This window comes from Eublepharis macularius, chromosome 10 (assembly GCF_028583425.1).
Source record: "Eublepharis macularius isolate TG4126 chromosome 10, MPM_Emac_v1.0, whole genome shotgun sequence".
NCBI classification, from domain to species: domain Eukaryota; kingdom Metazoa; phylum Chordata; class Lepidosauria; order Squamata; family Eublepharidae; genus Eublepharis; species Eublepharis macularius.
Window position 1 is genome coordinate 539,172 of NC_072799.1, and position 270,271 is coordinate 809,442.

Here is a 270,271-nt window from a genome sequence, read left to right on the forward strand (position 1 = left end):
AACCTTTGCAGCAGAAGCTGCAGACCGCGTGAGATTTTTGGGAGTGTCGCTCGGGGTGTCTCCATACTATTCCCTCCCTTGAAGAAAGAACCGGCGACGGCAGCAGGCCAGTCCGGGGACACTTTTGTTAGTTAACAAATATGAACGTTTAAGCAAATCCAAGGATGTCGAAGCTACAGGGTGTTCCCTTTTTTAGTTAAATAAACCAATTTAAAGCGCTATTGTTGATTGCTGGGTTTCTCCTTCCAATTAAACACAGACGCGGCCCGCTGGCCCCTCTCCGTCTCTGCGCCAGCCGCGGGAAGAAGCAGCGGCAGGCTGCGGCCGCCCAGCAGCAGCAGCTCCGGCCCTTCGCCCGGCAGGGCGGCGGGTGTTCCCGGGCGAGGCTGCCTGGCAGAAGCGCCGCCGAAGCAAACGGAGCCCTTCCCGCCCGCGGAGCCCCGGCCCTGCCGAGAGAGCGCCAAGCGCCAGGCCGCCTCCCCGCCTCGCCTCACCCGCATGAGGGCAGCGCAGCCTCCCCGGCGCCCGACAGGCCTGGCCGCTGCTTCCGCGAAGGGCGCCGCGCGAGTGACGATCTTCCTGCCCGCCCGCCGGAAATCGGCCTGGTGACGCGCAGCGCGGCGCGCCATCTTGGTTGAGGGCAGGGCGGCCGGGCCGGCGGGGCGGGGCGGGGCGGGGCGGCTTCCCCGGGGAGGAGGTGGCCGGGGCGCGCCCCCGCGGCGCTGAAGGGCGGGAAGCCGGCGGGGGCGAGGTCGGCGCGCCGCTGCCCAGGAGCTCTTCGGCGGGGCCCGCCAGGCAGGGTCGGGCTGAGCCGGGAGGCGCCGGGGAAAGCGGAGGGGCCGCCGCGGCTTCTTCTGGCCTGAGCGTCGCTTCGGCTCCGAGTCCGATTTCTGCTCGTTCCCCAAGTTCTGCGGCCTCTGCCCGGTCTCTGGATGCCTGGACGGCCCGGCCGCAGATCACGCGGATTCACCCTGTGTGGCCCGCCTTGACCCTCCGTGAGAAAGGCGGGCTAGAAGTCAGGCCAATAACGGAACCGAAGCAACAGGAGAGCCCGTCGGGTGCCGCGGTTGGGGCGGTGGGACTCTCGCCTGGGGAACCGGGGTGGATCCCCGTATGGAAATCGAGTGGTCGCAGTGACAAGACATAAAACAGCATCGCCCCCGGGCGAAAAACTCCAGCGCCATAAAGGAAAGCCCGGTGGGGGCGGCCCAGCCCTAGACCTGCCCCGGCTGGCCCCTGTGCTCTGGGGGGAGGGAAGGAAGGAAGGGGCTGAGCAGGAAGGCCCGCGTCGGAAGGGGGGGCGAACTCTCGCTCGAGAGGCTGCCTTGCTGCTGGCCCGAAAGGAGAGCTTCGCCTCGGCACCCCTTTGGCCCGCGGGCGGCTCGGCTTCCTTCCTGCCACTTCCCACAGGGACGGTTCCCCCCAGTGCTTTGTTGTCAGCGTCCCCTTGTTGCTGACCGGATGTCTTTGGCCCTTCCCTTGCAAAAATGCCGCTGCTTGGAGCAGCCTTCCTCCTGGCCCCACCGCTGGGAGAAATCCTTCCTGGGCTTTGTGTGTGGGATTCTCTGCCAAGTCGCTTCTGGTTGGAGTGCAGAGAGAGCCAAGGTGAGTGTGCTGAGAAAGGGAAGGGCCCACGGTCACACACACACACACACACCCTCCCCAGTGGCCTAAAACCATAAGCCGGTGAGTGCGCGGCTGCTCAGCCTGGATTAAGGCCACTGTCAAAGGTGCCAGTCAACTGATTTCCTGGTCATTGCAACTGTGGCTGCAGCAACCATCTTGGGTACCGTGGCCAGGAGCCCAAAGAAGCCCTCCCGGGAGGTAAGACCTGAGGCGGGGCTTCCTGCTCAGGGCAGCTGAGGTGGGAGGTGGGAGCATACAAGATGGGCCTCTCAGAGGCAGCCCCACTTCCCTTCTGCTACTCCTTTGCATGCCAGGTTGTGGCCCTTAGTCTCCCAGGAGGCTGGGGGTTCTCTCCTGACCCCGCATGCAGAAACCTAGCAAGAGTCCCGCAGGTGGATTGGGCCTTAGCCCCCTTAGGCTAAGAAGAGGAACTGGGGCTGGCACCCTGGATTTGCTTCCAAGGAAAGGGTCATCTAGCCTCAGCACCTTGCCGGAACTGTTTGAACTGGATAGGGCAACAGGGGAGACGCGTTTCACAGGCCTTTGTCACCTTGTGGCCCAAGCAGGTGGGATGGGCAAGTCCTGGGACACGCTTTCAAGTGATGTTTGGTTTGGAGGCTGGTTGGTTTGAAGACAGTAGGGAGGGCCTTCCTTGGAGGCCTTGCAGGGGCTGTTAGCAGCCTGGGAGCCCCACAGGAATACATAGGAATCAGGCCCACCCACCGTGGCCAGTAGTCCCTGGGATACAAGCTTGGTTCCTCTCTCCCAGCCGGCCCACAGCAAATGGCCACCGCTGGAGGAAACATTCCGTTTGGGTGAGCATTGCCCAACGGCTGCCTGTGCTAGAAGTAGAGCAGACCCCTCTAGGCTCAAAGTGGGACTCCAGTTTTACCCGGCAGGGGGTACAAGCCCCAGTATAGGGAGGCAAGCAGACAGAGTTCTGGGGAGCCTACGGACCCTGCCTTCAAACTGTGGTGTGAATCCATGTTAACGGTAGCTGAGGATACAGGAAGAAGACAGAGATGGCAAATGCAGAATTGTGGATTTGCAGCATAGAATTGGGGGGTGGGGAGGGGCCAATCAATGTGGCTCAGAGCCTGGGGCTCGTAGGTTCCACTAAGGCCACCCCCCATAATTCAAGCACCCACTGGGATTATTTGTTTGGGTTCCATCAGAGCCGAGGGCTGCCGATTCACAAGGAGAAAACTGGAGATTATGATTCAAATGCAGTCCTTTCATGGAAAGCCAATTACTTTAAATCCAAGTTTTATTTTATCATTTTTATTTACATTATTTATTTTCTGCCTTTCTCATAGAGACCCAAGGCAGATTACACACTTGGTCAATACGAACAACAGCTGGGACCTTGAATAAATAATGCCATAGGGTATAGGGCGCAGATATTTGATACAGCCGTGACGCAGAGCTGAAACAAAGTATAGGCAATTTGCCATGTCACAATAAACAACATAACAGTGCACAGTAGTATAGTCTACACTCCCTGCGTCTTTATTGAAGTATCTCTTTGAACCATTCCCTTACAACACAGCCCCATTACCTGTGTAAGAAAGCCCTCCTGAATAACTTGGTTTTGCATAGTTGAGGAAAGCAAGGGACCAGCTGTGGCTATTACTTGTTTGCAGGGTGCCACCTGCAGAAGGCCCTGTTTAGATGCGTGAAACTGCTGTGGCAGGGCATAGAGGTGATCCTGCAGATATGAAGTACGAAGGCCATGACGGGCTTTGCATGTGATAGCCAAAACCTTGAATTGAAACAAGTAACTGATGGGTAGCCCGTAGAACTGACGAATGGGAGTAATATGCATGCTGTGCCTAGTTTCTGATAAGGATTGAGCTGCAGCATACTGGAAAAGAGTGGACTTTGAGGGAAAACCTATATGGAGTCCACGAGAGTAGTCGAGTCTCAGCGTTAACCAATCCAGGGGGCCAGACTGGCCATGTCAGCGTCGGGGGCCGTCTTCCAGGCTAGAATGAGTTCGTGGAAGGCATTTTTACAACTGCATTAATGGTTCTCTAGCAGCAGTGCTAGATTCAGTATGATGTCCGGGCTCTTAGCTGAGTCTGCAACTGAACCTCATCACAAGTGGGGAGCACCATGTGCTTCAAGATCTCTGCTTTCCCAACCAGCATCACTTCCATCTTGTCTGGGTTCAATTTCAATTTGTTTGTTTTCAGCCAACTGACCACACAACGGTCAGGAAGTGATTAAAAACCTCAGCTGCGTCTCCAGAGGATGTGGATGGGAAAGACTCAGAGTTTTAAAAGAATGGGAATTTGGCGATAGCATTATTTTCAAACTTCTGCCATTCTCTCGCATTTGCATTGTTTGTTGAATGTCCCCACAGTGGCTTGTACTGACTTACACTCTGTAATCCACCCTGAGCCACAGTGAGAAAGGCGGGCTAGAAATAGCGTGGATAAAATAAACTCTATTGCATTTATGGGACGGAGTCTGACACTGGAAGGCTCCTTCCCCGGAGATATATCAAGGTGGGTAGATGTGTCTGTCTGACTGTGGCAGGAGGAAAGAACAAGAGTCCAGGAGCACCTACAAGACTCCCAAAATGCCCTGCCACAAATTTTATTAGTCTTACAGGTGCTGCTGGACTCTTGCTCTTTTCTACTGAAAGGCTGAAAGAGATGACAGCGTGGAAGATCCAAAAGCATTCTGGTACTTCAGAGAGCAAAGCTTCCCAGGGCGGACTGTACCGCAGCACAGCTTAGAGAAGGGAGGGGTGTTGCCAGTTTTGCTCACATAGTGCCTGGCAACGGGAGAGGTTTCATGGTTTTGGCCGAGGACTGCAAGGCACAGGGGAAGAAGTCCCAGGAGGCAAACAGGCCACTAAAAGGGACTGAGGCAGCCGAGGAAAAAAGATCCCCAGCGTGAGAGAGGTTGGAGAAGTGGAAAGAAAGCCTCAGAGAGACCACTCAAGCCCAGCAGAAGCAGACACTCTGGGGAGGGTGTGATCACGTGGCGGAGCACAAGGTGCGCTCAAGAGCAGGAGCCAGAAGCAGCAAGGGCGTGAAGGAAGGAGCACGACCGAGGCAGTGGGCTGGGAGGAAGCATGTGCTGGAGCGCGGGCCTCTCTTTGCAAGCGTCTGGGGAAGTTGGGGGACTCAGACCCCCAAGACCCCCCTACATCAGCCTAGAGCTTCAAGGTCTCCTGTGGCTCTCGCATCTGCAGAAAGAGGAGGATCCTGCAAGCTGCCTCTTGTGCCACTGCTGCAGGGGGCCTGAAAAGAGGGCAGCCTCAGCCCCAGACCCAAGGGGAGTGGCACACAGCACGAGACAGGAGCCGAGGCAGTGCCCCATCTCCAAGGGGCCTCTCATTTCCAGCCCCCCTGCCTGGGGGTTCGGAGCTGATGATCTGACGAGGCTTATGCCCTGTATGCCCATGGGGTGTGTGTAAAAGCAGAGGCAGAGGCAGGCATGCTCAGCCAGGCCCGGGCATAGCCCCAGCTGCTCTGCCTGCTGAGCCTCTCTTTGGTGGCTCTTGTGTCACAACTGCAGAGATGGGTATCCCACAAGGGGTCACTTTCGAGGCTCCCAGCCACTTTGGGAGGAGGCTTCCGCCCAGCCTTCAGGAGCCAAGAAGTGACTGGAGGGCAGCCCCTCCTGGGCACTCTTGCAGGGGTTGGGCTTAGATAAGCCCAGGAACACCAGAGACTTTGGAAGGGCTGGTGTGCCTGGCAGAGGGGGAGAAATGCCTTGAGTCCTTTATCCCCAAACATCCTGACTCGTGCCTCATTTTTCTGGCTTACTTTATTTGTTCTAAAGCACTTAACAAAATAAAGCAATTTATTCGGATAAATTAATGGTGGCCTCTCTCTGCTGCTTAGAATCTTCTAATGGGCCAGGGGAGTGCACAGTAGGGAAGGGCCCTTGAAAGAAGGGGATCAGATGCCGACAGCCACTGCCAGGTGTGGGAAGCTTCCAGCCAAGCCAGGAGGGCAGGGTCTGAAGATGGAGTCCTCAGTGGGCACAGGGGAGGTGACAGAGATGCCGCCCTGAGGCAATGACTGATGACCTAAGGCATTTGCCCGCCTTGCATGCTATTTGCTGCTGTAAGAAGATATGACAATGCTCTGTATAATTTGGGCTTAAACTCCATGTGTATTATGAAGCACTTTCGTCATCACTGTTCACAAGTTATGCTTTTCCTGCTTGCATTATTACAAACATCCAACCTGCCCCCTATGCCCCATGGTATCCCAGAACAAACAGGCAAAACAGTCACACAAAATCAGAACATCAGTCTGTGAACTAGCAAAGCTCAGCATCAAAGGACATCTTTTAAAAAAGATGAAGCAATAAATCTGTGGAACATGACAACTTTTCATAATACGAGAATCGCTCAACAGCAAAGTGTGCCTGCTTCTCAGGGTAGCAGAATAGAGGCCAGTGCCAGGAAAGGGGACCCTGCCTGCTCAGGGTACCCCCCCCCCCGCCCCAGGCATGCAGGAAGAGAGTATGACAAAGAGCTGCCACAGCTTTTCATACATTGGTTGGGAAGGGGCTGTGGCTTGGAGAGCTTTTCGTCGCTTGCACAAGGTTCCTGGCTCAGTCCCTGGCAGCATCTCCAGTCAAAGCAGGTGGCCTACACCTGAAAGCCTAGAGAGCTGCTGCCAGCCAGAAGAGGCAATGCTGCCTTGATAGACCAATGGGTCTGACTTGGTATAAGGCAGCTTCATGTGTCCCATGTGTATTCAAACAGTAGATCACAGGACAGCAGACTTGAGGCAGCCAAGGGCAAAAACAATACAAGCCACAATACCAGAAGCAAGAAAGGACAGTGGCTGCCCAACCACTAATCAGAGGCCCTCCAAAGCTCTCACAAGCAGGGACATTTTGCAGGCACTCCTCAAAACAGATAGCAAGGGAGAAGTCTCCCTCAAGGAGGCTGCTCCTAAAATGCTGGGGAATACTCGGGGATGGGTTGGTGCTATATTAGAACGCATCCGGGAATTAAATACTACATGGTATCCAGGCTTAAACAGAGACTTGGATTTCCTTATTCACTACTACTACTACTACTACTTTTCACAGTCCACCAGATGTTTGGGCTGGAATTTTTTCAGTCCTTCACCAACTTGGATTTTATCTAAGAATCTAAGAGTCAGTGAGGCATCACCTTGGCATGTTCCAAGTAGTGCAGCAGTTTGCAACTGGCCAGTTTGTTATCCTGTGCATGCTAATATCACCTAGGTGTTTAGTTAGTCCTTTTGGAATCACACCTAGCACTCCTCTATTGGAAATACCGTTGTATATTTCTCCCAGAGATGATGATGATAACATTTGATTTATATACCACCCTTCCGGACAATGTTCACTTAGAGCGATTTACAAAATGTGTTATTATTATCCTCCTGACGATGCTTTGTGAGGTAGGTGGGGCTGAGAGAGCTCCGAGAGAGCTGTGAGTGGCCTAAGGTCACCCAGCTGGCTTCAAGCGGAGGAGCGGGGAATCAAACCGGCTCTCCAGATTAGAGTCCCGCTGCTCTTAACCACGACACCAAACCGAACTTCAAGTCTTACATCTTGCTATTTTATCTTTTTGTTATTGCCGCTTTGGCCGGGGATCCTGGATGGGTTGTTTTGCCTTCTTCTGGGCATAGAGCAGGGGTTGGGGGGGGGCGGAGCTGTGAATTTCCTGCCTTGTGCAGGAGGCTGGACTAGATGGCCCTTGGGGTCCTCTTTCCGTTTTGCGTCTTTCCTCAATTTGACTCTCGCCTGGGACGGCCACATCAGTCACTGGGACCACCTCCTCCTCCTGTTGTCGCAGCCCACCGGGTATTTGGGCTAGATTTATTATCGTCATTATTATGCGCCCGCCAGTCGCAACTCATTCACGGCGCCCTCGCGGGGTTTCCGGGCGAGCGACGGTCAGAGGCGACGTCACTCCGCGGGCCCCGCCCCGCAGCCGGAAGTGTCGCGTGGCACTCGCCCCGCGCCAGGCTCCGCCGCGTCCCCATTGGCTGGCTGGGCCCCGCCCGCCGAGAGGCAGCGAGAGGCGCGGCGGGTGAGTGGCGTCCGGCTTCCTGGTTGCCATGGCGGCGGGCCTGGGCCGCGGGATGGACGGGCGCCCGGCCGGAGGAGGGCGGCGGGAGGGGCCGGCCGGCTCGGCCTTGCGCTCCGTCGGCGGGGCTGCCTGGGCGAAGCGGCCGGAGCCCAGCGCCGGTTGACAGGCCGCCGCCGCCGGCTTCGGCGCGCGCTCCTGGGGCCCGCGAGGCGCGCGGAGGGGCCGGCCCTCGTGCCCGGGGGTGCCCGGAGGCGCCCGAGGCCAGGCCTGTGGAGCACCGGTTTCCGGAAGCCGCGGCGGGCCTCGGAGGGCCGCAGCCTGAGGCTCCCTTGCCTTTGCTGAAGGGCTGGGCAAGAACTGGGGGTTTAAAGGGGGAGGCGGGGGGGGGGGGCGTCCTTATTTCTTATAACTTTAATTCCTGTTACGGCGTTTTCGGTGTAATTGTGATTCTTGGTTATTTAATCTGCTGGAGGTTAACTCCTGTGACTTTAAATAAAGTTTTTAAAAGGTAGCGTGGAAGTGACCCTGGGCCAGGCGGCAAGGTTTTCACCAAAACCAAGAATCCCGGTCTGACTTCTCTCCAGCCAGAGACCTGATACTTTACAGAAGGATCCCTGAAGGGTCTGGCCCTTCTTCAGGCTGCCTTCTGGTTCAGTGCTTGCTTTGTTCCTTTAAAACCTCAAAGAGACTTCTGGTTTCAAGGTGCCTGTTTTAGCGAATACCCTGCCCCTCTGCACACACACACACAAGAGTGGGAGCAATTCCATAACAGCCCACATGCTCACACTGAAATACATTTTGAACTACTGGATTTGGGTTTTAGCAAAAGAAGCTGCCTGTTCTTACCTGCTGAGCCTGCCACAGCCCGGCTGAATGGCTGCCTCTGTTTGTCGGTCGTCTCATGCAAGCTGTACTCTGTAACCCAAAACTTTGGACTGAGCCTCTCCTGGAAAGGGCTTTCTGGGCCATGATCTGCTCAGGTGCCCCCACTGGGGCAGTTCTTCTGCAGGGTAAGGAGTTCCCTGCACAGACTTGGGAGATCCATCAGCGCTGGCTTTCTGATGGGCTGGTATAACAGTTTTGTTTGGTGCCCAGGGTCTGGCTCTCAAAGCCTCTACAGCTTTCAGCCAGGGCTTGAGTAGAGATATGATCTGAGTCCACCACTCTTGACTTATTCTCATGTCTTACAGGGGACTGAGGACCATGCTGTGGGCTTGAACGCCATCTTCCTCCTCTTCATGTCACGCAAGCCACAGGCCTTAGGCACCATCCTGCCTCCCCTCAGCACCCTGGTGGGACCTAGGAAGGTAGCTCCAGCTGCTGAAGAGGAAAAAGGGGACAAAACTGATGCAGGTAAGGCTCTTCCACTTCTGCTAGGGGTGGGAGGTTGCTACCGGCTGCTTTTCACTGGTTCTCCTCCCAGAGGCCTCCCAGGTGTCTTGCACCTCACAGGAGCCTTCTCTGCCCCTTGTCTTCAGGGAAACAGTTCTGGGGTTCAGTGCCTGTCTTCTACAGGTACTCCAAGGCTGCTCCCCTCTTTCTGTCTCTTGCAGGCACGAGCTCCCTTACAGCATTGGCCAAGTCTGTGCAGACAGCGGAAGCCTTGTTACGCCAGCGTATGAAACCCAGCTTGATACGCCTGCTGCCACTGCATCCCAGCAAAAACCCTGAGGACGGTGATGGGGAGGGGGAGGAGGCCTTGCCTGGAGGCCTGGCCTGCCTGGCCCAGGTGGAACGCAGCTTCCTGGGGCTCAGCCACTGCCTGTGGGTGCGAGAGGATCCACGCACAGAGACTTTCCAGGCCCATGTGCGCCCAGATGCAGCCCAGGGTACCTCCTTCTCGTACCATGCAACACGGACCAGTGTGGCCCATCACGCTGCCACCCTGCATGCCCTGTTGCAGCACCGCCACCACTTGCGCCTCTCCCGCCACTACACCCAGCGGCTCAAGGCTGCTTCGGACTTTGTGCGCCACCTGAGGATTGCAGAGCGTTCCCTGCTGTTGTCCAGTGGCAGGCAGGATGCCGGCTGGGGGCCCCTGCTGCGGGGGCTGTGTGAGGGGCTGCGCACCCACGCTGCTCACTGGAACGAGCTTCAGCAGCACATCCGCAGTGACCCTTGGCTACGGCCGCTGCTGCTCCAGAGGCATGCGGTGGTTCTGCACATGAAGGAAGCCTTCTCGTCCCTAGCCCTGCGTGCCCTCTGTCTCTTGGAGCGTTGTCTGGAGGCTCTGCTGCGTCACTTGGCCCGTGCTGCCTGCCTGCACCCAGCTCCACTCTCTGATTTCTTCCAGGGGCTGGAAATTTACAACCAGGTGGTGAGGGAACAGATGCAGCAGCCCTTCTCAGTGGTGCTGTGGGCAGACCTGGGGCCCAACTCTGATCAGCGAGGAGAGCCGGGTGGACCCTCTGCCTTTCCCCTTGAGAGGGTGCTGGGCATTTTGGCAGCAGAGAGAGGCCAGCGGGCGGCCCAGAAACTGCGTCTGTTTCTCCTGGGGCTGCAGGCAAGCTGTGTGGACACAGCCCCCTGGAAGGGCAACGATGAGCTCTGGCTCCTGGGTGTGGCTCCACCCGCATCACAGGCTGTCGAGGATCCCCCCAGCCTCTCTGCCGAGCTGCAGGCCCTGTGCCGAGAAGAGGAGGAGCATCTTGTCCTGGTCCTGAGGAGACTTGTGGCTTCCACTGCCAGTCTTTGGCATCACCTCCTCCGCCGGCCCAAGAAAGACAAGCCCCTTGAATGCCCAGAGTCCTCTGGGGGCTCACGCTCTGCTTCCCTGCCTACCTGTAAGGCTGTGCACTGGCTGGACGCCTCCTACACTGAGACTGCTGGGGTGCTTTATGCGCAGTACCTCCCACTCCTCTGGAGGGCCACAGCTGCTTCCCTGGTTCACCAGCTGGAGCTCCATTCGCCCCTGGCGCAGTTCCACGCAGGGATAGTCACCACTCTGGGCCAGCAACTTGGCCATGCACTGTTACATGGTAAGTGCAAGAGGGCGGAATCTAGACCCATGGATGCCCACTTTGGAGCTTGCCACACTTCTGTGCAGGCTTGGCAACTGGCGAGGGATCTGGGAATCTTCACTTTCATTTCCCATGGAACTCCAGCTTCCAGTCCCCCTGGCTGTAGAGGCTAGCCTGAGAAATGCAGGAAATCTCTGCAGGAGGCTGGAACGCTGGGGAGGAGAAGCTTCTGCCTCTTCTTTGCCCACCCCCAGGCTGGCCTTTTCCTCCCCCCCCCACCTTTGCAAAATGAGCAGAATGGCCCATATGCTCTGCAGAGATCTCAGTCCAGAGATTCAGAGTGCTGGTGAACAGCCACCAAGCCATTTATTTGGGTAGGAAGCTGTGTTAAGTGTCTGCCACTGCGCGCCCCAAAAGAAGAGTAACGAATGGCTTAATGGAGCCTGAGACTTCTGTGTTTTCAAAAACCTTTCTGGGGCAACGTGCCGTGAGGGGAGCCAACAGATCCGTCTGGCCCCTTGAGGGGGCCGTTTCTGTGGGGCGTGTGCAGGTGTGCTTCCTGTGGTTCACACTCCATGGGAGTGCAGGGAGGCTCCGAAGCACTGTCTCCTCTGGGAAACACAAGCTGAGGCTGCGGTGCCCTCCTTGCACTGGAGGCTCCTGCCCTTGCTGTGCCTCACTGCTGGTGGGCATCAACGGGAGGCTGGCTGACCCCCTGTGCACCCGCTTGCCCACTCTCTCTCTCTCTCTCTCTCTCTCTCTCTCTGCTTCCAGCCTGCATCCCCAAAGAAGGCACGGAAGAGCTGCGGGGCTTGTTGCTCCACCTGCTGATGCGCGCGGCCCTCCAGCACTGGGACCAAGGTTGGCAGAGATCCAGCGCAGAACGGGGTGCGGGGCGGGGTTGGGGAAAGACTGGCTGTGTGGGGTGGGATGGAGCTGGCTCTGGCCTGAGAACAGCATCTCTCCAGCAGAGGACGGGGATGAAGCGCTGCCCTCAGTCCAGAAGGCGTGGCCAGCCGTCGGCCTGGCTGCGCCCTGCAAAGGAGCCTGTGCTGCAGTGCTTTTCAGGAACCATGTGTGTGTGTGTGTGTGTGTGTTGCGCTCATCAGACCTTCTCCGCCCCCTGACCAGGTTTCTGCCGTGTGCTGGGCTCCAGCCTCACTGATAAATGTACAGCCATGCCGTCCCAAGCCACAGATGCAGCATGCAGCCGCACGGCTCAGCTCCTCCAGAGCCTCTTCCTACCTTTGGCCTTCTCCCTGAGGGGCCTGGCTGCCTGGTCCCCTGGGAGCACAGGTGAGTGTCCCTTGGCCCCTTAGCCCCAGCCTGTCTGCTGGGCCACCACTGACCAGTGCTGCTCCCTTTCAGCCGACAGCCTCCATGCCTCTGTGGGCTGCCACTCGGTGCTTCTGTCCCTCTCCGTGGCCGCCAGCCATGCCTCCTGCTACTGGATCATGAGCAAAGCCTCACAGTACTTGGCTTCCGGCTCCCTCAGCCAGTTCCTGCTCGTCACCCAGGGAGACTTGCAGGCAAGTAGACCCAGGGAGCATGGCTGTCAACTTCACCCCCAGGGCAGGTTGGAGGAGGGAGAGGCACCCTCACGTGTGCTGGAGTGAGCCCCCAGATCCAAAGTGTGAGCCAAGTCTGTCTGCCTGGGATCCAGAAACAGGGGACAGCCCCACAGCAGGCGCCTTGTTGCAGTAGCCCACCTGCTAGGGCACGGTAGGTGCTCCTCTCTGACCAACCTCCAAAGACCAACCCCCGTCGTTTCTCCCAGCTGCTGAAGGCAGAGACAAGCCGGATGGCAGCTCTGGCAAGTGCGGCCTCTTCTGGCAACAGGACGAAGCAGAGCCCCCTCTCTCAGCAGGAGCAGGATTTGAGCCAGCAGATCCGCTCCACTGTGGCCAGCATCCAGGTGAGTGCTTGGGCCTTAGAAGGGATCCCGGGGCCCTGGCTGCAGCTGCCTCCCCTCAGGACTGGCCAGGGGCAGATTTGCTCCCTTTCAGCCTGCAGGATCTCCAGAGCAGCAGAGGGTGGGGTGGGCTTGCCTCTGCTCTATCCTGGCTCTTCCAGTCAGTGGCCCTGTCAGCTCCATGGTTCAGTTCTGTTGCTCTGGCAGATGGGAGGCGTTGCTCAGGCCCTTTGTTTGAGGGTGTTTGATAGCAGGAGAAGCACATGCCTGATTCAGTGGACCCAATTCACCAGGAAGCTTGTCAGTGCTCCTTCATATGAGTAGGGCTCACGCACATGAACGGACCCTGGTGGATTGTGGCCTGTGCCTTCAGGATCTCCCACCTTAGCTCCCAAAGTCTTGTGGGCAGCCCTCAGGAAGAGTCCCCAGGGAGGCCCCAGTGCTGATCTTGTGCCTCTCTCTCCCCAGCATTTTGCAGAGGATGTGCCAAGGCTGTTTTCCTCAGAATGTAAGCGCATGTCAGCGGAGATCTTTAGCCAAACCATGCCACGTGGCAAACACTGGCGCCTTGCCCTCCAAACAGGTATCCTTGAAGAGCGGGTGGGAGTGGAGTGCCACTGGGCTGGCAGGGAGAGGGGTTTTGGTGGGCACTCGCCATGGCCTGGAGTGGCCAGAGGGGAGGGGAGTGGCATCCGTGCCCCGAGTGCCAGTTGCACTGCTTGCCCCGCAGATGTGCCTTCCTCCCCCAGTGAGTATGCCTCTGCTGCTGCCCAGGCTGTCCTGGGCCAAGTCCTGCCAGGCATCCAGCGGCTGCCCCACGAGGCCCAGGAGCCAGCGCTCTGTCAGGTCACAACTGCCTTCTTGGAAGCCTGGATGGACCACATCCTGGCTCAGAAAATCAAGTTCAGGTAAGTCTCGCCCCTTTAGCAGTAAGCTGGGAGGGAGGGAGGAGCCCTGCCAGGGCAGGATGGTCCCCAACAGCCTGGCCTGGCCTGGCCTGTCCCTCTTTCCTCCTCTCCAGCCTCCAGGGGGCCCTTCAGCTGAAGCGGGACTTTGACCTGCTGAGGGAGCTGCTGCTGTCGGAAGAGTCCAGGCTCTCCCCCAGAAGCAGGCAGCGGGTGCTGTCCCTCAGAGTCTTCCAGCAGGCAGACAATGCCATCGCCTGCCTCCTGCAGCAGCCCAGCAGGGCCTCCTTGCCTTGGCAGACCTGGGACGCCCTCCACCAGTGCTGTGAGTGCCGGCCTGGGGCAGGGGTCTGGCGGGGCTTCACCCCCCTCTGCTTGGCTAGGGGATGGCCGGGGTAAACCTGGGGAGGGGGAGGAGGAGGGGCTGCCACTGCCCATCAGTGGTGGAAGCACAGAAAGAGACCTCGGAGCCCGTCTTCCATCGTGGCTGAGTGCGGAGGGTGCCAAGCAGTCCCCAGTTCTGGTCTGGCTGCAGTTATGGCCTCACTGGGTGACCACCGTCTGTGTGACAGGGAGAGAGGCAGGCTATCAATAAACATAGGTCAAAGCAAAAGAGAAGGGGGGAGGCCTTGTGTGTGGGGGGGTTGCTGCCTGTGTCCTTAGGTCAGTCCCTCCCTTTCACAGTCAGCGCATGACTAGCTGGCTGGGGGAAAGGTGGAAGGGGCTCAGGGGTCCTGTGGGGGGCAGGCCCAGCCCCCAAACAAACCGTCAGCACAGTGTTAAGGGCCCTCTTCTGCTGGAGCCGAGCGCCCATGCGAAGGGAAATGGCAGAGCAAGGCCTTCCCGCCAAAGGCTGCTGGCTCCTTGCCACTCCCGCTTGCAAGGCAGCTCTCCTCGCCCCCCTCGCAGTCTGCAGCCAGGGCTGGGCTTTCTGCTGACCCCTCTCTACCCCCACAGGCTCTTACAATGGAGTTCACACACAGGGCGGCGGCCCAGGTAGCATCAACAGCCTGGAGAGCTTGGAAGGGCAAGCGGCCCAAGCGGCAGGTGCTGGGGAGAGCCAGGCCGGAGACCTGCTGAGCCGCACACAAGGAGCTGGTGCTGGCCCAGAGACCTACCTCAGCCCCCCACAGCAGGAGTGGCTGGCTCTGCGGCTGCACGGGGCCCGCCGCTGGGGAGTGCCTGGTCTCCCCTGCCTGTGCAGAGCCCCCGAACCCTGAAGGGCGCTGCTCAGACCCCGTGCCAGAGCAAGCAGCTGGCCTGCAGTAGGGCCCGGGGTTCTTCCCCCCCCTCCTCCACCTCCTCCTGCCCAGCATGCCTTTACCTGCCTCAGTTGCCCTTGGGGCGGCCCCGGCGTGGGCTGGTGCCTCTCCCAGGCCTAGTTCGTGGGCTGGAGCTGCTAGAAGCTGTGCTTGGAAGCCGCTTGGGTTGCAGGGCCCTCCTCCACCCTTCCCCACACTGCTGGCCACTTTCAGCAGCTGCCCTTGCTCCCTCGGAGGGGGCTCCTCTGGCACAGCTTCAGTGTGGCTTCCCAGGGCCTTCAGGTGCATGCCGTCCTGCTGGACCAGCTCCACTGCTGCAGAGGTGAAGGAGAGAGGCTGCCCCCGGGAGCATCGGGGGTCTGGTTGCACAGTTGTGGTTGAGAAACGAACACGTGCCTCGGTGCTCGGTGCACAGTGGAGCACTCAAGGCCCTCCCTCCCACCAGATGTGCCCTGGACCGTGTGTGTGTGTGTGTGTGTTTGATGTGGGCCCCCTGATCATTCCTCCTGTTTTGCAATTAAAAAACCTTTTTCTGCAGCCACCGAAGTCCCATTTGATTTGAGAATGGATATGGAAAAACACACACACCGACTCCTCTGTCGGATGGCTGGAAGCTTGCCTTCTGGAAACAGGCTCAGCCCCTGGTCCTGGCTGACAGCAGAGCGGAGGTTGGAACCGGTGGGCGGGGGCTGCTGACCGTGTTCTCTGCCCTTTGCCTACAGGAACCAAGGTGAACCTCCCCCTCCCCGCCTTGTCTGGCAGGTCCCGCTGCTGCTGCTCCCTCTCCACATGCATATGAATGACCGTGTCCTGCCAGCGAGGGCAGAGGCTGGGGGCGGGAGGTGGTGGATGGCTTGGGTCAGTAGCCCACCCACTGGTTCCGTCCCAAGGGGTTTTTGGCCTAGCTTGGTGACGAGGACAGAAGGGGCCATGCGGCGCTGCTAAGGGAAGCCCTCGGCATTCCTGGCACCACCCAAGAAAGAAACCGAGGCTCAGGGTCCGTGAACTCGCTGAGATGCCACACTAGATATTGACGTGGTATCTTACATGGATGTGAAAAACGTGCACAAAAATAAAAGTCTGATCACAATATAAGAACGTTTAAAACAAAAAAGGACTCAGAATCGTGACTTTGCAGACAGCAGTGGGTTTTCCACAGAACAATAACTTGAATTACTTAACGTGGTCAATTGTATATCAAAGAGGGCTGAGTCAGATAAGCTAGAAAACATTACCTGACAGACATGTTAGGAGTGGATACGCCAGACCTTGGAGGTCACTAAAAAGTGGGGCGGTTCTGTCGCTTGCCTGACCAAATCCTTGAGCTCGAAATGGGGGAGTGGCGCCCGAGCCTGGTCCTGAGGGTTGCTGTGGTGGTGCTGGTGGTGGCCGGCTCCCAACTTAATCATGGTGATGCTGGTTGGATCCCTATGGATAGTCTCTGTGTGGGGGGCAGGGGCGGGGGCAGAGAATAAGTGGGAGTGAAGAAGAAGGTTCTTCTGCCAGTCGTGAATCTACTGCACTTCAACTCCACTTGGTACCCAAAGTGCCAACGATTACAATGTGGGATTCACAGCCAGAAGATGAAGTGATGGCCACAAGCGGGGGGGGGGGGGGGCGAGTGTGGCTCAGTGGCAAAGCATCTGCTTGGCATGCGGAAGGTCCCAGGTTCTATCCCGGATGAAGCAGCAGGCCATGTGCAGGACCCCAGCCAGCCACTGCCAGTCTAGGCAGGCAGTCGGGGCCTCCCTGATGGGCCGAGGGGCCAAAAGGGATTCGGCAGGTTCACGGCGGGCAGCTCCAGCAGCAGCCAGTAGCCACGGCCGCTGAAGGGAAGGGGCAACGACCCCTGACTCCCGTGCCGGGGGCGGCATCCTCGGCCTCTTCGCCTCCTTGCTGGCCCTGGTAGCTGCCGGCCCGCTGAGAGGAGACCCGGGGACTAGCCGCGGCTGCCGCCGCCTGCCCCGTCGTGCCTGGACAGCGGCGCCTCGCCGCCGGGCCCCGCCGGCCGCGGCCCCTGCTGCGAACTCTCAGGTCTCCGCGGGAAGGGAAGGGCGCAGCGCAGAGAGCAGCGGCCGAGATCGCTCGCGAAGCACAGCAAACGGCGGGGGTGCCGCCACGGGGTTTTGCATGCACACGACGCGGGAGACACGGGACGCCACCCCGGGCTGGGGGCTGGTTCGGACGCGCCGGGCCGGAGACGCCGAGGGAGGGCGAAGCGCGCCTGGAAGGCGGCCGGACGGGGCTGCGGGGAGCCGAGCCTGCCTGGCAGGGCTGTGGGGAGGGGGGAGGGCCCCTGGCCCCGCCCCGCCGCCGCCGCCGCCGCCCCCCGTGAGCTCACTTCCTGCCAGGCCCAGCAGCAGCCTGGAGCGACGGGGCGCAGTGGCTGGCTCGGCGCGGGGCCTCCGTCCTCATGTCCGCCTCGGCCCTCCCCGTCGGCACCGCCGACCTGCTGCGGGGCAACCGCGCCCCCTGCCCGCCGGCAAGTCTCTCGGTGCGCCGCCGCCCCCACCCCCGCCCCGCTCTGTCGGGGAAGCCGCAGGCCCGGGTCCCCCCCGCCCCCGCCCCCGGCCGCGCTTGCCCAGGGCGGAGGTGCCCGGCGCGCCCCCAGGCCGATCGGCGCGGCGCCTTCGCCCTCCTGCCCTTCCCGCCCTGCGCCGCCCCTTCGCCCGGGGGAACTAACCCTCCCCCCGTGTGTGTGTCCCCCCCCCCCCAGGCAGCGGAGCCGGCGGTCGACGAGGGGGACGAGGAGCTGATGGAGGGCGGCGAGGGGCTGCGCGGCTGGAGCCCCCAGGAGAAGTCCCTGCACGAGGCGCGGCTGAAGGCCAAGGCCAAGCGCAGGCTGCGGCGCACCTCCTCCCGCGACGCCGCCCGCGAGTCCCTCTCGGAAGCCGGGGAGCCCGGCCCGGACCCCAGCAGCCCCAAGGGCAAGAACCACGACCGCCGCTCCCGCATGGGCAAGGGCCGAGGCCTGCCCAAGAAAGGTAGCGCCGCCGCCCCCCGCCCCCCCAGCAGTGCCCCCCCCGCTGCCCCTCGGCGGTCGCACCAAGTGCCCCCCTCTCCCCCCCCCGCAGGTGGCGCTGGAGGCAAAGGCGTTTGGGGAGCACCTGGCGTGGTCTACGGCTACCAGGAGCCTGATGCCCGGGACCCCAACTATGACGAGGTGGCACAGGTACCCTCCACCGCTTCCCCTGCGGTTTCGGGCTGGGGGCACGTAACCCCCCCCCCTCTCAGAAAGGACATGGTACAGCTGGGGAAGGTGCAGGAAAGGGGGCCCAAGGGAGGAGGGTTTGGAGCAGGCGCTGGGGGCCTCTCCGCTTAGAGAGGTTAAGGGAAAGGGGACCAGCTGGAGGTCTGCACATTCATGCACACGCGCGCGGGGGGGGGGGGAGAGCAGGCCGAGAGAGAGCTGGGCGGGGAGGGGGCACCCAGGGGAGTTAAGGGTCAGGACGTGCAGCAGGAGTGGAGACCTGCCCGCCTGTGCTCGGAGGGGCCCTTCATCCCCCCAAGAAGTGCCCCGGTTCAAGGACCCCACGGCCTCCAGCAGGTGGGTGCTGAGGGGGCACTGTATGGGAATCGCTCGGGCTCTGTGGCCTGCCACGCAGGCTCCTCTTGGAGAGGCTCTTTCTGGGGGCTGCCACGCCAGTGCCTTCTGGTCCCTCTGCCCAGGGCGACACGGTCTACGCTACAGTCGTGCCTGAGCTGGAGGAGGCGGAGCTGAAGAGGAACGTGCATCCCATGGTTCTCGAGTACTTTGAGCACGGAGACCCCCTGGAGGTGGTGGTGAGTGGGGGAGGGGATTGGCTCAGCCAGGCTCCAGCAGGAAGCTTTAGGGCTAGGGCAGATTGGCCATCCCACAGCCCCAGGGTGGGCCACTCCTTAGCCCAGTTCTGCCAGGACGGCCTGAGACGCAGGGCCGGTGTCCTCTCAAGTGACTCTGCCTGCCCCCGTCTGTGGGCCGGAGAGGCCTCTCTGTGCCTCTCAGAGACTAGCGCCCGACTTCTTCCCGCAAAGATCCTCCCTCCCTCTGGCTCAGGTGACTCTGAACTCCCCCCCCTCCCCCTGCCATCTCCTCTGCTAAAGAGATTTGGAATAGGAGCTCCTTGAGGCAGAGACAGGGCCTTTCTTTGGTGCTTATGGAACTCCGCACTCTGCACCTGTCGCAAGTCCACTTTGTCAGCTGGAGATCGTGTTTTGCTTGGGTCAAGGTGGCAGGGCTAAGTATTGCTTATTAATAAAAGCGGAAATTGGGGGAGTGCAAAGAAGCGCTGCAGCCTCTCGGTTGCGTTGCTAGCCGCCTTGAGTCTCGGCAGAGACGGAAATGTTTTGAACGCATGGATAACGAGACCCTGCTGGGTGACCACGCGGGCAGGTGCCTGTCGCAAGGGACCTTTCTCGCTCCTGGTAGGAGGTCTCTGAATGGGCCCTTGGGGCACCACAGAGGCAGCAAGATCCTGCCCCACAGGCTCTTGGCTCACTCGCAGCATTCCATGGAATGAGGGGCACTGGCAACCCCTCGTGGGTCTGCAGCACAGAGGCCCAGGAGGGGCTGCTGCACTTGGTTTGGGGCAACAAAATACCATCAGTGGAAGGTTCCCCCAGGTAGCAGAGAGGGTAGCAGATCGTTTCTGAGAGATCCCCCGCCCCCCTGCATGTGTCTGGCAGGAGCTGCTTCGGGGTCTGAATTTGGGTGGCCACAAAGCAGCCGTGCCCTCGCTGGCCGTGACGCTGTCTCTGGAGGGCAAAGCCAGCCATCGGGAGCTGACGTCTCGCTTGCTGTCAGACCTTGTGGGGAAGGTGCTGAGCCCCGAAGACATCGCAGCTGCTTTTGATGGGATGCTGCAAGACCTCCCGGACCTGATTCTGGACACGCCGGAGGCACCACAGGTCAGAGTCCCGCTCTGGCGGGAGAGGAGGGGACAGGGAACCTGGTGGCGGCATGTCCTTGAAACCCCGCCCCCCCATCCTGTCTGTGCAGATGCTGGGCCAGTTCATCGCACGAGCTGTGGCTGACCACGCCTTGCCGCTCGACTTCCTCGAACGCTACAAGGGGCGTGTCGACTGCGAGCATGCGCGGTGAGAGCCAGCTTTCTCTCCAGCCCGGTCCTGGCTGCTGCAGCTTTATTTATTATTTCTTTACCCCAGACGTCTCGCCTTTCTCCCCCATTGGGGACCCAAAGCAGCTGACATCATTCTCCCTTCACTCTGTTCTCACAACACCCCTGTGAGGTAGGCTAGGCGAGGCCGAGCGCGACTGGCCCAGGGTCACCCTGTGAGCTTCCATGGCAGAGTGGGGGTTGGAACGCGGGTGTTTTAGATCCTAGTCCGACACGCTGGCCGCTCTGCCCCACTGGGCCGGGCGGGTGGGCGGGCAGGTGCTTTGTGCTAGACCTGCAGCTGGGCTGAGGGCCCGTGGCCCACTGCTGTCCCTGGCCCTCTGCTCCCTTCTGATGCTCTTTCCCCCTCCCTGCAGGGCTGCCCTGGACCGCGCCGCTGTCCTCTTGCGGATCAAGCAAGACGTCAACCGCTTGGACAACGTTTGGGGGGTGGGGGGTGGCCAGAGGCCAGTCAAGCACCTGATCAAGGAGGTGAGGAGGGGCGCAGTGCTCTTTGGCGCTTGGGCTGGTTCTGCCAGGGGACGTGGAGTTGGGTGGCCGGTGTTCTCTCTGACCCGGCCAGAGTACTCGGGGTCCAAAGTGAGCCGGGATTCATCAGGCTCGGTTCTGAAGCTTGCTTCCAATTCCAGAGCTCAGCAAGAGGAATATTAATGACGTGAGTGCTTCTGAACGTGTGCAGAGTCTCTCACGTCTTTGGGCCAGGTGCACACAATGTTGTTAGCCAGTGAAAGCTGGGCAGCCCCTGGCCTGGCCTCTGCCTTGGGGGAAGCTTCCTCCGGGCAGCCTGAGCACAAGCCTTAGGCAAAAAGGGGAAGCGCCTTCCAGGGTGGCTGCTGGAGAATCTGGACCTTGACTTACCCTCTGGGGTGTGCTTCAGCCAGGGGGCCTGCTGAACTTCTCCCCCTTAGTAACAGACACGGAGTAAGTCAGGATGGTGAACCTGTACTGGACCAACAAGAATGCCATTCAGTGTGCAAGACTGCGGGGGGCGGGGGGAGGCAGCTTCCGTGGAGCTCTGCAGCCCCCTTACATTTCCTTGAGAGTCGGAGGATTGCTCGTTTCTAGCTTATAAATCCAAATTTTGTGTGTTGCGAGCACCCAGTGCCCACTCGAAAGAGCTTACTGGTATTTCCAGATGCCACGTACACACACACCACGTTGGATTTAGGTGGAGACACGAATCAGAACTGTGTGTTTCACGGGAATGCAACTTTCCCGTTCAAAGACACCTCCTGATGTTCGTGTTCAGGATCCGCAGGAGGCTCACGGGGCACCTGTGAGCGGGCACATTTCTGCCCCCCTCTGAATATTCCCTGCTCAAGGCGACTTAGGTGTGCGGCGCTCCTCTCCCGTCTCCAGATGAGCCTCCTGCTCCAGGAGTACCTCCTTTCGGGGGACGTGTCGGAGGCCGAGCGCTGCCTGCGTCAGCTGGAGGTGCCACACTTCCACCACGAACTCATCTATGAGGTACAGATGCACCAAGCCGGGCATCAGTAGGGACGTGCTGGGAAGGGCAGTGGTGCGGGCCACAGGGGACGGGCGAGTGCCGCTGCGCCCTGCGGTGGGGAATCCTACAGGCCTCCATGGCAGGTAACCCTTCCCAGCTCTGCTTCTTTCTCACACTGGGCCAGGCTGTGGTAATGGTGTTGGAGTCTTCGGGCGAGACGGCCGTTGCCATGATGGTGAAGCTGTTGAAGGTGCTGTGGGAGACGGGGCTAGTGACTCTGGACCAGATGAACAGGGTAGGAGCCGTGGGGCCTCGGGCAGAGTGTGTGCCTGCATCCGCCTCTGACAACAGAGAGCCCAGCCCGCCAACCCAGAGACCCAGTGATTGAGACGGGGCCGGGGGCTGCCTGCCTTCCAGCCGATGGGGGCTCCAGCCTCGGGCAGCCCTGCTTGGCCCTTGCGTTGACCCCCGTCTATTCTGTCCCTAGGGCTTCCAGCGGGTATACGACGAGCTCGGGGACATCAGTCTGGACGTGCCCCTGGCCCACAGCATCCTGGAGCGCCTGGTGGACCTTTGCTTTGAGGAGGGGGTCATCACCAAGCAGCTGAGAGACGCCTGCCCTGCCCGGTACTCTCAAGTGGCATCGCCCTCACCCTCTGGCCACCCCCTCCGGCTGCAACCGTGGGCAGTGGAGCAGCCAGTGTTCTGCACAGGCTCTAGGGTTCCCCTTGCTTCTGAGCCAGCCTTGGCTCACCTCCAGAAAAATAGACCCAAGTCCTTTGCAGGCTCTTCTTGACAGATTGAAAATGGTCCTTTTCCCTGTATAGATTTAGTTTGGATATGGAGCTAGCTTTTATATCCCTTCTTAGGTCTTGAAATAATAAAACTCTTGTGTTTTCTTCTTCTTGGGGTGTGCACAGCTTAGCTGAGCACGGTATTTTTAAAAAAACATTCACTTCTTGGATATCCCACCTGTCTCCCCACTGAGGATCCAGACTAGTTTATGCCATTCTCCTCTCCTCCCCGCCCCCCCCCCACAACGACCCTGTGAGGTAGGTTGGCTAAGAGTGCGCGCCTGGCCCAAGCTCACCCAGCGAGTGTCCGTGGCAGAGCGGGGATTCCAACCTGGGTCATCCAGATTCTAGTCAGTCCCTCCAGCACTCCCACCGCCCTGCTTCTCTGTACATGCGAGGGGCAGCGTGAGCGGATCGAGGGGGGTGCAGGGCTGGAACGGGTTGTGGCTGAAGTCTCGGGTGGCCGGGCTCTTCCCTCCTCCTAACGTTCTGCCCTGTTTTTTCCTCAGGGGCCGGAAGCGCTTTGTCAGTGAAGGAGACGGTGGACAAATCAAGCAGTGACGGGTTGCTGTCAGCCCTGACCTCTGCCCCCTGCCCCCCCCACCAGCGCTCCCTCCTCCTCGGCAACAAGCCACCCACTCCCCGCTGCCACATGGCCCAGACCTTGTGTGGCTGGATTGCTCAGGAAGGGAACCAAGCTAATCAGATGATCTCTGGCCTGAAAAAGATGCGGGGGGAGGCTTGCTTGCCAGTCTTGTGCCCCCCCCCGCCCCCACATCTCAGGAAGCAAAGGAGTCTTGCGTCCCTGTGCAGCTCCGAGGCCAAAGCTGCCGTTCTTCATGGCCTTCGTGGCACCATCCCTGCGCCAGCCAGCCATTTCCTCCCCGCTGCTCTCTGGCCCCGAGTCCGTCCCAGAGCTTTATTGGATGAGTTGACACAATCCCTGGAACAGGCAGGAGAGCAGTCCTGGCCCCTCTCTGCCCTGCTCCTTTGCGAGCCCCTGGGCTGAGGTGGCATCGAGAGCGGGCTGTGGGGAGAGGGGGGTGGGCTCCTGGAGCTGTGCTTATGGCTCTGGGAGCAGGAGCCTGGGTGGGCGAGAGCTGCCGGGCAGGGGTGGTGTGCATGAACGTGCTCCTTTGCAGGGTGGGGTATCTCAGGGCAATCAGCTGGGGCTGGTGGGGGGCAGCTACTTGATGCACTTGCAGGTGAAGGAGGCGTGGTGCCAGCAGCAATAAAAGATATATCCAAAGGATGTGGCTGCCTTATCTTTTCCGGGGGAGACTGGACATCAGCAATGCCTCCAGTGGGTTTGCCAGTGTCATCCTTGCGTTGCAAACTGTGTGAGTTGCTTGACTGTGTTGGTTGCCAGAGAGTTGCTCGGTGGGGTTGGACATGGCTGTGCCTCAGTACCAGGCTACAAAGTGCCCCAGGGTCTGGAGAAGTCGGGGTTTGGCACAAGTGAACATTCCTGCGTGTTTTTGAAGCAGAGTCCTGGGCAGACTAGCAAAGGCCCCCGACTGCAGTTCTAGGCTTCTCTTGCAGAGGGGCGGAGTTAAGCAGGGAGGGCAGTGATGGGTTGTGCGTATCATGAAAATGGGCTCCTGAGCATGCGCAGAAAGTAGGAAAGCAGCACTCCAGCCTGTCTCCAAGTCTCACTCCTTGCAGCACCCCCCCTCCCACTTCCTACGAAACTGGGGAAAGGTGGAGTGTGTGTGTGGGGGGTGGGGGGTGCTGGCTGTGCACAAGGCCCCTCCCAGCCCTGGCCCTCCAGTGCCATGTTGGGTGCAACCTTTTCCTCATCTGCAAGCTCTGGCCTTCCTCTCTTGCCCACAGAGATTGTGTGGGAGTGATCCAAGTATGCCAGGAGCAAGATGCGCCCCAGTTCTGTTCAAATATGGCGGCCAAAACTGTACCAGTATTCCAAGTAAGACTGCACCGTAGATCTCTCTAGGGGGGAATATTGTAACGCCAGGTGCAGCTTCATTTGGAACACTGTACGCCTCATCGTATCTCAAAATGTATACACACAGCTGGGGAAAGTGCAGAAGAGCCCTGCTGCGTCAGCCCAGCGGTCCATCCAGGCTACCATCCCGTCTCACGCGGTAGCCGGCCAGTTACTCTGGAGGGCTAAACCAAGAAGCCGCAGGGGCGGAGGCCTTCCCCATATGTTGCCTCTTGGCTTTGGCATTCCGGGGCTCCCGTTAGTCACCAAGGCTAGTAGCCGCTGATGGAGCGCTCCTCCGTAACGATGTTTGATCCCGTTTCGAAGCCGTCTCTGCCAGTGGCCATCGCTACTGTCTCTGGCAGCCAATGCCACCTTTTAATGGCTTGTTGTATAGAGAAGCGTTTTCTCTTGTCCACCCTGAATCTGCTGCTCGTCAGCGTCTCTGGATGCCCCCAAGTTCTCGCATTTTGGATGAAGTTCTCTTTGCCATTTTCACCCCTTGCATAAATGTATAAACATTGTTTCCCCCCCCCCCTAGTAATTTTTCTGCAGACTGTAAATTATTTATTTCTTAACCTTGTATTCAGCTCTCCCTGCTTTCGCAGGCTCCGAGCAGATAAACAACAGTGAAAGGTCACATCACATTTAAAACAATAAAACAGTTCAGTAAAAACATCTCTTGACGGCAAAGATAAAAGTCCCAGGCGCTTCAGTGGCTCTTCCTGGGCGTGGTGTTCTTAGTCTGATGAAGGGACCTCTTGACTCAAAAGCTTGCACCCTGGAAATCTAGTTCTTTAGGGTGCTGCTGGACCAGAATCTCGTTCATCTTCGATTTCGCCAACATGGTGTAGTCCAGGATTAGGATCTGCTAGACCCAAGATTGGATGCTTGCTGGGGGGCTGTGCCCAGCCATTCTTTCAGCCTAAGCTACCTCGCAGGGTTGTCGGGATAAATTGGAGAAGACCATGATAGTTTGTTGTAGTGGTTAAGAGCAGCTGGACTCCAATCTGGAGAGCCCGGTTTGATCCCCCACTCCTCCACTTGAAGCCAGCGGGGTGACCTTGGGCCAGTCACAGCTCTCTCTCAGCCCCACCCACCTCACAGGGGGATTGTTGTTGTGAGGATAATGACATACTTCGTACAGTCCTCCGAGTGGGTGTTAAGTCATCCTGAAGGGCGGTACATAAATCAAATATTATATAAGCCACTTTGGGTCCGCTCGGGGGAGAAAGTGAAGTTAAAACTTGGAAAGGCAGATATGGGAGCATGACGGGGCGTGCCATGCGGGCTGCCCAGGCTGTTTGGAAGGGAGAAATCGGTCAGGTAGCGTCGGGAGAAGGGGCGAGACTGCCTCCTGCCTGCCTCCGTGGAAGGAGCCCCTCTGCAGCACAGCCTTGCCATCTGGGCCGGTTGCCAAGTCAGTGCTAGGAAATTCCTGGAGATCTGGGGCCAGAGCCTGGGGAGGGGCTCCGCAATGATGTGGCAGGACAGCCCCCCCCCGCCCCTACGCGGGCTGCTTCGCTGGAGGAACCCACGCCGGGAGATCAGTTGTCATTCTGGGAGCGCTACAGGCAGGAGGGCGTCTAGTTTGTAGCCCCCACGCCCCCCCCCACTGAGACGTCCAAGAAAGGCTAGGAGAGGCCTGCGCGAAGACCAGCATTAGGCCAGCCCAGAGCTGAGGGAGAACAGGAGCCACGGCCCATAAGGTGGGAACTGCCCTGCAGGAACAGACCCGCAAGGTGCCCGGCCGGGGGTGGGGGTGGGCTCCAGAAGGGCCAGGGCCGCAGAGCCCCCCCCCCCCCGACCCTCCAGGCTCAGGAGAAGCGACGTCCGTAGCAGGGGGAGGAGCTGCCAGCCCCCGACATCTCCCGGCCTCGCGTGGCTGTTGGCAACCCCCTCAAAGGCCCTGACGAGGGACTACACTTCCCGGCGTGCCACGGGCGCGGGCGGCATGCCGGGAGCGGCCGTGGCGTGACGCGGCGTCGGGAGCGAGGGCCGCGTGGAGAGGCGGAGGCTTCCGGGGTCTCGGCGGTTGCTATGGCTGCCCCCCTTCCGGCCTAGCGCCCGCGGAGCGGCACCGGCATGGCCCGGGAGCGGCGGCGGAGAGCGCCCGAGGGGCCGCGGCCGCAGGAGAGGGGCCCGCGGGGGGCGGCGGCGGCGGCGAGGCCGGGCCCGGGCGGGGCGGCGCGGTGGGCGGCCGTGGCGGCGCTGGGCCTGGCGGCCGCGGCCTGCCTCCTGCTGCGGGCCCGGTGGGGGGCGGCCGGCCCGGCCCTGACCCCGCACCCGGCCGCCCGCGCCCTGCCCGCCCACAGCAGCAGCGCCGCCGCCGCGCCCGCCCGCTTCTGGGGCTCCTACCGGCCGCACGTCTACTTGGGCATGAAGACGCGCAGCCCGCGCGCCCCGGTGGCAGGTCAGGCCCGGGCTCGGACCCTTCCCCTGCCCCGGACCCTTCCCCTGCCCCTTCCCTGGCGCTGACTGCAGCGGTGTCTCCGCACAGGGCTGATGTGGCTGCGCCAGGCGGAGGGCGAGGCCCGGCTGCGGCACACCTGCGAGCAGAGCGACGGCCTGGCCCGCTACGGCTGGCTGCGCCACGACGGGCTGCACTTCGGCACGCAGGAGATCCGGGACGGCGGCCTCCGCCTGCGGACGGAGTTCGTGAAGCGGCCCGGCGGCCGGCACGGGGGCGACTGGAGCTGGAGGGTCGCCGCGCGCGCCGAGGTGGGTGTGGGGAGGCCGGGGGGGGGGCGGGCGGGCTGGCGCCCCCTCCCTCCCAGAGCAGCAGGGGGACGGAGCCCTTGAGCTGGTCAGCAAGTCCACTCGGGCTCTTTTCAGTCTGGAAAGGGTTCCAAACCCGAAGTGATCTTTGCCCTCAAAGTCACCAAAGTCCAGGGTGGGCTGCAAGCTACACCTGCCGGTTCTGCCGCAAACCAGGAGAGGAAGCGCCTAACTTCCTTGGCTGTGCCAGGTGACCTTCCAACACTCCTTTTCGGTCTGTAGAGGACAGCCGGCACCCCGGACACCTTCCTTTCCATGTTCTTCTATGTGGCAACTGATGGGCAAGGGACGCTGCAGCCTCTGGTGGTGGAGAAGAACCACCTGGTCTCTCTCACGGGCACTACAGAAGAGCTGGGGAACTTCACCATCACCTTCCAGCAGCCCACCAGGGAAGATGGTGCCACACCTCTCTATGCCAGGTATTCTGCCACCTGCCAAGCTGGGCAGCAGTGCCGTCTTTGGGCAGCTATCTCTGTTGGCATTCTGCTTGTCTCACAGCAACTCTTCCCTCCTTGTCTCCAGTTACAACTATCTGCAGGCCAAGGCCGAGGGCCTGCATCGCCTGAGTGACGTGGTGAAAGCCAGCCTCAGCCCTCGGTTTGTGTATGCTCCACCAGGGGGCCCCAAGCGCCGCTACTTTGGTGTGGACACTTACCAGGGACCGCCTGAGGGGAGAGAGCCTCACAGCCAGCTCCTTGTTCACCAGGTGACCGTGGCACTGCCCTGCCTACTGGAGGTGGTCTTTGAGTCGGGCAGCGTCCCTGAGCGTGCTGGGCGTCTTGCAGGAGAGGTGCTGACGCAAGAGCTGGCCAGGCACACAGCAGCCTTTGAGCAGCGCTTCGAGAGGACATTTGGGCTGGCCCAGAAGGGCTTCTCAGTGCAGGAACAGGACTTTGCCAAGGCTGCCTTCAGCAATATGCTGGGGGGGATGGGCTACTTCTATGGGCACTCACTGGTGCAGTCCCCCCATAGCGAGCTCCCACAGCTCTATCCAGAGGGGCCCCTTTTCACAGCCGTGCCATCTCGCTCTTTTTTCCCACGGGGCTTCTTGTGGGATGAAGGCTTCCACCAATTGCTACTGGGCCGCTGGGATCCAGCCCTGAGCCAGGAGGTGCTGGCACATTGGCTTGATCTGATGAATGTCGAAGGCTGGATACCTCGAGAGCAGATCCTAGGCGATGAGGCCCGCAGCAAGGTTCCGGCAGAGTTTGTGGTACAGCACAGCAGTGCAGGAAACCCTCCCACATTTTTTTTGGTGCTGCAGCAGCTGCTGTCTCAGGGTGCAGTTGACGTGCCCTACCTGCGGCGCCTGTACCCTCGCTTACGGAGTTGGTACAACTGGTATAACCAAACTCAAGCTGGACCAGTGCCCTACACCTTCCGGTGGCGCGGACGGGACCAGGACCCTCAGATGTTCCTCAATCCAAAGACTCTGACCTCAGGGCTGGATGATTATCCGAGGGCCTCGCACCCGTCACCAGATGAGCGCCACCTGGACCTGCGGTGCTGGATGGCACTTGCTTCTAATGTCATGACAAAGGTGGCCAGACACCTCGGGGAACCAGGAGGTGAATACCAGCACATGGCAGAAGTCCTAGTTGACAACCAGCTGTTGGAGCAGCACCACTGGGCTGAGGTACTGGGCACCTTTGCAGACTTTGGCAACCATACCCAGGCTGTGGCACTAGAGTGGGAGAGACCACGGCCCCCTCCCCCAGGACAGCCTCCCCCTACTCCAAGGCTTCTGCGGGTAGTCCGGAAGCCTCCCAAGCTGCAATTCGTAGGGGGTGCTCTTGGCTACGTAAGCCTTTTCCCTCTGCTGTTGCAACTGCTGCAGCCCGATTCACCCCGGCTGGGCAGCCTTCTGGCAGATATGCGCAACGAGAAGAAGCTGTGGACCCCCTTTGGCTTGCGTTCCCTCTCACGCAGCAGCCCTTTCTACCTCAAGTACAACACTGAGCATGACCCTCCCTACTGGCGGGGGTCCATCTGGATCAACGTCAACTACCTTGCTGTGCAGGCCCTGCACCACTACAGCCGCCAGGAGGGCCCGTTCCGCCAGGAGGCAGCTGCCCTTTACCAGGAGCTGCGAGCCAACCTCATCCACAACATCTTCCGACAGTACAAGGAGAGCGGCTACCTGTGGGAGCAGTACAACGACAGCACAGGCAAGGGCCAGGGCTGCTACCCTTTCACAGGCTGGTCTGCCCTGGTGGTCCTCATGATGGCGGAGGAATACTAGCACCAGGCAGGCTGCCAGGGACTCCTTGAACTTGGCCCAGCCACCTGTCATCTCCTGAACTCTGCCTTTTCAAAAACATGGAACCTTTAATTAAAATAAAATGGAGAAGATTGGCAGTACTCTGGGTGAGGGATCCGTCTCATGCCGGTGGGTGCCAGTCCTGGGAGACCCATGTGGTGGGAGCCGGCCATTCCCTACCATCCCTAGTCAGCACAGTTTCTGCCTGCATGCAATGGAATTCTAGCAAACGACTGACACAAGTTCATTTGGAAAGAAGTGAAAAAAACAGCAGAGAAAGCAGAATGAAGAGAGGGTGGTCTTGCTTCACGGGGGCTGCAGGCCAATTCACAACCACCAAGCAAGTAGATCTGTCTGATGTGGGTTTTTAGACCAGAGCAGCCCCTTCGCGTCTCGAGGCAGGTTCCTCAGCTACAACGGCCACGTGCCCAGTACCCTGGCCCTTGCCCATGCTGTGAGAATAAGGGTGGAAAGGCCAGAAGTTCCCAGAGTTTGGGGTGAGCGGGTCAGAGGGCAAGATTTGGGGCCACACTCATGACCAGCTAGATCACTGGGGGTGGGGGGGAACGGCTAAAAAACAGAGCTCCAGGGAGAGTTCTCAGAGGGAACACTGCTTTCTAGACAGAAAGACTGATCCTAGGCCTTGCAGGAGGAAAAGCTTAAAAACTCGACACGTGTACTCGGGAAAGGTGCCTGCACAGTACTGTCAGAGGCTCTTGGAGGTCCCGGGGCCTGTTGGTTTAAAGCAGGATAGCCTGAGATGACCCACACGTATGCAGGGCTGAGCCTAGCCGTGACCTACAGGAACACAAGCCCTCTTCCCCGTCACACCCCAGAGGATCTGAACAACACTGGCATTGCTGTTGTAGCCATGAACCCCCCCTACCATATATGTACCATCCTCTATTTCCGTCATACAATTAAAACAAGGCCCTCTAAGCCAAGAATTACCACATCTCTTTAATTATAAGCACACACTGCTGTCCTCAACAGCACATGTGGAAAGACTCTCCACTCCCAAGGTCCCAGGCACCAGGATGGGGGTGGGGGGAGCTGCTTCCTGCAGTGGGGGTAGGGGGAAGGCCAGCTCCCCACTGCCCACCTGGTCAGTTTGGATTATGGAGCCGATGCCAGCAGGAGTTGCCCTTTTCATGCACCCAGCATTCTACCAACCCAGTGCAAATGTTAAGGAGCAGGGGGCTGGCTGCCTCCACAGGGAAGAGCTAGACCTTGTACCAACAGGACACAGGCACACACACACAGATGCTACAGTAGCCAGAGGCAGGTGAGTGGCCCCGCTCCCTCCCTGCCTCCCTGGTGCAGAGCGCTTGGGCCCCCCAGGCAGGGAGGCAGGGCAGCAGCAGGCCTTTGGTCACGGAGCTGGAGGGGGAGGGCACTCTGCGCTGCCTGGGTGGGGTCCGGCCAGGGCAGTGTTGGCGTAAGGCGGTCATTCTGCACAGTGAACTGCTTGCTGCCCAGTCCCTGCTGCGAGCAGAGCTCTGCCAAACAGGACCGCCACCCTCAGATGGGCAGGACGGGCGAGGGGGGCAGGTTTTCCGGGCACCCCTCAATCTGTCCGTGCAGGGGCTCCGGGGCGGTGCAGGGGTGGCCCTTGCTCAGCAGGTGCGCTGCCTCCTCCTCGCTCTCCTCGTCCTGCGCCCGGCCCACCTCGATTCCAGAGTCGCCGGTCAGGCGTCGGTGCCGGAAGGGCTCGGCCTCCTCTGGGGCCTCATCGCTGTCCGAGCCCCGCTGCGGCTCGCCCTCAAAGAGCTGCACTGCGGAGGAGAAGAGCGCGTGCCTGGCCGGGGCACGGCCAGCAGACTCCCAGCTGTCTCCCATGCCGCCGCAGGCCCCGGCGCCCTCGGCCTCGCTGGGCGTGCTGGCCTCCGTGGCAGACAGGGAGGTGCTGCTGGGCGAGGTCAGGCAGCTGGACTCACAGGAGCAGCTGGTGCAGTTCTCGGAGCTGCCTGTCAGCGTCGCTGTGCTGGAGCCCAGGCGGCTGGCCGAGCCCCCCAGGGCGGCGCTGTAGGGTGGCGGTGGTGTGCTGGGCCGGTGGGCCACCTCCTCGTAGGCCGGTAGCTTGAAGGAGGCCAGCAGCCCTGCGTGGGAGGCAAGGAGCGCGGGTGGGGCGAGGGGTCGGCCGGGCCGGCCTCCCCTCCCGCCCCGCCCCGAGGGCGCCGCCCGCCCAAGCGCCACCGCCCTCCCCCCGCCCCCCCCAGGCCGGCTGCAGGGGGCTGCGGGGCGGGCACTCACGCAGGTCGGCGGCGGAGGGCGGGTAGTTGCAGGCGCCGTGGTAGGCGATGAGGTTGATCTCGCGCTGGCGCTGCTGCTGCTGGAGGCGCAGCTTGGCGCGGCGGTGGCGGTAGGCGCAGCAGCAGCTGAAGAGGATCAGCACCGTCCAGAGCAGCCAGAACCCTGCGGGCCAGAGCGGGGCGGGGGGCGCTGCTCAGCGGGGACGCGCCTCCAGCCTCCAGCGCGCGGGTGGGGGGGCGCGCATCCCCGCTCCTCCCCGCCCCTCCCCTCCCCTCCCGCCACTCACACCAGAGCTCGTAGTAGTAGATGCAGCAGCCCGTCTCCCCGCAGCAGTGGCCCGTCTCGCACACGTAGGGCTGCCTGTTGACGCCAGGGCAGTACTCGCGCGCCTGGCCCAGGAGAGAGAGAGAGGGAGGGAGGGAGGCCGGTCAGGCGCCGCGCTCGGCCCGGCCCGGCCCGGCCGCCTGCCCCGCCTGCCCCGCGCCCTACCTGCCGCTCCCGGCCCAGCAGCGCGGCCCACCCGGCCTGGGCCTCCCGCTCCATGGCGCCGCTACTGCCCCCCGCCGCCCCGGCCTCTCGCCGCCGCGCCCCGCCGCGCCCGGGGCTGCTGCTCCCCCGGGGCCGCCGCCCTCCGCATCCCCCCCGAGCCGGCGCGGACCGGCCCCGCCTCAGCTCCGGCCGCCGCCGCCATCGCTCCGGGCCGCGGCGCCGCCTCCGTCGCGCGCGGCTCGCCAATCAGAATCCGCCGCGCTGCCCGCCGCCAATCCGCGCCCGGCCCTCCGCGCGCCCGAGCCAATCGGCAGCCGCCCTCGGCCCTCGCCGCGAGAGACAAAGGGATGCCGCACCCGCCTCCCCGGCGACAGACGGGGCCTTTGCCCAATCGCGCGGCGAGACCCCGAGTAGCGGGCGACTGACGGGCCCGATAGCCAACGGGGCGAGTTTCCCCGAGAGGCCACGAGGAGTTCTGTTGGCCGGCGCTGAGCTGGCCAATGGGGCACCGCCGCTAGGCTCGCGGGTGGGGAACGATGGGAGCGGCCAATGGGAGGCGGCGGCCTCATCGGGGCGCGCGCCCTGCGCTAGAAGCGGGTTTGATTCCCGGGGAGGGGCGAAGTCATCTGAGCATGTGTAGAGGGCAAGCGAGGCACGCCGGGACTGCGGGTGGGGCGCCTCTCGGCCTCCGGAGCCAGGCGAGGCGCCGCGGGGCGGAGCAGCAGCAGCAACCCGGCGCTGTGCTTCTGTGCAGCCCTTGGAATAATCGTAACAACCGCCACAACATTCGGTTTATGCGCCTCCCTCCTTCAGGACGACTTAAGGCGGCTTCCAAAGCCTGTTCTTGGTGAGGCTGAGAGAGCTCCGAGAGAGCCGTGATTGCCGCAAGGCCCCAGCTGGCTTCAGGCGGAAGAGTGGGTGTGGGTGTGTGTGTCCAGGGGTCATTTCCTAGAAAAAGAGCGGCAGGAACTCATTAGCATAAATCATTGGCATACGCCACGCCCCTTGATCAGGCCAAAATGGCCGGGTTTCAGCTGCTGCCGCACGGGGAGTGTTCCCCCACCTGGCAGTAGCCCGATCAGGGCCGTTTCGGCCCCAATCCTGGCCAAAACAGGCCCAAATGGTCAATATCAGGCAGGGGAGAGTTCCCCCGCTTGGTACTAACATGATCTGGGCTATGGTGGTTGTGGGTTTTCCGGGCTGTATTGCCGTGGTCTTGGCATTGTAGTTCCTGACGTTTCGCCAGCAGCTGTGGCTGGCATCTTCAGAGGTGTAGCACCAAAAGACATCTCTCAGTGTCTCTGTCTTTTGGTGCCACACCTCTGAAGATGCCAGCCACAGCTGCTGGCGAAACGTCAGGAACTACAATGCCAAGACCACGGCAATACAGCCCGGAAAACCCACAACAACCATCGTTCTCCGGCCGTGAAAGCCTTTGACAATACATGATCTGGGCTGTTTCGGCCCCAATTCAGGCTGGTATGGCCCCAGTCAAGGCTTAAACAGCCCCAAATGTCCAAAAGTCAGGTGAGCCGGGCCACCTGACCGTTGGGGGAACTACCGGAACGGCATTCCTGTGAGTTCCCCCTGGAAATGAGCCCTGGGGGATCCAACTTAGTCTTCCAGACTAGAGCCCCACGGTTCTTAACTGCTGCCTCACTCAGAGCTGTGAACAAAGCCAGTGTTGTTGTTGTCCCCCACTCGATACAGCCGGGGAGCTGGACTGAAAGGAGCGCTGCTCCCCCCCCTCCTGCTGGGCTCATGGCAGGAGCTGCAGGTAAGGTTGTTAGGCCTCTCTGTCCTCCTTGCGGGAGGGTTGGGGCCTGCGCTTACCTTCTGCCTGCTCTCCATTTCTCCCTGGGCGCCCGCAAAGGGCACGTGTGCCCCGGAGCCAGCATGATGACATCACTTCCGGAAGTAGCATCACCATGGTAGGCGCGCAGCAACGTCGCTTCCATGAGTGATGCATGCTGGATGCAAGAGCACTCCTAAGCTCTGCGCAGGGACAATCCAGCCAGATTGGGGCCCAAATTTGCTGGAAATAAAGCACAGCCACGCTCCCATGGCCAGTGCAACGATGTCACTAACGGAAGTGATGTTGCCACGCCAGGTGGCAGCACACACGCAGCACACGCTACTGAGGTGCCTGCCAGTGGCAGGCAAGCTCCAAGAGCTCGCCCCCTCCTGCCGATCGCCCAGTGAACAGTGGATGAGGGGACAAATCCCCAGGGGTTTGCCCGCCCCCAGCAGGCCCAACTGCTGCTTTCCTGTGCTGCAGCAACATCGGACTCCAAGGCAGGCTAGGCCTCACCCTCCCCAGGGCCGGCGCCACCATTGAGGCGGTGAGGCGGGCGCCGCAGGCACTGAGGCGCCAAAGGGGGCGCCGGGGAGTGCCGGGGGCGGAGCCGCGTGCCACGGAGCTGGCGTGCCTGGCCTGCAGCTGCTGCAGCCGGCCAACCCCACACTGCCGCCACCACCACCACCACACGCCCCTGGTCGGGTGCAGCAGCCGCGGGCCAGGCACGGCAGGCGTCCGGGGCAACGTGCAGAACCTCCCCAAACACCCGCCGCGCCAGACTTGGAGCGCGGGCAGCCTCCGTGCGCCGTCCCAGCCACCCGCCGGCCAATGGGGCTGGCTTTCTGCATGATGACATCACGCAGTGACATCATCATGCAGTTGCGGGGGCATGCGTGCACTATGACACACGTATGTAGGGGCAGCCGCGGGCCCCAGAAACCCTGGAGCCACCCCTGACCCTCCCCAGCCCCTGTTATTCATCACTCCAAGGCGCTGCATCCTTGGAGTGCAAGTTCAAGGTTTTGGTATTAACGTAGAAAGCCCTTTGCGCTTTGTGGACTGGGACCAGCATATCTGCAAGACCGCCTCTCCCCATATGTGCCCCAGAGGACACTCCAATCAGCAGAGAAACACCTGTTGGTGGTCCCTGGCCCCAAGGAGGCCCACCTGACCGCATCCAGAGCCAGGGCATTTTCAGTCCTCGCTCCAGCCTGGTGGAACTCTCCGTCTTCTGAGACCAGGGCCCGGCAGGATTTGTTATCATTCGCCAAGCCTGTAAGATAGAGATGTTCCGCCAGGCATACATATGGCTGAGGTAGGGCTTGGCCTCCGCCAGCCGAAAAAAACCCGGAGAAGAATATAAAACCTGAATCCCTCCCTACTGGGGATGACCACCTCCTTGTGGAACTGTGCTTGCTGCCTATCGATTGCCACCATCTGACTGTAGTCAGTGTACATTTTGTGAGTGAATTCTCTTTTAAATCTATTTATGGTTTTAATAGTATAAATTAATTCTAATATGTTTTTGAACTGTTGTAATCCACCCTGAGCCCTTCGTGGGGGAGGGCAGACTAGAAATCCAAAGTAAATAAATAAAATACTATTCCTGGTAGCTCAACACACAAACCCCAGATTCTGACCAGAAGGGAGCTCCGGCCCTGGGAACCTCAGCCCTGGACGTCCAGCTGGACTTTTAATCTTGCCCTTCTGCTTCAGACCAGCCATCCACCTCAACCCCCAGAATACAATCAGGGAAGAGAAGCAGAGTCCAGGCCCACAGGCCGTGCTGCCTAGGTCCGATTCAGAAGTCAGTGAACAGGAAGTCAGTGAACAGCTCAGTGCCTCCTTCAGGGTGCCTGCTCGATCTTGGCTTTGCCTGGCAGGCGGAGTCCATCCAGTACAACCCGCCCCCTCAGAGCTGGGGCATGGGTGACTCTGCTTGAGGAGAGCAACATTTGCAGCAGGGAGCACAGGAGGCGGCGGCGGCGGCCTGGGGACTTCCCAGTTCTTGGTTGGCTCCTGTGCAGCTGTGCGGAAAGGGTAGACTGGTTGCACAACTGACAGAATCTGGGAGTGGCTCAGCCCAGCCCTTTGCCAGATGCAGAGTTTTCCGTCCCCTTGTACCTAGCAGGGCCACGTAATGCCTGTCTGTTCATGGAGGTTCTCACAAGGGATGTTCAGTTGTGATCCTGCATCCGAGGCAGCCGGAATTTCAGGCCTACACACACACATGCACAGCTTGCCAGGAAAAGAATAGAAATTCCTCATCTGAATGCTGGGCCCAGAGTTTGCATCCGAGCAGTTGCAGAGTGCATTTCCACAGCCAGGTCTGGGGTAAGGGGAAAGTGTTTGCAAGCCGTCTCTGCATCCCGGGACCCCCTTGTCCCCTCACTTGACCGCTTCCTTTGTAGTTCACCTTTCTTCCAAGTGGGGACTCAGAAAGCAACTTAAAACTTCATTCTCCCCTCCTCATTTTTGCCTCACAACAACCCCCCTGTGAGGTAGGCTGGAATGAGTGTCACCCAGCAAGCTTCCATGGCAGAGTGGGGAATCCAACCTGGATTCCCTAGTTCAGGGGACCCCAACCTTTTCAAGCAACTTCAAAATGGCTGATGCAGGAGGCGGAGCCAGCCACACAATGTCAGGCTGTGAGGCTATGCATAACTCTAATCGTAGGAACTCTTCCGCATTTCAGATGAATCTGTACAAAGAGGCAGCCAAACAGAAACTGAAGGCTGTCAGGCAAGCAGTGGACATGGCAGAGCATGTGGCAGAGTTCCAGGAGGCCCAAGGGAGAAAGTTTGTGGGAGGAGGCAACCATTTTAAGGGCCATGGAGGACCATCCCATTGAACAAGATGCCTCTTCAAATGAACACACACAGTAGCACAGCGGAGATCTTTGTGCTCTGGCGGCAGCTGTTGCTGAAGCAGTTTTTTAAAAATCTGCACAGGCAATCAGATTTCCAATGGCCAATCAGAAGTGCTGCTGGGCAAAAGTCCTACCTGGCCCCACCCACTTTCTGAAAACATGGGTGCACCAGGAAAGGTGTTGGTGGGTGCCATTGTGCCCATGGGCACCACGTTGGGAGCCCTTGTCCTAGTCTGACATTCTAACCACTACACAATGCTTTGCCTAAGAACCAACGGGTCCAGTACTGGGGGCAGCCCAGTGTAGCCCCATCCCTTTCTTGGTGGCCTTAGGAAAGTGTAGGTGGGGAGAGGCAGAAAGGACGGTCCTCTGAAATGCTGCCCCAGATGTTGCGGAGGAGGAGGAAGCCACTGCTAGGGCAGAGATTAAAGAAGATAAATCCATCCAGCTCAAGACAGCTCGATGCAGGGAAGAGGCCGGAGAGAGCAGAGAGGGCGAGGACCAGGACTCTGCAGCTCAAGAGGTAACGTGTAGACAGGTGCCTAGAAAATGCAAGGCGCACATCCATTCACAGCCACTTCAGCTCTAGGCATTCTGAATGCCGGCAACTCTCTAGGGCCTTGGGCAGAGAGAACCTGAAATCTACCCCTCCCCGGCGCTTGTGGAACCTCAAAGAATAACAGCCTTGTGGCAGGAACATATTTACTTTTATTTACATTGTTTATAGTCCCCCTTTCTCACTAAGACTCATGGCAGATAACATAGAATAATGGTGGTGGTGGTGGTGGATTTTCTGGGCTGTATCGCCGTGGTCTTGGCATTGTAGTTCCTGACGTTTCGCCAGCAGCTGTGGCTGGCATCTTCAGAGGTGTAGCACCAAAAGACAGAGATCTCTCAGTGTCACAGTCAAGTCAAGTACATTCAACAGGATGGATATATCCAACAAACATCACAATAGGATGTGAATTGTAGAATTCTGGAGCCAATGGGACATCTGGAACAGACCGAAGTGAAGCATAAGAAGTACCTGGATGCTTCAAACAATTCAGAAATTACATAGTGGGGTCCTACTTACAAAAACAGGCAGTACGAAGTATACAGTACAGACCCCAGTCCCTAAACCTCTTTCCGAAGCATCTTCAGGAACCATTTTGTTACATTACAGCCCTATTATCTGGGAGATAGGCCCTCAGTAGTTACTGCAGAAGGCTGGGGAGGGGGGCTTCCTGACTTCATTGAGCAGGCCATTCCACAAGGTGGGGCCACCACAGAGAAGGTGCATGCGGGGCCGGCCCACCCATTGTGGCTGGGCTGGCAGCCGCCTCGGGTGCTAAAGCGCTGGCCTGGGGGCGGAGGCGTGCGCCATGGAGCTCAGTTGCCCCGTGCTGCTGCGCCCAGCCAGGAGTGCATGCTGGCGGCGGCGGCAGCGCGGAGCCACTGAGCGGGCAGCCTCCCGGCCCTCCTGCCCAATTCTTCTGTGCTGCTGCCGACGCCGATACACAGCTGCGCAGCAGGTGGCTGGGGCGACGCGCAGAGCATCTGAGCCGGAGGGCTGGGCGGATGCACGCCGCCGCGCACCACCCCGGCCGCCTGCCTTGCCTGGCCCACAGCTGCTGCTCCTGGCCAGGAGTGTGTGCTGGCAGTGGCCGCATGGGGCAGCTGAGCGAGCAGCCTCCAGTTGCTCTGCGGGCCGGGCCAAATTCCAGGACGCCAAATGCTGGGTTTGCCAAAAGGGGGCACGTCACAGGGGCATGCAGGGCACCCAAGAACAGAGGCTCCCCGCCGCAGATGCTGCCATGACAACGGCCGGAACAAAGGGGTTCATTCCAGCTCAAAGAGTGCCACTCTGTAACTAACTGCTCCAGCCGCACCGAAGTCCTGAACACCCGAATACCGACCAGAGAGAAGATCAGGGTATCGGTGAAAATCGAAGGAATGCCATGTAAGATGGAGGTCGACACCGGATCGGCACTCTCAATCATCTCAATGCACAGCTACCACCGAGGGTGTCCTAAGAAAAGAGGCCGACAGCTAGAGCCATGTGACATACACTGGACGGACTTCCAGGGTCGTCAGGGTCCGGTGGCAGGCGCTATCAAGTTCGAAGTTAGTTTTAAAGATTTTTGTGGCCCCCTCTGCCTGGTCGTCATTGAGGGGCACTGCAGAAGTTTGCTGAGGCTCGATTAGATTGAAGCGTTGGGAATCCATATCACCACCATGCATGAAATCAGCCAATCAAATACTGAGGCTGTCTTTTCTGAATTTCCATCCGTATTCGACAGCTCCTTGGGACGATATACTGGACCGCTGGTAACCTTCGACCTGGACCCTACAGTGCTGCCAATCCGTTTGGAAGCTCGACGTGTTCCCTTTGCTCTCAAGCCATGCATTGACGAGGAGCTGGACCGGCTGGTCGCACAAGGGGTCCTTGAGCCTGTGTCACATGCCTGTTGGGAGACTCCCATTGTCACGCCCATCATGGCCAACGGGGCAGTACATATCTGGGTGGACTATAAGTGCACCCTAAATAAGGCACTGCAACAGCATGGTTATCAGGTGCCAGTAGTGAGTCACCTCCTGGCATCTCTAGTAGGGGGCAAGATCTTTGTGAAGATCGACCTGGCACAAGCCTACCAGCAGCTTCCAGTAGATGAAGCCACCACGGAAGCACAGACCATCGTGACTCATTGAGGCACATTCAAGGTGAAGTTTGGTGAGAGCCAGTTTGGTGTAGTGGTTAAGAGCTCGAGACTCTAATCTGGAGATCCGGGTTTGATTCCCCACTTCTCCGCTTGAAGCCAGCTGGGTGACCTTGGGCTAGCCACAGCTCTCTGGAGCTCTCTCAGCCCCACCCACCTCACAGAGTATTTGTGGGGATAATAATGACATACTTTGTAAACTGCTCTGAGTGGGCATTAAGTTGTTCTAAAGGGCAGTATATAAATAGAATGTTATTATTGTTATTTATTATAAGTGGCTCCAGTTTGGGGTCAGTGTGGCACCTGGAATTTTTCAAGGACTTATGATGGGACTGCTCAAGGGCATCCCTGGTGTCATTCCATACTTTGACAACGTCCTGATCACGGGAATGCCCTCTACAGAACTCATTGGCCGTCTGCGACAGGTACTCCATCACCTCCAGGACGCTGGACTCAAGGTTAAGAAGGAAAAGTGTCAGTTTGGCGTGGTTCATGTAAAATTCCTGGGATTCATGATTGACGCTGTGGTGGAACGGGCAACTGAGCCGCCGTCAATGGCCTGCTAGCCCCGCTATCCGCCTCCCACCGTCCCTGGTGGGCGTGGTTCACACTCACATCATGGTCGATACAGGGATTACTTCCAGCCGCTTTGAAAAGGAGTCCACTACAATTAGAAAAACTTGCCCCTGGAAGGGCCCGGCGAAATCAATGTGGATCTGCGACCATGGTGTGCGCATCATCTCCCATGGGTGCACAGGGGCCTGTGGCATGTCGGGCCAAGACTCCTGGCAAGGCAGATAGGTCTGTACCCATCTCTCCACAGCTTGGTCCATTCCTGGCCACCACATGTAGCTGTGGGCCAGAGCTTTCATTTTGACCAGGGTGGGCAAATTGCGTCCCGAGGGCCACATGCGGCCCTCTACAGAGTTTTTTGTGGCCCGCCAAGACAGTCAGAAAAATCTGTCTTGAACCGAGATTTCCTTCCCGTGCGCGACTGAAGATTCGTCTAGTATTTTCCACTAGGACGGCTACGTCAATACGCATGTGCAGTGTAGATACGCGCTTTTCTGGTTGATCAGGTTAATTTGAATTTTGTCTTTGCAACAGTAAATCTATAAATGTCCAACTTTAGTGAAACCATGAACCCTCCGAAAAAACGTAAAATCGGTGATGAATGTCATGTGTTTAATGAAGAATGGACAAACAAATATTTCTTTGCGGCCCTCCGCTAAAAGGTGCGGCCCTCCGCTAACCTCCGCTCCCACAAAGTGGCCCCCGAGCCAAAACAATTGCCCACCCCTGATTTTGACAATCCCCAGGTGTCCCAGATGAAGTGCCTCCAGCACACGCTGATGCAGTCTGGATGGAACGACTACTCTGTTCCCCCAAAGCAAGCATTCCTCGTGGACTGATAACTCATGCTGGTAGCAACTGAAAGTCTGGAACTCAGTGTCCAGCCAGCTGATAGGCCCCCCCTCCATACCCAGTTGAGAACCCAAGAGAGCGTGGGGGCCTTGCCAGAGTGGGCTGTGATGTCTGCTGCATAGAGAGGTGGTTGGCACAGGTCTTCCAGCTGTATGATCTCATGAGCAGGAGTGGGGTCTGCGGTTGGGCCCTGCAGTGGCAGGTGATTGAGGGCATTGGCATGTCCCAGGGCTTTGCCCGGATGATAGAAAAGTTCGAAATCGTAAGCAGACGGGAAAAGGCGACCAGCGCATCGTTCTCGGAGACATGACCTGCGGGGTCTGTCGGTTGGGTGTTTAATGGCCAAGTAGCGGCTTGTGGTCTGTAGTGATTTCGAAGTGCCATCCGTAGACATAGTCGTGGAACTTTTTTACACCAGCAACCAGAGCAAGAGCCTCTTTGTCGATCTGAGCATAGTTCCATTCCATCCGTGATAAGGTCCTGGAAAAGTGCACGATAGGGGCCTCCCGCCTCTCAGGTGTTCGATGGATCATGACTGCGCGGATACTGTGAGGCATCGCAGGCGAGCTTGAGCAGCTTGATTTCATCGTAATGGGTGAGTATGCTGTCTGATGAAAGGAGGTCCTTAACTGCGGAGAATGCCTGGCCGTGCTTCTGATCCAAGACCCAGGGAGCTTTCTTCTCAAGTAGTCTATGCAGTGGCTCGGCTAGTGATGCCTTGTGCAGCAGGAAAGAATGGTAGAAATTTAGGAGTCCGAGAAATGCTTGGAGCTCTTTCTTGGAACTCCAGGGTCCGTGCACTGCGAACGGCCTGCATCTTGCTGGCTGTAGGGTGGATGCCGTCGGTGTCTGTAACGAAATGGTTTCCAGGAGTGAAATCAGTGCCACTAGCAGTTAATCTGTCTTAAAGAGAAAAGAAAAAAATGTTCCCCATGAGGTCTGATGGGTTGTGGGGCCAGGGAGGGGCCTGCAGGAGTCTTGGTGTGGGACGCCCTTCTTCCTGGACTACAACTCCCAGCTGCCCCGGGGCCAGGAAAGTGCGGGGGGGGGAATAAGGGGTGGAGCAGCCTTTATAAAAAGAGACCCAGCCCATCTTGAAAGGAGATGGAGAGATTCAGCCAATCCTGAGGGGGAAAAGGTCAGTTAGGCTCCTTCTTGGTTGAGGAAGGAGAGGCTCCTGCTGCTGGGTGAGACCAGGTTGCCTGGGCCCTAAGTGTGGAGGGCCTGGGAGGCAGCAGAGAGGAAAGGAAGGGGGGAACCTTCTTCCCTGAGACCCCCACCAGCCCCTTAAGGCAGAGCAGGGAACAGTGTGGAAGGGAAAGCAGACGGCGGTTCTCTTCAGTTTGATTTTCTGCCCTATGAGCTCTGAACAGGGGGGGGGGTCCTACCCCTGTGTGTGGTGCCTTTACCTGCTTTGTATATAGTGCTCTGTGTATAGTTATTAAATTACACTTTTTGGGAATATAAAGGAGCTTGTGGTGCTCTGACTACGTAAGCTCCCCCACTTGGCACCCTACAGGAAGGGAGGGAGCCCTGGAGAAATGGATCAGGCCAGACCTTGGTGGCTTGCCAGTTATCCAGGGCCCACCCAAAGATTGGGGAATTCACTTCCCAGTAAGGAACCTCAGCCAGAGGGGTCTCACTGCCCCTCAGTCAGGCGGTGTACAATTCGGTGAGTGGTGGCAGCGACGGAGAGTGTGAGCCACGCCCACCAGGGACGGTGGGAGGCGGATAGCGGGGCTAGCAGGCCATTGACGGCGGCTCAGTTGCCCGGACTGAGAGCCAGCGCCTGTTCCGCCACACAAGACATCCAACACATGGTGTGTGGTCAGTAACTAAAACAAAAATATCACAGACCAAGCAGGGCTGTAGGACCCTGCAGCCCACCTGGTGGCCGGGGCTACCTTTCCACGACTCCTGAGGCTGCAACTTCCACCGCAGGAATGGGGCACTCTTGCTGGCCCCAGGCCAGAACTGTGCGGCCAGAACAGAGGTAAAAATCAGGATCGCTCAAAGGAAGGGCTCCCAACACGGCTGACCAGAAGGTGCAGAAGGTAGCCAGTCAAACATGGGTACAGCAGATCTCTTAGGTTGGTTCCTTTGTAGGGCATCCAAGAAGCAGCTGGCCTGACTCAGAAAACTGGGACACAAAATGACTGCAATTATGCAGCCAGCCTCAAGAACCTCCAGAGTTGCTTCTTGTTCTAGCAGGAGGCTGGACACAGCTCCCTCCAGCACGGTATGCTTGCCTGTCAGGGGCCTCGGGCAGCCCGCTCTGACCTGGAACCCCCCAAAGGCAGTTTGCTGACCCTCGTGCAGCTGCTAAAGGGGTTAATCTTTTGGCCTGTCTCGGCCAGGCTGGAAACATGAGATGCAAATGCTAAGGGAGAAGTGCTAGTCAGGGCTGGAGACAAGCGTGGTGTTGATGCGGGCCAGCGTTGAGGGGTGGCGCTGACGGAGCACCTGTTCCACCGAGCGCTGGAATGTTACATCTGCCCCATGGAGATGGAAGGGCATACATTTGAGTCGGAAGAACCCTTGAGGGGCCTCGATGGGGGTCTTCTCCATGTCCTTGCAGCGGGAACGGCACCTACGGTCAAGTACGGGGCCACTGCAAACCTGCTGAGGAGGAGGTCGATCTGCATCAAACTAAGCAATCTTGGGGACCTCACAAAACTGCTTGACCCCTCTGGCCACAGTATCAAAATGGTGGGACTCTGGCAGGCAGGCTCTGCGGGAAGGCTCAGTGATGTCAGGCCTTTCTTGTACCTTTGGGGCCACTTCCTCCCACCTTTTCGGGGCGTAGGGCACCGAGCCGCCTGTGTCCCCTGCCCTGGAAAGGTGGGGATGTGATGTCGCACCAGTGGGTGGCAGTGGACTTCTGGGTGCCAACCAAGCAGAACCTGCACTTGGGTACTTTGGCGAGGAGTGAACTGGGGGTTTAATTGGGGCATTTACCCTTTGGCGGGTCCTGAGAGGCATAACCTCCAGATCCTGGGTGCTGCGGCCCAATCTCATCCGCCCTTGGAAGCTGAGCAGGGCCCTGGTTAGGACTCGGATGGGAGACCATCAAGGCAGTCCCGGGTCTCCTTCACTTCTCCCCCTTGTGGCTATCCAACACCAGCCAACTCCACGCCCCTCCCTTGCAGATGGATGGGGGGGGGGCTGGTCCCAGCAAAACTAGGTACGGCAAATCTGGAACCCACAGCAGGTCAACCTCCTGGTGATCTCCTCAGGCCCCTGGGCGCTCCTGTGCACATGTGCAACAGCTCTGGCCAAGACCACTAGAAGATCAGGTATGAATCAATCTGTCCATCTCACAGACACTGAGCTGCCAGAGTCCTGCGGGGCTGTGTTTTCTTTCCATAAAGCAGGAATGAAATGATGAAGAGCGGGGCTTTTTTTCAGCTGGAACGCGGTGGAACGGAGTTCCAGAACCTCTCGAAAATGGTCTCATGGCCGGTGGCCCCGCCCCCTGATCTCCAGACAGAGGGGAGTTGAGATTGCCCTCTGCGCTGCCGAGCGGCGTGGAGGGCAATCTCAACTCCCCTGTCTGGAGATCAGGGGGCGGGGCCACCGGCCATGTGACCATTTTCTCCAAGGGCAACCCACTGAGTTCCACCACCTCTTTTCCAAGAAAAAAAGCCCTGATGAAGAGTCCGGAACATAACCAGGAGTGCCCCTTCCCAGCTGGCATCCCGCTCCACGAAGCCCCCACTGACTAGCCTCCTCCTGAAGCCATCTAAGCCAGTCGCTGCCACTTCTTGCAGTACCAAATTCCTGAAGTGAGTAGTGTGCTGGGCAAAGAAGGCTGTCTCTTGTCTCCCGAATCACCTACTAGTTGGGTGATTTCAAATCTATGGGAGGGGAGACATGGCAACAGGCAAGCTGGGCCCGGAGGAGCAAGTGAGGCAACTGGTGCCTCTCCTCACTTCTGGCCCTTCTCCTCACTCTGGGAATGCAAGGTCTCTCTGTTCTGCTTCACACCACATCAGAATTCACCTGTGACTGCTGGAGGAAGAAAGCTGGTCTAGCATCCATTGCTGGGAGGCGGCTGTCCCAAGTGGCTGGCCTTGCCTCGGCGTGGCTAATGCTGAGTGGATGCTCGGTACAGTCTCAGCCCAGGGAGGTGAAGGGGCCACCATTCACAGGCAGCCCACCTTCAGCGCAAGAGCAGCAGTGTTGGATCTGACTCACAGGCCCTCCTGTCTCACACAATGGCCAAACACAGCCCACTGCAAACGGGGCACGGGAGACCTCCATTGCTGTCCTCCGGTGCAGGGATCAGAGGGCCGCCACAAGGCCTGGGTCTGGCACATAGCTGGAGTTCTGTTGTGGGGCCTCAGCAGCCAGGGGTGCGGGAGCCATTGTGGCCTACACCAAGGAGGGAATGATCCCCCGTGCCGTTTCGCAGCTCGAAGCAGTCCCGGGGAGGTGCGATTGGCACACTGAGGAAACTTATATGCACAGGCGGCTACGCTTCCGTTTCTCCAGCAGGGCAAGAGCAACTCCTTAGACTGGATCGAGTTGGGGAAATGGTGAGGGGGGAGGGCTGAAGTCCTTGCTCCCCCCCCCCAGTCCTGCTCTTCAGCTGGGCCCCGGGAGCCCAGGCACACATCTGTGGACAGTGCACGGGGTCCCACTGCGTCTTGTGAAGCTTTAATGTGCTCCTGGCCTCCTGTGCAATTTTGCTTTAGCACTGCCTCTCTCCTGGAATGATGCTCATGCACGGACTTGGCAATGCCTGAACCAGTCCTTGGGAAACGCTACCCAGAGGCCAAGTCTCTCAGCACAGTGCCGGGAGACGCCGCACCAAGCCAGCTCTCAGCATCTGCTTCTCTTTGGCTGTTGGTACCCTGAACTGGTTCCCCAGCAGGGCAGGCCCCCATCTTTTGCAGTGGCCGTGCTTCCCCGGGGGCTAGATGGGAAGAAGGGGCCTGTTCCTTGGTGTTGCTCCATCCCCCCAGGCCCACCCCTCAGCCTGCTCTCTCTCAGGGCAGCAGACGGGCCCTGCCAAAGGCCCAAACCAAGACAGTTACAATGATGGGCATTTTGCCAGCTATGCTGAACTTGTCTGGCAGTTCAGACACCTCACTTGAAGCACACACAGGCGTTCCCTTGTCAAGGCACCCCCTTATTGTACCGCCTCAGCGCTTGGCACTAGGCGGGCATGCGGACTGTGGCCTCGTGGCAGCGCTCCTCCATTGTGCCAGCCACAGCTTCGCACAAGGACTCCTCCCGAGACAGCTTGGCAGCGGGCCCCAAACCCCAGCTGCCACACAACAGCGCACTCCTGCACCAGAGGTGGCCCCAGAACGTTCCTGTCCCAGGCATCCCCCCCTCCCCCCAGGTTTCCCATGCAGCTATTCCAAAGTTCACAGCACATCCTCTTGCAATCTCTGGCCCAAAGGGTGAGAATTAAGGACTCCAGACACCACCGTGTGCCACGCTGCTTGCCCCGAAACACCCTCGGGCCGGCCAGATTCCAGGGGAAGAGTCCCAAAGCACTCGGCAAGATGCTGGAGAGCCCAGGCAGAGGAGGGGCCACCCAGGCTGGACTACCCAGGACACATGGCCATCAGTGCAATCCAGCAGAGAGTTATTCCCGTCTAAGCCTACTGACTTCAATGGGCTTAGATGGACATAACTCACCCCAGGAGTGGTGCCTCTCGAGTAGGGGTGCTTGGCCAGCATGCCACTTTACCATTTGCATTGTGCTGACTCTACCCCCCCCCCCCATTTCACAGACAGGGAACGGAGGCAGGTGATGTTGCGAAGGATGTATCCAACCTCCTTCTCGCCCCGTGCTCAGAGTTCCCTTTCACTCAGCCCGCCTCCATAGGTGTTGTAAGAGAAATCCTTTGGGCTGACTCAACGAGTAGAAACCGGAAAGTATAGCCCTCCTTCTAGCAGTCCTCTGGAGTCAAGGTGGGACAGTGCGCAGACCCTGCCACTGGGCTAGTGGAGCCATGGGACTGGAGCAAAGAGTTGCCGGCTTGGGCAGCAAAAGGTCCATTTCCAAGGCAAAGGCTCAGTCAGTCCGAAACAAAAAGATAAAAGGCCAAAGGATCAGTACAATTGCTGCTTGGGGTGAAAGGAAAGGACCCCCCCCCCATTTATATGGAGGGATTTTTTGAAATAACTCAGAGGTGCCTTGGTAGGGACAGGGACTGTAGACGATGCTGCTGAGTACAGTCTGCTGCTGTAGATGTGTGCCTACTGGGGGATTTCCACCTTGCTAAACATGCCATGGAAATTAGCAATGCTTCCTTTCGAAAACACTCTTCTTTGTGCTCAGCTTTATTCTTGTTTTGAATTTTCTGCTACTTGCCCTATTGGATCTGCTCGCTGAAGGTCCTTACTGTTGTTCATTGTTGTACTTTGCTCACTTCTAGCTGCTGATTATATTGCATCCTGACTTGCACTGTGCATTCCGCCTTGGCTTTCAGCGAGCAAGGCGGACTGGAAATGAGTCAGCAAGCAAGGCAATTCATGGCAGCCAGGGCAGGGAGGGCCGGGCAGGAGCCAGCCCCGCTGAGACCCCCCCCCCATGCCTTTCCCATTGGCGGTTGTGGGGGGGGGAGACCTGCGGCTGAACGCGAAGGCGCCCCTTGGCCCGCCCCGGGGAGGGAGCTGCGAGCGGCGCCTCGTTCGGTCGCCCGCAGAGCCCGGGGGCCGCGGTTGCGCCACGACCGCGCGGGGCGCAAGAGAGCGAAGCCCCGGAGGCCGGCCCAGCAGGTGCGGCCGGGCCACTCGGCGGGGCGAGCCCGACTCCTTGGGTGGGACTCACAAGCGAGCCGGGCCACAGCTCCGCTGCCTGGCTCGCCGCCGCCCAGCGCCGGGACTGGAGGGCGAGGCACCGCGTGGCCCCCTCCGGGCCTCCGGCGCTCGCTCGCGGGACCCGGAGGCGGCTCCCGCCAGCTTCGCTCCACGCCGGGCCGGCTCCTTCCCGGCCGCGGGGCGGGGCGCGCGCGGCGCACCGCCCAGCCCCGCCGCCCAAGGTGGCCCAGGAGGCCGGGGGAAGCGCAGGAGGGAGCGAGCCCGGCCGGCCCAGCGCCGCCAGCCGCCCGCGACCATGTTCCAGCGGCACCACCGGAGCAGAGTGACTGTGGCGCGGGGCTCCGCCCTGGAGATGGAGATCCGACGGGGCCGCTTCCGCCTCAGCCTCCTGGCGGACCCCGAGCAGGTAGGGCGGCCCGGCACCCCGGTCCCCGGCGGCGAGGCGCGGGCGAGCGGCGGCGGCGGCGGCCCCGCCCCGGGGGGGGGAAGGGCGGGGCGGGACGGGACGGGGCAGGCCGGCGGGCCCCCCTCGGGCAGGAGAGCGCCAGGGAAGGGCGGCGCGGCGCGGCGGTTCCTCTCCCCCGGCGCCGCAGCGGGCAAGGCAGCCGCACCGCAGCTTTTGCCCGGGCCTCGACGCTCTCGAGGGGCGCGTGGGCAGCGGGCCAACCCTGCCCCGAGGGCCGGCGGCAGGAGGGCGCGTCCCGCCGCCCTGGGAAGATCGCGGCGGCAGAGGCGCGGCTGGGCGCGGGCCGGGGGCCGGCCTGCCTCCCTGGGCGAGCGGGGCCAGGGCATCCGCGCGGAGGGAGCTCCGGCTCGGCCGTGCGCCGAGGACTGCCCCGCGCGCCCCCGCCGCCTTGGCCCGCCTCGGGCAAGCCGCAGCAGGCCCCCTCCCGCCGGAGAGTCCGGCCGCGCAGCAGAGGCGGCTCCTGGGGCGGGGGCGTGTCGGGGAGGCGGGCGAGGAAGGGCCGGCGTTGCTCCTGGGGCGGCTCGGCAGTGGCCCGAAGCGGCGCTTTGGCTGCGGGCCTGATTGGCTGCCGGGGGCGGGGCGGGGCGGGGCGGCGCAGTCCGGTGTGGGAAGCGGCGCGGGCGGGGCGGCCTCTCCGCCCGGGAAGCCTCTCGATGCTGCGGGGGGGGGGGAGGTCCGGAGCGATTCGAGCGCCCAGTTCGGAGGAGCCGAGTCGCGCCCCCCCTTTGCTGGTGGCCTCAGGACAGCCCCCCCCCCCGCCGCCGGGCGCTCGCGGTGCGGCCGCCTGCAAAGGAGGGGGGCGCCTGGCGCCTCTGAGGAGCAGTGGGCGGCAGGAGCCCCCTGGAGCCCGGGGTGGAGGGGGAGGCAGCCGTGCCAGGCAGAACCAGGCCTGCCAGCCAGCCCCCCAGAGACGCCTGGCCCTGGCGCTCCGGGTGGGGAGGGGGGGGCCTTGCCCCTTTCCTCTCCTGCCCAGCATGCAGGGCACAGGAGGGCGAGGAGGCGGAAGAAGCGCCTGGTGACAGGAGGAGGCGAAGGGGTTCCTCTTCCAGCGGAGGCCAGGAGGCAGCCCCAGGCTTGTCCCGTTGGGACCCCTCCACTCTGAGAATGCCCCTCCGCAGTACTCGGCCATAGGATGACAGGCTCAGGGCTCCCAGGCTGGGCACAGTCGGGTGATGGGCCGTGCTGTCAAGTCATAGACCGCTTGGAGCGACCCCCTGTTGGGGCTTTCAAGGCAAGACCCTGAGAGAAGCCGTTTGCCATTGCCTGCCCTGCCAAGCTACCCGGGTCTTCATTGGTGGTCTCCAGTCCAATTATTAACCAAGCCTGACCCCGCTCAGCTTCTGAGATCTGATGAGAGCGGCTCTCCTGGACTCTCCAGGTCAGGCCACCACCCTTGTTAGTGAGTACCTAAAACAAATAAAACTTGATCTGCCCTTTCGATTTACTCGGGACCTACAGTCTGAGGTTTTGACAGCACAAACATGCAGGCAGCCGGGTTGGTGGATCAGGCATGAACAGACCCACAGTGCCCAGCCTGCCCCTCTGCAATTGGCACCGCTCTCAGGCTGAGCCGCAGTTCTGCAGTGGCCAGAGTGCTGCCTGAGGACTGCTCTGCTGCAAAGCTCACTGGGCGGCCTTGGGCCAATCACTCTTCCCTTTGGCCTAAGCAATCTCACAGGGGTTTGGGGAGGATAAAAGGGAGGCGGGGGAGAGCTCTGCCTGCAGCCCTGAGCTCCTCGGGCGAAGAGTGGGCGGGCGACCCGGGGCTGGCTCTGCTCGCTAGCTGCAGTGCATGGACGACACGTTGAAGGGACGGAAGAGCCGGTCTGAGGCCGAGGGCGAAGCCGTCCATTCCAGACTCTCACCCTCTGGCTGCAACTGGGGCAATCCCGCCGGGCAGGGAGCAGCTCTTTTGCTTGTGTGTTTGACGTGTTGGGAGTCCAGAAAGAGAATGAAATCCAGCGGCCCCCAGCCTTACAGAATAGCCTTCTTCATTGCCCTGACTTCCAGCCAAAAGGTTTCTCGTCACCTCTGGATACCATAGAATCCTAGAGTGGGAAGGGGCCATACAGACCTTCTAGTCCAACCCCCTGCCCAGTGCAGGATCAGCCTAAAGCATCTCTGACAAATATTCATCCAGCCTCTCCTTGAAAACTGCCGGTGAGGGGGAGCTCACCACCTCCCTATCTCCTCACCACCTCCCTCCTCACCATCTTGGCTGCAGTTGGTGCCCTTGGGCCTGACGTGTGCCTGCCTGCCACAGCCACCAGAAATTGTTTCTGCTTTTGACACCGCAGCCCAGCAAGGGTCCTACCAGAGGCATCTGAGGCCCTGTGTTTAGCCTGGAGCGAGGGCTTTCTGCTCAGATGACCGGCCTGCATCACAAGAAAAAGCTCAGAGAGGTGCCTTGAGAGGGGCAGGGACTATATGCTGTGCTGTTGGGTACGGTCTGCTGATGTAGGCATGCACCTACTAGGGAGTTTCTACATTGCTAAAGATAGCATCTAAATTAGTTGCACTTTGTTTCAGAAAGGTTTCATCTCTGTGCTTGACTTTATACTTTTTTCTAATTTCCTGCTCCCACACCCTATTCTCTCTCTTCCACTGAATGTCCTTACTGTTGTTCACTATTGTACTTTGCTCAGCGAATGTCCAGGCTGTTGATTGATTTGTGTTTTCACTTACACTGTGCAGTCTGCCTCGGGCCTCCGTGAGAAAGGTGGACTATAATAGCAATAATGAATCTGGGCCTTCCTCTCCTTCCCGGCTGGGAGAGGCAGGAGGCAGCCTGGGGCATCAGCTGGCGAGCTCGGTTTCAGCTGCAGGTTAAGCAGAGGGTACCTCGTTTGCCCGCTGACCTATTTGGGGGTGGCGTCGTGAAATCAGGTGCATGCCAAGGAGGGGGCAGCTCCACGGCAGGTGCCCTGTTGCCTTGGTGCGCTGTGCACTCTTCATAGCCCCTCCTGCAATTTTCAGCTCCAACCAATGATCCGCTTCCTCGGCAGCCGTCTGTGCCAAGCTAAGCACACTCTGTTTGGGCCCAGGGAAACAGCTGCTTCACGTGAGATGGACGCGTGCCTGGCTGCACTGTGGCCACCAAGTGGAAGAAGTGGCTCCTGCTTTGAGAGGCGAGTCGGCCTCCCCCTCGTGGCCAGTGGCCTTGTTTGGGCAGACGGGCATGCTCCCTCCTGCCCTCTTAGAGTCATGGCGGGGTCTGGAGATGGCTTGGGGAGGGTGGGCTGGAGCGGCAGTTGGCCAGTGTCCCATCTCCCCCCTGAGCAGCAGCAAGTGGCAAGAGGAGAGGTGGTTGGCATTCTGGTGCTGGTGCTGTTGGGCGCTGGGCCCAGGAGCCTTGGCAGCTGCCCTCGGCTGCCCTTTTGGGACAGCTCTTCATTGGACAGAGAAGCCCGGAAGCCCCCTGGGCAAGGCAGCAGAGCTGTGGGGGCAGCGCGCGGAAGGCTCCCCGTGGGATCCCAGGCAGGATTTCCACTTACTTTTCTTTTTAAAATTTTTCTTTTATTTTAAAACATTACATTACAAATATTGTAATATTTGTGAATCAGCTTACATTAACACTAGTATAGTATACCAGTATAGTCTACAGGGTAAGAGATGGTGTAACGAGACGATAATATCTAACAGCAGATGAAACATCAGTGATTCCAGTGCAACAGATTCTTTTAGTTTAAAGGTACAAAGGAAAGGTGCCTGGGAGGATGAGTATCATTGCATGTTAAGTAATCAAAAGAAGGGAACCATTCAGAGAAGAAAACAGTTTCTTTTGGGTAGTGTTGTGATTGATAGCTGTCACAGATTTTCTCTTGAATACAGTGATCCCATACTTCCAGCATCCAGATTTCCACTTCCAGAGCCTTGGAAAAGGCCCTTCGCTTTGTGAGACCCTGGCAAGCCGCCACCCGGGTGGCCTAGATGGCTGCTGAGCCCCGTGTGCCGAGGGGGCTGAGTTGGGGCAAGGCAGCGTTGGGTGTTTGCCCTGCAAATGCCCAGAGGCTCTTCCTGGTGTCTGAGGAAAGACACAAGGACTGAGGTCGGCGGGGCCTGATCCTGCTCTGGCAGGTCTCTGTCTGTTTCTCCAGCCCTCGTGGAGTGGGGCGGGGCGGGGCGGGGGGGGCCTGTTCTGCGCTCTTGGGCAGGCGCCATAGAAGCCATTGAGGAGACCCTCGAATACAGTGTCCCGGCTGGACGTGGTCTCTCATGCTGGCTGTCGCTTGAGCTGGTCCCTCTGGACGGCCAGGTGTGCCCCGGAGGAGCAGCGGCAAGGGAAGCCAGGAGGTGCTTCATAGCACATGAACAAGGGCACCAAGGCAGCCCCCCCCCCGGCCACAATAAAGAACTGCACCTGCTGCCGTCTTTGAAGCGCTGGGGGGGGGGGGTTGTGCAGAGGAGCAGCAGCACTGGGCAGGACGGGCTCGGCCTTCGCCAGGGAGTTGCGCAGAGGGTTCTCGGCTGCCCTTCCACCTGGCCCAACTTCTTGGAATGCCAGGGACAAGAGCAGGCCCCAGTGCTCGTTTTCTGTCTGCCGAGAATGATATTGGCCCGCCCTGAAGGGGTGTTGAAGGAACTATCCATTTGGACACTTGGAAATATTCTGTGAAGGCAAGCTATGCTCAGCTTAAGCCCCCACCAGTCTCTGTGAGGGTGGGACCGGGGTGGGCCCCTCACATCAGAGCTGCGTTCTGCTCTTTCCTCTGCTTGCTTCTGCCTGGGTAGTGTGCAGTGTGCGGGGAACAGTGTGCCTCTCTAGTCTCTGTGACTCCCTCCCAGTTCTGCCAGAGCACCGTTTGAGGCAGCCTTTGGTGCTCCAGAGACAGAAGAGCAGCCCTGCCGGCCCAGGCGGAGGTGGGCCCCTCTTGTTCAGCCTCTGCTCCCAGGCAGGCGCCTTGGGGAAGCTGCCAGGCCCGCCGGCCCGCCAACCCAAGCCCTCCCCTGCAGCCACCTTCTCACCAAGGCATCTACCTCTGGGCCGAGAGGCACCATTCGGCTGCCATAGCTAATAACCACCCATGGACCTATCTACCCCCCCCCGATGCTTTTGTCCAACCCCCTTGCATTTAAATAATAATTAAAATGGTAGTGCACTTATATACTGCTCTTTTAAGTAGATTAGTGCCCCACTCAGAGCAGAGAATAAAGTCAGCATTATCATTATTCCTACAATACAGCTAGGCTGAGAGGAAGGGCTCACCCAAGGCCTCTTGCTGAGCTCAGAGCAGGAGCGGGAGTGGAACCAGCAGAGTGCTTATTGGCAGCCTGACCACTTAACCACTATGCTACAGCACAGCAAAGTGCCTCTAAGCGTGTGCAGAGGGGCAGGTGGGGCACAGGAGAAGCGTGGGGTGCTTGTGCTGGCAGAGTTGCGGGTGGCAGCAAGCAACCATATCTGCAGCTGGCAGTGGAGAGAGTCTTTGCACCCTCAGCCTGGGTTTGGGCCGGAGAGTGCAGCAGACGGGCGTGTGCTGGTGGGCGCCCTTGTCTGGGACCACAGTGGCCCTGCGTATGGGACTAGTTGGCCTAGCGCCATGCTGATGGTTTGGCTACCCTGTCGTTGTGGGTTGTGGGTAGGCAGTTCAGGATCTCTGTTAGCCAGTTGGCATGGGGAACTGAGGGGGCCTGTGGTCCGCTGCTGCGTGGCCTTGTACGTGTTCTTGGCTTTGTTGTGTGGGGCATGATTCAGCCCAGGGAGTGGCTGGCAGTCACCACGGCCAGAGACCGGCTGGTTGCTCCCTCGGGGGTTGGAAGCCAGTTTGTGGCCAGATGCCGTTGGCGGAAGGCAGGGTGGGGTTGTCTAGTGGTTAGCGCCTCAGCTTCACATTTGGTTCGGGTCCCCGCTCAGCCCTGAAACACACGGGTGGCCTGAGCCTGGTCACGCTCTCCATGCTCCACCTCCCTTGCAGGATTGTCGTGAGGCTAATACGGAGGCATGAAGAGCCACGTATGTTGTCCTGCGGGGCTCCGCAGAGGAAGAGCTGGAGAGCGATGAGCTGGAAGGCGCAGAAGGCGCAGGCTGGGGCGGCGCATCTGGTGTTCAGCTGCATGGAGATGCGTCAGTTGCAGGCGCAGTTCCTTACTGCATGTGCTTGTGAGAGAGACCCCCCCTCCCCGCCCCTTGAGGCCTGAGTCCCGGCCGAGGGGCGGGCAGCGGTGCTGCTTCCTCCCCATCCCGGCAAGTGGGAGGGGTCTGGAGCAGAGGCCTTGGCCAGCCTGGAGGGGGGCGGCCCTTGTAAGAGGAGCTGGGCCCGGAATGTGCGTGTGCGTGGGGGGGGGGTGGATTTCCTGTCTATAGGGGAAGGGGAGAAGTGCGTGGCGGCGGCCAAGCCAGCCACCAGAGCGAGGTGCAGAGCGAGGGTAAGGCCCAGACGGGCGGGGAGGGGGTCAGCCCTTGCTCTCGACAGGCAGCCGTGAGGCAGCGTCCAGCAGGGGGCGGCATTTACCTGCCCATAGCCCAGTGCCGGTGGGGGCTAGCAGAGCTGTGGTGCTTGTGCCCACATACTGTCTTGTGCCCACTGCCCTGCCAAGCAAGCCGTGAGTGGGAGCCTGGCCTGGCCTGGCCTGCTGGGAGGGTGGGATGCAGTCTCTCTGGGCTGTTCCCTCCCCAGCGGGCCGAGCCCTTTGCTGCACAGTGGCTGCTTGTTCACTGGGTGGGCGGGCGAGGAGCTGGCCTGGCAGGAAAGAAAGGTCCTTTTCTCTCCGCAGCTGGGCTGGGGGTGCGGAATCTGCTGACGGAGGGAACCGGCCAGCCAGAGGCAGGGCAGGAGGCAGCCAAGCTGGACTTGCCCGCTGTGCTGTCAGGCTGAAGCACCGCTGGCTTCCCAGCTCCAGGTGCAGCTAGAAGAGCCCCTGGAGAGGGGGCCCGGCCGGGGGGCTGGCATGGGGCTCCGGGGGTGCTAACCACAGCACAGAGAGAGCCCCTTCCCCACAGAGGCGTTGAGGGAGCGATCCGGCAATATGGAGGACAAGCTGCACATCCTGGAAGACCTGAACATGCTGTACATCCGCCAGATCGCCCTCAGCCTGGAGGTAATGTAGCCACAGGTGCCCTGGGCATGTGCCCCGCTGGGGTGAGGTGGGCACCAGGCAAGAGGGAGAGGGATGAAGGCCCACGGAAGAGCTCTGGGGGTCTTGCTTCAGGCCCCAAAGCCCCAAGCAAGTGGAGGGGAGAGAGAGTCGTATCACTTGGATCTGGTGGCCTTGGTGGGAAGAGTGTGTGCGCGCACGCGCACGTGCAAAGGCCCAGCAGCAGCCCGTCCTGTGCCAAGGGGTCTGCGAAGCCCCTCTGTGTGCCCTGCCCCCTCAGCAGCGTCACTTGTCCTCTCTGCTAAATATCGGCGGCGTGGTGCTGTGTAGGCCGTGCCCGTCCTGCAGTGCCCCCTGCCTCCTCCTTGGCTCTCTTTCTGTTTCGTTGGTGCTCCTGGGAATGTTGCGGGGGGAGGGGGGCTGGCGGAGTGTGGCCCTGGGCCTGTCTGTCATGCAGCCTCCCGCTGCAGGGTCTTGGGTGCAGCGCACGGAGTACCTTTTGATTGAGGCATCTGATGAAGAGAGCTGTGGCTCTCGAAAGCTTATGCTGCAGTAAAGTTGGTTAGTCTTAAAGGTGCTACTGGACTCTTTACTATTTTGCTGCTACAGACTAACACTGCTAACTCCTCTGGATCTTCTGATTCCTGCCTCGCATCTTTATCTTGCCCGTCCCCCAAAGAGCTCAGGGCAGCAGGGCAGTTTCCCTGTTCCTTATTGCATGCGCACAACAACCCTGTGAGGGAGGTTAGGCTGAGAGTGGCCCAAGGGCAGCCCGCATCTTAGCCCGGGCGCTTGCCGCCGCCTCTCTCGCGGTGCTCTGTTTGGAGTGCTTGAGGGGCTTCAGCGTTCTGTGCTTGGAGCCCGCTGGGTGCAGGCACCGTGGCTCTGCCCCTGCGTTTTGGCACATCTCTGTGAACTGGGTTTGTGGCTTTGAGGCCTGTTACCAAATCCGCAGGATGAGTCCCCGGTTTGGTGCACAGAAGGGGGTTCTTGGCACAACTTCCTTGCCTGTTCTGATGGGCAGCTGCTGCCTGAGACGCGTGTCGGTGCCTGGGATTTGCGGACGTGCTGGTACTGGGGCTCCTCTCGCCACTCCCTGCAGTGGAATAATGCTGCCTGGAGGCCGCAGCCACTCCTTGCGCTGTCATTCCCAGGGCTTCCCTCTCCCAGCACACTTTTCACGGCGTGGGTGCCGATCCAGCAGGCTGCTCAGCATGGGGAGGCTGGTGCTGGCTGAGGGTTTCCTACCCCTGACCCCTGCTGGCCGGCACGTCTGCTGAGGAATCCCTTTGGGAGGGGCCCTGGATTGGGCCACTGGAGGGGGATAGCTGGCAGCACAGCTCTGGGGGCCCTAACTCCAGCCTGCTGGGCCAGAGGAACTGGGGGGGGGGCTGAAAGTCCACCCAGATGGCCTGGTGGCCGGACTGACTGGGGCTTCCTTGTAGGCCAGCGGGCTAGGATGTGCCCCAGCCCTTGTCTTGCCCAGCCACCGTCCAGCAGGAGGTTTTGCCCTTAGCAGCGCCTTGGGCTGGATGAGGCCCAAGCAGGACTGGAGGCGCAGGTAGTTCTGGTTCGAGAGAGGGGGTGCCCTAGTGGGCCCAACCAGCCTCAGTTCCAGGCGCCTATTTGGATCTCCAGGCAGCGGCACTGGCTGGGTCTCGAGGGGGTCCGTGGCTGTGAGAGGACGGGGCAAAGGAGGCCGGGGGTAGTGGCCGCCTGGCCCATTTTCAGGGAGCGGGAGGGGTGCTTGTTTCCCTAGATGACTTGCGCCCTGGCAGCCTTCCCAGTGGAATTTGGCTGATTAGGGTAACTTGGCAGTGAGGGACCAGCACTTCACACATGCTCAGAGGTACTCTAAGATTTTGTTCCATTGAAGGGTATTGAAAGGAGGCTTGAACACTGGGATCAGACTTCGGGGGGGGGGCAGGCCCATGGCTCGGCAGCAGAGTGCTGGTGGAGCATCTGTGTGGTAATGGCGTGGAGAGGGGGGCCCAGGTTCCGGATCAGGTAGCCAGGAGTACGCAAGACCCTCCCCTCCCCTGAGACCCTCGGAGGGGACAAGGCTGACCTTGAGAGACCGGCGGCTGCTCTGGCTCCTCACCTGTGCCCAAGCGAAAACCTTGCTGAGCCCCCCCGCCGCCCCCCCCCCCCGCGCCGCTCTTTCCAGCCAACCCGATTAAGGCAGCTGCACCTCCCCTGTAATCTCCTGGCAACGGTAAATGCTACAAGCCACAAGCTGATTAGTGTGCGGGGGGGGGGCGCAATGCCTTCTCCGCCTCCCCCCCCAGCCCTCAAAGCTGAGCGGCACTGAGCATCCTCTGCATGGAGCCCGAGGGAGGGAAGAGGAGAGAGCTGCCCCCTCCCTTGAGCAGCCACAGCCACGGGGGGGGGCCTCCTCAGCTTCACCCTGCAGCACCGGCAGGGACACGGAGGAGGAGGGTGGGGGAGCCACGGTGTAGTTGCCGCCCCCTCCCCACCCCCCTGGAGCAGGACGGGGGGTCCTCTTGTAGGAAGGAAAAGCTCAAGAATGCAGTGGGGGGGCGGGCGGGCGGGGAGGAAGTGCACCAGTTGGCTGGGAAGTCTCCTGCACTGCAGCCCCCCAGCAGGCTAGGGGCCACCTGGTGCCCCCCTCCAGGGAGAAGCAGCAGTTGCTGGCCAGCTGTCCCCCCCCACTCTATTTATAGCCAGCTGGTGATGTCAGTGTTTCCTCAGCTGTTGTGCGGCCCCAGGCAGGCCCTGCTCCGCCAGCTCCTCTTCTTCGCCCCCTCCCCCTTTCTGCTTGGCTGTCGCCACCTCTTCACCGGCTGCCAGCACTGCCGTGTCGCAGCATAGCAGCGCCCAAGCGGGGGCATGGACGGTCAGGCCAGGACCTAGCGGGGGCAGTGCCAGCAACATGGAGAATGGAAGGGTTGTCAAGGTGAGTGCTGGAGGGGGGGGTATGGGGCAGTGGGGAGGGCAACAGAGCTGGCAATGGGACCGAAGGCCGTGGGGCCTCAGAGCAGAGCAGACTGGCACCCCAAGAGGACCCTGCCTCGAAATGTGTGGCTGGCACAGTGCAGGGCATACATCCTCACCCCCTGCCCAGAGATGGGCATCTCCCCCCCCCCCCGCCACCCCGGTGCTTTTTCTGCTGTCTCACTGCTCTTTGATGCCGGGCAGTGAGGAAATCCCGCCCGCAGCATTGTTGATGCCAAAGACGACGTCTTTGGGGGCCCCTCTTACACCTCCGCTGCAGGGCTCTTCACCTCCCCAAGTGTAAGGGGCAAATAATGGGCAGGAGCAGCCTGGCCCGGGCAAAGCTTTATGGGCCATTAAGAACTGGAGACCCAGATCGCCAGAGAGGGGACTGTGGCCTCCTGCCACCTCCCTCGGCACGTGAACGTAGCTGTGACGGCGGAGGGTGCTGGCTTGGCCTCTGCCTCCCAGGTTGCCCGTGGCCAGTGACGGAAAGGCACTCTGTACATGTTTATTTGTCTTACAATGCCACATATTTTGAGGGTGGCCCTGGTGTGAAGAATTGCCTGTCTCCCCTGCCCAGCAATGGCCTCCGTGGGTGGCATCTGTGAGACCAGACTATGGGCTCTTTGTCGTGGCCCTCCTGAGGTCACTGGACCCCTTTGCCTGCCAGAGCTGACTCTAGCCCACGGTGCCCCTCCCCGCCTACGGTCTGCCCTGTTGCATTTGCAGTTTAAATGCCGGATTACCCGCCCCCCCCCAACACACGCACACACAAACACACACAGGCCTGTGCTGCATCTTGATGAATGAAGCTGAGATTCCGGCTCCGTTGGCAGCTGTGGGTAAAAAAGGGCGCCCCCAAAGACTTGATTCCTGCGTCCGGTGTTTGGTAAATAAGAGCGTGGGGATTGCCCCCCTTTTCATTCTTGTTAATATTTGCTGCCGCCTTGCATCTTCTCTTGGTCCCTGATCAATTGTTCTAAAATGAGGGTGGGGTGGGGGGCAGGAATGGGAGGTGGATGGAAGAGCGAGAAGGAGCTCTGGCCCCCGCCCAAGTATCTGAGCAATTCAGCTGTGGTTATTCCAAGGGGCGGGGAATATGCTCTGTACCTGCTCAGAGACAGAGTGGTTTCTTGATTTCAGTGGCTGCTTCGCAGCAGGGCCCTGGCCCAGAAAGCGCCGTGGCGTGTAAGCCTTGTCGGCTGGGGGGGGGGGGGCTGCTGCTCTCACCACACACAGGAGCTTCTTTTGTCCTGACAAGCAAATTCAGGGTAGGGGGCGTGGGGGTTGGTTCTCCTTTATGCCAGTGAAGCCCTGTGCCGTCCCCCCCATTCTCTTTCCTTGCCCCCCCCCCCCATGATATCTCGTGTCGTCTTGATCCGCCTTCCCTGTGGCATCCAGTCCTGCGCCTGCCTTGGTACTTGTGAACACATCCGAAACGGGGGAGCGCTGGAAAAAGGCTTTTCTGATTGCTCTTACGTTCCTTGGGTTGGGGAGTTAGAATTTGCGAGCGAGGCGTTGTCTTCTGTTTGTTAATACTGCCCGAGGGGGCCTGTGGCGCTGGAGCCCCCGTCTCAGTGGCATTCTCCCTCCCCCCCCTCATTTATTTCCTTCCTTGCTCGTCCTCTCTTCTGGAGACTCAGGGTGTGACTTCTGCTCCCCCACAGGGCACAGACATCCAGAAGAAGATCGACCACGAGATCCGCATGCGCGAGGGAGCCTGCAAGCTCCTGGCCGCCTGCACCCAGCGCGAGCAGGCCCTGGAGGCCACCAAGAGCCTGCTGGTCTGCAACAGCCGCATTCTGGCCTACATGGCTGAACTGCAGCGCATGAAAGAGGCCCAAGTCATGCAGCACATGGCCCGGCGGTAAGCAAGTGTGAGACGGTGCAGAGAGACAGCGGGCAAAGGGGACATAATAAAGCGGGACATTGGAAGAGCCTTTCTGGGGCCAGCCAGAGACCCACCCAGGCCAGTTCACCCGGTGCCCAGCCAGGGCCACGGCCTTCCCCTGAACTCACCCCCAGCCCTGGGGTTCTGAGGTTGACTGCCTCGGGATGTGGAAGTTCCCCTACGTCTCCAGGGCAAGTAGCCATTGATGGGCCTCTCCTCCAGGAGTCTCTCGAATCCCCTTTCGAAGCTGGGAATGTTCACGACTGTCGCGGCACCCCCTGGAAGTGAATTCCACAATTCTTTTTTTTATTTAGAAATGCATGCACTGCTTCTCTGGAGCTCTGCTGAGACGGGTGGACAGAGTAAAAACAGTACCAAAAATCATACAAAGAATAGCATAGATCTGTATGAACCCATCTATAAAACGGCATAAAAACAATCAGAAGCCTAAAATGACATTCGTGAAACGTTCCTGTCCAGTCCTCTGGAATGAAGGACGGTTTTAGCAAGAAGTCTCGTATATCAACCGTTTCACATTTGAGTCCCTTAAGAACCCTGGGGGTGCCCCTCTTGGGCACGGGGACGTGCCCGTTTTCAGTTTGCCCTGGAGTCCTAGAATTCCATCTTCGATCATATTTTATCCAGTTGATTTTGTGGCTGGGGCCTCCTTGGCCAGAAGCCACACGCAGAGACCACCTCTGTTTCTAGTGAATGGATAATCTACCGTGGCGAGGGTAACGGTTAGAGTCAGGGCGAGTGTGTCTCCGTTCCTGGGTGTCACCGGCCCAGCCGGCCGTGGGGTGCTCAGCCATCCTCCTGCTCCTGCCAGAGTCAGGCGCCGTGGCCCAAGCTGGAGCGCTCTGTGGTTGGGGCTGGGTCCTGCCCTGTGGCCCCCTCCTTCCTGCCAGCTCTGGGTTTGCAGTGGGGCTCAACACAGAGGCAGAATGCAGTCCCGCTGAATGAAATATTGGGCTGCAATGTTGAGTGGAGGCCATTTTTCTACAGTTTGTTTGGCTTCTTTTTTTTGCAATCCACTCTTCAAATTTTCTTTTTGCTTGCCTAATTGTATCATTTCTTTTGCCAGACCTTGTGCCCAATTCTGTTGGCCTTTTTTAATTTTTTGAGCTACCCACTATGACCCCCAGGCCTTTCCCTCTCAATCTCAGTAAGTTCAGATGTCATGAGCATATTCTTTTTTATATATATAAAAAAAATTATTTCAGTTTATAAACTCAAAAATACAATCATATAATCACTATACCAAACGTCTACTATCATCTACTTCTACATTTATCTGCATAAAACATAAACTAGACATACATTTTAATATAAACCTAAGCTAACATCATTCAAATCATACAGATCATTCAATTCATACAATTCAGATATTTGTATAGACTTGCCTTATATATTCCTGATTTTCCACTTCTATGTCAATATTTCTATTCTATTTTTACCGTCTATTCTTCTTCCACAATAATGATGTTATTATAAACATATATTAAGAGCCCATGGCGCAGAGGGGTAAGTGGCAGTACTGCAGCCCAAGCTCTGCTCACGACCTGAGTTCGATCCTGGCGGAAGGCAGGTCCAGGTAGCCGGCTCAAGGTTGACTCAGCCTTCCATCCTCCCGAGGTTGGTAAAATGAGTACCCAGTTTCCTGGGGGTAAAGTGTAGATGACTGGGGAAGGCAATGGCAAACCACCCCGTAACAAAAAGTCTGCTGAGAAAATGTCGTGATGCAACATCCCCCCATGGGTCAGTAATGACTCGGTGCTTACACAGTGCAACCCTAACCTTTACCTTTATAAACATATATTAGAAACATATTGCCGATCTCTTAACCTATTCTAATTTAAAACTTAAAATTCTTACTTATTCTTGATTTTTAACGAAGTATTCAAAAATACTTTCCATTAGCATATTTATGCCATTAGCAGATTCTTGAAGTTGAGGTTTTTTGTTCTAGAGTTGCACTGCCATTCCCTTGGCCCCATTGAGCTTCGTTTACCGCTTCGTTGCCCCCGCACCCTTTTGTGGAGATCCTCCTGGAGCTCTTCCGAGTCAGCTTTGGTTTCCACCATCTTGAGTAGTTTCGTGATAGCTGCACGGGTGGCCTCTACCCTGCTCAGCCCCACGTCCACATTTTCCGCATCATTTACGAACAAATGAAAGAGCACCAGCCCCGGTACTGATCCTTGTGGGATCCTGCTGCTTACTTCCCTTCCTGTGTTTTACTTCCTGTCATTTAACCAATGTTTAACCCATAAGAAGACCTGCCTGCTTACCCCAGGGCTGCGAATTTTACCCAATATCTGATGAAGGGAGCTTGGCTGTTGAACGCTTGTATGCTGGAAATCATCCTGGTCTTTAAGGTGCTCCTTGACTCGAATCTTACCCTTCCACTCCAACACGCATACCCACCTGAGACCAGCTTACTCAGGAGTCTTTGGCGAGGTATCTTGTCAGAAGTCTTTTGGAAGTCCAAGTATATAATATCTTCTGGATCACCATTATCTTTGTCAAAGAACTTCAAAAGGTCGGTGAGGCTGGATTTCCCTTTGCAGAAGCCAGGCTGAATTTCCCTCAAGCAGGCTTGGTTCCACTATGTGCCTAATACTTGTTTTATTTTTTAACTTTTTAATATTTTTAATTTTTATTTTATTTGAAAGTAATAAAAAATAAAAACAAGCCTCATACATAATAGAAATAAACTTATGACAACAGTCGTGAGAAGTTTACACATAAGCATCAATAAAAAGTTTCCAAATATCTAAAAAGAAGTCCACCTGTAGTTGTCATCTATATGCCATATGTTCAAATATAAGTTGTAAGGTTTTCATCCCTTGAAATATGGGCGGTGGGCATTTGTCTCTCCAATGTTGTAATAGAAGTCTTTTAGCTACAGTAAGGGCACAGAGGGTCCATGTTCATTGACCATCAGTTAAAGAGATTCCAGAATACAAGTAGGTAATTTAAAAGTACATGTCCTCAAAGATCAACAGGTATTCTGCTACAAAATTAATATGAGTAATAACTTCCTCCCAAAAGTCGAATAACTGGACGTAGCCAGAGCATATGCTTAAGAGATGCACCCTGTAAACGGCAGCACCAGCAGTGAGACACTGGACGTAGTTCTTTACTATAAAGGCTCTGTGGTGTCCAATATATTTAAATATAATTTTTTACTGAATAAGTCTCAGCTTAAGATCCATAGAAGTAGCTGGTATAGCATTAAAGGCTTTATTCTATTGCTTTGGCAAAATTGGCCAATCTAACTCCTTATTCCATTCATGCCTAAGATGCTGCATATCATATTTATTAACCAGCATCAAATATTTATAATAAAATATTGTAGGTATTGTGCCTAATAATTGTACCTTTGATTACAGTTTCTATTAATTTGCCTGGGGCAGCCCTTAGGCTGTGCTTCTCTGGTTTGCATCTGGATCCCGTTTGAAAAATCAACACAACGTTTGCTATCTGGCCTTCCATCTGGCCCTCTGGTAGTGTGGTTTTAAATAGCTGCCGAGCATCCTGGAGAGATTTGACTCCCTTAGTTCTCCCTTTGGTTTCCTACTGGTCACTTTTCCCATTGTTGTAAATTCCCTCTTTGAAGTCGAATGTGATTGTTTTGGACTTTGAAGGAACTTTCCGTTGACAAGAATGTTGAAGTTAATAGCATTGTAATCGCTGTTCCCATTTGGGACAGCAACAGATACATCTCACGTCAGGCCTCGAGCCCTGCTCAGGACAAGTCGAAGCTCGCTGTGATTTTCTTTGGCTCTGTGCCTAACTGTTCCCGTGCACCCTTTTATGATGTGGAGGGACCTCATTTCTGCAGCATGGCTGAAGCTCAGATTTGCCCATTCAATGTGCATGTAGTTGACATCACCCAATATTACAACATTTTCTGCATTAGTCACCTTCCTCACTTCCCTCTCCATCGTCAGGGTTTTAGTCACATGGGCGTACTTGGCAAGGGTGCCAAGCAGAAACCCCGATTCGGGCAATAAACCCAGAGGGCCCTGAGAGCAGTGAGTCGGGGCGGAGGGGAGCCTAGCAGGCGTGGGCAGTGCACCCAGACCGCGTCTGAAGGGAGCGCAACTTGGAAGGCTGAGGGGCAGCTCTCTTTATAGAGGCCGGGAAGAACAGAGGCCAAAATCTGGCTTTGGTGCCCTTTGAGAGAGGCAGCGGCTCTGCATTCAGCCTTTGGGTTAGCTTGGAGGGGATGGAGGAGGCAGGCTGGAGGCAGGCAGGAGGTGTGCGGGGCTTTCGGAGCAGAAGGCTCTCGAAATAGGGCTGGAAGAGGAAGGGAACAGCCTCCTTCAGGTACAGGTTGAGATCACTAGAGGGCCTTTCTGTTAGGCTGGAGTTTGTTCTGGATTGAAGAGTCGTAGAGTAACAGTCCATGTTACTCTGTGATGTTCCATGCATGTGATGTTCCATGCATACAGTGTTCCGTCACACAAAAGTGGTCCATTCCTGCGTATTTTCCTAGCCAACGTCACCTCTTTGTCTTGCACTTGCACCCTCCAGCCAAGGCGAGAGCCAGTTTGGTGTCGTGGTTAAGAGCGGCAGGACTCTAATCTTGAGAGCCGAGTTTGATCCTCCACTCCTCCGCCTGAAGCCAGCGGGGTGGCCTTGGGTCACTCTCAGCTCTCTCAGCCCCACCCGCTCTGAGTGTGGTATTCAGTCGCCCAGCAGAGCAGCATATACATTGAATGTTGTTGTTATTAAGGCTCCCTCGATTCTCCTGGCAAACAGCTCTTTAGAGAAGGGCGGGGAAGCGGCCTCATCCCTTGCTGATTTCAGTCTTAGATTCTTCCAGTTGTTAATTTTTTTTGTTTTAATTTGTGAAAGCTACCTTGGAGGGAAAAGACTGGTAGAAATTTTTTCAGATAGGAGAACAATACATAACCTGCATTAGCATCAAAAGCTAACGTGACCATATGAGTCATCTGTAAAAATCAAACAGTTTTGACAAGTGTATTTGAAAGGCAGATGCTGACATGATATTATTTAACACCTGAATCCAAAATGTGCGGAAGCAGCCCTGTGGCTTTGAGCCAACTTCGCCCTGATTTTACTGGCCAAACGCTGCAGACGGTGCCGTTCTGTCGCCCCCCCCCCCCGCCCAACCCCTTCCCTGTTTGCGGCCAGAGTTTGCCACCAAGAGATTGTTTTGACCTCTAAACCCCATCCAGTGAGCAGAGCAGCCAGTTGTGTGTTGTGAGGAGGGCGGGGCCTCCAGGAGGGGGCGTGTCCTCCCAGCATGCCTGACCGGGTCTCTCTCTGTCTCCCAGCCCTTCCGATGCAGGTCCCACAGACGACCGCTTGCCATGTCGGGGCAGAGTCTGCATCTCAGGTGAGGAGTGGTGACCCCACACACTGTGTGTGACATGCAGGCCCAGCTGTTCAAGCCTGGACAGGGAGGCTTGTGCCGAACCGACAGCAGACCCACCCTGGCTCCAGGCGCGTGAACCCCCGTGCTATGAGCACTGCTTTTTCCTTCCCAGTCAGACTGTATTGTGTGTACAGTATCCTGGGGAGCTTGGCTGAGCAATTTGCCCACAGTTGTTCGTTGAACTCGGTGGCTGGCCCTGGCCTGTACAGAGGGGGTCTTGTAAATAAACACAGAAATGAGCCTGCAGGGGCCCCCTCAGTCCAGCCAGTTTATCCATGGAATAATTTACCCCCCCCCCCCCGTTTATCCCCCCCCCCCCGTCCCTCACTATATGCACGACTGCAGTGTGACATTGTTCCCACAACCCTGAACTCGGAGTGCAACCCCCCCCCCCCCCAACCCATCCCATTGCAAAATCGGAATAGATCTGCCTGCTGCAGCAACGATGTTTGCTTTTGGATGTACAGGTGTAGAATTGCTTGTTGGCTTGCTACTTTGAGGTGAAAGCAGAACTTGCCCCAAGGAACTGGGGATGACTCAGCAGGCCCCCCCCTTACAGGGTCGGCTTGATGTGTTGCAGAAATTGCTGCCCTGGCAGCCTTCGTGTGCTCACAGCCAGGTTGCTGCAGGCGCTTCTGGGGAGGGTGTCTGCAGACACCCAAGGACGCAATCTCAGGTTGTAGCTCCGCAAGGGATTTTTGTTGGCAGCTCAGGCACCCTACCCTGCCAGGCGGTCAGATGCAGCTTTGCGTCCGGTTCTGCTCTCCCGACGCAAAGCCAAGGGGTCTGCTCCCAACCTGACCAGCACCCAGAGCTTGTTACAACAGAGTAAATTAGGATTTTCTAACAGGAATTCTGAGCCATGTCATCATCTGAAGAATGGCAGGGAGACCAGCATGCCAGAGGACGAGCCCCAGGAAAAGATCCTGGCTGCTAACTGGAGAGAGTGCCACTGGCTGCTTAATAATCTTGGCATATTACTTTGTTGAAGTTAACAACAACTGACTCTGTGGAAAGTTGCTGGAGAGACCCTTTCTCTAGTGAACTGCTTTAAGTATATTTAAAATACATATAGTGGATCAAGCTTCTCTCAAAGTGTCAGAAATAAATTAGAGGTCCTACTCAAGGTACTGCTTGCAGCTAGAGCTGAACTAGTTCAGAAATCTGAACGCGCCCCATCTGTTTGCGTGCGCTCCAGATGAGTTTGCAATGTGATGGGAGAGGATAGATAGATGTGCTTGAGACCGAAAGCAATGGCCCTTTGTTGCGCATCGTTGGCCATGGCTGGGGACGGCAGTTTCTCACTTGTGCCCTCATTTCAGATATCCGTATCCCCCTGATGTGGAAGGACACAGAATATTTCAAAAACAAGGGTGGTGAGTTCTTCTCAGTTGCTCTTCACGATGTGGTATCTTTTACTGCAAGTGTCTTCCATTACGCCGCTGGTTTTTCGGGGAATATTTGGAGTGTGTATTGGTGTAAGGCTATTGAGCAGGGGGGCTGTTTGGGAGGGACATTGACAAGAGCTGGGTTCAAATGCAGCATTTTCTTTTAAAGTCAAACTCGGGGAGGGGAGAGAAGATGGAACAGGGGGCAGGAAGAGACATCTCATCCATCCATGGAATAGTTTTGCACTCTCAGTAAAAAAAAAAAATGGGAAATGTACCTAAAAATACTTAGCGTGTAGGTAGTAATTACATTGTTCAAAGTGCTTAATGTAAATTATCACAACATTAACAGTTAAATGTATAGAAATCCAAGTAGTTTTTAAAAAAAATAAAATATTGAAATCCACCTGAAATCTTGGAGGAAAAGGAAGGCTGATGTGTTGGCTGCTGTTCATCTCTTGCTGATGTAGCAAAGCTGGGAGACAGGTGTGCCCCTCTTGCAGGAGGAATATACAGGCTGACTCCTGTTTTCAAGTGTCTGTGCCCCTTGCCCTCTCCCCCGCCCGCCCCACCTGATCCAACCTCTTCTTCTGACCAGTAAACTTTCTCTCTTTCCTTGGCAGATCTACACCGCTGTGCCGTGTTTTGCTTGCTACAGATTGGCACGGAAATTTACGACACTGAGATGGTTCTGGTCGACCGGACACTAACAGATATCTGCTTTGAGAACACAATCCTCTTGTGAGTCCCTGTCGCCCAGCCGTTCTTTGCTGAGCCTGGGGCAAGTGGGGAGTGGGCAATCTGGGAACCAAGAGAGAGGAATGGGAGAGGAGTTTGCATAGACGTTTCTTCCCTCCCCCACAAATTTAAGTCACGCTGGGGGGGGGTCGGGTTTCAAATTCAGTTTGGCAGTTCTTTTGGGTAAAGGGACTTTGGGAGGGGTGGAGAAGGGGCACCCTCTAGTGCTGGGGAGAAAGGGAAGGGACCCACTGGCACTGGATGCCCTGAACCAGAGCTGGCGTGGGGGCTGTGCTTCTCCCCTCGGGCTCCTCGAAAGCAAGCCCTTCTGCCCTGTGCAGTGATTTGGCTGCTAGCAACGCTGCAGGGCCTTCCTCAGCCTGCCTCTCCCACTGAACATTCAGCCGGGGGGCTTGGATGCCTGCGGTCCCATCTGTCATTCCACCCAAAGAGCCTCATTGGAGAGCAGCATGGCCCACGTCCTGCGTTTCCATATTCCCGCCTGTTTCCTTCCCCAGGGAAGAAAAGCCCTCCTGGGCATTAACACCTAAAACTTTTCTTCGAAAGAGAGTTAGTTGTGCAGCTGAGCCGGAGAAGCTGAATCTGCCCCCGCCCCCCCGCCCCCCACGACTGCAGCACGACTTACCCCTTGCCCTTGTGCTTCAGGCTGGGTCTGGCCTGGCCATGTAGGAGAGAGCCCAGCTTATCTAAAGGGGCTTCTCTTCCGCTGATCTTTGCTCTCACAAGTGACGCTGGAGTCCCTCAGCAGAGCGGAGGCCAGATCTCCTGACACGCTGTTGAGGATCGTGTCGTGCCAGCACTCCCGTAACCTGAGTGCGTTCCTTGGTGTGAGCTGAACCCACACTTTGGTGCCGTCTCTTGGCACCCCTCCCAGCAATCCTGTTAGACTGGACAGCTCCCACTCCTGTCGGAGGGGCTGAGCGAGAACAGAGGCCTTTGAGCCCCAGGAGCTCAGGGCTGAGCTGAGAGCAGGGAAGGCAGCAGACCTCCGGCCCGGAGCTGAAGGTCCGGATCACCACTTGGGGCCAGTTCTGGCGATGACGGGCAGTCACAGCCAAATGTTCCAGGAGAAAAACACACCCTTTGGATCAGCCAGACGCGCAAAACGGAGCTGAGCGTCTCCCACGCTGGCGAGAGCCTGGCCCAGTCTCTGGATAGCCTCAGCCAGCAGCTTCACAGGGGGCCCCGCAGGACTCCTTAGGCCAGAGCAGCACTCGCTCAGTACCACCCCCTCAGATCTCCTCTCTAGGCAGGACCGGAACCACCACAACACGATGCCTCCCAGCCCCAGCCCTGACAGGTGGCCCCAAAGAATGCCACGGCCGACGGGGTCAAACGCTGCCGAGAGGGCCAGGAGAATCCACGGGCACCTGATCGATCCCTCATCACTCTCCTTGGCGATGGTCGTGGGTCAGGGTGGCCACAGCTGTTTCGCTCCCCTCCCGAGGCCTGAAGTCAGACTGGAAAGGACCCAAGTGGTTCACTTCTCCCAGGAAACCTTCATGCTTGCAGGGGGGGGGGCTCTTCTCCCTGGGGCTTGTTTGCCCCCCTCGCTCCCTCTGCCAGCACGGAGACAGCTTCTTTCTGTCATGTTACGATCAAGGCAAGTTTTTGTGCGGCCGGCTGACATTTCCTCCGTCTCTTTGCTCTCCCATCCCACCCTGCCAGCACGGAGTCAGGCCCGGACTTCGAGCTGAAAGTGGAACTGTACTGTGCGGGCCTGGAGGAGGACGCGGCACTTGGCAACACCCCGAAGAAGCTGGCCAGCCGTTTGAGCAGCTCTTTGGGGCGCTCGTCTGGGAAACGGGTTCGAGCGTCTCTGGATGGGGGGGTGCCTGGCAGCCCCGTGAGCAATGGAGGCAGCAGCCCCCTCTTGCTGCCAGCTCCCAGCGTGGCGTGAGTACCCGGCCTGCTGTTTGTCTGTTTCCGTGGCACGAGTGATCCTTCCTGCCCAGCGGCTCACCTGGCTCTGCTTCTCTTCTGTTTCCAGGGGCCCCAAGTACCAGCTGTTGGCAGGCACCACCCTCCGCCTGGCTGACGTGCAGGACGCCTTCCGCACCCACGATCTCGTCATCACTGGCCACGGTATTCATGGCAGGCTGGTTTGGGCGTGGGGTGGGAATGGAGGGGGGTCTTGAACAGGCCAATGGGCCCTTTCCCCTCTGCAGGGGAGGCTAAACAGTTGCTGTAGCCCCAAGCTGGAGGTGGGGATTTTTCTGAAAGCCAGAGAGCCGAGAGTGGCTGCCTCTTGTGGTGGGAAGGGTCCATCAAAGGCTGCTAGTTGCGGTGGCTGAGGGGAGCCTCCACATCCGGAGGCAGTCAACCTCTGAATGCCTGTGCTGGGTGGCAGCATCAGCGGAACGCTTTGGCCTCTGGGCCCTGTTTGTTTGGCCCTCTGGGGCCACCGCTGTGTGAACCAGGGTGCTGGACAAGTCGAGAGCCAGTCTGGAGGAGTGGTTGCAAAGCGCGATGTGGCCTGGTGAGACTCGCATCCTGATCAGAGATGCAGACCACTGAACGCCAAGGGGCAGCTTAGACTGCTTGAGAAGGGTGTTGTGCGTATTATACGGTGGAGGAGGGGAGAAGAGCCGTCTGCTCTGCCCAGGGGGCGGGCTAAGCGTTTACTCCGTCTGGTCCCAGAGTCCCCTGATGCTGCCGTGGGCTCAGAGGGTCCCCTGAACCGAATGGCAGAGCGGGGGCACTGGGAGCCCTTTGCCTCCTCCCAAGTAACTGTTGGAATTCAGTTATCAGTGTGAGAATGTTCCCCCTGCAAGCGCTCAGCTCAAGACTTCCCAGGCCACTTTTATAACAATTACTAAAATAATGAATTGTAAAGACGATAACAATAGTCAATAACAGCATCAGAGATACTAGGCCAAAGCCGCTGAAAACTTGGTTTTCGTGTAGAGTCCACCTTTTCCCCTGGGACTCAGGGTGGATTGCAAGGGAGGGTGAAACAGCCTTGAACACACGAGGCTGTCTGGTTTGGTGAGAAGGTCGGTCTAGCAAGCTCAGTCTCATAAGAACACCAGAGGAGCCCTGCTGGATCAGCCCAGCCGTGCCTCTAGCCCAGCATCCTGCTTCACACAGCGGTCAGGCGACTGCCTTGGAGGGCCAAACAGACGGGGCACAAAGGGTGAGGCCCTGCCCTGCTGCGGCTCCCAGTGCTGGCGTTCAGACTCCGCTGTCTCTCTAGGCAGAGGTTCCCCTGGAGTCATCACGGCTCGCAGCCACTGGGAGCCCCGCCCTCCGTGGATCGGCCCAAGCCCCTTTCAGAGCCAAGCCATCCTGTGATTTCCACAATTTAGTTACTCGTATGTCTTTCGATGCCCCACCCTCGAGTTCTAGTATTTTGGGAGAGGGTGGATGGTTCATGTAAATTTCTATCATGTCCCCCCCATAGTCATTTTTCTTCCTGAACTGAAATGTTCAACCAGGATGTTCGGCCCTTCCTCATAGGAGAGATGCTCCAGTACCCCCCAGTCATTTTGGATGCCTTCTTCTGCACCTTTCCCAGCTCCGCAATACTCTTTTTGAGTTGCAGCAGCCAGGAGTGTACACGGCATCCCAAGTATAGGCGCTCCGTAGATCTGTATGGCGGCACGGCACGGCAGTCTTGGGTGTTCTGCCTTCACCTCCCTTTGTGATAATCCCCAGTGTGGGGTTTGCCTTTTCGGGGCCGTCATGTGCTGAGCTGCCACTTTCATTTTTCAAATCACGACGACTTCAAGGTCCCTTTCCATCTCAGTCTCAGCAAGTTCACATCCCGTTTATATACACATAAAGTTGAGGATTTCCCCCCAGCATTGAATTTCATTTGCCACATTGTTGTCCACTCACCTTCATTTTTTACCAATCTGAATAATTCGGCATCATCTGCCAACTGCTGTACCCCAATTCCAAACCACCTGGGACCAAATGAAATCGCTCTGGTCCCAACACTAATCCTCTGGGGCTCTGCCGCTCATTTCTCCCCGTTTCAAGAAGAGTCACTTTGTCCCCTCTGCTTCCTGTTGTTTAACCAGTTGTGATCCATAAAAGGACCCGTCCTCTTACCCCATGACTGCTCAGCTTGCTCAGGAGTACCTCGCCCAAACTTTTCCTCTACTGGCAACAGCTCTCCAGGGTCTCTGGCAGAGGTCTCTCACATCTCCTACTCTTCAGTTCTTTTAACTGGAGGGGCCGGGGACCGAACCGGGGCTCTCCTGCTTCAAAGCTGCCTCCAGGCTCTGCCGCTGAGCCGCGGCTCCTCTCTTTAGTGAGCAGTCATTGGAATGCAGGAACGCTGGGGCGGGTGGCTGCTCCCGGAGGACTCTCTGTGGCCCCTGAAGGCCTGCCTGCTTCCCCGTCCCCACGGCTCAGTCCGGGGTCTAACCTACAGATTCCCTGCCTGAGGTCACCCCCTCCCTCCCTGCCTGCCTGCCTGCCTCCCTCCCTCCTGTCTTCCAGAGGAGAGCTCCTTTTGGCTGCCCCTGTACGGCAGTGTCTGCTGTCGGCTAGCTGCCCAGCCCAACTGCATGGTCCACCAGGTGATGTGTGGGTTCCTCAGGGTGCAGGTAAGTGCCTTGCGGGGGGCGGGGTGAGGGCTCAGGGATGCCAGGTACCTTCCGTCCTCGCACCCCCTGCTCCATCCTCATTTGCCGTCTGTATTTTAGAACCTATTTATCATTATCATTATTATTCATTCATTTATAGGCCACACTTCTCACTGAGATCCAAGGTGGATTACATAGTGCGAGTATAATCAATAGCTGGGACATTCCCCGAGCAAGTACCATAATGAACAAGTTAGGATAGTCAGTGAACAAATACAATAGGGTATGGTAGCAGGATATTTGAAAACAAGCATAAAGTTGAGCATAGAGATGAAAACTTCTGAAATGATGCATAATTAATTTAGATGACATGTTAAGCAACGTGGAAACTCCCTAGTGGTGTTTTTCTGGATCAGCAGACAGTACCCAGCAGCGTAGCATATAGTCGCTGTCCCTACCAAAGTATCCCTCTGAGCTATTTCTTATGACATAGTCCTGTAATCTGGGTAGAAAGCCCTCTTGAATAATTCAGTTTTGCATAGTTTACAGAAAGCCAAGAGAGTGGGAGCTTTCCTGACCTCCTCAGGCAGGCTAATATGTCCCCTCTTATCCAGTTGTTTGCCTGGATTTGCTTCTCGTTTGTGATGGTAGAAAACTGCTCTCCACCCTGTAATTCACCCACATAATTGGACTGTTGGGCTACGCTATATCCATGTCTCAGAAGCCCCTGCACGCACCTGGAGATGGCAGAGAGGGCAAGTGATACCGTGCTTGTGAGATGGTATCTCCCTCCCCCAGCACAGATTGCTCAAGCTCTTAGTTATACAAACAACAGACTGGGGGAAACAAAGGGTTTGCCATCTTGCACCTTGCTTGGATGTCACACCTCAAGGGATAGAGTTGGAGAAAGTGAAATGGCTGGACACCTTTTCTCCTTCTTGAGCAAGGGGATCAGGATGACCCCAAGGGGTGAGAGAGAGGACTATAAATCCCCACAATTTGGGAAAGAGCCTCCTCCGTCCTGCTCTTCTCTTTGGATGGGCCCAGGCCATGAAGCACTAAACCTGGGAATTCCGTCTCGCCCACGCTGCAAGAGAGAATGGGGAGAAGTCCCAACTCTGAGAACGAGGGCGAGGATGGACTTTTAAATGCTGCACCTTCAAGTTTTACTAGTGTGTTAAACATCATTTAGGATAAGTACCAAGTGCAGGGTGAGAGGCCTGAAGCGGGATCTGTTTGGCCTGGCAGCCCGAAGTGTGGTAAAGGGGAGGGGCAGCAGCAGAGCCCACCCTCCCGTGAAGTTGTGAAGGTCCAAGAGACTGTTGCCTCCTAGCTAGTGATCCTTTCTAAACGGCAACACAGCTCCTGAGTGCTAGAAGTGCAGAGCCCTCTGGCAGGAACCAGACTTACTACTCAGTTTGATTTTGATACCTGCTGGGAGTAAGCGAAAGGCGCGGCGGTGCCCAGCAGACACTTGGCAAGGCCGCGGGAGTTTTCTGACCTCCCAGAGCCCAAAGGAACAGGGCTTGTGAGTCCGTCACCTCACAAATGGCGACGGAGGCCGCGTAGAACACACAGCGATCAGTGAAGAAATGGGCAGGTTTCGTGCAAAGGCGCAGGGGGAGCAACGGGCAGGGGAGGGGAGGAGGGGTGCTTTGCACTGTTCGGAGCAGGGCGAGTGTCGGACGGGCAGCGCAGACTCAGCGGGGCACGTGAGGGTCACAGGTGGAGCAGCTGGAGCTTAGGAAGGAAAGGTGGAGAGGAAGTGGCATCTGTGGCGGGTGTGCTGAAGTGCCCCTTGGTCAGTTCCTGCCACCGAGGCTGCGGGGGGGGGGGCGGGGCGGCCGAGCTCACTCTCTCAGCTGTTCATGCTGGATCGGCTTTACTCCTGTTGGCCCAGTTTCTTTACTTTTGGTTAGAAACGGGAAACAGAAGGATCCTATGAAAGCCGCTGAGATGACTGACCAGCCAACGCTGACCAGGCAAGAGGCTGTGATGGAAGGTCTGGTTGAGGAGGAGAGGGACGCCGGAGGAACGGGAGGGTGGGCTCTCCCTAGCCCAGCAGAGTGCTGGAAGGCCCCTCATTCCGCAGACTGGACCCGTTCCCAAAGAAGAGGCGTGCCCCCACTGCAGACAGCAGGAAGGGCCCCACGATGCCACCCTGTCCTCAGTCGCAAACATCCTCTTCCAAGCTTGCGGGGTATTCCTTCACAGCTGCGAAAGGCTTGTTTTTGCTGCTAGCAAATCAGCTTCGAGGTCTCAGAACTGGGGAGAAGATCCCTGTGAATGCCCAGTGCCCTCACCCCTTCCCTCCTTGGAACTAAGAGGCTCTGGTTACGGCAACGGGCAGGGCGCTGGACCGTCTTTGGCCAGCTGCAGCCTCAGATCAGTCAGTTGCCGAAGCTGCTGGCCCTAGGTGCAAAGCTGGCTGAGCAGGGGCAGGCAGCTGTCCTGTGGGGCGGGCCCTGCAGATTCACCCTCCAGCAGGCCGTTGCACTTCAGCAACCTCGAGTGGGTTTTCCTGGGGAGGACAAGGCAGCCTGGTGGCTAGTGATTGCTATAGCACAGCGATCACGCAATATCCAGCCACGTGTGGATGCAGCTGGTGGGGGCAGTGGGGCAGGCTGAGCTGAGCATCTCCAGCACGCCTCCCCTTTTGGGCGGGGTGGGTGGGTGGGCGGCTGTCCCTTGGTGGCTTCCGATACTTTCTGAAAGGAAAGAGAAAGCATTTGCTCAGAGGGGGGAGGGGGCTCTGGTGGCTCTGGCAGTCACGGAGGGAGCCATTCGCGAGCAGCCTCTCCCCCACCCATCTTTGCAGCAGGGTGAACAGCTAGGCTGGCTCCGGCTCTTTTGTGTTCTGCGTGGTGCCACCCTCCTCTGCTACCACCACCCCCAAGACGTCGAGGCCCAGGTGGAGCCCTCTTTCACCATCACCGTCAGCAAGGTACGTGAAGGAGCACTGGACACAGGCAGCGGCCTTTGGCTGAGTCACTCCCTTGGTCCGGCCAGGGCAGCGCTGCCTCCTCCGACTGGCAGCGGCCCTCTAAGGGCTCAGGCCGAGGTCTTTCCCACCGCCTGCCGCCTGGTCGGTATGTAACTGAGGAGGCTGCCCAGGATTGAGCCGGCAACCTTCTGCCTGCCCTGCTGAGCTGTGGCCCCTCCCAAATGAGGCGGCGGGCCTGGAGTCTGGTAGGGCCGGGAGGAGTGGGTGGGAGGCAACGAATTGCTCCCCTCCCTGAGGGTTCTGATCCTGTGGCTCTCCATTGCCTGTGTACCCTGAGACGACCTGGCAGGCAAACGGATGCATCTGACACACACAGCGTGCCTCGGGCCTGGCGCGGATGCCGTAGCCTGTCACACGGCGGACTGCTGGCCTTGCAGAGGAGTTGCCCCTATGCAAGGCCGCGGTCTGAGCGTCCACATGCCAGCTGACCGCTGCATGACTTCCTCCAGCCTCTGTCGTGGCCTCAGAGGGGTGTTATATGTGGGTGACTGAGATGTGAAAAGCCGATGGTTGGAAGCAGCCATGCTCCTGCCTGCCTGCGTGTGTATGTAGAATCACAGAATCATAAGAGTGGGAAGGGGCCGTACAGACCATCTAGTCCAACCCCCTGCCCAGTGCAGGATCAGCCTAAAGCACCTCTGACAAGTATTCATCCAGCCTCTTCTTGAAAACTGCCAGTGAAGGGGAGCTCACCACCTCCCGAGGCAGCTGATTCCACCTTTGAACTACTCTGACTGTGAAAAAGTTCTTCCTAATATCCAGCCGGTACCTTTCTGCATGTAATTTAAGCCCATTGCTTCGGGTCCTACCCTCTGCTGCCCACTGGAACAGCTCCTTGCCCTCCTCTAAATGACAGCCTTTCAAATATTTAAAGAGAGCAATCATGTCCCCCCTCAACCTCCTCTTCTCCAAACTAAACATTCCCAAGGCCCTCAGCCTTACCTCGTAGGGCTCAGTCTCCAGACCCCTGATCATCCTCGTCGCTCTCCTCTGCACCCTCTCGATTTTGTCCACATCCTTTTTGAAGTGAGGCCTCCAGAATTGCACACAATACTCCAGGTGTGGCCTGACCAAGGCAGTATAGAGAGAGGCTATGACCTCCTGCGATTTCGACTCTATGGCCCCTTTGATACAACCCAAGATTGAATTAGCCTTTTTTGCCACCACATCACACTGACTGCTCATATTTAGCTTACAGTCCACTCTTACCCCAAGATCCCTTTCACATATACTACTGCCCAGAAGTGTATCCCCCATCCAGTATTTGTGCTTCCCATTTTTGTGGCCCAGATGTAATACTGTGCACTTGACTTTGTTGAATTGCATCCTATTCACAGCTGCCCACTTCTCCAGAGTATTCAGGTCTTGCTGAATTTTAATTCTATCTTCTTGGGTGTTTGCTACTCCTCCTAATTTGGTATCATCAGCAAATTTAATGAGCAGCCCTTCCACTCCTTCATCCAGATCATTGATAAAAATATTGAAAAGTACCGGGCCCAAAACAGAGCCCTGCGGCACCCCACTGGACACCTCCCTCCAATCTGATGAAACGCCGTTGACCACCACTCTTTGAGTGCGGTCCTCCAACCAGTTCCCTATCCACCGAACTGCCCTATAGTCTACTCCACAGTCTTCCAGTTTGCCCATCAGAATGTCATGGGGGACATTATCAAAAGCTTTACTGAAATCCAGATAAATAATGTCAACAGAGTTCCCCCGATCCAGTAAGCTGGTCACTCGATCAAAGAAGGAAACCAGTTTGGTCTGGCAAGATCTGTTAGGAACAAAACCATGCTGACTTCCCCGGATCACTGAGTGGTCCTTCAGATGCTTACTGATTGATCCCTTTAAAATCTGTTCTAATATCTTCCCAGCAACAGAAGTCAGACTGACCGGCCTGCAGTTTCCCGGGTCATCCTTCCTCCCTTTCTTAAAGATTGGGATAACATCCGCTCTTCTCCAATCTTGTGGCACATCCCCAGTCCTCCAGGAGGCCTTGAAGATGATGGACAGGGGTTCTGCAAGTTCTCTGGAAAGTTCTTTCAGCACTCTTGGGTGCACCCCATCCGGCCCAGGGGATTTGTATTCATCCAGTGCAGCCAGATGCCTCTCCACAACTTCTCTGTCAATGTCAACTAGCCCCCCAGGTGTCCTGTCAAGTCTCCTACCATCTCTAGATGGGCTCAAGCTCTTCAGGGAGAAAACAGAGGCAAAAAAGACATTAAGCCTGTCTGCTTTTTCTCTGTCCTGCATCAGAGTTTCTCCATCTACTCCCAACAGCGGTCCAATTGCCTCTTTTACCTTGCGTTTGCTTCTCACATATCTGTAGAAGTTTTTCTTGTTGTAGCGAGCCCTCCTGGCCAGACCCAGCTCGTACTGAGCTTTGGCCCCTCTGATGGCTGATCTGCAGTACCTATTAACCCTCATATACTCCTCTTTAGAGGTCTGTCCTTCTCTCCATTTCCTGAACATTTCCTTTTTCTCCCTTAGCTTATTCTGGAGCTCTCTGTGCATCCACATCGGTTTCTTGGAGCCCTTACCATGTTTCCGTCTTGCTGGGATAGTGAGGGCTTGAGCTTGCAAAAGCTCGTGTTTGAGAAGGGCCCACCCTTCACTCGCTCCTTTCCCTTCCAGCACACTCCCCCACGGAATGACTCTCATCAAGCCTCTGAGTTCATCGAAGTTGGCCCTACGAAAATCTAACCTACGAGTCTGGCTACGAACTTCCTTGGCCCCCCACAGCAACTGGAATTCAAGGAGGACATGGTCACTTCCCCCTAAGGTCCCCACCACCTTCATCTCATCTACCAATTCTTCCCTGTTGGTTAATATCAAGTCTAGTATGGCCGAACCCCTTGTAGCTTCCTCCACCTTTTGAAAAAGTAAGTTATCGGCCAAGCAGGTCAGGAAATTGCATGATTCATGATCCTTTGCTGAACCCGTCTCCCAGCACACATCAGGGAAGTTGAAGTCACCCATAATTAAAAGGTTCTGACGTCTGGATACTCTACCAATCTGTTCAAAGAGGGCAGCATCCGTTTCTTCTCGCTGGTCAGGTGGTCTGTAGCAGACTCCAACAATAATACCCTTTGTCCTTCCTCCCCTTATTTCTACCCATATACTTTCCACTGGGCTGTCCGCCCCATTCTCCGTAACTTCTTGACAATCAAGCCCTCTCCTCACATACAACGCCACTCCACCTCCTCTTCTACCCTTCCGGTTTTTCTTGAACAACTTATACCCATCCACTAGCACATTCCAGTCATGGGAATCATCCCACCAAGTCTCAGTAATTCCTACTATATCGTAGTCCTCTGTTTGCAATAGAAGCTCAAGCTCTTCTTTCTTATTGCCCATACTTTGGGCATTGGTATATAGACACTTGTAGCCATGTACCTTTGTTTGACCTTTCCTACCCAGGTGGGTCCCCACTGTGTTCACTTCGTCATTGAAGTCGCCATGTCGATCGTCCCCTTCCCCTTGCGGCATCAGTTTAAAGCTGTATGTTTAAATGCTGCTTTGCCACTCTTCTCTCCCAAGACGCCCAAAGCCTCTCACATGAATTTCCAAGTGAAACTATATAACTAACAAATAAGAGAAGCAAATCACATGCGGCCCCTGGGCAGGGCAGCGTTTGGTGGGCCGGCTGCCATAGGCCTTGGGCCAAGAGGTTTCGGCTTCTTGCAGAAGGGCTCGTGCCTCTGGCCGCACCCAAACTGAGACGCCTGCAGGCAGCAAGGAGCCTGGCGCCCCCCCTCCCCCGCTCCCTCTTAGCCCTCTGCAGCTCCTCTGCACAGGGCAGGGCCTCCCATCCCCCTTCTTGCTGCACATTCAGCTTTGCTCTTCAGAGGTTGCGCACTCCCACACACATGCTTCTCTCTGCACACGAGGATTCACATGTCTGTGCCCAGACGTAGCATGATTTTTAAAACTGCAAATTGTTCCCCCTCTCACTGGGAAGCTCCATGGTTTGGGATGGTGGTGGAGAAGAGTAGCATCTAAGCACCATACCTGGAGGGGGCTGGTGGTGGTGGTGATACACATCGCTTGTGCAAGGAGGGGTGTTCACGGCCACCAAGAGCCATGGGCTACAAACAGCATGGCAGAGCCGGCCAGTCGTACAGCTGGGGGCTTGGCCCTGGATGTCTTCCAAGACCAAATGCGCCGAAGGTGTCATCGGCCCCTTCTGCAGGTTGCCTTCCCCACCTCGGTGGCTGTAGGCCCCTTCTGCCCCTAAGGCCTCTTTGCGTATGCAGGAAACGCGCATCCGGGCCTCGGAGAGGGACCCCAAGCGTCGCTTGCAGAGCATGTTGGTAACCAACCGCTATGGGGGCGAGGAGGTGACCCACACACTACAGGCAGAAAACCGGGCTGAGACTCAGCGTTGGATGGAGGCCTTCTGGCAGCACTTCTATGACATGAGTAAGCAGAAGCAGGGCCAGAGGCGGGAGAAGGCCATGGCTCCTGACGTGGGTCCTGGCTGTTCCCCGCGGCTGAGCATCGTGTCCCCTGTCCCCGTGGCTGCCGTGTTGGAAGAGCTGGAGGCTGACTGCCTTGTGAGAAACGGGAAGGGCAAGCTGAGAGCCCCCCCCTCTCCAGCAGACTCCACTGTGGCTTCAACTGAAAGTTGAGGCAGGGGGTGTGGTCTGCAGCACCCCCCTCTCTGGGGAGAAGGTGGCTCGGGGGAAGTCTTTGGCCACAGGGCTGGCGCGCTGTTGGGGTGTCTCGGCTTGCTTGGGAAGGGGAGCCCCGTGGTACAGGGCCGTCAGCAGGGAGTCTTGGCTTCAGGTTCCTGCTCAGCCCTCGCGCCAGCCCCACCCTCCCTTTCTTGGCTGGACTGACCTCACTCTGTTCCTGTGAAGAGACTCGGTGGAGTGGCTGAGCCTGCTCCAAAGGCCAGGAGGCAGCGGGGAGGGCTGCTTGGCCATTCCAGGGCCGACTCGCCCCCCCCCCCGGGGTTCTGCAGCTGCCCCTGAATCCTTCCTGGGTTGCAGACCCGGGTTTTCTGCCATCGTTTCGCCAGTTTTGTTTTGCAAACCGCTTTGCTCTCAGGTGCAGTGGAAGTATCTTGAGCTCATAGTGGAAGGACCAAGCGTGCAGATGTCCCCAGTGCCCTCTCCCCAGTTGTGTGTGTGTGTGTGGGGGGGTGCTGTTCCTCTTTTGGATAAGGGGGTCTTCCTCCTCCTCTCCCCCAGTTCAGAATAAGAAGCAGGTCACCATCTCTATGCAGATTCCTGTGGGGCCACTCTGGATTGGGCTGGGGGGGGCTTGGGGGGGGGGCTCAGCAGTGAGACAAGCGGCTTCACTTAGGGGAGGAGGACTGGGGAAGAGCCCCTCCCTGGTCAAGCTGGCAGTGGTTCTGCGGGTTCCCCCCAAGCTCTCCCTCTTGACCCGCCTGGAGCTCTTGTTCCCTGCAGCCGTTGGCTTTGGTGGTTTGGATTGGGAGGGCGGATGTCAGGAGGGGGCTGCCTTCCACTGCTCTTTCCTTGGTGCTTGGATCGGACTAGATGCCCTCTGGGTTCCACTGTTGGGATCCTGCCCAGTGCAGGCACAGGTTGCAGATAGCAAAGGCTCAATGGAAGCCTTTGCTACCTGCTATTGCAGGCGAAGAATGGCCGCAAGATGGTAGTAAAACGCCATTGCACCACTTAACAGACCCCCCCCCCCGCCCCCAGCAGCAGAGATGTGGTTGTCAGGGTGGGATCTAACTGCCCCCCACTTCTCCCAGGCCAGTGGAAGCACTGCTGTGACGAGCTGATGAAGGTGGAGACCCCTTCGCCTCGCCGGCCTGCTGCCCCTCTGCCCAAGCAGGGATCCTTGTATCATGAGACGGGTAAGCAGGTGGGGGAGGGGCTTGGGGCGGGGCTAGGGCACCCGCCATCTCAGAAAGGGAGGCTGCCAGGGAGCAAGCGGGCAGAGAAGGGGGGTTGTCAGCGGACCTGTCTCCTGGGGTGTGGACCTCTGTTATGGCTGCCGTTAGAGGCCTCTTAAACGAAGGAAAAGAATTGCTCAGAGGGGTCCCCTTCATGGGACTGTTCTTTCCAGCACAGAGATTAATCGTGACAGCTTCTGTCACTGGAAGCACATCGGTGCCCGTTCTAATAAATGCTCTAAAATCCTTTCCTGGCCCCTGGGCTCTGGTGGGGGCTCCTGGCACACCCTTCCGGCTGGAAGGCACATACTCTGCAGTCCTTTGCCAGGAAGGCCGGGCCCTTCTCGCGGGAGGTGGTGCTTTAGAGCAGACATCCGCCCTCCAGGCTAGGCAAAGCTCGCAGCGTGCAGGGAGTGGAGGATGTGAGCCTCGAAGCTCCCCTGCCAGGGTGACGCTCTGGCACTCCGCCTGCCTTAGAGCTCCAGTTGCGGGCTGGCCAGGCAACGCTGCTTCCTGTGCCGGGCGGGCGGGGGGGGGGGGCGGGGGCTGGAAGGCGTCTCTGTTTTCTGCCCCTTCTTCTGGGGCTCTCTCTTCCTCCTGGATTTCCACGGGTCCCTGCCCCACATCCCCCTGGCACCCACTGTCCAGATCTGTGTGTCTGTAACTCTCTGCTCTCCTGCCGCTTCCTCTCTGCATGTTTCCCTCTCTCTTTCTCTTCTTGTCTGCCCTGCCCACCCACCCCAGCTCTCCCTGGCCCCGTGGGGCTGCCCTCCACCTGCGAGGGGCTTCTGTTGCAGGACAACGCTGTCTCTGCTGAGGTTCGGGCTCTGCTGTCCTCGTATTACAGTGACAGGTGACGTGACGCAGCCGGAGAGGAAGCAGGGGACCCTTCTGAGGAGGGAAGCAAGCGGGGCAGGTGGTGGCTTGGGCTGGGGGGCCGGCAGCGGTGAGGGCAGGAGTGCCAGTTCTGTCTGGCAGGGGGAAGGAGGCGACAGCTGGGGGCCCCCGCCTGCTTCAGCCTGCCCAGCCTCGCCCCCCCCCCCCCGGTACAGTCTGGGTTGGGGCCAGCGGTCTTGAGTGATGCGACTCACCACAGGCTGACTGCAAGCCAAGGGGGCCGGTCTCCTGGGAATGCCTGGCCATGTGTCTGAGCTGTGGTTGTGCCACACCAGCCTTTGTCAGCCAGGCGTGGAGCGCTAAGAAGTCCTCGGTGGTTCAGCAGTGGAGCGTGGAAAGGGAGCCTTGAGGCCAGGCGGCAGGCCTGCTCCCAAGGATGGCGCCGAGAAGCGGGAGGCTCTTGCCGGTCGTGGTGGGGCCCCAACGGGAGGGAGCAGGGGGAGGCATGTCGGGCCGAGCCCTGCAGCGCTTTCTGTAGCCCCTCTGAGACGCAGGGCAGTGACCCCCCCACACACACACCTCCTCTCTTCCCTCCAGCTATTGAACCCGTGGATGACATCGAGGCCGTGACGGAGATCCTGGCACGTCGGGTGTCGGGCCTGGGTAGCCCTGTGTGGCTGTCCCTCTTCGAGGGGCCAGGGTCCCCTCCCACCGGGGCTTCAGACAGTGACAGCAACTCCAGCACCAGCCCCCGCCCACTGCGCCCCCCCTGGGGGCGGCCTCGCACTCTCTCTCTGGATGCCAAGCTCAGCACCTTGAACGGACGCTCCGGCCGGCCGCCCCCTCCTCGGACCCGTGGCCCTTCGCACTCAAGCTCCAGTTCCTCCGGCAGTGGCAGCCCCACCCCTGAGCCCACCCGGCCCCCATGCCCCCAGCCCCACCCTACCTTCGACCCTCGCCTGTGGCTGCAGTCCCAGGTCTAAGAAGAGGCTGGCCCAGGGCTGCCTCTGGCAGGGAGGCAGTCTCAGTGGCCGGGGGTGGGACAGGGCCTTGGATTGGCGAGGCCAGTGGCTGTCTTGCCCGACCTAAGGAGGTGGCTGGCAGCTTTGGGGAGCCTCTGCCTGCCCTCTGCCCCCCTCCCCCAGGAGAGGCTGCTTCCCCTGAGAGCTTGGCTGCCTTCGCTTGGACCTCCAGCTGGCAACCTCCCGGCTCCCTCCAGCTGGGCTCCGAGTCTCCCTGGAAGTGAGTTTGGAGCTTGGGAACTCACCTCTTCCCCTGAGCTCCAGAGCTGGGCAGCTCTCCTGGCTGGAAGACTTCTGAGGGTGCGGGACCAGAAGCAAAGTCCCTTTCTTTTGGGGGGGGGGGGAGAAACTGGAATGCCTTGGGCTGGGAAACGCTGCTGTCCTGGGGGCACGGGAGCAGGTGGCTGCCCCTTGACGGAAGGTGGCCTTCTCCAGGACGAGGCAGGGGGGCAAGTTGGTGTTGGAATCTTGGCCCCCTTCATTCCTCCCTCATCCTGAGATTCAGGGATTTGTGCCAATGCAGGGTGGGGTCCTGCCAGACAGCCAGCTGGGTCCCCCCTCCCCCCTTGGTCTGTGTCAAAGGGGACTGCCTCTGCTCCTTAACACACATTAAAATATATTTAACGTTTCCTTTGTGAAAGCATGGCTGGAGCGGGGGGGACTGCTGGGAGGCTTTAATGCTGCACAAATTCTGGTTTTCTGGTGCTTGGTGGGCTCTTTTGGGTTGCCTTTGGGTGCTGCCTGGAGAGGGGGGGGTGAGAGAGAGAGAGAGAGAGATGGAATGAAGGCATTAAGCTGCTACCTGGGGGTACAGACTCCCTACTGAGTAGCTGCGCCACCCTTGGGTTTGAGGGCTTACCGAGATACAGTGCAGTATCCCCTTTCTCGCTCTCACAACCACCTTGTGAGGTTGGTTCGGCTGAGCGAGGAATGACTGGTCAGGATCACCCAGCAGCTTTCTCATGGGTGCAAGTCACAGAGTGGCCCTCCTGAGGAACCTGTCGTGGTGCGTTAAGCCTGTGATGAATTTGAACGCAAGCCCTGGCCCACGAGCGCAGGTGCTTCCTTGTCGGGGGGGGGGCTGGGGGTGCTCTGGCCCTGCCTCCTGGCTCAGGATCTGCCCTCAGAAGCACCACTAGTGGCAGGAGCCGCGTGCCTCCGCAGCCCGGCTGAACTGGTTGCTTAGCAAGACGCCCGTGGGAATGGCGGCAGGGCTGGGAGGGGCGACTTCCTTCCCCAACGGGGTGCCCAAATACAAAGTTGCAGGCGTGGATGGATGTTGACTGCAGGGCAGGTGAAAGGTGTGTGTGTGTGTGTGGGGTTTCCCATGGTGAAAAGCATTTGCACCAGCCATGGACGTCTCTGCATACATTTGCAGTGGGATACCAGCTGGGGTGTGCAATAAAAAAAGAAAGGACTGGGTGATTGCAGGCAAGCGAGATCCCACCTTGGTCAGGGACAGAGAGCGAGGAGGACATGCTGCAGCCCTGAAGAGACTGGATATCATTACTAAAAGAGTTGTCATTTTGGAATTTTAGTGTTGTGTCATTATTTTGAGGCCGCTTGATTGTTGTGTGTAAATCCAGCTCTGATGAGAGAAGATACCGTGTGTGTGCGTGCGTGCGCACGCGCGCAGTTGGAACGTGGAGCAGCTGATGAACTTGGAAGGCTGATCCGTATCGCCAGCCCCAGAGGGCATCAAGTGTGTGTGTGTGTGGGGGGGTGTTTTGTGGCAGGTGGTGCTGTTAGTTTATTCCTGAACAGCCCGGAGTGGTGGTGGGGAGCTAAGTGGTGGGGCGCGGGGGGAGGGAGGTTTGCAGATGGCACCCAATAATTACAGGTGGTGAAAACCAAAACGAATTCCAGACAGTTCCAGAAGGGTCACAGATACTGACAGGCAAATAAGGTTTGATGAGAGAGTAAGGCACCGGAAGGCGAAGGTCCTGAGATGGCTCAGTTCCCAGGACAAGGTGCTTGGACCCCTCTTCCCGCCAAATCTCGGGCTGAGACAGAGCCAGGCAGAAGCAGCAAGGCCAGGCTTCCCTTCCAGTTTGTGCCAGGGTGCCCAGCCCCTCGGGGCGAATCAAGGGTGGGCAATGGGCACAGCCGTTCAGTGGGGGAGGTGCCCAGATGCGGCAGGAACTGAAGCTGCTGCTCTCGCCCCCTCCCCCAGCGTTGCCCAGGAGGCATTTGGCTGTCCCCGATGAGTGCCTGCCTTGCCATGAGGACTGAGCCTAGCCTGCGTCTCCAATTCGCTTTTGCCTTGGAGCTCCCAGGCTTTCCACATGCAGGAGGCATCAGCCGTTGGGCTGATTTGTTACTCAAATGTGGGGGGGGGTCTCCTTGGGAATTGGGGGGATTAGCATACAAGGAGACACAGCGAGAGGGGGTAACCAGCAGGATCTCCACCAACGTATACCAGGTTTGTTCCCTTAGAGGACTTCCTAATAACACAGGCGGATGTTCAACAGGAGCGTTTTTAATTAAAGAAGCAGTAAAAGAGCACTTGCACAGAATACGCACCGCGCGCACACGTACACACACACACAGCTAACTAGAAAATCAGCGAGGAAGTGGGAAAGCAGTTTCAGGAAGGGCTATAGCTGCCAGTCTTGAAGAGGAAGGTTCCATGGAGACAGCAGCAAAGACAACGTGCGCTTCACGGAGAGAAGAGGGGTTAGGGTTCAGCTGTATCTCAGCATGCATGGAAGGGTCCAGAACACACACTGAGCACATGGCTGAAGAGCCCAATTATATGTCTCTGCCCCCAAAACAATAGCTTAGTGGCAGACTCTGGAGGTGAGAGAATAAAACGGAAGGGTGTGATTGTGCATATCTGGGAGGAACTATAGGTAAAAACAGTGATTGATGACCCCAGATGTTTGGATGGGAAAGGCCTATCAGGTTCCTGGATAGTCCAGATTGGGAAGCAGAATGAGGGGAGATTTGGAAGGGTGTGGATGATAAAGCAGGAGCTTTGGGAAGAGCTGTTTTGTCTTGCATATTTGCACTTCTCTGGGGTGTGGGGCTGATGGTCGGTCTTGCTGCATGACTCGCGTTCCAGTGTTTTTCCGTCTCCAGTCAGAGTTGGGAACCGTTCTGCTTAGCCAGGCAGCATGTCAGGTACTTGAAGCACATGACGGGAAAGGCCGGTGAGATGTCTGCGTTGGCACGCTGCTCTTTCAGTGTGAGCTGGGTATGATTGCTAACAGCAGGGGTGAGGGGTGGGGAGGGAGGAATGCTGCTGTTCATCTCCTGGGCAAGGGGGAGCTTGAGGGGACCCTGCGTACATTGAGCTGCTCTGTCCTCTGCGGTGCCTGCCATTGTCTTGGCACTGCTCCCCTGCGGCCTGTTTGCTGCTATGCCCTCTAGCAACGGGGGAGAAACCACTCCTTGAGGAGGAGGTCTCAGAGAAGCCTCCTTTGCTCACCCCTTACCCAGGGATGCTGACCAGCCACCAAGGCATGCGGGGGTGAAAGAAAGGGGGTCTTCCCTTCAGCAGGGGTCTCCCATTCTGCTTCTGACCAGCTGCCCATCAGCAGACAAATCTCTGCAAAAAGAACCAGGAGGCAGAGGAGAGCAAGTGCCAAGCCTGGCCCTCCTTGCCATCTGCCTGCCAGACAATTCCTTGGCCCCCAATTAATTGTTATTTATAGTTCGCCTTTTTCACCGAGACTGAAGGCGGATTACACAGCCTGAGTCAATATGATCAATGGACAGGACATAACAAACAGTGCTACAGCGTATACGTTGCAGATAACTAGAAAACACATACATCCAAATGAAGAGCTGGAATAAAGACATGAGCGATTTGACGTGACGTATTGAATGATAAACATTCTTAAAGCTTAGCTGATGCATTTAGAAACGAGATGTTCACGTACTCAAAGGGCTGCCATAGAGAGGATGGCGCGGAGTTGTTTTCGGCTGCCCCAGAAGCTCGGACTAGAACCAACGGCTTGAAATTAAATAAGTGTTTTCGGCTAAACATTAGGAAGAACTTCCTGACAGAACAGTCAGTGGGACAGGCTTCCTCGGGAGGTGGTGGGCTCTCCTTCTTTGGAGGCTTTTAAGCAGAGGCTAGATGGCCATCTGACAGCTGTGCTGATTCTGTGAACCTGGGCAGATCTTGAGGGGGAGGGCAGGAAGGGCTGCATCAGTGCTTAGTCCCCGTGGCCCCCTCTTACACGCCCAGGGTAAGGCTGATCACCACCTTGGGGTCAGGGAGCAATTTCCCATAGGCCAGTTTTTCTGGGCATGGAGTAGGAGTCACTGGGGCAGTCGGGGGAGTAGTTGTGAATTCCCTGCATTGTGCAGGGGGGTGGACTAGATGACCCTAGAGGTTCCTTCCAACTATTATGATTCTATGTGGAAATTACCCAGTAGGAGCATACAAGACAGTACCTAGCAGTATAGTCTACAGTCCCTGTCCCCTTCCAATGGATCTCTCTGAACAATTTCCCTGAAATACAGTCTATTGTCTGTGTTAAAAGAAAAAAGACCTTTGAGATAATTCAGTTTTGCATATTGTGGAAGGTCAGGGGAGAGAGAGCTTTCCTGACCTTCAAGTAGAGCATTCCATAAGGTGGGAGCTACCACAGAGATTTTGCTCATGTGCAAGGCGTCATTTGCAGAAGGCCCTGTTCAGAACAGTAAAGCTGCCATGTCAGACCATAAGGGGAGGGGGGGTCCCATAGATATGAAGAATCAAGGTCGTAAAGAGCTTTGTTTGTGACAGCCAGTACCTTGAATTGAACCCGGTAACTGATAGGCAGCCAATGGCGTGACTGCAAGCTTTCTGGATTTGCAGCTACCATACCCTATTGTATTTGTTTCCGCTGAATGTCCTGTTGATCATGTTGTATTTTGCCTGTGAATGTCCTACTGATTTTATTGTATTCACTTCCACTATTGTGATCCACTTAAGATCTCAGTGAGAAAGGTGATGTATAAATAAACAACAACGCCTGGCCCCAGTCACTCTTTTATTCAGGACTGAGAGAGATGTCAGCCTTGGCAGAGAAGAGCCAGCAAGGAGGCCCAGAACCAGCCGATGTCGATGTCGCTTCCCCTGGCTCTGCCTGCAGCCTTTGACACGGCAGACCCTGCCCTCCAGTTGAGGCATCTGGAGGCAGAAGCAGGTATCGGGATGGGCCTTGGGCTGCTTTAGGTTGCTCCTTATGGAATGGACTCCAAGGGTGGCTGTCGGAGACCAGCTGTTTTCAGTGTGGGAATTAACTTGCAGGGTTCTTGTCACTTTCTCTACCGGTGCCATGTGAGCATGCAGCCAAAGCACGGAAGACTCCATTGCATGACCAGTCAAGGCCTTGATGCAGCCCATGGAGAAGCCCTCCACCCAACAATCCAGCCATTCAGACTGCACGCTGCTTGGGAACGGGGAGCAGCTGCCAACTTGTAGGTGACCAAAAAGGAGAGGGGCCAGAATGAGTCACGAGGACACATTTAGTAATACAAATGGCGGCTGGAGTAAGACATACCATCTCTCACATTTGCTAGACTGTCGCCACTAAAGGAACAGAGACTGAGAATGCCAAAAGCCTAGCGTGTTTTCTCTTCCTTTTGTGGTGGGAAGATCAGAACTGACCCCAGAGGGGGATGGACTCCTACGGGGAGATTTTAAATTCTCAGGACAGGAGAAGGAATCTGCCTCTCTTTGTTCACGTTCCTCAGATAGGTAGAAGTATGAAGCACTAAACCTTTGCCAAGGGACTCCATCTTGTCCATGTGTCAAGGGAGAATGGAAGAAGTCCCAGCTGTGCCTCCTGAGGGCATGAAGGGCTTTTAAAGTCTGCAAGGTGTCGCTTCACTAGCCTCTCCGAGCAACAACAATATAAAGTTCAGGGCTTGCGTGTTTTCACCACGTCTTGTTATCCTTGCACAACCTAATGTTTTTATTGACTTTCTTCCATTTTGGCTTCTCAGCGCCAGATGTCTGTAAACGCCCCTTGCCTATTTGGTCCCGCTTTCGAAAGAGCGGCAAAGGGTGAGCCGCTGCCATCGCTTGAGTGTGATCGCTGGAAGGGTCAACGGATTGCTCTGTACCAGCATCTAGGAGCACGGGGGGTGCAGGAACCAGGCAGAGCCTTTAAATGGCAGCGGAGTGCTAGAGGCACAAATCTGCCTAGTGGGAGACACGCGCAGGTGTGTGGGTGGCAGCAGTCACTACCCAGAGAGAAGCTGGAATTCCCCCACCCAGGAGCAAGGGAAAGGGGGGGATGTTGCTGGGTGGAGACCCGGGACAGCCACGGAGCTTTTCTGAACACCTGGAGCCTGAGGAATGTGGCTTACGATTCCTCCTTCAAACAGATCAAAAGTGAGGTCGACATCTTCGAAGCACTGGTTGGTAAAACAAGGTGAAAATCCCAGGGGTGCTGCTTCCTGGGCAAGAGAGGGATCGTCTCTGTGCAATAAAGAGGAAAGGCGGAATACAAACCTTTTAATAAACACACAAACTGGGAACTCCTTTGCCATGATCTGAGAAAGCCAGTGTTGCTGCCTAGGTGTTCGTCCCAGGGGGCACCCGAGTCTCTTGCTCTCCTCCTGATAGCACAAGAAGGGGGCTGCGGTGGCAATTGTCTAACCCTGTTCTCTTTGCCCAGACCACCCCCTCGTGCCTTGATGAGGAGCAGAGAGGCTAAAGGAAAAGGCCCAGAGGCGCCTAGTGATGAGCACGGCTTACACTGAGTCAGCCCCCTGCTCCCACTAGGCAACCACTGCGTATCGTGCCTGGCACCCGTTCACTCCAGGGACCGAAGCTGGGCTTGCCTACCCTGCATGTGCCCTGCCACAGAGCCCCGGCCCATTCACGGGAAGTGCCAAATGCCGCGGGGCCATCCCTCCCGCAAGGCTTGAAGCCTGTATGCCTCTCTGTCTCTGTCTCTGTCTCTGTCTCTGTCTCTGTCTCTGTCTCTGTCTCTGTCTCTGTCTCTGTCTCTGTCTCTGTGTGTGTGTGTGTGTGTGTGTGTGTGTGTGTGTGTGTGTGTGTGTGTGTGTGTGTGTGTGTGTTTTTTTTTTTTTTTTTTTCAAGCAATGCAAGTTAACCTTCATGACCACCGGACATGTGGCGTTGTGAGAAACATGGAAGTGGAATGCGAGCCCCTAAATGTGGTGTAGTGAAAGTCTGGAAGTCAAATGCACGCTCATCTGTGAGGTTCACTGGGTGTCCATGGGACAGGCACTCTCTCCCTGGAAGGGGGGGGGGGGATGATCCCTTACAGGGTTTTTTTTGTTGTGGGGATAACAACGTACTTTGTAGACCACTCTAAGTTGTCCTGAAGGGCGGTATATAAATCGAATGTTGTTGTTGTTGTTGTTATAAAAAGGTCTCTGCGTTCAGGCGCATGTGAGGGGGAGAATCCTGCTCAGGGGAGCTCACAGCCCACAGCCAGCCAAGCAGGCGCATGCTCTGCCCTGCCCAGAAATGCTCTTTGAGGGTTTGGGACCAAAAGCAGAAAGCCAGCTCCTACGCGTCATGGGTTCAAGCACATGGCCAGAATGTGGCAGCCGCCAGGCCCAGCTCCCCTCCCCCACTTCTGCCTCTTTCTCCTTCATTGCCCCCGGGAGGAACGGCGCTTGGCCCCGGGTAGCCCCCCCTGGCCTGGGGCAAATGAGCGGAGCAGGCGCGAAGAGGCGGCCTGGCTGTCGGACAACGGCAGGGGCCGCCGGGCTTCGTCACGTGTCTCAAGAACCTGCAGCGCCCGCGGGCTGCGCAGCGCTCGTCCCCCCCCCCCCCCAGCAGACCCAACAGCCTGGACGCCACTGGAGGCCTGCCGGGCAGCGGGTGGGGCTGGGGGCCTGGACGCGCAGGAGAGGGAAGAGGCGCTCTGCCAGGGCAGGGGGGCGCGGGGGGGTGCGGCGTGGCTTGGCCGCCTTGGGAAGGGCGGTAGTGCCGGGGCAGCAGCCCGCCTTGGGGTCAGCCTGCTGGGCCAGAAGGCCTGCTGGGCCCGATCTTCGGCATGCCCAGCTAGAGGACGGGAACGCCCTCGGCGGAGACCCCCACAGGCCCCTGCAGCCGGGGCCAGAGCGGAGGAGGGGAGCCGGGCGGACGCACGGGGCCTCTTCACGGGCGGCTCTTCTGGCTCAGGCCGCTGGCCAGGCAGGCAGCAACGGAGAGGCGCGGGTTTTCCGGCACTTCGATGCCGCCGTCCTGTAGGTCCCTCCTTTCTCTCCGACGGGGGCCACAGCAGCTTCTCCTCGCCTGCATTTCCCCGCACAACGGCCCTGTGAGGTGGGCCAGGCCGAGGCCACCCCGCAAGCCTCCCCGGGCCGCTTCGGAGCTGCGACTCGGCGCTCCGGACCGGCCCTCCTTGCTGCTGCTGCTGCTGCTGCTGCTGCTGCTGCGCGGGGCCCCCGCGGCTCTCCCGCCGAGGGACTGCCGCGCAGCCCCTCCTTTCCTCGGCTTTGCCGCCCGCCTTCCTGCGGGGAAGCGCCGCCACCTCACCGCGGGCCGCTCGGGGCGAAGAGCAGGCAGGGCCGCGGCCTGCCTGCCTGCCTGCCCGCTCGCCGCAAGCCCAGCCCTGCCCGGGGCGGACCCTGCTGGGCTGTCCAGGCAGCGTCGGCAGGCAGCGGGGCGCAGCGGCCAACCGGCGCCGGACTCGCCCCTCGACAGCGCTCCCGGCCGCCCCTCCCCGCGCGCTCCCGGCCGCCGGGCACGCCCCTCCAGCGCAGCCCGACCGAGGGCCGCCTGCAGAGGCGCGGCGGCTGCGGGGGCGCGCCGCGCCTTTGTCCGGGCCGGGGGCGGCGCCTCCCGCCATTGGCGGCGGGGCGGGGCGGGGCGGGCGCGCGGCCGGCGGCCCAGCGGAGACGGGATGGCGCCCCCGAGGCGCCCCCGGCCGGCCGCCGCTCTGACGGGGGGCCGGGCGGGGCGGGCCCGCTGAGCGGGGCGGGGGCCCGATGGAGCTGGACGTGGACTACGAGCGGCCCAACGTCGAGACCATCAAGTGCGTGGTGGTGGGCGACAACGCGGCCGGCAAGACGCGGCTCATCTGCGCGCGGGCCTGCAACGCCACCCTCTCGCAGTACCAGCTGCTGGCCACCCACGTGCCCACCGTCTGGGCCATCGACCAGTACCGCGTCTGCCAGGAGGTAGGCGGCGCGGCGCGGCGGGGCGGGGCGGGGCGGCGGGGGGGATCCGGCCCGGGCCCCTGCATGCCCGCCCGCCCGCCCGCCTCACGCGCCCCTCGGCCGGCAGGTGCTGGAGCGCTCGCGGGACGTGGTGGACGAGGTCAGCGTCTCCCTGCGCCTCTGGGACACCTTCGGCGACCACCACAAGGACCGCCGCTTCGCCTACGGCAGGTGAGCCCCTCGCGGCCCGGCCCGGCCCGGCCCGGCCCGCCTCGCACAGCGTGGCTGCAGGAGGGCGGCGCGGCGGCGCGTTCGCCACGGAGCTGCAGGGCGGCCCGGCCTGGCTGTGGCGCGCCGCCCTCGGGGTCGGGAGCCGCTGAGAGCCGGACGCGGCAAGGGGGCGGGCGGCAGAGGCCGGTCCCTTTGCTGGGGCCGGCGCGGCCCCTCTGGGCTGGCCGGAGCGAAGCCGGTGGGAGGCGGCTCTCCCGGGTGGTGGCCCCGGCCAGATCCCGGCGCCTGACCCTTTCGCCCCCTGCCCTGCCCTGCCCTGCCCTGCCTTGCCTCCCGCAGGTCGGACGTGGTGGTGCTGTGCTTCTCTCTGGCCAACCCCAACTCGCTGCGCCACGTGAAGAGCATGTGGTACCCCGAGATCAAGCACTTCTGCCCGCGCACACCCATCGTCTTGGTGGGCTGCCAGCTCGACCTCCGCTATGCAGACCTGGATGCCGTGAACCGTGCTCGCCGGCCCTTGGCCAAGTAGGGTGGACCCTCAGCCCCGCTCTGCTGGCACCGGGCACCCGTCTCCAGGGATCCTGGAGGGCGTGGGGTTGCTCTGGGCAGCTTTCCTTTTGCCTCTGCTGACCAGGAGAGCCCTTGGGCCAAGCGCCCCCTTTATGAGCCTTGCTTCCTCTCTCTCTTTCCAGGCCCATCAAGCCATCAGATATCCTTCCGCCAGAGTGTGGCCATGAGGTGGCCAAGGAGCTGGGCATCCCATACTACGAAACCAGCGTGGTGGCCCAGTTTGGAATCAAAGATGTCTTTGACAACGCCATCCGTGCCGCCCTCATCTCACGCCGCCACCTGCAGTTCTGGAAGTCACACCTCAAGAAGATGCAGCGCCCGCTGCTGCAGGCACCATTCCTGCCCCCAAAGCCGCCACCGCCCATCATCCACATCCCGGAGCCGGCTGCCGCCGAAGGCCGAGGCCCCGGCAGCCTCTTCCGTGAGCCCCTCTGTGCCGACGTCGTGTTCTGCCTGTGGGGCGGGCACCGTGTCTTCGCCCATCGCGTGTATCTGGCCACGTCATGCTCCAAATTCTACGATCTCTTTATGCTGGACTTGGTAGGGGACGGCGTGGGCACGAAGGAGCCAGCCGGCAGGACTAAGAGCTTGGATGCCGACAAGAGTTCTTTGGGAGTGGCAGCTGCAGCAACAGCGGCTTCTCTGCGAGCCTCCCAAAGCGACGACCCCCTGCGCCTGATGCCGCCGCCCCGGGAGTTGTCTGGCTGGGGCCGGGGGTTTGTCAGCATGCGGCAGGAGGAGGTGCGAGACCCGCTCACCCATCAGGGGAAGCCCATGACGGTGGTCTGTATGGGTGAGCTGGTGCCCCTGGGCCCCTTCCGGGCCGTGCTGGAATACTTGTACACCGGGCACCTGGACCCGCACCGAGCCGACCTGATGCAGGTGGCCGCCATCGCAGAGCTGCTGGAGGTCTTTGACTTGCGCATGATGGTGGCCAACATTCTCAACAAGGAAAGTTTTATGAACCGCGAGATCACAAAGGCCTTCCACGTGCGTCGTGCCAACCGCATCAAGGAGTGCCTGAGCAAAGGTACCTTTGCAGGTAAAGAGAGAGCTGTGGCTTTACGGGTGAGGAGGGCCTGGTTGGGGCAGTCTAGGCTGCAGGTGTGCACGGAGCAGAGGGGACAGCCCTGGGCGATGCAGGAGGGAGCTGTCCCAAATGGATTGTGTGCCTTTCTCTCCAGATGTGATGTTTGTGGTGGATGACGGCTGCATGCTAGCCCACAAGCCGCTACTCCTTGCAGGCTGTGACTTCATGGTGGCCATGTTCGGCAGCACATTTCGAGAGAGCTGTGCGACTGAGGTGAGGAGGGGAAGTTGCTTGTGAAGGAGGGAGTTCCAAGTCCTCAGCAGGGGCGGGGAGAGAGGGAGGAAGCCCTTTTTGTCCTTGTGTGGGTGTAGGGCAGCAAAGGCCCCCCTTGTTCTTCTGTGGTGCCCACGGCCTGGCTCGTGCCCACCAGGCCTCTCTGGGGTCCCTCATTGCCTTCCTGGATCCACGGTGTTAGCTTTTGGGTAGGATGAGCCAGGAGAGTGATCCTGGCTGGATGCACAGGTGGCTGCCAGCCCTGCCCTGCCCCTGCCTCTCTTCCGCCGGGCCCTGTCTGCCTGCCTCTGGGGTGGCAGAGCTGGCTTGAGGCTCAGTATTCTTGCCTCGCCTCAGATGACTGACGAGGCCCTGTTAGGAGGAGCAGGTTTCTAGGTGGCCTGCCTGGGCGTTGTCCTTGTGCTGCCAGTCCTGCTTGCAGAAAGCCCAGTTGCCCCGACTGGAGGGATGGCAACAGGCCTGCTGGAGGCATCTCGACTGTCGTAAGTCGCACTTCAGAACCCTGTGCTTTTGTTCCCCTCCCTAGTCGGAGACAGTGGTGGTGTTTCCGCATCCGGTGCTGCCAGGCAAAGCCAACATTTCCCCAGGGCTGTCTCTGTCTCCTCTTGAATTTTGGAAGTAAGGAGAAACACTCAGAATGTGCCTTGAAAACTCGAGGTCAGGTGCAGGTGGCAAAGGTGTCTCCTTGCCTGGTGTGATGGGTTGCCATCCCAGAATTTATTGCTGGGAGAGAGAGCCAAAGGCCTGGGACCTGAGCAGCTTTTGCACCAGAGGGAGCCAGTCGGGGTGGCAGTGGAGTCCAGATGAGAGTGCCGGCTTGGACAGCTTTAGAGCCTCCGGATGGACTAGTGGCCAGAGAAGGGGGCTGGCTGACAGCTACGGCCTGAGTTTGGGAGTGGAGCCAGAAGGTTGGCAGGTCAAATGCAGCAGTGGAAGAAGAGGCCAGGCTTCATATCGGATCACACACCCCACCCCAGCGATGCTCTTTGGGAGCCAGCTCTGGCCCAGCCACCCTCTTCTCCCCAACACCCAGACCCGTGGGCAGCAGGAAGACCAGCTGCTGCCTGGACTGCCTCCGGTTGGCTTCTCAAGGGGAGGGGCAGCCACTGCCTCCCAGAACCCAAGATAAAGGGGGCATCTCAAAAACAAAGGGCCGCAGGGACCGTGCAGGGATGCAACTGCAGGCCAGGCAAAGCCTCTTCTGCTTCTTAGCTGGAGGAACTTCCCAGGCACTGGAGTGGAACCAGGGTGCAGCCGTGGGACATGTGAAGTGGTAGTGCAGCAGAGTGCCTCTGATCATGTGCGGAGTGAACTTCTTTGGCATGGACTTACCCTTTCAAGCAGGAGAAACAGCTTCTTGTCTTTCGGAGGATTTGTGATTTGGAGTCAGGAGGGGCTACACGTGTAAAGATACAGGCAGCATCCGTGGTGGCTTCTCTTCTGGCGGGGTGGGTGGGATGGAATGCAGAAGGAAGAAGCTGGCTGTGTGTGTGTGTGGAATTGGCAGCCAGGGGCTGTTGGGTGCCGGGCCAGCAGATGCCGAGCAGCTCCTTCAGCACAGGCCCCCCCTCCCCCCCTCAGGTCTCCCTGCCAGGCACAAACTGCGCTTGCCTCCGTGCCGTTCTGGAGTTCCTCTACACAGGGCTCTTTGTCCCTAGCCCAGACCTCGATGCTATGGAGCTGCTGGTGCTCACCAACCGCCTTTGCCTGACCCGTTTGCAGGCCCTGACCGGTGAGTCCTTTGCTAGGCTGGATCGGGGTGGGGAGGGCCACCTGCTCGCCATCCGTCTGGCTGCTGCTGCTGCAAAGCCTCTTACGTAAGCCCCACCGATAAGAGAACGAGGCCGTGGGGACGCTGCGTCCCTGGGATCCATGTGTCCCTGGAGGCTGGTTGGCTCTCAGACAGAAAACCAAAGGGGGCATTGACCTTGGGCTGTTGCAGAGGGATGGCTTGTCCTGTGGAGCTCGAAACAAAGCTTCCCATCCTGCCGGGTGGGGCGAGGGAGGTGCGCTATTGAGAGTGGCGACCCAGCCTCCGAGCGTCTGCACTCTGCTCTCCTGACATCCGCTGCCTCACCCCACGTTTAAGAGCAGGTCAGATGGAGACATTTGCAGGCAGGTTGGCAGGTTTTCCACAAGTCCGGACCCAGCTGAGGGGTGTTCCTTTGAGCTGCCGCCCGCCCCCCCCCCGCATCACAGCCCTTTCTCCCCCCAGAGCAGTACGCAGTGGATGAGCTGGTCCATGCCAGCTTGCAGCAGGTGGAGATTGACACGCAAGTGATACTGTACCTGGAAATGACACAGGTACGGAGTCGTTCTTCTAGCGCTGCTGAATTGGGGAGCGCAGGCCTTGCCCTCCTGCCTTTTAGGGGCTGGGCACAGGCTGCTTACGGGGGGAGCTCCTTCGGAAAAGGAGTGTGGGAGTGCCTGCTGCACATCAGGCGCATTTGGTGTGTGTGTGTGGGGGGGGGGGGTCTTTCACTGCTGAGGATGGGACTCGCAGAGCCAAGCTGCTACCAGAGGTGTTTCAGTGGGAGTATCTGGGGCTGAGCCCAGGCCCTTGTGCCTGTGCAGTGGCGGCTCCGTCTTCTCTGGGAGGCCAGCCACAGTGACTGGCCATCCCAAGGAGCTCTCTTCTCCTCCTGCCCTGTCCGTTTGCACCCCCTTTCCAGGGGAGGTGAGCCCTTTTTGAACATTTCTCCCCTCGCCTTGACAGTTCCATAATGCCCGCCAGCTGGCTGCCTGGTGTCTCCATTATATCTGCACCAACTACAACAGTGTCTGTCGCCGCTTTCCCCGCGAGATGAAGTATATGTCGCCAGGTATGGATGCGACCGGCTGCTGGGCTCTGCTGGGCCGCTTAAGGGTGGAGCTCCTGCTCCTTGGGAGGGGGAGCTCCTTGCTTGACTTGGTATGGGGGGAGCAGTGCTGAAGAAGTGGTCTTCTCTGCAAGCATCAGGGGTTTTCTCCCAGGCAGTCTGATTTGGCCTGCTCTGACGTCCCGATTCCGTGGTTGCCCACTATCAGTTTACCTGCCCTTCATGCCAAGCAAGCAAGCACCGTGCTGCTTATAGTCACTTGGTGCCTGGGCAAGGGAGCCAGTACCCACCCACCCCCCGCCAAGATGGTATGTGTGGCAGGGGGCCATGGTGCTGCCTGGTCTTTAGAATCCCATAATAGACCTAGGCTCCCTTGCCTTTTACCCATAGCACCTTCTGCAGAGCCTCTGCTTGACAAAGCAGCAAACACCATATAGCAATCGAACTCTATTGTATACAATGAATATATCAATGGGTAATCCACACTTGTATACACAAAAGAAGCACTTAAAGAGTCTAACAGGATTATCTGATAACACCGTGAAATCTAACAAAAATGTCTGACAACGGGCTCTCAGTTTCTTTTCCCGTTTCGCATTTCCTTCATCAGGTTAATATTCCAGTTAGATGTGGAGTGTTCTTCGCAAAAAGTGATGACTTCAGATAGTAGGAACCGAATCAATCAATAATAAACACAATAATCACACAGTGTCACTGAACTCATTTTTCAAAACTAATTACAAACACCGTAATTCTATTAAAGCAACTTGCCATGCCTTCAAATATTAATTTCCTAACATATTAATTTCCAGAAGTCATAGAGATTCTGAAATACAAACAGCCATGTCTTAGTGTGCAGTTGGGACCAAAAGGTTCAGTATTAGGTGGTGGAGTCTGGCAAGAGCCTGCCAAAAGTAAACAGTACATAGAGCATCTCATAATAAAAGCCCATCGGCACCCAGTAGTCTCAGCTACTGCCGTTTCCGTTACTTTAAGAAAATCATTGCCCTCATTTTTTAAAATACACTATTATAACAATAACCGCACCAGAAAAAGGAATAACCGACATCATTTCATAAAAAGGGTGTAAGCTCAGCGGTCTGATTGAGTCCATGAGGTGTGCCTGTTTTAAATGTAAAAATAATGCGTGCCTCCGACTGCAATAAGGCTCTAGTGATGTTTGTTCAATTATATTTGGTTGGTTTACATCGATATAAAATCAAAAATTTAAATTCATCAGGTTGATGTTTTTTAGGAAGAAAATGTTCAACTAGAGGGGCTGCATGGATCTTACTCCGAATATGGGAAATATGTTCCAAGATGCGTACTTTGACTGGTCTTAAGGTTATTCATTTTTCTTGTGAGGTTCTAAGAAGGAACTAACTGTTCAGGAGTGTTGATTTTGGTGTACGGCCTTTTAAGTGAGACGACCTGCAGGGCGGAGAGCATTCGAGACCATTCGGATGCTCCTTGGGAGGAGCCCTTTCATTGTGAAGAGATCACGTAGAGCACAGGACGCCAGTCCCGGGAAACGGCAGTAGCTGAGACTACTGGGTGCCGATGGGCTTTTATTACGAGATGCTCTATGTACTGTTTACTTTTGGCAGGCTCTTGCCAGACTCCACCACCTAATACTGAACCTTTTGGTCCCAACTGCACACTAAGACATGGCTGTTTGCATTTCAGAATCTCTATGACTTCTGGAAATTATTATGCTAGGAAATTAATATTTGAAGGCATGGCAAGTTGCTTTAATAGAATTACGGTGTTTGTAATTAGTTTTGAAAAATGAGTTCAGTGACACTGTGTGATTATTGTGTTTATTATTGATTGATTCGGTTCCTACTATCTGAAGTCATCACTTTTTGCGAAGAACACTCCACATCTAACTGGAATATTAACCTGATGAAGGAAATGCGAAACGGGAAAGAGCCCGTTGTCAGACATTTTTGTTAGATTTCATGGTGTTATCAGATAATCCTGTTAGACTCTCAGATGCTGTCAGGTTCTGGCAGGTAGATCTCAATGACTTCACTGCATGAGTCCAGAACTACACCAGTTAAAGCTTTATTGGTAATCCGCGAGTTCAGCGATACAGTACAGCTACTCAGTACAGCTACTTAACCAGGAATGAAAACCTACGCCAAGCCCCAAGCCTATACTACGGCCTAGTCTCTCCACCCCCTTAACTGCCAGCGTTCTAAGTTCCCGCTTCGCACCCATCCACCCCATGCGTAAGGATCAAAGCAAAGCAACTAGGAATGCGGATGCTTTAGAAAGTTCAGGAGCTCCAAGGTTAAGTGTCCATGACAACGGCAGAAAGACTGATAAGCTTTCCCAGAAGGGGGGGGGAAGAGTTCAAGCAGTATGAGAGTATCAGAGTTCAAGACCTTCACGCCGGAAGCGTGGCAGGGGATGCCAAGCCCCTGACTGGTGCTGCTTCTTTTGGGTATACAAGTGTCTTCTGCCTGTGGATTTCCCGTCGATACGGTCATTGTACACAACAGAGTTTAATTGACTGCTACACGGTGTTTGCTGTTTTGTTTTGCATTTCACACACCATGGTCCTGTGTGTGGTTGATGAGCCTCTGCTTGAGGCATGCAGAGGGAAGTCTGGATCGCGTAGGCGGCTTGGGGATGGAGCCTTCGGATTTTCCCCTCGTCCCTGGCAGACCGTGAGAAATGACTGGAACTGACCCCGGGTGGCTGGAGGTGGGCGGCTGCTGACTCTAGTTGCTATGGAACTGCTCTCCCCTGCCCCCCCACAGAAAACCAGGCCCACTTTGAACGTCACCGCTGGCCCCCGGTCTGGTACCTGAAAGAGGAAGACCGCTACCTGCGCTCACAAAAGGAGCGGGAGCTGGAGGAAGAGGTGATGCGGAAACAGCACCCACGCAGCAAGTGGTGCTTCTGGCGCCCGCATCATGCCAGCCACATCTCCTGAGCACCCACTTGCCCTCTCCATCAGGAAGGAAAAGGGGCACAAGGCAGCTGTCCTGCTGGTGCCTTCGCTTCGGAGGGGAGGGGGCAGCCGATGGGGCTGATGGGGTGCTTTTGCCTTGGCATCGAGGGCCCTCTGCCACTGGCCAGTGAGGCGGGAGGGGATGGCTGCTTCTTGCCTTGTTGCCCCACCCTTCCGCCTGTCTGCCTGCAGGCTCTGTGCCTCTTGCCACTGCTGCCACGCCTTCACTTGGTGTTTACGTTCCTGTTGTACCTGGTGCTGGAGATGCAGCCCAACAAACGGATGGGCCTTGAGCCAGCCTTTTCTCTAATTGCTACCTCTGACCTTAGCAGTATTTGGGGGACAAGGAGGAAAGAGGGCCCCAGCAAGGGGCTTGGGAGCTGGTGGTGCAGAGAGGAGGCGGGGGGCTGGAAGGAGCCCGGGCTCCTCTTGTCCGGGCTTGCCACAGGGCTGTATTGTGGAGGAAGATCAGAGGGAATCCAGATGGCTCCAGTTGGAGTGGCTGGAACTGAATTCATGGTACTGATTGCAGAGCCTTGTGACTGTAGGGGAACTGGGGTGGGTGGACAGGGTGGACACGGGGTGGGGTGCATGCAAAGACAAGGATCCATAGGCCCTGTAAGTGCGCGCGCGCGCACGCGTGTATGTGTGTGTGTGGGGAGGGTAGGATTTCTTTAAAGTTCCTGTTTGTGACAACTGCTTCCTGCTTCAGGCTAGCCTGCTGGTGGAGCAGCATGGAGAGGAGGGTCTGGCGCCCCTTCTTAGCCATGTGGTGCCTTGGACACAACACAGGCCTCTTCCCCTTGACTGGCCTCTTGGAGGCAGGGGTACGTGATCTGCCTTCCTCCCTTCTTTGATATGCCTTGGTGAGGAAAGCGGAAGCAGTCCCATGGTCTTTGGGGAGGGGCCCAGCCCTGTTCCCCTCCTTCCCACCCTTGGAATTCCGCACAAACATTTCTACTCTTTTTCTAGGCGTCCTGTTTCCCCCCCCCCCGCCCCGCCCCCCACAGCCTCATCTGAGCACAAACCTACCCGGGGTGGTGCTGTTCGCAGCGCTCCCTGTCCTGAAGGGCTTTGGCAGATGCAGGCCCCCGGGGGGGGCTGGTGCGCATCTGTTTCTAACCACTGTGAGCGGGGCTTGGCCCTCCCCTCATTTTCTTACACACTTTTCGGTATTGGACTGTTTTAACCTTTAATAAAAGCCTTTTGTATTGTGTACTTGTTACGTTTTCTGCCAAGCGGGTGGCGGGTGCATCTGTGTGCGCTAAGACTTTCCATATCAAATGCTGTGAGAAATGCAGGCAGCAAGACTCCCCCCGTTGCTAACGATCACAGAGAGCAGCAGGGGCCGGGAAGCCCAGGTGGTGCTTCTCAGTACTGGGGCTGCCCTTTCAGCTGCGGGGGGGGGGGGGTGGCAGCTGTTCCCCCTCCCATCTGGCAGTCCTCTTGTTGCCCTTTCTCCATTGGGCAGTCAAGAAGGAAGAACTGGTTGAGAGCTGGCAGCTGGACGGACGGTGCTGCTCTAACATCCCCCAAGGGCTTCTGTGGTCCCAGGGGCAGGTTCTACAGAGGTCGGTGTTGGGGCCAGTGGAGGGCCAGTGTGCTCAGCAGTGGGGCCCTTTTGGAGGGGGAGTGCTGCCTCCCCTCCCCTCAGTCCCCCTTTTCCCTCGTGAAGCCAAACTGGGACGCCTGCTACAGCTGTACTCTCTTCCAGCGTAGGGGGGATGGCGTGGGGGGAGTCTCTGGAGAAGCTCAGGGCCACCTTGCTGGGAAGCCCAGCTTAGGAACAGCACGAAGGGGGTGGGGGGTGGGGGTGGGGGTTGAGTTCAGCTCCCTACCCTTCTGTGAGGCTCACGGGGTCACTGCCTAGGCCACCTCACAAGGTTAGTGGGAGAATCGACAGGCCAGCCAACCCCTGCAGGCTGCCCTCAACTCCCTGACTGCGGAATGGGTTGTAATGCGCCTCGCTGGCCCTGACAGGGCAGCGATAAAACTGACCTGGGGAGTCTCCTCTTCCACTAGGCCCAGGCAGCTCCCTCAGGGCAGACAGTGGCACTCACGGAGCTTCCTGGAAGGTCCAGGGATACACCCAATGCCCTCTGGCAGCGGGAGAGGCCGCTGGCAGCCAGTGGGGCACAGAAAGCCGCCTTGCCCCCAGCACCAGACTCTCCCATGGGCCGAACACACCTTTAGCAAATGCAGAATGAAACCCCTGCTGAGCAGAAAACCGAAGGCCCCGTCAAGTCCTCAGGAATAGGCTTGAGTGGGCTCAAACCCACAGGCTGTTCAGAGCCTTGCAACGAAAGAGCCTGACCCTGTGCTGCTGAAGCAGCCCCCTGCCCATGCCGCTGGCTGATAGGTAGGGACAGCAGAGCACAGCAGGGTCCCCTCGCTAGAGGGAAGGGCGGCCAGGGGGTGGTTCCCCCTACCCGGGTCGCTGCGTAGCTCTACTCCGTCATTGCAAAGACTGGACGTGTTGAAAGCAGCCGTGGCTATGGGCCCTCCTCTCCCCATGGGGGTGGGCAGGGAGGGCAGCTTAGCCAGCCACTTCCTTGAGGGAAAAGTCATGAAAATGCACCAGGCTGTGAAGGAGCAATGCCTGGCTTGCCTGCAAAGTCAAAAACGGTCTGTGAAGCTAGCCCAAGTCAGGGACCGCTGGGGAGCGCCTGCCTGCTTGCCTCTGCCCACGAGGATGGCCTGGCCTGAGCTTCATGGGCTGCTCCAAGGGCCGGGTGTGTTGCTCTTGCTACATTCTAAAGGTGGCCTCGTTCCTCAGCTCAGGAGCCCTGCTTATGATGGAGTGGGGGGGGGGGCTGTCTTTCTGTCCAAGAAAAATGGGCAGGGAGATCCCAAGGGGCTGTGGAAGCAAAGAAGAGCCGCGGGGAAAGCAGGCAACCAAAGACCAGGGTCCACCTTGAGAGGATGAGCGCTTGAGAGAACTCCCCTCCAGCCTCATCAGTTCCGTGTGAGTGACCCTGGCTTGTGGCCATCCACACTCAGTACTAGGTCAGGTGGGCGGCCATGTTGGATTGCAACAGAAGAGCAAGATTGGAGTCCAGTGGCACCTTGGGAGACCAGCTACATTTCCAGGGTCAAACTTCACCAAGTGACACCTTCCAGAAAAGCCATTTATAACGTATATATATATACACATACATATATTACCTTGCAAGACAGGAGCTCAGCACAAAGACCCAGTTCCCCCCTTTCGTTGAAATTCCTTCTGGCAAAGACAGCAGTCAGCTACATTGGAACCTCTGTCTCTGAATGAGCAAGCATGGGGGGGGGGCTCCAACTAAACAGCAAGCGGCACACTCCTGTTCCAGGGCTATGGCTGCACAGGGGATCCACGTGAGGCCAAGCTTTGCGCTCCCTCCAGCCAGTTCACTTCCCCAAGGATGCCAGGGTGCCGCTGGGCAGGGAGGAACTTGGGCAGCCCCTAGCAGGACCTGCAAGAGCAGCTGAGAGAAGAGCAAGCGTAGCCCCGGAGGGTACAGTGTGAGCCGCCATTCCTGCACCCGCAATGGCCCCCTGGGAGCCCAGGAGGGGCTACAGCTGGACATAGCGGATTATCTCGCTGAGGTCATAGCCGGTGACAGCGAAGGTGCTGCCTGCAGGGTCACAGAAGCGGGCCCCGCAGAGCTGGGTGTCCATCACGCACTCCGTCTGGCAGTGCTTGATCTGCAAGGAGACGGGTGAGAGTCACTCCCAGCAGCCCTCAGGCCTACTGGAGTCAACACCGCAGGGGCCTGAGGGGCCTGCCTAGGACGCAGCCGGCACAGAGCAGCAGGGGCCAAGGACAAGCCCCTCCCCGCTCAGGCTCTGCCTCTCCCTGGCCTCCGCTCTTCTTCAGCCTTTTCAAGGCAGCATTCCCGCGGCTTTTTTCCTTGGCTCCCACCCTTTGGACGGCCCCCTTTTTGTCCAGTCTCATGGAGAGCTGAGCAAAAACACAGAGGAGCACATGGACAGATCCAAATGATCCAGAACTAGGAGCTCTTCTGTGTTACGCTGCAGCAGGGATAACTGCAGCATCTTCCACTAAACCTTGGCAGAGGAGCTGATGAAATGATGGAGGATTTATTTATTTCAAGCATGGCTATGCCCACTCCCCAGCGACCTGTGCTGCCTCTGAGCCACAACCCTTTCTCTGCCACTGAGCCATGGCACAGCTGCCCGATACTTGTTCCAGCTTAGCAGCATCCTAAAATAAGCACAGACGATGTAGACAAGCCCCACTGTGGCACTGGCACAGCCAATGGCCAAGCGTTTCTGCTGAACCCATCGGGCTCCCGTGAGGGAGAGAGTGGCATGGGAGCTGTCCCCCCTTACCTCAATGTCCTCAGTGGCTGAATCATAAGTCAGCCCCCAGACCTCCACAAAGGAGTCCTCAGCCCCAGACAGCAACTGTGAGGGAAAGGAGAAACAGGGAGGGTGATTTATCTATCCCCCGCCCCGCTCTGCCTCTGGAGTCTTGGCTTAGAAGATTTGCCTTCCTTGCATTATGCATGACTGTTCCCATGCGGGGTGTGGGGGGAAGCTGAGACACACCAAGGTGGGGGGACCTGGCCAGTGCCAGGCAGTGAGAATGGAAGCAGCCAGGTGGGCACCTCCGGGAAGTTCACAGCCAAGGCAGGGCAGGGCTGTGTCCCCACGCTTGCAACAGACGGAGCTTCTTTCTGAAAATGGCAACTGCATTTCCGGCTTGCACTGCCACTGGAAGTGGGAAGACGCCCTCTCTGTGTTGTTCTCTCTCCTTTAAGGCCACAAGCAGGTTGCCATCACAGTGTGCGCAGGCGAGGAGTTTCACAGGCTAACAATGCGCCACACGAGGAGAGAAGCTCTCCCTTCCCCTTGCAGCAGCTGACTCAGAGCTTTTTTGCAAGCCCAAAACACCGGCTGGGGTGGGGTGGGGGGAGGCGGGGGAGGCTTAAGGGAGCCCCCCCCCCGCGCACCATGGTACATTCATCCCTATCATAGATGAGCTGCCGTCACAAAATATGAACACGTGTGTGAAGTGCCCCACGAACCTCTCGGAGGCACTCGGGGGGGGGAGGGTTCACGGAGCACCAAAAGAACCTCCTGTCCGGGGGGGCAGAGCATGATGGACAGGACTGGTGGTGCCACGTCCAGCGACAGCCCAAGTGTTTCAGCCAGCGACGGACTCACCTTCCCCGAAAGTGGTGCCAGGTCCAAGGCACAGATCCAGCGTGCGTGAGCACTCACTGCAGCTCGGAGGGTGCCACTCGCGGCTTCATACAGACGGATCTGCCCATTGCCGTAACCAGCAACGACCACCCCATTCCACAGCTTCACCGAGGAGCAGGTGCACCTGGGCAAGGAGAGGCCTCGTGAGAAGGGGCCCCTTCCAGGCAGAAACTTGCCAAGTGTGAACCCGAAGTCTTTTTAAAGCGTTCCAAGTCTTCCGACTTGTAGGCTGGAGCAGGGAAACGGGACCCCTGCAGCCCTTGGCCAAGGCCCTGAAGCGGGAGGTCCTCTTCCTGCCATTAGCAGAACCCGGGAGACACGGACAACGGCGGACTGCAGCCACCTTGCTGCACAACGGCTTGGCCGAGAGGCGCACCCCCCCCCTCCTCTTCAGGCCTTACCCAGAAGCTGGGATTTTGGAGACCAGCCGGAATTCTTCCCCAGACCGCCAGGCACACAACACTCCGAAGTCATCAGCAGTCACGAGGTCGATGCTTCCTTCCTGCAGCCAGGAAAAGACCAAATCAGCCCTGCAGCATTCGCAGGGGGCCAGGACACGAGAACGGCTCGGAAGGTGATGGGGTCACCTTGCTGGGGAGCAGAAAACCGAAGTTGGTCCCTTACAAAACGGCGCCTGCAGTCTGAATACGGAGGTGGGAGGCACACCCCCCCCTCTGCCCCCCAAAACAAGCTTCGAGGCACTTTCACACCTTTTCCCCTTCAAGATGCTCTATTGCCATCTCTGGACAGGACTTTGTTTTAGCTTTTAACACAGGGTTGGTTCTACTAGGCCAAGACTTAGGAATAAGGTACTAGGGGCAAGTAGTTTTAAGGGCGGGGGGGGGGGGTGCGGGGCTAGCCATGTTGGTCTGCTACAGAAAAACAAGGTTCAGGTCCAGCAGCCCCTTAAGGGCCAGCAAGAGTTTCCAGGGCAGGGGACCTGAGAGTCGAGGCTCCTTCCTTCATCAGAAGGGCTGCACTGCTCAATCCATTTGTTATCTGCAGTCCACCTTTCTCAAAGAAACTCAAGGTGGATTAAATAGTGCAAGACAATATAATCCACGGATTGGATGTCCAATGAATAATACAATAAAGTGTTAGCAGAAAATTTGAAAACAAGCAGAAATCTGATACCGGGCCAGAACAGCATAAGCAAACATAAATATGACGCAGAAGAAAACAAGACTGAAACACAAGCACGGGCAATTTAAACATGGTATGTTAAATGGTGCAGAAATCACCTAGTAGGAGGAGTATGCTTGCAGCAACACAGTCCCTATAAGGGCAGTGCAATCCTAAGGAGGGGGGGGGTGAATAGGAACAGAACGAAAGCTTGCGCCAACAGAACTGGCTCCGACGTGGGTGTAAATGGCCTTCCGTCGGCGGCAGCACAAGGCGTACCACCGCCACCGCCAAGCGAGAGGTGGCCGGACAGAGGCGGAGAAGCGGCGTAGAGCCCCGCGTCAGCGCAGTAGGGGGCAAGGCAGAAGGTGGGGTCAGAGTTAGTCTACTCCCTAAGCCCTTCCAGAAGCGGGAATGCCCACAGCGCACCAAAAGAGCTACGCCACGAAAAAAGGCGTAGTCCATAGGTGCCCATTGAAAGGGGAAAACTCAGCCCCCTCTCCGAGTGCCCAGCCCCGCCCCCATGGCCTGAAGAAGCATAGGACGGGAACTATCACGGGGGCCAATCCGTGTGCGCTTCCGGCATGGACGAGCCCCCCTCCTCGCACCCAATCACCTGCAGACGCACCCTACAAAACATCCGGCTGCGCTGTCTGTGCCCTCGGGTAAGTGAGCACATGGCTGAAAGCTCTGCCCATCTGCCTTGTGCCGTGGGCACTTTGAACACGAGGCGGGAGAGAGGGTGCCCACGGTGGCGGGCACTGAGTGCACTTTGGGGACTTTGCAAGAAAAGTGGGAGAACTTTGCACTCACTGAAAGGAAGAAGGGCAAAGTCCAGACTGTCTGGCTAACAATAACCACTCAAGTTTCCTTGCTGGTTATCTGACTCTGAAGTTCCAGCTCAGTAAGGAACGAGGGAGCACTGACAGGTAAGAAGGATATGGGGTGACGGCTAACCCATCTCGCTGATTTGTGCTAACTGCCCCATCACCTGAACTCACCTGACCACTAGCCTCTTCAGGTGAGGCTCGGCAGGGGAGGGGGCGATGGTGACAGCCCCTGTCTGTCCCAGAGGCAGTTGCCCAGAAAACTACTCTGGACCAGGTGTTTGTAACTACCTGCTAACTCTCTCCCTTAAAGGTAAAAGCGCCCCAAGGCAGAGCGCTTCCTCGCCAGACGGTCTTGCATCAGCTGGTCACTGCCGCTGCCGCTCTCTACCATGTGCATCTTCTCAGATGTTGGAGTGTGGGCAAAACCCACATGTGTGTCTTTCTCTAGCAGGCATGTCCTGAGCATGTCTGCTTCTCCCCCCCCCCCCCCGTAATCCTCTGCGAGTGACATTCGGATCCAGCCCAGGAAGCAATATCTCACAGCAGTCCACATCTCAGCCTCGCTCCTGTAAGCTAGAAGGAGGGCTGCACAAAATGCCTTGGCTCCCTTTCCAGCCTAGAAACAAGGGCACTTTTTCCAGTTTAATAAAACGAGCTGAACAACAACAAACTTGTGTGTTTGCATGTCTGACTGACATTGTCCTTAGCCCCTCCCTCAACACCCTGTCACACATTTCCACTCGCACACCCCCACAAATGTATCAAGCAGACCCTGTTCAGCCTTCCTGCCCCCTTCCTCCCCGCAAAGTAACGTCAGGCAGAGGGGTGGGAATTGAACTGTGGCCCATGAATGTCTGCAGGGGGGCGGGAGGCACCGAGGACCTTCATTCTCTGATAGGCTGAGCTGCTGGCATCTGATAAGCCTGGAAGAGGTTGGTCAGTGCAGGTGGAAAGCTGCTGCTTGGGGGTGGGGGTTGTGTTTGCAGAGGCAGGGATGGGCGGCCCCACCTCCCCCCCGACCTGCTTCTTCGGAACCTGGGGATTAAGTAGGGTTGCCAGTCTCCAGGCGGTAGCTGGAGATCTCCCAAACTTACACCTACTTTCCAGGCAACAGAGATCAGCTCCCTACTGTCTGGCCCTACTTTTCAGGGAGGGGGAACCTTTTTCTTTTGGTGGTGGCAGCGGGTATGTGCAGGTGCACCGAGCTGCAGCCACCAGCCTGGCCCTCCCCACTGGTTGCGCCGCTGGTTGCCCCTCGCCTGAATGCCAGGGAAGGGGTGTGGCCATTGGCTGGTGTGAGCGGGGTTGTCAGGGGAACAGTGGGTGGGACCTCCCAGGGGCCGCTGCATCTCGCCTTGCCATGCTCCGGCGCCGGCGGAACTGCCCTGCAAAAGTCCATAGGTGCCATCCAGCACCGCCCCATTTACACCAGCGCATGAGCGATGGCTCTGCCTGTGGGGGTTAGGATTGCACTGTAAAGCATCTTTCTGAAACATTTTGTAACAATAGTGCTCTCCTACCTGCGTAAAAAAGCCCTCCTGGTTAATTCTGTGTTGCATAGTTTGCGGAAAGCCCAGAGAGTGGGAACCTTCCTCACAACAGTAGGCCGGCCATTCCATAAGGTGGGGGCCACTACAGAGAATGCGTGTGTCTGTGCAGTAGCTGATTTTGTCTATTTGCAGAGTGGCACCTGCTGCAGGCCCTGTTCAGGCGAAGCTGCCACAGCACAATACAGAGAAAGAGGCAGCCCCACAGATACGAGGTTCCACGAAAGGCTTTGTGTGCAATATTCAAAACTTTGAACTGCACCTGGTGACTGATGGGTGTCCAGTGGAGTGACTGCAGAATGGGAGTAATGGCCCTGCTCTCCTAGCTCCAGACAATAGCCACGCTGCAACCCAAATCCTACATCTGGGCTGCTGGGATACTGTCTCCGTGGGATGGTCCCCTCCCTGTGCCGAGCTCAAAACAACGCTGTTGTGTGTCTCACTCTCAAGTGGGCTTTCCCACCATAATCACTGCCAATATACCCACCCCCCCCACCCCCAAACAAACTTTGGACCCCCCCAAGCCACACTTTCCTGCCACCAGACCGTTCCCTGAGAGAGGCCCAACTGTAGCCTCCAGCCCAAGTTTTGTTTCTGTTACAATCCAAGTCCGGTCCAGATAGGCCACAGAGAGCGCCAAGCTCAATGCCCCACCGTCCCTTCTCTGGGCTGCACTGAACAGGGGGAGCCCACTAGTCTCTCCCTCCAAAGTTGCAAACAGAACCCTGCCCCTTCACACCTCACCCCAAGTCAAGTGACCAGCCTGGATTTCACCTCAGGACCAAAAGGCATTCACAGCAACCGGGGAAGAGGAAATGAGCTTTAGTGAAACAAGGACGAGTGAGACGCTTACAGAACTAAAGGATAGACAAAAAGGAGGCGAGGGAGGGCGGACAGAGCGCGCGCGCACAGATGGGGCTGCAAACCAGTCCAAAACAAACAAGCCCTAAGGCTGATTGGCTCAGATGATCTTCAAAATCTATATACTGATGTCCTCTTAATGTGGTGTCAGCATACTCAATAATAATAATAATAACATTCGATTTATATACCGCCCTTCAGGATGACTTAACACTCATTCAGAGCAGTTTGCAAAGTATGCCATTATTATCCTTGCAACAACAATCACCCTGTGAGGTGGGTGGGGCTGAGAGAGCTCTGAGAGAGCCGTGACTAGTCCAAGGCCACCCAGCTGGCTTCAGGCGGAGGAGTGGGGAATCAAACCCGGCTCTCCAGATTAGAGTCTCACTGCTCTTAACCACTACCCCGAACTGGCTGCCTTATACTGAAGCTGCCTTATGCGGAGTCCGATCCTCAGGCCAGTATTGTCCATGCAGCCTGGCAGCAGCTCCCCAGGACCTTCCCCATCGCCTCTAACCCAACCCTCATTTCACCGGAGAGGCTGTCGATTGAACCTGGGACCTTCAGCCCCCTAAGCAGATCCTCTCCCTCTAGCCACGTTCCCTTCTCCAGACAAGTATATTCTTGTTACTGTTACTCACAGCAAAGAATATTAAAAACAGTGATTCCAAGTTTCTGATAATATGACTGCCTGCTGACCCCCAGCCAGTACACCCCATCTTTGAACTCTGTCTTCGTTGCTGGGCTGGCATGTCCCAGGGATTAGTCCAGAGACCAAGCCGGCCCTGACTTCTTGCCTGCAGACCCACCTTCCACCATCTTTTTAGCATTAATGCATCACCACGTGCCCTTCTGGGAGGGAGGGTGTTTCTGTACGCCCCGTTCTCAAAGTGTTTGCCCCTCCCAATCCAATGCAGCTGAAACAGTGGAACAGGCGGTAGGTATGGCATGGTTTATTTTATGCGGGTAACTGTTCCTGGTACATTACCTCAATCTCCAATTTTACCCCATTTCCCAGGTACAATTTTATCTTCTGCTCCTTCTCTCAGATTGTTTCCATGAAACAACCTGTGGGCTGGGACACAAAAGTGGGTCACGAAGCCCATGCAAGCAGGGTGGGGGGAGTCACAGGCCAGCCATCCCCAATGGCAACTCCTGGTCTGGGCACCTGTCTCTTTCCCTGCTCTTCTTCCTTACCAGCTTCCCCCATTCTCCTCTCCCCCTTTGGGACAATAGTGAGGGGAAGAAAGCTGCCTGCCCACTAGTAAAGGTTCAAGAGTAGCTGGAGAGCAGCGGGGAGGCTGGAGAGCAGCGGGGAAAAGTGAGAGGAGAAAAAGGGTTGTAGGAGCACAGGCTCTGTGTTGGCGCTGCTCCTTCAGCAGCCCACCCTCTTGCCCAGCCCCCCGCAGTGTCCCACTGCCCTCTGCCTGCAGTGGGAGATGTCTTGCACTGAGCTCCTTGCCACCCACCTCTTCACCAACACCTGCCATCTTCCCACATCTCCTCAACCCGCCCCCCCCCCTTCCGCCCAGCTCCTTTTCAATCTCTTGGGCCAGCCCTGGATGGGTCACCATACAAAGCTGATTTGGACTTGTGGGTCAGTATACCAAAAAAGTTGGGAACCATGGACCTAGAAGTTGCCTAAGTTTGCACTTTGGAGTATTCAATAAGTAAATAGCTGGTTGAATGTCTTTAATTAGCTCTGTGCCACTGGAATTAACAAGACCATGCATTACTTACTGCACGTGCCCTTCCTTATCCGTGCCCTGAATTGGACGTTGTGTTAGTGCTAATCTAGGGCAGTAACAAATAAAGGGAAGACCTTTCTAGCCAGGAACAGCAGCTGCTCTGGCCAGAATCGCGACCCTGTGAATGAAGAACTGGAGGCAGACAATCTCTAAAAGAAGTTCTGGGCCACCTCAAGGAACACAGCTCCCCGACCACCAGACGGCCTCTTCTGAAGCACCCCGGCAGTGCCTCTGCAACATGCTTCAACACTGGATGCTCTGCAGGAATAAAGTCCTGAGGATTTCGTACGTATAAGCAAGCTCTGGGCTGCCCAATGTTCTCAACTGCCATTACCCCTAAATTAAAAGCTTGCCTGGAACCACCTGATCCTATGGGATCTGTGGCTGGAGAATCTGCTTCAAACTCTGCTCTTCCTACATGGAGCAGCATAAAAGAAAAGTTGTGAGCGCGTGGGGGCTGCCCATCTGTGCCAACGACTTTTGCCAGTGGAAAAAGAGAGCACAAAAAGCTGCCCAGCTGTTACCAGGTCCTGCCAGCCAGACAGCCTTTGTGTGTGTGTGGGGGGGGGGGGGCGTGTTAAAGAGTTTAGTATGGAAAAATTAATTCATTTGTAACATTTTTCTATAGAATACAATACCAAATGAAGAGCATTGTGTGAGTGCAGTTCTGGTCTGCAGTAACATTTGTATTATACCACAAAATACAAAAAGTAAATTTTTAGTGTTTTTCCAAAAAAAAATATTTCTAGAGCATAGTGGTTGCCAACACTACAAAAAAACCATTCCTTCCCCCTTTTCTCTTTCAGGAGCATTTCTATATTGGTTTCTGAATGTGTGGGTGTGTTTGATTATAAATATTGTACAACTGACCACTGAGGAAGGCCTTAGGGCCGAAACACGTATGATCTGTCTTTGTGTTGGTTGTTGAACTGTATCATCATGTGTGTATGGAGAACGTTTTAGCAATTTTTAACATATGCATGTAGCCTGCTATTCATTCAGTCCTTGTTTTTAACCTATGTTTTGTGCACATCCACCATAAATACCTCCCTGGAATATATTTTACATTTTAGATTGTAACTTGACCCCCCTGTTTTTTGCCCCGCCCCAAGTGGAGAGTTGAGCCTGATCCCTCTGACCCCAATCTGACGCTTTAACCCCCACATCCGACACCTGTTGAAGCACACCCTCAGCCACCACCCCGCACCCACGTCCACGTGCACCTGGCTGGGCTGCAAGTGATCTGGAACGCTGAAGCAGTGGAAGTCCACTGGGTGACCCCTCCACAACAAGGTAGAGGCTCTGAGGGGCCATGGGCAAGGAGCACGGAGCGATGAAGGAAGACGGGCTCGCTAGCCAACAAGTTGCAGGTGGCTCATGGAGCCCCGCAGGATCCCAAGGCAAGGCCACAATCAGGACGTGGCCTGAGAGCTCACCCTGCAGAAGGAGTGCGAGAGGCCGAGCGGAGGGGCACCAGGTCATGCCTTACCGGCTGCTCACAGAGCTCCGCACCAACATCTGTGATGGCACCACGATGCTCTTCCAGAACCTCGCTCAGGGTGATGTTGGTGCCCTTGCAGGGGATGTCAAAGACAAGGACACACCCTTGTGATGTCCCTGCAAAGGGAATCAGGCTGAGGCCCCTTCCCTGACAAGGACCAGCCTCCCTGTTACCCCCCTGAGGAGCTACGACCAGCACTCATCCCTCCAACCCAATTAAGCGGTATCGAGATCTGACTCTATACCCAGTGGAGTAGCTCTCTGAAAAGAGCCCCTCATCCTAGCTCACCCACCAGAGCCACCTTGCCCTCAAGCTCCTCTTGCCACTTTCCCCCTCTGTGAATCCAGGCACAACAACTTTCAGGTATGTAATGCCCAAACACAGACAGACCAGCCTCCCCCCCCCTTTTCCACCCAAAGCACGGCTCTAGGCCTTAGGCCCTAAAAATGTCTGCCTGCAGTTCCCAGGCCCACAGCGTCTCTCCATCTCCATTGCTTACCCACACACACAAAGCGCTGGCCAGTGGCTGCAATCCCACGTGCAAACACAGCCTGTCCTGGAAAGGACACAGACATCAAGAGTAGGTGAGTCGGGTCAGGCAGGGCCACACAGGACTTGCAGCTAAGTTTGCACACATGTTCTCTCTGGGGGAACACGCGATGTGAAAGGGAAGAGCCCCACATGCATCTATCTCCAAACTTGCAGGAGAACCAGGGCCAACTGCTCCTCCCTGCGATGGAAGCATCCTTGACCCCAGACTGGGAAGGGACCAGGGCGCGTAGCCTCTGTGAAACCTGCTGCTCCAGGAACTGCGTTAGACAGTATCATTCCTCCCCACCTCTTCTCCCAATGGTACCTGATGACGACTCCGTGGCATCCAGAGCATGCCAATAAACCATAATGGATCCATCTGACTCGTACATCTTGGGGGAAAGAAAGACACAAAGTGAGTCACAGTGCAGACTTCCAAGGCTGGTCCAGCAGCCCCTCCCACCCCTGGAAGAGGACAAGACCTGGAGCCCAAACAGCTGTCAGCCACATTGTTTTTCATGCCCAGCTTCCACTTCCGTCTAAGCCCTGTGCCCAGTCTCTCACCTGGATACCTTTCTGCGATGTCAGCACCAAGAGGATCCGAGAAGGGAGGACACACCAAGTTGCCTGAAAAGAGAGTGCAGGATAACGGCCGGGGAAGAAGCTGGCAGCAGTGGGCCTCAGGGCACGCCTTCCTTACCTCTTGCCAGCGATCTCAGCCACAGCAGTGAGTCCTGAACTGGGGGCCCTCCTGTTCACCTCATTTAATAGCACTTGGGATGAAAGAGCATAGTACATCAAGGCGGAGCTTTTGTTTACACGGGGACTCCATCTTGTCCATATGGCCAAGGACAACAGGGAGAAGTTTCAACTCTGGGAACTAGGGTGATGATGGACTTTTAAATGCTGCACCTCCAAGTTTTAATCATGTATCCTACTAAACTTCATTTAGGATAAGTACCAAATGCAGGCTGGGAGACTTGCATGTTTCACCCCTTCTTTGAATCCTTGCTCAGCCTGATGCTTGAACAGACTGGCTATACTCTTTATTTTTATTAAACTCTCTTGTACTTTGAATGCCTGAAGCCGGATCTCTGTAAACACACCAGGCTTGTGGTAAAGGGGAGGGGCAGCAGTTGAGCCCACCACCCCTAGAGCACCATCCTGCGAAACTATGAAGGTCCAACAGACTGTTGTTCCCTACCTAATAGCCTATTAGTAATAGGAGCAGGGGACACGGGTGATCCTTTCTAAACAGCGACACAGATACTGGGTGCTAGGTGTACGGAGCCTTCGGGCAGGAAACAGATTTGCTGGGTGAAGTGGTTACTACCCGGTTTGATTTTGATACCTTCTGGGAGTAAGAGAAAGGGGCAGCATCACCAAGCGGAGAGACTTGGGACGGCTGTGAGGAAGGTTCCCAGCTTCCTGGGAGGAGAGGAAACAAGGCTTGCAAATCTGTCACACCCACCTCTCTAAGGATGGAATGAAAAACAAAGGTGCGAAGCATTACCACATCTATAAGACCAAGACTCCTCTAACTGCCACACGTGCCCTAACCCTGCCCTCCAAACAGGTTCCAGGGCTGAGCCACTTAAAATTAGCCCCCTGTTTCTGACCCGCCTGCTTCTACTCCTGTCCTTCAATCCGACTGCTCCTTCAATTGGCTTGTGCAGGGCCAATATTTATGGCCCTAGCTTCTGAGAGCCAAGCTACAAGTGACGCCTTACACAGGTTGGACACTTGTCAGCTTCCCTCACGTTTTGATGGGAAATGTAGGCGTCCTGGTTTTACAGCTTGGCTCTCCATTACAGCTGTAAGACCAGGATGCCTACATTTCCCATCAAAACTTGAGGGAAGCTGACAAGTGTCCAACCTGTGTCAGGCGTCACTTGTAGCTTGGCTCTCAGTGACAGCTGCCCAAGGAAGGACAGATCAAACAGAACACGTTGGTGCTGCATGGTTTCCTGTCCCCCGCCCCCTTTAAATCCTATTTATTACCTGGATTTGAGTCCAGCGGCACCGCAAAGACCAAAGAGATTTTTCAAGGGTGTAAGTGAAGCTTTCAAGAGCCAGAGCTCCCTTCTGAAGATCCCTGAAGAAGATGGCTGGTGTCTACGGAAGGGAGCTCGGACTCCCGAAGGCTTACAGCAGGAAATTCTTGTTGGTCTCTAAGGCGCCCCCGGACTCAAACCCTGCTGTTCCTCTGCAGCCCGACATGGCTCCCCACCTGAAAGTATTCACTACCTGGGTGATGACGGAAGTGCCGATGCCGAGGCTGCCCTCCTTGGCCTGCAGCTGGCGGTGCGAGAAGCTGAGCCCGTCCGCCGAGACGCTCACCAGGTTCACCGTGCTGCCGTGCACGGTGGCGAAGTAGGTGAGCTGCTTGGCCGGGAGGGGCAGCACGCTCAGGTTGTTGTAGAGGGCCGAGCTGCTGCCCTTCAGCAGGACGCTCTTCTCCCGCCGGTACATCCTGCGGCGGGGGGGGGGGGAGAGGGAGGCGTCAGGGGGCTCCGCCCTCAGGACCCCCGGCCCAGGCAGGCGGCGGCGGCGGCAAAGCTCCTTTCCCGGCTGCCGCCTCTAGCGCCGCCCCGCCCCGCCGCGCCCCGCCGCGCCCCGGGGGGCCTCCCTTCGGAAGGGCCGGGGCCCGGAGGCCGCGAGGCCCGCCCCGTCTCCCTCGTTGCTGTCCCAGCCCGGGCCCGCCTTCCTCGCGGGGGCTCAGCGCAGGCCCTCGCAGCCGGGCCCGGTCACTCTAGACGCGCACACGGGCGGCCACGGGAACCCCGTCGCCGCCGCCGCCGCCGCACCCGCGGCCCCGTAAGCCGCTCCGGCTCCGGGCAAGAGCGCGCGGCGGGGGGGGGGGGGCGGCCGGGGGAGGGGGGAGGCCCCTCACCCGCCAGCGCCGCTTCCTCGCCGTCATGGAAACGACGCGCCGGCGCGCTGACGTCACCCGCAGGCGGCGAGGGGCGCGGCGGCGTTGCCTGGCGACGGAGATGCTGGGCCGGAGGCGGGCCGGGCGCTCTCGGGGCTCCGGGCGGGAGGCGGCGGGCCGGGGCCGGGGCCGGGGCGGGAGTCCGCGCGCGGAGCCGCCCCGCCGCCGCCGCCGCCGCCGATGACCTCCCGGGACCGCGTGGCCCAGGCCAAGTCGCGGGCGGAGCGCGCCCGGCCGCCCGCCGCGCCGCTGCCGCAGGTGGAGATCGTGCCGGGGCGCCTGTCGGAGGCCGAGTGGCTCTCGCTGCTGTGCGCCGAGGAGGCCGAGGACGCCGTCGGGGACCTCCTGGCCGCCCTGCTCGAGCGGGCCTTGGCCCAGTGCGAGAAGGTCTACCTGGCGCGCCAGGTGAGCGGCGGGGCGGGGGCGCCGGGCGGGCGGGGCCTCCTCGGAGCTGGGAGGGGCGGGCGAGCCCCCCCTCCCTCCCCCCCCGGGGGCCGCCGCCTGGGAAGCCTCCGGTGCCGAGAAGGGGGGGGTCGGGGTGCGGGGGGGCCCTTCCGGGGGGGGGGGCTGCGGGCGAAGCGTCTCGCTCAGGCCAGCTCCCCCCCTCTCTCGCCCCCTCCCCCGGCAGTGCGTCCCCTACGTCATCGCGCAGGCGCGCGAAGCCCTGCTGCAGATCCTGGAGTGGCGCTTCCTGGTGCGGGACGAGGGCCAGGCGGAGGTGCCGGCGGACCCCACGTGGCAGGAGGACGAGCCGCCCCGGGCCTGCATCACGGACTCCTGGGCGCAGGGCTCGGTGCCCGTCCGGCAAGCCTCGCCGAGCCCGCAGGAGGGAGAGGTAGGGCGACCGGCGTGGGCCCTGCATCGGGCAGCAGCAGCAGCCCCGAAGCCCTCCCGCTGGCGGGAGCGGCGAGACCCGTGGAGGGAGGGCCAGAGGACCCGGGGCTGCTGGACCCAGAGGACAGCCGGCCAGCCACAGGCACCCTCACTGGGAGCGCAGCCCCGTCCAACCCGTGGGTGGGCTGCAAGGGGGGCCTGTTAGGGAGGGTGTGGGGAAGGGAGGAAGACGGCAGAGAGCCCCTCTTCAAATACGAATTCCTAAGCGGGGAGGTGTCACCGAAGCCGCTTACAATCCCATCAGGCCTAGCCAAGGTGATTTTGAGGGAAGTATAATCCCATCCAGCACAGGTGAGGTCTCATGTTCCTGGCCTGCTGCCTTGTCAGGATTCAGTTTCAGCTTCTTCACCCTCATGCAGCACATTACTGACTCCAACCACCGGTTCAAACACCAACAGCATCCTTGGAATCAGGCGTAAAAGAAAGGTGGAGCTGGGTATCATCTGCATTTTGGTGACACCGCGGCCCAAACCTCCGGATGACCTCTCCCAGTGGCTTCACAGAGATCTTAAAGAATGTGGGGGATAAGAGCAAACCCTGAGGAGTCCCACAAGCCAGTGGCCAAGGGCCAGAGCAGGGATCCCCCAGCACAGTCTTCTGAGACTACGGCCTCCCAGATAGGACTCGAACCACCGCAACATGGTGCCCCTTAATCCCAGTGCCAGGTGGCGGCTCAGTAAGATACTGTGGTCAGTAGTTTCAGAGGCCACTGAGAGGTCCAGCGGAACCAGAAGGATCACGTTCCCCCTGTTCAGTTCTCGGTAGAGATCATCGTCCAAGGTGACAAGTCCTGTGTGCTCCAAACCCCGGCCTGAAGTGAGATTGAAATGGGTCCAGAAAATCAGTCTCTTCCAGCAGCCCCTGGAGACTCTTCAGAAGTTCTCCGAGTTTACCTGTAGATATAGCTCCAGGTCACAAAGTGTTCCCTCTGGTTTTATTTCCTCTTAACTACAGAAAAAATCTCTAGGTCAGCAGGAATGAATTGTCCTCTTCAGACTCCTGCTCACTTTTCAAATGCTTCTTTGTCCCTTTCATTTTAAAACTCGTTATGCTCTGCAGCAGGGGTGGGGGCTTGCTGTCCTGAACCCCTCTTCTTCACGTCTGTCCCACCAGGTTCCCCCAGCCGGACCCCCAGAAGCAGCTGCTCTCCCCCCAGAGGTGGTTTGTGATGCGGAGGGGCTGCCCCAGCAGCCCTCACGAGAAGGGGCCAAGCTCGCCAAGGAGCAGCTGGTGCCTCCCCTGGAATCCTTGTCTCCGATTCTGCCAAGCGTCTCTTCCAAGAGCAGGAAGACGAGCCGGGCCTTCGGCAGGCCTTCCTACAACAAGGCCAGCTTTCAGAGCAGTGAGGGGCTGCAGGGCGAGCCTGAGACGCAGCAGCTCCTCGCGGGGGAGTCCGCCCAGGTCCCCGTGAAGGAGAAGAAGCCCCACACCCCGCTGCCCAAGCTCTGCCCACTCTTGCCTCCTTCGTGCAGCAACCTGTTGCGCATCCAGCTGGGTCGCCCGCCCAACATCAAGGATGTCCTCTATGATGAGTCTGGCAGTGTCACTGTGGTGCCCCGGCTAGACCCAGCTCGCCTGCCCAAGCGCTGGGTCAAGCCGTACGTGGAGGTCGTGGACCCAGACATGGAGTCCCGACGACAGGAAGCTCTCAAGACTGTCTCGGGCCGCTGCAAGTACCCCAAGCCCCCTCGGGCTGGGGCAGACGCGGTCGACCTCAGCAGCCTCCAGCCTCACTGGACGCAGTGGGCAGTGCTGCGGGATGGGGGGGCCAGGGCTTCCTGGAAGAGGCTCCCAGAGCAGGTGGCCCGCCCCCCTCCTCCCCCAGGGGGAGCTCTCGAGCCTACAAGCCTCATCTTTGTAAAGCCCACCCTGCTGGTGGAGTCCATCGAGCTGGCCCCAGGGGTGACCGTGACGGGCAGGGGCAGAGCCAGGCAGGGAATCAGGTTCACTGCCCCTCAGGAGGAAAGGGAGAGCATGCATGGGGGGCTCAGGCCCCTGTCCCCTCAGGTGCCATGCCTCCCCACTGTTGCGATGGAGAAGGTTACAAAACACCCTCAAACCCTGCCCCAGATGCCACCCGGAGCCATGCTGCTGCCAGGACATGAGTGCCCCTAAGCCTTGGCAGTCCTTGGCTCCCCCGCTGGCATGGCCTCGTTCGTGATGCTGTCACATATTCCTTGGGGCCAAATACTCTTCCTCCAGCCCGGCCCTGGCAGATGCCTTTCCACACGTGCTTTCCCCTAGTCCAGGAGAGGAGGGAGCTGGGGTGGGGGGCGGGGGGACGTGCCCGTTCAGAGCTAAGAAGCTAAGGATTTGCCCAGTTAGAGTTAGAGTTGGCATTTCGTGGCTCAGAAAAGTCTTGGGCCATTGTTGGTCAAATATTGCCAGGCACAAGCCTAGAGTTTTAAAGTATTAACTCTAAGTAGATTAAGAAAAGAATCACCAACTTTGATATTTATGCTATTTACGAAAATAAATTTATGTGGCTTTTCTTTTTGACCATCAGTATCAGCCTCCAGTTAGAAAAAAAGAATTAAGAAACAAAGCAAAGTAATGGCCGTTATTCAGTGCCAGAGACCTGTTGGGAGAGGCCTGCAGATGAACACACGTGGCTGCTAAGAGGGGCTTTGCTGTGTTGCTCCAGCTGCTCTTGGGCCTTGCCCCTCTCCTGCCCATGCTAGCAAAGGGCACCGGCATCCAGCCAGACCACGTGGGCTGCCCCTGAACCAGTGTGGCTAAGCACAGCTGACCCTGTACGACCCTTGGGGTTGGATGGGCCAAGCCGCCTTTGTTTCAGTCTGGCAACGTGTGGCTTGGAAAAGGTTTCTCTCCCACCACTTCTCAGGGGGCCTGCAAGCATCCTTCGGGACCCAGCGGTGGGAGGTGGAGAGTTTGGGACTTGGACGTGCAGAGGGCAGCTCAGGGGGCTCTTCCATTCCTCCCCAAGCTTGTCAGGAGTACACCGGCTTTGGGGCCAAGAGCTGGAAAAGACACACCTGTGAAGATGATGTTTTGCGGGCAAACAAAATGAGTGGGGAGGGAGGCAGAGAGAGAGAGGGGGGGGTTGTGGTTGGCCAGACCCGCATGCAGTATGGCCAGCATAGTTGGGATTCACTGTGGACTCAGTGGGTGGCTGCACAGGTCCCAGAAGTGATGACGGGTCTCAGCTATGCCTGCTGCCACTCTGCCTGTGTGACTTCCCGGGTGCTAATTCAGGAACAGAGTTGGCAAGACAGTTGAACTTAATGTCTTTCACTCAAAGCCCTCCTGCATACAGAACAATACAACAAGAGTCGTCTAGTTAAAACCACATGTGTGACAGTGAACACAAACTTGCCACAGATAGCCTGCATAAATGCAGTTAAGCAACTGATGCTTGCTTACAGTGGCTTTTTGGCGCACCAAGTCTAACTCCTCCAGTCCACCAAGGGCTCCAGCCTTCCAATACACTCCCCTTGCCCAAAGGAACAGAGTGAGACCAGGAGATAATCTTCATCTTAAGGGATACGGGCCTGAAATAACAATGGGATTCTGATAATGGTGAAGAGTCCAGTAGCACCTTTAAGACTAACCAACTTTATTGAGGCAGCTTTCGAGAACCACAGATGCATCTGACAAATAGAGCTGTGGTTCTCATAAGAACATAAGCAAAGCCATGTTGGATCAGGCCAGTGGCCCATCCAGTCCAACATTCTGTCACACACAGTGGCCAGAAATCCAGTGCCATCTAAAGGACTGTCAGTGAGGCCAGGACACCAGAAGCCCTCCCACTGCCTTCCTTCCAGCACCAAGACAACAGAGCACCACCTCCCCACAAAGAGAATACCATCTATCTCCTGTGGCTAATAGCCACTGATGGACCTCTGCTCCATATATTTGTCCAGTCCCCTCTTGAAGCTGGCAATGCTTGTAGCTGCCACCACCTCCTGTGGCAACGAATTCCAGAAACTTATGGTACAATAAAGTTAATTAGTCTTAAAGATGCTGCCGGACTCTTTACTCTTTTGCTACTACAGAGTAACACGGCTCACTCCGCTGGCTCTATTCCAATAATGATAGCAGTCACATTAAATTTAACACCTCCCCCCTAGCAAGACACCTTTCCAGCTGCCTCATCCACGGCAATAAGAGCCCTGGAAACCTCCAGTCCCCTGCTAAGCGGCTCCTTGGCTGTTCACATCCATTAATTGACTCTGCCCCTCCTGGGGGTAAGCCAAATTGTTCCTGGGGGTCACGCCTCCTCCTGCACCACTGGCCCCAACCCCGCTGCAGTGCCTCAGTTGCTTGGGCAAGATCTTCTCCTCGCTGCCAGTCCCAATAGCTGGGTGTGCCACGGTTGGCACCTGTGCTGGGGGTAGCCTACCCCTGTGCTAGGACTCAGTCTAGCACCTGCAGGCCGCCTCTCTCAGCAAAGGCCCCAAAATGTTTCAAAATCACAGGCTGGCACTCGTGGGCTCTTTTTGGGGAAGCTGCAAGGAGCAGAAGAATCCCTCCCGCTAGCTGGGATGCTGGTGTGGCCTGAGAGCAGCCTTCATGGGCAGCCCAGGGCCCCAGGAGCCACGCGGGGGCGGGGGCGGGGGCAGGAAACAGTTCCTGGAACAGCAGCTGAAAGGGGAACAGAGCTGTGAACAACAACAAGCAGCCCTAAACAGCTGGCCTCCAAGGGGACGTTTAGCCTCCCCCAAATCTCTACCTTTGGCTGCTTCCACACACATTGAATAATGCACTTTTGATGCACATTAGTTATTGTTTGCAACTGGAGTTTCCTGTTTAACACAGGAAAACCCAGTTGCAAAGAGTCACTAATGTGCATCGAAAGTGCATTATCCAATGTGTGTGGAAGCAGCCTTTGAGATGAAAAGGAAACCACAGACCTTTCAGCTCAACCCTAAAAACCAAAGGGAAAGGGGATGGTGCTCCTCTCATGGCTGTGGAAAAGAGACAAAGATCCACAGAAAAAAAATTGCAACAAAAATTGTATAATCTTTTTATTTGGGACCAAACAGTAGAACAAAACAGTGTAGAAACGTCCAGGTTTTCCAAAAACCTGGACGTTTCCACACTGTTTTGTTCTACTAACATCCCATCTATGAAAGCGTTTCCAAAACGCTTTCATAGATGGGATGTTAGTTACCCCACCCCTCTGAGAGAAGAGATGTTCCAGGAGCCACACGTGCCCTTTGGAAGGAGACCTCCGGAGGCTTCTGGCATTTGCTGGGAAAGGGTCCCACAAGCCCCCGTTTCTGTCCACATGGGAGCTTGGAAATGATGGCTGCTTCAGGTCTGCTTGACAAACCCCTCTTCTTTACTCCTGTGTAACTAACTTCTCTCTGGAGATTTCCACGCCACTGACAAGCCTTGAAGACTATCTCCTGCTAAAGGCGTTGCTGTGTTCCAGCATGTCTGCAGCTTCTGCTTCACTCTCACTAGCCACTGAGGACTAATGCAAGCACTTGTACACTCTGGAGACAAAGGGAGCCCCTGCAGCCCCCTCCCCTTGGCTTTCCATGTGACTGAATGGGCTCAGTGTGGGTGCAGAGTTCAGAGTTCAGCATTCAAAATATAAGGAACATTAAAGTACTGTGCAGGGGGTTGGACTAGATGACCCTTGAGGTACCTTCCAACCCTATGATTCTAAAAACTCTAGAAATGCACACATGGGCTAGAAAGACAGCTGACTGAGCAAGAATCCACATAGAATCCTAGGGTTGGAAGGGAGCTCTAGGGTCATCTAGTCCAACCTCCTGCGCAATGTGGGAAATTCACAAATACCTCCCCACTCATGCACACACGCACGCACACATCCAGTGACCCCTGCTCCATGCCCAGAAGATGGCAAAACACTTCAGGATCCCTAGCTAAACTAGCCTGGGGGAAATTGCTACTTGACCCCAAGGTGGCGATTGGCATTACCCTGGGCATGTAAGAAAAGGGGCCAGGAGAACTAAGCCCTGAGGTGACCTATTCTGCCCTCCCCCTCATGATCTGCCTAGGTTCGCAGAATAAGCAAAAGTGATATACCCACAGTCCTCTGATACCCTGACTCCCACATACCCTAATATGTGGCAAAATTAGGAAAGGCTATTGGAAAAGAGGAAGACCCAGCATGAGATGGGTGGAGATAATTAAGGAAGCCACAGCCTCCAGTTGGCAACCGGAACTGGGCTGTCAATGACAGGACATTTGGGAGGTGGTTAACTCGGGTTTGCCACGAGTCGGAAGTGACTTGACGGCGCATAACACACATTTATTCTTGGGATCGCAAGCTTTCAGAAACATGCGTTTCTTTGGTTTCAGGGAATGGGATTTAGACACACGTGATGGCTACCCTTGCAATGGAGCTCAGGTGTGAGTGAGCAAGTCTCTCTACACAAGGCCTTTTACAAGACACTCAAGTGTTGGGCGACACAATGTTAGCTGGGAAGCGTAGTTTTAAAAAGACAGAGCGGAAGCCCCCTCTTTTTAAACTTCAGGGGTCGAGAGATGAAACTGACAAGGCCTTTGGCTCGGTCTTTTAAAACGACTTCTAAGATTGGGTCTTCCTACACTTGCTGTCGGTGTAAGATGTCCTGTGTAGAGGGACTCTAAAGACAATTGGACCAGGAGAGACTTGGCCTCGTGGTTGCTAGACTTGTCCTTTCTTGTTCCCAAAGAACAGTCCCCTCTCTCCAAACCTGGGCGTCTACCCAAGCTTGGGTGTGACTTTGGGCTCTTTTGTTCTTCCCTGGCTAGGTCACCTGCGCCTCTATTGAGGTGGATGGCTCTTGGGGTGAGCCATGCCTCCCTGCTCTTCTTTTGTGCGCCTATTAGCCTGCAAAAGGCACCGAGCACTCTGAGCATATACCGAGTGTAGACCCAGTTGTTGTAACTTTGACATACATTCTGGAGCTTATGGCTTTTCGCCACATTTTCTCTCTCTCTCTCTCTCACGCGCACGCGCGCGCGCACACACACCCACGACCTCCAGCAAGATAGAGGGCCGCCCGCCCCCTGGCATCGCTGGAGCCCCGGCCAGCAGGGTCTGCCTCCCCCCCCCCCCCCTGTCTCTTCCAGCGTCCAAACTGCGCTTTCTTTTGATGTAGGGCGAGGCCAGTTCCCACCCGGCACCCCCAGGGCTGGCTAGGGGAAAGGAGAGTGGAATGGGAAGGGCGGGGCGCTGCTGCGGGGAGGGGCCCTGCTTCAGGTAGGCACTGAGGTCTATGCTACAGGACCGGGAATTGTTTGTACTGTTCGTTGTTGTGTCATTTTTGTATTGCTTAACGGGCCGTATTATTACTTCTGTTTGGCTCAGATTCTGTGTGTAATTCTGGCCGATTCCAGATTCCTACAAGCGAAATCCTATTGCGCTGTCCGTGGGATGTCCCGTCTTGCTCTCTGTATTGACGCCCTCTGTAATCCGCCTCGAGTCCCACGAAATCAGTCCACGAATACATCGCCAAGGCTCGCCCCCTCCCACCTGAAGTTTCCCTGGAGGCCGACAACGCGCTCCTGCCGCGGAGCAGGGCCGCGCTTCTTATAACAACAGCAGCAGCGACAGCAGCCTTCAGTTTATATACTGCCCTACAACTTAACCCCCACTCAGAGCGGTTTACAAAGTATGCCATTATTATCCCCACAACAGAACCCCCTGTGAGGCGGGTGGGGCTGAGAGAGCTCTGAGAGAGCTGTGGCTGACCCAAGGCCACCCAGCTGGCTTCAAGCGGCGGCGTGGGGACTCCAACCCGCCTCTCCAGATGAGAGTCCCGCCAGCGCTCTTAACCGCGGCACCTTCCTTCCAGTCTCCGGAACGGCTGCGACTTAACAACCGCGTTGTTTTGAAAGCCGCTGCCGCAGCCTGGGCGCCCGAGCTGCGGTGCGGGGCTTCAGCCACCCCGGCCCCCGGCCGCCCCCTGGGGCTTGCGCCTGCCCTGCCGCGGGATTCGGGGAGCCTCGCGGGGGCGCTCCGGAGCGTCGCGGCTGTCCCGGGCTCCCAGGCCCGGAGCCGGGCGCCGTCGGAGGCCCACCCAGCCCGGACCCGCCCTCGGGGCCCGCCCGGCAGAACCTCGCCATGCCGCCGGCCGCCGCGCTGCTGGGCCCGCTGGCCGGCCTGGCGCTGCTGCTGCTGCTGCTGCGGGCGCGGCGGAGGCGCGCCTGGAGCCCCCGCGCCTGCCCGCTCGACCTGCGCGGCAAGACGGCCCTGGTCACCGGCGCCAGCAGCGGTGAGTCCGGCGGGAGGGCGGCCGGCGCGGCGCTGGCACCCTTGCCCGAGTCGGGCGGACGAGGCGCGCTGGGGCTCCGGCCAGCGGCCCGAATGGGCGGGCGGGCGGGCGGGCGTCGAGCCGGGCGGGAGGCGAAGCCCGCTTCTGCTTTGCCCGACGGGGCGGCCTGCTGCTTCCCTCCTGGGACGGGCGGGGCAGGATTGGGGGCCTCTCTCCAAGGGAGCGCGCTCGCTCGCTCGCTCGCTCGCTCTCGAGCCTGCCCCGGCCAGACCCCCCCCCCCGCCCCGCTTCTCCTGCCACCCCCGTCTCCTACGGCCTTGAAGCGGCCCTTCTGTCCGAGGCTGGGTCAGGCTGGGGATGCAGGCCACCGCCTCGGGTCGAGGGGAAGAGCGCGCTGGTGGAGTCTGGCTCGGAGCCCCCGCTCGGCATTCGGGGCGCTCCACAGAAAACAATCCCTTCGGGCGTCGGGGCTGGCCGGCGGGATTAGCGAGCGCGGCGGCGAAAGGGTTGGGCTCGTTTGCTCGCAGTAACCAGGCGGTCATGCTTCTTTTGGGGGGGGGGGGAGTTGCTTTTTACTATCAGTCTTAGACAAAATAGATAAGGATCAACTATTGCAAAATCGAAACTGCATTCACATTAAAACTGGCATAATAATAATCCAGGGCAAAGGCTATACTAAATAGCCTCCTAACTGAAAGTCTATATAACAAATCATACTAGCCGCCAAAGCAAACACAAATACTTGATAGGTAACGTTTTTGTCCAGGTCTCTGGGCAAAAGTCAAATGTTATCTGTGCCACTCTTATTTGGAATAACTGTCAAGCATAGCTTTCGAAAATGTAGATCTGGGAACTTCATATAAACAAAGAAGAGTGTATAAAACAGAATATACAATATCTTTAACTTTCTGTTGGCCACAGATACGGAGAAAACGATCTATTGGAATATTAGGGCACTTTACAGCTAAACAGGCTGCAGGCATGGAAGAAAGCTTGCAGGAGTGGGCAAACTGTGAAAAGTTGCAAGTGTGTTTGCGAGGCCTGGCTGTTTTTAATACCATTTTGGGAAATGGGAATGCAGGATAATCTGCAGAGTGGCTGTAAGAAGAGTCCATAGTTTCAGGTAACGCTCTTAAAAATAACTAGATTTCCAGTGAATGTAAGAGTCCATTTTGTCTCTAAAGGTCATGCTGATGGGCAGCGTTTCTAACGTGTGCCAGAATTCCTATAGGTCTCCCATAAATAGCGAACAGGCCTTCACATCACCCTAGTCACCTTTTAAACTTCTTTTATACCCCCGTTTTCTTCCCGGTAGGAACCCAAGGTGACTTCCACCCTTCTCCATCTCCCCCTTACAATAACCCTGTGAGGTAGGTTAGGCTGAGAGCCTGTGACTGGCTGGAGGATGCCCAGATCTCCGCCTGACGCTCTCACCGCTGCCTGCACCGCACCGCATGGGTGTGTCTCACTGATACATTTAGGAGACACTGTTCAGTGAAGCAAACAAAACCGAGTAGGGCATCTACTTACCCGCACACTGCGGGCTCTTATTTCAACCAGTTTTTCCCTAATGTTAACAATGCTAGTAAATTTCCAGCAAGTTAGGAATTCATACTACAGTTCCTTCTTATACAAGGAAGGCATCGCCCAATGCAAACAAAAACTGCCTAAGGCACGACCGACCATAATGCACAAATGCACCACAAAGGTCAGTGTGGTAAAAGCACATACAATAAACGTGGCAATAGACTGCAACTCTATTCCTTCTGGACTGTTCCGTTATACTGCAGTTCCATTCCTTTTATAAAAATACCCTCTTGAACATGTTTGTTTTGCACATTCTGTGGAATGCTAGAAATGTGGAGGCCTTCCCGATTTCCTCAAGCAGGCAGTTCCGCAAGGTGGAAGCCACAAGAGAGTGTGCGCGTACAAGTCGTTGCCAGTCTTTGCAGATAAGCAAAGCTGTTGTGATTCCATTTCACCCATTCAGGGCTTAAAACAGAGCAAGAATCCAGTCGCACTTGTAAAGACTAACAAAATTTGTGATAGGGTAGGAGCTTTCATGAGCCACAGCTCACTTCTTCAGATACTTCTTCAGGTAAAGTCTTACAGGTGCTGCTGGACTCTTGCTCTATTTTCTACTGCGACAGACAGACAGACAAACACAGCTGCCCACCTTGCTCTCTCTCTCCACTGCGGGGCTTAAAATTACAGGCTCTGATTCTCCAGCTCAGAGAGAAGAGAGTAGTCCCTACAGGACAATAGTCAGCCTTGAGCCTGTCCTCCTTTCCAAAGCTGACACTATAGGGCAGGACGAGGTTAGTAGTAACTCCTCCCCCGCCCAAAGGTCCAAAAGTAAATTTGTCCTCAGTATCTTTGTAACAGCTCCCATGATAGATGAATGGAAACCAACATTTATTAATACGTTGATCAAATTACTTCATAATTGCTGGGACCATGGGGGGGGGGGTGGTCAGCTACAGGGGCAGCCCACCCACTCCTGATGAGGTCTCCGTGGGCCCAGGTGAGCCTTAACCCCCCTCTGGCCGTGTGCCAAGGCTGCTGGGCCCCGGCTTGTGGGAGCAGCTGTACTCCCAAGGCCAGCAGCTCTGGACTGCCTTTCCGGTGTCTCCCTCGCAGGGATCGGCAGATGCGTTGCTCTTGACTTGGCGCGCAGGAACGCACGCACCATCCTGGCCTGTCGGGACCAGGAGAGGGGGCAGGCCGTGCTGGAGGAGATCCACGGGGCCACCGGAAACCCCAACGTGCAGCTGCGGATCCTGGACGTCAGCTCCTTGGCCTCCATACGAGAGTTTGTTCGGTGCTTCTTGCAGGAGGAGGGGCAGCTGGACATCCTAGTCAATAACGCAGGAGTCACAGGTCAGTGACAAAGGCGTGCCAGCGGCCGAAGGGCCCCTGAGTGCTGGGCCAGGGAGGCTGGGCTGGCTCAGCTCCCTTCCCACTTGCCCCTCGGTCCTGGCTGTGTTGCAAGGCAGAGGAGGGAGCGAGTGTGGGCTTGCCTGCCACGTGTGGCTCCCCCGGCCACCACCCACACCCCAGGCAGCAGCCCGGGGCCCATCAGGGACGCGCTCAATGCGTCAGCTAGAGTGCCACACAAGCCTCTCGCTGCGGGTGCTGCGGCTGGGCCAGAGAAAACCTCCTGCGCTCTTCTCTGCCCCGGTGAACTATTCACACGGTGGGGGGGGGCGGTAATTTGTTCCAGTTTCAGGGAGCAGTGCTGGTGTGAGGGTGCCAGGAAGGGGGCCAGCCCTGCTTGATGCCAGGCCAGCCCACTTCCCATGCCCAAGCACCTCCTCCGCCTTCTCTCACTCTCCAGGCTTGCCCTTCAGGCTCACTGCCGAGGGCTTGGAGCTGACCTTTGCCACCAATTTCCTGGGGCCCTTTCTGCTCACCAACTTGTTGCTGGGTAAGGCAGACGTCTTTTTGTGCCTCTTCGGGACCGCTGGGGTTGTCTTGGGGGGTGGGGCGCTTAGAGCCTCTGTTTGGTGCACTCTCCTGGGAGCCCCCCCCCGCCCCCCCCGGTAGCTTCCTGAACACTACTAGGCTGGGGCAGCTGCCAGTTCAACAGCACCAGTTTAGCAGAGGGCACTTTGGGGGGCATTTTGTTTGCTGCTGTGGCTGGAGGAGGGCTCTTTTTTCTTCCTGTCAATTCTGAACATCTGGGGCAGGGGATGTGCAATGCAGAGGGGTACTTAAGCCTGTGGCACAGCCAGTAACCTTCTTGGGTCAGCTCCCCTTGTCGGGAAGGCTGTTGCTTGTGGGCATCTGGTACAGTAAATACAAATAAATAAAACCAAGAAGGCAGCCGAATGACGGAGCCCTTTGCCCTAACCCACCAGGGGCCCTCTGCCGTTCTCTGGCTCTTTACACGTCTTCAGCAGCCCATCTCGAACAGCAAGGGAGGGGGTTGGTTCCAGCTGCCGTGCAGAACACGGATCTCCTGGCTACCCACGGAGGCTGGGCAGGTGCCTGTCAAAGCCACGTGCATGCGTGCCTTCTGGGGCAAAGGATGTGCCAGTGGAAGGCTGCTGGTGGGGGCACTGCCAGCCACAGGCCTCCTTTCTTGGGTTCTTCAGGAGGATGCTTCTGGTGATTCTCCTTGGCCCTTTGCCGTCACTCCATCTCCTCCCCTGCCCTGGCAGGTGCCTTAAAGGCCTCCACCCCTGCGCGGATCGTCAATGTGTCCTCCTTTGTGCACCACAAGGGAACCGTGAATATCAAGTTCCTGACTGGCGAGGAGCGTCCCAAAAGCTCCGCCCAGGCCTACAACAGCTCCAAGCTCATGAACGTGGTCTTCACTGCTGAGCTGGCCCGCAGGCTCCAGGGGACAGGTGAGCACTGGGGGGGTGCACAGGAGGTTTCAGTGCCACAACCCCCCCCCCCCAAACCAGATGAGTGACAGGCTGCAGCTGAACAGAGGTCACGGTGCCCTGCCCTGCCCTGCCTGGATCCAGCTTTCAGGAGGCACTCCCACAGGGCCAGAAGAGGAGGTCCCTCCCCTCTCCATTTCTAGGCAGCTGACGGGGAAGAGGCCATGGAGTCCCTGGACCACCCCTCTGTCCCATGTGTAGCCTGGCTGGTTCTGTGCTGAATGCTGGGCTGGTCTTGACCACTAGAGACAGAAAATGCCCCTGCCCAGACTTTCCTGCCCAAAAGCAAAGGGTCCCAGGTTGCTGCTGCAAGCAAGTTCAGCTTTGTGGGTGGCCAGGAAGTACGGTCACCTTCACAACATACACTTTGGCCACTCTGAGGACCAGACCAGAGGACCAGGAGGCAGCTTTCTCCAGGCCAGGGATGCTCACAGTGTTTTGCCATCTTCTGGGCATGGAGCAAGGGGGTCATTGGGGGGGGGGTGTGGGGGGGGGGAGGTAGTTGTGAATTTCCTGCATTGTGCAGGGGGTTGGACTAGATGCCCCTGGAGCTTTCTCCCAACTCTATGATTCTATGATCAGCAAAATAAAACTACCCCACCTCCTGAGTATGCGGCTGGAGGGGATTCTCTAGATAGGCCAAAAATTTTACATTGCATATTTTTAAAACATGAAACCCGCTCTGTGCCAAGCAGCCAAAGAGGACCAATGAGGCACGGGGCGGGGGGGGGGGGGATCTGGAGGACGCTTGCGCATCCCGTTGAAGGGGGAGGAAAGACTGGGCTTGCTGAAGCCCCATCTCAGCAGTCCCTTTAACTCAGGCACCCCCAGACCCTCATCATAACCGAGGAGCCTGTGAAAGCACCCGTGACAACTTTCTTGGTAAAGCAGTCAAAGGAGTCAGTCCATTAAAGGGGAAACGCCTGCTTTGCGAGAAGTGGAGGCCCTTCCAGCAGAGTGAGGTGGAACCTTGCATTATCCTGGAGGGAGACTGAGAGGTTGGCTGGGGAAGTGAGTGTTCATCTCCATGCATGCCCCTGCCTTCAAAATAACACACACACACACACACCCCGCTTGTGGCCCCAGCTGCGGCGCTTCCCGTTGCACAACCCCCTGGGGCATCCGTGTGGCCCCCTCCGCTTGGGAGGGTCAGGGCTGCGTATGCCAGAGGAAGCCGCCCCTCTGGAGAATCACGCACCGGTTGCTTGGGGTCAGGCCTTGACAACAAGAAAGCAACCGCCTACCAGAGGGTAACAACTTCCAATGAACCAACCACAATTCAAAAATCTCAATCTGTACGCGTTACTCCTTTTGAAGAAGTCTTTGACATCACGTCTTTTTCTCAGAGGACCTGTAAAGAAAGAAGAAACAATCATAACATATTCATGAAAATCTATTACTTACCTGCAAAATTTATTTCCAGTGATTGAATATTTATGCACAGGAATGAGTATGCGCTCAGCCTTTCGGGCTCGTAGTATTGTATATGGTGTGTTCATTAGAAATCGGTGTACAGTGTTGAGCTACCTCTTGAACCCTTCCCCGAAAGTTCTTTTGTTATACGTTGTGTATACGTGAATTGTATTTGCTGTATTTATTGTACTTACTGTGAGCATATTGGAGCACTTGCAGCGCTTTGAATTTTTCAGATTGAGATTTTTGAATTGTGGTTGATTTATTGGAAGTTGTTACCCTCTCGCAGGCAGATGCCTTCTTACTTTCACAGTATTATCCAGGGGAGCCCTTCTCTTTGCTTCTGGGATCATACCTTGGGCAGCTCCACACAGAAACAAGGGGAAGCCCTCTGTTGTGTGTGTGTGTGTGTGGGGGGGGGGAAATGTGTGCACAACATTGCTTTCCCTCAAGGGGGCATGTGGCCGACTTCCTTCCCTTCAGCAGAGGGCCAAGCCGATCACCCCCCCCCCCCAAGGAGCAGCTGGGGGCAGTGCAGCGAGGTGTGTGTGTGGGGGGTATTGACACTATGGGGGCTCAGCTGGCTTCCGGTCATTGGCAGGGCAGGTGACGGGCAGCACCTAGACATGGGCTGCTGCTGCTGGCTGCGCCCGAGGTGGCGGTTCCGGACGTGGGCGTTGGGCGTGCAAATTACCTTGAACCCGCCCTGCTCAGGGCCTCTTACCACACGGGAGGGAGTCTACTGTGCTCGAGGGCTGTGCCAGTCCCCCTGCTGCTGTGCCTAAAGCCCCTTCCCAGGCCAGTCCCTGCAGCAGCTGGAGCCAGCTGTCCTCTGCTCCCCTTCCAGCAGAGACTATCAGCCCCACCTGGCACTGGGTCGTGACTGCCTGCCTGCCTCCCTTTGCAGGAGTGACGGTCAATGCCCTGAACCCGGGAGTTGTCAAGACAGGCATCATGCGCCATTTCCACTGGGCCGTCCGCCTCTTATTCAGCATTTGCGGGATCTTCATGAAGGTGAGCTGGGTTGGCGCTAAACAGCAACAGCCAGCCCGGAGGTCCCAGGGCTCGGGGGGTGGGGACAGGCCTTGCTTCTGAGCAGTTAGCAAAAGAGGGATAGTTTGCAGCAACTCCCAGAGCGGGCAGCACCACAGCACAGCCCTGGGAGAGGCCGCCCATGGCACTCTTCACCCTTCTAGACGGCACCGGCAGCATCGAACAGCCCTTGGGTTTCTGGGACATCCCAGCAGGTGGGCTGTCATGGTAATCCAGGACCCGTAGAAGCAGCACACACCTGGGCTGGTCTCGTGCCCGTGGCGCCTGGTTTGATCCCATTCCACTCCTACCCCAGGGTTCCTGTACAGCCACAGGCGGGTCTGTCTGCTCCAGGGAAAGAGTAGCCATTAGGGTCAGGGCGCTTTGTGAGGGCAAACACCCTGACGGCTGTGGGCCCCTGGCCCTTCCACAGCCGAGGGCCAAACAGAAGGGTCCCTGCCTGTCTGTGTGGAAGTGACCTTTCTGATGGCACCTTCTTTGTCCTGCCCCCTCTCCCAGTCAGCAGAACAGGGTGCTGCCAGTACACTGTACTGTGCCATCTCCAAGGAAGTGGAGGGCATCTCAGGCAAGTACTTTGAAAGCGACTGCAGCTTGGCACTGCCTTCAGACTACGCCCAAGACACAGGCATCGCCCGCAAACTCTGGGATGCTTCGGAGCAGCTGACGGGCCTCGATAATGGCGGGAGTCGCGGGACCAAGTGACAGCACAAGCCAGCCCCTCTCCCCTCAGCTGGGGCTTCTTCTGGGCCAGCCGATTCTGCTGTGCTCGCCTGCTACCAGGTAGGCAGAGACACGCTCTGCAGGGAACTGCCTCTTTGGAAAGGGGCTTGGAGGGGGCTGTTGGTTCAAAAGGCTCTCACTCATTCATGAACCAGTGGCTCTGGCTGCACCGAGCACATGAAGCCAGCGTTGCAACGTGATTGCTTGCTTCCACATGGGTTTCCTCCAATTAAAAGCACAGCTTTTAGGCCCTCAAGTCCTGCATGAGTGTTTTGATAGATAAGAAATGGCCTACGCTGCCTTCTTCTGTATATTGGTGATTGTGCTTATCTAATCAGCTCAAAAACAGATTGATTTTAAATAAAGGTTTTAACCACTGCCTGATTACAGCTTGAGGAATAAATGGTTTTTGTTTCACAAAACAATTACTGGGGTAGCTATGGCAAGTAGGCCAAGGTGCTGGATTTAGAATGAAGCATTGCAAACCCAAATAATTCTACAAAGATGTAAAGTTTATTAAAAGTGCAAGAAAATACAAATTACGGAAGTTTGAAAAACAGAAGAAAATAATAAGCCAAATAACTTATCAAGTAATTATAGTAAAGGCTTTCAGCGATAAACCAAATTCTACCTTTCAGCTCAAGCTTAAAGTCCAAAGAGCAAAGGCAAATTGGTGTATCTCAGCAACTCTCCCAACGAGAATAGTATCTCGAATAGCCAGTTTGGTGTAGCGGTTAGGAGTGCGGGACTCTAATCTGGAGAGCTGGGTTTGATTCCCCGCTCCTCCTCCGCTTGTAGCCAGCTGGGTGACCTTGGGTCAGTCACAGCTCTCTTGGAGCTCTCTCAGCCCCACCCGCCTCACAGGGTGTTTTGTTGTGGGGATAATAATGGCATACTTTGTAAACCGCTCTGAGCGGGCATTAAGTTGTCCTGAAAGGGGGGGTATATAAATGTTATTACTATTATACAGGACAAAGGCCAAATCCCTGGACGGGATCTGACCTTTAGGAAGGACGCAGCGCAAACTAAGGCTCAAGCCTTACGGCTCCCTGCTCGTAGTGTGGCCTGACCAGCCAAGGCCTCAACCATGACAACATGCTGCTGCCGCTGGCACGTCTACCCAGGCGGAGCAAATCACTCCCCCCCACCCCCCCAGGCGTTAATGAGATGGTACGCGGGTGCAAAAACTCCCTTCAGGGCTCTGGCCTCGAAGCCCTTGGATCTTGCACCCGGGACTGGTCCCCTCTCACACCCTTGCAGTGTCTTCCTGACTGTGCTTCTCTAAAGGAGGCAGCCTTGGCTTCTAACTAGGCTCCAAAGCCTAAACCAATGTTTGAACAGGCCAAGAACCAAACCAGGGATAGTCAGTTTCTTGACACGCTGGGCTCACCACCCGATCAGAACCTATGATTAATCTGGCAGGATTTATTCTTGCTCAATCCATGCTGGATTCTACTCAAACTGAGAAGCCAGCTCAACTTGCAAAACTTGCTCTCCGGCCCAATACACTTGATTACTAGTCCTGTGCTTGTGAGGAGCTCCATGCCTCGAGGGAGAAGAGACACTTTTGCTGTATCAACCCAGCTTTATTAAGACCGGCTGCCTGCCTCCCTGAAGGTGAAAAGGACAGGCTTCTCAGTCCCACGTGATGTCCAGCTCCAGCCCCTCCTGACTGACCACCCGGAGCAGCTTGCAGTAGTGCCTCCGGTGGATGCCTGGGCAGCCACCCAGGTTGAGGAGATGCAGCTGATTGTCTGAGGAAAGCAGCTGGCGGACGGTGCGAGGAGAAACTTCGCTTTGGCTGAGGGAGAGCTGCCGGAGATGCCTCAAGGCTGCGCCAGGGGGCTCCAGCACCCTCTCAAACACCTCGTCCAAGGAGAAAGGCAGGCAGACCAAATCCAACGTTTCCAGGAGGGGGGAATGCCTGAGCAGGGACACGATGCTTGAGCTCAACACGACTGCCTTTTGGGAAGACAAGAGGCGATCGTTGGGGGCAAAGATCAGGCTGAAAGCCCGAAGCTCCGGGAATTCCTGAGGCCTAAGGGTGGAGGCCTGCTGCCAGGCCTCGTGAGCTGGTTGCCCGTCATCGCTCTCCCATGCCATTGCAGGTATGAGGGAGGCGCTAAATGTCCGGAGATTCGGACAATGGCTCAGCAGGGCATGGAAAGACAGCTCATCGTCAAAGAAGCAGTAGCCGAGCGAGAGGGACTGGAGCTGAGCTCCAAGCCCCCCCGCCATTGCTGGCACAAACTCCCCCAGGCTCCTGCTTCCTACGCAGTTGAGAGTCAAGTGAGTGAGTGTCTCCCACGACCGCAACCAGCGGCCCAAGCCAGGGCTCTCGCCGAGAAGCACGGTCACCTCTACCAAGTCTGGACACACTGCAGAGACAGCAGGCAACAGGGGCTCATCCACCTCGGCTAGTCGCTTGAGGGGCAGCAGGATCCTGCAGTGCTCTGGGGCGGCCTGGCAAGTCCTCCTGCCCTGCGCCAGCTCTGCCAGGGAGGGAAATCCTGGGGCGATCTCAGCACCGCCCATCTGCTGGCTGTGGATCAGAGAGAGTGCCTTGGAGACCAGGTGATGGGACAAGAATCTCAGGCTGGGCAGCGCCAGCAGCACAAAGGCCAGGGACAAGACCAAGTCCTGGCTGTGACCAGCCGGCTCCAGTCCGTCCACTGACAGCACCTGCAGCATCGGGCAGCAGAGAGTGCCTGAGGTGGGACTGTAGGCCAGGTGCAGGAGGGACGCTGGAGACAGCCTGCTGCAGTTCGAGGCGGCCAGCTCACGAAGGCGGCTGCAGGAGCAAGCCACAGCCGACAAGACCCGAGTGTCGCACTGGGTTTCCGACAGGCCCAGCTTTGTGAGGCATGGCAAACCTTCCAGCAGGTCAACCAGGGTGTCCGAAGGAATCCGACTGCAGCCCTGAAGATCTAGTAAGGACAGGTTCTGCCCAGGAACCAGAAAAAGAAGGGGGGGGGGAGTCAGTGAAGAAATGCAACGCTTGTGAGGTGAGATGGGTGCATGCATGTGTAGGAGTGTTGAGTGTTGCGCACGCACACACCCCACCCGTCCGGCCATGAAAAGGAACACCCAGGGGATACCCTCACTCTCCTAGCTGATTCGTAACTTCAGTTTTGCCTTCTGGGCTCTTCTGACACAGGCATGGCGCCTTTTGCCCCGAGTCGGACTTTGCGGGGTCTTTGCACGTCTTTAGGGACCAAGGAGCAACGCAGACGCCCCATGGGACAGAATCCTGGCTCAGCAAATAAGCAGGTTATCCTGCAGGGGCAGCACAGACAAGCATGTTCTGAGGTATCAAGGCGAGCTCCCAAAGAGCCCCTCTCCAGCTAAGGGAATTCTGCAACCCAGGCTGTGCTGCCCGCTCACGCCCCTGGGCTCCGTCTTCTCCTGACGGGACAATTGGGGAGTGCGTGAGAGAGAAAGGAGGAGTTCACGGAACTGGCCCCAACGGGTGCAGGGTCAGGGCTGGAGCCGGGCCTCGTGGCTGTAGCTTCCCAGCCCCCTTCCCCTGTCTGGTTTCCCGTCTCCCTGCCTCCCCCCTTGACCCCCAGGGACCCCAATGAGGCCAAGAGGCAGCAAGAGGGGCCCAGCCCCAAGCACTCCCTCACCTTGCAGCGCACGGAGATCATCTGTGCAATAGCAGCACTGGCCAACTTCGGACAAGCACGCAGGCTGAGCTCCGTCAGGTGTGGCACAAGCAGCAAGTGCAGCATGACTCGAGTCAGCCGGTGGCTCTCTCCCAACAGCTGGATCAGTTCCTGGATCAGGGAGCCGGCTGGAGGGGGCAGAGGAGGGGGACAGTGTCTATGCCATGTGGGGAGGGGGAGAGCCTAGGCAGCCCGGGGGGGGCACTGGGCCGGAGTGGGGGGGAGGCTGGGGCGGTCCTGGCTGGGGCGGTGCGAGGAGCAGCTGGGGGGGGGGCGATCCGGCTCTAGGGTGGGTCAGCCTGGCCCCCTCCCCGTGGGCGGCTCCTCCCCCCTCGGCGCTTCGTGAAGCAGCCGGGAAGGCCCGAGAAGGGCCGCGAACCCAGCCGCTGCCTGGAAACGGAACCGAAGTCGGGGGCAGCCTCCAGCCCAGCCAGTCTGTGGCCTGGGGGCTTCCGCGGGCATCCCCGGCGCCAGCAGCGCCCAGCCGAGAGGCCTCCCGGGCAGGGCAGGGCAGGGCAGGGCAGGCGGCGGCACTCGGGAGACCCCCCCCCCCACGGGGAACGCGGCCGCCGCCCGCCCGCGGGGCTCACCCAGCTCCTCGAAGGGCCCCATCACGAAGCGGAAGCGCAGCTCGTCCAGGCGCCGCTCGGCGTAGTCCTTGGCCCACAGGCCGCCCATGTGGGCCGCCACGTTCTCCAGGCACAGCCGCGCCAGCGCCCGCACCGCCCGCCGCCGGGGCATGGGGCCGGGCGAGAGGCGCCTCCCCAGCGGCCGGCAGACCAGCCGCGGCTCCCCCTTCCCGGCGGGCGAGGCCGGCTGCGCGAGTCCCCGGCGGCTCCCCGGCCCGGCCCTGCCACGGAGCTCTGGGCGCGGCCGGGAGTGACTCAGCGGCTCGGGGCGCTGAGCAGCGGAACGCCCCGCCACGGGACGGGCGGAGCCTCCCGCAGCCGCCCCGCCCCTCCTCGCAGCAGGCCCCGCCCCCGGCGGCGGAGGACCCCGGCTGGGGCTGTCCGGAGCGGTGCCCGACTCAGCCGGACCGGCGCCGGGCAGCCCGGCTCTCCCACTGGGCAGGCGCGGGGCGGAGGCGGAGCGGGTGCGGCACCGGTGAGTGGGGCGCGGGGGGCGGGCGGGCCGGGCCTACCCCGCGGGGCCGTCGTGGAGCCTCCTCGGCGGGCGAGGGCGGCAGGCGGGCCGGAGAGGGCAGAGCAGAGGCCGCGGGGGGCCCCGAGCAGCCCCTCAGCCCGGCCCCGCCGGGGGCCGCCCGGAGCCTCGGTGCGCGGCGCCCCCGCCTGCTCGGGCCACGGCAGGAGGGCTCCGGCGGCCCGGGCGGGCTTGTGGGGGCCCCGGCGGCGCCTCCCTCCCGCCCGCGAGTGGCCGCTGGGCCCCGCCTGGCCAACGGGGCGGGCGGAGGGGCCGGGCGGGCCTGGTGGGCTGCGCGCCCGGCCTCCGCGAGCCGCCTGCAGGGCGCCTTGGCCTTGCTCGGGCGGGGCGGGGACGGCCCTTGGCGTGCCCCTCTCACCCGCCGGCCCTGGCTCGGTTCGGTTCGGTTCGGTTGGTCAGTCATGCAGAGACGCGGCCGCCCTTTCTCTGAAGGGAGCTGGCCTGGGTCTTCGTTTCCAGAGATGCAAATGCCTCTTCGCAGACTTCCCTTCATTGGTAACAACAACAACAACAACACTCGATTTCTCTCCCACCCAGAACAACTTGATGCCCGCCGAGAGCGCTGCGTTGTTGTCACCCTCACGGCAAGCCCCCTGTGCGGTGGGTGGGGCTGAGAGAGCTCTGAGAGAGCTGTGGCTGACCCAAGGGCACCCGGCTGGCTTCAAGCGGAGGAGTGGGGAGTCAAACCCGGCTCTCCAGATTAGAGTTCCACACTCTTAACCACTACACCAAACTGGTATTTTTGAATACCATTTGATTTACATTCTGCCCTTCAGGATGACTTAACAGGATGGCTCAGAGTGGTTTACAAAGGGTGTTGCTATTATCCTCATGACAATCACCCTGCGAGGTGGGTGGGGCTGAGAGCGCTCTGGAAGAGCTGGGACTGACCTGAGATTACCAAACTGGCTTCAAGATGAGGAGAAGGAAGTCAAACCCAGTACCTCTCTCAGAAAATCCAGTAAAAAAGTGGCATTCGGAGACAACTGCTGCAAGTCCTTCCTGGGCGTTTCAGTGGCTCTCAGCGCCACTTCTGGCAGGCTAGGGGCTCCCAGTACACATCTCCTTTTTGATCTCCAGGTCTCACTTTCTCCTGGTGTGAGAGAGGCAACCAAATGACAGCCATTGTGCGCTGCTGTTGCTGCTTTTGGGGGGGATGGGCATAGTGGTTGGCTCTGAGCACCCCCCCCCTGGGAAAGGAGGCATTCGGTGCTGCGTAATAACCTGCTCGCCTGTGGCGCTGGAGACTTCCTTTCCCCCAGGGTTTAGAGAACTGGGGTGGGAATGCAAGGAAAATGAAACCTTGTAAAAATATGTAGTTGGTAGCCATGGCACAGTTAGCCTGTGCTGTGGCTTGGAGCATCTCCTGTTTACTGGGACTTGAATCAATGAAGTCTTACTTCAGGGAGATCGATCTGTGGTCTTGCTTGCTCCAGCTGAAAATCAGCATATTTATTTCCCCCAGTTCTCTTCTTATCATTAGAGATCTGAATATTTAGCAGAAATCCAGCCACATCTTAAAAATTAACAACATTGATTTCATTATGAGCGGTCATGGGTCACTGCCCACTTCATTGGGGGGATGATGTAGCCTGTGACCCACAGGAACTAAAATTGAAATAATGTTGATCTTTAAGGTGCCACTGGATTGTTATTATATTTTGCTACAGCAGACTAATGCAAAGCAATGATCTAAATATATACATTTTTGATAACAAATTAGAATGGAATCTATAGAAGGGAGCGGAGGTTGGGTTCCACAGCATGAACGCTCTTCCAAGGAACGCAGGAGAGAGCTGTTGTAGCTAATGGGAGGATATGAAAGAACAGCCACCTGGGCCCGAAATGAGATGAGTCTCAGTTTTCAGCTGCGCATGTACAAGGGTGACTGCGTGGCTGGGGCAGCTTTGGATCTCTCTTGATGTACACAGTGAAGGGAAAATGCCTCGAGGCCTCTGACAGCAAACTGGCAGCTGGGCACAGAGGTGCTTCCTGGCAGGCGGACCTGAGGAGGAGCGTGGCTGAGAAATGATGGGCAGCAGGTGAATGATCTGGATGGAGATGATGTGGAGTGGAAGTGGACCAGCCACTTCTCCTTACCAGAGAGATGTCGCTGCAGCATCTTCAGCTCCTCTCTGTGTTGCTATGGTTACTTTGTCCATAAAGGGTTGTTTCAGATATATTGATCTGTGATCACACTGGCTGCAGCTGGGGAAGAAATGAACCTTGGAGTGGTGTCCTACAGCCTCCCTGTCCATGGCCTTCTCGCTGTGACTGCAGAGTCTTGCTTTGTGGAAAGGGCTGATTCACGAACTGCTGAACTGCTGAAATGGTGCAGTTTGCCAGTGCGCAGATGTGCACAGCTTGGCCTACGCAGGGTCCTAGTGCCAGGGAGTTGACAGTTCTTGGGTTGAGAGTCCGCGTCAGAAGTGCTGTGTGTTCCAGGAATGGCGCGGTGGTGTCTCGATGACTTGGGAATTGTCCGTTTCTTTTGTTCACTAGCTGAGTTTGTGGAAGGCAGATGTGAACCTCTCACCTAGCAACAGGTTTGCCCAGTTGAACTACCTCTTGCAGCTTCAGGGCATGGCAGAAGGGAGGAAGCTGCTTTGGGGAAGGGGCGTTAAATGCAGGGGAGTCACTTCATGGGACTGCCTTGCCTTTGCTTCTCCTTTGCACTCTGGCATAATTTGTCTACAGCCCCCTGGCTCTGTGCATGGGGTCTTGATGATCGATACCTTTCCCATCTAGAGAGTCTTAGGTGGGTAGCTGTGTGAGTTTGCAGTAGAACAGCAGGATTTGAATCCAGTGGTACCATACAGGCCAACAAGATTTTCAGGGAATGAACTTTCAAGGGTCTGAGCTCCCATCCACAGTCTGACATGATGGGAAGGAGGCATGCCAAGATCCACTCTGGAGCTGCCTTGACAGGGAGAAAGAGCAGGTGTTTAAGGCTGGGGAGGGGCATTCGAGAGATGCATTCTGTGTCTGGAGAGGTTCAGAGTCCGTCTTCAAGCCTTCAGCCCAACACCTCCTTCCAGGTGTTCTGTACAAAAGCCCAGGCTTCCCAGCTCTGCATATTGGCTCTCAGTGCCCTGAATGTTCCCAGAAGAGAGTGCTGCTCTTTGTCCACTGGTTCTTCGGAGCTCCCATAAGAGGACTCCTCGTGGCGGCACATGCAGCTGCCCTTTCCCTACTAGGAGGGTCTCCTGGGGAGGGGGCTCCAAGAGCATGCATCCTTTGAGCACAGTTGTCACCCCCAGCCCTTTGGTAGCAAAGGGCTCTCAGCAGGAGTACGCTCTGCGGATGTATACCCAGTTCCCGGAACCCAGCACATTGCAAAGAAATTCCTTAGCCACCAGGAAATTTTACAGATCTGTATTTGCACTTCTGCTCATTTCTTGAGCAGCGGACAGTTCACTTTCCGTTTAAAAGCAATTGATATAATCTGCTTCCAAAGGGTGGGGCAAAAAAATATCTGTCGGTAATAGAGCAGGAAAGACGTTGGCTTAACCACACCCCAAAATTGATTCCTAAGGTAAGTCAAGGTCAACAAGAGAGCACTTCTCAGGGTGGGGGCGGAGAGCTGTTGACCATCTGACCAAGTTGTTGCACTTGAAATGTGCAGCGTGGGGTTCCCCCCACCCAATTCATGTGGAACAGAGACAACGCTCGCTAGGGTGGCTTTGGATAATTGTCCACTTGGGTCATAGAAAAGAGGGGCAGGGTCTGAGTGAGAACGGCTGGGCGACTAAGACTCTTGATAGGATCCTACCTCAGTGCCCCTGGATTACTTCTAGCCCATGGAGAGACCAGTGTTGAGCCGCTGGGTAAGAACTTGAAATTTTCCAGCACCGTTCCGTGCGATTTGGTCAGATTTAACCTGTCATTTCTAAATGGAAGCTTCTCAAAAAATGAAGGAATTTAAATGGAGAATAAAACCCAGGTCAAGAAACTTAACATGGCAGTCATGATAGCACTTAGGATTCCCCCCCCCCAAAGGGGCTTTATTTTAGAAATTAACTAATATTTTCCTGCAAGCACTTGACTTTTGAGGACACCTAAAACACCAAGCAAACATCCAAACTACTGCTTTCATGTACAGGCATAGCCAAAACAAGTTGGCTTTCTTGTGTCCGCCATCTTCACTATTTCTAAACATGGAAGTTATGCCTTAAACTCAGCTGTCTCTCAGCACCTTTTGCTGTCACCCTTTTGGGCCACCATGGCCTCCGGGATACCACAAGGTTCCAGTGTGACCCCTCCCCCCTTGCTTTTGAACACTGACATGAAACCTCTGGGGGGAGGTCATCCAGATATTTGGGCAGGCTTATCGTCAATATATAGATGAAACCCAGCTCTGTCTTGCACTTCCAGCAGGTTTTGGGGAGCCTTTGGCAACTTCAGATTGGTGCCTGGAGGCATTTTAGAGGGTGAGGGCTAATAAACCAAAGCTTCAGTCCTGGCAAGGTGGAGGTGCTATTCATGGGTGGAGGGTCTGACATGGGTATTGAGGTCTCTGCTGTTCTAGATGGGGTTGCAGTCCTCCTAAAGAAGCAGGTTCTCAGCTTAGGGCAGGGGTCCCCAACCTTTTTGACCCTGTGGGCACATTTGGAATTCTGACACAAGTGTGGTGGGTGCAGCAACAAAATGGCTGCCACGGCTTACCTTCAGTCACACAGTGAAGATCCTTGTGGTGTGGAAGCAGCTTCTGCCAAAGCAATGTTTTTAAAAATCTGTATAGCCGATCACATTTCCATTGGCCAATCAGAAGCCCTGCTGGGCAAAAGCCCAACCTGGTCCCTCCCACTTTCTATAAACACTTGGCAGGCAGGCACAGTTGTGCCCGTGGGCACCATGTTGGGGACCCCTGGCTTAGGGTGCTGTTGGACTGTGGCAACATTGGCCAGGAGCACCTTTCACTAGCTTCAGCCTTTCTTGCATCAAAAAAGAGCTTGCTGCTGTGGTGCATGGTCGGTAGCGTCTAGATTAGTTTACTGCACTTCTCTCTATGTGGGGTCGCCTTTGAAGACCGTCCAGTGTCTGCAATTGGTTAGAGATGGGAAGGCAAAGAGGAAAAACCAGAAAATGTAGGAGGAAACCTGGTTTCTTCCAATGTTTTGCATATACTTAAATATACCACCAAATTCCTGTTTTTTCCTGTGGCTTCAAAATTTCTGGAAATTTTCCATCTTTACCTTTGGTACAGAATGCTGTGGGAAGAAGGTTGACTGGAGTGGGCCATGGTGACGGTATTCCTCCCATCTCCTTTCCCCTCTGCTGGCTTCCATTTTGCTTCTGGTCCCAGTTCCAGGGGTGGGTGTTGACCTTTAAAGCCTTGTACGGCTTGGGGCCAGCGTACCTTAAAGATCACCTGCTCCTAGATGAGCCTACCTGACAATTGTGGCCATCTTCGGGGGCCCTGCTTCGGGGGCCCTCATCATTTGAGGTGGAAACACAAGAAAGTTGTTGTTTTTCCTCACTCTGCCATGGTTGACCCATGTCTAAGAGAGCTGGGAAAGGTCCAGAAGAGGACAACCAAGACGATGAAGAGGTTGGATCACTTTTCCTGTGAGGAGAGGCTTAAGAATTTGAGATTTAAGAAAAAAGGCAACTTAGGAGGGGTGTGATAAAAGTTTATGAAGCCATGCATGGGATGGACAAAGGGGCTAGAAAGAGCTGTTCTCCCTCTTCTGAAACATTAGAGCACCAGGAGAACAAGTGAAGCTGACGGGCAGTTTGCTCAGGGCAGACAAAGAAAGCGCGTGTCGTGTGAAGAAGTCACTGACTTGCGGCAGACACTTGCTGCCCTGGAGCGCAGCGATGAGCACCACCTTAGAAGGCTGTGAAAGAGGACTGGGCAGGTTCCTAGCAGGTGGGTCTACCCGTGGCTATTAGCCGCACTGGCTGAATGGGCCCTCCATGTTCTGAAGCAATATACCTTTGCTTTATTTATTAAAACGTTCATAACTTTCCTTGTTCAAGGAATGCGAGTTGCTGGGGGGTAGGTGGGCAGGGGGCGGCGGCTGTGGGCCTTGCTGGGCGTGTGGCTGGCCACTTTGGGGAGCTGGCAGCTGGCTAGATGGGCCACAGGCTGGGCCCAGCCCAGCTGCTCTGACGTTCTTAACATGCATCTGTTCCATTCGCGTTCTGCCTTTCTCCCCAGCGGGCAGCTCACATCTTTCCCTCCTCCGCTTCATCCTCACCACCACATCACTGGCTAGGCTGAGAGTGTGTGAGCGGCCCAAGGCCACCTTGCAAGCTCCCAGGGCGGAGCGAGGAACTGAACCCGCGTGCCCCAGATCCTAGTCCCAACACTCCAACCACCACACAAAACGCGTTGCTTGCTTCTGCAGAGTTAAATGCAAAGACCTTGACCATAGCTTTTCTGTAATAGGTAGCTGATTCGGCCAGGTGGGAACTTGCCTGATATCTGGTCCCTCTCGTGATGTGATCCTGGGTGCCAACCAGGTGGGACCTGAGTGACACAAAGGCAGTGAGGATAGGACAGTGCCCTCGGCAGGAACAGAAAGGCCTGTGGGGAGCCTGGGCATGGCGTAAGTCCACACCTCCATCTGGACGTGATGGGCAGCATCCCTGCCAGTAGAGGCTGGCCCGCAGGGAGCGAGAATTGAGTCGCAGGGATAAGCTTCAGTGATGAGCTGCGGCTTCTAGAACTCTTAAACTGTTTTAGTCGTTTTGTTTTAGTGGCAAAGCTCCGTAGTCCACGTGGTTGACGTTGTGGAGCAGTGAGGGGGACCTGGATCATCCTCGGATGCTCCCAAGGGCTGGATTGATTAGCCATCACTGTGAAGTGCCTCCTGAGTGACTTGTGGTGTTGTGTGTGGTTGGTTTATCATCTTTGGGCTCTCCCGTTTTTCTGGTGGTGGTGATTTCTGCCAGGCCTCTTGAGGTGGCTGGGCCTGCTCTGGGCAGCAGCTCTCCTCTTGCATGCTGGGGGGGGGGCTCTTGGTTGCCTTCTTGGGTGGAGTTCCTTGAGGCCAGGGGGCAGCAACCTTGTTTGGTCCTGGACACTGCGAGGGGGCTGGGCCAGTGTGTGGTGGGGATATGGATTAGATCACAATGTACTCTAGTTATGCACATGTATTCTGGGGAACTGTGTGTGAACTTCAGTGGTTTGTCAACAGGTGGTACAACCACACAGATGTTCCTTTTATCTTAGACAACCAGTTAAAAGTAGTGGAGAGTGGTAGATAAATGATTCTTTAATTGCTAGAATGGACCAGTTATGGTCTGCTCACTTAACTTTTGTATCAACTTCTAGAGATTCATGAAGCCTATCTTGCATCTATATGATGGCATCACTTTTTGGCTGGGTGGACTGTCACATGACTGAAAATCAGAATCGGCTGAATCTAAGCCAATCATATTTTTATGTTGTTGTCAGGTGTGAAAGATTCCTTAGCAGAGAGCACCCGCCAGTTAGTATAAAAGATGCCACTCAGATAAGAGATTAAGGTTTTGACAAAGGAATCTCATGAAGATCTAGGTGAGAAATAGATTTGTCTGTGTGCTTATTGAAAATTCAATGAATCTCATAATACATCTGATTTTAATCTTAGATTTATTTGAGTGATGTTATCCTTGTTGCGTGTACTTACTCGTTACTTACAGGTTTGAAGTTAATAATACTTTATATTTTAGTATCTTGCTTAGTTAAAAATATTAGAGTTTATTTCAATAAAGAATAAACAAACGCTAAAAGAAATCTCTGTGCCTTGATGGAAAGAGGTAGAACAAGGAGAACCCACGCAAATTACCTGTGCTAAATAACGGGTTCTTCAAAAAGAGAGCTCTGGTTTTAGGTCTCATTATCTAAAGCCTTCTGAACTGTTCAGATTTGGGATATAAATCTCAGAGCTGGACGGTTTGGAATCTTTAATGAGGCATGGATAAAACAATCTGTTGCAAGTGGATGGTGAGAGTGACACTGTTTTGGTACAACAGTAAATCCGGACTGTCGGTGTATTAGTCAAAATTGGTATTTGGGACAGAACAACCTGGCTCTGGAATGCTGCTTCTGTGGAGCACCCTCCTGCCTCTGGCGCGTGAACGTTGTGCCCTGGGCGGCATTTGGTTTGGACACTATAATGGGTTGTACCTTCCTAGACTTTTCTCCCCTGCCAAGTGTACTAGAAACTTGCTGAAAATAGCAGAGGGACTTTTCCACTTTGAGATTCTGTTCTGTGCAGTACATTTGCCAGTGATTGGGGGACATTTGGGCTTGACATGTCAGAGTAACATGCCAAAGCTGGTCAGAGCGCTTGCATTCCAGCCGGACCCTGAAGCGCGCCTGTGTGAAGGTGCAAATATGCTGCTTGGACTCTGCCATTTGTCCACCTCAGTGGAATTATTACTATTATCGTTATTATCGTTATATTTATATCCCGCCCTCCCTGCACGCGGGCTCAGGGCGGGTTACAACAGAAGATAAAATGTACAAGGTAGGAGGAGCTCTGGCATTGGCTCTGCACTACCAGTGCTGGACTTTATTCAGCATTTGGGGGCTGTGCAGAAGGTGGTTTCAAGCACTGGTCAGGCCCTGCCCTGCCCTGGCTCCTGTGCAGCTCTGGGGCGGATGGGACTTCCTAGACATGTCGTGGCTGCCGTACAGCATGACCCCAGGGGCATGCCTCTGCTGCAGACGGAAAGGGCATTAACTGCCCGCAGGATCGATTTTTATTAGAGAAGATACAAGCACTTCTTCCAAGTACGCTTCCTGGTCCCGCGTGGGGCCTGGCAATGGGCCGCGCTGCTGCTGCTGGGTAGGTTTTATCAGGGAATTTCCTTGGGTGAGTCACTCGGGATTCCTTCCCTCATGAGCAGAGAGCCTTTTGTCTCTGGGGGGAGAGCCACTGGATTTACTAGCGGAGCTGATTCAGACCTGTTGATAGCAGATCCTCTGCTTGATCACAGTGGTGCTTCCAGCCAGTCAGGCCACGGATTTCCCCTTTATGCTTGTTCGTTATTTTTAAGATTGCACATGAACACTGGCTGGCAAGAGCCATCTTGGGGGGGCCGGGGGGGCGGGATATTCCCTTCTGTTTTTGAGGCGGGGGGGGAATGAGGCTGCGTGTCTCTGTGTCCCTCACTCACACACACGCACACAGTGCTTCTTAAGGTGGTGCTTGCTGTGACACGTATTCATCATCTGAAAACGGATGTTTTCTTTCTTCAGAAGTATAGTCGGTACTCAGATGTTTGCATATTGAACCGACTATAGCTCTCATGGTTTAATTGACTAAAACTGTTCTAATTGTGTTCACAGTCTTGGTTCTAAGGTGCACTGATAGAAGGCAGCACGTTTATTTCAAACATGGCTTTTTGAAGTTCTCTGCCTGTTTGCAAACCAGAGACGGGCTTACGGCCTCCTCAGTTTTCCAGGTAGGGTTGGATACTCAGCGGCTGAGGCTGGCGGTTCTGTTTTGGTTTTCACTTAGATTTCTAACTAGCCATTTTACAGCTACTGGTGGTCTGGGGTGATCCTGCAGATCTTGGCTTTCTGTTGGATTTAACTCTGAAGCGCCAGATGAGGTTGAGAAGTCTCCTTCCAGAAGGAGGGTCTTAAAGGAAGCGTAGAGTGAAGTTGGGTGTAGAAATGCAAAGGCCCAGGGAAATTGGGGGGTGGGGGTGGGGGTGGGGGTGTTTTCCTGATTTTTTTCTTTAGGCCTCCCTCCATTTTTCCAATGGAAAAACTGGAAATTTGGGAGAAGTACTGAAAAAGCCCTCCTGTTAAATATTTTCTCTTTTAGTACAAGTGAAATGCTTTTAAAGGCAAGGTGGGCATGCTAGAGACATGTACAGCTCTTAAATCCAAGATGCATTTCTGCGCCTAGGAGGATCCGCTATCTTCCTGAGGGGACCACGCGGGGCTTCTGTGGTTTCTCAGCTGCTGCAGGCGTCTGTTGTCCTTTTGGTCCGACTCCTCCATTGTGGTTGAGCTTTTCAGCTCTCCCTGTGACACATATACTCACAGCCTGAGTAACAAGAAGTATATTTCCCTGCCTTGCTGGAGGCGAAAAAGACCAGAAACTGCACCAAAGCCTCGGAGGAGAACTCTGAATGTCTCATTGAGAATGGCGTTCTCTCTAACCAGCAGCCACAGAAGGGGGAAGGCGGCATCCAGCTGGGACTACGTCACGCTGTGCAGATGCTGTTACCAACCCTTGTTGTGTGACCCCTTTTCTGATCAAATAATATTTTCTTTTTAACTCCCTATCCCCGCCGCCTTTTCAGAATACAAAAATTAAGGTACATTTGCTAAGGTAACACTGGGTGCATCACCTGTGTTTGGTGTAGTGGTTAAGAGTGCGGGACTCTAATCTGGAGACCCAAGTTTGGTTCCCCACTCTTCCACTTGAAGCCAGCTGGGTGACCTTGGGCTAGTCATGGCTCTCTGGAGCTCTCTCACGCCCACCCACCTCACAGGGTGTTGTGGGGATAATAATAACATACTTAGTAAACTGCTCTGAGTGGGCATTAAGTTGTCCTGAAGGGTGGTATATAAATTGAATGTTGTTGTTGTTGTTGTTATTCTGTCAAGTAGGGGGTATATTTGCAGTTTTGCTGGTAGACAATGAAGACAACTGATGTAAATACATCCAATATATGTTAAGTAAGTTATAAATTCTGTACTTTATGTTAAAGCAGTACAATTAGTTTAGCTTTGATAAAACAGTAAGTATTGCATATATTTCAGTCCCCCCCGCCGCCAAAAAGTCTGCTTTTTCTTGAAATAAAATAGGGGAAAGCTTTTTTCCTGTGGCTTCGAAATGTCTGGATCTTTTCCCTCTCTAGTGGGGTGGCAAACTCAGCACAGCAGAGAGGAGTCGGGTGTGGTGGTTTACTAGGGTGTTGGTGACAGCAGTTTTCAGAAGGGCCTTGGTGGAAGGGAGGGAGGCAGCTCCAAGGGGGAGGGGGACGCTCTTCCTGCAGTAGGGAACCGTGTGGCAGCAGGGATGCCGGCAGAGCAGGAGAAGGAAGCAGACCCCAAAGGAAAGGGCAGGGAGCTTTAGAAGTGGCAGCATTCGTCCAGACCCCCTCTTGCCCCAGGCAGCGGGGCAGCAAACTTTAATGCTATTCACTGGCTTCTCTTCTTCTGGAGGCCTCTCAGTCAGGCGAGTGCCTTCTCAGGCCTGCTCTGGTGGAGGGGAGGGTGTGAGGTGTGTGTGTGTGTGTGTGTGTGTGTGTGAGAGAGAGAGAGAGAGAGAGAGAGAGAGAGAGAGAGAGAGAGCATGCTCATGTGCGCATGCGCACCGGATGGGCTTAGGATGGGGGTAGGCATGGCCACTGGATTCTTCCTGACTTTCAGAGCATGCCAGGAATCTAGTTTTGCCAGAATCTCCACTCCCAGCCTGCCTGGCCTGCTTGCCCTCCTCCCATCTGGGGCTGGGAGGAGGCGTTTTTTAGGCCAGCCTTAGGAAAGACAGGACGGGTTTAGGCCAGCACTTCTTGCTTACCTCTAGCTGCCTGCTCGAGTGGTTGGCACCATCCCTTGAGCAGGTAGCGAGTCCTTCCTGGGAGAGGAACAGCCTCCCTATTTTTCTGCCCTTTCGATCCATTGAGAAAAGCACAGCAGGAAGGAGGGAAGGGGCCTGAAGGCACCCCCAGCTGCATGGTGGGTGTGTGTGTGATCTGGAGGGAGCAGGAGGCAAGACTGCCGGCCTGAGTGTGCCTTGTGGGCCTGGCCCTCTGGGCTGCCCCGCTGGCTGGGGCTCGGCCTGCCGGCATCCTTGTGTGCTGAGCCCAGTGGGGACTGGCTCCCCCTTCGTAGTGGTGCTCTTGGTCTGCCCAAGACTTGCCACTAGTGCTCAGTGAATGTGTGCGTCCCTCTGGGCCTGCCCATGCTTCCAGCCTTTTCCTTTCTGATGCGAAATGGGTCTAGCATTAGGACCCAGTGGGCTGACAGAATCGGTGACAAGAGCCTGGAGCAGCACTGGCGCAGAGTGAGTCTCCATCAGCTGGGCTGGATTTGTGTGTGTCGGGGGCTGAAAGCCGCCTCCTCCTCCCAGGCAAAGGGCTCTCTATTCCTCGTCCGCCCGCCCGGTGTGGCTGGGGAGCGCTGCTTCGGCAGCACAGGCAAGCTCCCCCCCCCCCCGGTCGCCCTGGCCATGAGCTAGGACCAGCCTTTTCAGGAATCCTTCAGAGAGACAGAGGAAGAACATCAGCATGGCCCAGCCCAAGAGGTACCCGTACAGCCGGGTAAGTTACATGCAGGTGGTGACTGCCGAGCTCCATGCCAGGGCTGTGCCACTGGAAGTGCCCGCTCTCTCAGTGCAATCTGTTGCAAGGAACGCCTGCAGGCGGGCGGGCGGGCGGGCGGGAGGTGGACCGGAGAGCTCGGCTGGGTTTTCCGTGCTGTCCCTCGCTGTGGTGGTGTGCCTGTACCGAGACCGTGAAGAGCTGCTCTCTCCTGCTGCGTTTCCCTGCAAGCCGAGCTCTTCGGATCGACACGAGTGTCTGCTTGTTCCTGGGAATGACTGTGCAAGTGTCAGGAGGTATCATTGAGCGGGGGGGGGGGCTCTTTATTGCCAAGGCTTTGCAGCAGCAGCCACAGCCTCCCGCCAGGCTTTGTGTTTTTTCTGTGCCTGTCCTGAGAAGCTGGAGTGTTCTTGGGTGGCCTTTGGGAGCCCCGACTTTTGCCAGGGTGTCATTTGGGCTCTGGCTGTAAACTCAGCAGCAGGACTCAGAGCTGGCTGGGGGGGGCGGGGGGGAGGGGGGGCTGTCTCTGGAGTTTCCGCCTTTGTCATTTTGTTCTCACTCCTGCCCCTCCAATGACTTGATGCCCCCATTGCTTGATAAAGGGCTGCTTTTGACTTGGGGTGGTTTGGGGGCACTGAATGGCCCTGTTTGCATCCTTCGCAAGCCCTCACCATTTCCAGGCCGCTTCTCACCGCATTTCTGTCTCCATGTCTGGTTTATTTTTTGGGGGGGGGAGGTTTTTTGCAGCTTAGCTGACAAGCAGAAGTGCAAAACATTTGCCTTGGGGCTGGAGGCCTCTGAGAAGTTTGGCCCATCTGGTTCATTGGCGTGGTTTTGTCAAGGGCTGCTGTGTTCCATACTGAAGACAATTCCCAGGATGTCCCTTGAAAGCTCTGGTGTTGCTGGGGAGGCCTGTGGGTCTTTCCAGGAAGGCGGCCTGTGCATTCTGGCCTCTGGGGCAGGCATGGGCGGCAAGGTCTGTCCTCTCGAGTACCAGCATTCAGGGGTCCTTGGAACCCGCCCCCAGTTTAGAACGTGGCAGATAATCCCAGGCCCTGCATTCAGAGTGAGCCCTGTTGTGCTGAAGGCTGGAGCAGGCAGCTCCTGGGGGGCGGGAGGGGGCTGCTTTGCTGACTCTGTGGAATGTGTTTCAGCACCGTTGCCCTGACCAGGATGGGAGTGTTGTGGATTTGGGTGCCTCAGCTGTGGGCTTCCGGGCTGGAAGGGCTTTCCACTGCCTCTCCTCTTGGTGATGCAGTATTTATTCCCTTCCACTTTCTGAGGCATCGGGATGCCAGGATGTGATCCCGGGCAGCGGTGTGGGATTCCAGCTGGCACGGTCTGGGTGGATCTTACCCACATTAAGTCCCTGATGGGTCGCAGCCCTGGGGCTGAGGCTTTCCTTGCTGAGGGTGGTGTGGCAAGAGCTGCTCTCCTTTCTTGTGCCCTACTTGCATGGCTGGGCCTAATTGTATTTACTAAGTAAATCAATAAATCATTTATACCCTACCTTTCTCCCTAGCTTACCTCATGCTCCTCTCCTCTATTTTATCCTCCCAACAACCCTGTGAAGTAGGTTAGGCTCAGAGGGAGGGAGTGGCCGGAGGTCACCCAGCAAGCTTCCACGGCAGAGGGGGGGGGGATTTGCCCCGGGGCCTCCCAGATGCTAGTCTGGTGCTCTGAGCCCTACACCACACTGGGTGTGCCTGGTAGCACTGGGCTGGGCGTTGACTTTAGTCCCTCCTGTGGTGCTCCGCTGTCCTCTGTGTCGTGCCCTGGGATTGCTGTTCTTCACCTTTGTCTGCTGGCTGCTGTTGTGCCCCTCTCCCCATTTCCCTGCACCCTGGTTGCCCTCGCTGCCTAGGCAGCCCCTTCAGCCTGGCTGGGCTGCTTGCTCCCCAAAGTCAGCCCCACTGCGGTCCCTGCCAGGCAGCCAGGCACACTCTCCGTCTTGGCCGTCCTCCCTGTGGAGACAGCCGCAGCCACGAGAGGGTTCGTAAGCCTTGAGTAATCTCCTCTCTTTGAGAAAGGAGCGTGGCGTGGCTCCGTTGGGTGATCGTAAGTCCTGGTGCCAGTGGAGATGGAGTATTGGACTGATAGATTAAAACCTTGGTGCTCCCCCTTTCTTCTTGGCGCAAGGGGGCCTCCAGGTAATACCTGGATCACACAGTGGTGGGGGGGGCAGGCCAGGTGTCTCACAGGTGCTTCAGACCTGGAGAGAGAGTGGCAGGAGGCGCTGGCGTCTCAGTACTGCAGCTTCAGAAGTGCACGCCACGGACTGAAGGAAGGGGAGGCCTCCAGGTTGGCCGGCTCCACGTGGAGCCGTCAGTGCCTTCGTGTTGCCCCCTTGGGGAGCTGGGGCAGCCTGGATCTGGATGGGGCCTGGCAGGCCCAGGCCTGTCTCCGGGACCTGATCGCGGCTGTGTGGAATGCAGGTGCTCGTGGTGATGGTGGTGGAAAGTGCTGCCAAGTCACAGCCGACCTATGGCAGCCCCGTGCTGGGGTTTTCAAGGCAAGAGGCTAGCAGAGGTGGTTTGCCATTGCCTGCCTCTGCAACCCTGGTCTTCGTTGAAGGACTCCCATCCAATTACTAACCAAGGCTGACCCTGCTTAATTTCCGAGATCTGATGAGGTTGGGCTCACCTGAGCCATCCAGGGGGTGATTTTTATTTGTTTAAAACGCTTTTGTGATAGTGTAAAGCACTATTGTATTGCCCCAGCCAGTGATTGTATTGACTTACATTGTGTGGTACACCTCGAATCTCGGTGAAAAGGGCGGGCAATAAACAATGTAAAATTTTTAAAAAACGGTGCCCTATCATAAGCAAAGTCTGAAACTACTGCTAGTGCGATCCACTGTAAGCAGATGAGGCGGAGATTGGTAGTGCCTCAGAGCCAGGTGTGAGAAACAGGAACCGCTGGGGACCACGCCGCTTGGCTCCTTGCCCTGTAATTTCCTGTGATGAGGGACGGAAGCCTGGAGCAGGGTTGGATCTGTTGCCTGTACCACGCTGAGCTTCTCTCTGCACAGATGGGCCCGAAGAATCCTCCGTGTGATGCCTGTCAACAGAGTCCTGACTGGCACTTAGGCTCAGCGGGAGGCAGAAGCTGTGGAGCTCCATGGCGACGGCTAGAACCCTGATGGTAGGATGTGCCTGACATCTGGCCCATGGGCCTGGAAGAGGGGCTCCTGGTGAGGGGTGGGTTCATGTGAGGCTATGGTAAGGTAAGAGCCTTTGTATCTTGGTCATAACCAGCACAGAAGCAGGAGCATCCCTGCCCTCTCCTGCCCAGCAGCGTGCAGGGCAGGGTCTCTGATCTCTCTCCCCACCCTCACTGAAGATCCTTGCCCTGGGGGGAGTGCATAGCGTTCGAGCCTGGCTTGGTGAAATCCCCCTCTACAGTAGGGGGTAGAGACAGCCACAGCCCCCCCCTCCTCACTGCGGCTCTTCATGATGGCATCCTGCCCCTCCCCCCAAGTGCCCTTTGGTGCTTAATGTGGGGCTCCTGGTGAGAAGCTTGGGCTGGGTGCCTGCAGTCATTTGCCTGTAGAAATTAGTTATTGATTGCAACAGACGGGAGGCTTTCACTTTGGAAACGAGCCTTGATTAGAAGACCTGCATTGCCGCATTTTATAACTAGCCTTTAACCTACTTTCTTACCAGCTTAAAATTCTTTTTCATACACCCACTCTAACACCCTGTCATCTTCCAGAATTTGCAGCATTCCTTCTTTTTGTTTATTTAATTCTTGCTCGTCTACAAATGCAATAGGATTTTCAGGAGTGATTCTCTAGAGGCCCCTCCACTTGTTCCTGTGGAGTTTGCATTCATTTCAGTAGGGTTTGTGCAGGAAAACCTTATATTGGGTTGATCACAGGCCAGGCGCTGGATTTCTGTGAACAAAAACCCTTTTCCTGGGTCGAAGAAGGCAGGAAGCAAAACGTAATGACTCCACCTCTGATTTAGGCTGTGAAGTAACCAGAGTCTGAAGTGAGTTCCAAAGTAACTGATGAGGAAAAGATGCTCTTAAATGTGCTTGAGGGTTCTTTCAGGCAGTGGCCAAGTATTCCAAAAGCCTGGGCACATGCTCTCTCTCTCTGATGCATGCCGTCTCCCTTTTGGTTAATGATTGAGCCAAGGAATGGAAAATCTTTTAGCAATTTCAATTTCTTCATTGTCAGTCTTAAAATCATATAATTCCTTGGTAGTCATTAGTTTTGCCTTCTTGATATTGATCTGTAATCCTGTTTTGATACTTTCTCCTTTAATCTTCATCAGTAGACATGTTGAGTCTTCACTATTTTCTGCCAGTAATGTGGTGTCATCTGCATGTCAAATTGTTAATGTTCCTTCCACCAATTTTAAATCCACCTTCTTCTAAATCTAATCAAGCTCTCTTTACGATGTTTTGCATACAAGTTTAATAGATAGGGAGATAATATATATATCCTTATCTGACATCTTTACCAATCAAAAACCGTTCTGTTTCCCCATATTTTTGCCTCTTGTCCAGAGTACTGGTTGCACATCAACACAATCAGATGTTGTGAGTCACTCATTCTTTTAACACCATCCGTAGCTTTTCGGGTTCCACACAATCAAGAACTTTGCTGCGATCTATAAAAAACAGGCTAAATTTCTTCTGAAATTCCCTGATATGTTCCATTAGTCAGCATGAATTTGCGATGTGATCTCTGGTGCCTCTTCCCTTCCTGAATCCAACTTGAACATCTGGCATTTCTCATTCCATATATGGTAAGAGTCTTTGCTATAGAATTTTGAGCGTCACTTTGCTTGCATGGGAAATTAATACGATAGTCCGATAGTTGCTGCATTCTTTGACATTCCCTTTTTTCAGAATTGGATTGTAGGTTGAACATTTCCAGTCCGTGGGCCATTGTTTTGTTTTCCATAGTTGTTGACATACTCTTATTAAGATTTTGATGGATTCAGTTTCTGTTGCTTGAAATAGCTCTGTTTCTTCCTAGTGATTTGTTTCTCCTAATTGCTTTGAGCACAGCTTTTGCTTTCTGAAAATGCAGGCTCTTCATCAAAAGTTTCTTCGAAGGAATCAGCCCTCTTTTCATCTGTTCCATGTATTGTTTCCATCTTTTCTTTATTTTGTCCTGATTGGATACTGTATTTTCACGATGATCTTTCAGCACCCCTACCCGTGGTTTGAATTACCCTTTAATTTCCTGGATTTTGTGAAACAGGTCTCTTGTTCTTCCTTTTTTGTTCTTTATTTCTTTGCACTGTTATAATGATTTCTTCGTGTCTGTTTGCAAGTTGCTGAAAAGCTGCATTTAGAATTCTATTTCTGTCACCTTTTGCTTCTCATCTCTCTTTAGCAATTTTAAGAGTTTCATCAGTGATCCATTGAGGGTTCTCCTTTTTTTTGGCTACAGGAGTAGTCTTTGCAGTTTCTTTTTTGGTAATGTCTCTGGTTTCAGCTCACAGTTCAGTTCTTCTGGTTCATGTTCTGTTGAACTTAGTAATGCCAATCTGTTCTTTCCGTGATCTTTAAATTTTTCAGGAATGTTATTTAGATTATATTTGGCACTATGATTCTTTTAGTCTTTCTCTTCATCTTTGTTCTAATTTTTGGTAATAACAGTTGGTGATCTGTACCACAGTCATCTCCTGGTCTTATTTTAGCAGAGAGAACAGAGCTTTTTCATCTTTTGCTTCTGATTATGTACTGGTTCCTGTATTGGCTATCTGGTGATTTCCATATATACAATAGTCAGTTTAGTTATCTGAAGCATACAAGGGGGGCTGTATAATCATCGTGGCCCCACCTGAGCTGTAGTGTGGACAGCAATGACTGTTTCCGCCTTTTTCTTCCTCCCTCCCCATTGTTGCAGGGGTGGGCTGTGTGAGTCACCATCTGAGAACTGTGTTTTTATATAAATTATGATGCTGTTTTATTATGTTTTTAAAATATATTGATAATTGTTGTAACCTGCTCTGAGCCTGCTTGTGGGGAGGGCAAGCTAGAAGCCAAATAAATAAATAAATAAATGATTGCAATGAACAAGTTGTTGGTTTCACAGAATTCTGTGGGTTCCTCTCCTGCCTTGTTTCATAATCTTAGTCCAGATTTTCTCGCAATGTTTGATTCTTTAACTTTAACTTTAATTGAATTTTTATACCGCCCATCTCCCGAAGGACTCAGGGCGGTGTACAGCAAAAATAAAACATACAAATATAAAACAATAAGAATATAAAATATAAACATGTTGGATAATTTAACTCAGAACAGGACAACTCAATTAAAACACATTTAGGCCAGCCCCGCTTGTTGGAATAATAGTGTCTTAAGGGCACGGTGAAAGGTGTGTAGGTCAGGGACCATACGTATCTCCGGGGGCAATTCATTCCAGAGGGCAGGGGCCCGACAGAGAAGGCTCTCCCCCTGGGGGTCACCAGCCGACATTGTTTGACCGACGGCACCCTGAGGAGGCCCTCTCTGTGGGGGCGTACTGGCCTGTGGGAGGCTATCGGTAGCAGCAGGCGGTCTCGTAGATACCTAGGCCCTAAGCCATGGAACGCTCTAAAGATGGTAACCAGCACCTTGAAGCGCACCCGGAAGACCACCGGAAGCCAGTGTAGGAGAGGTGTTACATGGGCATGCCGTGTCGCTCCCATAATCACCCGCGCGGCCGCATTCTGCACTAATTGCAGCCTCCGGGAGGTCCTCAAGGGGAGCCCCATATAGAGAGCGTCACAGTAGTCCAGACGGGAGGAAACGAGGGCATGGGTGACTGTGCGCAAGGCTTCCCGATCCAGAAAGGGACGCAACTGGTGAACCAGGCGATTCTGCTTTGTCTCCAACTTTTGCATTCCAGTAATCTACGCTTATCAATGCATCGTGTTTAGTGTATGATCCATTTCTTGGACACTTGCATAAAAGCTTCCAATTTTTCCTCTTTAATATTTGTAGTTGGGGCATAAACTTGAATGTTAGTAATGTTGATAGGCGATCCATGAAGTCTGATTGATATTGTTCAGTCAGACTTTCCATTATAGCTCTTTACTGCTTATGCGCCATTAGAGCAACGCCGTTTCTTAGAATCATAGAATCATAGGTGTCAGATACGCATATCTGTCTTGGGTTATGGATTTCTTGCTGCAGTGTGTAGTGTACCTCTGAGAACATGCAAAGGGAACCCTGTTTTGCTGACTGGTTGCTAGCTGCTGCTTATCTTGCAGGTGTTTTGGTTTCCATTTCCTGGCTGGCCTGAGAACGTGGCCTTGAGGTTCCAGCCGAGGCTGCACCAACATCCTAAGAGACTGAGCAGAGCTCATCCTTTCCCTCCCCCCCCTTCCCTGGCTCAGTGCACCAAAACTGACTTTCTTTCCCTCTGGGGGCATGGACTTTGTCCTATAATTAACCTTTCTTTGCTACCTTGCGTCACTTCAGCCAATGATCCTGTCTGACCATCTTGATCCTGGTATTCTTCTTTGATAAAGTAACTTTAACTCATACACCTGAGAGATGCAGTGAAGTGCTTGGGGGAAAATACCTGGCAAGACCTGACAATAGGGTTGGAAGGGACTTCTAGAGTCATCTAGTCCAAGCCCCTGCACAATGCAGGAAATTCACAACTACCTCCCCCCTTCTGACTGTCCCAGTGACCCCTGCTCCATGCACTGAAGATGGCAAAACACCTTCAGGATCCCTAGCCAAACTGGCCTGTAGAAAATTGCTACCTGACCCCAAGGTGGCAATTGGCATTACCCTGGGCATATAAGAAGGCCACGAGAACTAAGCGCTGATGTAACCCATTCTGCCCTCTCCATCATGATCTGCCCAAGATCACAGAATCGGCATTGCTGTCAGATGACCATCTAGCCTCTGCTTAAAAACCTCCAAAGAAGGAGAGCCCACCACCTCCCGAGGAAGCCTGTTCCAGTTCCGCTTTAACTGTCAGAAAGGCCTTCCTAATGTTCAGCTGAAATCTCTTTTGATTTAATTTCAATCCGTTGGTTCTCGTCTGAGCTTCTGGGGCAGTGGAAAACAACTCCACGCCATCCTCTATACGGCAGCCCTTCAAGTACTTGAGGACGGTTGTCATATCACCTCTCAGTCGACCCCTCTCCAAGCTAAACATTCTGAGCTCCTTCAACCTTTCCTCAGAGGACTTGGTCTCCAGACCCCTCAGCATCTTCATTGCCCTCCTCTGGATACGTTCCAGCTTGTCTATATCCTTCTTAAATTGTGGTGCCCAAAACTGAACACAATACTCTAGGTGGGGTCTAACCAGAGCACAGTAGAGCGATACCATCACTTCTCGTGATCTGAACACTATGCTTCTGTTTATACAGCCAAAACCCACATTTGCCTTTTTAGCTACCACATCACACTGCTCACTCATGTTCAGTGTATGGTCTACTAAGACCCCTAGATCTTTTTTGCACACACTACTGCCAAGACAAGTCTCCCCCATCCTATAATTATGCATTTGATTTTTTCTTCCTAAATGGAAAACTTTGCATTTATCTCTGTTGAAATTCATTTTATTTGTTTTAGCCCAGTCTTCCAGCCTTTCAAGAATATCCTGTATCCTGACTGTCTTCTGCCATATTTGCTACACCTCCCAATTTAGTATCATCTGCAAATTTAATAAGCATTCCCTCTGTTCCTTCATCCAAATCATTTATAAAAATGTTGAACAGAACAGGTCCCAAGACTGATCCCTGAGGAACTCCACTTGTCACTCTTCTCCAAGAGGATGAGGAACCATTAACTAGCACTCTTTGGGTGCAATCTGTCAACCAGTTACAGATCCATCTAATAGTATTAGGATCCAAACCACATTTTACCAACTCGTCGACAAGGATATTATGTGGAACTGTATCAAAAGCCTTACTGAAATCGAGATAAACTATGTCTACAGCATTCCCCTGATCCAGCAGTGTAGTAACTTTCTCAAAAAAAGAGAGAAGGTTAGTCTGGCATGACTTGTTCTTGAGAAACCCATCCTGGCTCTTAGTAATCACAGCCATCCTTTCTAAATGCTCAAGGACTGACTGATGGTTTATTCTAAGACTTTTCCAGGAATAGATGTCAAACTGATGGCTTGGATGCTTCTTTTCCCCCTTCTTGAAGATGGGGACAACATTTGCCCGCCTCCAGTCTTCTGGCACCTCACTTCTTCTCCAAGAATTCTCCGAAATAATGGACAGAGGCTCAGAAATTACATCTGCGAGTTCTTTGGTACCCTTGGGTATAATTCATCTGGCCCTGAGGACTTTATTCCATTTAAAGAAACTATTTCCCTTCCCTCATCATGTGTTCTGTTATTGCCATGTTGAGCACCATCTCCCTCGCAGGAGAAGGCTGAGGAAAAGCAGGAATTGGGCAGTTCTGCCCTCTCTTCCTCGCCCGTTACAATTTCACTTCCCTGTCCCTGCAGTGGGCCTACCATGTCCTTCCTCTTTTTCTTACTTTGAACATAAGCAAAGAACCTTTTTTTGTTGTCTTTAGCATCTCTTGCTAGCCTAAGCTTATACTGAGCTTTAGCTTTTCTAACACTCTCCCTACAAGCATATGGCAATCTGTGTATTAGGCACACTGAATTCCCAGCTTGTTTCCTGACCCCAAGGTGGTGATTGGCATTACCCTGGGAATGTAAGAAGGGGCCACGAGAACGAAGCACTGATGCAGCCCTTCCTGCCCTCCCCCTCATGATCGGCCCAGGTTCACAGCATCAGCACTGCTGTCAGGTGGCCACCTAGCCTCTGCTTAAAAGCCTCCAAAGAAGGAGAGCCCCCCACCTCCCGAGGAAGCCTGTCCCACTGAGGGACCGCTCTCACTGTCAGGAAGTCCTTTCTAATGTTTAACCAGAAACCCTCTTGATTTAATGTCTGGTTCTGGTCTGGTTCTGGTTCTGGTCCGACTTCCTGGGGCAACAGAAAACAACTCTGCCCTATCCTCCTCTATATGACAGTCTTCCGGCACTTGTCCTAGCCTAAGAAGGCTTGAGAGGGTGCTCCAACCCTGTGCATAGGTACAACCCTGCAAGGGGATGGGGTTTTGGGCAGAGCAGGGGTGGCTGGGAGTGAGGTGGTGGTGGTGAGGAGCTCCTGAGTGCTGTATAATAATATAATAATAATAACAACATTTGATTTATATACCACCCTTCAGGACAACTTAATGCCCACTCAGAGTGGTTTACAAAGTGTGTCATTATTATCCCCACAACAACAATCACCCTGTGAGGTGGGTGGGGCTGAGAGAGCTCTGAGAGAGCTGTGGCTGACCCAAGGCCACCCAGCTGGCTTCAAGCGGAGGAGTGGGGGATCAAACCCGGCTCTCCAGATTGGAGTCCTGCCACTCTTAACCACTACACCAAACTGGCTTGCCAAGCCAAGGATGGCTGTGTGGGGCAATCAGTCTGCACAAACAGCCCACCCCAGTGGTTATCTTCAGTGGGGCCAAAGGTCATCTGTGCCCAGGACTCTTCTGTGCCTCCTGGCCACTTACAGGACTCGAAGCAGCAAGCCTGATGCCCCTTTCTCAGCTGTTCTCCTGCCCCTAGTGTCTCTGAGGCTTGCTGCTGCTAGGCCTCTTGTTGGCCCAAAGGTGAGCTTTGCTGCCTTCTGTGCATCCCTTGTAGTAGGATTTGAACCCTTGGCCCCTGATTACCACATGGGTGCCTTTCCCCAGTGAGCTGTTGAGGAGTGGACAGGATCAACCTCCATGTATGAGCAGGCGTATGTCCCCTTGCTGCTGCCCCTGTGTGTGCATTCCCCTTGCCTGGCAAAATGTTGGTGCTCCTGAGCCCTGCGCATTCCAAGACTCGAACCCTTGGGCACGGTGGGATGCGGGACTTGAACACCTATCTGTAGAACTCACGGGCGGATGTTCACTCCTGGGCTCCTCCCTGTCAGTCCACCATTCTCCTTCCACTGGACGGTGCTGTGTTGCGGCAGTGGCCTGCCCTTGGCGGCATGGGTATGGGGGCACGTTCTGGTTAGCTGTCTCTGCCTGCCTGTTTGGGCTGAGTATGTGTGTTGGTGGCAGGCTGGTCCATGACTGGAAGAGGACTGGTGTGACCTCCGGTGCAGCTGGTATGCTGTCTGCGTCTTGTTGGGAGAGCGTCTAATATTTCTGGCTGCAGAATATGTATAGGATACAGATTGGCAGTGACATGCCAACTTCAGTGATTTGCCAGGGTCTTCGGATCATACTGTGAGGCATTTATGCTTTTACATTTATAAATATGCTGAATAGTAGGATTTTATATTTTAGCTAGGTTATGAATGATGCATCTCATGTTGTTTAACAGTAGAACAAGTCAAGATCTGATATGAAAGTAAGTTTTCCGTAGATTTTGATTTTTCCTGACCTTCCCACCTCCAGGAAAAATGCCCAGATTTTCTTCCTTTACATCTCTATTCCTCTCTCCTTGAGTTTGCATCCCACTTATGAGAGAACAGCAAACCCACTTTTGGTTTCTGAGAGAGTTTGCCAACCTCTGGTTTAGAAAGTGTACCTGCAAATTGATAAATATCTTAGCTGGGCCAGTCTCTGTTCAGCGCTAAAAATAAGAATGAGGTGGTGTGGTTGGAAAGACTTTGGTTTTAGTTATCTAAGATAATAGGCTAATGCTCTCTTCTCTTGTTGCTGCCTTCTGCTCTAGGCATCAAGCACCGGCCCCAGGATGAGTGTGGAAGTGAGTGGCAAGCCCCTGAAAGTGGGCTCCAGAGTGGAAGTCATCGGGAAGGGGTACTGTGGTACAGTGGCCTACGTTGGTACCACGTTGTTTGCCACTGGGAAGTGGGTCGGTGTCATTCTGGATGAAGCCAAAGGCAAGAATGATGGCACGGTACAGGGCCGGAAGTACTTTACCTGTGAGGAGAACCACGGCATCTTTGTGAGACAGTCACAGGTAAGCTTTCTTTGGACTGGCAGTCCACAACGGGGAGTGGCAACGCCTTCTGAGCTCTGGGCTGTAGGGAAGGGCTGGGGTAGCTGGCCACTCTGTGGTCCCTCGCCAGGGGCAGGGCCCCGATGCTTGCTGCTCCGGCATGCTTTGTTCCCATGGGGTACATCATACTGTCTTGGAAAGCTGTAATGGAATGAATAAGAAGGCTGGAGGTACACCTGAGAGGCAGGTAATCCAGCTTCCTCTAGTAGGAGCACACAGAAGATAGGCTGCGGCCTCACACTGGAACACCTAATATTGCCCAGGTTTTTGTAAAGAATGGCAGGGCGGACTCTGTTTGACCTTGGCCTGATGTGATCAGGTGCTTCTGATGTTCTTAATGAAGATCATGGACTTGGGGTAATTGAACACAAATTAGTAATGCCTTAACTGATAAAGAGAATATGCTCTTGTTTTGGAATCATATCAGTGGGCCTAGAGCAGGGGTCACTGAGGGAGGAGATCGCTGAGAATTTCCTGCATTGGGCAGGCGGGTGGACTAGATGACCCTTGAGGTCCCTCCAGCTCTGTATTTTTGTGGCCACAGGGCTTCTGGCAACAGCAAAGGGGCCAGCCCTTTTGGTCTCTCAGGCAGACCGTGCCTCACATGCTGGTGGTTGGCTTGTTCAGGAGACGTAACGAGACGTGCCCTGTGGGGCTCCCACTCTGTACCCCTCAGCCAGAGGAGGCCGCCTTGCCCTGTGGCGTGATGGGCTTGCCTCTGGAGAACGCTGTGCCGTGCCGTGGCAGCCTGGGTGCTGGAGCTGCCTGCCTCCTCCTCCTCCTCCTCCTCCTCCTCCTGAATTTTCTGGGATGGCTGGGAAGATCTGTTGCCACGGTGATGCTGTTGGCAGCCGGAGTGGGCTGCAGCAGGTTTTCTTTCTTCCTTGGAATGGAGAGCAAGTCGTGCCTCTGCCATTGTTGAACTGCACTCACTCGAGCTTCCTCACAGCTGTTCTTGCCCCAGTTCCTTACCATTGTGAGAGAATCCCTGTCACTTGACTGAACCAGAGCTGGAGAGCCATCTCAAACGGCAGAGGGTGTCATGAATTAACCTGGTTGGCAGAACGTCATTGAGGCGCTCCTGTTGCCCTTCCGTCCCCGCTTGTGCCCTTTGCCAAGAGCCCTGGAGGGAAATCTGCCACAGTGCCTGGGTGGTCTTCCCTCTGGTGCTGATCTGCCTTCTCTCCCCACACCACCCTTGCGGGCTCGGCTCAGTTGTGGCAAGCAAAGTGCCTTCCTCTGGCCTGCGGCCGCTTCCTTCTTGCTCAGGTGAGCAAGGTGGTTCTGAAAGAGTGCATCGGTCGGTTTCCCGAGGGAGGCCCCCAAGCGGCAAGGCCTGCTCCGTGTTGGCGCCCTGCCCCGACGGGTTCCCCTCCCTAGAGACACTGGCATGGCACTTCTTCTTAGGCTGTAGGTGCTTAGTGAAGACTATCATAGGAGCCTGATGCGATTTTATATTAGTTTTTTTAAAATTGGCTGCCGTGGATTTTTCTTGAACGGGAAGGTAGAATAGAGTGAACCAAGCCAGGCGTTTCTACAGGTGGCTGCTCCATCCCTGGGCTTGGGCCTCCCGGCTGACTGCGGGGGGCACCTCCAGGACCACTTCCACGCGCGTTGCTTGTCCTGTATTCAGCGCTGTATTCCGCCCCCCCCCCCCCCCGAGTTGTGGCGCACCTTCAGGGTTTCCACAGATTTTCTCTGTTCTTTCCTAAACCGGCTTTGCTGCAGAATTTCGAGGGAGACCCCGTTCAAGCCTGGACAACTGTCACGTGGGTGGGAAGGTCTGGATTTTCCTGCTCGAGCCTTACACAGCAGCCTCTGCCCCCGTGGTGGCCGCTTCCCCCCCCCCATCACCTAGAGGGGGTAATTGTTTTGTTTTGTTTTAATCTGGCAGTTGAGTATCATTAGAGGGATACAAAGTTTTAACAATATGAGCATCAAGTTCTCTAATTCCCAGCTTTCATTTAAAAAAAAAGTTATTCCCAAGTCCTTTCTGTTGAGGAGATACGCCTTTCTCGCTGCAAGGAGAATATCTGGAGACTTACTTTTGTATACAATATAACAGTAAGCAGTTGCTGATTTTACGGCAGATACAACAGTTTTTTTGAGTTACCAACAGCAGAAAGATGGGAGCAGGAGATGTTCCAAAGAGATGAGAATTACAGGATTGGAAAACAACAAACGGTCTGAGGTGAAGATATACCCTCTAAACAATGCAGAAAGCGGAGCTAAAAGGCGGAAGGCCGCTTCTGGTGTCCATATAAAACCTGGAAAATGGTGGCCACAGCTCCACCGTCGGGCTGCCGCTTCCCCGCCCGCAGGAGAGCATGGTTTCGTGGGCGTGCAGAGGGAGCCTGTCGGGCGGCCCAGGAGGGGCAGGGGAAGGAATGAATCAGGCTGAGGCTCTGCCTCAGTTCTTCCAGCAAACAAAAGATGAGGCCTCGGGGTAGGCTGGGCGGTCCTGGAGACCTGGCTTCTAATGTTCCTTCACTCCGTTTTGTCCAGATCCAGGTTTTCGATGATGGTGCAGACACGACATCTCCGGAAACACCAGACTCTTCAGCCTCGAGGGTCCCCAAGAGAGGTAGGGGCCTTTTGCCTTGGCCTGGAGTCTTGCAGGGAGATCTCTTCTGGGGTGGGGGGTGTCTTTGGAGGGCCCCTGGGCAGGCACTTCAGCGGAGCTGGCACCTCCCTCCCACCCCAGTCCGGGGGAGAAGCGCCCTCCTGTCCCTGGGGAGGGAGCCCACGTGCTGCTACTTCAGGCAGGTTTAAACCGCTGCATTTGGCTTCGGATACTCCCTTGTGGAAGAAGAACAGCAGATTCTCAGAGTGTTGTTCTCTAAGGTGCCCCAGACTCCAGTCCTGCTATTCTACTGCAGACCAAGAGGGTGGCCCACCTGTGAGTGACTTGTGGTAGTCTTGGGTAAGGAGTGTCTTCAAAATAGTGGTGCAGCAGAATGAACGGCAGATGAGTGGCTGGAGGTTCCGGAGCGGCATAAATGCTCACAAGCTCCAGAATCCTGTTGGCTGAATCCTGCAGGTGGGGAGACTAGACTGGGCAGGCATGCTTTGCGCGGCATCAGACCACAAGAAGGGTATGGCATTGGGCGAGAAAGGGGCGGGGTCCTTAGGGTGGTCCCACATCAAGTTAGGTAGATGGCTCCTTATGTGTGCTTCAGATTTTGGGGCACAAAAATGGGCCTATTATGACCCCTACAGTAAGGGACCCCCCTGGGTTTGCCAGTGGGGGGTGGGTGTTGGTGGGGAGGCTGTGCTGGGCACCCCCAGGAATCCAGGTGTTGCTGCTGCTGTGCCTGGCTTGCCCATTCAGCTAGACGTGGTAGGGTGATCCCTATTCCTGCAAGATTCCTGCTAGAGCTGGGCACTCTCGACAGAGAGCAGCTGGATTTGACCAACAGGCCGCTTGCTTTAGGAGGACCCAAGTGGTAGGGCCACAGAAGTTAGGAGGGCGAATGGGCTTGATCCTGTGATACGGAGCATACAGGAAGCGACTGGGTTAATTGAGGAGGGTGAGACCCAGGAGTTGGAGTGTCAGTGCGTATGCCTTTGATGTTTGTTTGGTTCTTAAATTGATAATCTGCTCTTCCCCCAAGTGGGCTCAGAATGGATGACAACCTATATAAACACAATCAGATAAAATCAGTTAAAAACATAACATTCAGCAACATGTAACTCGCGGTGTGTCAGGGGAAGACTGGGTGAGTTTGACTGCTGGGGTCCTGTGCAGCACGGCTCACTGCTGGGGAGTTTCCGTGGCGACTGGTGCCTGCGGTGATGCAGTGCGTGGACTTGGAAGGTGCAGTGATGCAGTGCGTGGACTTGGAAGGTGCAGTGATGCAGTGTGTGGACTTGGAAGGTGCAGTGATGCAGTGCGTGGACTTGGAAGGTGCAGTGATGCAGTGTGTGGACTTGGAAGGTGCAGTGATGCAGTGCGTGGACTTGGAAGGTGCAGTGATGCAGTGTGTGGACTTGGAAGGTGCAGTGATGCAGTGCGTGGACTTGGAAGGTGCAGTGATGCAGTGCGTGGACTTGGAAGGTGTGCCCTGATCTCCGCTTAGCTCTTGTTCCCTCTTAGGAGCTCCAGGCTTCCATGGCATGTCAGGGTGCACAAGGGAAGGGCCCCTCGCTCTGGCACCTGCAGGGATGCCCGTAGGGTAGATCAGGAGGGAGCCAGGGGGTGCCTTGTGAGGGAGTGGGGAGGACTGGGCCCAGCCAGGGTGGCAGAGTGCCCCCTCCTGCCCCCAGCTGGGCATTGGGAGTGGTGCACGTGGCGAGCCTTGCTGAGGCTTGGCAGCCAAAACTGGGAAAGGAAGAACTGCCCTGGAAGCGTCATAAAATGAATGCTGTAAAGCCACGCAGGACAGGGAATCCCGGAATGGACAGCTGCAACAATAAAAGGGTCATTCTGTAGGCTTGCGTGGGTTTAGTACGGATGAACAGGAGTCTGTCCTGTAGCACAGCCTGGATGTTTTTGAACAAGTGTGGCTAGAAGCTTTTAACAGCAGAAACACTCAAGGTTCGGTTGTTGGCAGAACTGCCAGTCTCCCTGCTACAGAAAGGAAGAATGCAGAGAGGCCGAGCTGGTTGGAAGGTAGCGCTGGGGCTCGCGGGTTGTGGGCCTCGGCACTGACGAGCAGCCCTGTGTTTTGGATGGTTCCTCAGGCTCTTGGCCTGGTCCCCAAGAGGCCCCCGGAGCCAGAGGTTCCATCCCTTCAGAAAGAGGAGCAAAGGGTCTTCTAGGGATGTCCAAAGCACAGAGGTGTTCTTTGTGAGGACCAGGCAGCCAGAGAGCCTTTTGAGACTTGGCTGTTTGAATAACTTGTTGTCTTTCTCCCCTCCAGATTCTTCAGAAGGTCCCAAAGCCAGCAAACTGGTGAGTACGCCCCGGGGCCTTGTGCTTCCACCCATGGGGGAGGGGGAGGGTTGCCACCCAGGGGCCTGGATGTTTGGGGGCTGGGTTCTCAGGGTGGCCTGGCACACGCGGGGTCAGTTGCAAAGTGGCAGCGGCAGCAGCAGCGGCAGCAGCTTTAAATACGGATGCGGAGATCATGAAAACCACACACATGAAATACAGGGACCTGTTGGAACACTTCTGATGCATTTGGATGCCTCAGGTTGAATAGAAGGGCTCAGAATTGCTCTTGTACCTGGTCTATGCCTAAACGGACTGCCGGTGAGGGAGCCTCTCTCTCTGCTGGTTTGCTGGAGCTCTTGGCTTGAGGTCCCTGGTGCCTGGCTTCATGGTTCTGCCCTTCTGGGGCTCCAGAGATCAAGCCAGCCATTGAGTGCGGCAGCCCCAGGGAGCAGGAGTGGCCTCGACAGAACGGACACAGGGAGCCCCGTCATACTGAACCGAACCCCCTTGATCCATCGTGGCCACTGCCTTCTATGGGTCTGGCAGTAGCTCTCTCAGCGTGTCTCACATACCACTCATCACCCGAGCCTTTGAACTGGAGGTGTTGCCAGGGGCTGAACCAGCGGCCTTCTGCATGCCCAACATGTGCTCCGCTGCCGAGCCAGGGCCCCTCCTGGCAGCTGCGGGTTAGTGGGTGGCCCGTGGGCTGCCACTCGCTGCAGCATGGGGCTACGTAGCCATACAGGCTGGGCCTGATGCCAGGGAGTGGCAAGGGAGCTCAGGCTGGCGGGGCGTGTTGCACTGCTGGCTGCTCACAGGCCGTATCAGAGCACAGCTGGGAATTCAGACAGTCTCCTGGGGACAGCTGATCCCTTGGGGGAGCAGGCTGACAGCCCTTGCAGCCGGCCTCTGTGGTGCTTTTAAGGACCGAAGTTCAGTCCCTTGCTCACCTGGCTGGGATACTAGGCCTCTAGTCCTTGCTGTGCTTTGCTAAGGATGGCTGCTCTGTAGGCCCCCTTTCTATGGGGCAGCAGCCTTTTCCTCCCGAGTTGTGTGACGCTTCAAGGGCAGCCCCGTGGTGAGGGCCTGGCCTGGACAGAGAAGGGGAGTCGCACAGGAAGCAGATCCCAGCTGTGGAGCTGAAAGGGGGCCATGCGCTCCCCCAGTGGGGGTGGGAAAGGGGGTGCAGTTTGCCTTGAGGATGCGGTTTGGCCTATCGTGCCTCAAGTAAGGGTGGTCCAAGGCAATTCCTAGTGTGAGACCTCTTGATAATCGAAGGGCCTGCTTGGAAGGAGGGCAAGGAGCGCCACGAGCCCCATGATGGGAGGCCAGGCGGGGAGGCGTTCTTCCCTCCCTCCTGCTGAGGTCAAGGGGGCTGGAGGCCCCCCAGGTGACAAAGTCGGGGGGGGGGTGTTTGCCCTCGGCTGGGCTTTTGTGTGGTGCTGAATGCATATTGGGTCACGTGCTGCTCGTGGACGTCCCCGAGGAGCACATCGGATCAGGCAGCCGAGTGGGAAATGGGACCGTTTTGCCTGCAGCTTGGGCGGAGCCTCCCCAGGGTCTGATGGAAGCACTGGGGGTGAGGGTGGGTGGTTGTGCCCCAAACCGGCAGCAGGGTTGGCTGCTCATCCTCCAGTAGTCCCTGGTGGACTTGCATGTTTCCTGAGCTGAGTTGGAAAGCAGAAGGGAGGAGGTGCTTGAAGTCTGGAAACACGGAGCTTGGAGGTGCAAAGTCTTTCTGAGAGCTGGCCGACCATGCTCAAGAAAATGGCTAGTGCCGACCCGTATTTAACCCTCAGCTCTGCCTCTGTTGGATGGTTCCCCTCGAACTTGGGACGCCTGGGGCCCAGCGTGCCGCTCCTCGCCTAGCAGTCTTCCCCTGTCCATTGGCGGCACGGCCTCCCACCCTGCTGGCCAGGTGTGCCTCTGGGGCATCGCTCTCCTTGCCCCTCGGGTGTGGTCTGCTCAAGTCGTGCTGCTGCTTCCAGTTGTGCGCTGCGAGAGTGTTTGGGCCCCTTGGCACAAAGTGTGGCTCGCTTGCTCACCACCTCCTCCAGCCTTCCTGGCTGCGGCCTTCTCTCAGGCCTTCTGCTCTCGCCCCGTGGCCCTTTCTCCTCCCCCCTCCAGAGCTCTGGCATCCTCCTCCTGAATTCCAGGGGCTGCCCCTCTTTAAACCCTCTGCTGGCTTTGCATCCTTTCCAGGATCCAGGACACCTCCTCCTCCTCCTGGCCCCCCCTTCTCCCTCCTCTCTCTCGAGCTTCCGCATATCCCTGCCCACAGCCATTCCAAGGCCTCTTCCCCCCCAGCTCTGCCCTCTCCCCCAAGCCCCCTCTGCTGGGAAGCCGTAATGGCACAAGCGTCCTCCTGCCCAGCTGACACCCAGCTGAAGTCCATGTGACTCCTGAAGTGTCTCTAAGAGGTAGAAGCAAAGGGAGGCATAGAGATCACGTGAAGAACTGGGCCAAATGCAGGCCCTTTCCCCCTCCCCTCCCGAAAGGTCCTGGAAGCAGGAGTCTGGCATTCTGTCGGGGGCCAGAGGTGCAGTGCCCTGCCCCGTGCTTCTTGAGTGGAGGCTGTATCTGCAGCTGCTTTCTGCTCACAGAAATGGCAGAACAGGCGCGGCTGCCAGGCAGCTGTTCCTCCCTGTCCCCGCCCTGGCAAGCTGGTTGCCTGCTGCTCACTCCACTAGATGTCAGTAGCAGCAGCAGATCTCGTGGACCGCTCTTGCCAAGACCGCTCAGGGCCCAAAGGAGATTGCAAGAAGCCAGCCTCCCTCCCTCCCTCCCTCCCTCCCTCCCTCCCTCGGGCATGTTGAGAGGGCAGCTGCTCCTTCACAGATGGCATGCAGACGCTTGGCCTCCATTTTGGTGCTTTGTCCTTGGCAGAGGGTGGCTGCTGAGGATGAAACAGGTTCCTTACGTTCACCCCTTGGGCAAGCAAGAAGCCCTCCCTCCGCAGCTGTTTCGCCTTTGGAAAGGGAGGAAACCAACATGGAGACGTCCCGTTGCCTTTGCATGATCCTGTGGTGCTGAAGGAGATGGCTGGACACCAGCGTCCATTGTAAAGCAAGCTTTGGCTTGAAATCTAACTGCTGGGGCTACTAGGAGCCCCCCTGGGGCCCCCTGGAAAAAGAGCCCCCCCCCAATATGATCCTGATCCAGACCAAATATCATAACAAAACAAATCGCTTGGCGTGCTTAGTTCCCGGTAGGCCCCTGTCTACGTCTGCAGTGGGGAGCTTTTGCTTTTGGAAGTCTTGTTGGTCTCTACGGTGCCTTCAGACCCAGCGATTTCCCTTGGCTTGTTCTTGCCATGAATAGAGCACAAAGTATTCAGCAGGGAGGAAACATTAAGGGGACAGGGACAGGATTATTAAAAGAAAAGATTTTACTTACGATTTGCCTGTTGGAATAGGATATAATTCAAAAATACCCACTTTCAAATAACCCTCAACTAGCACAAGTCCACATTAAAGGAGAAGAGACGGATCTGAAGAAATCTCTCTCCTAGTACTTTGTGAACTTTTTATCCAGCAAAATTTGATAACACTATCAAAGCTGAGTTTTTGGGCAGGCTGTGCCTCTCCCGCCAAGCCTCCCCGAGCTGACAGGTGACTTTGGCTCCTTGCTCAGGGAGTAAAACCCGCTGACTCCAGGGCTCGCCTCCGAGTCTGCACACGGGATGCCCACAACATCCTGGCTGCTGTGAACGATGAGAGAGGCATTTTCATTATTCATTCCCAAAGGGACTGTTTGGTCCAGGGGTGGTTTCATGTGGCTTTGTTTTGCTACTGTTCCTTTTTTGCTTTGTTTTTTGGAATTAGGTCTTGTTATTATTTCCCATTGGTTTCAGTTGAAAACCTCCTCTCCCCCAATCTTGGGTCAGTACCTTCATGGCTTTCCACCCAAACTGGACAAACCCCAGGGGGGGGGGGGTCATGGTATTCTCGGAGTACACCCACATTGCGAAATTTTAGACAGATAGAATTGCCCCCTTTTTGAAGGCAACTCTGTAGGAGAATTGAAAGATTCTGAAAAGTAACGGAGACGGCCCTGCAGCCACTGAGTTTCAATAAATAAGCCCCAAATAAAAACAGTAAATTGCAGAAAGATTCAGAGAACAGGAACAATATTCCAGAAGAAAGCTACGGCCAACGTTGGCACAAGCACCTGCCTCTCTCTCACACTCGGCCACGGACACTTGGCCACCAGCTTGCAGGCCCCCCTCTGCCTCTTAAGGCCTGGAATGCTCTCGCGCGTATGCAGCCCCCCCCTGGCTGCCGCTCGCAGTCTGCCAAGGAAGGGTAGCGCCTCTCTCCCCCTCCCCCTAAAGGGGCACGTGAAAACACGACTTGTCCGACCACTTACAGAGCAGCAGTTTTTTCTCCATACTTTTAAAAAACTTGGCTTGGATTTATGGTTCCAGCTTCACGGGCCTTCAGAGCCCCTGGAATTGAGTCCTTCTCATCCCCCTCCTGGGGGTGGGGGGTGGGGACAGTCCTGAGTAGTGAAATCTGTGGGACTTGAGTGGAATTGTGTTCTCTGTGGTCTTTGGAGAGGTTTGGCCACTTGTGCCCTCCTGCAGCGAAGCAGCTGGCTTCTGGCGGAGGGTGGACGTGAACGGGCCCAGGCTCCTTCCAGCCCTCTTACCCCAAGTCCAAAGCAGACCTGCTAGGCTGCTCAGACTTGCTGGGTTGCTTGCCTTGGGAAGGCAGTTGGCCTCTTCCTGGCTATGCCGGGACACTTCCCCTTCAGCACCGAGGGCTTTTCCTCCAGGGGAAGGCGGGCCAATGTGTGGCCAGTGGGTCTGGTTGTTCTTAGGAAGGGGGCCTCCAAATGCCCTGTGGGCTGTGTGGATGCCGGCCTCATGCTCCTCTTGTGTCACAGTTGGCAGCAAGCTGGAGGGAGGGGCGGCGCAGAGAGATTTTCTTGGCAGCAGAGCTTTTGTGGGGTTTGGTTGGCCTTGTACCCTCCCCTCTGCTCTAGAACCTCAAGGGGGCAAGTCTCAGCCTTTTCCCACAGGGCCCTTTCTGGGGGTGGGCTAGGGAGTGTGCCAGTGGGGGCTGCCTGTTGCCACAGGGGCTTCTTCCACAGCTTCCTCTCAAGCCAGGGCTGAATGCTTGGGGGCGAGCAGCAGTTGCCTCTTCTGTTCTGCTTCCCCTGTGTGAGCCTGACCAGCGGGAAACCTGAAGGCTGTTGCGAGGCCCCTGGTCACCTTCAGAGTAACTACTGACTTTCTAACATCTAACCTTTTGTCCTCTTTCCATGCAGCGTGGAGTCAAACCTAAAAAGGTGGTGTCTGTTTTTCCTTTCAGCAGAGTCCTTCTGCGCATGGCCGTGGCTGCGCTGGCCTCATGTGCATGTGTCCCTGTTGCATGTGTGTTCCCTCTGCTGGCCTGTGTGTTGGGAGAGGCTGCTGGAGAGTGTGGCAGGTCTCCCTGGCTTTGCTGCTGACTGCCAGGACATGCCACCAGGTGGAGCCCAGTTAGAGTGGTGTTTGTGATGCTGGCAACTAGGAGCCCCAGCTGTGGCTTCCCTCTGGGAGCTGGTGTTTATCCCCGTTATGTGGAATCCTGGCAGCATATAAAGGAGTGTGTGGGCTCGGCACACACAGCCAGTGTCCTAAATTGCCAAGGATGAGGCTGGGAGGGCTTTCGGGGGGGGGGTTGCCTATTTTGCTGCTCTTTCCTTTCACTGTTCCTCAAGGGAAAGCCCCTCGTCCTGGAGGAGAGTAAAACTCTTCCTTCTGCATGGGGTGTGTGTGTGTGTGTGTGGGTGCACTGTAGAGCTGTTGGCCCCTGGCCACAAAATACCACCTTTGCCAAGGCATGGATTTTAGAGACTGATAAAGTCTATACAAAATCAGAGAATAAATGATGTAAGCTTGTATGGTAACAAGAAAGCCATCCACATTTGACTGTGGAAGAAGTGACAGATGGGAAATCAGGAATATTGATTTAGATTCAGGTCTCCATTTTGTCTAAACTTCAGAACTGTGGGAATAATCTTTCTCCCCACCCGGCCCTTCCCGCTTGCAAAGCTGCCAGCTCTTTAAGACCTGACCCCCTAAACTGCCTCTGCCACTAGTCCAGCTTGCTCTTGGCTGCACCTTGAGGGAAGGGAGAATGAGCATGTTCAGCAGAACCAGGAGGCTGCTTCAGCTAGCCTCGACTCTGTGCTCAGAGCGTCCATCCTCCGGCCCTGCTCTGCCTCAGCCATCCAGGCCACAATGGGCCGCAAGTAAAGGGCGGGTTCACGGCAGGAAGGAAATCCCTTTTCACCGGCACAGAGGCCAGCCTCGTCAGGCCAGGCTGTTCCCCAAGCACCAGCACTCAGACCCCCTGGGTGGAGGCAAGGCGGCAGTACACAGAGAGGGAGCCTACCTGTTTGCTTCTCGGTGGGGATGACACAGCGCAGCGGATCGTTCTCTCCTGCAGCCTCTAAGACTTCGCAGGGCGTGGCTGAAATGAAATCCAGGCAGAAGAGCCCTTAGCGGGGCTTTGAGGAGGAGCTGGCAGGACAGCTGTTGGGCAGGGACCCCCTCCCTCTGCCGCGTGTGCTGCGTCTCCTTGCTTGCGCACCTGCCGCTTTGCATGAAGCCCCTGGTCAGTCCCTGGCTTGCCTTTTCTCCCCGCCCAGGAGGTGCACACAGATGCAGATGCCGCGGTGGGCCACCGTGGCCGGCTTTCCTGCTTGTCTCTTGGTAGTGGGTCTCCACTTGGAGTGGTGGCTGAGGGGCGAATGGCTCCTCTGCTGTGGCTGTGCCCAGGAGCCCATGTCCTGGGAGGGGCTCCTGGTGCAGCGGCTCAGGCGGGCATCCCTCTGGCTGAATTTGTGGCTTGCCTTGGCGTATGAGCAAAGTCTCTTCTTTGCCGTCACCCTAAAAGACGACCTAGCCAGAGTTGTGGCGGCTCGCGGCTCTTTGGAGTGTGCAGTTTCTGTCACAGCGCTGCTGAGGAAGTTCACTCTGTGTTTCCAACTGAGCCACTCCAGAGCAGCTGAAGGTGCCAGCTGGCAAATCCTTCTTGATGAGATTAGGTAGCTCTCAGGAGCACAACCTCAGAGGCTCAGGCACAGACGTGAGTGGCAATCTGTGGACTGGCTTCGCCCGGTTGTGCTTTTTGGCAACAGATGGCGGATGAGCTCAGTAGAGGTCCGCCAAGGTGTCCCCTTCCCCCTTGCCCCAACCTATTCGCCCTCCCTTGCTTGCCCGCCATCTGTCTCCCGTGCAGAAGGGACTGCTGGGCTCTCTGCTCAGGCTCTTCCTTGGGGAGGTTTTGCTCTCTCCTCCCTGTGCGGCCTCTTGGGAGGAGGGAGGTACGGTCGGCTTATCATTAGCTGGGAGGGATTTTGACATGCGGTGCGTGAGGATTGGAGGCATGGCAGGGCCTGGGGAGCCTGTGATGGTGAGAGGGAAACAAGGGGAGCTTGGCTTGGGATGTGCTTCCAAGAGGAGGGTGGGCCTGGAGGTCCTGGGAGGAGCTGAGCCCTCCCAGTGTGGCTTTTCTTCAGGGGGAGGTAGAGCGGGGCTTGCTGGCCCTAGGGAAAGAGGCCGAAGTGCAGTGGCATTCTGGGTGCATCTGGATGGAGTATGGGGAGGCTAAGCATAAGCCCCCCCCCCCCCGGTTTCCCCCCTCCGCTCGCAGCATTTGGGGATCTCGGAAACAGAGTCCTGTGGAGCACTGCCTGGCTGTCCGCGTTGATCTCTCCTTATGCATGATGGTCAGGTGAGGAGCTCTCCAAGGTAGCTCCGCTTTGGCAGGACTGTTTCCTTTGAGCGCTCTGTGTGTGCACAGAATCTGGCTGCCTCTCCAGACCCGCTTAAGGCAGCTCCCAACTAAAACGATAAAACAAACCCAACAAGGGCAGTGAAACAAAATGACACAATGAAAGAAATTGAGGAAGCAAGCCACAACGCCCTCCTTTCCCTTGGCTCTTGCTTCCATTTAATCCCTTGAGGTCTAGCTGGTGCTCCTGTGGCCTGTGGAGCTCAGGTTTGGAAAAAGCCAAATAAATTATGGAAAATCAGAAGGCCTCTGCAAACGTCTTTACCTAACTAGTACAGGTTGCAGAATCCCTCTGGCGCAGCTGTGTTTTGAAAGTGCACAGCCCCTGGGGGTTTGCCTGAGCCCGCGTTTCTTCTGATCTCATGCTGCTGCCAGGGAATCGAAAGATGTGGCACCAGAAGGCCAGGTGATGCCCCTCTGGAGATCCCCCCGTCTGTGCCTCTCCCCCGCCCGTGAAGGGCCTCGCCTTGCCTCCTGCAGCTGCGGCTGCTTCAGTGCCTGGGGCCCTCGGGGCTTGGTGTCGCCTTTCGGTGCTCTGCGCTCCCTGAGGCTGTCCAGCATCGGATGCAGCCCAGGAGCCTTTTTCTGAAGCAGTGCTTGGATCATGGGGTGGGTGGGGGGTGGGTGGGGGAGTTACTCGTGTAACGGGCCCCCTTCGCTATTGCCTTAGTGGCCTTGGCGGGATCATGTTGCTACCCCCTTCTCTGTTGGGGCTCCCCGTGGCCTCCCTCTGGAACTCGGGGCCTGGCTGAAGAGGACAGCCTGGCCTCTGGTTCTGCGTGGCTTTGTTGACTTCCCCCCCCCCCCCGACCTGCCCTGTTGCGATCTCGGGGAGGATCTCGCCTCTTTCTGCCGCTACATTTGATCAGATGAGCCCCTGCAGCGGCCTTCTACTGAGCCAGACCTCCCCCCCCCCCCCCCGCCCCAAGCCTGTTAAGTTCAAGGTGGTCTGCTCGGACCGGCAGCAGCTCTCCAGGTCTCGGGCTGAGGTCTTTCCTGTCACCCCCAGCCTACTCCCTTTAACAGGAGAGGCTGGAGATGACCGTCTGCACGCCAGGCAGATGCCGCGTCCCTGAGCCACCGCCTTGCCCCCCCCCCCGCGTCATCAGCGTCTGCCACTTTGCCTTCCTCAGCGTCTCCTGCGTACTTTGGCCAAGGGGTCCTTTCGTCCGAGGAGCAAGGGTCTTCCTAACGGCTTGAAAGTGCCCCTTCTGTCTGAGCAGAGTCTGAAAGCTCAGACCCCCAGCTGGCCTCAAGGGGCCCCAGGACACGTTCTCAGATTTGAGAGGAAGAGGGAGTGGCTGGAGTCTGGCTGCCTGGAGCCCCTGTGCATTTGGGCAGGACCTCTGCTGCAGAAGCAAAGCGTTGGGCACCTTCCTTAGAAACCCCCCCCCCCTTCTGGCACATGCCGGCTCTCTAGTGTGGGGGAGGGGGAGAAGGAGAGCCCTCCTCAGGTGGCCATCTGGGACTCCCCCCCCCCAAGAGAAGGGCTGGGGTCTGTCTGCTGAGGGGGGGGGGACCTCTGCCCCAGAAGAAATGCTGCAGCCCAGCTGGCCTCCTTGCTTGTGAAGAACCAACGCGGAGAATAAAAGCCACAAGCAAATGCCTGAGAAGGGAGTTGTGGGTGGGTTGGGTCCAGCCCAGAAGAAGAGCAGGTCTGTGGACGTCCCTCTGTCCCTGGCTGGTGTGGAGATCCCCCTGGGTCCAGAGAGCACGGCCACTGAAGGGTGCCATCTGGTGCGCCTTGCTGCTGCCCTGGGCTAGCCGCCCTTTGTCTCCATCAACACCCTCCCTGGATGGAGGAGCCTTTTGGGGTGAGCCCAGCGGGGGAGGGAGGAAGGGCACCCCCTCCCTGCCAAGGCCCGTATACTTTAACGTTCCATAAATACACCAATTAACACAATTTTACATTGTAAGTTTATATATGATGCATTTTATGTTAAAAGTAGCAAAGTGGGTTTTGAGTACTGCGTGTGTTTCAATCCCCACTCCCGCCAGCTCTGTTTTTTCTCTCTGAAAAATGCAGTATCGTGAGGAATTTCACACCCCTGTGCAGGAGCAGGTTGTTGTTGTTCGTGGCACGTTTTGTACCCTGAACTGGAGGTCATAACATTCCCGAGCCTTTTTCTGGCGGTTGCTTGCTTGCTCTTGCTGACCTGGTGTACACTGCTCTGCAGTTATGCAAATGACAAGAAAGGAACCCACAAGAACTTGGGGGTGGGATCTGATTTTTCCATTTACCCCCCCCCTTCCCTCCTTCCTTCCTGGCAGCCCCTGTAGCCTCTCCCCTTTCCCTGCTCCCGTCTCTCTTTCCCAGCCACCAGCCGGCCTTCCCGTACCTGCTTCCCCCTCCTTCAGCTGGCCCTCCTTTCCTGGCAGCCTCTCCCCAGGACACGCCTGGGCCTGTTGGCGGCTGCCATCGGTGGGCTGTGCCAGACTGAGTTGTGCAGTGGATGCCACTGCTGGGCAGAGGCCTGGCCCAGTTGTGTGGGCATTGCGTCTCTCGTTGTCACCACCAGGCCTGTGCCCAGCGAGTCCTCTTCCATTAGGAGGGGACATGATGGGGAGGGGGGATCGGGCCTTTTCGGGGAGTTTTGGATTTCCAAGTCCTCTTTTGCACCCTCCCCTCCGTGGCTTTGCTTTCTAGAAACCAAGGCTTGGACAGCTCAGGAAACCTACCAAATGGCTATTGAGAACGCAGTGGGTGTTCTTTTCCTAAAACTACAGGCATTATTTATATTATTTTGGGACATTTTAATTCCCCAGTGTATTCTTTTTTGTTTTAGATTTCAGATTTTTCTGCCAACCTGGGACTTCCTTCAGGTTTGTAGAGAAATCCCCCATATCTGTCCAAAGCTCCATGTTGTGGATCTGTTCCTTGTAACTTTTATGGAGTGGTTTGGAATTGTAGGTACGTGACGTGTGTAAGTTCTTTGTAGGAACAGAGCTGGGAGTGTGGCTTATGAGGACATGGGAGGGGCTAACAGCGAGAGAAGTTAGTGGGTCGACCTTTTGGATGTCAGTAAAGCCCCTTTTCCTGTCCATAATTTGAGTGCTGGGCTGGGGCCTTCTTTCTTCTGGTTACTCCTGGCACGTGCAAGGCTGCGTGCCTGAAGGCTAGCCACGTGTAAGTGTGGTGCCTGCAGAGTCTCTGCCTTAAAGATTTTCGGTCCTGGTGCTTGTGTGTGTGTGTGTGCGTGCATGCATGTACGCGCACAGCCGAGCCCAGCTCCGCAGAGCATGATGGCCCTGTCTGTAGCCAGCCAGCCACCCTCCTGGTAAGGGCAGTCCTCCCTCCCTGATGCCCCGTCCGTGTCTTCCAGCAGCCATGCTGGATCGGGCTCCATCTGGGACCGTAATCTCGGCGGCTGCTTTTCAAAGGCAAGAGGAAAAGAACCCAGGCTGTTTGCGCCCCCCATAAGAAATGGGCTGCTGCCATTCCCTGACGGTCTCATCGAGGCAAAGCTTGTCCCTAGTTCCTAGCAGTAAATGTCCCTTTTCAAGGACGCTGAGCTGTGCTGCTCTCCCGTAGAAACTGCAGGGTCCCTCTTTGTGGATATAGAAAGAAAGAGCGCGAGGAGAGCCCTGCAGACTCAGACCAGGGTCCATCTAGTCCAGCATCTTGCCTCAGGCAGCAGCCGAGCTGTTCTCCCGGAGAGCCAGCCTTCCACGAAGCTGCCTCACAGCAGTGGCCGTCAGAGGCGCTGGCTGCCGCTGTGTATGGCGTTTCCCTTGAGTTGCCATGCCTAGTAGCCATTGATTGACCTCTGGGCTGTGAACCTGTCTAATCCCTTTTTATAGCCATCTACACTCATGAGCATCGCTACCTCCACTGGCCGTGCATTCCACAGTTCATGTCCTCATTGAGTAAAAATGTATAACCTTTGTCTGTCCTGGACCTGCTGCCCAACAGGTTCATTGAGTGCCCCCTGAAGTCTAGTATTATGGGAGGGCGAGCAAAACACTCCCTCCGTCCCCTCTCCACTGCATGCACCATTGTATAAACCTACGTCCTCCTGACCCTCCTTGCCTTTTTTTAAGACTGAAACGCCCCACACAGTAAAGGTATTCCAAGCCCTTAATCCTCTCCGTTGCCCTGTTCTGTACTTTTTCCGGCTCTGCAGTGTCTTTTTTATGATAGGGCAACAAGAACTGCGCGTGGTACTCGAAAGGAGGAGGCTGCACCATAGGTCTATACAGGGGCATTATAATACTGGCTGTTTTATTTTTGGCCCTTTCCTAATAATACCTCAGGTGGATTGTACTTTTTTTACTGATGCCACATTGAGGAGACATTTTCAGCACGTTCTCCACTACATCAAGATCTCTCTCAATCTCAGTCTTGGCCAGTTCAGACCTCATCAGCGTCTATTTAAAGTTAGGGTTTTTGGTTCCAGTGGGCGTCCCCTTACACTCGCCTGCACTGAACTTCATTTGCCACATTGTTGCCCACTCCCCAATTTGTGGAGATCTTCCTGCAGCTCTTCACAGTCAGCCTTGGTTTTCACCATCCTGGATAACTGGACCTGCAGACTTGGCCATTCACACACACACACACACACACCCCAGTTCCAGATCCTTTATGAACAAATTAAATACCACCGGCTCCACTGCTCACTTCTCACCATTATGAGAACTGCCCGTTTGTTTCTATGCCTCCTGCCACTGAACCCGTGTTTAATCCACAAGAGGACCTGTCCTCTTACCCAGGAGTCTTTGGTGAGGGACCTCGTCAGAAGCCTTTTGAAAGCCCAACTATATAACAACAACAACATTCGATTTATATACTGCCCTTCAGGACAACTTAACACCCCACTCAGAGCGGTTTGCAAAGTATGTTGTTATTATCCCCACAACAAAACACCCTGTGAGGTGGGTGGGGCTGAGAGAGCTCCGAGAGAGCTGTGACTGGCCCAAGGTCACCCAGCTGGTTTCAAGTGGAGGAGTGGGGGATCAAACCCGGCTCTCCAGATTAGAGTCCCACCGCTCTTAACCACTACACCAAACTGGCTCTCAGTTGCCAATATCTACACGCTTGTTCACTTTCTCAGAGAGCCCCAACAGGTGGGTGAGGCAGGGGGCTTCCCTTTGCAGAAGGCAGGCTGATTCTCCCTCAGCAGGCTTTGTTCCTCTGTGTGCCTAATAATCCTATTTTGGATCACAATTTCTACTAATTTCCCTGGGACTGACTTTAGGCTGATAGGCCTGTAATTATTTGGATCCCCACAGGACTCCTTTTAAACACTGGTGTGTCTTTTTCTGTTTTCTAGTCCTCTGATTATGAAGGCCAATTTTAGCAACAAGTTACATATTCTGGTCAGTAGATCCAGCAGTTTTGTATCTCGTTTCCTGGGGAACCCTTGGATGCATGTTGTCTGGACTGGGGGACTCACTCGTTTTCAGTTTACCTGTTCCTAGAATTTCGTCACCTGCCGCCTCAACTGGGCCCCTTTCTCCAGACGCCCTTCCCCAAACCAGCCCTGGCGTGGCCGCCCCACATGTCCCACTGTGCACACACGGACAAAGGATTCGTTCCGTTTCTCTGCCGTCTTCCTTGAGCAGTCCTTTCTTCGTCATCCTTTGGATCGATTTCTGCGCCTGACACATCTGAGGCTACACTTGTCGTTTGTTGTAATGATTTTGGCCTTCTGCCCCTCGCATTCTCTTTGCTTGCCTTACTGTCTACTTAAATTTGTTTTGCCAGATCTTGTGCTCCTCCTTCGCCCTGACTGAGGAAACCTTCCACTTATGAAAGGAAGGCTTTTTAGCCTCGTTGTTTGCAAGCGCTCCCAGAAAGCAGGAGTGAGGGCGCAGTCCCCAGAGTGCGGTAGACAGGGAAGAGGGGGAGCGGCCCAGTCTGTGGAGAGGAGGCAACAAGAAGAGTCTCAGTCACGCAGGGGGGTTCATTGAGGTAGGGGGCTCCCGAGTCACAAAGGGCTTTGAAGATGCGATCTAGCATCTTAAACTGAACTTGGAAGCACTGAGGCAGCCAGTGAAGCAGTTGCAGACCAGATGCTAAATTGCCGGCCTCAGTCAACATGCAGGCTGCTGCATTCTGGGGTCACGGACACTTCCAAGGAGTCTTTAAGGGCTGCCCTATGTAGAGCGCGTTAGTGTGTGTGCTTAACATTTTCTAAACCAGCCTCTTTCCTGACACATCAGGACCCAGGACAGGGAACAACCAGGGATAAAGTATCGAAGACATGAAACTAAACAACAGTTTTAGCAGGCAGAGAGCATCCCCCTTTTTTGCCCAGACTCAAACTGCCCCACCTACATCTCTTATTTCCCAGCCCTGCCAAAGGAAAGGAGGGGTGGGAGCTCTCCGGACCTCTTCCGGGAGGATGTTTCACAAATATGGCAGCAGCCTAGAAGGCCCACGCCTGATCTGTTGCCAAGTCAACCCCAGATGGTCGGGGCTCAGACACGAAGTCCAGCTGGAAAGAGCAAAGGTGTCTCGTGGTAACATCCTTCAAGCATGTTGGCCCCACGTCAGGAAGAGTGTTGGAAGTGAGCAACAGCTCCTTGAATTGGATCCAAGAGCTGAGAGCAGTCAGTGCAGGGACTACAAGTAGGAGCAATACGGTCTTGATGGTTGGCCCCTGGTAACAACTGGGCCTCTGCATTCTGGACCTCCTCACATAGTGTGAGGCTGTGCAGGTACCCATGGCTGTGCCCTTAACCTGATGGTACAAGCTGTTACAAACCTAAAGCAATTATGGGTGGAGACAAAGGGATAGAGCTTGGTGGCAGAGCGTGCTGTGGTATTTTCAGGGGCAGTGTTCCTCATGACTTGTGGATAGATCAAGATGGGTAGCTGTGTTTGTCTGTAGCCGTAGAAGAGAGCAAGAGTCCAGTAGCGCCTATAAGACTAACAGAATTTGTGGTAGGGTCTGAGCTTTTGTGAGTCACAGCTGAAGAAGTGAACTCACGAAAGCTCCTACCCTACCACAAATTTTGTTAGTCATACAGGCGCTACTGGACTCTTGCTCTTTACTAATGGCTTGTGCTCATCTTTGTGGGGAATGTATTGTTGAAGGCTTTCACTGCCGGAGAACGATGGTTGTTGTGGATTTTCCAGGCTGTATAGCCGTGGTCTTGGCGTTGTAGTTCCTGACGTTTCACCAGCAGCTGTGGCTGGCATCTCCAGAGGTGTAGCACCAAAAGACAGAGATCTCTCAGTGTCACAGTGTGGAAAAGATGTTGGCAGGTCATTTGTATCTACTCAGGAGGGGTGGGGTTGGGCTGAGTCATCCTGTAAGTTTCTCAGGGTGTGGCATGCTAATGGAGGGAGGCTTCACTGTATCCTGAGGAGGTTTTTTTGCATATGGATTGGTGCTTGATGTACTAATCTTCTCTGCAAGGCTATTGTCGGGTATAGAGTGTTTTGTTAGCCTGGTGTTTTTCAGGACTGGAAACCATGCTCTATTCATTCAGCAGGAAAGAAGAGGCCTTAAGACGCCAAGACCACGGCTATACAGCCCGGAAAATCCACAACAACCACAACAACCATTTGTGGGGAGTGTCGGTCTAAAGAGCATCAGCATTCATGGTAGCTCATAGGGCATTCTGTGAGAGGCAGTCAGTAGACTGTAGGTTCCCCAGGAAGCTGTTAATATTCTCAGAAATCATGAGTTGCTGGTGGTTAGGCCCCAAAATCGTCCATTTGGCTGGGAGCTCCTGCCCTGACCCTTGCTAGTAGGTGGAAACATGCGTGTGCCTTAGGGTTCCTGTTTTGTGTGTTTTGGACAGTAGCTGAAAGGTTCCTGGCTGAGGCGTATCCGTGGAGGTTTGTTTGTGTACATGTGTGGGAAATCCCTTCAGGAGTATCAGATTCTTCTGGTATTACTGGGAATAGTGGCCTGCTTTGTTGATGTCTTTCATTAGGATACGTAAGGACTGGGTTGGGGACATTTAAGATGAAAAGTTCAGAAATATGGAAGAAAATGCCAAGGACATTTTTGGTAGTGCTCCAGGGACACTTACCCTAGTGGCAGAGAGTTCTCTATGAGTAAGGGCCTCTCAGATGCCTGTTTTTGAAGGCAGCCATTCAACTGGCTGAGCTCAACTTCTGCAAAAAGCAGGCAGGGAGAAATCACCCTATAGCGAGCTGGTGCCTGACTTGCCTCTGAGTGTGTTTGACTGTGGCGAAGAGTTGCCTTGAGCCATGGGGAAAAGAGGGGTAAAGATAGTTTAATAAAAAATAAAGAGGTGGATGCCCCCAGGATACCACTTGGAAAATCAGAGCGGGGGGGGGGCACTAAAATGTGAAATATTACTTGCAGTCCCCTCTGCAGTCTCAAACCGTCTCCGGCTCCTCCAGGGCGCTGCGCGAGCGCTGGCTGACTTCTCCTTCCGTTTGGGACTTGCACGATAGTGTTTCACAGGAAAGTGCTGTGGCAGAAATCTGTATCCCTTTCTGTGCCATCGACATTTTATAAATATACGCAGTCTTCAGTGGGCATACAAGTTCAGCTTCCACAGCTTTTGTTTGCTGGAAGAGAATCAGTCAGTCCACTCCGTGGAACCCTGCTGAGGAGCACACGATATTTCCACGGTGGCTGAGATCCAGGCGGTGCACGAGCCCCGGCGCCTCCGCTCCCCGAGCCCCACGTTTTCCTTTGCGCTCCTTTGCGTGTTTGTTCTCCTCTTTGTTGCTCTGCATGTGGTGCTGGGAAGAGGGGAGGCCGTTTGGTGCACATCCCAGCCCCGAGCAAGCGCCCGCCTCTCCTTTTTGCATGCCTTTGCGGGAGCATCGGAGGGTCCCGGCCTGACTTGTCGAGGGGAGGGAACTCCCCAGGCCTTGCTAGGCACTGGGCGCCTGGGCGAGGGAGGGGAGGGGAGGGAGGGCGCCTCGCGGAAGCCGCCGTCTCCTGATCCCGGGAGGCAGCTGAGCTTAAGGCGTTGCTAAGCTACGTGGAGCTCCTCGCACGTCCCTGGGCGGCGGCGGCGGCGGCGCACATCAGCCCCTTCTCAGCCCTCCTCTCCCCAGCCTGCCAGAGAGACGGCAGCCCCTGCATGCGGCGGGGCCTGGATCAGAGCGCGGCCTGCTCGGAGCGAGGGGAGGGGAGGGGAAGGGCCAGGCGTGGTGATGTAATGAGTGGCCGGGGCGGTGGTTGGAGGCCAGCGGCGGCAGGATACCCAGAGGCGCCCGGGCTGATGCGCCCCGCTAACCGGCTGGGGTCCAAGAGGAGACGCCTCGGCTCCGGGGGCGGCGGCGGCGGCAGTGCAGAGGCGACGGGGCTGCGGCCATTTGCAAGATCTCCTGGACAGGCTGTGCTGGGGAGCGCTGCATTGTTGTGACTGAATGGGCTAATATTCTGTCTGCCTCTCTCTCTCTCTCTCTCCCCCCCCCTCCTTCTCCTCCTCTCTGTCTTCTTCCGTCTGCAACCATGAAACAGGCCACAACCACACGGAAGGTACAGTGCGATGGATATGCCGTTGCTGCTTTTAAGTCACTGGATCTGGTTTGAGTGAGGCCGGGCGGGGGGGGGGGGCTCCCTTTGCATTTCAGCTGGCTCCCAGGGGTTGTGATGTGGCGGGAGGGGAGGGGGCATTGGCTCCAAGGAGACGTGCTTGCAGTTTGTGATTGCAAAGGGGTCACCGTATTAGTTTGTCATAGCGAGATAAAGCAGGAGTGCAGGGGCTCTCAGCCTTTAATTCACCGCAAGCTCATAGTGAGTGAAATAAAGAGGTTCCTCTTTAAGGTGCCAGTCAGGGCCTTCCGTGTCCAGTGTGTCCCAAGCTGGAGTTCATCTCCTTTTTCATCTCCGTGCTTTCTCTTGCCGTGGAAGGGAGGCTTGGAGGCTTGTGCTGCTGCATATGCTGCCAAGGAATCGGGGGGGGGGGGAGGCGGCCGCCTGATCAGCCATCTTCACCTGCCTCTTGCATTTCTAGTGGCCCTGCTCCGAGCGGCATCTAGTAGTGCAGCTGGCCACGGGACGCGACTCTGCCAGGTTTGCCGAAGCGTTTGCGGGGGTCTGCTTGGGGGGCCTCTGGCCACGCAGCAGCTGTGTGAGCAGTTCTGAAGCCTCCTGTTGCAGCGCGTGTGCTGCGCAGTCTTCTTCGTTTTGTGAGGGGGCATTCGCTGGCTGTTAAAGATGCTTGCAATGGCCCATTCCAGACGGAAACGGCCAGGCCAGATCTTGGGCATTCAAGGGCAGGCCGAGACCGCACGCTCCTGGCCAGGCCCAGAAATCTGCACCCAACAGAGTGCCTGGCCTCGGGAAGCAGCTCTGTGGGCTGCCAGGACGGCATTCGCTTCTTGGTGGGTGTGAATGCCTTTTGTGTCTACACCTGCTCCTGGCAGGGGGCCGCTTCCTTGGGTCCTTAGTCCTATGCTTTAAACAAGCCCCTCAAAGGTTCGTTGACGGCGGGGATCATCCAGAGCCACAGTGTGCGTTTCCGTTAATCGAAAGTGATCGAAAGTTAGTGTTGACAACATGCAGACTTGTCAGTGGTGCTAGAGCATCAGTGGACACTTTATATTCTGCAAGGATGGGGTGGGGGAGTGAGAACACAGCAGGGGTATGGCACCCAGCTCCCTCCTTGTGCCTGCCGTGTGTGTGAATTGCAGCCAGAGCTGGCAGTCTGAACCAGGATGCTTGGAAACTCTCCCGTCCCACATCTTGCTCCCCTCCCCTTTGAGGGAGGGTTTGGTATTGCACCAGGAGGGAAATGCGAGAGGAGGAAGAAATTTTGAGAAGAGGTGGCTAATAGGGGCTCGCAGCCTCTGCAGCTGGGTCTTCAGTGATTCAGGCTGAACGCTGCCCGCCTTGCCCAGGAGAGCTCTTGCATTTCTCCGTTCAGAACCAAGAGAGCTCTCCAGAGTTCCCCTCATGACAACTGTGCAGGGATAACCACGCTGGCTGGACCTTGTTTGTGAAGCCAGCATGGCCGCCTGTGGGTTTTTAATGAGTGTTTGTATAGACAGCTGGCAGGTACGGGTTCTCTGCTGCCTTAAGGGGCGTGGCTGCAACTGGCCTTGCCATGAACAAAGCAGGTGGTCCAAAGCTGGCATCCGGGGTGGGGGCTTTCAGCCCCCCACAGCCTTTCTTGGCAAGTGCTTACTGAGTGCCTTGCTTGGGCAGCTTCACCTCCAGTCCAGGGACTGCAGGAGATGGTCACGTGAGCGAGGGCTCTCCCTTCCCGTTCTAGGTACTCCTAATCATTAGGCAGCTTAAACCTCCTATGGCGAAGTCGACTTCCCTGGGTGGCCAAGTCACATGGTTGACAATTGATGACAGATGGAAACCAGTTCTGGCCCCCAGATCTCTGAATCGTTGGTTCTGCAAAAGCATCCCACTCCATGGTAGCCATTGCAGGCATCCCCGCAACCCTGTGGGCCCTGCAGCCACAGAAACGGCCTTCTCCAGCCCCTGTGGCCTCCTCTTCTCAGCATATCGGCTTCTGGCACTGGGTGGCTGATGCTTGCAGGGGGCGTTCATGTGCCCCGCAGGCTGCCCGTGGGTATCAGGGCCATGACAGAACTTTCCCAGTTTCCACACCAAAAGCGGCAGCCATGTCACTCTGCTCGGTCACAGAATTTGGCTTCCCTTCTGACAGAGTTCACCACCTAGTATGGGGGGGACTTTGTGGTGGGAAAGCAAGCGACAGTTTTTATAACTACATCTTAAATAGGATTTCATAGCAGAACTCCAGCTTGCTCTGGAGAAGGCCACAGCCTGTGGCTTCCCGGCGTCACTCTGGGGCTTCAAGGACTTAAAGACGTGTCCTCCACGCCACCAGCAGGAATAGGAATCGTAGTTAAAATGCACCTAGCTTGAGAGGTGCCGGAACAGAGGAGCGCAGGAGGTTGTGGGCCGCGTGTTTGATGCTTCCTCACAGTAAATGAAGTGCCTCCCCCCAAACTGTGTCTCCTTTGGGCCTGCCCAAGAAGCCACTGGCGTCCCCTGCAGCCGAACTGCTCTGGAGGGACCCGCCTGGCCTCTTCCCAAAGGCTTCCTGGTGGGGGAGGGGGGCTGGCCTGGGCTGGCCTGTGCGCATCTGCAGGCCAGTTTCCTCCGGTCTCTCTGGCAGTGGCCAGTTGGTGGCTCCCCTCCCCGCCCCCCCCCCCCCGAACTGCTCCCCAGCCTGCGGGAACACTTGATGGGGGACCCCCCCCCCCTAAGACTTCTGGCTCATTTCGGACGCTGCCGGCCCAGGTGCCGTTCTCTCGCTGCCCTCTCCCTCCTGCAGCGTCGGTGTGTCTAGGACGAGGGGGGCTCTCAGTCTGGCTCTTGATCTGTCAGGATGCTTTCTCGGGCTCAGGGGAACTTCTGGGGCCCTCTGCAAGCAAAGTCCGTGTTCTCCTGTGAAAAAGCAGCAGCAGCAGCCGCATCTGTCTTCAGTACGGGTTGCCTGACCACTGGGGCAGAACCATCTGTGGGCTGTCAGAGACTCACACCCTGGCCGCAGGACATCCTTCCTCCACCCGGTTTCTGAGATTTAATGGAGCTGTGGCTGACGAGTCTTCAGGCTAGCCTCTGCAGCTAGGAGGGCTGAGATTCTCAGCTGCTTTTTTAAAAGGCTAGACTCTGCCCCTGACGCCAGGCTCCAGCCTGAACGCTGAATAGGTGTGGCTGCCCAGACTCAAGCCAGCCCGTTTGTTGGTGTGCCCCATAGTCAGCAAGGGGGCACTGCTGAGCTGTTTCCCAAATGCGGGAAGTTAGTTGCTGGCATTCATTGACACAGGCCCACACCCCATAACAAGAAGACGTGTTCCATGGGCAGTGCCCCTCCTGGCTCCCGCTCCTGCCGCCTGCCTGCTCTCCCTCTAATAAAAGGGCTGGAAGGGCTGAGTTGGAGGCTGCCTTCTCTGACAAGGGCGGCTTTGTCCGCTTCCTCTTTGGCTGAGGCTCTGCTGAGGCTCCAGCGTTGGCCAGGATGGGTTAAGCCATTCCCTGCTTAGAGCGCGGATGTGTGTGTGTGTTTGTGTGTGTGTGTGTGTCTCAGTGCAGGGTTGCCTTCTGGAACTTGCATTGTGGACTGCTGAGAAAAGCAGAAGGCACACACACACACACACACACACACACACAGCAGCGTGAGTTGGAGGCCTTTCAAGGACACACCTGAACCCCCGTTTCCCTTCCGGCTTTTTAGCTTCCACTCTTGTGCCTGCCCGTGCCCCAGCCCTGCCAGGGGAAGAACACCGGCTGGTTCCACAGGCAGGCTGCTGTCCAAAGGTGGTCTCACCAGTTTTGCCCCACTGTCTGCTCAAAGGGTGGCTGCTGCCTCCCTAGCCTTGCTAAGAGCTCCCAGGTGGGAGGGCTCGCGTCTGGCACCCGGCCACCTGCCTTAGCCCAGAAAGGGGCTGGCAGCAGCTGTCAACCTGTTCTCCCCCCCCAGGAGTCCAAAGAGCGACCCCCCCGCCCCCGTCAATCTCTTGCCGCGTTCCATGTCCACCTGTGGCACTGGCCAGCAGCACGTCTGGTGAAAGTCACTGCAGCCTCATGGGTGCCACGGCGGTGCTTGGTAGGTGCCACCATCAGGCAGGGGCCAAGCCTCTGAGAGGCCTGGCTCTGCCTTTCCAGCCTTTCAGACTCCTGGATCCAGCCTGGGCTCAGAGCAGATCTTGAAAAGCTTTAAAGCATCACCTCTCACAAGGGGGAGGGGACGGTAGGAAAGCTGCCAGTGCCCACTCCTGTGCCTTCCCTGCCAAGGGCGTTTTCCCCCGGGGAGGGAATCCATCAGCGCTCCTCGTGGCTTATTTGTTTCTAGTCCCCCCCCCTCCCCCAGTCCTTCTGCAGGAGATGGTCACCTGACCCCTCGGCGGGGACTGCAGCGGTGCTCACTGGCTTGAGCGCGGGACCCAGGGTGTCCTGCCAGCCCTGTGTGTCCAGACTTCCTTCCTTTCCTTCTAGCCTACCCTTCTTGCTGAGAAGCTTCGGTGTGGGGGAGCAAGATGGGGGCAAGCAGGTAGAAGTGAGGAGGGGTAGATTCTGGCAGTGGGCGAGCTTTCTGCCAGAAGGCGGCCTGCTGTAGACGGCCCTCTGGGGTTGAGATTCAGACCTTAAAAGCCTGCTTTGGGGCGGGGCGGGCAGCAAAGTCAGCCACATTTTCCCCTGCAGCCCAGCAGATTTACTGCATTATTGAGAGAGGAGCCTTCCCAATTCTGCCCGTGGGTCTCACCGGAGTGCCTGCCAGTGGCACTGCCCTCCTTTGCTTGCACACTGTTGCCACCTGAGTGTTCATTGAGACGGGGGTATCTGAGAGTGTGTGCGCGCACCATCATGCGTGACACGGGCAGCTGTTGCCTCCACCACCTCCTTCAGCAGAAGGGCACGTGGTTGAGAGGAGGCTGGGGAAAGCAGGGTTGGGTTGCGAGCATCAGCAGCAGCGAGTACGGAGCACTGGTGCCCTGTCCACTAACGCCGCGCCTGTCTTGTTTCTCCCTCGCTTGGTTTTCCTCTGCTGCCGCCGCTGCTGCCTGTCTGTCTCTGCTCTCCTGTCTTCCCCTGTGTGACTGTTTCTCCTCCTCCGCTGCCTCCTCCTGCTGGCCTGCAGACCGCTACTAGGCGGCCCAAGGTGAGATCCGGGGGTTGCTGGACAGCCGTTGTGGACGCTGGAAGTGCAGAGAAGCCCCTTGCCGCCTTCTCCCGCTCAGTCTGCCTCAGAGTTGCTCCGGCACTTTTTGGCTATTCTTGGTGGCTGCCGGTGGCCACTGAGGCCAGCGTTGGTGGTCGGGGGTTGGGCTGTCTTAGCCGAGATATTGGACGAGTCCCTGAACCGAGGCCTGGGCATGCTTGTTTTGGATACCGTCACTCTCCACAGCAGGAAAGGATCACAGCTCCCTGCGCCTGGGTCTGAAGTCCCTCTGTGATCCCAAAGGCTTCTCATTACTTTCCTCCCTTGCAGTCTGTTCTGCCAGAGAACTGGGAGAGTTGCCCACCCTCCAGAGAAGGGAGAAGTTACTCTCAGCACCGGCCCCGGCCAGGGAGGTGGGTTCTCTGTGGTGCCAGGGCCTCCGGACTAGCCTGCGCTCTGTGCTGTCTCTCTGGGTCAAACCAAAATCTACTTGCAGTCCTTCTCTGACTCTCCCTCCTGACCTTTCTCGTCAGCCCCGTGTGCCCATGTGCAGCTGCAGCCAGGACTGTACGAAATCTGGAGAATGAATTCCGCTGCTGTGTAGCAGGGCTGCCAAGCGGGAACCTGGTGGGCAGAGAAGTTGGGACCTGGTGTGACAGCTTATCTCATTTGGATTCAGTATTGGGGTCTGCAGCGTTCAGCCCTGTCAAAATTTTCCTCATTAGTTGAACTGGAGTAGGAACTTTATCAGATCAATGTGAGATAAACCCTTTGAGAGAGACTTATGTTTTATAGCTTAATGAAATGCAGCGGACCTCAGTGTTTGGTCTTTAACCAGCAGAACAAGCGGAGAAGTTCTTCGAGTTAATGACTTTTATTAAAGTAAGACAACTCTTTTTATGAGGAAAGAACTTGGCAGGTATATACAGATGCTAATAGATCCAATTGTTACAGAAAAATGCATCCAATAAACTAAGATCTCCTAAGATTTCTCAAACTTGGCTAAATACATGAATTTTAAGGCAAACTGGGTTTTAGCAGTTCGAAGCCCTGCACACAGAGAGGAGGTTTTGGGGGGACCCGCCTCTCCTGCTGAAAGGCTACTAGCAGAAGCCCCACAGACCTTTACATGACACTTTTTATAAAGAAAGTGATAGAAGTAGAGATAAGTCTTTCTAACTTCAACACGATTGTCCTCTAAATAAAGCGATGTGTCCCCAAAGTGATTATAAGGTAAGCAGTAGGTCTTTTGAAATACCTCTTGACCACGCTCATCAATTTCTCAAAGCAAAGTTATAAGGCTGAAGGTGGCCTTGTAGGCGTTCAGGGTTAAGAGAGCAGTTCTTCAGCCGCACAAATGAACTGTCAGAATTAAAGGCAGTTCTGTCATTTTCCCAACTCGCTGCTGAACTCTACAGAGGTTCTGAAAACTACATAAAAAACGCGCATGATTAACATGAATCCCTTTGATTAAAATCACGCCTCTGCGACTCCTGGGCGAGCACCTGGGAGCAGCTGTGTGGACAGAAACGCCTTTGTCCCCTCCTGCTGGTTGGGTTCAGCATCTGTTGCTTGGCTGTCTGTTGGCAGAGGCAGGGGCAGCCGAGTGGCAGAGTTTCTCCCTGGAAAGTGCCCGACCGCTTCTGTAAGTCAGGCTCCATCACAGGAAATGGGTTTAACTTGGTAGCTTGATCCTGTCCTTTGGCGTGAGTCTTAGAAGCTTCAGGAAGCCATCGGAGGGGGTCCTGGGTCCGGCCCTCTGTGGGCACGGCTCTTGCCTTGGCCCTCAACAAGGAAGGAAGGGAGTGAGGTTTTAAAGGTCGGTTTGGGTCCTGTGAATGATTCCCAAGACTGCTACCTCTCCCAGACTGCAGCTTCTTTCAAATAGCTGCCAAAGGCATGTGCTTTGGGGGACAGTCTGGGAGTTTTACAAAATGCAGATTTCCTGGCCAGTATCTGATTCTTAGTCAAGACAAAGCTGTGCCTCTTCTGCCGGTTACTGGCATCGTCCCTGCTTGCATTGTTCCTAGCAGAGCCTCTAGCCAAGGGGCCACCACATCCTGCTTCCCGATTCCAGTGGGGGCAGGCCTGTGGAAACCGGCAAGCTGGGTGGTGGTGGTGGTGGTGGTGAGGGGACACCCCTGCCCCTGAAAGTTTTCTGTCACTTGTGGGAGCAGTCGACTCTGTAAGTTAAGAACTTCCTGCTGAGTCCTGCCACTCATTTTCATCGGGTGACCCCTCGTTCTAGAATCAGGGGCAGAGAGAATCTCTCCCTCCCCCTTTCCCGAGCCCTTCAGTTTCTGCCTGCATGGGCACGGACACCCCAGGGTCTAAACTGCACAGCTCAGAGCTTGTTGGACCCCACTGCTCATTTCACTCCATTGTAAGAACTGACCGTTTATTTCTACTATGTTTCCTGTTGTTTAACCAATTTTTAACACATAAAAGGAGTTATTTTCTTGTCCCATGCCTGCTAAGCTTACCCTGAAGTATTGGGTGAGGGACCTTGTGAAAAGCTTTTTGAAAGTCCAAGCATATAATGTCCACTGGGTCTCCTTTAGCTACCTGCTTGTTCACTTCCTCAAAGAACCGAAAGATTGGTGAGGGGGGACTTCCATCGGCAGGGGCCAGGCTGATTCCCCCTTGGCAGGCCTTGTGCCTCCGAACGTGGCAGTTCTAACCCTTTTTTAGCCATAGACTGACTACACTCCAGATCCGTTTTTTAAAGAAGAGTGTAGTTGGCTTTTTTCCAATCAAATGTTAGTAACTGTTTGCATATTTTTGTTAGAAAATGAACAGATTCACACTTGAAAGTCATTATAACTCTTAGACGTATCCCATCCAGGCCTGGTGATGTTTTAATCTGAAAAAAAATCCATCTAGGCCATCATCTTTCCCCCAGATTCTTGAGGAATGGTCCTCGGGCATGAGCAAATTTTACCAGCCTGCTGCCAGGGGAGCTCTTTGCAAAACGTGCAGACGGCTGTCTCTAGAAGCAGCCGGGGGGGGGGGGGCGGCAGTGGCAGCTGCTGCTGCTGCTCTTCCTCCCACAAAAAAAAGGGGGGGCAGCCTCTGTTTTGCAGTCCGTGGAGGAGATGGCCAAGCTGCAGGTTCGCCTGCCGGGCCTGGCGGGATCCCGCTGTGTGCCAAGCAGACAGGCCCAAGCTGCAGTGCCAACAGGAGGAGGAAGGCTCTCCAGCCACCATGGAGCTCCTCCTCTGGCCACTGCACAAGGCAAGAGGTGCTTTCCAGTCTTGGTGGGTCTTGATGGTCCCTGATTCAGCTGCAGCAGCCACAGCTGGAAGCAGAAGCTGCCGTGTTCCCAACTGCACCAATTCTGCAGAGGCCCTCTAATGCACATCGTAGCCTGACGCTCCTGCAGGCGAGGGCTTGCTTTGAATTCTGGCTGTTATTCCAGACTCCGTGGAGAAAGGAGAGAAGCCCACCTCACCTTTGTGGTGCTGTGTCGATGGTGCAAAGCCCTTGGATTCAAGCACTTTTTCTAGGCAATTCTGACTCCCTTTCCCTCCTCCCCCACCCCTGCTTTCTTCCAGCCCACCCGAACGGCCAGTTCTGCTGCGTCCAGCGGCACGGCAGGGCTCTCTGGATCAGCCTCCGCATCAGCTGGCGAGATGAGCAGCAGTGAGCCAAGCACACCTGCGCAGACACCGCTGGCAGCACCTATCGTTCCTACGCCGCCCCTCACCTCGCCGGTGGCACCTCCAGCAGTCCTGTCACCTACCAAGGTAAACCCACAGGCTCCTTCCCCAGGGATTCTGGCCCCTGCTGGGGTCATCAGCTTTCTTTTGGAGCGTGTGCCACTCTGCTGTGCCTCGTTTCCCACGCGCGCCCCCTGAGGCCTTCGGGGTGTGCTTGCTCACGCGTGCACGGCTGTTCTCCCGGGGCCCCTACGGCTAGCTCAGTTGTGTGGCCAGTGAGGACAGCCCACTGCATTCAACTTCGGGGCCCTTGTCTGGCACCCACCTGCTGCAGCTCCACAGCCGTGGAAGGCCTTTGCTCACCTGCTCGTTGGGGGGTGGGGTGGGGGTTGCTGGTTGACCCTGCAGCTGGTGGGCAGGCAGGCCAGGGGCTCCCAGCTGCTGGTGTCTGGCGGCAAACGGCTTCTCCTCGTGGCCCCTCTTTGCTGGCCACGGCGGCTCCTGTTTCCCTCGTGCCCACAGGAGGAGGAGAACCTGCGAGCTCAAGTGCGGGACCTGGAGGAGAAACTGGAGACCCTCAAGATGAAGCGGAACGAAGACAAGGCCAAGCTGAAGGAGCTGGAGAAGCACAAGATCCAGCTGGAGCAGGTCCAGGAGTGGAAGAGCAAGATGCAGGAGCAGCAGGCCGAGCTCCAGAGGCGCCTGAAGGAGGCCAGGAGGGTGAGGCCCCTCCTCTCTGGGCACTGCGGGCAGGAAGAGGCCCCGCATGGCAGGCAGGGGCAGGGGTAGGGGTCAGGGTTCGTGGAGGGCTGCTGCTTTCTTTTGCATTGCAGCCCCACGGATAAGAGACCACAGTCCCCCTGCCACCAGGAAGGACACTCCGGGCAGCTCTCATCTGGCCTTTGGTGCCAGCCGGAGAGGAGGGGCCCGCTGGGCATCGGGGGGCTGCCCTGTGGCAGATGCCTGGTTGGCCGTCTCCCCTCTGAGTGAGGCTGCCTGCCTCCTTTCCCCCAGGAAGCCAAAGAGGCCCTGGAGGCCAAAGACCGCTACATGGAGGAGATGGCCGACACAGCCGACGCCGTCGAGATGGCCACCCTGGACAAGGAGATGGCCGAGGAGCGCGCCGAGTCCCTGCAGCAGGAGGTGGAGTCGCTGAAGGAGAAGGTGGAGTACCTCAGCATGGACCTGGAGATCCTCAAGCACGAGATCGAGGAGAAGGGTGAGTGAGCAACGCCAGGCCCTGCCTGGGGAGGTGGGCATGGAACAAGCACTTGCTTCCCGGTGTGCAGTGCTCCTGGTTGCGGGGTTTCAATGTCCTGAGAACCGTGAGGCCCCGGTGTTCAGAACACGCCTGTAGGGGGGAAGCGGCCTCTCCAAGAACGAGTTAGCACTCAGCCAGGGCCTCGCCTGGCCGCTCAGACTTCAGTCCTCCTCAAGCTGGAAAAAAGGGAAGGCAACCAGAGAGCAAACACGGGGCTCTCCACTTTGCGCCCCCAGCTGAAGGAAGCCAGTCTCTGGCTCCCTGGCTGGAGAAAGCCGGCAGCAGCTTCTTCTACAAGAAGGGGGGGTAGAGCTCGCCCAGGAATGTCGGATTGGAGCCGAGTTGCTTGGATTCTCCAGGAGCCACCAGCGCAGGCACACAGGGGGGGTGGGTTTAGACGTGCCCGAACAGGGTCCCCCAGAGCAGAAAGAGTGCTGGGAGACGGGGTGGGGGGTAGGACAGCCCTGCTGCTCTCATAGCACGGCTTACTTGTGAGAGGGTTGCCCTGTTCGTCCTGAACAGCCATTGTGTATTGTCAGGCTCAGATGGTGCTGCTTCCAGTTACCACGTCAAGCAGCTAGAAGAGCAGAATGCCCGGCTGAAGGAGGCCCTTGTGAGGTAGGAAGCAGGGGGCAGCTGGGGCGCTGGGCTGCTCTTCCCGGTGGGCCACGGAAGGCTTGGTCTCCCTCACGGCATGCTGCTTCCCGTTCTGGGCCTGGCTTGGCCGCCTTCTGGTCTTCAGGAGCTTCTCTGAGCACACGTTTTCTCGAAAAGGATGCGGGATTTGTCTGCCTCGGAGAAGCAGGAGCACGTGAAGCTTCAGAAGCACGTGGAGAAGAAGAACGTGGAGCTGGAGTCCCTCCGGCAGCAGAAGGAGAAGCTGCAGGAAGAGCTGAAGCAGGGCGAAAGGACCATCGATGAGCTCAAGGAGCAGGCAAGTGGCCGGGCCGAGAGGGGGCTCCAGCACGGGCATCTGCCTGCGGGGCCCGGAATGCCAGCCCAGGCTGGCGAGGGGAAGTTGGGGCGGAACAGCTGCCCTTGGGGCTGTATTTGGTATACCCGGCCCCTCCCTCAGGCGGCCCGGGTTCAGCTGGTGCTCCTTTGCTCCAGGTGGATGCTGCTCTGGGGGCTGAAGAGATGGTGGAGACGCTGACGGAGAGGAACCTGGATTTGGAGGAGAAAGTCCGTGAGCTCCGTGAGACAGTCGGAGACCTGGTGAGAGCGGGCTGGCAGAGCTCTGTGTGCCCAGGGGGAGAGGCAGCCACGTGCTCTCAGCAGGCAGTCCCTGCGTGGCCCTTCCTGCCACTGACAAATCTTGGGATATGACACGCTTTCCTTCCAGCCGTGCTCGGTGAAAAGAGAGGGCTCTGTATGTGCCCTCCCCCTGCCCCGGCTGTCACGGTCTAAGGGGAAGACATAAGAATGTTGTTCGGATGGTTGCAGCTTCTCTCTGTCTGCCCTCCAGCATCCTTTGCTTGACTCCCGACAGAGCATCCGATAGCTGCTTCCCTCTCCCTCTCCCATTTCCAGGAAGCCATGAATGAGATGAATGACGAGTTGCAGGAGAATGCCAGAGAGACAGAGCTGGAATTGCGGGAGCAGCTGGACTTGGCGACTGCTCGAGTGCGCGAGGCAGAGAAGCGTGTCGAGGCAGCGCAAGAGACAGTGGCTGACTACCAGCAGACCATCAAGAAGTACCGAGAACTGACGGCCCATTTACAGGTAGTGGTGGGCTGTCTGCAGGCTGGGACCCAGCCCCAGTGCCCTGAGGGGGCGGGACCGACTCTGGTTGCATTGGGAGAATGCCTGCAGCGTAGGGAGGAGGAGAGATGCCAGGGGAGGCTGGGGGCAGCGGGGCAGGGCGGGGCAACCATGGCAGGCCACATCCTGGTAGCAAGTTGCAGCTGAGCAGGATGCCTGGCGCTCAGTGCCCTGTCTCCTTGCTGGCCTCTCTCCATGGCTAATGGAATGAAGTACGCAAGCAGTAAGTGTGCACAATCCATCCCAGTTGCAGCATTGAGCTTTTCTTGGCACAAAATGTTGACCCTTGGCCCAGTCCTGCTACTGGGTGAGCTGAGGGTGGCTGCTGCCAGTTCCTCTTGTTGTAAGGCTGCACGGAGCATTTGCCTCCAGACATTTCAGAATGTCAAAGTAGATGGTCTGTAAGGCCCTTCCAAGTCAACGATTCTATGAAGTAGCCTCCCCGGTCCTTTGTATTTAATTGGCCCTCATGTACTGTTTTATTGCGAGTTGTGGCCCTTAAGCTCTCCTCCTAGTAGTCCCAGCTCATCAGGGAGCACGTTCTGGGTGTGAGGAAGTTGCCCATGGCAAACAGGGCCCAGTTACAAGGAGGGCCTAACCAGTCAGGGAGACGTTGCCTCTCCTTGAAGCCGGCCAAGAAAGACACACCCTGACGTGGACTGGGGGGGTGCAGGGGTTACCCTGCAGTGGCAGCCCCAAAGACTGAACGCCTTGAATGCCTGAGGCTGCTTTCTGCTGCAGCCGACCCGCCTTGGTCCATCAAGGTCAGCATTGTCTGCTCTGGCTGGCAGCGGCTCCCCAAGAGTTCAGGCAAGGGTCTTTCGCATCACCTGCCCCCTGATCCTTTCAGCTGCGGAGGCCAGGGACTGAACCTGGGACCTCCGAGGCAGACAAGCCAGGCAGATGCCCTGCCATTGAGTCACTGGCACTCCCCGAAGAGGAAACACTCCTTTTCCCGCAGAAGGAAAAGCCAGTGAGCGGGGAGAGATCTCCTTCCCTCTGTCCCAGGCGATGCCTTGCCCTGTGGGCTTCCCTCCCTCCCTCCCTCCCTCTAGCTGAACACTCCTGCCAAACTTCCATGTGCCCTCAAAATAGCCCCCAGGCGCCGCCTTGGCTCTGCTGCGGTTTGTCCCTTGGGCAGGCTCACCCCTCTCCACACCGATTGCCCAGCACGCCTGACGCTTGCGCTCTTCTGCTGCAGGAAGTTAACCGAGAGCTCATGAGCCAGCAAGAGGCTTCTGTAGAGAAGCAGCAGCAGCCTCCGCCCGAGATGTTCGACTTCAAGATCAAGTTTGCCGAGACGAAGGCCCATGCCAAGGTGAGGCCCGTCGGAGAGGTCTGTATGGCGGTGGCAGAGCCGTGGGGAGGGCCTGCAGATTCCCCAAGGCCGTCCGTTCAGGAAACGGGGAACTTAAAAGTCTCTCACAGTATTTCCTTGCGGAATTATACCTGCTTAAGAAGGTCTAGGCAGGATGCCCCGTTTCGTTGGAAATGTTTTGCTTGTTGTTGTCGTTGGCCACCTTTGTTGTACAAGGGGGTGGCAGGCATGTGAGTCTTTTGCTCAGGGTCCCGCCAGGTGGCAGGAAGCTGCGATGCCGGGCACTCTCTCTGGGGCATTTGGGGGCAGGCTGCGTGTGGAGAGGAGTGGTTTTGGGGGGGGTCCCTGACGCCACGCCTCCCGTGCAGGCCATCGAGATGGAGCTGCGGCAGATGGAGGTGCAGCAGGCCAACCGGCACGTCTCCCTCCTGACCTCGTTCATGCCGGACAGCTTCCTGCGGCACGGGGGGGACCACGACTGCGTGCTGGTGCTGCTGCTCATCCCACGGCTCATCTGCAAGGTAAGTGGCTGGTGGCTGCCTGTTCCGGTTGGGGGCCATGAGGCAGGTCTTGCGCCTCCAAAGGAAGTACACCACTGCTCCCTGAACGTGGACGTGGCTCTGAGCATGGGGCGGGGCTCCCTGGCCCTTTCTGAGCCCAGGGCAGAATATGATCCCTGTGCGTTGTGTGCTGTGGGGTTGTGTGCTGGATCCAGGGAGGTTGGGCTAGTGGTGCGCTGTTGGCAGGGGGACATGTGACACCAACAGGGCCCCCCCCTCCCCGCGCCCTGCCCGAACAGGCCGAGCTGATCAGCAAGCAGGCCCAGGAGAAGTTTGAACTGAGCGAGAACTGCGCTGAGCGTGCCGGCCTCCGGGGGGCGCCAGGGGAGCAGCTGAGTTTTGCGGCCGGCCTGGTGTACTCCCTCCTTCTGCTGCAAGCCACGCTGCGCAAATACGAGCAGTGAGTAATTCTGGGCAGGGGTCCCCGGGAAGCCCCCGGGAGGCATGGCTCTTCTGGGGGGGGGACACCTTGGCAGCTGGTGAGCCCACCCCGCTTGCCCCCCAGGGCCCTGAACAAGTGCAGCGTGGAGGTCTACAAGAAGGTGGGGCTGCTGTGCCCGGAGATGACCGTGCACGAGCGCTCGCTGGACTCCCTGATCGAGCTGCTGCACAAGGACCAGCTGGACGAGACCGTCAACGTGGAGCCCCTGACCAAAGCCATCAAGTACTACCAGGTGAGCCAGGGCGGGCCGTGGGGGCAAGGGTCACCTCCTGCCGCCAGTGGCTGCGCTTCTTCTCCCGAGAGACGCAGGCTGTCCAGGGCCTCGGCTGCCACTCTCCCTGCGGTGGCTGGGGGCCCCCTCCGGTGTTCTTTGGGCTGCCGTGGAGCCATCCAGCTGTGCTTCTCCTCCCTTCCAGCATCTGTACAGCATCCATCTGGCTGACCAAGCTGAGGACTGCACGATGCAGCTGGCGGACCACATCAAGGTCAGGAGCAGCCCGGCCCCTCGTGGTGGCCCTGGGGGCTCGTTGTCCCCTCGGGGTCTGGATCTGTCCGCAGGGCAGAGGAGATGGTTTCCATTGGCAAGGGTTGCTTGGGATGGGGGGAAAGGAAGGGCCGGGGCTGGTGCCCGGTGCCTGCTTCAGCGGGGGCACCAGAGCCGGAAGCTCCCTCCCGTGCTCCCCCCTCTCCCCCGCCCCCCAGACCCTGGGAAAGCGTCTCTTGCGGGCCTCGTCCCGGCCAAGCTGACTGCCCCGTGCTTCTCTGCAGTTCACCCAGAGCGCCTTGGACTGCGTGAGCGTGGAAGTGGGCCGGCTGCGGTCCTTCCTGCAGGTAAGACCGGAGGGAGCGGGGTCAGGAGAGCCGCCCTGGCGCTCGTCTTCCTCGGGAAGAGCCGGCCGCGGGACTGGCCCCCTTTCCCCTCTTCACCCTTGCAGGCTGGGCAGGAAGCCTCGGACTTTGCCATTCTCCTGAAGGACCTGGACACCTCCTGCAGTGACATCCGGCAGTTCTGCAAAAAGATCAGGCGCCGCATGCCTGGCACCGATGCCCCTGGCATCCCTGCAGCTCTTGGCTTTGGGCAGCAGGTGAGCGGACGGGCCGCGTGGGGGGCTCTGGCCCCGGGCCCATGCTCTGCCGAAGCGGCGGAGATGAAACGGCCCAGCATGCGTGGCCGTGCCTGGACCCCGCTTTGCTCCCCCAGGTCTCGGACACGTTGCTGGACTGCCGCAAACACCTGACTTGGGTCGTGGCTGTGGTGCAAGAAGTGGCAGCTGCCGGAGCTCAGCTGATTGCACCCCTGACGGAGAACGAGGGCCTCCCGGCCGTGAAGCTGGAAGACTTGGCCTTCCAGGCCAGTGAGCAGGTGGGGAGCCTTCCTCTCTTCCTCCTCCTCGCTTCCTGTTGCAGTGGCTGCTGCGGCCGTGGGTCAGCTGCCGGGTGGCAGTCTGGTGGCTTTGTTGGACAGCTGTGAAGTGAAAAAATTCCCAGGGGCAAACTGGGGATTGGGTAGCTAGAACACGGGGAGAAATCCCTCTTCCACACGAATCTATGGCCCTGTGGCCTGGGGACGGGGCCGCCCATCTTTGGTGCCAGCCACTTCCTTCCTTTGTGGGACCCTTCTGTCTCAGGGCACAGGTATTCAGTGCTGGCCTCAGACATTTTGCAGCCTCAGGGCCGTGCAAGCCTTGAGCTCGTATGTGATGCCCCAGAGGCGGCGGCTGGGGGGGGCTCATGGTTTGCAAGTAGAGAAAGTATGGGGGGAGGCATGTGGCCGAGGCAGTGGTGCCCAGAGGGAGGGAGGGTGGGAGGGAGAGGGTGGCCCACCTCTCCATCCCCTCGGCTCAGTGCCCGAGCGTGTCCGTTGCTGCCGCCGCCCCAGAAAAAGAGGGCAGGCCTGGCTGTTCCTGCAGTCCCCAGCCCCTGATGTGGGCTGGGCAGCTACGCCCCTGTTCCCGGGAGCAGCCGGGGCCTCGGCACTCACTGGCTTCTTTCCCCAGATCTATGGAGTGCAAAGCATTAATCCCAACGAGTGTCTGCGCCAGTCATGCAGCATCCTCATCGCCACCATGAATAAGATGGCCACCGCCATGCAAGAGGGCGAATACGACGCGGACCGACCTCAGAGCAAGGTGGGGGGGCTCAGCCGCCAGCGCTGGGAGCTGATGCAATGGGTCAGGTCTCCGGGACTAAACACCGTCTTGTGCTCTTGGCTGCTGGGCTGGGAGGGTCTCTGTGTGTGTGTCCCCCCATTACGGAAGTCTCTCCTTGCCCCACACCCGTTTCAAGGCCTGCCCTTCCTCCCTTGTAATGGCTTGAAGAGTGGCACCCAGGATGGGGAGGGGGGTTCAGGGCACTGGCTCATCCCCCAGGCACTGTTGCATGGACCGCAAGCCAACACAGACCCCTCTTGCAGCTGGCTCCCCCAGTGGAACTCCGAGCAGCTGCCTTGCGGGCAGAGATCACGGACGCAGAGGGGCTGGGGCTCAAGCTGGAAGACCGAGAGACCGTCATCAAGGAGCTGAAGAAGTCCCTCAAAATCAAGGTGCGCTGGTCCCTACGGAGCCCGTGTCCCCCTCCCTTCCCCGGGAATGGGCCTGGAATGGAAAGGAGCTGCCCCAGGTGCTGCCAATGAGAGGAGAGGCAGCAGGCCGTGTTCTCCCTACCTGGCCTCAAGCAGAAGGTGGGCTCTGCGAAACCTGCCCCTTGCCACTTTGGCATGCTGCTCTGCCAGAGGCCTCTCGTCCTTGCTCTCCAGGGCGAGGAGCTGAGTGAAGCGAATGTGCGGCTCAGCCTCCTGGAGAAGAAGCTGGACAGTGCCTCAAAGGATGCTGATGACCGGGTGGAGAAGATCCAGGCCAGGCTGAATGAGACCCAGGCTCTGCTGAAGAAGAAAGAAAAGTAAGGGGGGGCGCTTTCCCCTTGGCCACATCTGGCTGTGCGGTGCCAGGCATTGCCAGGGCTTCTGCATGCCAACCTGTGTCCTGACCCGGCTTTCAGCATCCCAGGAAGCTTGAGGGAGGAAGTCTGTGGGTCTCACGAGAGTGGAGAGGGGCCTGGGCTGGGCATGTGCCTGGGTGTTCCTGCTCTCGGCTGGGCCAGGCCAGGCCAGTCCCGGGCAGCTGAGAAGGCGGACTTAGTTGGCTTAGCCAAGGAAGATGCCAAGGCCTCCGCCAGGCAGACTGGCTTGGGAACATCAGGACCAGGAGCTGAGGACAGTCAGACTGGCCAGAAAAGTCCCTGCTCCTGTCGGCTGGGGCCTCCCCTCCCCGGCCCCCACCAAGCGCTCTCGGGTTCTCCATGAGCAGCCCCAGCGAGCGCACGGTGCGTGTGTGTGTGTGCGTGCCTCCCCCCAGCTCTCACTCTCTGCCCCTGCAGGGAGTTTGAGGAAACGATGGATGCCCTCCAGGCTGACATCGACCAGCTGGAGTCGGAGAAAATGGAGCTGAAGCAGCGGCTCAGCACCCAGTCCAAGCGCACCATTGAAGGCCTGCGTGGAGCCCCTGCTTCAGGAATCGCCTCCGTCCTCTCTGGCATCACAGGAGGTAAAGGGCGCTGCCTCGGCCCTCGCGTGCGTGCTTCTTGCGGGGGAGAGCCTCATCCCACTGCCTCTTGCTCAGGCCCCTCTCTCGAAAAAGCCTTTGCAGCGTTGGGGAGCCGCTGCCTTTTTAATGCCGGGCCCCTGGAAGGCACTAGACCCGTGGAGGTCAGGGTCAGGGTTAGGGTTTTTTCTCCCTGCAGCACAAGGGAACCATATGGGCAGGGTTATGCAGTGGGGCAGCTGCCAAGGCCCGTGGCTTAGGGCGGGGCTGCCTATGTGCTTCCCCTGCTGCGCACCTGCACGCCCCCCCCCAGGACTCTCAACCCCTTGCTCTGCCCAGCGCTGTCTGGGGAAGAGTGCGTGGCTGGCTGGGAGCACCAGCACTGGGCAGGAAGGGGGTGTCATTGGGGGTTGCAGGGAGGAAACCCCCCCCCCCAACCTGGAACCAGCCCTGCAGCGGCCCTTGTCCTGCATCAGGCCGCCTCCGTGTCCAGGCCTGGCCCTCCTGCTCCTCGGAGCAGGGTCAGCCGCTGCCCCCTTCCGCCCCCGTTTTCAGAAGCTGTCTTGTAACTCTGCTGCCTCCCGTCTCTCCCACGCTTGCCCTGCAGAGGAACAGCAGAGAGGTACAGCGGCATGCACCCCTGGCGTGTGAGGGTGGGGCGGAGGGGGCATCTGGGCGGCGGGAGAGGGAGGGAGGGAGGGAGGCCTCGTGCCCGGACGGGACTGGCAAGCTGCTGGGACTTGGGGCCGTTGCCCGGGGGGGGGGGGGCGGGAGGCAGGGGATCTTGCAGGAGGAAATCAGTAGGGGTGCAGGTGCTCGTTCAGTGCCACTCCCCGTTACTTGTACCAATGAGAGGGCTCAGCACAGGCAATTGCAACAGGTGAGCCCTGGACAAAGTACACGACTTAGTTCCCACTTCGGAAGGGTCCCTGGCCCTGCCTGTGGCGCAGCGTGGACTGGACTGGACTGGCCTGGCCTGGCCTGCCTGCCTGCCCATGGGCGAGGCTGTCCCAGCGGCCAGCTTCCATCTTGGGCCCAATGTGTGTGCGCCTGCGTGCACCAGATGTTCCCCCTTCAGGCCCGAGCTTTGTTCTTCTCCAGCCTGCTCTCCCGTGGCAGTGGCAGGGGAGGGGCCTGTCTCGCTGACCCTTGAAGGCGGGTCTCTATGTCAGGCTATGGCATTCCAGACACGAGAGTCTGCCTCACTCCCTTCTGCAAGAAGACAAGGTCTCTGGATTTCAAAAGGTTTTATTTTGAGAGAGAGCATTCGGGCCTAGACGTCCATATTCCAGGATCTGAGACCCTGGCTGATCAAGGCATTGTTAGGAATGAGGCACAGAACAGAAGTTGTTACATTTCACACTCTCAGAGCCCAGCCTCCCCCCCCAGAGTTCACATAGCAGGAGAGTTCTCTGTGGGAACACTAGTCAAGGTCGACTCGGCTCGAAGAAAAGACAGCGTCTTCTCCCATGGAAACGGCTCCTCGCAGGTGGTGGGGCCTAGAGGGAAAAGAAGACTAAACAGCTAAAGAATTAAACATGGCGTTACTCAGGTTGCTTCCTTTCAGGCAACATACAAACAGACCCTGACACTCTACAGGCTCCCCATGCCGGAGGGCATCTGGGATGCTTCCCCCCTCATCCCACACACTGTGCCGTGTCTCCTCTGCCCTTTTGACAGGTGTAGGTGCTGGCCAGGTGTCGATAGGCGGGTCAGGCCCTGTCCAGGTGAAGGACTCTCCTCTCCTCCTCCAGCAAATCGATGCTATGCAGCTGTCCATCAAGCATCTCAAAAACGAGAACAACCAGCTCAAGGTGAAGTAAGCCAGCCAGACGCCACTCAGGAGCTGCATAGCAACGGCTGGATGGGAAGGCCTGGGCCAGGGGTGGGGATGAGGTGGAGACTGGAGGGGAGCAGGGAGAGAGAGGAGGTGGGCTGAGGGGCTGCCGTGGGTGGGGGAGGCGGGCCCTCTCCATCCCCTGAGCTGAGGCCTGCAAGTTCCCCATGTTGCCCATTCTTCGGAGCCTGCAGCCAAAGGCCGCTGAGCTGCCCAAGCTGGAGAAAGTAGGGCCGGGGAGCTGCTTCCTGTGTCTCACAGTGGGCCGCTGGTGCTCCATAGAGTCCTCCAGAAGAGATTTCCCAGCAATAGTGTCCCCCCACACCTTCTTCTCTCTCAAGCGCCCCTAAACTCAAGTTGGTGTTCCTTCTTCCGAGCACCCTCCTCCTTGGTGATCTTCGGAGGGGAGGGGGAAAAGATGTGGGGGTGGGGCCACGAGCTCCTTTGATCTGAAGGATTGGCCCAGGGATGCTGACTGGAGCGACGCAGAGCAGCGGGAGAGGGGAACGTCCCGGGCAGCTGTCAGCCAGACCTCCGCTGACGGCCCTCCCCTTGTCCTCTGCAGGGAGCTCAGATGCGGAAGGAGTTGGCATCGCTGCCCCCGCTGCGTGTTCCCAAGCTCTCTCTCCCCAAGGATAGGCAGGGGGAGGAGGTGGTCTCTGGCGCTCTGTACCGCAAGACTAGCCACCTGCTGGAGACCCTGTACCAGATGAGCGCCACTGCAAAGGTGGTGGACATCACACGGCAGAAGACAGGTAGGTCTTGTGTGGGGTAGGCTGGAAGGAAGGAGCTGCCACCTTTGGGGGGCAGACATGGCTCACGGGGCGGGTGGGTATGCGTGTGCAGAATAAGCCATGCGTTTCCCTTCTCTCCTCTATGTGCAGGGGTCAGCCCAGCGGCCCAGCTCCTAGAGCAGACAGCGCGCCTGAAAGCCCTGAGTGAAACCATCGAGAAGCTGAAGGTAATTCTTGGGACTTGTGGAGGGCGGGGCGGGGGCTCTTGTTCTTGAAGGATCTCTGCACCAGCCTTGCTGGATAGGCAGACCCCACACCCTGGAGGCAACGGCCCTGGGCTGCTGGAACCACACCCTGGTGCCTCCATCTCCTGCAGCTGCTCCTCAACCATAAGCTGTTCTGGCCCTGCCTCAGGCCGCAAGGAACAGCAGCCGAGATCGGTCATTGAGGGCACAGCGCAAGGGGCAGGCCTCCGGGGGGGGGGGGCAGTTCTAAATCCAGGTGCAGCACAGGCTGCCTGGACCAGAAGGCGCTGACAGCTTCGCTTCCTTCCCTCTGGCAGGATGAAGTGATGCAGGAGACGGTCCTGCAGCATCCTGGTGCCAGCGTCCCCTCGGACTTTGGTACCTTCCCATCCACCCCGTTCCTGAAGGTGAGGGCTTGGGCTGGGACTAGGACAGGGCGCGGGGGGCCTCTGAGCCTCTGGGCCGCCCCCTGCTGATCCCTTTGCCTTCCACCTGTCTCTAGGCCAAAGAAGAGCAGAAGAAGGACACTGTCTGCATTGGCAAAGTGACCTTCCCCTGCCAGCCGGGCCATGGCCAGGTGCACAAGTTGGTCCTCACACCGGAACAGCTGCACAAGCTCCACGCCCGCCTCATTTGCTAAGAGAGCTTCTCCCCTGGCGAACTCCACCCCTGCCGCCTGTGATGCGATAAGACTGCAATGCTATCAGTTCCCCTCTGCCCCTGACTGTGCCCAGGCCAGGCTCTCCAGCTGCCACTGCCCACTCTTCTGCTGTCCCTTGTGCTCTGGCTGCTGCCGGGCACTGGCCAGGTGCCCCTGGGTCCCAGCTAGGCCTCCCTCCTTATCCAGAAGGTTCTGCTTGCAGGGGAGAAGGGCAGGTAAGGTGCCTTCCCTGGGATCTTTTCGCTAGCTCCACAGACTTGTGACCTTTCTCTAGGAACGGCTGCCGGCCTCTAGGGCCCAGGAGCAGGCGCAGAGGACCCTTCTGAGTTCCCTGGGAGATGGATGGCTGGGGGCGGGGGGAATGAAATGGTGCACAGAGCGGCACCCGGAGGACCCTTCTCAGCATCCTTGCTGCTGCCAGCAGGAGACGCCCTGGGGGCTGGCCCAGGTGACCTTATGCTGCCACTGGGAAGGAAGGGGTCTCCCCACTGTGAGCAGTTGGGGTGCTTGGCCCGGGGTCTCCCTGCTTCTCCCTAAGCGCCTCCCTTTCCTACAGCTGCCAGCCTGTCCTTGGGGTCCCTCCGTCTTAAGCACTTACGATAGAGACTGGGAAGGAGAGGGTGGGAGGGAAGATCCCCGGCTTGCTGAAATGGGAGCGGATTGGGGCCATGCGCCGTTCAGATAAATAAACTCTTTTCACTCAAGACTGGGCTCTGTGCCATTATTTCCTGCACAGGGCAAAGATCCTGCGCTCTGGTTCTCACTCTCAGCTTTTTGGGCCCAGGGCCGAGCTACAGAAGATGATTCACTCCTTTCAAGTGAGCAGCAAGCTCCTTGGCCCCCGAGTATTCCTATGCCTATTGTCCCATTTGGAAAACAGTAAACGTTTCCCTTTGAGTTGCAACTCTGCTGCCAGCTGATGGGCAATTAACAGTAGGGGGCCAGGGGGCAGCTGACCCAGCAAAACACGAGGAGTGTCCCGCTCGACCCGGCCAGTGGCACATCCTGTCTCACCAGTGGCCAACCAGCCACGCTGCAGAGCCAGCGAACGGCATAGAGGCTTATGCCCTCCTTTGCTGCGGCTTCCCAGTGTTGGTTTTCACAAGTTTTCTGTCTCTGAATACATTTATGTTATATAAATATAACATATTTATATTTATGTTATTGATTTCATTTACAGTCCGCCTTTTTCACTGAGACTCAAGGCAGATTACATAGTGTGGAATTAGTACAGTCATTATCAAGGACATTTCAGTAAACAATGCCACAGAGGAAATAAATACAAGTTTACAAAGACATAACATTAGCAAGAATCCCAGAGAAGTTGAAGAAATGCTGAAACGGCATAAGCAATTCCAGGACTGACATTAGACAACATAGAACTATCCACTAGGGTCATACTTGAAGCCCAGGTAGCACATAGGAGCACACACTTAAAGCGACAAATAGGACGGAAGGCAGCATAGCGGTGAAGTCTCCGGTCCCTAGCTCATTAGCGAAGCTTCTCTTTGAGACCCCCTCCTTCCAATACAGCCCTCCTATCTGTGTAAAAAGCCCCTTTGAATGATTCAGTTTCACATTTGTGAAAGGCCAGTCACCATGACGAGCCTCTCCTCTGCTAATGTGTCCGGTTCGTTTTTCCCGCCATCTGTGCCCGTGGCCATCAATACCTCCTAGTGGCAGGGAATACCACACTTCTTGTTAAAGTATTTCCTTTTGCCTGCCCATTGGGTGCCTCCTCCGCTTTCAACAAACAAATGCATGATTTTGTAAATCCCCCCCAGTACCCAAATTGCTCTGCTTTTAGAACTGTTCGTTTCCCCTCTGTACACATTTTCCTTGGTTCTTTTAATAAGTTTCTACTTACTTATTCTAATAGGAGTGCAATTTTCAGTGTTCCTCTGGATATTTTTTTTTAAAGGTGTAACATTTACTACTATGGAATGTGATTCTAGCAACAAGCGAGTTATACTGGTTAGCAACAATCCCAGCAGTGAAAACAGATGCAAAGAATCCATCATTTCACTGCCCTCTAGAGGCCCAAGCGCCTCCCTGGCCAGCTTCCCTGCCGCTGCAGGGCTTTGCCCTAATGTCTGAGCAGCCCCCACCACCCCGCCGCCCCCGTTCGCGCTCTGCCTGCTTTGCTGCCCACCTTCATTTTGCCCGAATCTGCGCCCCTTTCTGGGCACCTCATTTAGAGAATGTCAGAGGAGGCCATGTTGCCCTGGACGGCCTTCCGGACTCGGGACAGGCGACCAGGCGGGCATCCTTTGGATCGGCTGGCGCCTTTCCTCGCCGAGGGCCTGCCTTCCATTGAGGCCTCGTTTCGCTGCAGGTGGAAACCGCGGCCCGGGCCCGGGCACGACCACCGGCTCCTTTGCATGGCCTTTGGGCAGGAAGGGGCGCGCGCTTGGGCGACGGGGGCGGGCGGGCAGAGGGGCCGCGGGTTCCCGCTAGTGCTTCAGAGCCGAAACGGGCCGCTGCCGCAGGACGACCCCCCATCCCACCCCACCCCCGCTAGAAGGGAAGGCCGGCCGACGCGTGTCCTCCGGTTCCCGGGATCGCGGCCTCGCCTGCCTCTGCGGGCTCCTTTCTGCCGGGGCGAGGCGGCCAGGGCCCTTCGGCGCCTCCCCAGCCAGCCCGCAGGGAGCCGAGGCGGAGGAGGGAATCGGAGCCGCTTCTCGGGCCCGGGCCGCGTCCTCCGCTCGGCCTTCCGCACCGAGGCTCGAGGCCGTTCCAGCCACACCCACAAGGCGGCGCGGGCGGCGCTGGGGCCAGGAGCCCTGCCGAGTGCGCGTGCGCGGCGACCCAGAGGAGGGAGCCCGGTTAGTCTGCAGCGGCAAAACAGCGGAGTCCAGCAGCGCCTTTAAGACCAACCAACTTTACTGAAGCAGAAGCTTTCGAGAGCCACAGCTCTCTTCGTCAGAGGCGTGCGCGGGGGAGCACGGCAAGGGCCGGCCGCGGCGCCTGAGGGGGGCGGGGGGGGGGGGTTCCGGGGCTGCCGCTTCTCGGGCCGGACTCCCGGCGGAGCTCCGAGCCGCCCTCCCCCAGCGCCGGCGAGGCCGGAGGGGCGGCCAGAGGGGGAGCGCGGCTGGGACTCGGTTTCCCGGCAGGCAGCGCGGCCTCCCGCCACGCGGCTCCCAGCAAGCGCGCGCGGGGAGGGAGGCATAGCCTCCGATTGGCCCAGGCGCCGCCCCGCCTCCCGTCGGCCCGCGCGCGCCGAGCGGAAAGGGCGGGCCCAGGGCGTCTCTGCCAGGGGCGCTTCCGTTTCTCCCTCGAGGTCGGCGTGGAAGGCGAGGCCGCCATGGTGGGTGGGCGCGGGGCGGCCGGGCCTGGGCTGGGGGGCCTGAGGGGCCGGGGCTCCCCTTCCTGCCCGCCCGGCCCTTCCCCTCCGACCGCTCTCCGCTTGTCCCCCGCAGGGCCCGGTTCTGCTGCACGTCCTCTTCGAGCACGCGGCCGGCTACGCGCTCTTCGCGCTGCGGCAGGCCGAGGAGGTGGCGCTGCTGCTGCCGCAGGTGAGGGGCGAGGGGGTCGGGGGGGGGTCGGGGAGGGCCGGGCCGGGCGCCCCTCGCGCCCGCCCGCCGCCCTCCTTCCCGCCGTGGCTGAGGCCGGTCTCGTGTGGCCCGCAGGTGGAGTCGAGCGTGCTGAGCCTGGGCCAGTTCCTCGCGCTGGTGCGGCTGGTGGCCTTCTCGCCCTTCCGCTCGGCCCAGAGCGCCCTGGACAACATCCACGCCGTCTCCGAAGGTGAGTCGGCCTGTCCCGGCCCGCTCCCCGCCCTCCGCCCTGCCCGCCCCCCCTCCCCTCCCCGCCGCCCGCCCGCCCTCCCTCGAGCGCCTCCGCTTTCCCGCCCGCAGGGCTGCTGCACGAGGACTTGCGGCTGCTGCTGGAGACGCATCTGCCGGCCAAGCGGAAGAAGGCGCTGCTGGGCGTCAGCGATGCCAAGATCGGGGCCGCCATCCAGGAGGAGCTGGGCTGCCCCTGCCAGACCGGCGGCGTGGTGGCCGAGGTCACCCGAGGTGAGGAGGGCGCGGTGGGGCGGGTGGGAGGCCGGCTCGGCCGCGGGCACCGGAGGGGGACAGGGACGGGGGACCTGCTCTTCTCTTCCGTCCTCCGCCCACAGGGATCCGGCTGCACTTCTGCCACCTCATCAAGGGCTTGACGGCCCAGTCGGCCTCCAAGGCCCAGCTGGGGCTGGGGCACAGCTACTCCCGGGCCAAGGTCAAGTTCAACGTGAACCGGGTGGACAACATGATCATCCAGTCCATCAGCCTCTTGGACCAGCTCGACAAGGACATCAACACCTTCTCCATGCGGGTCAGGTGAGCCAGCGCCCGAGGGCGGGGGGGGGGGGGGTCCTGGGGCAGGGGAAATGCCCCGCCTCTCTCAGTGCTTACCGCAGGCAGCGAGTTGTGACTGCTGACTGCACAGGAATGAGAGATACAGAATCCCACCGTCCTGCATACACCACAGCAGGGTTGCTGGTTACCCAGGCTGTATTGTTAGCAGGGCACAGCTCCTTCCTTCTGGGCTGAGAACGGAGCGGCTTTGGTCCTTTCTTTAGCTGCACCACAAATTGGAAGGCCTGCGGCTGCTCCATGACTTAGGACTTGCTGTTTCTTTCCTGATTTTCTCTTCCGTGTTTTGGCAGAGAATGGTATGGGTATCATTTCCCAGAGCTGATCAAGATTGTGAGCGATAACTATACTTACTGCCGCTTGGCCAAGCTTATCAGAAACCGAAAAGAACTGAGCGAAGAGAGCTTGGAGGAGTTAGAGGAGGTGGTCATGGACAGCGCTAAAGCACAGGCGATTTTGGAAGCATCCCGTTCATCCATGGGTCAGTGGCAGTGGGGGGGGGGAGTTATGGAAATGCCACATCAACCAGGGGTTTGCTAGTGATCCTCTAGGTCAGTCATGGTCAGAAATGTACCAGCAGAGGGTGTTTTGACACCTCGATCCGATGCTGTGGCATTTCTGAGGGCCAAGTTCACACTCCGTTTCTAAAAACTAGATGCCACTTTGCCTTTGAGACACGAGATTGACACTCCCGATGTGTAGTTTTGTCATTCAATAGAAGGTTGGGACTGCAGGGCTAGGGCTCTTTTTGTGCTGTTTTCCATGTGGAAACTGTGCTTCATACTGAAGGGAAAGAAAACATGCAACTAAACTGCAGTTCTGCCAACATTTTCTGCTTTTTTTGTGGCTGTGTGTCGTCTGCTAGAGTTGCCTGTGTGGTTGTGAGAATGGTGCAGGAAAAATTGTAGCAGTTGTAAGATATCAAACAGTACAGGCTTCTCCAGAACTTCCTCTTGTTTCATTGGCTTGATTACCTGTAGCTGTTTGGTGGTGGTCTCCAGATCCCCTCCCTTTACTGAGGGCTATTGTAGATGCTAGCACTGTTCCCATACAAGTGGGGGGGGGGAGAGAGGTGTCTTTGTCTCCTTCTAGATCTCATCACCCCCCCTCCCCGCAGGCATGGATATCTCTCCTATTGATCTCATCAACATTGAGAGGTTTTCTAGTCGTGTCATCTCGCTCTCTGAATACCGCAAAGGCCTGCAGGAATACCTGCGTTCCAAGATGAGCCAGGTGGCCCCCAGCCTCTCAGCCCTGATTGGCGAAGTGGTGAGTGGAAAAGGATGCAGCAAGGGCTGGTTGGTTTCGGCAGTGGAATCCCACTTGTCTCCCCGAACAAAAAACTTCTGGCCATGCCAACCTTTATAGTACCTGCAAAAGGCAGAAGCCAGACTTAGCCCAAATGCGACTCGGTGCCTGCTTGCTGCCCGCAAGTTTGGGGTTGGGCAGAAGTCCCCACTGGCCACAGAAATGATGTGCATTTTGAATCTGTCAATCCACTGAGTTCGTGCTGCTGACACTCATTTACTGCTGATCTGTGCCAGTGGGTGGAGGGATGGACCTGGTGCTACCCATAACACTGAGCAGCCTCAAGCTTGCCTCCTGTTTGGTGGTGCGATGCAAAGGGCAGATAGGAGGCAGGGTGCTTCCCATTTCTGCCATGTACTTGGGGATTGGGACTGCGGAGAAATTTGATCCACCCGGAAGGTGGGTATGGCTATAGTCAGGATTTAATTTTATTTATTTATTTACTTATTTATGTCATTTATAGTCCATCTTCCTCACTGAGACTCAAGACAGGTTACACAGTATGAGATTAGTACAATCAGTATCAAAGACATTTCCGTAAACAATGTCATAGGGAAAACAGATACAGGCTTAAAAGACATAGTATTAGCAAGAATCCAATACAGAGTTGGAAAAATACTGAAGCAGAACATAATCAATTCTAGGATATTTAAGTGGCACTGAATGCTGCAGTTGGTTCTGGAGTCCGGTTTCTGACTGCTGTATAGCCTCCTGAGTCTGTCTCAGTATTGTCTCATCTTTTTTTGCCAACAGGTGGGTGCCCGCCTCATTTCCCATGCTGGCAGCCTGACCAACCTGGCCAAGTACCCAGCCTCAACCGTTCAGATTCTGGGCGCAGAGAAAGCCCTGTTCAGGTACAGCGGCTTGGCGGCCACAGTGATGGCAGGACTGGGGTGTGCTGGGCCTGATGCGCTTGCCCAGAGTGTGTGATAGACTGGCCCCCCGTTCTCTGAGTGGCTGCCCAAGAGCAATTCCCTTTTCCTTTGGTTTAGCAGGTTAGCTGTTTCTGATTTAGACTGGAAAGGAGGGGGAGGGTTGCTGCACAGTTTATTTGGCGGTGGGAGGCTGCTATCTACCCGTGAGGCAGAAGTGTCTTGCTGGGGCGGCTGGCAGGGCTTGGGTCCGATGCCACTCCGGTGACTCTTCCTCTCCCGCGCTGCAGAGCCTTGAAGACTCGGGGCAACACCCCCAAGTACGGCTTGATCTTCCACTCCACTTTCATTGGGCGAGCAGCGGCCAAGAACAAGGGCCGCATCTCCCGCTACTTGGCCAATAAGTGCACCATTGCGTCCCGCATCGACTGCTTCTCAGGTGAGGTTTCTGGGCTGTTTTAGGTCCTGCTCTTTTACCCCTGGGAAGAGAGGTTGAGGGCAGACGGGTGCGCCTCAGCAAACGCTTTGCCGTGATGGTTACATTTTTCGTCAACAGCATTTCACATAGTGAATGGTGACGCTCTTGTGTCTGAGCAAAGCTGGCTCCATTCGGGGGAGGGAGCTGTCAGTGCAGCAGCTCTTGGGACAGCTTGCCGCTGCCGTCTGGGCATTCCCCCAGGCCCTGTCAACAGGCGTGGCCCCTCTCCTCCTTTTGCAGAGGTCCCGACTAGTGTCTTTGGGGACAAGTTGCGTGAGCAGGTCGAGGAGCGCTTGGCCTTCTATGAGACAGGAGAGCCCCCTCGCAAGAACCTGGACGTCATGAAAGAGGCGGTGGTGGAGGTGAGTGGAGGGGACTGCCCCCGGCCCCCCTTGCTAGCAGTGGCTGGATGGGATGAGAACTCCTGAGCGCCTGACCCACCCGCTACCCGTGGAGGCAAACACTGATTTAATGAGCCTGATCCAGCGCAGTGGCCGAGAGCCCCGGCAGGGGGGAATGGGGCTGGTGCCCATGTGGATCCCTTGTGTTCAATCAGGCCACAGAGGTTGCCACCGAGATCAAGAAGAAGCTGGAGAAGAGGGAGAAGAAGAAGCAGAAACGTGAAAAGAAGCGCCTGGAGGCTCTGGCGGCAGCTGCTGGGGAGAACTCCCTGCTGGGGGCCACGGTGGAGGTGAGGCCGCTTGGAGGCTCTGCCCCGCCCCGCCCGCTCCTGAGCTGCGCTTTCCTGCTTGGAGCAAGCGAGTTTGGCCCTTGGAGCTTCCTTCAGCTCCTCCTCTCTGCTTCTGGCCTGATCTTGAGGAGTTTGCCCACTGGTGGCTGGACAGGCCAGGGCAGGCAGAGCTCTGCTTGGCCCAGGCCGAGGGGCTCGCTGCTGCTTCCCCTTTAGCCTTTTTTCTTCCTTTCTCCTCAGGAAAATGAGACGGAGCCCAAAAAGAAGAAAAAGAGGAAGCGGCAAGAGGAGCCAGAGCTGTCCGAGAACGGCCTGGAGCCAGAGGTTGGGCCCAAGAAGAAGAGAAAGCAGCTGCAGCCACCACCCCCTGTGGAGACCCCAGAGAAGAAGAAAAAGAAGAAGAAGGTGCGGCTGGAGCAGGACAGCGACGATGCAGACTAGCAGGGCAGGATCTGGCCCCAGGAGCCAAGGCCAGAGAGCCTCTTTCATCCCTCCTCAAATAAACTGGCTTTGGGAGCTGTGGTCCTCGTTCTTCCCAGGCAAGAGAATGTAGCCCTGGTTGGACCTTCTTTGCTAAAACGACTGGGCTGAAGGCCACTGGGGCCATGCCTTGCAGGCCTTTGGCACACGCTGGGCTCTGTCCATGGAGGGAAGTGGGGGGACCCGAGTGCGGGGGCTGGCGGGTGGGGTGGGGGTGGCCCAACCCTGCCCTGTCGACCATGGAGTAGCCATTGCTGCAGAATTGGGGCCTTATGAAGCCGCCGCACATTTTTAAGTGTTCAGCCTGCCATTGACAATAAAGGATGTTGTTCATAACAGTGCCTGCCTCTGTCTGCCTGCAGGTATGCCCGTTTGGAGGGGGAGAGGGCAGTGCCAGGGTTGGCCCTGGCACTGCCAGGGCCAACCCTTTCCTGCCTGGAAGTTGGACCGCCAGGGCTCTTTCCTGCCTGGAAGTTGGACCCTAAATTCCCCAAAAGCTGTTCTTTGTTGACAGGTTGGAGCTGCCTGGCAAGGAGTGGGCCTGTGCTGGGGCCTTGAGCAGCTTTGCCAAGGAGTTGGGGGAGGGGTTATCCCGGCCCTCCTTCTCACGGAAACCTCTAATGCACTCCCTGCCGGCAATGCTCCCACCACTGCAATGGAACCAGGCCACTGATCAAGAGGAAACCTGTTTCTGGGGAATTCGGACTCAATACTCTTTGAGCACGTCTGGCCAGGTGCCTGCCAGCCCAGCCATGTTGCTCTTGAGCAGTGGTGCCCCCCCCCCCCCCCGCTTGGGGCAGAGGTGCTTCTGAAGAGTGCAGGGACCACTGTCCCTGACTGGGCCTGCTGGCACTTCCCCTTCCCCCCCAGGCAGCCGTTTCGTGGGAGGACCCCCTTATTCCCAGCGTTCCCAGAGCATGCACAAGATCAACAAGGTTGGGGCCCTTGGGTCTAGGGCCTTGGCTTCTTTTACCTGCTTGGTCTCCATGACTGCTAGGATTGGAGCTGTACTGGTGAAGGCGCAAAGTGCTTTCAAATACATAAACACAAAGTTATTTTCAGAATGGAATAAAATAGAGGTGATTGCCACTTTATTTTTGCAATGCACAACTAGTCTATTGGAAGGACTGACATGAAGAATAAATTAACATGCAAAAGCACAGCTGCCCTGCAGTGTGGCCTGGTTCCTCTTACTCGCCTAGGGCAGTGATCACAGCACGGGTGAAGTCGTGGGAGGTAGCATAGCCACCCATGTCTGGAGTCCGCACCTGTTTGGGAGGGAGAGAAGAGGCAGGATTATAAGTGCACCCCTCCGGTCAACCAGAGGCTCAGTGTATTAGCTATTCAAAACATATCCCTCCTTTTTTGTATTTGTCTTAAAATTTTAAGATTTTGCTCTTGAACTCTAAAAAGGGCATCTCCTGAAAGGAGGGAATCTCACAACAGTGGAGAATGCCAGCAGTGGCTCCTGAGTGGCTAGCTCAAGGCCAGCCATACAAGATCCATTCAATTTATATACCGCCCTTCAGGACAATTACCTTGTGAGGTGGGTGGGGCTGAGAGCTGCGACTGACCCACGGGGGTCACCCAGCTGGCTTTAAGTGGAGGAGCAGGGAATCAAACCTGGCTCTCCAGATTAGAGTCCTGCACCAAACTGGCTCCAAGTCATGCTTTTTAACAGCAAACAGCAGCCTATAAAGAAATTCCAAGGAAGTGAACAAGCCTAATAGCAGCACAGCTCAATAAAGAGCCATGGAGGCGGGCGTGCGCTTGGCCGCCTCATCTCTGCCCTCTGAACTGAGCAGAAGCCACCCAAGGGGCCAGGCCCGGCTAATCTGCTGGCTCTCCGAAGACCAAGCCACTTCATTGGGGAGGGCCAGGTGTGTGTTTTGACCAATTGCCACGCTGAGCGCCAACACTGCTCCCCTCCACCCTGGGGTCAAAGAGAAGCAAGGTGCTGTGTGGCTTGCAACAGAGCGGGGGCTGCACCGAAAAGCAGAAGAACATAGGCAGACCCCTGTGGATCAGACCACAGGCCCGTCTAAACCAGCCTGTCACTCGCAGTGGCCGACCAGCGGCTGCTCGGAAGCCCACAGGCAGGACAACTGCAGCAGCTTCCCGCCCAGGCACCTCGTCTAGAGAGGCCGATTGCCTCTGGTACTGGAGGGAGTACACGTCCATCACTGACAGCCCCATCCCTCTGTGAATGTATCCATGCCCCTTTCACTGCCTTCCAAGTTGGCAGCCGTTACTGCATCCTATCTTACCAAAAAGGAAGCTAAAATCCGCCGTGTACACAAATATGAAACTTTTATATTTTTATATACATGATTAAAGTGCAAAGTGCTCGATATAAAACTAATACCAAATACATTGCCAAGCTCCAGTAATAATGGTTCCTACATATATACACTTAACATCATGGCAGAGAGTTCCACAAGTTAACTATGCACTGAGTGAAGGAGTACTTCCTTTTGTCTTTCCTAAAAGTCCCACCCATCAGCTTCAGGGGATGACCCCAGAACACTCTAGTAGAATGAGAGTGGGAGAAAAGCTGCCCCCTGCCCACTCTCTCCCCGCCGCGCAGCATTTTATAGACTGCTTCTGTCTCCCCTAACTCGCCTTTTTTGTAAGCTGAACAGGCCTGACTTCAACCGACCCTCATCCGGCCAATTCTGGCTGCTCTTTGCAGCACCTTTACAGGGTCCACAATGTTCTTTCCCGGATGCAGTGACGAGAACTGCAGACAGTATCCCAAGCGTGCGCTCGCCACAGGTTTGTGTAAGGCCAGTATAACAGCCGCCGCCGCCACAATTCTCTGCTCCTTTTCTAATTATGGCCGCCTGGAATTGCCCTTCTTCACAGCAGCCTCCCACCTCCAAGCCCTTCCTTGGGTCTGCCACCGCCCCAGCTCAGCTCCAGTCAGTGTCTGTGTGGAGTTGGGATTCTTTGGCCCCAAGGCGCATCGCTTTACACTTGCTCACATCGAGTCTCATTTGCAAACCGCCATCTCACTACTCGCCCCTAACTCCAGGTCATTTATGAACCAGTTGGAAAGCACTAGTCCAGTATGGATCTCCGAGGGGCCCAGCTGCTCACTGACCAGTTAATCTCTCTGCTTCCTGCTTTTTAGCTAACTTCTGCTCCTCTTATCCCACGACTCTCAAGTTTGCATTTGTCAAAACCCTTTTGGAAATCCAAATGAACAATGGTTGTTGTGGGTTTTCCGGGCTGTATTGCTGTGGTCTTGGCATTGTAGTTCCTGACGTTTCGCCAGCAGCTGTGGCTGGCATCTTCAGAGGTGTAGCACCAAAAGACAGAGATCTCTCAGTGTCACAGTGTGGAACAGACGTTGGCAGGTCATTTGTATCTACTCAGGAGGGGTGGGGTTGAGCTGAGTCATCCTGTAAGAGTTTCCCAGGGTGTGGAATGCTAATGGCGGGAGGCTTCACTGTATCCTGAGGAGGTTCCTTTGGATATGGATTGGTGCTTGATGTGCTAATCTTCTCTGCAGGGCTATTGTCGAGTATAGAGTGTTTTGTTAGCCTGGTGTTTTTCAGAACTGGAAACCATGCTCTGTTCATTCTTAAGGTTTCTTCTTTCCTGTTGAAGTTTTGCTTATGCTTGTGAATTTCAATGGCTTCCCTGTGCAGTCTGACAAAGTAGTTGGAAGTGTTGTCCAGTATTTTGGTGTCCTGGAATAAGATACTGTGCCCTGTTTGAGTTAGGCTATGTTCAGCCACTGCTGATTTTTCAGGCTGTCCAAGTCTGCAGTGTCTTTCATGTTCTTTTATTCTTGTCTGGATGCTACGCTTTGTGGTCCCAATGTAAACTTGTCCACAGCTGCAGGGTATACGGTATACTCCTGCAGAGGTGAGGGGGTCTCTACTGTCTTTTGCTGATCGTAGCATCTGTTGTATTTTTCGGGTGGGTCTGAATACTGCTTGAAGGTTATGCTTTTTCATAAGCTTTTGGTGCTACACCTCTGAAGATGCCAGCCACAGCTGCTGGCGAAACGTCAGGAACTACAATGCCAAGACCACGGCAATACAGCCCGGAAAACCCACAACAACCATCGTTCTCCGGCTGTGAAAGCCTTCGACAATACATCGAATGAACAATGTCTACCAGCTCATTCCTGCCCACGTTTACTGACACCTTCACAGAACTCTAAAAAATCAGTTAGACAGGACTTACCTTTGCAGAAGCCGTATTAATTTTTATTCAGCAGGGCTTGCACTTCTATATCCTTGACAATTTTATCTAATAATGCTTTCCATCAATTTACCTGGAACAGACATTAAGCTAACAGGCCTGTAATTTCCCAGATCCCTCCCGATCCCATTTTAAAAATCAGTGTTGCATTGACCACAGAAGCTGATCCTAGGGATCTGCTACAGATCTTAGTTAGAGGATCAGCCATTTCACGCTTGAACTCCCATCTGGTCCTGGAGATTTGTTGGCCTGCAATTTGTTTTTAAGTTCTAGAACTTCCTCCCTCGTGGTCGCCATCTGCCCCAACTCCTTGCCCTCCTCGCCTGGAAACAGCCATCCAGAAACAGACCGCTCTGCCCCGCCGTCTTCAGCAGCGGAGAGCGATCGGAAGAGTTCACCTCGCCTCTCAGCTATTGCCCGATCCTCCTTCAACACTCCTCCAATTCCGTTGTCACCCAACCACCTACCCAGCTGGCTCCCTGCTCCTGATGTACTTAAAAGAATTCTTTATTGTCGGCCTTGATGCTTTCAGTGATACGTTCTTCAAAATCCATTTCTGCATCCCTAATTGCACATTTGCATTTCCTTTGTGCGAGTTTGTTTCTGTTTCTGCCTCCTTTCGACAAGCCTTCCAGTTTCTGAAGCAAGACTCCCCCCCCCCCCCCACCTCTCTGACGGCTTCCTTCACCCTGCTCCTTAGCCATGCTGGTGACCTCTCGGACTTCATGATTTGTGACAGACGGCTCTCCCCCTGCGGCAGCTTCTCTCTTCCCGGCAAAGGCTAAGGCCTGTTTGGCAACAGGCAGGACTTGAGGCTTTTTCAGTGGCCAACCTCTGCCTCCGGTGGAACAGCCCCCCAAAGGAGGCCAAGGGTGGAGGCGGAGGGGCTCCTACCCGCCTGCTTTTCCAGCAAGGCTCTAAGACAAGGGTCATTCCAGAAAGCTTTTTAGGCAGGCTGAGGAAAGGGGAAATTGCCCTACTGGTGGAGATTAAAAGTGCGCTTAGGTTGGCTTTCTGAAGGTTATTTTAGTGGCTTTTTCATGGGGGTGCCGAGAATGCTCGGGGAGAAGGGCAAGTATTGTGCGCTGCAGAGGTGGTGGAGAGCACAAAAGACATGTTATTTCTCTGCTACTATTGCCTCAGTTGTTAGTCCTATAGGGGCTACTGGACTTTTGCTCTTTTCCACCTTCTGATTTAGATACTGGTTGTAATATTGTTCAGACAGAATAAATGTTTAATGCGCCAGCTGGTCCATTTATGGATCACTTTCACACAGTTAGTGTGTTGGATATCGACAGGATCAAGGCGTCTGCTGTGGCATTTGTGAGTCAGCGATGTCCATTACAAATCAGTCACTGGCTCAAGGCGCCTTTCCTCGGCCACTGCTTAAAAAACCACCCCTAAAGAAAAGCGATGTGGCCATTTATCACCCAGTCTCTCAGCTGCCTTTTCTGGGCAAAGTTGTGGAATAAGGTCAGGTCTTCTCTTTGTTGTTTCTACTGGGATTATCAGAAGCCACTGATACAGTGGGCCGTAACGTCTGGTTGCGAAGTTCAGAGGCAGAAATAAGTATCTAGGATCGGGCTTTGAGTTGGTTTAAGCAGCTTCTTATGGACCAGACCCAAAGGACTGCCATTGGAGACCAGTTAGCAAGTGTGGTAACTATCCCATGGGGCTCCACAGGGGACAATTGTATCGCCCTTGCTCGCTTCAGGCCAGGGTATGGGACAGAAACTGCCCTGTTGGCTTTAGTGGACAACCTCCATCTCAATGAAAGCGGAGGTGACGCCTCTGCCGCTCGTCCTGGATTCATCTGCAGCCTCCAGCGCAGTGGACCACGCCATCTTCTTTATCCTAACTGCCTGACGATGAAGTAGAGGTTTTGAGCCACTATCTGACTATTGCAGTTAAATTAGTAAGAGGCAACAAGCTGAAGCTGAACCCCGATAAGATGGAAGTGATGCTGGCTGGGAAAGTGGAGGCCTCGATGGACCCTGCGCCCCAATGGGACTCAGCAGACGCAGGCAGCGAGGAGCCTCGGGGCTGTATCGGGTCCTGCGTTAGTGCTGGAAAAGCAATTTGACGCAGCGGCAAACATGACTTGCTTCGCCTTCGTTTAGCCCCAAAGCGGGCTCCCTCCAGTCGGGCTCCCCGGTAACCTCAGGACCAAGTTATTGTAATGCGTCCCATGCGGGTCTGTCCTCAAAAGTCCACTTGGAAACACCAGCGGGTACAGAAGACCGCAGTTCAGTTGCTACTGGGCACCAGGAGGAACCTGCACGTCTCTCCCCTTTGGTTACCTATCAGTTGCCAGGCTCAGTTCCAGGAACAGGTCATCACTTACAAGGCCGCCCACGGCCCGGGGCCCTCCTGTCCGCAAGGCTGCCTCTCCCACCATGCTCTGCCATGGCAGTATCACGCCTCGGATCGAAACCTGCTGAAGCTGCCGCCCTGCTGGTGGCTAACAGGAGCAACACTCCGCATTCCCAGAAAGGGGGAAAGCCCTACCCCCCCGCCCCGGTTGCAGAGGTCCCCCGGCCGCCTCGTTGCCTGAGCTCTGCACCAAGGAAGGGCACTGCATTCACCTTGCAGTTGGTGCTGCTTTGACAGCCATGGCAGGAAGTGCCTCTTTCAAGGAAACAAGCCACAGCAGGGGACTAGGAAAAGCAGGCAGGCCGAGCTGGACAGGCAGGCAGGCCGCTGAGCTGAGGCAAGCCCCCCCCCCCCCAGCAGAGCCTGTTTTCCCTCCGCCAGCTGCCCTGGAGGCTTCCAGGCTCCTGCCTTTGGGAGGTGTAGGCGCTGCAGCAGCCTCGGCAGACGGCTTCTGCCTCAACTGGCTCAGATCAGGGGGCTCCTGTTCCCTCCCCTGCAGTGCAGACGGGCTGAACCTGCTTTATTTGCACGTGCCGTGTTTTGACCAAACCCACCCTCCCCTTTCCTCCCACAGCCCCATCTCACCCACAGGTCAATTCTTTCAAAACGCCACGTTGACGCCAATTCTTGCTCATCGTATGTCGGAACTCCATCAAAAAGCAAATAACTATTTATTACAAACATCCGACACTTGTGCAGTCTCGAACCACCCAAGTCCCCTCACCAAGATCTCAGGCAGAGGAGGGCTGCTGGCAATGGAGCCAAGTGGGCAGCACTAGGAAGCGCGAGGGCTCTTGCCAAGACAGCGCAGGAAATGCTGTCCTTTCACAAGAAGAAGTGAGGAGATGGACGGACAGCCAGGAGGAATCCAAGCAAAAGACTTGCATGTTTATTCACAATTAATACACAGTGTGACCAGATGGTGCCAGGCAGATCTCTGCCCCCCCACTGGCACTCTCTGCCCCGCTATACCCAGCTGCCAGCACCCTCTACTTCCTCAAGCCCCCTCTCCCCCCCCCACAAATGAGGGGGTAGCACACAAGGCTGGCTCTCTGCAGTGTGACCTGCGACACGGCCAGCCCCTGGCCAAGACCTGCCGCCTCCATTTCCAGAGGCCAGCCTCCGCCCCTCTGGCAAAACCCCCGCTGCCTGCCTTCCATGCCAGGCCCTCAGCTCCTGGAGGGGCCACGGCACTCTGCAGCTGGCAGGCATGGGCCACCCCCCTCGAGCCGCCCATGCCTGCCAGCTCAGAAGTGGGCCTTTCCAAAGTGAGCTCTCCCTTGCTCCAAGGCAGGGGAGACCCTCTCGCCCAAAGGGCACAGAGCAGCCTGGAGCACCCAGTGCTGCAGAAAGGGTGCCTGCACACCTTCGGGCGGGGCGGGGCGGGGCAGGGGGGCACAAAGGCCAACACTCCGGAGGGGGTCACAAAAGGAATGCCCTCTGGCCCTACAGCAGTCACGGACGCCACGCTCCCAGGAGGCGGCGGAGGGAGTGCCAGCCTCTCACAATGCCAGTGGGCAAGTGGTGGCAAGGGTCCCGGCTGCTCTGGACTGTGAACCCCCACCCCCCACCTGGCACACTTCAGGGGCTCTTGCTGCTCCCCAGCCAGCCAACAAAGGTAACCCTTCCCAGTCCACAGACTGCCTGCCCTGAAGGGTCCAAACGGGGGGGGGGGCATTCCCTCCCCCGCTCCTGCTGAGGGGCGAGGGGAGCCTCGAGACATTGTGCAGGGACTGGCAGCCAAGGGGGAGGGAGGGCTGGTGGGCCTGGAGTGCTGGGAGGGTGGGGGGGCACCGTCAAGGACTGGCAGGGCCCAGCCCTAGACCCCGTAGTGGGGGTGCAGGTGGTCAATGACAGACTTGACGAAGTCAGAGGTGGTGGAGTAACCGCCCATGTCTCTCGTCCGCACCTACAAGCCAACACAAGGGGTGGAGGGAGAAACAAAATGGGAGAAACGTGGCGGTGAACTGAGAGGCTAAAGCGGGGGGAGCAAGGAGGGAGAGGGGAACGGGAGCACAGCCGGCAGGACCCAGAGCCAGAAAAGCAGGCCACAGCTCAGAGCAGAGCACGCCACCAGGCCGGGGGGGGGCCCCAGAAGGAAGGCGATGCCCCTCCCGCACAAGTCAGCCCACCCTGTCAGCCAGGAACCCCCCCTGCTCCTTCTGAGCACAGAGAACTGCCCGAAATCTGGGTTCAACCATGTTCCTAGTGCCCAGCTGCCAAGGAAGGCCAGAAGCCTGCTGAGATCAATGGAGCAAACAGCCCCCCCCCCTCCCACACGCTCCCAAGGCCACAAAATAATATTTCCCTTTCGCAACAAAAAGGCCCGGCAGCCGTCGGACGTGAGGTCTGGCACTTCCCACGGAACAGACAAAGAGCACCTACAGGAAGTCCTGGGTTCAGTTCCTGGCAGAACCTGCAGGGAGGGCCAGCAGGGAAGCCCTCCCCTCTCTGCCCAAGGCCCTGCAGGTGGGCTGGGGGGGGGCCGCTGGCCTGACTTGGGACAAACTCCTGGCCAACCTGGAAGCCCAACGGGAGCTGAAAGGCAAGAGAGGCAGGCGCCACGCAGCAGGGAAGGCGGGGACAGGGAAAGAGCTCCGAGACACACTCACCTTGCCCACCTTGATCACCTTCCTCACCGCCTCCGAGATCAGGGTCGAGTGGTACTCCAAGCTGATCCGGAGAGAAGAGGTCGGTCACCCCCAGCGGGACACCTTCTCTCCTGGCGCCCCATCAGAACCCTGCCAGGAGGCAGCACCTTGACCCAGGCGACCCCCTGCCCCCCCCCCCCCGATGTCTCCTCCTTGCCTCCCAACCCCCTTGCAGAGAAGGGAAACTCACTTAAGGTGCCGTAGCATGTTGGCAGAGGACAGCAACATGGCGGTGGGGTTGGCGATATTCCTCCCCACGGCTTGGGCAAAGGGGTGACGGGCACCCTGGAGAGAGACAGAGGCACGTTTCAAAACAGCCTGCAGGGAGCAAATGGGGCGGGGGGGGGGGGAGGCAGCACCTGCGACTCACCATCTCAAAGACAGCGTACTCAGCACTGTAGCTCTCACCAGGGACCACGCCGGCTCCCCCCACCAGGCCAGCTGCCAGATTGTCTATGATGTTCCCATACAAGTTTGGCATGACCAGGACGTCAAACTGGTAGGGATTCTGTACCAGCTAGAAAGAAGAAAGAAACACAGGCATGTGACATGCAAAGCCCCAACACTCGGGGGCAAGCAGGAGCAGGTCCCAGGGCCCCTCGCTTGATCCTAGGGCGCTTGACTCAAGGGGCGGGTTGTAAGCAGGCCCAGCAAGGCCCAGGGCACCCTCTCTGAACACGTGCAAAGCGTGGGGAGCTCCTAGGGGCTGTGGCCAGGAGGGCTGTCACCGGCATCCCATCTGAAAGCTCCCCCTCCCTGCCGCTTGAACCCGTCGCTCTGCGGCTTCCAACTGGCTTATCACAGCTGACGGTTCTCAAAGACGACACACAGACTCCAGCTGGTACCAAAGGCAGGACTCAGAACTCTGAGCAGGCCCATACCAGCCCAGCTGGACAACCCCCCCCCCCCGACTCTGCCAGTTTGGTTCTGGTTGCAATTCAGGCTAAAGGTGCTTACTTACAGAGCCCTCTGTAACCCACCGACTCGGAAGCTCACCTCCCCCTACGCAAGCCAGCTCAGGTCTGCACGCTGCTCTCCCCAGTCAGGCATCGGCTCAGGACATGTGCCCCACCGCTTGGGACGAGGAACTTAGTTATTTTATTTACGTCATTTACACTCTGCCTTTCTCACTGAGACTCCAGGCGGATTACACAGTGTGAGTTTAGTACAGTCAGTATCAAGAACGTTTCCATAAACAATGCCAAAGGGTAAATACGTCACAGAGACAGCGCAGGAATCCCAAGCAACACAGCGGTGGGGTCTACGGTTCCTAATCCACCAGCGGAGCATCTGAGATCCCCTCCCTGCAATACACCCCTCCTATCTGAGGTAAAAAGCCATTTTGGACTGGGACAGAAACGTGCTGCCAGCACACTGGTGAGAGCCTACTCCCAAGACGATGAACCGTTTCCCCCGAGGGCTTTACACGGAGGCCGAACTGCAGGAAGGCCAGAACTGTTTCTTGGGGGCCCCACAGCACAGGTTCCACACTCCACACTGGGAGTTCCCACAGCAGCCCTCTAAGTCCCGCCTGTAATAAATGGCTGAAACCCGTCCGAAGCGCACCGCGCAACCCCCAGTTCTCAGGGCAGGATCGTTCCCCTTTCTGCAGGGTTATCTGTAAAAAGTTTCTTGGGCGCTTTTATTTATTTCCCTTTTTTTGGACTGATATACTTTTTACATTTTGAAACTTTCTTTGATCAGGGGAAAGCGTAAACTATGCATTTTGAAATAAATGCATTCCAACAGCCCATTTCTAGCAAGTACTATGCCACACCTGTTGAGTGTGCAGAAAGGGGGAGAGGCGAACTGCCTGGCCCAGCTCATGAGAAATGGCCTACAAAGGGAGCCAGGCCGTCGCCGGGGGCCCCGGGCCCTCCAGCTTCTCTCCGTCCCCACCCACCCCCGACTGGAGTGTAATAATAATGACCAGGGTTACTGCAGGCCTCCCTCCCTCAGTGAGCGCGCCTGAAGCCTTCTCAACACACTCAAACGAGCTTTCAATGCTGCGTGGCGCACCCTTCCCCCTGCAAGGCTCAGAAAGCCTTTGTGCCTTTAATGGGCTGCGTCTCATCAGACTTTACCCCTCTATTTTGCCCCCCTCTACCACGAGTGATGTTAGCAGTGCCTTTTCCCAACGCCTGATGGAGTCCAAAAGCTACAAGCAACACTGCAGCTTTCAAGCCAGCCAACAGGCTGCCCGTCCAGAAAGTACCTCTTGGCTGCCAGGCAGAACGGGGGCCCACCCAAGGCACGCTGAATCGCCACATATGGAGGCCTGCTCCGAGCTCAGGTCTTCCGACATTTGTCCAGTAGGACCAGACCGCATAATGACCGAGGCCCCTCAGCTGAGCCCCGGCTTTGCTTCTCAGTCAACTGATGCTGCAGACAGGCTCGCCCTGGCCGGCCTCGGTTTATTACCCATCTTTCTAAACCACCACCTCGTCCTCTTGGGGCATTCTGGGGATCAGAGGTTGGGACTAAGACATGCCCAAGAGCCGGCAGCACCAACGCATCTGGCAGACGCAAACACACACATGCCGAGTCCCGTGCATCAAATGACACGCAAGACCCGAGATCAGAAGTGGGACTGGGGAGGGGGAAGCTGCCCTCTGCTCTTTGCTTCCGTAGCTTCCCCCCTCCAGGGCCTGGTGGGGGCACCACAAGCAGTGGCCGGGGCTGACCTACCTGCATGCAGCAGTTGTCAATAATCATGGTATCAAACTGGATCTTGGGATATAACTCGGCCACCTCTTTACAGCAGCGCAGAAAGAGCCCATCGCCCAGCTTCCTATGAGAGAGCGAGGTAAGGAGGGGGACGATTCAAACTGCCTGATCCGCAAGACGGGGACGCGATCGAACAGAGAGGCAGGCCAGCCGACTGGCCCACAGCACAATGCTCCGTGGCTGCCCCAGGACAGGCAGAAGCGGCCTGCGTCCGAGGCCCCGAAGGCCGCTCTCTTCGTGCGATGGGCAACCTGGAGGAAAGGGAGGGCTCCGGGGTGGACCAGCGAGTCCAGCTGCGCTTCCCTGTAGCCCCAGGCACGACACACCAGAGCAGGGCGGGCCCAGCCTGGAACGAGGAGGAGGGTGGAGGAGGCCACTCCAGGCAGAGGGCACTTGCCTGCTCCCAGAGCTCGCCTGGGGGACAAACCTGCCAGCCGGCATTATCACCAGAGATTCCGTTCTGGGCATCCCCTTGGGCACAGGAACGGCAGGCAAGCGCCCGGCACAAGGCATCCCCACGGAAGCCTGCCTGGCACAAACCTGCCATCCTTTCAGTGCCTGCAAAGACATTTTGTTCTCCCCTGTCTTGCGTTAGCTGCCCCACCATGGATCTCCTCTGGGCTTTCCTCCTGGAGGTTGCTGCTTTTTGGTTTCAGGGCCCTCCTCCTCCTCCTCCTCCTCCTCCTCCTCCTCCTCCTCCTCCTCCTCCTCCGCTGCCTTCAGGAGTGCTGCTAGACTCAGAGGTCTCTCAGGCGGCTTTTGCAGCCCAGCCTCCTCTTAATTGCTGCTTTTATGACAACTGAACGGTTATCCTAACATAAATCACTTTGGGTGCTATCCATGGAGTATTTTACACGAGCAAAACATCCAGGCACTGCCCCGCCGCATACGGGAAGGGAGGAGCCGTGGCTCGATGGAAGAGCCCTTGCTTTGCTTTGCACGCCGAGGGCCCCAGGTCCAATCTCCAGGCAAAGGGATCAGGGAGGAGGTGACGGGAAAGGCCTCCACCGACGGCCTGGGTTGAGACTCTGTCCGATTCAGAAGCAGCAGCTTCGTGTGCTCATGTGAACGCAGCCAGATCCCAAGGGCCGATCTGGGCCGCCTGCCACCCCTTCCGCTCCCCTCGCTTCCAGCACTGTTCTTGCCCTTCCCCACATCAGCAGATTCCGCCACCGCCGGCCAATTTCTAAACAAGCAGACCGCCCTGAGCTCCCTGGGCTGGGCAACGGTAAATAAATACTACCAACGCAAAGCTTTTAAGCCCCCTCGCCTCTTCAGAGAGAGCCAGTTTGGTGAAGCAATTAAGAGCGCAGGACTCTGATCTGGAGAGCCGGGTTCGATTCCCCACTCCTCCACTTGAAGCCAGCTGGGTGACCTTGGGTCAGTCACAGCTCTCTCAGCCCCACCCACCTCACAGGGTGATTATTGTTGTGGGGATAACAGTAACACGCTTTGTAAATCGCTCTGAGTGGGTGTTAAGTTGTCCTGAAGGGCAGCATATAAATCGAACGTTATCATCATCATCATCATCATATTATTCTAGGGCAGGATGCTGGACCTCCTCAGGTGCCCCAGTGCCAAAGACTGTGGAATCTCCTACCATGTGCTCCAGAGGTAGGGGCACCCGGACTGCCCCACAGCTCTGCAGGGAGCATTTTCCTAACAGAATGAAACGCTTCCCCTTGGCTTACTTTAAAGCTGCCCATTTCCCTGGACAACAGATCTAGCTGCCAAAGGGTAACAGGTCCAACACCCTCCGCCCGCTAGCAATCCAATGCCTGACCGAGGGAGGTGCTCTTCAACCCAGCTGGAGCTCTAAAGGCAAGCGGCACTCCAGCACCAGATGCAAGGGGGGATCTGAAAGCGCTGGGAGGTGCCCCGGCAGCCCCTTAGGCGAAGCGGGAGGCCCAGGAAACGGGGCAGAGGGGCTCCCTTTGGCACTCACATTATGTTGGCTTTGTGCACAGCTGTGACCTTGGAACGGCCCTTCTTGGTGGCGTAATCAAAAGCGAACTTGGCGATGCGCTGGGACTTGTCCCGGGTGATGATCTTCAGGCACTCAATGACCCCCTTTGCACTCTGAGCACAGGAACAGATGTGAGCTATAGCCCTTCCCTATGGCCACACTGCCAGCCGGGGACGGGGAGGAGGATGAAAGACAGCCTGAGGGACACCCCACCCTCCACTGGCCCTGCAGGAACGACGCTTTTCTCTCCCCCCCCCCGCCCCGGATCTCACTGGGCTCCATAACACAAAGACTGGCCGTTCACACCAGGCCAAGAGTGGATCAGCAGGGTCAGCAAACAGAAGCCGTGCCCACCTCGTGTTCCAGGGAGCTGTACTCTCCCTCGGTCTGCTCGCGGATGATCACCAGGTCCAAATTGTTGTGCCGCGTCTTATAGCCAGGCAGGCTGCTGACGTGGACCACGTTTGCAAAGAGGTCAAGTTTGCGCCTGCAGGAGGGAACTGCACTCAGGACGGTCCTGCCCGTGGAGCTCCCCGTGCACAGGCCAAGGCACCCCAGCATCACGCCAGCCACCCAGGGCCCCTCTGCCCCAGGCCCTCCCATCAGTCCTCGCCTTCCCCAAAAAAAGACCCGACTGCCCTGACTCAAGGCTGCCCCTAAGAGAGCAGCGAGAGCCAGCACGGCCACACGGTGGCTCTGGCATGCTGTGGATCTGAGGGCTTTGCACTGGGGCCTCTCCTCTGCAGCGTAGGCATCCCACGCCGAGTTCGCAGACGCGTACCTGAGCCTCATGTCATAGGACGCCAGCTCCCCTTTGTACTCCATGGGGGTGTGGATCTTCCCTGTATGAAAAAAGAGACACCCCCCCGGCCCCCCAAAAAATGTAGGAAAGAGAGCCACCAGCTCCCTTCTAGCCATATCCAAATGTCCATTTGAGAGTTTCCTGTGCTTCGTATACATTAGTCTCAGTAATCCTGTCTGTCTGCATATCTGCCATGAGTATTCTCTGGGCTCTGTATTGTGCGCTGATCCTCTGAGAGTATGTAAGTTGCATATTGGGGGCCTGCTTAGCTGGGAGTTGCTTATCTTACAGGTGCCTGCTGTGATGTCTACTTTTGTTTTCACAGCCACTTGAGAATGTGTCCTTGAGTGCCGGCTTCTCCCTGGGAACTGAAAATAACTTCACCTCTCCTACAGTTCTTCTCACCTCCTGTCTCAACCCCCCCCCCCTTTCTGGCTCCTTTGTGCCAGAATCCTAACCGTCCAGATCCTAAAGGCGGGAACTTTCCCTATAACTAACCCCTCCAACCTTACACACATCACTTCTGCCAATACCCGTGTCTGTGTTTGCTGATACTGATGGATCTCTAATAAAAGTAACTTTAACTCATACACTGGAGTGTGTGCAGTGGGGTACCACGAGATCTAACTGCCAGAACCTGACGAATCCTTTCAGGCAGGCCAGCATGTTGCCCCCTTCCTGTACACAACTCGTATGGCTCCCTGCTCTGTCCCAGATCCGAGCAGCAAGGCAACAGCCAACTCAACAAGGACCTTGGCCCCCTCGTACCTATGAGAGCCACTTTGCTCTTCTTCATGGAGTCGAGGAACTCATCCAGCTTTTCCTCCGAAGCAGTGTTCTGCACCTCACTCAGGTGATGCTCTTCAAACTCCACAGGGACAGCAGCAGCCTGCACAAAGCCAAGAGAGCTGAACCAGGGGCCTTTGGGGCTGGGCCAGGCAACACCAGCCAAAGCACTGATCCCGAGGCTGACGTGGGCCCTCCCTCTGCCAACAGATCTCCACGCCCCAGTCCAGCTGGCATACAAGCCCAGGATGACTTCCAAGCGCACACCGTCATCCTGCATGACTGAGCACCAGGCAAGAGACAGAAGGCTGCCGCTCAGGGAGCCCAGCTCTGGAAAGGCAGCAAAGATGCAGAGCTTATCGCTGCCGCTGCAGTACAAAGCATTGCACAACACTTACCTGTTGACACCAGAACCTCATAGGATGGGCCCAAGACTCAGAACCAAGCGATTATTCTCAAGCCTTCTCTGAAGCATCGAGACCCAGGGCATTGTGTCCAGCCAGCCCTTCTTGAACAAGCCAAGGTCTCACACCAAGCCACCCCAGCGGGAAGCAAACCTTCTTACCTTGAAGACTTCCTTGACAGAGTGCATGAGCTCCGGGCCCACCCCGTCCCCAGGAAGCAGGGTCACCTGGAAGACCCCCTCCGACTTCGGCTTCTCTGCCTGGAAGAGAACTCGGTCACCCCGGGCAGTGAGAACAGGCCCACTCCAGCTCCCTGGCCCTCCTCCCCTGCAAATGCTCTCCTGAAGCGTAATGAATAACAAGCAAGGGGGAAATGGTGGGCATCTTGGAAGGGAAAGGAAGAGGAGACACTTTGGACTCTCCATTCCCTGAGCAGGCGTTTGCTCAGCTGCTTTTTGGAGTTGGAAAGAAAGGAACTCCGCAGCCACCCAAGCAGCCTATTCCTTTGTGGAGGGGCTCCTCTTGAACCGCCAGTCCCACCACCCCACCCCTCTGACGTCGTCTAAAACACGGGAAGCGTCAGCACTTTACTCTGCTTTAGGCCTTTCTGCTAAGTGAGAACACCACCAGAGCTGCATCTGTGCAGAGTTTTCCTCGAGCGTCTGAAGCACAGAGCCAGACAGCATCGCGAGCAGAAAGGGCAAGAGCAAGAATACCCTCCTCTCATGCCGCAGGTGAGGGTGGAGAAGCTTGCCTTGCTCAAATGCCTTTTTTCCTTCTTTTTGCAGCTTTTGACACTGCTTTGGAGGCTGCTCCGAGTGGAGAGCTGCAGCTGAGAAGCAGGGAGTGGCCGGTTGGCCAGGAGCCTGCTTGGCATGCCAAAGGCCCAGACTCAGCCCCTGCCACAGCCCCGTCAGCAAGTGCTAGGGAAGAGCTCTCTCTGGAGGCTCGCTGCCACTGAGCAGAGCGGCCAGTGAGCTGACTCAGGACAATGCTGGGCCACAGGGACGACGGTCAGAAACACATTTCAAACTCCCAGGTTGAGAGTGTGGCAAAAACACCATCAGAAGAAGGGGGTCCCCCGGCCGGTGCACCCAGGACGAAGCCTCGTGCTGCAGGACAGCAGCAGGTCTCCCCAAGGGGAAGGCAGGTCTTACCTGGGCTCGGCCCTGCTGAAGCACAGCAGAGACGCTGAGGCTTCTCCACACCCTGCAACAGCTCTGGGGATGCAGGAAACGCTGCCAGAGAAATGAAAAGCAACGAAGGCATTCAAGGCCTCTTTCTCCTCCAGCTCCTGAACGAAGCTGCCTCCCTCAGCCCCACCAAGGCTCAGGTTTGGTTTGACAGCTTAGGCCTCACCCTGATCTGAAACAAAGCCTAAGCAACAGCAACAAGAAGTAGCTAATAAATAAATAATAATATTTAAATAATTAAGATGGGTAGCTGTGTTTCTAACCTGCCCAGAAAGGGCAGGTTAGAAACAAGACAACAACGGGCCACACCGCTTTTCTCTGGCTGCACCATAAACAATGAGCAGAAAACCAGCAGGGAAAGCTGTTTGATCCAGGTGTGAGAGGTTTACTAAAGAGGCGTAGGAAAACAGAGCATTAGCTGGATTAATTCTTTTTATCCATCCCTGAACCAACGTTTCGGGGAGGATGTGGGAAATCTTAATCAAACAGAGGTGCCCAAAGAAGTTCTACAGTTAATTGACAAATTAGGAAAATCCCTGGGTCTGAACTGTACGCACCCAAAGTTGCACTTATTTTTAAGAAGGGATCCTGGGGAACCCAAGACACTAGCTTACGATTTTGTGATGGGTGAGATGGCATCAAGCGAGAACAGAAAAGGATTTTGCTAGTTGGGGCAAAGGCAGCCTCTAAATACACACAGAGAGGAATTCATGCGGCTTTTGGAAAGGAAATTCCTGCCTCACCAACCTCTTAGACTGGAGTGTTAACAAGCATGTAGATATCGGTGACCCTGAACACACAGCATACTTGAACTTGCCCCCCCAATGCCTTCTGGGTAAACTGAGCAGTCCCAGGATAACAGAAATGTGTCCTTTTATGTACTAGTAACTGGTTGAAAACCAGTACGCAAAGTGGGAATGTGCGTGTGATGTGCCATCAAATTGCTTGAGACTTATGCTGACCCCATAAATTTATGAACTCCAAAATGTCCTACTATTGATATCCTCGCTCAGGTCTGCGAACTGGAGGGTGTGGCTTCTTTGACTGAGGCCAGCCATCCCATTTGGGGCCCTCCTCTTTTCCTGGCATTATTGACTTTTCCAGAGGATCTTGTCTTCTCGTGATGAGACCAAATTACAATAGCCTCAGTTTTGTCATTTTAGCTTCGAGGGAGACTCACTGGAAAAGACAGTCAGGCTAGGAAAAGTGGATGGCAGCAGGAAAAGTGCAAAGCCCAACCCGCGACTGCTGGACTCAGTAAAGGGCGCCACGGCCTCCAGTCCGCAAGACCTGATTCAAGGCTGTCAGTGACAGCAGAGCATTCTTGTAAGGCAGAAGTGACCGGTCAGCATATGAGGCACTGCCGAGAGGCAGTTTGTTTAATGTCTTGTTCTTCACAGGCTGCCTTTCCCGGGGAGGCTCAAGGCTCATCGCCCAGTGCCGGTCAGTACCGTCAGTCCCAGCATTTCAATTAACACCGCCAGAGGGTCGTTTTAGGTGGGCGGCCCTGGTGGTCCGCAGTAGATGGGCAGGACGTGAGCCTCAGAGACCAGCAAGGTCCTCGGGGTGGGAGCTCTCGAGAGAAGGGGAGGGGAGGGGAGGGGGGGAGGGCGCCCGGCCACTCGGAAGCTTCCGCCTTGTGGTTCTCAGGGGAGCCGCCGGGCTCCGATCCTGCGAGGCAAAGGCAGAGCCGAAGAAACGCTGGGGCCGGGCAGAAGCAGCGCGAAGGCGGCGGAACTCCCCACCACGAGAAGCGGAGGCGGCCGCCGGCGCAGAGCGATTCAGCGACCGCGGGCCAAGGGCTGCCAGGCACGGGGGCCGAGCGGGGCCTCCGGGGCGGAGAGGGGCGGCGCCTGGCCTCGCTCGCTCCCAGGGAGGCGCCCCCCCCGTTCCCCGCCCCCCCCCGCGCCCCGCTCACCCCGGCTCCCGCCCGGAAGCTGCGCAGGGCCGCCATCTTGCGATCCCACAATCCTCTCGCGCCTCCGACGCCCGTGCGCCTCGCGTCACCGCCGGGGGCGTGGTCTCCGCTCGCTCGCCCCGCCCCTCCGCCGCCGCCGCCGCGCCTCCTGCCCGCCCATCAGGTTGCCAGCCTCCAGGGGGGGCCTGGAGACGCCCGGGAGTCCCGGACGCTCTCCAGGCCGCTCGGGAGGGCTCCGGAGGGAGACCCCGGGGCTGGGCCTTCAGGGAGGGCTCCGGGCCAGGTGGGGGGGGCAGGGGCTGTGATGCTCGGGGGGGGGGCAGCGTGGACGCGGAGGGCGGGGGGCAGTTCTGCCAAGCTGCATCCTGGCAGAGGGGCTTCGGTGGCTGGTGAAGACGGAGGGCAGCTGCAGGCAAGCCAGGATCTGGCCTCAGAGAAGGAATCTTTATTTACTATTTAGGAGTTTTTTATGCCACCTCTCCAGAGTCCTGCTTCAGGCAGCTTACAGTTAAAATAATAAATGATCACTGTAGAAATAAACAAGCCCGCCATAAAGCTACTTATTAAACAAACCTCAGACCAGCAGCAGACAGTAAAACAGATAGAAAGATAAAAGCCCTGTAGTTAGAAGCCTTCGTAAAAAGAAATGTTTTCAGCCTGGCCCCTAAAAGATTCTTTGGTAGAGGCCAGGCGAGCCTCAAGGGGGAAGGCATTCCGCAGGCGAGGGGCCACCACAGGAAAGGCCCTGTCTTTGGTCGCCACCCACCTCGCCTCTGAATGCAGGGCCGCAGAGAACCCATCTTAATGGGCATGGCTGAACAATATGGGAGGGGGTGATCTTTCAGGCACATTTTAAAGCTGCCTTTCCAGCCAAATTAGGGTTCCCAAGACAGCAAACAATAAAACAAGATTAAAAACACATATATAAAAAACAAACACATGAATCTGGGGAAGGGGCGATTCCACCGCTCAAGACAAAAAAGTAGAAGATAGAAGGGGACAGCCTGATCTCTCTGGAGAGGGAACTCCCACTCAGGGGACTTTCTAACAGTGATCTGTTGGTCACAACTGAAGCAAAAGTTTCTAGGTTTCCCCCCATGAAACAGCAACAAACAGCTTCCTTGTACCAAAGTATTCATTCTGAAGTGCTGCCGTTTGAGTGTAATGAAGTAACAAATGCAGTGTAATGAAGTGATCGTTTACTGGACTGCTTAATAAAGATTTCCCTAGTAGCCTTCCTGTACCTGGGCACCAGCTTTTATGATAACTGCAGATTACTCCAGAAAGGCGTGTTTGTTAACTTACTATTTATTTACATTATTTAAAGCCAGCCTTCCTCATTGAGACTCAAGGCGGATTACGCACTATAAATCAACACAATGAACAAGATGATACATCCATTAATAATAATAACATCCGATTTATATACTGCCCTTCAGTACAACTTAACGCCCACTCAGAGCAGTATACAAAGTATGTTATTACTTATTATTTTCCCCACAACAACCATCACCCTGTGAGGTGGGTGGGGCTGAGAGAGCTCCAAGAGAGCTGTGACTGACCCAAGGCTACCCAGCTGGCTTCAAGCGGAGGAGGAGTGGGGAATCAAACCCAGTTCTCCAGATTAAAGTCCCAGGCTCTTAACCACTACATCAAATGATGCAGTAGGGTTTGGATGCCAGAGATCTGAAAACCAGCAAAAATCTGAAACAGAACATAAGAATTTAAACATAACATGTTAAATGATGCAAAAATTGAATAGTAGATGCATACATACAGCAACGGCACTACGTAGTAGTATAGCCCGCAGTCCCCATCCCTTTACCAGAGCATCTTTCTGAACCATTTCATTAGGGCACCACACTCTCACCTGAGCAAAAAAGCCCCCCAGCACAATTCAGTTCTGCCAAGTTTGCAGAAAGCCAGGAGAGTGGGAGCCACACAGAGAGCCTGTTGACCAGAGTGACTGCGGAAGGGGAGTCATACGCATGTTCCCCGTAGCTCATGTAAATAGCGGAGCTGCAGTGTGTTCTGCACGAACCGGAGTCTCTGAGCTGACTTTGAAGGGAGACCAATGTAGAGTACATTACAGTAGTCTAGTCTTGATGTTAGCACGGCATGACTGGCCAGGTCACACTGGGGGCGGGTCCCTGTTTCCTCTGTAGCTCACACTGGCTAGCAGACCAAGGGGTGGCTGCTGTGGGTCAGCAGAAGAGCAGCTACTTTGCCTGCAAGAGGTCCCAGACTCAGGCCTTGGCAGCAACTCTTGGTAGCAGGAGAAGGGCAGGAAAAGGCTGCTGTGCTAGAGAGGGACCAGACAGCCTCCTAAGTTCCGTCCTTGGCCAGCCTCCTTTCAGCTGGCCTTTCACTGGTGCTGGAAACACTTTTCCTCAGGGAACTTCTCCGTCTTCCGGCCCCATAATTTGCTCCTTACCAGCTTGAGGCTTATCGTGAGACAGGGAAGGAAGACAGATTACAGCATGCCTCTGCCTGGGGCGTGGCAGCGTGGCAGCGGGTCTCACCTTGGCCGCTGCCTGGCAGCCTTTCTGTCTCCACAAACAGTGACGCTTCCTGGGCCAGGTTTCCTTCTGCTGCAGCGCTGATGAGCCCGCCTTGGGCTGGCTCGCGTTTGAGGCTGCTTTGGTCACCTGCTGCTCCCTCTGCGTAAGAGAGCGATCGGCTTAGGAGAACACGGATTCCTGCTCAAGAATGGTGTCTTCTCATCCAAGCCTACGGCACACTTCAAGATTAATAACACATGTTTTCTGTGGGTTTTCGAGGGAGGGGGAGCAGCTGTCATGATATTTGCACAAATCTTGTTGGACGTTGTTTGTTCATTCTTTCCAGCTCAGTCTCAGCGTTGCACGTTTGCAAATATTTCACTGCAAACAGCTTATGTAAATACGCTATGCTTGTTCTCTTCACCAAAAGAACTGGCATCGTACGCTGTTTGGGGAACACGCAGGACAAATTGGAAATCAGCAACTTGTGGAGGGGGGGGGCACCCCGTGTGGCATTAAAGAAAGCACAAAAGTAGACAGTCCTGGCCATCCGGCAGAATCCATGAGGCCCGGTTCTTCTTCATAGGCCATTTGGCAGCCCCTGCCTTATGGAACGGCTTGCCTGAAGAGATCCGGAAAGCCACCCCCCCACCCCCCCACCCTTCCAGGCTTTCTGCAAACTCTGCAAAACGGAATTATTCGGGGGGGGGCTTTCCACCCCCATTACAGGGATGTATCTCCAGAAATAGCTCCCAGAGATGCCTCATGGGAGTGGGACAGGGGCTATAGACGACGGTATTGGGTTTTGTCTGCTGGGCTGATCTGCTCCTGTTGGGTAGTTTCACATTGCTAAATATGTCGTGTTAATTAGTTATGCTTTGTTTCAAAAAGACTTCATCTCTGTGTTCAGCTTTATGACTGTTTAAAAATTTTCTGCGACTATAACCTATTGTAATTGTTCATTGAATGTCCTACCTGTTGATTATATTGTATTCACTTGCACTGTGTAATCCACTTTGGGTCTCAGTAAGAAAGGTGGACTATAAACAAACAAACAAACAAAAATACCAGAGCAGTACCTGCTCATCCTAAAGGAGCTTGTGCAGAGGACCCCCCCCCACACACACACACACCAATTGTGTTGTGGGTTCATCGTGTGTTCAACAGGCATGGATTTTCCATCCTGAGCACAGAAGAGTCTTGGAAATATTGGAAGCCCCCAATTGTGAAGTACTGACAGTTGCAGAAGACGGTCAGCATGGAGAGACGTGTTGGCACTCACTGATGGCTGCCAGTCAAGCAGCTGTTAATGGCAACCCCAGATATAGCCCACCCTCAGCCACCCTTTTCCTCTGATCTGGGAGCCTTACTTCCATTGCCACCAAACATTGGACCCCGTTCTGGTCTGCCAGACCAGTCCAGGTAGAGAATTAATCAGTACTTATTCCTCCCCTACCGGGGACAGAGATTTCTTCACATCTTCAAAATATTCTTGCCCTGCCCTTCCAGCACAATGCTGTGTGTACAAGATGAAACAAAATATCGCATCATGAAATGACATTGCTGACCCACCGGATCTCAAGCACAAGAGCTCAGCTGAAGGCCTCCACCCCGTGCTCCTGATGCAGGCTGGAAAGGGAGGGGCAGCTGACCCCCCCCCCCAGGATGGAGCCTCCCTTTCCTCGGAGCGCTGCTGAGGGAGGGCTGTGAGTAGCGAACTGGCAGTCTCAGTGATTTGCTGTTGGCACATCCCAAGCCAGCTTTAAAAGGTCCAGCTTTTCTCCCGCAGGGTGGGGGGGATGAGTGGTCCACCCTTGGCCCCCCATACACCAGTGGAAGTGCATGCTGCAATTGATGACAGATAAAATGAAGACATGGGAAGATTTGGGACAGCAGGTGGCACCACAGGCCTTCCAGTGAGCGAGGGATGCCACTTGGCTGTTTGTGACAAGGAAGTGCCCACTGCGCAACCCCCAAACATCCCCCCCCCAGCGGCTGCAAAGTCCTGGTCAGAGGCTGCAAAGGAGCACCTGGAGCCAAGAGGGGCCACTGGATGCCTGGCGAGTCTGTGAATCCACTTGTGGCAGCCGAACTGGCTCCTCTGGAAGTGTTTTGCTTGAGCCATGAGAAAAAACCATGCGGGGTGTTTTTGCCTGCCCGCCGGGTGGCTTGGCCTGTGAAGCTGCTTTCTACTGGTCAAGCTGCCCTCTCATGCAATATTTAGCACAGAATTAGGAGGGGGGGTGTGGTGGGAGGGGGGGGCAGACTCTTCTCTGAAGAAAGAAACTGGATCCCGGTGGCAACTTGGAAGATGAGCAAGGTTTTGGTGGGAGGGGGTAGGTAGCCGGGTTGGTCTGCAGTAGGGCAGCAGGATTTGAGTCCAGCGACGCCTGCGAGGCCAACCGGATTTCCCGCGCGTGAGCCTCCCAGAGTCAGAGCTCCCTCCTTCAGACCGTGGACTTAAATCCGAAGGGGTTTCCCCCCAGTAGATGCTCTCCTGGGCCAGCGCCCACTTTGCCAGGCGTACGTGACGCCGCCTCAGGAGGCCCTTCCTTGGAGAGCGCCTCGTGCCAGCGTGATGGACAAGTTTGCTTCAGAGAGAGATGCTGGTGGGTCGGTCGGGGTCTTGGAACAAGCAGCTAACTACTTGGCATCACCTCCACATTCCGGCTCCACATTCCCGCCTCCAAGGGCAAAGCGGGTGAATCCCCAGGGGGCCCAGCTGGGTTGGGGAGGGAGCTCCACAGCGAAGTGCCTTCCCTGTTCATGGGGGCCCGAGAGCTGCAGGGCTTGAGCTCGTTTTGTGCCTGGAGTCCAGCTTTTCACGGTGTGGGTCTGCCAGCGTGCTCGGCGGCCACCTGCTCCAGCCTTGCGTCCTACTCTGCTCCTCCATGACCATCCTGGAGGGGAGAAATCTGGATTTGGGGCATTCCAGTTCAGACCCCATTCCTGAATGGTCCACCGCATTGAACCCACTCAAGGCCCACCACGGCCGTGACTGTCGCCAGCCTCCTCTGGCAAGGGGGCAAGCCTTGGTCTTTGTCTCCCAGTGGCACCCAGGGCGCCATTCCCCAGGGGGCCCACATCTCCCAGAGAAGGGAACGGAGCTGTGCCCACAGAGTGGGTGGCTTGGCCCTGCAGAGGCTTCTGATCCTGAGAAGCTCCGAAGTCCAGAAAAACCGCCCGGCAGGCGGAAGGGCTCCCTGGGACAGACAGCGCCCGAGCAGCACAAGAGCACAGCCTGCTTCCTGTGTAAAGTACAGAAGAGGGAAAGGCGCTGGGGCTTGTGCCAGCCTGGCAGCCCTTCTCCCGAGTCCCTGATGCGCAGGAAAGGGTGCCAGCTTGGCTCCATGCCAGGACTGCTGCACGCCAGGCAATGGTACGGTTGGTGCAAATGCTCTTCCCAGCATGGAGACAAAGCGAGCCTCAGTCTAGGAAGGCTGCATGAGTGAGTGATCAGGGGGAGTGAGGGACTTGGGAGCCAGAAGTGTGAACCACGAGTTTTTCGAAGGTTCACAAATGGTCACAAAGGCTGTGTGCAAAGCATGCAGCCTCTTCTTAATTCAGTAGGCACGCCTCACCTTCCCGTCTTAGACTGCAGTGCTTCCACAAACCTGCTTCCAGAGCTGAGGCTTCAGGCTGAGCATGGAAGGGCGCCAGACCTGCCCCGAACAGGCACTGAAAATTGGTGCCAACCAAGCAGCAGGCCCAAGCACTTGACTTCACTTGTAGTTGCCTTTCTTGCTTAGATTCGAAAGGGATTATGCAGTTGTAAAAATGCAGCATAATACATACAACACACACGGTTAGGAACAGAGAATTTAAACAAAATGACACGCAGAGGTCTTCTACTTTTAACAATCGGCAAGGCAACTACTGCTGACTAGTTAATAATTCTGAAGAGCGCGGTCTGTGCTCTGCCCTTGTAGGAAGCATTTAGTTGCTGCCTTGGGAACCTATTTAGGTGGAAAGCAGACATAGAAATAGGGTTGCCAGCCTCCAGGTAGTGGCTGGAGATCTCCCGGAATTACAACTGGTCTCCAGGCCACAGAGATCAGTTCACTGGGAGAAAATGGCTACTTTTGGGGGGTGGACTCTATGGAATTATGCCATGCCAAGGTCCTTTCCCTCCCCAAACCCCACTTTCTCCAGGTTTCTCAAAGTTTCACCCCCCAGATCTCCAGGAATTTCCCAACTTGGAGCTGGCAACCCTACATAGAAATGTTTTGAATAAAATGAATGTGGCAAGCGGCCTCACAGCCACCCTCTGAGCAGATTGCCAAGCTGCCCCATCCTTTGGAGACCTTTGGGCCACCTACCCCTGCTCCTTCAAGCCCCAGCTGTGAACCAGGAAGTCCAAGGTCCAACCTTTGCGCGCGCCACGGCCGCCATAGGAGGTCCTAGGCATGGCTCTCTCTCTCTGCACTCCACACATAGGGATAACGGCAGGCGGGGGGTGGAGGGGTAGGCTGCTGTGAGGATGGCCTGTGACATGCTTGAGGGGGTCCTCCAGCCCCAGGGACTGTGATTCCCATCCGGGCCCAGGAGCCTGTTTGTGCCGAGAGCGCTTGAAGCGCCTCAGTGCTCAGCCCCCAAGGGTGGCTCTTGGCCCAGCAGAGCGGCTGCCCAGTTTGTGACGAACAGTTTGTGAGGAACAAGTGATCTGGGCCGGCTCAGTGTGAACTCCCTCCCAGCGGAGCTGCCAGCCGAGCCCAGCCCAGCCCAGAGAGGCTGCTCGGGCTGCGGCTTCCCACCAGACGCTCAATCCACATGGGACCAGGCCAAGCTCAGACTTGTCCCAGCTGCTGATGGCCTCCATTGTTCTGCTTGAGTTTCTGATTTGCCCCAAGCCAAGGGCCAAAGGAACAGCTTGGCACCTCCTTAATGGGCCATTAACCCCCGCCTGGCCCCGCCCCACAAGCAGGCCTGATGGGGAAGCCTCCCCTGAGGTGCCGCTGAGTGAGCTCCATGGTCCCTGGAAGGAGGGCTGGGAAGACATGGGCTGCTGCCATCGGCCTGGGCTCTCCTGGGCTGTCCGGGGCTATTTCTCAGGCATCCAAGCTGCTCCTGCCACCTCCAAGGCAGGGGAGGGGGCTTGGAGCCTTCCCGCTCAAGATCTCTGCGAGGCATCATTTGCAATTACATTCAGGAAAGAATGGATAATTCACCAGAGAACTGCAGGGAAGACAAAGCACAGATTGGGGGAAAGGAAGGACAAGATTATTTTCTCCTTCAAGAGCTCTGCATGTGATAAGGCGTCAATATGTGGGGGGTGGGGGGAGTCTCCTCCGGGGAGATCACCTTATCCGAAAGGGGTGTGTGCTGTAGACTGTCAGAAAAGACTCTGAGATCAGAGGAGATCGGGTGTGTCCTGGGTAGGATGCCTCTTTCAAAGCCCTGGTGGGCAATTCCTTGAAAATAGCAGAAAAGGAGGTTTATTTAGATACATTTTATACTTTGCTTTTCTCCCCAATGGGGAGCCAAAACAGTTTACAATTTTATCCTCAAAGCAACCGCCCTGAGGCTTCACGTTCTTAGAAACTGGTGGCGGTGTGATGCTCTTGCAAAGTTTTTTTGTTGGGAAAATCTCTTACATACATTCCACTTTGGGAACTGGTTGTAATATAGCTGAGACGTGAGAGACGCCCGACACCTTGTCCGATTCATTTATGGGCTATTTTGACCCAATTACAAATGATGGATGGCAACGTGGTTTCGGGATCTGTGAAGGCCACCACGTACCTGGGGTCCTTTTCCATCCTGCTTGCTAAGATCATGAAAGGATCCCATTAATCACCCCCCCCCCGCCCATGCCTGTCATAAATCAGTCACTGACTCAGTCCTTCAAACAGGCCAGCCAGTGACCCGCTACTTAAAAACCCTTGCCAGAGAAAAATGAAGCGGCCAATTAGCACCCAGTCTCTAGTTTGGCTGCTCTGAGCAGCGCCGAGTCTCCCTGGGTGTCTCTTCCGCTCTTGACTCTTTTGAGGCTGGTCTAATTTAATTCTATCTAAAGCCATTAGATAAAATCATGCATTGCTTGGAGGGAGGCTGTCATCCGGGTGCAGGGGATGCCCATCTCTGTATTTCTTTATCCAGATCCTCCAGAGATGCCGCAGATGTCCTGAGCCGATGCCCGACTCCTGCGGCTAAAGGGCTGAGGCCAAGAAGATGAATCCGGGCAAGACGGAGGTCACGTTGGCTGGGAAGGCCAAGGCCTGGGCGGACATTCAGAGCGGAACCACAAGTGACGAAAGGCACAGGTTGGACACTTGTCAGCTTCCCTCAAGTTTTGATGGGAAATGCAGGCGTCCTGGTCTTGCAGCTTGGCTCTCCGACTGCTGTCCAATGGACTTTTCAACTGTCACTTGTCCAACATTCTGCCAAGCTGCCTACATTTCCCATCAAAACTTGAGGGAAGCTGGCAAGTGTCCAACCTGTGCCTTTTGTCACTTGTGGTTCCACTCTCAGTGGTGCAGCTGACTCTGTTATTCGGGACCCAGCACTGCTATTGCAGAAGCAAGATGCTGCAGCTGCAAAAGGCCAAAAATGGCTCAGGAGGAGCTTCCCTTATTTATTGGAGGTGACGAAATACCTAATATATCGTCTGATCTGTTTATGGAGCATTTTCACCTGGTTACCATAACAGGTGTTAACAGGATCATGGGATCTGTGAAGGCCACGAGTTGTACCCTGGACCCTTGCCCACCCTGGCAGCCAAAATCAAGTGAGGCTCACATCAACGAGCCCTTAATATCTGTCCAAAATCCTTCACAGACTCGAGGCACCTTCCCTCAACCACTCAAAGAGGCAGTTATCCAGCTACTACTTAAAAAAAATTCCTACAGAAAAACAATGTGGCCAATTATTGCCCAGTCTCTAAACGACCCTTTTGGGCAAAGTGATTGGGAAGAGGGGTAGCGGACCAGCTCCGAATCTTCTTGGGTGACGCATCTCTTCTGGACCATTTTCAGCCTGGTTTCAGGCCAAGCTATAGGGCGGAGGAGAAGCTAATGGCTTTAGCTGATGTTCTCAGTCAGAATGTAGCCAAAAGCCAGGCCTCTTTGTGGCCCCTACCGGATGTGATACAGTAGAACATATGGGTTGCCAACTCCAGGTTGGGAAATTCCTGTAGATTTGGAGGTGGATCCCGGGGAGGGGACCATAATGCCACAGAGTCCCCACACCCAAGCAAGCGTTTTCTCCAGGGGGACTGAACTCTGTAGTCTGGAGATCAGTTGGAATTCTGGGAGATCTCCAGGCACCACCTGGAGAATGGCACGCCTTAGACCATGTCATCTTTTTCAGGTGTTTGGAGGCAGAAGTAGACATCAGGGCATGCCCTCTAGACCGGGTTCAAATCATTCCTCAAAGGCTGTTGGAGATCAGTGCTCCTATCTGGTGTTCTGTTGGGCGTGGTCCTGTCCCACGTTCTAGTCACCCTTGATGTAAAGTTCTTAGGACAAAGCATTCCTCATTTGGGGAATGGCTGCTGAAGATACCCATCCCTCTATTTCTTTATCCAAATCTCGGCTGTTCTGCTCACCCGGACCCATGCCACAGGCACACCGAGGCCAGACTCGCCTCCTGGCATTCCACAAACTATGCAGAAATAAGTTATTCAGGAGGCTGGTTTTACACAAGCAATACAGCTGAACTGCAATGGACTGGTTCAGAAAGAGACTTCAGTGAAGGGAAAGGGACTGTGGATTATACTTCTGAGTAGAGTACATACTGTCTGTTCCTGTAAGTATGGTCCTACTGTGTAATTTCAGCATTGTTTAACAATCATGTTAACATTTATGCTTTGCTTCTGCTTGGTTTCAGATTTTTGCAATCCTAATCTTATTACATTGCTTACGGATGTCCCATCCTGTTGATTTTATTGATCTGCACTATGTAATCCGCCTTGAGTCTCAGTGAGAAACGCGAACTATAAAAAATGTTTTAAAAAACCCCCCAAACAAAATAAAATTTGCACGGAGTAGGGAAGCAGGCCCAAGGGGAACCTAGCAGAGCACCTTCTGCCCACAGGGGTCGAGGGGGTGTCTCCTCTGGCCCCAGGAGGTCCTGTTTGAAGGAGGGACAAAGAGAGGGTAGCAGCAGCAAGGGGCACCTTAGTCATGGCGGGAGGGGCTCACAATTGCCGGGCTGCTGGGCCAGCGTTTCCCACTCGTCCCCCACCATCGCCAGGCAAGGGTCCAGAAGTGCAGAGGTCCCGCAGAGGAAGAGACCTGCCGCTCGTCTGTCTGTGTGTGTTCCACACAAACAAAGCAGAGAGGACAGACTGTCCACATACACACAAAAGCCCACGTCCGTGCCAGTTCCCTCCTCACTGCTGTGCTAGGTGTGGGGCCGGGGGTGGGGCAGGACTGCTCATCCCCCCCCCCATCCTGGGACAGACAAATCTGTGTTTGCCCTTCCCTTCTGCACAGGGGTGTCAAGGGGGGAAGCTCTTTGGAAGTGCAGCAGTCCCGGCAGCAGGTGCCCTGGACCAGCCTTTGAACATGTTTGGCCACTTTGTTGGGGGGAGGCCTTGTTTGCAGAGCTGCCTTTGAAAAGGGGACCCCCCTGCTTGGTGGGGGGCGGGGGGGGGTCGGCCAGGCCACTGCTGTGCTCCCATCTCCTTTGTGTCCTGGACCGGTCAGGGTTGCTACTGCGACCAAAAAGGGGCAAATCTCTTTGACGCGCTGGCCTTTCATCTCCCCTTTACAAGGCCCTATTTGCACGGGCCCAGAAGCCCACTCCGGATGGGCTCCTCCCACCGCAGACCCCAGACAAAACTGTGCGGCAAAGGAGCTGGGCCGGCCTTTCATTTCTGGGGGGCCACCTTGAACGTTTATGGCCTCGGAGGCGCAATCCACCAGCCAGGGTGCAATTTGGCCGATGATCCTTTGCCTCATCCAGGCCGGCCACGCCAGTGTGGGCTGGTGCCAAAGCCTGGCCTCTCGCAGCCGAGCAGGAGGCCCCAGTCAGGCTCCCGGGCAGAGTCAGCACCGCGAACGCTGCCGGGCAGGCCCCAAGCTGTGCCGTCCGTGGCTGCTGCTCTGGGTTACGTGCACAGCCCCGAGGGCGGGAGGAGCGCTGCCCATCGTCTTCCCGGCGGGATTTGAGAGGGCCCCACGTGTTCACGGAGGGAGGCTGGAGGCCCCGGCAGCAAAGCGTCCATCCGCAGGACCCCAGGATCCACATCTCGGGCCTGTCGCTCCCGGAAGGCTGCCGAGCATCACGAGTCCCCCCGAGAGCCTTCTGTTCTCAGCAGCCCCTCTGTGCCCATGCCCGGCCTCATTCCTCTCCACAGCAAGCCTGTTACAGCGGGAGGGAGCGACTTCCCTCCTCTGACGGCCGGCCCGGTTCAGAATTGCAATCATGCTGGGCGGCCTGGGAGCCCCACCTGGCCCCATTGGCAGCCAAGATAGTGGCTTGCTTGCGGAGAAGACGGGCCTCTGGGCGAGCCAAGGTCCGCTTCCAGGTCTGGTGCTCCTCTTTTCCAAAGGACACGTTGGGTATCTCGGGGTTTGAGTCAATAGATTTAAACAGCTGTTGCTACCTACCCTCAGTCCTTGCAACGAGGCAGGGAAGAACTCTGCATACAGGTCACATCATCCTCAGAGCCCGTGGGATGCTGGAGAAACACGCCCACGCTTGAAGACGTCCGCGGGGTGGGATTGTTTGGTCACAGGCTGCTGCTAGGCCTGGGGCGAAGGCCGCCTCTTTGAGCCTTGGATGGCCTGATGAGGTGGCTTGGGATTGTGGGAGCTGGCAGCGGTGGTCGTCGTGGCTCTAGGGTTCCCTCCCAGACTTTTGCCCAGGCCCCTGGAATCACTCGGGCGGCTTCTGCTGCCATACTTGCCTGCAGAGGTCCCTGCCCGTTGGCCCTGTGACTGGGAGGCGTTTGGACTTGTTGCCCGTTCAAAGTACCCCTGAGTTGGGAGCGGATGGCTATTTCCAGGCTCCCTCCTCAACACTACAGTAAAGTGGAGACTTTAAGAGAGAGTAGGCAACGAAGAACAATATTTATGACTAAGTGGAAGCCTTTTGTTAACTACTGGCAACAGAAAAGCTGGTTTCCGTACCAAGGCGCATCATTGCTATGCTTTCTAACAGATAATCATGAATGAATGTGTGTCTGTTTCCAAAATTAAATTAAATGAAAATGGCAGGCAGATGAATGCACCCGTGCGCATTCCTTCGGCATGCAGCCTCATATGGATCTCGGCTGGTGCTGAGCTGAGAGGCTACCTCTGAGGAGCCGAGGGTGCCTGGCTTCTTTTGCTCGCCCCACCCTCTCTGGGTCTTGTACTAAATCTTCTGCCCCACCCCTCCCACCCCCAGCTGCTTTTGATTAAGAGATCTCAAGTGGCTCCCCCCCCCCTGCCCCAGTGGTCAATCTTGTGGCAGCCCAAAGGCCGGTCGTTCCTGTTGTGCCATTGGCCAGCGGGAGCACCTGAAGACATCCGCGCTGCTTGGGCCCTTTGAGGCCTGCACTAATCCCTGCTCAGGGAGCAGGCCGGACAAAGGGCGGCTCTCCACCCAGCCGTGGGCTCCTCTTCGCCCGCCATAATCCAATTGGCCTTCCTGCTTTGATGACGTGGATTACGGCACCCGGGCATTGTTCTTTTGGGGGCAGCATTTCCTCCCAGTTTCAGAGAAGGAATTAACGGGGGCCTCCATGTAATCCCGAATTGTGCCAGTTCCGCCAAGTGGTGCTTGGGACAGTGTCCCAGGGCGGTGTGTGAGAGACACGAGCACCTCCCAAGCAAAATATGGCTTCCGGTGAGGTGGGAGCCTAAAACACAATGGCAGCAGAAATCCTCTTTTCTTCCCTAGACAAGACGGGACAACCTCTCTGAGACCCCTGGCAATCCAGGGGAAGTGGGGGAGGACCACTCCACCGTGGCCTCTGCCTGGGGAATCCTGCCACGCATAAAACCCACCGGCAAGATGGGGCACTGAGATTCTGTCTGTGTTGGACCATGACAAGAGGCATTCAGCCACCACGGACAGGACTCCTGGGTTGTAACAGGAACACCCAGAACATTCGTGAAGGGGGTTGAGAGAGTTCAGAGTTCAGACTAAGGGATAACTTTCGTCTCTCCGGGTGTTTGGGGACCGGACAGGTGAGTCTTTTCTTCTTCAGGACTCATCATGAGCCCCAAGAGGAGGGCATGGATTCGATGCTGCTTTGGGCCTGTCTTTCCCCCGGAGCCAGATCTGACCAGGTAGTCTTGGTTCTGCACCGTCTCTTCCCCCCAAGGAAAAGCTGCCTTGGCCTGGAGCACCTGGTCTCACACTCCCGTCTGGAAAAAGGAAGTACAAGCCGGCGACTTTGCAGGGGCTGTTATGAGAGCGCAACATTTGAGCTGTTAAGCGCAGGGCTCATTTCGAGGGGGAACGTGCCGGAACGCAGTTCCGGCAGTTCCCCAAAGAGGTCACATGTCAGGTGGCCCCGCCCACCTGACTCTCGGCCATTTTGGGCCCGTTTTAGGCTGGATTGGGGCCAAAACGTCCCAGATCGGGCCCCTGACGGGTAGTGGATCACTCTCCCACTCAGCAGCGGCCCGATCCTGACCATTTTGGGCCCCTTTTTGGCCATTTTCAGCCCCTTTTTGCCATTTTGGGCCCAATTTCGGTCCTGAATGGCCAGGATTGGGTCCAAAACAGCCAGGATAGGTGATGTCAAATAAGTTATAATAATGACACACTTCAGGTGATGTCGAGGGGTGTGGCATATGCTAATACGTTATGCTAATGAGTTCCTGTAGCTCTTTTTCTACGAAATGACCCCTGGTTAAGTGTTTTGCCAAATGAAAAGCATAATATCGGCAGTAAACAGCGGTGGATTGTAATAGCTGAGCCTTTTGGTCCCCCACTGCAACCAAAGGCATCGTCCTATTAATATATATAATCAACCAGCCACAGGAAACTGCTTGAAGCATTGCTCCCCATAGAGCAATTCAGTCAGTGGGTCAAAATGAAGGTGAGTGCAACAATGATGGAAAAGGTGTGCGTGTGAACACTGAACAGTGGATGAATGTGAACAAAACCAGTCATGCAAAACCTGGCGACACCTGGGTTGGAAAGCTGCACGAAGCATTTCAGACCCGATGCCCTCCTCTGAGGCATCGTGCTCCTCCCCCAGAGCTAGAAGCCCAACTGTGGCATACCTGTCGCCCCCCCCCTGCCCTGGCGTCTCTTTTGGCTCCTTTCAGGCAGCCATCCTGGGAGGCAGAGGAGCAATTGGTGGCATGGGGCTGCAGCAGAAGAGATGGAACACGAGGAGGGGGCACTAGCTGCAGACCCCAAAGGTTGGCACGCAGCTGTATGTCTCCTCCTGGCCCAGCAAAAGACTGGTACTTCTTGGATGCCCCCCAAGCCAACCCCTGTCTGGTTCCTTTGTGCAGTAAAGGCCCTGGCTCTTCTTCGGGGATGAGCTGTGCTGAGTGGGTGTGGCTGGAGGGGCCCTGTGTCCTTCACTCGGGGTGTGTGTTTGGCAAAGGGGAGCCTAGTACAAGGAGAGGGCTTGAAGCGGCCTCTATGGGACTCCGCAGGGGGTCTTTGTGCCAGGGCTCCTTCCTGTGTGTGTTCTGTTCCCTTCTGGTATTCGTTGTGTGGGCAGTGGTGAGCAACCAGGAGGGGCTCTGTGCACTGCAGTGGCACGTGGGGGAGGCGGCCTCCATCTCTGCCTCTCCCGAGGGGCCACACCATCAACATGCACCCACGTGCTGAGGGGGTGTGTGGCAGCCAGTGCCATCGTCGCAGAGGAGGGGGTCTTTTGTCCACACGTTTCCTGTGGGCTGAGCAGGCGCAGTTACCACCTGCAGGAGAGGAGGGGGCTGCTTTCTACAAGCAAAATAGCAAGGGCCAGATGATCTTCGTTTGACCTCCAGAGAGTTAGGAAAATAATAAAAAATGAAAATGGACAACAGTTGTTATAGTTAAGAAAAGTGTATTATTTGGATAGATGCAGTCTCACACGGTCACAACAGGACTAGCAGTGTATTTGCTGATCAAATCCAACTTTGGAACACTGAATTCTCATAGACTATTTTCAAGCACACAATTCATGGTGGACGGCATTAATCACATTAAACCAGTGAATATATCTTTGAAAATAGGTTATATCTCTGCAATATTCATGGGGACAATCATTCTTTAATGCTGCGTGCTGATTGCCTTACATAAAAAATCTTCATACCTTATAGTCTGAGAGAGTAAAAGGAGCATTTCACACATTCCAAAAGAAAAAAAAATATTTTATAGGATCCCTCTCCCCCACTGTTCTCTTCAAAATTTCTGAATTTTTCCATTGCATTTTTTTTCTTTTGAAATTCTCAGAAGGGGGAAACGTGGGGTGTTGTTTTTTCCCCTCTAGGCCACTCCGACCATTAAGGCCACCCACAAAACAAATTTCATTATGACGACTATGGGGAAGGGCTTCTGAGGGTCCCTCTGGCGACTAATAAAGTGGGGGGGTTTCTCTTGGGTTTTTTTTTGGCACACATCTTTCCTTTAATGCAGAAATGTAGCTGGGAAGACATTCAGGAGTAATGCCCCCACAGCCGATATCTCATGCCCCTCATGGTTTTTCCTTTAAAAAAGAGACTGTCTAGGTTTTTTTCTGTGCAGAGATACAAGCAAAATTGTGTGAGCAGTTTTTGTAGTGGGGCCATGGGGGTGGTAGTAGAAAAATGCCTGCCCCCTTTCATTTATGTTCGGTTCTAATCCCTAATCGCAAACCACTTTTCTGTAACTTGCCTGGGCAAAGAGCAAGAGTCCAGTAGCGCCTATAAGACTAACAAAATTTGTGGTAGGGTAGGAGCTTTTGTGAGTTACTGCTCACTTCTTCAGATAAAGCTTGTATCTGAAGAAGTGAGCTGTGGCTCACGAAAGCTCCTACCCTACCACAAATTTATAGGTGCTACTGGACTCTTGCTCCTTTCTGCTGCTACAGACAGACTAACATGGCTACTCATCTTGATCTATTGCCTGTGCAAAGGTAGGCATCCAGGGAGGTGCTCATTCCTTTAGGCTGGTATTGGTCTGCAGTAGAACAGCAGGATTTGACTTCAGTGGCACCTTAGAGACCAACCAGATTTCCAGGGTGTAAGCTTTCAAGAGTCAGCGCTCCCTTCGTCAGACCATTCCGTGGTGTTAGCGAGGCTCAGTTTTCTCGCGCGCACTATTTAAGCTTCATGCAAAGCCCTCGTTTCTGGCTCTGGAGCTGGGTATCCTTGACACCCTCTGGAGTCTCTCTTTCCTTGTCCAGACCGCCTGGTGCAGCTGGAGAGGCCCTGAGCCAGGGGTTGACTGCTGTGTTTCACGGGCAGGCGGTGGCCAGGCAGGCTGAAAGGGCCTCCTGTGGAGACAGAGAAGATGCTGGCCGGGAAGGCCGAGGTCCTGGACTGTCCTCTGCTTCCCACACCGGATGGCATTCAGCTGGGGTAATAATTTTAACGTGTGTAGGAAAAGAGGCAGTTTTTATTTCACTGTTTATTGTTGTGCCGTTTTTTTGTTTGGTACCACTTGCTACAGAAAAATGAGGTATTTGGGAGGATCTAAATAAGTCTGTGCCAAGAATAATCAGCTGTCAGGATTCTGAGACTGCAAACATTCTGTACGGGGGCTCTCTCCCCACTACATCGCCTGCCTGCTATTAGGGAATAATTTCTAGGTGGGAGGAAGGAGTGTACAAGCAGGTCCCCCTTTAGCAATTCATGTTCTGATTGAGTGGTCTCCCTGCCCCCCGACAGCTTTCCCAATGCAGTTTTGAATTGTGCCACAGATTATCATATGCCACAACAACTCATGAGAGAGGAATGCTGGTGCACTGATTGACAGCGCCTGCCACCTGAAACAGTTACACCCCCTTCCAGTCCCCTTGACCTTAGAAGAGAGTAATTCTGCTTCGGACGGACACTATAAATCAACCAAAGGCTCCAGCTTCCATCATAAGCAAACCACTTTTCCCTGGACAGCTGATGGTGTTCCCAACTTCAGAGACGTGGTTTCTGCTAAGACGTCTCTCCGTACCTACTTGTCTGGAGGGACAGTGACCGGCAATAAGAGCTCAAGGGCACTTTACATTTAAGCATACAGATAATTTCCATGCTATTGTTATTTCTTAGTCTAGCAAAGAGCCCTTCTTTTCAAAGCCGTAAGATTTATGGCTGCACACAGATACCAGGCAGTATGCAGAAATGCCATTATCCACCCAGCTACGCAAGGCGGCATCCCCAGGCCTGCCAAATGAGCAGCAACCACCAAAACGTCTGGCTCACAGCCTGCATCGAGGACTTGCAGGACACTGTGAGGAATGAAAGCAAAGGAGCAGAGCTGGCTTCTGCTCCGGCCCCCATGGGAGACCCCCCCCACTGCACGGGTGGGGGGGTAAGGGACCTGGGGGCTGCAGCTGCATCCACGTGTGGCCTCCCAGCCCCAACCAGTGGAGGCAAGCCCTGCTCCCGCTGGCCTCCACGCCTGGCTGCCCTGCTCAGGAAGAGCTTTGGGCTCGGGCATGTGGTGGCTGTGTGCTGAGCCTGGCATCCTCTCAGTCACGTGGAGGGTGTTTCTGTGTCAATTTATGCCCAAGGAGAAATCGGAAAATGCATTTTTAAAGCAAGAAATACCACCTCCAGAACTTTGTCCTCAGGAAGAAACAGATCCTGGGGATCCCTGCTGAGCAAAAAACAGTCTCCCCGCTTCCACCAGCACCAAGAGCTGTCTGGAATGCTCCTCCATGAATCTGGCGGCAAGGAGTTCCCTGTATGAACTGGGTGAAAGGAAGAATCACTGAGGGGGGCATCCACTTCTGGGGGATCATAGAGGTGTCTGAGACTCCTGTGCTTCCTCCTGTTCAGCCCCCCTCCGGTCACTCCTCGCATCCCTTCCAGTCTTCCCCGGGCGTCTTCTTTGGCACGGGTGTGTGCTCTGGCCTAAGCAGGTGTTTAAAAATCGGATTATTCATTTCAGGGTCAAGAGCCATCGGCCTTGCGGAGGGGAACGGAGTGGGTGATGGCTGGGGAGAAAGCCTCCCGGAGCAGCCTGGCCAAGGTTCACGCGCCAAAGACTAAGGGAGCCTGGCAGGACAAGTCCAGCCTGTTTGACAGTTAGCCTGCTCGGCACCTGAGTTCCAGATGAAAGGAGCCAAACCAAGGTCCAGCTGGCCCACTTGGGAGTCCCACCAGCGGGCAGCAGGTGTCACTCTTTAGAAACATCCAACGGCTTCGCGGCGAATGAGTTAGGGACCGTAGACTTCACCACTATGTTGCCTTACGTATTCTCTGCTGCTTTAAATATGTACTCCTAGTATGTACCAGCGCTGCTCCATGTTGTCTAATGTCATTCCTAGAATTGATTATGTTCTGTTTCAGTAGTTTTTCTGCTCTGTACTGGATTCTTGCTAATGCTATGTCTTTTAAACTTGTATCTGTTTACCCTGTGACGTTGTTTATGGAAATGTCCTTGATACTGATTATAATAATCTCATACTGTGTAATCTGCCTTGAGTCTCAGTGAGAAAGGCGGACTATAAATGACATGAATGAATGAATGATTCAGATTTAGATTTAGAATGAATGAATGAAGTCCCAAGGAGGGAAAGGATGTGGCCCTGGGGTCCACAGGCAGGAAGCAGGTGTGCCCAGCAAGGTCCGCCCCCCTGGGCTTTCCACTGGGGAGAAAGGAATCTGCTCAGGGGAACTGCCTTGGGGAGGGGGGCTCCGGCCAGCCAACTCCTTCCCCCAAGCCAGCTCTTGAAATCTGCTTTCCGGGGGCGTGGGGTGCCCTTCTCCCACCTCAGCCCTACGCTGGAGCCCTGAGCCAGGCCGGGCAGGAGGGGGAGGTTGCTCTGATCAGAAGCTAGAGAGGCGGCTGGGAGCAGAGGAGGACGGGGGGGGGGGGGAGAGGGCAGGCGGGACGGAGGCATGTGCTGGGGAGGAGAAGAGCTGGCCTCCTCTCCCTTCTCCCACAAAGCACCTGGCTGGGCCCTGGTGCACGAGTGCCGCTCGGCTTATTGGCCTTCATGGAGCAAAATCCCAGTCCTCGATCTGCCAACCTTCCAACCCAAGATTTCTTGGGAGATGGTTGGTAGCTCACAAGCTTTGTCAAACTGCCTGATGTGTAATTAATAGCGCTGAATCCTAAAATGCTCACCATGCAGGCCTGCTGTCAAAGGAAGTCAGTCCCAACAGAGGCTCTGGGGTGACCTGTGGGCCAGGGCCCGAACCACTGTGCCACTTGCTGGGTATGCCCACGGAGGCTGGATTTGGTTTGCCCCACTCCCAGGCACAGGAAGCCGCTTCCGCAGCTTGTGCTCTGGCCCGAATTAGGATCTGCCATTCAAAGGCGGGGGGTGTGTGTCAAAGCTTGCCCCCGAAGCAGCTGTCTTTGCCCCTCCCAGCCATGCCACCAAAGGCCCCCTCCCTGCCGCCAGCCAACAGTGTGTGCGCCGCCGCAGGATCAGGCCAGCGTTCCCATCTCTGGCTGGGTCTATTGATTTAATAAGATGGCAAGAATTCAGTCAGCCGAGGGCATCACACAAACAAGAACTCGACAAAGGGGCCCTACTGACAAAGCTGTGCCAGGCTTTAATGATGCTCCCCGCCAGCGGTCCCTTTACTGTGGTGATTAGGAACATACTGTTATTGTCAGGGCCGAAAGATAAATCCCTGCACAGCACCGTCTCTGATGGGATTGATTCCCTCCGCAATTTGTGATCCCATTGTAGCTGCTTGTTTGCCCCGGGCCAGGGAGTCTGGGAACTACCTTGGAACTTCCCTCTGGTCATTAGCATCCCAATTAGATGGGGACAATGCGGGGGGGGGGGGCTGCAGGCAGCCCTGGGAGTACAGCTCGCTCAGGACTGTACTCCTGCCAAATCAATGGCCATTTTGTCTATAATTCCCAATTAATTTTTTTAAAAATTAAGGTTTCAGATGTCTTATCTCCTGGGTCTAACACCCTCCATTAAAACGCAAGAGGCGGTTCCTCATGTGTGGGACTCCCGACGCCTCTAAGACTGGGAGGTGCCCGGAAGGTGCCAAAGGCCTCCCCCAAGGTGCAGGAACATTGAGTGCCGGCTGCAGGGGCTGGCTGGGCTGCTGAGAGGATGGCCAGGAGCAAGCAGAGCTGCGTGGCCCTCCGGGACTGTTGGGGACCACGGCAAGAGGTGCCCTCGCCTCTTCCCGCACCGCAGCTCCGGGTGGAAATGCAGGAGGCAGCGGGAGAAGGGGCTGCATCCAGACATCCACCGAGAGGGGAGCAGCTTTGGTGTAGCTTCAGCAGAGCTGGCTTTGGGTCGGCACCGTCCACTCCATGACCTCTTCCCAGTGGGAAGTGACCCACCAGATTTTAGCCCTGGAATCTCTTTTTCAGCACCAGGACTGGCCATGGAACAGGTTGACTCATTTAATAATAAATAACAAACCATGCACCATATGTATGGAGATATGCAGACCCCGCTTCCCTTCCCAGTGTAACCAAAGCGGCTGACCACGTTCTCCCCTCCTCCGCTTTGTCCTCAAAACAATCCTGTGAAGTAGGCGCAACTGAGAGAGCGTGACTGGCCCACCGTCACCCAGCAAGCTTCCTGGCAGGGCGGGGATTTGGATCTGGGTCTCTGAGTGGTACCCAGTGGTACTTGCTCCGTGGCTGGCAGAGACTCGCCTTGGCATCAGACGCCAGCCCAAACGTGACTGCTGCAGGCCCCGAGTGCCGCACCCCCCCCCAACAATGTAACTGTTAATACTGAAAAGGGAACGATGCCCTGTGGCGTGACCAGAGGACCCGTCTGCACCCCTGCTGGAGTGAGGGGACGGCCTCACTGCTCCCCGCCCTAGCCCTTCGAATCGGAGAGGCAGGCAACGTGGTGATCCCAGCGGCCCTGACGTGGGTCTCCTACCGACGTGTCTCTTGCTGAGTCTAAGCTAGACAGACTCCGTGGTGCAGAGAAGGCAATGGGCAGCTCTGGGCCTCCCGTCGCTGCTGCTGGGTGGGAGCTACGGGGAGTGGACACAGCCGATCTCTCTCTGCACAGTCAGCCTTGGGCTCAGGATTTTCAGGTAAGCACCAAAGCACCTTTCCTGTGCTCACAGCATACCAGCCAGACAGGTCTTCTGTGGTCTGGGAAAGGGTGCAGGCTACACCCCTCACGGGAAAGAGCCTCACACACCAGAAAAGCGCCCCCCCCGCCCGCCCGCCCTGAATCTTAGCTCTGTTTGCCTTTTTTTTGAGTAAACCAGCCCAGCTGGGAGAGTAGAGAGCAAACAGGCCCCACTCCCCGGGCCCCATATCCTGGCACAGTGGGGGTCCAGGGAGCCAGCCTGAGCTGGCAGCACGCTTGTGCTAGGGCCTGGCCCCAGTGGCCGACCCCAAAGCAGACCAGCCCCTCTTCTCCTGGAGACTTGCCAACGCGTGAGGCTGTGCCGCTTTCTGGGAATGGGGAGCCAGGCTCTTAGATCCCCACTGGCACCGTCCTGCTTCACAGCAAACGTCCCCCGTCGGATCCAGGGACACAGCCTGGAACCCGGGAGTGGTGCTCAAACGCCAGCTCACCCCAGGAGCTCACGGGGCAGTCACTGTCCTACCTCACAGGGGTGTTGTGAGAACAAAATGAGGATGTATTATGAGGAGTGCTTCAAGCTACAATTGATTTCATTTCTGGATTCATATAGGGAGGTTTTTAAAGCCACTTTGATGGTGGAATGACATCCTCAGACAGGATTATCCTAAAAGCTGGCCGGTTACAAACGTGCAAAGATGGATTCTGTCCCCTCACTCCCATTTGTCCCCCTGCCTTCATTACCCTCAGAAAGACACCTGTATTAAGGCTCCGGTGCGACTCGGGATTTGTGCCCCCCCTTCCTTTCGGCTCAACTCCGAAGCCTTCCTCCCAATTAAGGGGCTCTTCCGCTGGAGGAAGAGTCACTAAAGCTGGAGGAAGGCTCTTTGGAGGGGGGGCTGGATCCACCCCAGTGAAATGAATTCATTGATATTCCACATGCAGCCGCCGCCAAGTCTTCGTGCTTAGACTGTCTGTCATTTTCATTTAGTATCTCTCCGCTTATGTTTTGTTCCCTGTTGCACTTCAGTCCTTTTTTTCCAGGTGAGTGGTTAGAGTGCCAGGGTAGGATCTGGGTGATTCAGGTTCGAATCCCCGTTCTGTCATGGAAGCTCACTGGGTGACCTTGGGCCAGTTACACACACTCAGCCTAACCTACTTTACAGGGTTGTTGTGAAGATAAAATGAGGAAGAGAAGAATGATGTAAGTGGCTCTGGGTCCCCACCGGGGAGAAAGGACAGGTATAAATAGAGCAAGGAAAGATACAATTCCTCTTGAGCCCTGGTGGAAGGGGGGGGGGGGAAACCTATGCCTTCCTCACAGGGAAGAAGAGGTGCTTGATAAAGCAAGTGCTGCAGGCAAGGGGGCGGCCAGGCTTTGGGCAGCTCTGCCTTCTGGCTGCTTCAGGACAAAGAAACTATTGTGGAGGAGGGGACGGGGGCGACAGCCCGGGCTAGCCTCAGGTGCCCTTTCAGGCCCAGACACGCAATCCACAAAGCAAGGCAGGTTGCTGCCCGGCATCCATTGTCAAGAGGGGTGGGCCTGAGTGGAGTGCCCCCCCCCCCGCACCGCTCCCATCAGCACCTGATAATCTCAAGCATCCGGTGGGACATCTGCCCAGAGCTCAGGCGTGCCTGCCTGGGGCAGCAGCATCCAAACTGTGGCTTCTCTGCTGAGAACTTGGCTAGCCTCTCTTCTCACAGCCTCAATAAAGTACAGAATGTAAACAAGTGGCCTACCTTCAAAGGCTGCTGTAAGAACTACCAAGACAATGTACAGGTAGTGGTCACAAAGCACCAGAGACACAGCAGCGTCACTTCCTTGGGCCGCAGATTTTAGCGGCTGCTGAAGAGGGGCTCATTGGCCGCCATGCCACGCTTACTGCTGGGGAGAGCTGCCACTCTTGGGCATTGCCACCTCTGGAGCCAAACTATCTTGGCTGGCCCTGGAAACAGATGCTAGCTATGGGACACTGCAGGCTGTGGTCCATCACCACAAACATCGCATACTTGGCCGCCGTGTGGGAAAGCTGAGCGTTTTGGTAAACTTGGCTCCAGGTTTTGGGTTTCCAGGAAGTCCAGAGATGGCAAAGGGTGGCGCCCTCCCCTCTCCTGCCTGGCTGACAAAGGACCACCCCCCACCATTAGCGCTGTGTGCTTGGCTAATGTGTTCCTGTTTGGAATCTGGAGATTTTCACCCCCTGGTAATGACCTGGGAAATCTCACACCCACTGGCCAGCTGACCAGGTGGGGGGGGGAGGTGAGGGGGGTTAGCCACCTGCCTCTTGGGGCCAAGAGAGGCAAGCGGCTTCGTGCTGGAGGGCAAGGCCTGTTCCAACCCCACCTGCCTGGGCGGAAGGAAGGAAGGAGGGAGGGAGGGAGGGAGGGAGGGAGGGAAAGAAGAGGTGCTGGGGGGGGGAAATGCCCATGAATGGATGCCCCCTGATACTCATTCTTTTCAGGGAAGAAAATGGGAGGAGCAGGCCAGGGGCTTCTTAGAGCATTCCGGCAAGGAGCCCGCAAGCCCCCCTTGCATAAACAACCCCCCCCCCCAGCCAAGAGTCCAGGAGTGAAAAGCATTTCCTGGTAACTCCATTAAAGAACAGAGAGCATTAACATTCCAAGCACCTTGACAAGAGATGAAAGGCCAGGAGGACGGCCGCTCCCGCCTTGCTCCAGATGTTATTATGGGCTGCCTGAAAGGAGGGCTCTCTTTCTGCTGGGGCACAATGCTGCTGCCCACTTCAAACACTTCTAATTGATGCTAATGACTATTAGATGGACTGGGGGCTTCTTCCCCATTGAGCAGTAGGGGGGGGGGATGCATTTTACAATCCCTGCCGCACAAAGGCCCATTCGGTCCACTCCTCCACTGGATTTCTCAAAACCTGGACTTTTCCCACCCACCCCCACCCCCCACCCCCTGCCTACCCCTGCCCTCTCTTGGCTGTGGCACCCCCTGGGCTCCATTCCCCTTGTTTGCCCATGAGAAATTTCACACCTACTCTGCCCCCCTTTCCCCCCTTGGAGAGGGGACTGGCAGCATTAACATCTCCCGCCAGCTGCCAGGGAGGCAAAGAGGAGCAGAAGGGGGCCCCGTTGGTGGGGGTGCAGGCCAGGACTAACTCACACCTTGGCCCCCCCAGGCCCCCCAAGGGGGTTGCACCCCGGGGGCCCCTAGAAGCAGGCCACACGGAATCCCACAAGGCTCCGGGGGCTTCTGCATCTCGGGGACTGCGTCAGTCGGGCAGCCCTATTGGTGTGCAGCAGAGGAGCAAGGGCGGGCCCGGGGCCTGCAGCACATTACAGACCAACTACCTGAAGGGCCGTCATACGGAGGGAGGACGGTTCTCTCTTTAGAAAACGGCCGCTGTTTGGAGTCGGTCTAACGGGAACGTGGCGCAGTCCTCCCAAACAAGACGATATTAAGAACCCAGACTGGAAGTCCTGGAGCTTCATTCTCTTAACGTTAGGCATTTGGTGTCTGTTTTTCTCTGCCCTAGGATGGGGAAGTTGTTTTCTCTGGGCACGTACAGAGAGCTTCCTCTTCGTCTCCGAGAATGATTCTAAGAGGCGTATCTATTTGGGGGCAGGTATTACTCATGGTGCAATATTAAGCACAGTTACGCCCCCCTAAGTCCATTGACCAAAGAAGGGTCTCGCTGGGCCAGATCAAAGGGCCATTGAGCTCGGTATCCTGGGGCCACCTGTGGCCAGTGCAGCCCGATCACCACTCGAGCCACTTTTATTGCCAGCTGCTTTCCTGAAGATCCCTAGAATAGAGTTTGCCCTTTTTACCACTCCTGCACATGGGCTGGCAGCTTCCTGGGACGATCCACCCCCACCCACCCACCCACCCCCGGCTCCAAGATCTCCTCCTGGCCAGTTGCTGCCCGTTCAGACCCTCTCCACACATTCTGGAGGTGAGAATGTTTCACCCTAAAGTGTCTGAACCTCCTCGCCCACTTAGCGGCCCACTCACCCTGTCTGGAGAGATCCTCTTGGAAGTCTTCCCAGCCTGCCCTGGCTCTCCCGTGAAAACCTTGCGAGGCCCTGGCTGGGCACCCTCTGCCCTCTTAGGCTGGAGCTAAGCATCCTCTGGAGTCTTTGGCCAGGGACCACAATCTTTCCTGAAAATCTGGCACAGCTTTTACATGCTGACCTATCAGCTCAAACACATCAGGCCTTCAGACGTTAGAGCCAAGCGTACCAGGAGCCTCTGCTGCTGGCGATCTCCCCACTAGGCAGGGCTGCATCAGCCCCTGAACGGCGCATTGGGCCAGTTTTGCACACAAATACAGCTTCTCTGCACACTACATAAAACTTTGATTCCTCACATTCCTGGCCTGCATGTACTAAAGTTGAAAATCCACGTGTTGTCCTTTTCAGACAACATGGTGACTACGCATATCAGGAGGGTCTGCAACAGTTGCTGTATGTGTGGGGTGTAATCTCTGAAAAGGTTTCCTCTGCCTCAGGAATCTCTTTTTTCCCCCAGGAGAAAAAGACGGTTTCATCAAAACAGCCTTGATTATTCTTGAACCCCCCCCCCCAACACACTTTTTGGTCTTCATCTGCGCGCTCAGGCCCAGAACTGCCACCTGACTTTGGTACCAGGGCTTGGGCTTCTGCCTAGACCAATAAAAAGAGAAAGACAACACTGTTGTGTGTGCCCCGGACTATGCACAGCATATCTTCCTTTTGTGGTGCTTTAAGTAGTTTTATGCAAAAAATGATGCAAGTTTTATGCAAAGAATGAAACATGTACTGCAGGTAGCCAAACCGTCCCCCCAAAATCAAAAAGAGACCAGTAGCACCTTTAAGACTAACCAATTTTATTGTAGCATAAGCTTTCGAGAATCAAGTTCTCTTCGTCAGATGCACGGTACAGAAACTGGTCAAATATAGAAGAGGAGGGGAGGAGAGAGAAGATGCAGTTAGAGGCTTCCAGGTCAGTGGGTAGTTTTGGCGTGGGTAGCCGTGTTCGTCTGCTGGAGAAGAGTCGGGTTTGGGTCCAGGGGCACCTTAGAGATCAACAAGATTTTCAGGGTAGGCGCTTTTGAGCATCACAGTTCCCTTCCTCAGGTACCTTCTTGTGAAGGAGAGAGCTCTGGCTCTGGGAAGCTTATTACAGCCCTGGAAATCTCCTCCGTCTGCAAGGTGCCCCGGACTCAAATCCTGCCGGGGTCAAAAGGTATGCCCCACGGCCCAGCACCTCTCCTGCAGGCATCGCCCCCTCGGGTGGAAGTGGGGGCACACTGACGGATTTGGTGCCTGTGGGGACTCCTTGCGGCTTTGCAGCAGCGGACGGCCAGGGCGGCCCCTTCGAGATCCATCTCCGGACCTGCAACTCTCTGCTGCCAAGGAAGCTCTTCTGGCAGCAAAACTGGTTGAGAAAGGCCGGATGGAGATTTGGGGGGGGGGGGGGAGTTACCTGCAGAGAAGAAGCGGGCATTGCCAACCTGTTCCTGACCACTGAAGGGGGGCGACGGCACCCCCGAGGGCAGGTGTCCTGTGGAGAGGTGCGGGGCAAGAGCTCCGTGCCAGCGACTGGCTGCCCCCATCTCGTACTGGGCTTTCCGAGGCCGTGCTGGTATCATGCAAAGGCGAGGGCCAGAATCTCCCCTTCGAGGCCCTCCGACGGAAAGGCCGAAGGCTGCCCTGCCGGCCTCTGCCCTGGGCAGCGGCAGCTCGGCCTTACTCCTGAGGAGCAGCGCTCAAGACATCAAGGCCGGGCGTCTTAGGCCGCCCGCTTCGGGGCAAGCGCCTCACCCTCGGCGGGCCCGGAGGCCTTCGGAGGAACCGACGCCCGCGCCCCGCGGCCCTCCCGTCTCAAGGCTGCGGCGAAAGCCGCCCGCCCGTCGGGCCGCCCCGGGGCCGCTTCTGGCGCACCTGCTCCGCTCCGCGCCCCGCCCCCCGCGCTTCGCATGCGCCCGCGGGCCCTATAAAGGGCGGCGCCGCGCCCGCGCCCTCCAGCCTCCCCGACGGCGCGACCATGCTGCACAGCCCGGCGGCCGCCTGGCGCGACCTGCCGGCCACCACGCCGGAGCCGCCCGCCAAGAGCCGCTTCGACATCGAGTCCCTGCTGGCCAGGCCGGGCCCGGCCCGCCGGAGCCCGCTGCCGCCCGCCGCCTGGCCCGCCCCGCGCCTCGCCTGCGCCCTCGGGCCGCTGCCCTGCCCCGCCGTCTACCTGGCCGAGCCGCCCGCGGCCTTCCTGGCGCCGCCTCGCCCCTGCGCCCAGCCCCACTGCAAGAGGCCAGGTGAGCCCGCCCGCCCCTCCTCTCCCCGGGCAGCAGCCGCCGCCGCCGCCGCCCGGCCTGGGGACCCTCGCCGGCGCCCGGGCGGGGGCCGCGGGCCGCCCTTTGGACGGGAGGGCGCTTCGGGGCGGCCCTCCGGGATCCGCGGCCGGGGGTTCGGCTCGGGGCCGCTTGTGCGGACGGGGGGCTTGCCCGGCCCTCCCCGTAGGCGCGCGCCTCTGCCCGGGCCCCGCCAGCCCGCGCGCCCCCCTCCCGCGGCGCAGAGGCCCCGTCGCAGGCAGGCGAGGTCTCTGCGGCCGGAGCGCCGCTTCCCTTGGAGGTTATGCCGGGCGGGGGCGGGGGAAGACTCGGGCCGAAGGCGACCCCCGCCCCCTTGCCCCTCCGCTGGGCCCGGCTGGGTTGCTAAAGTTTTGGGCGCGGGCGCGCACCCTTCCTTCGCCTGCCGTCGGCTGCCTTTCTCGGCTCGAAGGCGCCTTCTTCCGACCGGGGTGGCGCTTCCCCCCGGAAAGCGCCACTCGCGTTCGGGGCCCGGCTCCTCGGAGCGCGGCAGGATCCAGCCCACGGAGCTCGGAAAGAGCGGCAGGATCGGGGCCTCTTCCGCTGCTTTTGCCAAGGAGGCGGCCCGTGTCCCAGGCGGGCCCAGAGACGCCTCGTCTTCGTGCCCCCGGGTGGGCTTCGGGGTGCGGCGCTGCGCTCTGTGCCGCCCGGGATAGGCTGGCCGCGTCCAGGACTCGGTGCCTGCCCGGTCAGTGTCCGAGGAGGCCGCGGTCTCCCGCACTCCGCCAGCTCCGGGATGCGTCTGCTTGGACCGCGGCTTTTCTGGGCCGGGCTGCACTACTTTTGGGGCGCGGAAGGGAAGGCTGGGGCCCTCTTGTCCTGCCAGGCGCCTCTGCTCTGCAAGCGCACCTCCATCGCCTGGTTGGTGCGGCTTGGCCTGATGATGGGCTTGAGCCCAGCCTGGCTTGGGAGCTGAGGAGGGAGCCCTTCAGGGCCTGGGAGTCAGCCCGCCCTTGTCCTGCGAGGACTGCAGCCTTTGCCGTTGGGGCTCCTTCACACACCACCTCGATTCGCCTCCAGTTACTTAAACGCATGCCTGGACCAGCCCTGAAGGATGCAGCTTGCAGATGTTCTAAAACTTGTGCCCAGGGAAGCAGCCCAAATGTTGGGGGCGCTGAGGTGCCCGGGGTGGGGGGTGGGTGGGATGTGGGTCCTGGGAGCTCAGACAACTTGCCACTCCCACTTCCGTCCATGCATTGTCATTGAGCTGCCACATAAAAACTGCTGGCACGTGGAATAGGGGCGGCCTTCCTAATGTGCTACATTTCCAGGTGCAAGAATGCCGAGTTCAGTGTCAGGAAGCATTTAGACCCCCCACCCACCCACCCACTGGGGGGTCTGCAGTAGCACTGCCTCGAACAGGCACGTGCCACCGGTGTCTCTTTAGTGCGAGGGCTTGAGACTCTCCTGTGGCACCCAAGAGGGCCACTGAGCGGCTCTGGGGTGCCAGTTCTGACTGTCTCTTCCTCTTTGCCATGCCAGGCCTGGAGATTTCTCCATGTGCAGCAGCTGCCCACTCCCTGGGGGCACCCCTCGCGTGGCGTTCAGGGGGTCCCTGCAAGATGAAGAGGGTCCGTACCGTCTTTACGCCGGAGCAGCTGGAGCGCCTGGAGAAGGAATTCCTCAAGCAGCAGTATATGGTGGGCACTGAGCGCGTGGACCTGGCTGCCACTCTGCGCCTCACGGAGACGCAGGTAAGGAGTGCCGGAGGCTTCTGTGGAGAGCCCAAAAGCAGAGGCCCTGTGGTAGACCCAGGCTCCGTTAGGTGAGAGGGGGGGTAGGCCAGCTGGGATGGGTGTGCACCCCCCATTCTTGGTGCTCTCTTTCCTGCTCTTCATATTGCAGTGGTAGATTTTTCCATTGCTTGCAGAGGAGAGCAGCAACCCAGAACCCACTGGGCATTTATGGAGTGTTTTGGGATGTGCTGAGCACTCCATAGGTGATGCTTCTGACAGCCCTTTGAGGTAGGCCAGTCCCGTGTTGCAGAGGGGGAAGCTGAGGCTGAGCAGGAGACTGGCTTGCCTAAGGCTGCCTGGGCAGCATCCCCGTACAGATTGTGTTGGCCTTGTTTGTGTGCTGCCTCTTTAAGAGGCCTGCAGCTCACAGCATAAAACAAGATATTATCACAAAAACAGAATATTAACACACCGTTAAGAACCTTGGCTACCTTGAGCCAAGAGAAAAGGTGGGAGGTGCCTCTTTTAATAAGCTTAAATAAAACCGCACAAAACCCCAGAGCTCGAGCAACAGTTTGCAGCAGGCTTGTCTTGTCCACACCAGGAGCTCCCAGGAGTCAGCGATAGGCGGGTGCAGCTCTAGTGGGCTTGTAGCCAAGGAGAGACTTGACTCGGGGGGGGGCCCTCCCTGGTCTCGGCTCTCCCTCCCTCGTAGCCAGTGGGCTGCAGCCCCTCCCATGGCACCCTCTTCTCCGGCTCTTCAGAGGGCCTGAGGAGCTCTTGGCAGTGGGGGATGGACCAAGCGGCCCACAGATTTCCCCCTTTTTCTCCGCAGCTTTGTATACCCCATGTACATACTGGGGTGTCCCCAGCTTATTAACGGGAGCTGGGGAAGAGTGTGGAAACCAGGAGCAGCATCGCCTGTTCCCCAAAGCCTCCCTCCCCCTTCACCCGAGAGGAATACCAGCATGTCCTTCAAGAGCCCTTGTAAAAAAGCAGACCCACCCAGATTTTCAGGGTGTAAGCTTTCGAGAGTCAGAGCTCCCTTCTTTGGGCGTCTGAAGAAGGGAGCTGTGACTCTTGAAAGCTTCTCCCCTGGACTCTTGCTGGTCTCTAAGGTGCCGTTGACCCACGTCCTGCTGTTCTACTGCAGACCAACACGGCTACCCACCTAAACTTGCAACAAAGGCTTTGCTGTAGAATCTGGGCCAACAGTAGCCCTGCCACCCTAAGGCACCAGAGAGACGAGGCCTGGCCTGGACAAGGCCCTCTGCAGGGCCAAAGTGGAGCAGAGAGCTCGTTCCTGGCTTTCCCTGTTGCTGATGCTGCCCCTCTTGCAGGTGAAGGTCTGGTTCCAGAACAGGAGAATTAAGTGGCGGAAGCAGAGCTTGGAGCAGAAGGCCGCAAAGCTCTCTCAGTTTGGGGCAACGCAGCTGATGCCTGCTGAACGGTCTGAGGAACAGGACAGTGGAGAAGACCCCGTGGAAGTAGAGGTCTAGACTCTTTGGGGGCTTTCCTGCCCCAGAGGCAAATCTGTTCGAGTGTGTGCGCCTGTAGTTTGTGCCCCGTTCCCAGGAGGGACGAAGTGGACTGGCACAGCCGTGGCATGACGTGGCTGTCTCAGAGGGCCCTGCCTGGCAGAGCGTGAGGTGAGCTGTGCCCGCTTGTCGTCCAGCACTAGCCGGCCTTTGCTTTGGTCCCGCAGTCCAGGGGGCCTAGCAGCTGTGGCCACACTAGGACTCGCATGTCGCCTGGGTCCGTCTCAGCCCAGTGCTGTTGGCTCGGGGGCTGGCCAGGCAGCCCTAGAAAGTTCCCCAACAGAGCGTGGTGGAAGCAGGCCTCCCTGTTCCTGCCCGAGGCAGCTGGTGGTCGTTCAGAGAGGGAGGTGCAGTGCTTGTCTGCATAAAACATCCCGCATAACTGCTCTGGCTCCTGTTGGGCGATAAAGCTCTTCTCTTCCTGCTCGTCCATGAATCCATTGGATCTGGTGTGTCTCTGTGCTGCTTGCGCTGGTGTGTTTCATAGGCTGGCCGCATCTGTGGTTTCTCCAGCCCTGGAAGCACATGGGAGGGGCTCTGAGCAGGACCAAGAGGCGGGCCTCGCGGATGAGCCTTCTGGGCCCAGCCTCCTCGGGTGCAGTTTTGCAAAGATTCACGCATTGGTAAGCTCTTGGAGTTTGCATTAAATATTGCAAACTGACGTTTTTACTACATTCTAAATACTAATTTCTTAAATATCCCAACGTGTATGCATGTTAAGCACCCCTTCAAAAGTTTGGTCCATTTGGGACCCTGTTTCCCTTGACACTTCTTTCTCCACAACTGAGATGGTTGTAAACTAATCCAGAACAAGGGTGTGTTTCCTGTCCTGATCCTGCCCGCCCGCCCCATCAGCTGCATGCGTGGGCAGTGCCGGGGGCAGAGAGAGGCCCTGATGCCCCATCCGTCCTCAGCAGCAGCAGCAACATCCAGGCTAGGGGTGGGCAGCAGGTCTTGTGGCTCTGGAATGCCCCCCTGTGCCCCCTCCCCTTGGAGCAGGAGGGCCTCTTCCGGGCCAGTGCCCCCCCTCCGGCTCAGTCTCTTCTTGCTTTGGGGGCCAGGGGGGGCTGTGCCGGCTTCCTGCTTGTTTGAGTCACAGCTCTGGTGTGAAGCTCTTTGCCGGCAGGTGACTTCTCTCTCCAAGTGCCTTCTCCTCTTAAGTGCCTAGCCATGGGCATGGACCCTGAGCAACCTGTGCCTTCCATAAAGCACTCAGCGGGAGTGGGGGTGGAAGCCCCCTCCTGTCGCAGCCGGGGTGGAGGGATGCCGCCTGCCCCCTATTGGAGACACCGTTGTTGCCTGCAGCTTTGGACTGGAGGGGGGGGACAGATTCCAGGCACCACCTCTCTCTCACCCCCGCCCCCCACAAATGGTGGTGGTGTGTGCATTGCCTGCGGTTGCATGCACATGTCTCTGGATTGGGGCTGGGGGCGCGGTGTTAGATGTTGTGTTAAAGTCTGAATTGTGCACGGAAGAAATCGTGTGGAGGGAGCAAAAGGCGAGGCTCTGCTCTGCATGCCCATCTTTTGTTGCCGTGCCCTAGGCTTCCAAGTAAGGTAGGGTTGTCCGGGGTGGGGAGGCATTTCCAGGTCGTCCCGTGCAACTTGGGCCAGGCTCCAGCGCAAAGGTCTTGCGCCTTCCTGCTTTGCCTGGTGCACGACGCCATCCTGCTGGAGCAGCCCTCCTGCCACCTCAGAGTCTCTGCTGGGCAGATGCGTGGGAGGGCAGCCCTGCCTCCAGATGGGGTCTGTTTTCCTCTGGCTCAGCCCAGGGTGCTGTCTCTGGTGGGATCTCAACTGTGCCACTCTCTTGAACTGGTTGCCCAGGGGGGTTTTTTGCATTGTTTGTGCAGCCCCGGGGTGGTGGGCTGTGGTGCGAGCCCCCCTTTCCCAGGAGTGAATTTCGTCCTAGAACCTGCTGATCTATTCGGTGATAATGTGGGAGGGGGGATGTGATACCCCCACCACTTGTGCCCTCTGCTTGGTCTTTGTGCCGATGGCCCTTCCCAGGGGCTGACCAGCTCTGCTTTCTCTTAGCTAGATTGCTATTCACTGCACAGTGCTTGGCTCAGCGCTTCTCAGGACAATGGTTCCCCCACCCCTCTTTTGCAGAGTGGCTGGTTTTAAATGGTATTTATAGAGCAGTAGCTGCAGTTTGGGTTATTGAAATGGTAACACTGAAATTATACTTATTTATTTTTCCTCTTGACACTTTTGTACCATAATAAAACTGAGTTACTGGAAAGCAGAAGGAATGAGTGAATTCTTTTAGGTTACATCCATTCTTGGTGGGGGTGATGAGGCTGAGGCAGTTGGACATTTACTCCAAAATAAGTCTCCTTAAAAGATATGTAATTCTAAGGAAACGAGTTAGGTTAGAAATGGAAAATCCTGCTGAGCCCCATGGAACAAGGTTGAGGCTGCTTCGGGCTCCGTGGGAGCAGAATTGGGGCCTCTTGGACTCCCGCGAGGGCTGCTGTGTGCAAAAGAGGCGTGGCAGCGGGAACAGCCCTGGCTCCTCAGTCTCGACGCTTTTCTCGGTGAGGTCAGTTCACACGTACAGCTGCCCTGTGTTGCTGGGTCTGGTTGCCGCATGAATGCCTGCTAGCGGGGAACGCCCGATCATGGGGCCCGACCCCTCAGGGAAACCTCTTTGTGGGATGGGGGGTGGGCTGCAGCCGCTGCTCAGCACTGGGGAGTGTTTCTCTTGTGCAGAAGCTTCCCGGGAGCTGCGGACTGGATGAGGCACAACCTCAGATTTGTATCCGTCAAACCGGCCAAAGGAGTGGAATGCATCACAGGGTGCCTGGAGGAGGGAGCTGTGACTCTGGGCAGCTCAGGCCCTGAAAGCCCTGCTGGTCTCAAAGGCGCTGCTGGACTCTGATCCTCCTGCTGTTCTGTGGCACGGCTAGCCACCCGAAGCCGGAGGGTGGAACGTGGATCCCTTTGGGGAGAAAGTAAAATAGATAAAGGCAGAGAGATGTAAACACAAGAAGTGAAAGCCGCAGCGCCGAGAGTCCCCTGGCTTCACCGGCTCAATTCCTGTTTAGCTCAGCTGGTCATGAGCAGGGGGTGGGCAGTGAGGAGGCTGAGAAAAAAGGTGGGTGCAGTGCCCAGCGGCATTAACCACCCCTCTGCCCAGCTCTGCATTAATCAGCTCTCATCTGGAGAATGGGGTCCCCTTCTGGGTGCTGTGTTTTAGGGCACCTGTAGACAGATTGGAGTGGGTTCAGAGGAGGCCAGTGAAGATAGCTGGGGGGGGAGAGGGGTGCTGAAGTCCTATGAGGAAGCTGGGGGTGTTTAGCCTGGAGAGACCTCCCTCCGCGCACCTGGAGGGCTGTCTCCTGGCAGAGGGTGAAAATGCGCTCGCCTCTACTCTTAAGGGGCCTGAGTGGGTTGAATGGGCAGAAGGGAAAAGCGTCTTTGTGTGGCTGGTATCTTCCCACCATCCTGCAGCTTTTGACAGCCACGGCCTTGCCGAGGAGCGGTCTTCTGTAGGAACGTGCCCCACCCCCCCGTCATTGGAACTTCCTGTGGTAGCGCTGCACTTCAGGTGGCTAACTCCTGCTTGGGACATACCTGGAGACTTAGGGGTGGAGCCTGGGGAGGGAGGGGTTTGGGGAGGGGCTGGAGCGCAGCAGGGTATAAAGCCACACAGCCCACCCTACGAAGCGGCCGTTTTATCCAGAGGAACTGATCTCTGTGGGCTGGAGGTCAGTAGTAGTTCCTAGAGCTCTGCAGGCCTCACCTGGAGGCTGGCAACCCTCCATACAGTCCATGCCGGTGACCCCAAGTGGCTCCACTTCCCTCACGCCTAGTTTTATTCTCGCAGTGCTCCTGTGAGGCAGGTCAGGCTGAGTGGCCCAAGGTCTCCCAGCGAGTTTCCATGGCTGAGGGTGAGGATTCAAACCTGCCTCCCCGACTCTCATCTGGCACTGTGACCCAGGGATCCCCAGCTTGCCGCCGGAGGGCACCAGGGTGCCCGCTAACACCTTTCGTGGTGCCTACCAAATGTTTTTAGGGAGTGGGAGAGGGCAGGTGGGGCTCTTCTGATTGGCCACTGGCGATCCAGTTGCCTGGGCAAACTCAGTGTTTTCGGTGACAGCTGCCACCATAGAGTTAATTTCATTCTCTCTCCCAGCGTATGTTTAAAACTACCCCTCGTCTCCCTGCACTCGAGCTTCCTCCTTGTGTGTGGCTTGGTAGCCCTTTTGTGGTTGTCTCCATCACCCTGTGTCAGAATTCCAAAAGTGCCCACGGGGACTGCCCCCCTGCTCTAACCACTGCACCACACTGGCTCTCATACTTGCAATGGAAAGTTTGCTCCGCTTGTCTCTTCAGAAGGGACTTGTGCACACAGAACAGGAATGGCAATTTTTCTCCAGGTAAAAACTGACATTCCTTGATAATTGTGAGGAAATGGTTTATCTATTGCATGGTCTACTAAACATATTTCACGTATATGAACTTACAACAGCCCTGTGAAGGAGCGCAGTGTTAGAATCTCCATTAGCAGTGGGGGTACTTGGGTGGCCTAAGCATTGTTTCCCAAGAACAGCCAAGTGCCCAAATGCTGAGAGCAGTCACCTGATGTCCTCCGTCCGTTGCAACTGGTGTAGCTCGTGCCTTATGAGGAGGCCGTATTGGCTTGGGGTGCGGCAGGCTTGGTGTGTCTCCACTGGCACCCTCAAGGCTGGAGGGCAAGAGCCCCTTTGCCTGTTCCTTAAGTGGAAAGAGGCTGTGGCTGTGTTCATGCTGCTGTATTTGTATCCCACTGTTTCCCAACATGGTTTGCAGCAACAGAAAGAGGCAGGTCCTAGCCTCTGGCTAGCAGGCTCAAAAAGACGTAGCCCACAGGAGGAGGGAGGGAGAGCTGTAGGGTTGCTGGGTCTGGGTTGGGAAATTCCTGGAGATTTCAGGGGTTGAGCCTTGGAGGGTGGGGCTTGGGGAGGGGAGGGGCCTCAGCAGGGACTAATGCTATTAGAGTCCATCCTCCAGTGCAGCCATCTGCTTCAGGGGAACTGATCTGTGGCCTGGAGGTCAATTGTAATTCCAGGTGCTCTCCAGCCACTCCCTGGAGACTGGCAACCCACACTCAGTGGGATTGTGACCACATCCCCAAAAGGAAGATGACCCTGGATACATGTTGCCCCACCAAGAAAAGTTATACACAGAGCTCTTTATTACTGTGCACATATATAACCTGTATGTGATGTTAAGGACTCTGTCTGTCCATCAGCTGGAGCACTCCAGAGTCCCTTCTGGGCTGCTCCCTGGACTGGGGGTGCAGTGGGCGTAACTGGGCTGCGCTTCCTTCCAGGCTCATAGTGGCTTACAGCATGGGAGGGAGGGGAACTGTGGATGGCACATGAGACTGGTTTTCTTCTGAAATTCCCTGGTATGTTCCATTAGCCATTGTAAATTTGCAATGTGATCTCTGGTGCCTCTTCCTCTTCTGAATCCAGCTTGAACATCTGGCATTTCTCATTCCATATATGAAGAGAGTCTTAGAGCTGAACTACAAGTGACAAAAGGCACAGGTTGGACACTTGTCAGCTTCCCTCAAGTTTTGATGGGAAATGTAGGCGTCCTGGTCTTGCAGCTTGGCTCTCCGACTGCTGCCCAATGGACTTTTCAACTGTCACTTGTCCAACATTCCGCCAAGCTGCCTACATTTCCCATCAAAACTTGAGGGAAACTGACAAGTGTCCAACCTGTGCCTTTTGTCACTTGTGGTTCCGCTCTTTGTTGTAGAATTTTGAGCATCACTTTGCTTGCATGGGAAATGAATGTGATAGTCCAATAGTTGCTGTGCTCTTTGGCACCCCCCCCCTTTTTGGAATGCAGCTTACAAAATTGAGTGAGTAGGTTTATTGTTTGTGGCCATAGGCTGTTAAAATCCATAGACATAAAGCACATAAAAGTCTAACATATAAACATATGTACAAATATTAAGAGATTAAAATGATCTAGGCAGAAAATACCAGTTAGATAAAAGCATTGCTGTCACTGGAAACAGCTCTACCCCATTGGGAGAATTCAGAATAAGAGATCGCCTGCCTGTCACTGACAGTGTCACAGTGGAACACCCAGTCCCAAATGCTAAAGCCAGCAACGGGGACACCCTGGGAGTCCTGGCAGGTGGACTAATGTCGAAGGGCTTCAAAGGTAAGAACCAGCACTTTGCCTTGTGCCTGCAAACTGACAGGCAGCCAGTGCTGATCCGTCAGCACCAGCAGGACACGACCCCAGTCAGTACAAGCATCTGCTTGGATCCTCAGAGGTTTGTCGTGCAGAAATTGCAACGGCAGGAGAGCACCCCCCCCCCCCACCCGAGGATCCTCAAAGACCGAGTGATGCTGGCTTCTCCAAATAAGTGGTAATCGTGAGGCCACGGCCTCAAGTCAGTCATTTCCCTTTTCCAGCAGAGCCAGGAATCCACGGGGTCTGCCCCAGCCCATTTGTCCCTCAGAGTAAGCCTCCTGCAGTGTGTAGGACCCCGAGTAGCCCAGAGACCCCTGTGCTTCTAAGCAGTGGCTGTGTGGGGAGCAGAACCCGCTGGACGGGGCAGGGGCAAAGATGGGGACGGTGCATACCGGATTGGGGAGGACCTCTTGCTGAGCGAGTTGTGGGCACAAGGGGATGGCAGTAGCGGTGGGATGCACAACGGAAGCGGTTGGGTTAGGGCCCCAAGGCACAGCCAGGTAGTTGTGTGGCCAAGCAACAGGACATTGGCAGACAAAAGAACCCCTGAGGCCCCAATGAGTCGCAGCCCTTGTTTCTCCCGGGGGCCTTCCAGACCCCACCCCAGCAGAGCAGAGCAGCGCATGTTGGTGACAGCGTCCCTCTACTGCAGCCTCCCCACAGGCAGTGTTCAAAGGTGCGCAACCTCTAAGCACAGAGGCTTCATCCTGCCAGGCCAGTGAGGGCTTCCCCCTGGGGGCACCTGCCCTTTCAAAGCCACCTCAGCTGTTGGCCACTGGCTGCTTCTGCAGGTATTGCCCCGGGAGCGAAGGGGGCTGTTTGCAAGCCACCGCTGTGGATGTTGAAGTGGCCAGTGAAACGTGCCTGAGGTTCTTGTGCAAAGTTTGGCTTGGCTGCTTTGAGTCTATCAGCCTCTTCAGGGAGAGGTGAAAGCAGGTGTGCAGGTCGTGCTGTTGCCAGCGGAGGGCGCTGCTGCCCCACAAATGTCTAACAGCCGGGAGAGCCTGGAAGGGACCCGGCTGCTCCGTGGATTTTGCAAGTGGAAAACGACTCCCCAAAGTTGCTGTCATCAGAGGCCCAGAGGACGGGACGAGGGTCTTGG

General features: G+C 56.5%; 15 protein-coding genes and 3 non-coding genes across 40 annotated transcripts in view; 13 read left to right on the plus strand and 5 right to left on the minus strand.

The window, feature by feature from the left end:
• The window catches only part of TTC31 (tetratricopeptide repeat domain 31), a 15,975-nt gene extending 15,413 nt beyond the window's left edge, over positions 1 to 562 (minus strand). For all 4 annotated transcript variants that reach the window (XM_054990503.1, XM_054990501.1, XM_054990500.1 and 1 more), the window contains exon 1: positions 495 to 562. The gene's annotated coding sequence lies outside the window, so the exon portion shown is untranslated. The remainder of the gene's footprint in view (positions 1 to 494) is intronic.
• A 764-nt stretch (positions 563 to 1,326) lies between these two features.
• Positions 1,327 to 15,782, plus strand: CCDC142 (coiled-coil domain containing 142). 3 transcript variants are annotated; one of them, XM_054990480.1, is made up of 11 exons: positions 1,327 to 1,605; positions 8,857 to 9,019; positions 9,220 to 10,644; positions 11,401 to 11,487; positions 11,758 to 11,922; positions 11,995 to 12,155; positions 12,404 to 12,541; positions 13,007 to 13,121; positions 13,269 to 13,446; positions 13,560 to 13,768; positions 14,401 to 15,782. In XM_054990480.1, exons 1-11 carry the CDS (start codon positions 1,462 to 1,464, stop codon positions 14,661 to 14,663), a joined length of 3,048 nt encoding a protein of 1,015 aa, XP_054846455.1. In that variant the 5' UTR covers positions 1,327 to 1,461; the 3' UTR covers positions 14,664 to 15,782. The 3 variants fall into 3 exon arrangements, with proteins under 3 accessions (XP_054846455.1, XP_054846457.1, XP_054846456.1); XM_054990481.1 differs by lacking the exon at positions 1,327 to 1,605 and adding an exon at positions 7,590 to 7,666; XM_054990482.1 differs by lacking the exon at positions 14,401 to 15,782 and having other exon boundaries at positions 13,288 to 13,446; positions 13,560 to 13,720.
• Positions 15,783 to 17,063: 1,281 nt separating this feature from the next.
• On the plus strand, positions 17,064 to 23,315 carry LOC129336761 (programmed cell death protein 4-like). 2 transcript variants are annotated; one of them, XM_054990093.1, is made up of 11 exons: positions 17,064 to 17,199; positions 17,422 to 17,689; positions 17,780 to 17,877; positions 18,375 to 18,488; positions 19,371 to 19,592; positions 19,684 to 19,781; positions 20,179 to 20,293; positions 21,182 to 21,289; positions 21,454 to 21,564; positions 21,757 to 21,896; positions 22,573 to 23,315. In XM_054990093.1, exons 1-11 carry the CDS (start codon positions 17,119 to 17,121, stop codon positions 22,622 to 22,624), a joined length of 1,407 nt encoding a protein of 468 aa, XP_054846068.1. In that variant the 5' UTR covers positions 17,064 to 17,118; the 3' UTR covers positions 22,625 to 23,315. The 2 variants fall into 2 exon arrangements, with proteins under 2 accessions (XP_054846068.1, XP_054846070.1); XM_054990095.1 differs by having other exon boundaries at positions 17,064 to 17,191; positions 17,426 to 17,689.
• A 1,914-nt stretch (positions 23,316 to 25,229) lies between these two features.
• On the plus strand, positions 25,230 to 29,144 carry MOGS (mannosyl-oligosaccharide glucosidase). Of its 2 annotated transcripts, none has more exons than XM_054990030.1 (4): positions 25,230 to 25,714; positions 26,506 to 26,726; positions 27,006 to 27,202; positions 27,306 to 29,144. In XM_054990030.1, the coding sequence occupies exons 2-4, from the start codon at positions 26,511 to 26,513 to the stop codon at positions 29,023 to 29,025; spliced, it is 2,133 nt and encodes a 710-aa protein (XP_054846005.1). In that variant the 5' UTR covers positions 25,230 to 25,714; positions 26,506 to 26,510; the 3' UTR covers positions 29,026 to 29,144. The 2 variants fall into 2 exon arrangements, with proteins under 2 accessions (XP_054846005.1, XP_054846004.1); XM_054990029.1 differs by lacking the exon at positions 25,230 to 25,714 and adding an exon at positions 25,996 to 26,418.
• An 835-nt stretch (positions 29,145 to 29,979) lies between these two features.
• On the minus strand, positions 29,980 to 32,009 carry WBP1 (WW domain binding protein 1). Its single transcript, XM_054990031.1, has 4 exons — positions 31,786 to 32,009; positions 31,583 to 31,685; positions 31,297 to 31,458; positions 29,980 to 31,142 (listed from the first exon to the last, which is right to left on the minus strand). Exons 1-4 carry the CDS (start codon positions 31,837 to 31,839, stop codon positions 30,565 to 30,567), a joined length of 897 nt encoding a protein of 298 aa, XP_054846006.1. The 5' UTR covers positions 31,840 to 32,009; the 3' UTR covers positions 29,980 to 30,564.
• A 15,544-nt stretch (positions 32,010 to 47,553) lies between these two features.
• On the plus strand, positions 47,554 to 83,158 carry RTKN (rhotekin). Of its 9 annotated transcripts, none has more exons than XM_054989805.1 (13): positions 47,554 to 47,762; positions 59,483 to 59,682; positions 65,013 to 65,074; positions 66,436 to 66,489; positions 67,125 to 67,242; positions 68,929 to 69,156; positions 69,251 to 69,345; positions 71,710 to 71,816; positions 74,614 to 74,739; positions 79,056 to 79,221; positions 80,528 to 80,632; positions 81,416 to 81,524; positions 82,106 to 82,182. In XM_054989805.1, the coding sequence occupies exons 1-13, from the start codon at positions 47,652 to 47,654 to the stop codon at positions 82,110 to 82,112; spliced, it is 1,488 nt and encodes a 495-aa protein (XP_054845780.1). In that variant the 5' UTR covers positions 47,554 to 47,651; the 3' UTR covers positions 82,113 to 82,182. The 9 variants fall into 9 exon arrangements, with proteins under 9 accessions (XP_054845780.1, XP_054845781.1, XP_054845774.1 ...); XM_054989801.1 differs by lacking the exons at positions 47,554 to 47,762; positions 81,416 to 81,524 and adding exons at positions 54,173 to 54,188; positions 54,537 to 54,860 and having other exon boundaries at positions 82,106 to 83,158; XM_054989802.1 differs by lacking the exons at positions 47,554 to 47,762; positions 81,416 to 81,524 and adding exons at positions 54,174 to 54,188; positions 54,763 to 54,860 and having other exon boundaries at positions 82,106 to 83,158.
• Positions 83,159 to 91,343: 8,185 nt separating this feature from the next.
• LOC129336755 (rho-related BTB domain-containing protein 2-like) lies at positions 91,344 to 100,736 on the plus strand. 3 transcript variants are annotated; one of them, XM_054990076.1, is made up of 9 exons: positions 91,344 to 91,635; positions 91,742 to 91,845; positions 92,185 to 92,370; positions 92,538 to 93,457; positions 93,600 to 93,718; positions 95,321 to 95,471; positions 95,955 to 96,043; positions 96,456 to 96,561; positions 99,327 to 100,736. In XM_054990076.1, the coding sequence occupies exons 1-9, from the start codon at positions 91,444 to 91,446 to the stop codon at positions 99,500 to 99,502; spliced, it is 2,043 nt and encodes a 680-aa protein (XP_054846051.1). In that variant the 5' UTR covers positions 91,344 to 91,443; the 3' UTR covers positions 99,503 to 100,736. The 3 variants fall into 3 exon arrangements, 2 of the variants coding, with proteins under 2 accessions (XP_054846051.1, XP_054846052.1); XR_008597740.1 differs by lacking the exon at positions 99,327 to 100,736 and having other exon boundaries at positions 95,960 to 96,043; XM_054990077.1 differs by lacking the exon at positions 92,185 to 92,370.
• Positions 100,737 to 102,634: 1,898 nt separating this feature from the next.
• Positions 102,635 to 115,801, minus strand: WDR54 (WD repeat domain 54). The gene is made up of 10 exons (XM_054990033.1): positions 115,759 to 115,801; positions 115,113 to 115,338; positions 113,430 to 113,492; positions 113,191 to 113,257; positions 112,834 to 112,890; positions 112,323 to 112,450; positions 105,127 to 105,227; positions 104,687 to 104,849; positions 103,850 to 103,924; positions 102,635 to 103,201 (listed from the first exon to the last, which is right to left on the minus strand). The coding sequence occupies exons 2-10, from the start codon at positions 115,335 to 115,337 to the stop codon at positions 103,070 to 103,072; spliced, it is 1,011 nt and encodes a 336-aa protein (XP_054846008.1). The 5' UTR covers position 115,338; positions 115,759 to 115,801; the 3' UTR covers positions 102,635 to 103,069.
• A 76-nt stretch (positions 115,802 to 115,877) lies between these two features.
• On the plus strand, positions 115,878 to 119,190 carry C10H2orf81 (chromosome 10 C2orf81 homolog). The gene is made up of 3 exons (XM_054989740.1): positions 115,878 to 116,202; positions 116,426 to 116,632; positions 117,805 to 119,190. Exons 1-3 carry the CDS (start codon positions 115,978 to 115,980, stop codon positions 118,804 to 118,806), a joined length of 1,434 nt encoding a protein of 477 aa, XP_054845715.1. The 5' UTR covers positions 115,878 to 115,977; the 3' UTR covers positions 118,807 to 119,190.
• Positions 119,191 to 124,454: 5,264 nt separating this feature from the next.
• Positions 124,455 to 132,855, plus strand: LOC129336572 (retinol dehydrogenase 14-like). 2 transcript variants are annotated; one of them, XM_054989741.1, is made up of 6 exons: positions 124,455 to 124,889; positions 127,530 to 127,769; positions 128,227 to 128,316; positions 129,053 to 129,241; positions 131,601 to 131,707; positions 132,245 to 132,855. In XM_054989741.1, exons 1-6 carry the CDS (start codon positions 124,739 to 124,741, stop codon positions 132,446 to 132,448), a joined length of 981 nt encoding a protein of 326 aa, XP_054845716.1. In that variant the 5' UTR covers positions 124,455 to 124,738; the 3' UTR covers positions 132,449 to 132,855. The 2 variants fall into 2 exon arrangements, with proteins under 2 accessions (XP_054845716.1, XP_054845717.1); XM_054989742.1 differs by lacking the exon at positions 124,455 to 124,889 and adding an exon at positions 127,227 to 127,413.
• Positions 132,856 to 132,957: 102 nt separating this feature from the next.
• Positions 132,958 to 142,534, minus strand: LOC129336922 (uncharacterized). Its single transcript, XM_054990339.1, has 4 exons — positions 142,488 to 142,534; positions 136,722 to 137,194; positions 136,093 to 136,259; positions 132,958 to 135,409 (listed from the first exon to the last, which is right to left on the minus strand). Exons 1-4 carry the CDS (start codon positions 142,532 to 142,534, stop codon positions 134,102 to 134,104), a joined length of 1,995 nt encoding a protein of 664 aa, XP_054846314.1. The 3' UTR covers positions 132,958 to 134,101.
• Positions 137,125 to 205,362, plus strand: DCTN1 (dynactin subunit 1). 4 transcript variants are annotated; one of them, XM_054989738.1, is made up of 30 exons: positions 137,125 to 137,235; positions 161,165 to 161,413; positions 163,958 to 164,036; positions 166,315 to 166,346; positions 183,517 to 183,534; positions 188,621 to 188,641; positions 192,196 to 192,387; positions 192,823 to 193,020; positions 193,315 to 193,519; positions 194,101 to 194,179; positions 194,336 to 194,495; positions 194,672 to 194,776; positions 195,092 to 195,283; positions 196,524 to 196,640; positions 197,009 to 197,161; positions 197,440 to 197,600; positions 197,706 to 197,874; positions 198,059 to 198,127; positions 198,411 to 198,473; positions 198,578 to 198,727; positions 198,844 to 199,005; positions 199,640 to 199,771; positions 200,056 to 200,184; positions 200,398 to 200,540; positions 201,018 to 201,184; positions 202,862 to 202,995; positions 203,584 to 203,773; positions 203,903 to 203,979; positions 204,315 to 204,404; positions 204,500 to 205,362. In XM_054989738.1, the coding sequence occupies exons 2-30, from the start codon at positions 161,186 to 161,188 to the stop codon at positions 204,635 to 204,637; spliced, it is 3,753 nt and encodes a 1,250-aa protein (XP_054845713.1). In that variant the 5' UTR covers positions 137,125 to 137,235; positions 161,165 to 161,185; the 3' UTR covers positions 204,638 to 205,362. The 4 variants fall into 4 exon arrangements, with proteins under 4 accessions (XP_054845713.1, XP_054845710.1, XP_054845711.1 ...); XM_054989735.1 differs by lacking the exon at positions 137,125 to 137,235 and adding an exon at positions 149,432 to 149,511; XM_054989736.1 differs by lacking the exons at positions 137,125 to 137,235; positions 183,517 to 183,534 and adding an exon at positions 149,432 to 149,511.
• Positions 205,363 to 207,635: 2,273 nt separating this feature from the next.
• NOP56 (NOP56 ribonucleoprotein) lies at positions 207,636 to 213,178 on the plus strand. The gene is made up of 12 exons (XM_054990254.1): positions 207,636 to 207,965; positions 208,078 to 208,173; positions 208,288 to 208,402; positions 208,513 to 208,674; positions 208,779 to 208,977; positions 209,307 to 209,494; positions 210,131 to 210,282; positions 211,075 to 211,175; positions 211,484 to 211,632; positions 211,912 to 212,033; positions 212,228 to 212,362; positions 212,603 to 213,178. The coding sequence occupies exons 1-12, from the start codon at positions 207,963 to 207,965 to the stop codon at positions 212,801 to 212,803; spliced, it is 1,623 nt and encodes a 540-aa protein (XP_054846229.1). The 5' UTR covers positions 207,636 to 207,962; the 3' UTR covers positions 212,804 to 213,178.
• Positions 209,036 to 209,171, plus strand: LOC129337197 (small nucleolar RNA SNORA51). Its single transcript, XR_008597792.1, has one exon. It is a non-coding gene; the product is annotated as a small nucleolar RNA SNORA51 (small nucleolar RNA).
• LOC129337195 (small nucleolar RNA SNORD56) lies at positions 211,719 to 211,790 on the plus strand. The gene has a single exon (XR_008597790.1). It is a non-coding gene; the product is annotated as a small nucleolar RNA SNORD56 (small nucleolar RNA).
• On the plus strand, positions 212,078 to 212,155 carry LOC129337194 (small nucleolar RNA SNORD57). Its single transcript, XR_008597789.1, has one exon. It is a non-coding gene; the product is annotated as a small nucleolar RNA SNORD57 (small nucleolar RNA).
• Positions 213,179 to 213,906: 728 nt separating the features above from the next.
• Positions 213,907 to 231,949, minus strand: IDH3B (isocitrate dehydrogenase (NAD(+)) 3 non-catalytic subunit beta). 2 transcript variants are annotated; one of them, XM_054990257.1, is made up of 12 exons: positions 231,878 to 231,949; positions 229,924 to 230,004; positions 228,928 to 229,026; positions 228,345 to 228,465; positions 227,556 to 227,616; positions 227,129 to 227,261; positions 226,754 to 226,887; positions 224,770 to 224,872; positions 222,452 to 222,598; positions 222,272 to 222,366; positions 222,043 to 222,103; positions 213,907 to 214,110 (listed from the first exon to the last, which is right to left on the minus strand). In XM_054990257.1, exons 1-12 carry the CDS (start codon positions 231,911 to 231,913, stop codon positions 214,033 to 214,035), a joined length of 1,149 nt encoding a protein of 382 aa, XP_054846232.1. In that variant the 5' UTR covers positions 231,914 to 231,949; the 3' UTR covers positions 213,907 to 214,032. The 2 variants fall into 2 exon arrangements, with proteins under 2 accessions (XP_054846232.1, XP_054846230.1); XM_054990255.1 differs by lacking the exon at positions 213,907 to 214,110 and adding an exon at positions 220,085 to 221,339.
• Positions 231,950 to 259,433: 27,484 nt separating this feature from the next.
• Positions 259,434 to 262,927, plus strand: LOC129336923 (homeobox protein not2-like). Its single transcript, XM_054990340.1, has 3 exons — positions 259,434 to 259,698; positions 261,235 to 261,446; positions 262,769 to 262,927. The coding sequence occupies exons 1-3, from the start codon at positions 259,434 to 259,436 to the stop codon at positions 262,925 to 262,927; spliced, it is 636 nt and encodes a 211-aa protein (XP_054846315.1).
• Positions 262,928 to 270,271: the final 7,344 nt, after the last annotated feature.

Coding starts and splice junctions, on each gene's coding strand:
- MOGS (XM_054990029.1), top strand. CDS start 26,091: ATGGCCCGGGAGCGGCGGCGGAGAGCGCCCGAGGGGCCGCGGCCGCAG. Junction 26,419..26,505: donor CCCGCGCGCCCCGGTGGCAG/GTCAGGCCCGGG, acceptor GTCTCCGCACAG/GGCTGATGTGGCTGCGCCAG. Junction 27,203..27,305: donor GCCACACCTCTCTATGCCAG/GTATTCTGCCAC, acceptor CCTTGTCTCCAG/TTACAACTATCTGCAGGCCA.
- WBP1 (XM_054990031.1), bottom strand. CDS start 31,839: ATGGAGCGGGAGGCCCAGGCCGGGTGGGCCGCGCTGCTGGGCCGGGAG. Junction 31,459..31,582: donor CTACTACTACGAGCTCTGGT/GTGAGTGGCGGG, acceptor TCTGGCCCGCAG/GGTTCTGGCTGCTCTGGACG. Junction 31,143..31,296: donor GCCCTCCGCCGCCGACCTGC/GTGAGTGCCCGC, acceptor CCTCCCACGCAG/GGCTGCTGGCCTCCTTCAAG.
- C10H2orf81 (XM_054989740.1), top strand. CDS start 115,978: ATGACCTCCCGGGACCGCGTGGCCCAGGCCAAGTCGCGGGCGGAGCGC. Junction 116,203..116,425: donor AGGTCTACCTGGCGCGCCAG/GTGAGCGGCGGG, acceptor CTCCCCCGGCAG/TGCGTCCCCTACGTCATCGC. Junction 116,633..117,804: donor CGAGCCCGCAGGAGGGAGAG/GTAGGGCGACCG, acceptor CTGTCCCACCAG/GTTCCCCCAGCCGGACCCCC.
- DCTN1 (XM_054989735.1), top strand. CDS start 149,479: ATGGCCCAGCCCAAGAGGTACCCGTACAGCCGG. Junction 193,021..193,314: donor GCCTGAAGGAGGCCAGGAGG/GTGAGGCCCCTC, acceptor CCTTTCCCCCAG/GAAGCCAAAGAGGCCCTGGA. Junction 198,728..198,843: donor CTCTTGGCTTTGGGCAGCAG/GTGAGCGGACGG, acceptor TTGCTCCCCCAG/GTCTCGGACACGTTGCTGGA.
- LOC129336922 (XM_054990339.1), bottom strand. CDS start 142,534: ATGGCCCACTCCAGTCAACCTTCTTCCCACAGCATTCTGTACCAAAG. Junction 137,195..142,487: donor CACAGCATTCTGTACCAAAG/GTAAAGATGGAA, acceptor GCGCCTGCCCAG/TGGGAGAGCCGGGCTGCCCG. Junction 136,260..136,721: donor GGGGCCCTTCGAGGAGCTGG/GTGAGCCCCGCG, acceptor TGCCCCCTCCAG/CCGGCTCCCTGATCCAGGAA.
- IDH3B (XM_054990255.1), bottom strand. CDS start 231,913: ATGGCGGCCCTGCGCAGCTTCCGGGCGGGAGCCGGG. Junction 224,873..226,753: donor GTGCACAAAGCCAACATAAT/GTGAGTGCCAAA, acceptor GCTCTCTCATAG/GAAGCTGGGCGATGGGCTCT. Junction 221,340..222,042: donor AGGTGATCAAGGTGGGCAAG/GTGAGTGTGTCT, acceptor GTTGGCTTGTAG/GTGCGGACGAGAGACATGGG.
- LOC129336923 (XM_054990340.1), top strand. CDS start 259,434: ATGCTGCACAGCCCGGCGGCCGCCTGGCGCGACCTGCCGGCCACCACG. Junction 259,699..261,234: donor GCCCCACTGCAAGAGGCCAG/GTGAGCCCGCCC, acceptor TTGCCATGCCAG/GCCTGGAGATTTCTCCATGT. Junction 261,447..262,768: donor TGCGCCTCACGGAGACGCAG/GTAAGGAGTGCC, acceptor CCCCTCTTGCAG/GTGAAGGTCTGGTTCCAGAA.
- CCDC142 (XM_054990480.1), top strand. CDS start 1,462: ATGTCTTTGGCCCTTCCCTTGCAAAAATGCCGCTGCTTGGAGCAGCCT. Junction 9,020..9,219: donor AGGGGACAAAACTGATGCAG/GTAAGGCTCTTC, acceptor TGTCTCTTGCAG/GCACGAGCTCCCTTACAGCA. Junction 13,769..14,400: donor GGACGCCCTCCACCAGTGCT/GTGAGTGCCGGC, acceptor CTACCCCCACAG/GCTCTTACAATGGAGTTCAC.
- LOC129336761 (XM_054990093.1), top strand. CDS start 17,119: ATGTCCGCCTCGGCCCTCCCCGTCGGCACCGCCGACCTGCTGCGGGGC. Junction 19,782..20,178: donor GTCGACTGCGAGCATGCGCG/GTGAGAGCCAGC, acceptor CCCTCCCTGCAG/GGCTGCCCTGGACCGCGCCG. Junction 21,565..21,756: donor CTCTGGACCAGATGAACAGG/GTAGGAGCCGTG, acceptor TTCTGTCCCTAG/GGCTTCCAGCGGGTATACGA.
- NOP56 (XM_054990254.1), top strand. Junction 208,174..208,287: donor TGGCGCTGCTGCTGCCGCAG/GTGAGGGGCGAG, acceptor TGTGGCCCGCAG/GTGGAGTCGAGCGTGCTGAG. Junction 211,633..211,911: donor CCGCATCGACTGCTTCTCAG/GTGAGGTTTCTG, acceptor CTCCTTTTGCAG/AGGTCCCGACTAGTGTCTTT.
- WDR54 (XM_054990033.1), bottom strand. CDS start 115,337: ATGTACCGGCGGGAGAAGAGCGTCCTGCTGAAGGGCAGCAGCTCGGCC. Junction 112,891..113,190: donor TGCCACGGAGTCGTCATCAG/GTACCATTGGGA, acceptor TGTCCTTTCCAG/GACAGGCTGTGTTTGCACGT. Junction 104,850..105,126: donor TCCAAAATCCCAGCTTCTGG/GTAAGGCCTGAA, acceptor CTCCTTGCCCAG/GTGCACCTGCTCCTCGGTGA.
- RTKN (XM_054989798.1), top strand. CDS start 47,652: ATGTTCCAGCGGCACCACCGGAGCAGAGTGACTGTGGCGCGGGGCTCC. Junction 59,683..65,012: donor ATGCAGCACATGGCCCGGCG/GTAAGCAAGTGT, acceptor TCTGTCTCCCAG/CCCTTCCGATGCAGGTCCCA. Junction 67,243..68,928: donor TTTGAGAACACAATCCTCTT/GTGAGTCCCTGT, acceptor CCACCCTGCCAG/CACGGAGTCAGGCCCGGACT.
- LOC129336755 (XM_054990076.1), top strand. CDS start 91,444: ATGGAGCTGGACGTGGACTACGAGCGGCCCAACGTCGAGACCATCAAG. Junction 91,636..91,741: donor AGTACCGCGTCTGCCAGGAG/GTAGGCGGCGCG, acceptor CTCGGCCGGCAG/GTGCTGGAGCGCTCGCGGGA. Junction 96,562..99,326: donor GATGAAGTATATGTCGCCAG/GTATGGATGCGA, acceptor GCCCCCCCACAG/AAAACCAGGCCCACTTTGAA.
- LOC129336572 (XM_054989741.1), top strand. CDS start 124,739: ATGCCGCCGGCCGCCGCGCTGCTGGGCCCGCTGGCCGGCCTGGCGCTG. Junction 124,890..127,529: donor GGTCACCGGCGCCAGCAGCG/GTGAGTCCGGCG, acceptor TCTCCCTCGCAG/GGATCGGCAGATGCGTTGCT. Junction 128,317..129,052: donor GCTCACCAACTTGTTGCTGG/GTAAGGCAGACG, acceptor CTGCCCTGGCAG/GTGCCTTAAAGGCCTCCACC.